This window comes from Danaus plexippus, chromosome 26 (assembly GCF_018135715.1).
Source record: "Danaus plexippus chromosome 26, MEX_DaPlex, whole genome shotgun sequence".
In the NCBI taxonomy this organism is placed as follows: Eukaryota; Metazoa; Arthropoda; class Insecta; order Lepidoptera; family Nymphalidae; genus Danaus; species Danaus plexippus.
In genome coordinates, this window is record NC_083554.1 from 1,275,414 (window position 1) to 1,524,210 (window position 248,797).

The window sequence follows — 248,797 nt, forward strand, 5'->3', positions numbered from 1 at the left end:
ATATGGAAGAATTATTAATTAATTAATATGCATAGAATAATGTTTAAACACGTATTAATTCGTAGAAATATATACAGTTTCTAATAAGATTATTTACCTTTTTCTCGAGCCCTTAAATCCCTTATTTACAACATTTTAAGAAACAATAAGTTTTGTGTAAAATTAAACTTAAACAATTATAGACTCGATTCATAAAGTACATATGTTAAGTAAGTCTATTGTACTAACGGTATCATAATGCAAAGGCTGTGAAATATACATAAATCAACTTATATCAAACACTAAGCTCCGGAAATTTAAGATATTACATGGTCAAATGAAAGTATTATATGAATTTTCATGAATTAAATTTCAATTCGAATAACTCGATACCAAATATACCTTTAAAAATCTTATTGTACTCATACATAGGTATATATGTATATAAAATTTAATATTTAATCAGACAGACTATCGACAGGCAGTTTAGGAATTAGTTGCTGGCCTTTGAGACAGTTGCAAAGTAAATAAATATAAACCAAGAAAGAGAATTCAACTCGGCATGTTTACATTTAATACTCAAGCTATTATAAATCTATTGCATTTTTTATATTTATATGACATAGTATTATATCGGATATACATGTAAATAATACTTTAATGTAAGAGAATATTCGCAAAAGAATCTTGGTTTCTTTTAAATGTAAGTTAAAGTAGACCATCGCTGCTAGGAATTGCAATATTTCCAAGTCATTCTAAATTACGACATTCCATTATTACTGTGTGTTGTATATTTTGAGCGGAAGCTAAAGAATAAGTAACGTACGTTTGTAGATATTTAAACTTTTATTTATAAAAACTCATCTTCTTTGATATTATATTAACGAAACGAAAGTAACGAAATTTTAAATACATTAAACGATCTCAACTAAGACGCTATTGTTATTGTAAGAGAAACTTTAACTTTATTTAAACATTTGAAGCCATATTCTGTCACAAATAGTATTAATTATCCTTCTACAATGAATTGAAATTTGTACAATTTTATCTCCTTTGTTAGGTTCATTAAGTCTTATCAGATAAGTTTCAGTCAAGTGAGATTTCACGTTAAATTATGATATTTAACTTCAGCTGTGGCATTTTACTTTGTTCGTGTATTTTACGTTCAGTTTTATTTTTCAAACCTTACATTTCATGTTAATGAAACTAAAATTTTTCCGATACACTACGCGTGCTTTATTTTTTGTTGAAACTACATACTCCCGACGTTTCGGTTCCTTTTCAACAACCGTGATCACGGGCAGACGAGATGTGAATGTCTGAGAGAAGTTTTAGATCTCATTACATCTGATATTTTAAATAAATTTCAAAAAAGAAAAGCAACACAATATATATTCCTCATTACAAGGCTACCAAAGCCAACATTAAACTTACTAAAGGGTCAACATAATGTTCCATGGTTAAATATAGCTAACTAAAATTACGTAAGGTCAAATAAATAACAAAATCATAACATTTGCCCACACGAGTATAATCCGTTCGCGCTTCACCGACTATCGACTAACTTTATAGAAAGGTTGGATTTTCCAGCGAAGGGTAATTTCGCTATCTGCCAACGCAAAGTATAGCGCTTAAGGCAATTAATTATTTTCTTATTTGGATTCGACTCAATTTACTTAAGTATATAAACTTTTAAGGACATAGTTTTTTGCCTTTTATTTAAAAAATAAAATCATCATTATTTTCTATTTAGTTTATTTGAAAAACTTTTATTGTAAACGAGTTTAATTTAATATTTTATTTTTACGATAAACGACTAATCACGGCATGTTACAAATAAAACGTTAGGGGATCTTGTTTTGCTTGTAAGTTTTTTATTAATTTTCATGAGACCAAATATGCAAATCCTCGACAATATTAAAAAGCACATCACACTTCTTGGTTTAAAGTTAGGTTTAGTGAAAAATTACAATCAGTTAGTGAAAACTAAAATTTTGAGATCATGCAAACTTATATGGGACTTATTTCACAATATACCCGTCCCAGTACCAAAAATATATAAAATTCAGAATACTCTGTAAAACTTCAATCATAACTTTTCCCGTTTTTGTTGACGGTTTAAAAAGAAGATATTATTTTATAATAAAATACATAACAAGGGTAAAAAATATTATAAAAACATGATATCGAAAAACTTACAAACTATTAAGTCAAATGTCATCTTAAAATACGTCATACAGGTATTAAAAATAATAATTTAGTTTAAGTTTATTTTTTAATAATTATCATAATTGCACAAATTTAAATCAAACTCAACTGCACTAAAAACATAAGCTAAAGCTCCGCAGCAGGTAAATTGAAGCTATAAATTTAAACCCAAAGTGTCGTCCTTTAATATTAAGCCTGAAAGGTTTAACTTTACAGAAGGTGAATAAATACGTTATCGTTATAATGTTTTTGAGTCTTATAAGAATTCATAATTTATATTGATAAGTATTTTAGTCTTATAATAATGATATTTTTAAAAGAAAAACAACACAGATGCTGTGAAATGTATTATACGGTGGTATGTGTGTAACGTAGAAGACAAAGCAAATAGATAAATATAAATATGATATGAAATAATTATCATAACGTGAATTGATAGTTTATTAGAATTTCTACGAAAATGAACCATATTAAATTAGTTCATAAATTGTATATACAAGGGTCTATACATATGAAATAAATAATTAAGGAATACATACATATATAGTGAAAAATATTACAAGTAAATAGTAGGAGTGATCTAATTAATTTCAATATGTAATCGAATTTAATGTAGGATTAATTGAAACATAAGCAACGAGTTTCTGGTTATTTAATATAATAGCCACAAACTTATCAACGCAGTACAAAGTAAGGACCAGTCATTAAGAGTGATGAAGACCCAATATTCACTTTGCCATGCAACAGGAAGTGAATGGCAGAAAATAATTATAACAATTAATAACTGTAATGTCTTTTTATCACCATGTGATACCGAGAGAATAAGGAAATTGTCGGGTACCGTAGGAGACAGTGATCCAAGTCACATCCGAGTGAAATGCGTACTCGTAGATTTATTTGTGTCAATTTGAAGGTAGCTTGTTATTCCTATTGGCTTTGACAGCTTCACTGGTGGGAGGTGATTAACCTTGAAATACGGGCCTAAAGGACAGGCGTATTCAAGGACTGATTTCATGGTGTAATATAGTACGTGCAGTACGTGTAGAAAGAAGAAATTCTTTTAGAACTAAGCAGAGTAAAAGTTAAAACGTGGCCCTAAGGTACGCCAGCTCTTAGATTATTAAGATTGCTTACGTCCATGACGGTTACAACGGAACCAGTTAAATTAGTTAGAGATATTTTAATTCAGCCTTTAATACCCAACAAGATAAGCGAATAGTCTTCTAGTAATGTAAAAGACAAAGTATATTACAGGATTTAAGATATCATGGAAAGGTTCCTGAGTAAATACGTAGGTTAAGGGTGGAATGGGTTACAGAATGTGTGGATCGGAGGCTGAGTGGTTGCTGAAGTCTGTAAGTGGTTAAGTGTTCAGAAGTGTGTACGCAGTGATCATGTCGCTTTTTCAACCGAAAGCTGATCTCGGGACTTTAAAATGGTTTAAAAAAACACAAACATTTATTTTTTCTTTCAATTTCAATAATTTTATCTATTATTTCTTTAAACAATTTCACTTCTAATTTAAATTAAAGTTTGTATGTATATAGAAATTGCTTGTAAAACTTAGTTTAGTTCACCAGTCTTGAAGACGTCCCTCTTCACACTTCATTACCGAGACATTAGTGGGCGCGTAACAAGCGTTCGTACACCATTTATGTCAACTTAAAAGTAAAAAACAATTTCCTACTACGAAATATTCAATAAATATCCCTTTTTAAATATTATATATCAGAATATTTGAATTGATTTTGCATTTCCAAATAAACTATTATCAATTATTTTATCGGTAGTCACGTTATATACAAAAACGCACATATATTTTCCAGTTTTTGCTTAATTTGTTTATTAATGTTTATTGTTTTTGAAACCTATGTCGATTATTTAATTTTATTTCTAGTTTTAATATAAGTGTCACATCAAATATTTGTGTTATCCTCATAAATCATTATAATCTGAGTTTAACCACTGCCTGAATTATGTATTGCCGACATCCTGAACATACAAAGCTTTTATGTTTACGAGAAACATGTCATTATTTTGTAAAGCCTAGATAGTACATTAATACATTATTTTTCTTTAATAAAATACAACTTTCTAACTAATTGCCTTTTGAAAGTATATGGTACCATACATTAAATAGCTATATGGCAGAAAAGTAACTAATATGATCTAATTTAAAATACCAAATAATCGTTTGTTAGTATAGCTCAGTTAACTGTTTCTGAGAAATTTATCTAGTTGGCATCAAACAAAACCAAAGCCTGGATATTTTTTTTTAATTTAAACAATTAGTTTTTTTTATTATTTTATTATTATAACTATAAAATTTACTCGAACGTATTAAATAACAATTAAAAATCCACTTACACATGACTGAAAAAATACCAGTTTTTCATTAAAATACCTTTAGTTACTAACTATACGAGTATATATATGCAAAGATTTATGCCAGATAAAATTGGGAACTGTATTTTAGAATTATAGTCGCAATTTGATTAAATTTAAATGTACATGACACTTAAATTATTGTTATCCACTGCATGTCCACTTGGATAGTCATATTTTTTTTTATTAATACCTTTCGTTATTATTACTAAGTCACTCAAAACCTTAATTCAAATATACTTCAAACACCACAATCTTTTTTAAACCAGATTTGTTATGAAATCATTACATGCCGACATTTAAATTGAATTTCAGATTTTTCATCCTCGTTTTATAAATAATAAATCAAGGTAAAATCTTTCCGTTCATTTCATGCTTTCGGTAAATCATTTAATATTTCAAAAAGTTTGTAATTTAATACCCGATATCCATATGTATTAGCACAGTTCAATTAGAAGCCATATAGAGGGTTTTTCTAATATTATAGACAGCGAAACATTGTTTGGATCGCCTTTAGGTTATTAGGTATTTAGGTACCCCTGAGAGGTATTTTATACCTATTTGCTCCATACACGTGTAATTCAAATTGTAATAGACGCTTGATGGTTATTGTATTAATTTATAACATAATGGGACCACACTACACTCAAAAGTACCTACCTGTTCGTATTAAAATCGATCTTATTTAGTGTGATCAAAACCCGTGGCCGGACTGTCATTACCATAAGCCGTTATATTGTAGAGCAATAAATACACTATTAATGAATTCCTTTGATTATAAATTTGTAATTCATAGAGAATATCTCGTCCATATAGTTAAAAGATTTTTAGTGAAATTGTTATATAGACTATCAAAAGAGATCATTATATTTTTTAGGCAGAGTGTTCTAGAAATCTACGTTAAATATAATAATTTAACAGTTTCCCAATAAAATAATTTAATAAAAACCCTCCAATATTTATAAAATTCAAAAGTTTTATTGCAATATCTTATAATAAATATAATTATTATCGAACGTTTCATATTTAAGTTTTTCTTTGATTAATAGTTGCCAAATGCCTGTAATAAATTTTTAATAACCCGGAATTTACACTTGCGTACGATCCGCGAGACGAGGCACGAGCCGATGCACAAACTGACAGTGTAAATAGTCGCTAGAGAGTGTAAATTACAAACAATTCCAGTCTCAATACACTCGTAATAAGGACGGTAATTAAGAGTATAATAAGAGTAAGAAAAGCAAAAGGTATTTTAATACATTCTTTTTATCTAAATAAAACTAATATTCTTGCATATACTACGTATTTATTAAAATTTTAAACTACATAATCCCGACGTTTCGTTCGTTTCTTTGCAGCAACCGTGATCACGATGCAGACGAGATGAAAATTACACATTTTCATAAATTTAAAATAATGTAAAACGCCGAAAATGTTAGTTTCATTTAAATGAATACTCGCGATAGATTATTAGATCTCATTATATGTTTAATATATATATAATATTATGTTTAATATATAAATATAATAGATTTTTAGATCTCGTTATATGTTTTTATATAAGAAAAAAAAGGTTAACAGGTTTAAGTCTTTTCCTTTGTATGTTTCAATTTTATTAAATTTAGCCAGTCCTTATAAATCAGCTAGGTCTTTGCACACAACATGTTTTATAAATTCTTTTAGTAAAATTGTCTAGAATTATGTATTCCGCTGGATTTATATTGTCTGTGGGCCTGGTGACCCTCGTCAGAAATAACCTTGTTTTAAAACTCCCTATGCTTAAGGTTGATGTGAAATGAACTCAGATACGTACAAAAATAAGATGAAATATATATTTACAGAAAGCTTTATTTTATATAAGATTCTTACATTCCTTTATATTATAATAAATCATACAAAAAATGTTCAGGTTGTTTCAGCTGATAATCACTGTAACCAACGCGCTGAAAGGTTATCGCTGTCGTGACGCCGCGACGGACCGGTAACAATAGAATTAAATAAATTAATATTTGCAAGATGCCGAAGCAAGGAAACAACGCGGTATGTTTGTTAACTTAATCCAGAGAGTAACTCCATACTAGATACTGAAAGACATGTCGAGGTGTTCGTTATCACGGCAGGAATATTGGAATCAGTAACTTACACTTCATTATAATTCATTAGCCAAGTGTTCACATATTAAAATGAATGAGTCTTTTAAGTTCAGTCAGTAAACATGAACTAAATGCAGCTATCTAAAGCAGACTAGTAGTTACTTGGTTCTGCTAGACTTCCCGCATCGTTGAAGTAGAAGAAAATTTGTTCGAGATTTTATTAATGTTACATTTATGACTATAAATTGGTATTGGCATAGACTATAAAATAACAATTAAAGTATCCAGGATTAATGTAACTGCGATGCATTTCAGTTCAAAAACTTGTGTATGCACGTTTTAATTTACAACTACCCTCGTTAAATACAAATAACATTTTTTATTTAAACCGGCTATCATTACTATAAGAAATCTGAAATAGAAGATTAGATATTCGTCTGGTATTAACATATTACTATGAGTATTTTTTGTTATTGTATATTGCTGTTGCTTATCATCTATATAACCTTTATTCCACGAAAGTAAAATGCTAGGAGCGAAATAAAAATTCATCTTTTGATTTGTTTGACAGTAGAAGAGCAACCTTATAGTGTATACCCGGAATAAAGAATAAATGCCTAAAAGTTTGACTTTCGCATCCTTCGGGAACATAAATTATATATGATTGAAGGATTATATTAGTAGGGATACAGCTCCTGAGAATAGAACTAAATTAGTGTACCTGTCTGGGAAGCAGCTCATTGTATTTTAAAAAACTTACATATATCTCAACGTTATATAACAAGGAGTGATATAAAATATTTTGGTTCAAAAAGAGTAAATACATTTATCAAATCATCTTTTCATTTCACCCTATTAAAATGTCTCTAAGTGACGATTTTGAGAAAAATATGTCCATCAGGTTCTGGACTATATAAATCAAATGTTTTCTCTCAATCTTGAGTTCCACATATAGGTAGCCGAATATTCACCAAAACGTGAAGTAGTTTCAGTCTAAATCTATTCCTTCTCATTCAGAGTTAGCTTCCCTAAGACGAGTCCAGTTGAAGTTATTGTATATTAAATTATACATGTAGATATAAAAGTCACTTAAGAAGTATAAATACCCGTTATTTTTGGATTTTATTCACTGTTGTATATTGTAAGCAGTTTGCTCTCGAAATATATTCCATTAATAGTTTAGGGAAGTTCCGGGTCCGAGATAACCCAATTAATTGTCAAGTTTGACGATTAATTTAATATATTTAAAGGATAAGCGATAACAGTTTCATTTGTGTCATTTCTGAGATATTGAGAAGACCGCAAAGTCGTTATTTGAAACTATTATATAGTTTAACAGTTAATTTAATCTTTGTTTTAATTAAAATCAATACTCTTATCTAAATATTGGCTAAGTCTCAAAGACCTTCGCTCGGCTGTAACTATATCTTTGTTATACATAAATCTAACGTTTTATTATTATAAAAAAACAGATAATTTGAGACTGTTTTTTTTTTTATAATTATGATCATGTTATTACGTTATTAAAACAGAATGTCTACATGAAACAGTAAAGAATTTAAATATCACTACAGTCAAGACGTAATGGTTGTATTTAAATATATATGACTCTAAACAATCTGAGGAGGAATTAAGCAATTAATTCATTTAAAGCAACCTAAACCTTTTAAATAAATTAATAATGGTTTAATTGGAGAGCATGTTTATTCAAGTTTTAATGATTCACTTCATTCGTTTATTAAAGATGTCTGCAGTAAATTACTGTGCTCAGATGTAATTTGAATTACGTTATACAACGCTAGTTCCTTGTTTATCGTATTCCTGTTGTTTTTGTAGGAATTCTAGGAAGCCTTTCTCTTTTGTAACATTTTGTTAAAACCTGTATTGCTTCCGTCTCTCCGATGCTAATAAGATTATACAGTTACAGCGTTATTTATATAATTGTACTGTACATGTGTATTGTGTATGTATGTTACCGAACTCCTAAACACCTGAACCGATTTGAATTAATTTTTTGTTTGTTATTGAGAGGGCTCCAGTTGATTAAGATGGCGCTGCTTTCGGTATCTAGGTTATTTATAATGATAAGGCTACTACGTAATGAGATCTAAGATTTTCGCGAGTATTCATTTAAATGAAACTAGTATTATTCGGATTTACTAAGCGGATTTTTATTATTTAAAAACTACATAATCCCGACGTTTCGGTTACTTTGCAGCAACAGATTATGTAGTTTTTAAATAATAAAAATCCGCGTAGTAAATCCGAATAATACTAGGCTACTACGTGTAATATTTTGACACACTTTATACATTTCTCTCTGAAAGCAAACTTTGATGTTCGTATGGATAGATTCGCGGACAAAAGCGACTATACAATATCTTCTAACTTATAAGTATACAATTTTTTTATTTTAATATACTTTACTTTTATATTACGTACGTATAATGTATATATATACTAGAATATATATACACGATGGAAAGAGGCTCATTTTAAATATAACATGGCTTATATTGACATAAATTAATGTATATTTTAAGTGAGGTTAAAAGATTAAATCGTAACTGATATGATACGATAAAACCTCCACGTGGTTGGACTTTAACTGCCAGAATTACTTAAAATAATAATACACTTAATTACTCGCAAGCTAAATTTTACTCAACATTAACAATACTGAAATTAATATAACATGGTTAATATATAAATTTAATATTTTCGTTGAAATTACTTTGCATTAAATAATACTACTATTTAAAATTGCCATATAGAATCGACTGATTGGCGTGGGTCTACATATAGTTATGATACCCTTTGAACTATTTTAGCTGCTCCTTTCTGTTGTTAAGGATTTTCTATCAAAGCATAGAGGGGAGTCATATATTGTTATCTTATTAAATTAATTGTTGCAGTTTCGAACTTTGACTGAATAAAAAAAACTGAAAAACGCACTGAAATTAAATGTATGTAGAAATATAATTTGACTTATCTGCATCAACGTCGGCGGTTTTGTATGAACCGTACGTTTAATATTTCGGTTTCGGAACAATGCGTTATTTCTTACATTTGTGCGTATCAGCCATCATCTCAACACTTACTCCTCTTACTCGTGTCACTTTTCATAATATTCATAAATTTTTTCTTTGGCCTTTCTGTGCAAATATTTAAAACCACATTCGTTTTAAACTGCAACGTTAGGTAACTCATGAATTTTTTGAATACTTTTAAACATCTTCACTTAATATTTTGCTGAAAAAGCATCGAAACAATTGTGATATTTAAAAATTTCGAAAAAAAAATTCTACTTTGCGTGCAAAAAAATATTTTTGATTATCCGAGAGATATTTCGTTTAGGTTGAAACTTTTTGAAAATGGCGTCGCAATCATTAACAGTCAGTTCACAACACAACTCCTGGTTCCCTTAACTGGGAGTTAACGAATAAAGCAAAAAATAAATACGTCAATTTATTTTCCCCTGAATTCAGTTTAGATTCAACCTTTTTTTGAAGGAAATAATATTTCTCTTGTGCTTCACTTGAAATCTTCGTTTAAGAAAAATATAATCACAAACATGCAATTGAAATAAAACAGATTGATTGAACAACTAAAATAACCACAGCGTTACTAAAATTCTAATAAAGGTATTAAGAAAATTATTTTTACTCTGCATTCGAAAATTACGACGTTTACTCTCATACAGTTATGTGAATATCTTGAATTATTGCGAGTGAAAATGATTATGATAATATTTAGTATGATTGTTTCTGCTCAAAGATATTATTTCTGGATCAAAATATTTTGCTTAGTGATAAAAAAAAAAACTACTTAAATATGTAAATAAAAATTTGTATCGTAAGTAGTACATAATTGGCTTGTAACTACATATTTATTGAATATTCTCAGTAGGTATAATCTGTAGTATGTGTTTATGCTAAGTTTATTTTCATAGATGATGTTGCTTTCGCGTCATAATAACTTTTTATTAGCCACTCGAGGGTATGTAACCTGCCTAATAAAGTAAGTTATATAGTATTAAGTTACATTTTATACGAAAGAGTACTATTGGGACTATATTCAGTATTACTAATATTTAAGACCTGTTTTTCTTTGGGTTGTAAAAATGAAAATACTTTTCTAATAAGATATCTATATAGGATTTTTCGGTAGATATAACCATACTCAAACGATTAAAGAAGTCTATATGACAAATAATTTAATCAAAAGGTGTAATAGTATAAGTGATAATGGGGTTTCTAAACCAAATTCGGTTGCAGAATCTATCCAACTAACATTCATCTGTAAAATTTATGCGTATTTAAAAACTCATTTTGTATATTTGTATGAAATATTATTTTTGGTTGTTTGTGTTAATTTGACAAAAATAATTTTATCCATTTGTTTATAGATAATTCATAGATTTAAATTAAATATTTATGTTTAGTTATAAATTGATATCATTTATCATCTTTCAAGTTGTAATTCATTTGAAATTTCAATGCATTAATAATTTAACGCAATTACGAGATTATTGGTATGCCTTAACTTTAGTTCCTATTTTTTTAGTTTATAGTAATCATTGTAATAAGGTTACTTAGAGATAGTTAAAATGGTCGCCAGTGTACTCGAGGACAGCTTTCTTTACCAAACCATATATTGAAACCTAATATGTATTTGTACCAACTTTTTACAAATTTTCAGACCTTTAATTGTGGTGTTATCTGATAGTACCAAACAATAGATTTTGATTGAACATTATATAAACAGAACAAAAGCCATATCTGTTTAGTCTGATTTCTTTTGTATTAAATAATTTTGTATTATTCGGTCAAATAGTTTTTATTTGTAAAATATTTTATTCGTATTAAATTAATTCAAATCCTATTTTGCCGATATCTTTTTGTTAAGCAAGCAGACTATTTAGAATTTCAGATATCTTACAAATCAAGCATATCAGATTTCAAGGCGAAACAAATTTCTTTTATATTTTCTGTTAACAATAGATCAAAGTGGATTAGATGAAATTTATTTGGGATAAGTAATTTGAGGGTATCTCTGGATGGGGTGTACGAATATCTTAGTAAGTAAAACCAACTTTTACCTTAATTTAAGTAAAATATTTCTGTTTATACTAATAAATAAAAAAGACAATCGTATTTGTTAAGAACGATAAATCTAAAAATGTATGTAGAATCGTATATATTACTTTTTCCACATACATATATAGTCAGAACTTTGATTTATTCACTAGTAATAGTGACAAACGGTGAAGGAAAACATCGTGAGGAAACCTGGTCTTATAATTTCTAATTATAAGATTGATGTCGCCAACCCGTCTTGAGCAAGCGTGGCGATTAATGCTCAAACCTTCTCCATGCGAGAAGAGGCTTATGCTCAGCAGTGAGCTTCCGATAGGCTGATGATGATGATTTCAATATTAAGTTTAATGAAGATGTTTCTTAATAAGAATAAAACGATTTCAATATGACACAAAGAATTTTCGTTTATTATAAAGCCGTTTTATTTAAAGTAATAGAAATCAGTTTTCACATATAAATGTCATACTTTCTTATCAATTATACACTCGTTTCTTATGTCTAGATTTCTCTTTCCGGGTAAATAAAATTTCTGTAAATCATGCAAAACTTATTACAATCGAATGCAGATATTTTTTTCTTTAGAAAGATTTTCTAAATTACAATCATGTATTAAACAGTGTAAATGACACCTAAAAGATATAAAAAAAATCTTTGCCGTAAATTAAATAAAAACTTAATAGAAATTCAATTCCCTATTTACTCACTCCGATATTTTCATTAACATTAACATTGTTAGGAATGATTTATGTAAATATTAATTCAAAAGGTTGAAAGCAAAAATCTGTGTTGAGAACCAAATTAAATAATAAAGTTATATAATAAGTTGATTTATAATAAATAATTAAAAGATTTATTTTTTTGCTTTTTAGGAGTTAAATTATTAAAAACATTCAACACTGAGTAACAAACAAAATATATTTTTTGGATACTTATTAGACAATGATCTCAAAGAGCGACTACGGTTATTACGACATTTATAAATGAAAAATATAAATTATTTATTTTTATTTATAAATGTTGTACTAAAACCTTATATTTTTGATGAAATGAACTAAATTGAATTAATGAAGTAGTATTAAATAGTAATTAGTAATAAAAGGATAGGACATACTCACAATTTTATTTAAATAATTTTTTAATCAATATTACGAAATAACTTGTTGTTTGTGGTTATCAAGTATTTCAGGGATAAGAATGTTAATTTTTCTTATAACTGGAAGATTTCAAAACGGCGTATAGCCCACCTGATATTTAACAGTCAGCCTATGGATACTACTGTATAGTTTGGGAAAACCTTAACAGAAAGTTTATTTGCCTGAGGGAAGTCCTTTGAATATGCACTGTGTTCAACAATTAGGCAGCCTAGAAAGATGCGATGACAAAAAGTAGCACTTGGCATCGTCTCGAGCTGTTGCTCGCAACACATTACATGGCACAGATATTAGAACACACATAGGTAGGAAAGTTCTTACCTGACGATCAATTCAATGGCACTTGTGAGCTCTGAATCATTAATAGTTATTATAATTCCCCACCAAAAAGATTTGCGAGTACACCAGTCCAGAGATGAGAGCAACTCTCCACGGGGACGTTAGCTATTTAAAACACCATGTTTCTTGGTGGAAAAATTAACCTAGTTAGCTAGGTGATGTCGGAATACAAAGCCACTAGAGATTTCGCTTCTGATGTCCTCATACTCTTACAGATGTTTATGAAAGTGTCCTGGCACCATTGTAAATAGGGAGTCCTTGACGGTCAAATCACGAGGTTGTTTCTTGCTATTGTTAAATCCAACCAATTCTCCTATCAAAGACCCTAGAAAGAGCACTCACTACTTCAGTCACAAATTGTTCGCAATTTTCTAACACATTGAGGCAAAGAGTGTCTACATGAGCATCCACGCTCCTAGCCTATACGTACCAATATAAATATTACAGTAATAAAATTATCCTATTTACCATTTTGGCCCCAAAAAAAGAACGAATTTCGGGTTAAATCTCCGATCACTGATTAAAAACATAGCATCGAATTGAAATAGTACACATTCTTTTATGTGATGACGTCATTACATTACCTTATCGTGGTTACAAAATGTATTCAGCTGCCTCGAATTCCAAATAACAGCTTGCAAATTCATTAGTACTTTACACAACCAGATTGTTGATTTCATTATTTTTACGAATCGGAATATAATGAAAAGGTCACTATCAAAACGAAATATAAGGAGGAGTTACGTGTTTGTAAAATAAATGTATGAAAAACATCAAAATTTAAGATTTAGATACTTTAGAAACTTTTAACACAAAATCCATAAATTGTCGAAAAATAGCTCCTTTTTTGCTTATTTAATAACGAATAACTAACGGTTATTATTTGATTCAATTATACTAACTTTAATTAGTGAGAGATTAAACTTCCGTCCTTGATATTTCAGATAGAGGAATAGTATGTAAAAAAAAGTAACATATAATGGCTTTTATTGATGGAATAACAATAAGATCACACAACAGTACCAAACAAAACCTGAAATTTAGAAATTAAATATACTTACAAAAGATCGTAAGCTTTAAACTCCAAAAAATCCAATGAATAAAAGGGAACTTGTTAACTTTATAAAAAAGAACTGCCACAGATACAGAAAGATACAAAATACTTTGGTGTTTGTTATATGTATCTCCGTGCCTACCGCATAGCTTTGATATATGTTGAAAAAAAAATCCTTATAATATAATATGGTAAAATACTAGTTTTCATGTCTATATCCAAGAAGGAATATTATAAGAACTATTTTTTTATCACCGATGAACCCAATTAAAACTTATTGTACCTAACCAGTTAATCAAATTATGTTATAGTTATATCAATTATAAATTCAAATGTAAGTTGTAAGTTATTGACTTCTGTTTGGAAACCAGTGAATCAAAGAAAATTCATGTCCTCTATTAGAAGTTGTCGGTAGCTGTGAGCTGTGAGTTCGGGGCTCGCTTACAAAGCCAGATGAATAAATACACGTCAACTCCACGATTCTCCGGAGAAAAGTTTGACTTCAAAGCATTCCATTCACGTTACTGTCTAAGTTAGTTCAAAATATCAACTTCTTCTGTTTCATACATAAAAAGCAAATCTTATAGCGGCAAATAAAGTTAGTAGTGATTTTTGTAATAGCTTTTTCGATAATAAAGTGGAATCGAACCAAGAGGCCTGATCAGACTTGGCTCACTCCCAAATGACAACCGCACTTATCCTCTATTGTCTGATTACAGTACTTTTCAAATCTACTTAAAATCATTATGTTTGAACTCTTCTCGCCCACCTCTTCCGCTTTCTTAACATATTTTATTTGAATTAAATATTCCGATGTTTAGATCAATAGCTTTTATAAGAAAAAAATAGGGGTTTTTGGGTTTATATCTTGCTTGTCTGGACTCTAAAAGAATAATTCCTTCTAAAATTTCTATTATCTATATTTCTTTCTTGTATTTTAAACACTTAAAAAAAATTTAATTTTAATTTCAGTTCGAATATTATAATAAAAATTTAAAATAGTAACGAATTCTTATATTCGATATACATATATGACATGATGTACCTTCTCTTATACCAAGAGTATAATTAGTAAAGCTATCTCTAATTTTTGTTGTTGGTTTTTGAAATCACATTAAACATGAGAAGGTGGTAGAGCCTAAATGTGGTCAGTCACTACAGCCCGCACATCGGCTGGCTCGACCAGGGAAGTACCACACCCTCACAGAAGATCGGCGGGAAGTAGCCTTTAATGGCTGCGTTTCGTTCGATGACTGAGAGAGCCGGTTGCCCTTTTCCTGTTCCCACCCTTTCCTGCCACTTCCTTATTCCTTCACCTCCCTGTTCCTCAATACCCACCATTGGCAACGTATCAACAACCTCTCTGTTGCGGATGTCTATGGGCGACGATATTACTGCCCATCAAGTAGGCCATCTGCTCGTTTAGCACCTTTCTCTTAAAAAAAAGATTATAAATAAATTAGCTGTGTAAAAATTATAATAGGTGAATTTATTCATTTGCCATATATTCATATCAGCCTCTGTCTTCTTAAACTGACTTTGAGACTTTCACGTTGATTGATAGCTAATGTAATTCACAAGCTAACCAAAGTGCAACCTGGTTTGAACATTAAGCAAGATCGATAAAGGCGATTGAATTAAAACTCTATTTTAATATACAATTAGTCTCTTATTTGGACTCACAGTCAAGGAGATACAGATACGTAGATTGTATTTCAACCAATTAGTTTTAACGACAAGATTCATATTATTTGACTTGATTAAGATGAATTTGATGAACCAAATGTTGCTCATGATCTTATTAACTTTTAAATCGTAATTAGGAAATCACAGTAATTGAAGTTAAGTTTACAACTAATCCAAAGTTAACATATTTAAATCTCCGAGTCATTCCAGACATTACAAATAAAGTAGTCTTACCGACTCCGTATGGAATTGTGACTTCATTCAATCTCCGTTGTATGTTAATTTAAAGCCATTCAATGCAACAAGTCCGTGAAATAAAACATCTATTCCCGTCTTGAAAAGGCGTTATAAAGCGTAAAGGTTGAACAAAAAATTTATTTAAACCGACACTTTGAACGATTATCTTCGAAATAGAAACATGAAAAATGTGACAATAAAATTATAATAATATCTAATTAAAAAATATAATATTATAGGGTAAGCCCGGGGTAGTTGATCATAGTTTTTCTAAAATGCTGTTAATTAAAACCATGTAAGGTTTCTATAAAACTTTAAATAATCAACATTAAAATTATAATAACAAAAATTAAAAAAAATTAAGAGATCACTTAAAAAAATATATTTTCTCTTAAATCACGATTGGCCATCCCTTCCGAAGCATCCGGGTATGATAGGCATGGCAAAAAATTTGCACGCATCTTTGCTGTTACGCACGTCACAAAGCCAACTATTACTAGTAACATCTAGCCAACAGTTCAGGAGTTATTTGGGTGGGCCAACTCCCCTTAAAGCCACATAGCGGAATTCCCTTATTATATTTATTATAGTCGCAAGTTAATACTGTTTTACTATATAATCATTTACAATCAATTTCCTCAAGATTATACATCATACAATGTATAAAAATTGTTGTTACATAATTTAAAAAACAAATTAAACTAAATCTGAAAAACGAAACGAAATATACTTTTCCTAACTAAATTATCACTGTACTTAATTTGACGAAACATGCGACAGTGATATCAATTTTAATGTGCGCTTGTTGCTACGTATCAACAAATGCTGTTAGTCAAATGTCGACTTTTCTGTGTTGTTTCAGATTGTATATTCTTGTTTACATTTATAATTGCACAAACATGATTTAGCATTCCCTCAGCTTATTTGAATTTATTACAACAGAAAACATAATAAACATGTACGCTTAGTTGTAAACAATTTATTACAATATCTAAAATGGTTGGTTTATGTGGATTCTGCCTATTGAGATATAATTTTAAAATTAGTTTTTTTTTTAGCATCTTCAATTAAAGCAATTTGATTAATCAAACCTAAATAAAATTATTATTTCTCGGTTTTACTACGCGAATTTTATTATTTCAAAAACTACATCTCGTCAGCCCGTGATCACGGTTGCTGAAAAGTAACCGAAAATTCGGGACTGTGAAATGTAGTTTTTAAAATAATAATATTCGCGTAGTAAATCTGAAAAATATTCGTTTTATTTTAATGAATACTCGCGAGTCTTAGATCTCAGTCATCAAACTTATTATTATTAAAAAACAATTAATTTATTTTCCTTGATATCTTCATAATATACAGAATTGCATTTCACATATCAAAAAACCGTCTAAATCTTTTAATTTATTAAGACTATTACACCCTTACGTTCTTATAACTACATCAACAACATCAAAGGATTCTTCTTTAACCTTCTTATATTTCCTAAACGTGATACAAACACTTGTAATTTTCCCTTATTTAAATTATATTCTATTCGAAACTTATATATTTATTATATTTCAAATAATTTAAATTTGATTTCAAATATCTTAATGTTAAAGCCGATCTGACAGCGAAATCCAATTCAAATTAGGTACATTTGAACGTTGAAGACGGTATTATTTAGGGCATCGTTGACTTTAGGCCTGTCTTAGGGTTCAAGTGCCTTTTGAAATACGGTTATTTTACTCAGATTAACATTCTAAATTTACTTATGATAATTAACCTATCACCGATATTAGCATGATCTGGAAAATTTATTCAATTTTTTAAATAGATTCAAAGTTATGGTAGTGAAAGGGTTAAATAAAAAAGAAATACCTATTTACGATAGCGATTTTATTTTAATTGAATATTAGTAAGTAAAATAAGGTTGATTTATTTATTAATTGAAATTATCAGTATCTTATACGTTTCAACATACTAACAGATACCTACTAAATAATAAGACAGCTGTGTACAATTTTTCCTCTGACAAATAATCAAACTCTATTAGATTATGGTTCAAAGATTTAGTTATACATCCGTTTAATTTAAGGCTTTTAGTTAAATTGAGCACAAGTTGTTTAAACCGAATATTTTCTTATATAGAGACACCAGCGACCATCATCGGTAAAATAAATTATTTTTATACCATTATTAATACCTTATACATCAGTGTTATTTACATATAAGATTGTTTTTCACTAATTACGTAATATTTACTTAATACTATACCTTTCTGTGGTGTTGTGTGATAATATTTCTTTATTGTTTACAAAACAACAGCCCTTTAGTCATAGAATCCGCCACATGTGCCTTACATTTGATAGCGGTTCACTTTATAGGTGTCATAAAACACTCATTAATACTTACTTTATTACCACAGACGTACGGAAGATAACCGATTATTTTATATTATATAAGCTAACAAAACATAAATTTTATATTCCATAACGTGTTATTTACAATAAAAATGATTTATTTATTGCAGTACTAATTATATATAGCTATTATCACTTATACATTAATATTCTAATACAAATTTAAAAATAAATAAACTTAAAAAAATATAAACTAGAAATTGGGAGAGTATACTTTAAATAGGTCTTGAGGGACACCAGTCAAATTGTATTGGATTACGCTTTTAATAGCACCTCGGCTCGCAGTTTTATTATCCAATCAAAGGTTGTGATCTTATTTTTTTTTTACAACAAATCAAACTTAGATTTAGGTTGGCAGTATTATAAAAAAAATATTCGTTCACAATTTCGTACTACAGAAATAAAACTGAAAATGTTTATAGCACTTAATTTTGTTTAACAATAAATTAAAATCATTTTGACAAACTGAAAATTTTTTTGTCGTGAAATAAAAATAACACTTTTCGTAATTATAAATGTTATATCAATTAATTATAGAAATTACAACGATCGAAACGTCCTTTTTCATACCTTTTTTGACATCTTCGAATATTATGTGAAATGAGTATTTTGGCCTTCATTTCTATATCACTTTATTTATGTTTCTATATATTAAATCTCACAACAAACTGGACAAGGTTCTAAAGAAAATTTAAATACTTGAAAAATTACTTAAGATAAATAGTTTAAAGCCAATAATATTGTACTAGCTTCAAATTTTGCATCAAATTCAGAATTAAATCCAAGATCGAAACTGCATCAAGAAGAGAAATTCTAAGACTTCAGTTTTTTTTAATTATTTCGAATAGCAGCACTAAAACACATACATATATTAATTCCTCTTTCATATTGGTATTTTTGTCATATTTTATTATAATACTACATATTAGTACATAATGAATTTATCCACAAAAACACTATATGATTACATCGATAATATTTTTTTAAACATAGTAATGAAGGGCTACGTATTATAATTTTGAAAACGTAAATGATTGCCTTCGTCCATGATGCGTGCAGGCGTAGCTCAAGATATTGTCATAAGTACTACTGTATCTTAGGATGTATTTAGACAAATAGTATTGGATTAGAAGGAAATGTAGCGGACAATGGACTTTCAGTATTTTGTTTAACTGAAAGAATACTCACTCGCAATACTCACATCGTGTCCACTTTCGAAAATAAAGTGATAACAACAATCTATGAGAAATGAATTTAATAAATAAGCTTGTCCCTTAAATAACTACATTTTTATATAAAATATAAGGTATAGTAATCATTGAGTTGAAAAAATTAATTAAAATCAGTATCAAAAATTAGGATTTTATTCCGATGATGAATTCCGTACACTCTGTAACACTGTTAACAATGATAAATATTTTCTTAACATATATGGACCACTTATCCATTATCACTGTTACTTGCATTATGTCCTTATTAAGGAAAGTTCTGTGTACATAATTTTCTTTGTAAGAAAATATCTTTAAAAAGAATTATGTCAAAAGATCAAAATATTCATTTCAGTGAAACCAAACTTCCACTTTATGACAAATTCTTTTTGGCAAAGGAAATCTTTCATCAAATTCTTCCGTTTTGTGTGGAGAAAGTATTTTTATATGAGTGTTCTTTACTTTATTATAAATATGAAAAGTTCACAAGTATAATCATATGATTTTTAGATCTTAATAATCTATTAAATCAATTAATTAATAGCTGTCATATATTCCATCGAACAATAGGTATGCAATGATACAATACGATTAGTAAGATTAATATTTCAATAAAAAATATGCCTGTAGGGTTTTGGGACAAAGTTGCGATCTATTTATATAATAGTTTTTTTTTACGTTAAAGGTGGCTAACGAGCAGATAGCCTACTTGGTGGGCGGTAGCTACCGTCGGCCATGGACATCCGCAGCATCTCTGTTGCGGATGCGTTGCTTACCTTGGTTTTTTCGAAATAGGGAAGGGTGGGAATAAGCGACTGTCAGGAAAGGTGAGAATGGGGAAAGGACAACCGGCTCTCGCACTCATCGGACAAAACGCAGCCATCAAAGGCTACTTCACACCGATCTTCGGTAGGAGGGTGGTACTTCCCCGGTCGAGCCAGCCCATGTTCGATCTGTAGTTATGTGACTACAGCTAGGCTCTACCACCTACAAAATTAAAGGAAATTCGTAAAAAATTATTTGAAATATAATATTCTGCGTAACTACTGAACATAAATAATACACGTTATGAAGAGCCATCTTTTATAATTTTCAAGGAGGTTATAGTGAGTTCAACTGAGTCGTTTTATAATTGATTCCCTCTACTGTGAAGGTACGAAATTATTAATTCTCTTTTATTTATGTGCTTTGCTACAGAACCCCTTCCATAATAAATAATATAATTTGAAATGTTAATAGCTTTTAAAAATATGCTAATCTTGTAAAAGTAAGAGGACTTCAAAAAATTGTGCTTTAAAACGTCAATCCATTTTTAAAAGTGGTCATATATATTCAAAAATTCAGTTAAAGAAACTGCTATAAATTATGTTCTGTAAAAACATTGTTTCTAAGTTTTGGAGTATTTTGCATCAAAAGATGTTTATATAATTTTAAATATTTATAAGAAGATAATTAGTTAGTTTAAATGAAACTAATATTTTTCTGATAAACATTTCAAAAACCACTATTATATTGAGTACAGCGATGTACTTAAAATGGAGACGATCATTCGAATTTTAATAATTCTAAAAGCAGACAATAATTTAATTCATTTAAAACATAATACCGATATTTATCTTATTTATAAAAATAGTTTAATAATAATTAATGTAAGACATACAACGTAACGTATATTTAGTAAAAACATTTTTTAATAAACACTTTATGAACACTACTTATTATGTTGAATATATTTTCTGTTCTCTTTTTGTAAAATATAATAATCTAGCTTACATCTGTATGATGCTCTTACTAGCTGTAATTAATTATGTTCTGAACTCTTAAAGTATCTTCAGTCGAGTGCTAATTACTCAATTTACATCGTTGCAGACTTTCATATTGAAGTTAGCTGAACTTTTTGAATTTCATAATTCAGTGTCTGTTACGTTAACGTTTTATTAGAGGTTTTTTAATTGCAATCATCTTCATTTTTTTAATTATAAGTCGCTGTCAATATCGCCGTATTACGTGAATTTTCCTTTAAGACGAAATTTTATAATTTCAATGTACTAAAATATTTACTCCGGACATATAGATCAAATTCATTCACTTTTTTAATTAAAAACTCACTATCTGATTATGTTTTAGCATAACCATTTCAAAGCAGACTTTTTAACATTTAAGTATATAAATTTTATGTCCATTGTTTTATTCGATTTAAACTAAAATATAGCATGAACGACCTTTTATTTGTCGAAAATTTATGAACATGTGAAATTCAACGTTGTTCACTTTCATAAACTTTAGGTAGCAGAAATAGTACTTAACCAACTAAACTAAGCAGATTCAAAGGGTTCGACAATCCTTTCGGACTACTGTAGTTATTATTCTTTGTACTTAAGACCACTGTGCCACTCATCGTCTACACTGCCTTCGTACTAATTATCATTCAATAACGCAATCGTTACCAACATGTCTTTTTAAGAACAACGTTGGAATGTTACATAATAGTAATGAAATTGATTACTTTGTTTTACTTGACGTTAATTAAAATATTTTTTTATTAATTCAAATTTTAATTAATTAATCAATTTATAATATATATTTTCATAATCATTTGAACTCCATCAATATATTTGTCTCTATAGATATTTCTTATAACACTCTCACAAGAGACGTAGGAAGTATTATTCTGGTATTTTTTTGCCTTTTTTTCTGAGAGTCATATCCAATTAGAGTTGACCGATCTGTCAGATTGCTGTGAACAATCAATTAATCTCGTTTGAGAAATGATTTGAAAGGTTCGGGTCTATACAGTGATAAATAGACTCTTGTTTTCCCAACTCGGTTATAAGCCGTGTACTTAGCAAGAATTTGTATCGTCAAACCGAAAGCTATAGTAGTAATATTTTACGTTTAAAATTATAAAAAATATAAATATTTCTAACAAGAACCAATACTTTAATAAACACTTATATATTTTTAATTTATGACAAACTTGATACAAAATATAAATACAATAAAATGAGCACTCAAACAAAAGACATATTGACCACACGATCACTATTTCCATGTTCTGATCACATACAAAAATTATTTTACAAATACAGAAATTATCACATACAAAAGTATTTATTTTTATACTATTGATGTATATAAAGGAACATATAGATATAATGAAAGCAAATAGAAATTAAAAACAAACTCAATAGAAGTCAATATTTCGGATTTTGTCTAATTCATCTCAGTACTTTTCAAAGCGGACCAATTTCTTCGAACTACTGCTATCGTATTTCATCTCTTGCAAACCTTTTATAAAATTGGTTTAAAACGTCGACATACGAGTTCATCAAATTATTACGTATTCCGGTAAAGTATGACAAATATTTGAAAACGTATGATATAAAAATAGGATCAAATAATATTTATACTTTTATATAATTGCTCATATTTACATAACAATAGCATATGAAGTTAATTTTAATGTTTATTACATGTACCCAAGCATTCTTACAATGATAAAATAGAGGTACCACCTTCCTACTGTTATCTGGTTACTATAATTTAACTACTTATAGTCTGTACACCAATACTGGTCCACAGTTTAACATTATGCTATATTAAATCTGACAAGAATGCTGACATTAACAAACACACATTATTATTTTTATTTTATTTGCTTATATCAATAATATAGCAATGCCAAAATTGTTATCAAAGTTTTAAACGTGTCCTACTAAAACTTTTCTAACCCTGTTCATTATTACTAGTACAAAGAAAGCTAAGTATAAACAGAGGAATAGATGTATAGTTCTCTATCTAAACATTAGGTAATGAATAAAACAAGCTGTTTATATAAATTTTTATAAAATCCAGTAAATCAAAAGGCTTTATCATTGTGAGTACGATATAATAAGTATGAATCTTTTCATTCGTTATTCATCGAAATTATATAATTATCAAAGGCTTCAAACATAATATATTTCTTGAAATAATGTTCCTTTTAAGACACAGAAAAAAACCTTTCCTGGTGAAATACAGAATTTCCCTTCACGATGTCGGTTAAAAAGTTTTTTAATACATGAAATTATAAGACTATTTTACATTGTAAAATCAAATCAACAGTTATTCAACTTTAATCTTCGTAACGTCGAAGAATTATTATGCAAGGTATTTTGAAAAACTTTTCCAATTTACGGAAGACGAGCATCATTATATTTTCAATTTCTTATTCACAATATTAACATAATTGTGAATAATCTTTGACCGTTTCTCTTTAATTTCAAATTTCCACCTTATTTTAGAATAAGTTTTATAATTTTCTGCAATCCTAAACGCATTTTCGTATTAAATATTTATAGTAAGTCAAAATGGTGGATATATTAACGTTTATTCATATTAAGTCTATAAATTTTCTAATGTCACGTCAATTTCCTTCACAGAACTTTTCAATGCTCTGTAAAACAGAAAATATACAAAATAAATATCATCATATTTTATTTTCTTATGATGTACTTAACTTGTTAATTAATACTCTGACATGTCTGAACGAAACTGTCGCAACAAAAATGCAGGCGGTCAATTTGCATTGTATAAGATATTTTTTTAGCAACTCGATATTAAATATAGATAACACGTCTTTCAAAGACATTTAGATTAAAATGTCGTTTAAAATATGAGGTTATTATATTTTATCTGGCAATTAACATATAATAAGAAATCCTATATATAGAAACTTGCGGAACTGTAAAGATTTATGTCACTATACAAATCATTCTTCAATATGATTCATCAAGGCAGTACAGTACGAGTATTTCTATTTAAAAGGTTATATAAACAATAGATTTATTGTACAATTTTTCATATACGAAGTGATTGATCTCGTCTTGAGGTGTATGAGTGTCTGAGCGGGGGAGGAAAACACATCAATCGAACTGATTTCGCCTTTGACAAACGTCATATGATTTCATTATTCTCGCTAGCTTTTTCCTAATACAAAACAACATATAATATCCTTTGTCTGCTCCATTAATATCACGATAACTATACTCATTAAGCTGGAGTGGGACGATATAAAAAAAATTGATCTTAGAACCAAATAATGATAGTGTGAAACAGTAGGTGGCTAGATTGAGAGAAGAAACTGTAACCTAGCGAAGTCAATGCTGGAGACAGTCAACGAAACTGCGTCATCTTCGAAATCAATTCTCCAAACGAGTTGATGAAAGCACGTACACACACGATTAATTATATTCAAATAAATGTAACGATTAAGAGATACAATTAAAGCGCTTTCAAATATTACAAATAGAAAGTCCTCAACTGCAGTTTAATTTAATAGTCCACTGAGCTTGACTACCCTAACACCTGTTGGTTAGAAGAAATGTAGCCTTTGATGGTAAATGCAGTATCTCAGTTAAGGTCTATTCACTAAGTCCTTGAAACACAGACAAATGCAAACTATTCCAATCCTTTGCTGTCCGTTTGTCTAAATGCGAGGACGTTTTTTGATGAAAAGATGTAGGCCAGTTATGCGTTTGGTTACAATTGGACCTATGGTCTCATAAGTCGGATGCCTACGGTTCGGATATCTTTCTGCGTACAGTCTATTAAATGCCAATTTTCATTTTTATTTTATAACCTGTCATTAAATGCCAATTTCGCATTTAATGACACGTTGCCTCGATTAGAAACAATCATTGTTTCCCCATAAATTAGTTACATGTCAGCGTAGTTGCGATGAGTGAATGCTGCCATTACAATTACAAACACAGTCCAAATCGTAAGTTGATGAATGTCTAGAGTAATAACTAGTTGTCGCTATGATCACAAACACAGTCGAAATAGTAAGATTAATTATTAATGGCCAAAGTAGTGCCAAGTTGTCGAAGTTTAGAATCACAAAGCAGTAAGTAGTAAAGTAACACTTGCGTAGCACAAGACACAAAGGAATGTACCACCAAATTGAAAGTACGATTCAGTGCAGGTGCAGGGTGCAGGTGCAGGCGCGGGGTGCGGGGTACAAGAGGCAACCGATAAACAAATCACGCGCCGATGCTGGGCTCATATCCTTTTTTTACTCGGCCTGGGCAGGCCCCTACTCACTAAAACCACTGCGAAAGCCATCGGCCGCTATGTTGGTGCACCCCGGATCTGTCAGCAACAGGGCACACCAGCGACTGGCCGGTCCTGGCAAAGACCGGACTTACTCCCTCGGAGAAAGGGGGCGATCCCGGCAATTAGGATCGCCCCGACGACGCCGGGCTTTCACAGGGGCCGGGTTACCAGCCCGACCCCAGCCCGGAGTGCAGGGGCGCTATTGGAGGCGTTGCAAATATCGCCTCCGGCGCACCCCCGTCCGTCGTCTGCGGAGGGAGGGTGCATCAGCCGCATCCTCCCTTTTCCGCTCAGATGCCTCCTTCGTGGACATGACCGTCTCACAGAAGGAGGACACCGCCAGCCAGAACCTGTCACTCTCGAGCATCTTCTCCGCGATACTCGAAAGCGACAAGTCCACTCCGCCGAGAGCCGCCGCAAGGTCTTGGCGCTGCGCAGCCCATCTCGGGCACACCTCGAGGGTGTGCTGGGCCGAGTCCACCGCAGCGCCGCACTCATGACAGCCTCTTCCCGGCTCTCTCCTGGCCGTCCGACACAAGTAATCACCAAAGCACCCGTGCCCGGTGAAGACCTGCGTCAGACGGAAAGTGAGGGGTTTGCGTTTCCGCCTCATCCAACGCTCTAGGACCGGACGGAGCGCTGCCGTTGTACGTTTACTGTACGGCTGCCCCGCCAGGTCCTCCTCCCACTCCCGCATAAGACGTGACTCCCCCTGCCGGCGAACCGCCCGGATCTCTTCTGATGAAGGGTTCTCTCCGAGAGCCCTCCTACCCGAGACGTAGGAGAACACCTCGGCGAGAACCGACGTCACAAGATCCCAAGGCGGATCGCCGGCAAGAGTCGTCGCTGCGGCCCAGGAGACCGTACGGTACCCCCTAACCACCCTCACCGCGGGTGCCCTTTGCGCCGAGCGCAGTAGGGCCTTCACCCCGCGGCTCATCGGGCGATCAGCCCAAACGGGAGCACCGTACGTGGCTATACTCCGACAGACCCCAGAGTATATCCTCCTGCAAGCTGAGCTGGGTCCACCGAGGTTCGGGAGGAATTTCCCCAGCGCACCTGCCATCCTCATGACCTTCGGCCCCAACTCCCTGAAATGGGGCACGAAGGTCCACCCTCCGTCAAGGGTGAGCCCCAGGTATTTCATGGTCGGGCTCACCCTGACTGGGCTCATATCCTATCGCATCGCATCGTATACACTAAAAAGACCCAAAGGCTAAGAAGTCTACTACCTGGCATTCAAAGAATAAAACTAGGGTGAGACAACACATAAGAATCATTAATCTCCACTTCATTTTATCAACTGAGTTATTTACAACAAATTGTACTGTGGTAAGTTCAGATAATTATATCTTTTTTGTTTAAAACGAATTTTGCTAATGAGACCCCAATTAGAACAAAAAAATAATTGTCAAAGTTTTTGCCAAAAAATTTACTAGTGTTTTGCCAATCCTGAATTAGCATTAAGTAGGCCACTTTAAAAAATTATTTACAAACTCGGTGTCATACAGTTTTTTTTCACACCAGTTAGTCAAAGTTAGTGTTTGTCTTTTCACAAGGTCACGAGTCACAGTAAAACAATTTTTTTTTAATTAAAGTATTTCTTGGTAAAATAATAATTCAAATATTTGAATAAGCTATTCAAGATGTCAGAACAATAAAAAAATTTACAATCTGAAGCTATTTCAGGCAACAATAGCAGAAAATCCGACACAAGGTAGCAATTTTTAAAAAATTTAATAATTGCGAATATCTCGAAAACCGTGATATTTTTAAAGAGGTCAAATTATGATTTTCGATTTTCGATTCTCGAGCTCAACTCCTGTGTCACTGGGACGTGGTGATTTTGGGACACCCTGTATTTTAGAAACAGTGCTGTAACAAAGGCTTATACCGCACAATACTTAGTTAGGGGTAACATTGTCGACCTTTTCGACTTCGCAATAGACCATTTGCTCCGGTATACCGATTACAAGCATATAATAAATGAAATCAGTTAGAAAATTAATTGTAGTGTTATTCCGTTTTGCAGTACATATGAAATATTGCATACTACTATACAAATACATAAAGTACTGCAAATTAAAAAAATAATAATAAAATATTATTTAGTTTATAAAAAAAAAACATTTTATTAAATGCTTTTTCAAAATGCCGCATCCACTCTTCATAGGTTTAATGTAATAGGCACAAAAGGCGTTCCAAAATTCTCCGAGGTACTCTCGTCGAACTGTATCGTAGCAATTTCATATTGTATTGATCGAGTCTACAGTAACAAATTGTTTCACATAGTGTATCATATAGACTAGAGTTCCTTTATTCACGAGACTATTTTTTTTTTTATAAATAAAAATAATATAGTATAAACGTAAGTTTTTTGAGACATGCCATTAATTGAAGTTAGCATCAATTGTATTAAATATGCATAGGTATATTAAAAGATTTTATACTTTCAAAGCTTTATATTCTGTGGTGACGTCGCTAATGTGTTTTGCTTAGGTTGATACAAATGTACTTTAAAATATCCATTATAAAATCGACCGAATACCTGTGTGCATCATCACTCACCATGCTCACTTCATTACTTTGTTCAGAGCACCTGAATTTATAGTCAGCTTCTCTCGGGGATGCATAAAGATAAATGTTTACAAAATGTTCGTTTAAAACAAAACTATTCAATTGTTCGTAATAAATTTCATGTTGGGCTTTCTACTGAACTGAAGTCAATTTTGGCTACAGTTAAAATTATAACATTATTCTTAAAGATAAGAAAAACAAAATATAATTTAAATTTACGTCATTTCATTAGACTACAGATAAAACTTTCAAGACTTTAATTTTATTTTTCTACTATTTAGTTTTATGATGGCAATAAAACATTTTGAAATAAAACAGTAACAAAAAAACAGTCTCTAGAATTAATTTGCCATGAAGTTTGTCGAAGGTTTTGTTTCATGAAATAATTTTGATTATTAAAAAGTTTTAAAAAGTTACGTGGTTTACTGTAAAGAGTATTTTATTTTACAATATAATTCCTCTAAGGATATAGTCATGCAATTTTATTTTTCAACGTTTAATGCACTAGATTTTACCGTAGACTACGCGTTCATGCTAAAATTTTACTTTCTAGCTTCCTCATAAAAGCATTTGTTTTAAAAAAAGAAGCATTTTGTCTCACTCGCGATTTACATATTAAAATGTATTCCAAGTTAGTTCAAAAGTTTTTGCGGTATTCGTTTAACAAGATTTATTCACACTATCAAAATTTCCTACGATATATATTAACTACAGAGAAATGCTTCAAGAAGAGGAACAAAAGGCGAGCCGACCAAGACGTAAGTACCATTTCCAATGGTTTTGATTTGTTCGAGAACCTGACGCCGTGCTTCTCCCTAGCGTCAATGAATTCAGTAAGCTCCTTATCTCTGGCAAAATATTTTTTCTTACTGTATGTATCGTATCCTATCAAGTAAAAGCCTAGTGATGAGAATAAAGCGTCTCCGAGTACACAATGCAGCGTAGATATCAACCGAATTTTCAGTTCACCATCTTTCAAATAATTTTATAAAGCACTGTTCGACCAGAAAAAAAGATCTCATTAGTGGACTCTTATTATAAAAGGCCTATTTTGCTTCTACACCAACTTATGACAAGAAACCTATTTAGGAAGGTCACTAATTCAAAATTTTGTTATTCGTGCCGTGTTAAATATTTTCGTATAATTGTTTTGGATATAACAAATATACAGATGTGTGTATATAAACTAAAACTAAAGAGTGCTGTCCGTGTAGACCAACAGCGGACAGAGTGGATTCAGCAGGCGTTTAAAAAGGATTACCGACCGAACTTGTTTCATATAAAGGTATATAAAGATCAATTTCAATATTCATTTAAAACTCGTTAGTTAATAATATAAATTGATCGACTCTTAATAAGTATATAGCAAGTGATAATAAATATATAAGTAATTTAAAAATATGAAGCAGTAAATCATAATTCTCGATATTCTAAAATTTAAAAGTCAAAATATCCGAATCAGGAGCTGCTTTCAATCACAAGAGTGATATAAAATTTTAAAGTAACTTAAAACAAATACCAATTTTATCTGTCATAATTATCACATTAGCTGATATACCACAATTTAATTTGTATTGACTTGCGAAGTGCACTCAGTGTACTTGTTTATATCAACGATTCATTGTATCTTACACTAGCTTTTGATGTTACATTACTCTCTAAGCAAGCGAAAACTATTTGAAAGATTTATATAATATATTTAATCTCTGGAATCAGCCTTAAGCTACTACACAAAAGAGGTTTCAATAAAAGAGCTCGAAAAGAGATTTGAAATAGAGAAAGAAGTCTCAGGTACAATCTAGTTTATAATAAAATATAAAAATTATTGAATACTACAGGAAATAGTTTGTGAATATACTTTAGAATAAACTGTCCAATTTTATGACTTGGATCAAAAGTTTTTCATAGAGCAAAACTTTCTTTAAAATAAATTTCTTGATAAATTCAGTCAAGAGATTGTCGTTTAATCATCGTCTCTGCTGTTTCAAGACATTTAATTTTGTACATTTTAAATCTTTGCACACTTTATAATTGCAATTTGTCACGACAAAGAGTACAATATCATAACTTACGCGACACTAATAAACTTCGAGACACCAGTATCCTCGTTATGTAATGAAAGAAATAAATTAAATTTTTTCGTTTTATTTCTGTCTTTATATATTTAATTCTACTGCATTTGTGTATGTCAATGAACTCATCCAAAACAGCTATTTAGTCTCACAAATCAGTTCGGCAGATGGCGCTGCAGTCGGTATGTAGGTTATTTAAAATAAAAAGGATGCAGCGTAAATAACTATCTATTATTTTAAGACATTTTACACATTTCTCTCTGGGCGCAACTCTAATTTTCACGCAGACGGATTCGCCAGCAATAACTAGCTGATTTGTTTATTAACTTATATTTGAGGATAGTGTAATTTATAAACTGAAATAAAATTTTCCCCACTTTTTTTGCGAACTTTTTTGCGATTTTTGCAAACAATTGAAAGGTTTTTTAATTAATACCTCGATAATAAAAATTATTCCAGTTGTCCTGGGCAGTATAAATTTGAAAGAACATATTACGATCATGCACATTTGGACCTATTCTTACAGAGTTTATTACAATGGTTTTTAAGTTGATTTTACAAAGAATATTATAAAAATTATGTGTTTAAAAGTAAGCAAAAGCACATTATCAAGTTAACAACAAAAAATGTAACTCAGAAAATAAAAAAGGCATTAGCCAGTACAAATAACTTGAAGAAACTTTAATTTATATTTATTTTTCAAGATGGTAGAGCCTAACTATGGTCTAGTTACTGTAGCTCGAACATGGGCTAACTCGACCGGGAAAGGACGACCTTCTCACAGAAGATCGGCGTGAAATAGCCTGTAATGGATGGGTTTTGTTCGGTGAGTGAGAGCGCCGGTTGCACTTTCCCTTTTGCCACCCATTCCTTTTCCTCTTCCCAAATCAGCGGTGGCAACGTGTCCGGAAAACTATGTTGCGGACGTCTATGGGCGACGGTAACTACCTTCATCAGGTAGGCCGTATGCTCGTTTGCCTCTTTAGCATGAAAAAATGTTATATATACTTATTTCAGACAAAAAACCATAATCTAGTGGATAATCCCTAGTCTATGAAACCATACTACCCAATTAAAGTCACTAAAGGTGATCAATACGAAATGAAATAGCTATGATACAGTTCTCCGAGTATACCCAGGAGAGCTATCGAACACCTTTTGTGCCTTTTACATTAATTAATGAAAATCGGATGCGGTATTTCGAAAATAATTTTGAAATAAAATACTTTATTCCAATAATACTCTTAATACATATTCACTATTTTTATCACTTTAAACCCCTTTTTTTGTTTTTTCATGGTATGTATATTTCATTCAACACGGAGCAGTACAAAACTTTTTCCGAACTCCGATCTTTTATTCCACGCACGTTACTGGTATGACGGAGCAAACGGTCCATTGTGAAGCCGAATCAGTTGACAATGTTACCCCTAACTAAGTATTGTGCGACATAAGCCTTTGTTACGACACTGTTTCTGAAACGTTTGTAGAAATCGATGTTTACAATATGTTCCAAGGTCTCACGATATCGCGATTCAATTGATACAAATATGTATGTATATATGTACATACAATTTTTTTTTTCGTGTACAAAGTTTCTTTGATATCTTTTAAAAATGATTCGCTTTTGTGTAAGGAAAATAACTTCAAACATAATGTAGTTTTCAAATAACATTTATGTTGTTACACGATATATGTTTATCCTTAATAGAGAGACTGCGTTCGGGCCCAATTGTCCTTAATCTGAAATTAAACTTAAATATTGAATCAATAGAACTATGAATTTAAAAATATTTGCAAATATGTCTTGCAATACGTATGTTATATAAATCTCTAACAAGACTTTAGGGAAAAGCAGTATTCATTTGCTCTAGAGTCGTAGTGACAAATCATCATCGATAACAGTCAGCTAAGTACAATACAACAGATACATATAAACGTGATATTATTCTTTATTATCTTTACTTAATTGTGCAGCTGATTTCGAATTGATCTTAGGCCTAAAAGGATCTGAAACTCTTAAATTACGATTGAGACTATTTTAAATAGTATCTTCGAGTAATTAAATTGTCTGATTTCCATACGCCTTTAAAATAAAAGGTCGATATAACATTTCTAAGGAGAACTTTAAGTCTGACAGCACTAAAAGTTTAATTATTTCTTCGAATAAAACAAGAAAAGCTATGAAATTTAAAATATATATATGACAGGGAATGATATCTAACTATAATATAAAGAAGTGCGTAACAGGTTAAGTTAGACTTTGACATTTTTGTAAGCTTATTGGATTTTTTGTAATATTCCGTAATTCCTAGTTTCTAGTCGCGACCTTATTCATTCACGAATCTCCCTTTAGATAGCTCAGTGTAATATTCACTCATGACATTATCGAAATGTATAAGGAAACGCCAGTAACTAAAAGAGAGAGAGGTTAATATTCCGTTTTTAAAAACCCAACAAAATATAAGTATATCATATGCACTCAATAAATTATTAAACTTTTATAATTGCATGTAGGATTGCAGAAAATTAAAATTGATATTATAAGGAAAAAATATGACATACAAGAGAAACAGTCAAAGATTATTCATAATTATGTTAATATTAAGAACCTTACAATATAATGACGTCCGCATTCCGGAAATTGGAAAAGTTTTTATATTTCTTACCAAATAACTTGCAGAACAATTCATCTTTCGTTTGGAAGATTAAAAGTTTAATAAATTAAAACATTTATTTTACAAATACTATTAGGTTTTAATATTTTCATTTACTTTTAATTTATGACACGACTTTATTAACATTTTTACGGCAGAAAAGCTGAATTCTAACAATATTCTTGGAAGATGGACACTGACACACTACTGACACTGACTCACTACTGACACTGACACACTACTGACACTGACTCACTACTGACACTGACAAACTACTTCAGGTAAACATCTTGTACTGTATGTCTGTTTTTAACATTATTTTATTGAACTCGGTGTTATTCTAAATATTGTTTAAATTATTGTATATTTTAGTCTTTATGTTATTAAATATAATATTTTGATATAATTATTTATTAGTCGCAACGACTAGCTTGGTTAACCTAATGCCTAATTACTAAATGGAGCTATAAATACCTCACCCATTATCTGTATTGTATATGTGAGAGCGCGGGGATCCTCGTGGAACCTTGGCCAAGACTCTAGTCCTTTAAAAGGACTTCGAGTCTGGGCGTTAAGTACCGATGACGATGGACAGGCTTCCATTTCGAAGCAAAGATAGCCTTTACTCAAAATGATACTTGTTTATTGCTAACAAATTCTTACAATGAATGTCAAGAATTGTATAGCGGAGATTCTACCACTGTGGCTCCTAAGAGCGACCAATGTAGAATGAATTCAGTACGATTATGCTTTGACTTTTATATGGTAAATTCTATATTACAATTGTGGGTACTTGGAAAAAACTAATCACCTGATGTTTTAATAAAGTTATTAACATCGGTGAAGTGGGTAATTTGAAAACAATTATAATGAACGAATACACGAAAAGGAATATTTTCGATACGAGAAGGCTGTCGGCGCGACATATATATAGAAAAATCAAGTTATAAAAGTTTTTAAAATTACCCAGAACTTTTTCAATGTTGAGTCGAACAAAGCCATCCTAAAAAGACTGTCGTCGAAACAATGAAAGATTAATATTCAAACTTTTGAAGTAAAAAAAGTTATGATCAATATCGGATTATCACTTTGGTGACTTAGTATAAACGAAAATATATTAAACTACAGCCTCCTTGTTTCCCGTTAAGGACAAATTCGTAAACATTGAAATAATGGCACATTCGAACTGCCTCCGATTCTGGTAAGTATTATTTAGGTCTACATAATTAACATTTGATCTGACTGTGAATAATTAAAATATTTTAAATAAACAATATCGAACAAAAATGTGTTTATTTACTTAAATTTATGTTATAACTAAAACTGCTACGTAATAAATAAGATGATGACAAGATAGGGTAATGGTTAACTCTCGACTGTCATCGTAATCGGAACAGACCAACACACTAAGCTACGTGATGTATGTAACAGATATTCACTAGAATTGTTATTTGATAGATTGCCTTAACAGTTATTAAAAATATTCCTTTGGTATTATGTCAACGCAAAATCATTCATAGTCCTGAATAAACGACTTATTTCTAAAATGTTTTATATTTTGTAATCTATATACTGTAATTAATATGTTTGTATTAGTCATTTTATCACTACACATTTTTTTTTACTGAACTACAATTTAAGGTAAAGATAAAGAAATGTAAGAGAGTGTTTTTTTTTTTATTTTGAAAATAGTGACAGTGACGGCAAAGTTGCTAACGGCGCAGTTTTAAAAATAGCCATTAGAGTAAGTCTTTGGACTTAAATTCTTCTTTCTTGCAAATTCATTATCTGTATATAATAAAAGGTAAACTATTAACAACCACTCAATAATGGATCGGGATCAACAAATTGTATTTTAAAGTGTAAAATGTCTGAAACAATTCGTTGTAACAAACGGAGTGGCGTCGTGAAACGACATTCCATTTACTGACATCTATGTTGAGAGTAATGCAATTTCGATGCCACTTCAACCAAATAACAATTTGTGATGTCTATACGAAATAGCTATGTATACAGTATCGATGTATCCGTATTCCTTTGAGGTACAACAATGTTGGTAACATGTTTCAATTTATTTGTTGGACTCGTATATAGAGCTTTAAAAGATTAATGTAATTGTCGTAGGAGATATTGATGTTGCGATACATGACAGATTATTTATTATAAGCCATATTCCCTCATTATTAGATCACAAATCCCTTTGATTTTTTGTGATTGGTGGATGGAGAGCATCATGTAATTCAATTACATAATAAATCATTATCTTATATCCAACGGGTTTTTATATATAAAATAAATTTTATTTATTGTTAGCGCTATAATAAGTATTTATATTTACTTATTGGTAATATTATATTATATGAAAACGTAGCGTAAGATAAAGGTTTTTTCTTGTGTAATGTATATACATGATGCCTCTATTCATATATATATAATAATAAATAAAATTGAGGTATATGTGTCTTATTTTGAAACAAAGAATGTTTCATTAAATGTCTATGAAAGTATATATGAGAACCACTTTAAACCTGCAATGTTTAAAATGTCTGTCTAGCTATTTGTTATGCCTAATCTCTGGAACTACTGGATCGATTTTGAAGAATCAGACGCTGGTAGTTGATATCATAAGGAGTTATTTATGCTTCTTTCCAACCGACATAGAAAAATAGGAATATTAAATTCATTGAATGTCTTCTATGCTATAAATCTTTCAATTAAGATCTATTTTCAATTTATTTTTTATAATCGAAAGGCTCTTGTCTTGAAGTAGATTTTCGAAAATAAGAATAAAATCTTATAATGATTGTGGCGCATATCTCATATGGGGTTTAATGTGACAGGGAGCCGCAGGAAAGAACTAGTTAGAAACAATAAAGTATCTTAGAATTTTTAAGAACAAATAGCTAATCACCATACGAAACACAAATATATTGCAAGATAAAATGTATAAATGTACTTTCGTGATTTTATAAGGGCCAAAAGTAATTCAAGAAATAAAAACTTTATTTTATGACAAAACAATTCATGATAAATTCAGTCTAGACATTCTCGTTTCATCATTGTCTCAGCGGTCTTAATACATTTAATCTCGTAAATTTAAAATCCAATTTCGAATGTCTCACATCTTATATATACGATTTGTTACAAGATCGTTGTAATAAAAGTGGAATTTATACGTAGGCGAAACCATAATAAGTTGGCCTAACCATGAACTAATGAAGAAAGTTAAACGGAAGTAATTTTATTTTTCAATCATCACCATGAATACTAAGACTTCCGGCAGCTGTGAATCAAACCTATAAGCCTTTATGAAAATAAACATAATTTTTATGCTAAAATAACCGAAGAAGGCTCCCTGGACCACTTCATCGTTTGAAAATTCTCTTAATCTTAAGTGAAACTTTAAATTTGGAAATAAATAATAGTAGTTCGGGGATATATCTAGATTATAAACTTAATTTATAATATATTCATTTTTATATATATATATATATATATATATATAAATTTAAATATATATGTGTATTATATACGTATAGCTGCTCTGTTACTTTTCTCAATTCACTTGTCATTGGGAACAAATTGAATTGTATTGTTTTAAGAGAACACATTTTAAAAGCATTCATCTTTATACGCTCCCAACAAAAGCGATCTATAAATTCAGGTGTCCTGAGCGGTGTGACGATCACAGGTACACAGTAAGTGATGTACATTTGGATCTATATTTATCAGGCTTTGATGCTATGGTTGTTGAGTTGATACTTAAACAGATATTTTAAGGAGAATTTGTGTTTATTAACTTAAGAAAAAGTATTTTTTGTTTATAACAAGAACTTGTTACTTTGCAAGTACGAACAGCCTTTCGATACGCTTATACCACGGTCTTGCCAATTTATTAGCCAATTAAAATGGTTTATTTCTAATTTAATGCTATTTTAATTAGTTACAAAGTTAACAAGGAATGAGATACTTGAAAAAAATAGGCCTTTTACTCTGGAATCTTTATAAACACAAAATTGTTATTATTAACAAAGGTTTTGCAGGTAGAAAGGTATGAAGTGTAATGAAGTTTATCTACTTGGAATCTGAAATATAAACCCATAATAACAGTAGCATTAAATAGGACAACCCTTTCAATTTGGTTGCAGTAATTAATAGTTTTTAATATGTTTGAATAAGTACCCATTATATATTTTAGAGTGACCCCAATAGAAGTTATATTTATATGGTGTACCCAGATAACTTTGATGTCACAGTAGAATAACGATAAAATATCACGTTGTGATATTCTTATAAACATAACACATCAATACATATTATAAAACAAAGTCCCTCGCCGCGTCTGTCTGTTCGTGATAAACGGAAAAATTACTGCACTTATTGTCAAACAGGTATCACCACTCGATAGCGTGATTCTCGAGGAAGGTGTTTGTTTGGTTTGTTAGTTGCCAGAGATTGAGACTATTTTGTTATAATTCCAATATTTTTCTTGCTTTACTATTTATAAGCTCGTGATATTACCTTCTTCCTTTCGAAATATAACCTCTTTAAAATTTCTCTTCTGTGTTAATAGATCCTGAGTCACCTTTTTATTTTAAAGGAATGTTTGAACCCTTGTATCTGGCGAAGGATTCAAGAAAATCGTAATTATTAACATATCCTGCATTGTGCAAAACACTGTATCTCATAAACAGAACAAAAGTTTCATTGCATCAAGCTTTGCGTCTTTCAAATCACCTAACCACCTGTCTGGATATTAAAAAAAGTTAAGACGTTTGTGAAAAAATATTCACTACCTTAAGCTATACTACTTACATAACAGCATTAAATCCAACAACTTTATTTTTATGTACTAAACTTATTATAAATATTTTTATACAACTATTACTATACTATATTTAACATATATATATTATATATATTATATATATTATTTAAAATTAACATTTTAGATACATTAGCATAGTCTGTAAAAGATAAACCTAAATGTGCATCATCAATAACTATCTTCACTTCATTACCCTGCTCAGGACACCTCGATGTATAGCTGGCTTATCTCGGCATAAAGATTAATTTTTAAATGGTAGCGTCTATAAAACAAAACAATTTAATTTCTTCCCAATGAATGTCGTGTTAGGTTTTTTTGCTGAATTCATGGCCACTTCAGTTTAAGTAACATTTACAATGGAATCGAAAATTAGACTTGTTTTTAGATGCACTCACCTCGTCTTTCAAGTTCAAGTGATCTCATAACAGTATTCTCATTCCACTCTCGATTGTTACAAATCGTGGATATAAGTTGTGAGACGAAATTGAACTTTAAAATGAAATTCAAAGATTTAAAAAATTAGAGACACTTATAAAACGACACTGTCTAGACTGAATTTAACAAGAATTTTATTGCGATGTGAAATAAAGTTTTTATTCTATGAAATTCGTGTGACCCTTGTAGGAATAGAAAATGAACTCTTTCTTTTAATATCGTGATTTTCTGTTTGTAACGGAAAATCACGCGCTTAAATGTTCTATTTTCATATAAAATTTCTTAAATTTATAATATTATCGATTCAACAAGTGTATTTTATTGAACAATAACAAATGAATTATTGGGTTTCTGAGATGATTTTGGACGACTAATCTAGAAAAGTGAGCTCTTACTTACTCTCAGGGGAAGTTGACTTTGAACTATTGTAGAGTAAGCAATCCTTTTTAATTTTGTCATTTTGTATCAAACTGTTGTTCAAATCGTTTCAGTTAATATTCGATTTTAATGTTTTTTTAAAGCAAACATGTATTTAAATTCGTATTTATAAGACACGAACCTTCAAACCATGTACATAAGAACCAACAGCAATGTAAGCACGCTTTTGGGTCAATTTATTTCTCCAAACAAAAGGAATACAGAAACTGTATGTACTGAGATTATTAATGTTGATAAAAAAAGCCTGCTTTGGGCAATTTCATCAATTCGTGCTTTGGTAGGCTACTAATATAATCGATAGAGAACGTACGAAATAGAAAATTACGAAAGAGCCCGGAAAAGCTGAAGGCTTTTACTAACCAATCTAAGCTATAACTATGGGGTTTTCCAATAGGGACGCTTGAACTTTGACAGCTGATTGCGGCCATGTTGTTTGAGTGACAGCTGTCAAATGCAGTGTGTTATATTCATTTCGTCCTCCCAAACCACCATGGCAGGTTACAGTGTCGAGCAGCACGTGCAAATCATAAAATTGTTTTATGAAAATGGGTCTTCAGTTCGAGCAACGTTCCGCGCACTTCGCCCGTTTTACGGTCGCGATGATCGTCCTGCCGAGTCGACTATCCGTCGATTGGTGGACAAATTCGAGTCAACCGGGTCAGTTAACAATCAGCCGGTTCCCGTGCGTCAACGTAACGCGAGATCTGCCGAGAATATCGCCGCTGTGCGCGACAGTGTCCTCGAAAACCCGCGGCAGTCAATTCCGCGTCGCGCACAGGAACTCGGCCTTTCGCAGACGACAACTTGGCGAATTTTGCGTTGTGACTTGAGCCTGCACCCGTACAAGATCCAGCTGACCCAAGAGCTCAAGGTTAATGACCATAGACAGCGCCGTGTGTTCGCTGACTGGGCATTAGAGCAGTTGGAAGTTGACGCCGATTTTGGCAAAAAAATCATCTTCAGCGACGAGGCGCATTTTTGGATGAATGGCTATGTCAACAAGCAAAATTGCCGTATTTGGGACGAGACCAATCCACACGAGGTTCACCAAGTGGCAATGCACCCGCAGAAAGTGACTGTTTGGTGCGGATTTTGGGCCGGAGGCGTGATTGGTCCGTATTTTTTCGAAAACGATAATGGTGTGGCCGTCACCGTCAATGGTGAGCGATACCGGTCGATGATAACCAACTTCTTTTGGCCTGAAATCGAGAATATGGATCTGGACAACATGTGGTTTCAACAGGACGGCGCTACGTGCCACACAGCACACGCTACGATGGAAGTTCTGCACGAGCAATTTCTGGACATGGTCATCTCGCGCGGAGGCGACGTGAACTGGCCACCGAGATCGTGCGATTTGACCCCGCTGGACTTTTTCTTGTGGGGTTTTCTTAAGTCGCAGGTCTATGCCAACAAGCCGCAAACCACCGATGCCCTCAAAGTCAACATACGCCACGCCATCGATCAAATACAGCCCGATTTGTGCGCCAGAGTCATCGAAAATTGGACCTTTCGTGTGCGCGCCACCAACCGAAGCCGTGGCGGTCATTTGAATGATGTCATATTCCATACATAATGGGGTCGATAGACCTTCCAAATAAAAAAAAATTTCGCAAATATCTTTCCTACATGTATTTTTTTTTGCATTTCAAAGATTAAGCGCCCTTAATGGAAAACCCTATAGCATAGTTTATCAGATTGTGTGTTTCACAAACTACTCTATATATATACTTATGCTGTTTTTTTTTTTTCAAAAATACTGCAGTTTTTACATATAATAACTATGCAATTAGCATAAATCAGTATATTGTTAGAGGCTATATTGTAAAATATGTATTGTAATAAATATACCGAAACTTGCACTATGAGCTTCGCTGTTTGACTAAAGATTCTTATTGAAGCAAGTAAAATTTATAACGTAACTTTTATACAACAACTTCATAAAGGTTATTAGAAAAGGATAGTTTTTAAGGCAATCCAACTACGAATCAGGTGCTGAGATTGCACGTAAAATTGCTACTGATCCAAAAAGATTTCTAACACATTTAAAGCATTAATGTATGAATAGTTGTTAAAAAATATTTTTTTCTAAAACTATAAGGAACGACAAAAGTTTGTTCACCACAGTGATATGAAAGTGCATATTTCTACAAAATAATTACAATTGGCATCTAGTAAACGCTCCCGTTGTTGAAGACGAAACTCATTGTCTTAGACAGGTTAACCCTATGTTATATGGAAATTTCAATTGCTATTAACCCTTTGAAAATACACTTTAAATCTGTGCTTGACATAGTATCCCCTTTTAATGAAATTTTTTATTACTTAAAAGAAAGTTTTTATTTCAGGAGAGAAACAAAATCCTGAGCAAGCCTTGTTCATACAAGGCATGCGTTCATACGCAGTAGTTGGTTAGACGGTTAGTTAGACGGTTCCACAACTTTGACCAGTTGATAGTCGAAGTTTACCAACAGATGACGCAATCAAACCTGCTGCATTAATAGGGAAGTTTAAAAACTGATTGTTATTTGAAAAAAAAATTAACCAATGAAAAAATACATTATTACAATGTTTATATTTTCATTTTAATATTAGCCTCGATTCAAATCAACAAATTGTCATAACATTTTAAAGTCTAAATTCCCTGTCAGTTGTAACACGAGGGAAACGTCACATGACATTCCATTTACTGACATTTATGTTGAGAGTAATGCAATTTCGATGCCACTTCAACCAAATAACAGTTTGTCAGCTCTACACGATACCGTAAACTAGTGTTGATATATTTATATGCCTGTGAAATATAATAATATCATTCACTAATGGGTGATCTGGTGTGATTGGTGAAGAAAAATTAAAATATTCTTTGACATAATATAATAAAATTAATATTCTTCAAAAGTTCGTATGTGTTCGTGAGTTTAAGTAATTAATCGACTACTCGATAACTATCAAATCTATTTTAATTATAAAGCCAGATTAAGACGTCGAAAACTATAAATCCTTGATGAATTCAGTCTAGACACGGTGCTGTCATTATGTTTGCGGTTTTAAAATATAAAATCTCCTAAGTTTAAATCAATTCCAAATGTCATAAAGCGTGGTTTTGTTACGACTAAGGGTATTATAACAAAACGAAAGTTTAGTTTTTCAAATTAAAGATATACTAACAAATATATCTTTCTAGTTATCTAAAGATGAAAAAAATAATGTTAGCCGGAATTAATGTTAATCTATTTGATATAAAAATAATGTTTATTTAAAGTTAGAATAACGTAATTTGTAACTTACAACAATAAATTTGAAATTATCTCAGCGGTAAACCGAACACGATATTCGTTGGGAACAAATTGAATTGTTTTGCTATAAGACAATACCATTTTGTAAACATTTATCTTTATGCATCCCGGAGAGAAGCGAGCTATAAATCCAGGTGTCTGAACGGTGTATTGAAGTTACTGATGATGCTCAATTTGGTCGGTTAGAGAGTTTATTGAGTTTTTTTATAATGCATATTTTAAAGAGCATTCACTGGTTTTAACGTAAGTATTAAATCCCATCGCCGTCAAAAAACAGAAAAAAACAACTTTGACAAACAATACAAAAGATCTTTAGCTATGAACATATTTAAATGTTTTGAAGACATTGAATTGTACGAACAGTAACACGTCTCGTGAAGCTTTTAATTTGGTAAAAAAAAGTTTATTTATTCTATAAAAAATAAGAAAGTCGTGGGTAGCAAGACTTTATTGCATGTATTACTTAAATAGTTTCACTAAAGGTGATCAATACAAAATGAAATTGCTACGGTACAGTTCAACGAGTATACCTCAGAGAATTTTGAAGGGTCTTTTGTGCCTATAACATTACCTTACGAAAATTGGATGCGGTAGTTTAAAAATAGTTGTCCAAGCAAATGTTTTCATATCTTTGCATTACACTATAAGTCTCTTTATTATTTTTTACATTTCTATATTTTATTTCAGTTTATTAACGTTTCCGTTTCCACTAGATGTTTTTTCCGAAACGAATTCCTTCATTATACGCTCGTGACCGGCATGATCGAGCAAACGGTCCATTGTGACGCCGAATCAGTTGACAATGTTACCCCTAACTAAGTATTGTGCGACATAAGCCTTTGTTACGACACTGTTTTTAAAACGATTGTAAAAATCAATGTTTTCCAAATGTCATAGAGTCTTTCACGCTGTGCCATTAAGTTTATTAGATGTTACTTAGTTTTTTTATTATTATTATTTTTAAAGATTTATGACACTTATTAAGAAATGTAAGTTTCGGATAAATATAGAATATTTATGCCGTAAGTATAAGTGTTTTGAATAACCGTGTTCATGACAACAGAACATTTTGCAAATTTAATATAAATAGCAATAAAAATTCTTGTGGAATGATTTAAACATTGAAAATATTGCATAACATAACGTATATCACAGTGCAAACAACTGACTTTCTAGATTTTTGTAAAATTATTATTTATATCTCAGGCTAAGCTGAATTCGATAAAGTACTCTCAACACAAACGTCCGGTTTATGTAATAGTTATCTTTCGAAGTGATTCAAAATCAATAATGATATCAATTTATTAAGGTTTCCTTTACGCCCAACAAAATAACCTAAACCTAATAAGTTTAAATAAAGAATTTATATTTGTTTCATATTAAAGCATAATTTCTTGAAATAACGGTAGATGTGGCATTTATCTCTGGGCCAAGATATAAAACGCCAAAGGCGCCGTGAATAATTTATAACAAACTTTTTCTAAAAGCTATGGAAGATGATTACAGTGGATAAAAGCGATGAAGGGAACACCTCTTTATTATTTCTTCCCTTTCGTTCATCCGTTGCTAAAAGAATTTCGAAAGAAAATTTTTTACGAAGTCTAAGGACGTATTTTAATCCTATTACTTTAAATCATTTTTACTCAACCATTTGAATTTTACGACTCTTTCCAATCAGTCTTTCTGTAGATAAACACAAACGAAAAAAACAAATGTCTTTTGATGAAATAAATATTTATATATAAAACTACAGTTTGTTAATATAATAACTACCGATGTATTTGTAAGTTGAAAATTCTTTGAAGTCAACATTTTTTTTTAATATAAATTAAAATAGCTCTGAAAAACAGAATATAAATTCAAAATTACCTAAAAAGTTTTCTAAGCTATAAAACATTTATCGGAAATCGAACCGTTCAGTGAAGAGTCGCGCGGGGAATGTTTGATGTGAACGATACCAAGTGACCACTTCACCTGATGACACTTCACAAGCTATTTACATTTTTTGTCAACTGGAACATAACGCTCTCTTAAATACGTCGTTTGAAAATTCTTTGGAAAACGTTGTTCAATGTCGCTAATACCCAGCCCTTGCTGTTTATTTTTGTATAACCTTTGTTACTGTCGCATAACTTTCGTTTGTAATTTCACTTTTGAAGGGAATAGGAGAAATTCCTTCTCGTTGACTGGTTGCCCGCTCAATATATCAATTATCAAACCCAGGAACTTTTACAAAATTTCTCAATAACCTTCAAATATTATGATTAAAATTTAATTATTACATATTTTATGCTTGTCCCAAATGCTGCTTGCTGCATTATATTATGTCCCCAACCCTGATTTGTAAATTGCAATTTAATCCTTACACTAGTTATGCCATTACACTAACCATTCCACTAGAAGGCATCGCGCTTCTAACTTAAACATTTCTTCTTTATACACATATAAGTAATACCCATGGTTAGATTCCCACTACTTATGTACCTTAGAAAATTTACCTAATAGATATTAACTAGTAATATGTAAAATAATTTATGACATAATTGATCACGCTTGGTAGATACTTGGTGAAGATTATTACTCTATGAGTATTCAACTAACAGATTCATATATAAGTATTCTTAATACCTTGAAATAAATAAATTCAGTATGACAGCGCCATTACGGTTTAGTAACATCAGATATGTGGAAAGGACAAGGACAATAAAAGTACATAGACGACCTCATTCCGTGTTAATTTATTAGCAGCTTCCGTCTCGTCCTAGACAGCTATTACCGTTTGAGCTGAATTCCAACAAAATCAAATATTTACCGATCAAAAAATTCACTTTTACAATTAATTTTTTTTTTTAGTGTCTGGTTAATAATGTAAAAGCACAAACTTTGTTTGTTTATTAAACCATTAACCTTTTTTCTAAGAATATATTCGATTTGAAATTATTAAACAATCCATAATACTGTCAAATATATCGTTCAGTAAATTTAACACACAGTTGAATTTGTTTCTGTCAATCGATAAAGGCTCTTACCTTCTGTGATAAGAAAATTATTATCATTATCAAAGGTAAGGGCTCCTATCATTGGAGTATTAGCAATCTTATCTATTCGAGACTGAGAAAGTTTTTCACCGATAGTTATTTTGTATATCCCATCCACCCACCATGCATAAATATTTTCATAGTTATCAATAGTTAATCCCCTAAAAAAAGCATTACTCGATAATAGGAAGAACTCATTATTCTTATAGGCGTATAAGCCGTGTCTACTCAAAAAAACAATTACATTATATTTATTTATGACAAAATTTTTCGCTGGTATATAATCAAGTAGGATATCAAAATTATCACCCTTCTTTTTGACTATTTTGTATTCTCTGTCTCTTATAAAATAAACATGGCCTCTATAAAACATACTAAGAATCGTATCCCCTCTAGAACTGTAAGGGGCAACTCTGTGAGAGTTAGTGTCCAACACATAAATGCCATCGCTGCCTCCCAAATATACCAAACCATTATCTTGATCGAAATCGAATGTACCAAAATTCATGGCCTGTTTAGCGCCGATCACCGAAGTGTTTGTGGGTTCCTCCATACTTATGAAACCGATTTTGGAGTACTCAATGTCATCTATGTTCGGTTCGAAGCTGAAATACAGCGTGTTAGTTGATCTGAGTACTCCCAATTTAGTTATCACGACAGTCTTTCTAAACGGTGCCTGGATATCGAAGAGATAGGATACATTGAAGCAGGTTACATTGACTTTGATGCATGTGGAACAGTCGCTGACTTCATTGGACTCTACAATCGCTGTGATGAATACGAGTAATATAGCGTCTGGAATGATAATATTAATTAATGATATAATATATTAATGTGATCCTACAGACATGATGAATGTCTAGTTCATTAGGATTATATTTCTTGCTCCTTATACCAAAATAGACATTCATTTTAAATTAACTTAACAGTAATGTTACTAAGATTTATATACAGATTAAAAATCATTGATTATAAATATAAGCATGTAGGTAAAACAGACATCTGTGGTAAACGGCTGATAATAAGCGCATGGCTAAATGATATCTAAGAGTATAATAGTTTTCGAGATCAAAAATTTGTAATGAAATAACAATTTTCATATTTACTATTTTATTTATTATGTATGTTACATAAAAATAGGTTTCCCGGACTTTAAGTTACTTTACAACTGCCGGTTTCAGGGGCAGACGAGATGACGATTTATATTGAGAAAAATCGCGTAGTTAAAACAAAAAGCATAGCTTAATTTTAGGTGACTTATAAAAGAATAAGGAAAAGAGACAATAGTATATATATATATATATATATATATATATATATATACATATATCTATACAATATTCATATATATATAAATATATATAATACTAAAAAGCGGAAAAGTTATAAATGCACTCTATTTTACCGGGAACGTGCTGCGTAGAGCGCTCGAAATTTCCAGAAATTAAAAAACAAGCACCGACGGCTTTAATAAGTTTAATAATTTAATGTAAACGGCCAACTGTAAATTTTAATTAAGTTCTAGTTTACAGGGCTATGGCTACAATTTATAAAATTTAACATACTGTCAATTTTCATGGCAGCGATAAATTTATTTAACCGTAAATCACATTCGCCATAGATTCATTATTTGTTTTCACTTCAACGGTATTAATGTGATTTAATTTCGCGATAAATTGTAATATGATTTAAAATTATTATATTTACTAATGAAACATCTGTTTTGTTATAAACAAAGTTAATGAGTAAATAAACAGTATATAACATAGGTATAAAAGAAACATACAGTAGTATAATTTTAAATATGCAGTGCTTAAGAATTAAGAGTAATTCAATAAATTTAAAACGATTTTTTATAAAAATATCATGTATAGTTCCGTCCCATTTCTATCTTATTTTATTCAAGCACACAAAACCTGAAGTCCTAACAAAAATTTAATCGAAGCTTTTAAATTGTCCTCGGAAAGATATGAAAAAATTGACGAACATGGAGACGGTTAGAGAATTTTTCTAGAAAAGTATCATAATGAGTACTACACCAAATAGCACTATAACTGTGTAAAATTACAAACTGTAACTCGTCAATATTTTAATTTATTTCGAAATCTATTTGTTTAAAATTGGTTAGAATTATTTTTCATTAATTATGAAAAAGGTTTTAATAAAATTTAAAAAACGAACGACGTCCTGGGAAACTAGACTATTATACTAAAATTAAACAGGTTATCACTTATCGATAAAAGCATGACTATTGACTAATACTGTCAGTGACAGTGACTACTATTGTTATCTTTAATAATAGAGTCTTCAACCATTGAGGAAAATTTAATATCGGTTCGTTGAGATAACACTTATTGTACACGTAAAACATTGTTTAACCTAAATAACAATGTATTCCAAATAAAATGATTGTTCAAAAAACTGTCTTCATTTATGCTTTTAATGAAATAAAATTTAATAAAACATAGAGATTTATGTGAGAGATATTTTTATATCATTTTCAAAAACTGATGAATCGTTCTAAATGACATTTTGTTTTGACCTTTCGACTATTCTAGAATGACAGCTGGGTTAACAAATTATTAGAGTGCATCGCTAGCTTTGTTTTATTTTTTATTTTTATGCTATGGCCTCATTCGCGCTGGAATCGTTGAATATTTTGCCAATGTCGACGTTCTTATTTGTTAGACGAGTTATAATCTTGAGTACTGTGTGGAGAGAACGCGAAGGAGTTTGTCGAATTGAATAAACGTGTTAATTTAATTATTATATTATGTTATTTATATTTTAAAACAATACTAGTTATATTTTTACCAGCACCTAAAAAAATTTAAGTATCGCTAGCTACAAACAAATGAGTGAAGTCACGGGATATAGTCTATAATCTAAAGATACCTGACATTATTCAATATATATTGTATGCAATGTTTATTAATAATATTGTAATTTATAACAGCATTATACAGATTTGAAATATTTATAACGCGTTAAGCGGTCTCCACGTAACATTTACAATGTACACATCCGAATACATAGTTTTAATAACCAAAGAATATGACGATAATTATATAAGCATAATGTACAAGAACTAAGTATCAGGATAAAATAAAGGCATACAAATAATTGAATTATTGAATTCTTATATTATATGAAGTTAAACAAAGTTGTAACGATATAAAATATTCTTCATAAAATATACTATAAATATGATATAAACTGATATCAGTTTATTAATATTCTATATCAGAATATTCTGCTGATATTTTCCTTGGACCGTAATTCAATAGTCGATGGTCTTCATACTGAAGTGTTTGTTTTAAATTTTGCATGCACCGTATAACGTTATTGGATCCCTGGAAAATCTTATTTACCAAGCCCTCAAGCGGCGTCTTTACAAGTTTAAAGTTCCCAAACTATGAAAAATATCAAAAGGCGAATTTATTGTTGAAGTCTCTTTTGTGAAATTTGAACTCATAAGGAATGTATATCCCCCGCGGCGTTACTTCAGCCAGCGATATAGGTTATACAAGCAACTTTAAGTGTGACTAGCAAAAGAATAAGCTGAAAGCGAAATGTAGAACTTTAAAAGCCCATTCAGGTTTTGATTAATATTTCATAAATGGTTTTAGTTAAGCCTCAATACTAAACATAATATTGATTTAAAATATTTACAAAGTTTTTAACAATTAAACGTTCAACAAAATATTTTTATAATTCTATGTAAAGCGTTATATATATAATCTAAGAGGTAAAATAGTCTTAAACTAAATTAAATATCTTTAAAATAAGTTTGTACTAACCAGATATAAATCCCATGGTTGGTCATCATAAAAGGTGGTGCAGTGTTATAGGACTTAGGGACATCGCTGGCGCTCGCGTCAACCGTTGAAATGACAGTGACTGTCTAAGCGAATAGTACACATATATCAATTAACCAATCTGAGTACTAGATGAGGTATGCTAATTTGATTGTTAAAAGTCCTTACTTTAAACGGAATAAAACAAACAAATTTCTTTATATATAAGAATTATTTAAAGTGAATCTATTCTCTTCATATTTTATTTTTATAATTGAAATTCACAAAAGGCTTTGAAGGCGGAAATTACTGTTTGTATTTAAAGTTCCGGTATTGGTAATTTTTTTTTTTTTAAATATAAAAACCGTTAATATTGCTTAGCTAAGTGTAAATTAGATATTTCTTAAATATTCCCATAAGCCTATTAAAGCAGGAATGTTAAGTCATAAAGCCAGTCATGCTCGTAGGCGGACTGGGGCAAAGACTAGTTTATTTTCTCTTTACACAGTTGTATCATGCACAGAAATAATTGTGACGCTAAAATTACCACGTCATAAGCAGGTAATAGACGTATACCTATTAGTTCAATGCAATTTATTTTTCTGTAATATTCTGTGGGTTCTCTCACCTTGAAAAGGCTAATTTAGTTCTGTTTATATGTAGCGGAAGTTCGGATTTTAATCCTTTCATTATTAGCGTTCCATTCTATGAATACGAATAAAGAGACAAATACATAAAAATATAACACTATCATACTAACTACCATATCAATGTGCTTATTCTTCGTTTGTATCGCAACACTGAAAACGCAGAGTTAACAGTTTGTCATTATTGAACGAGAAACGTAACACGCTTCGTACATAGTTTGAGAACGCTAACTTAGAATGAGCACACTAGTAAGTGAGCTTAGTACGAAAGCCATCGATAGAAAACAAAACGGATCATTTAAATTTTGAATTTTTCTCTCATAATCATTTTTTGTGTACATTTTTCTAGTTTCAAAAAATTTTAATTTTTTAGACGAGTTCTTTTTTTAAATTTCAGAATATGTTTTTTCGTAAAACTACAAAACTTAAATAAATTAATTATATTTGTATCTACATATTTTTGATACTATGTAGAAATATTCTAATCGTTGACATTTTATTTAAAAGACGTTAAAAGTCTTTAAGGTTCACACTCGTAAAGGGGCTCGGAGTAATATACCTATCACTAATGTTTATAAATAAAGAAACGTAGTCATTTTATAGTTTTTTTATTCCAAGGAAGACTTACTTTTTTTAATTTCCTTGGAAATAACTTTAAATAATAATATTTTTTTTTTATCCCTAATCATAGGTAACAAATTTTTACCATATACAAACTTAAATAATTCTGAATCTTGTGGTTTAAAAACTTAACATGTCGATTCTTAATATTTTTCCCACGTCGATGTTTGTAACACAAAAAATATTATATGATAATAATATTAAGTAAATATGTGGAATTTGACATAAATTGGAAGCACACTGACGTAGTAAATGTGACAAATCCTTATCAAAATTAATTATGTCGTTATAAGATTCGGTTCTTTCTCTCCTTTAACTGAATCATTAGTTGTTTTTTTTAGACTATGACATTTTTAACACTGAAATTATGGAATAATTTCTTTAATATCAGCGATTTATTTATTATAACCAATTATTATGTTATTTTGAATACTGTGTTGAGAAATTTGAATTGTCTAAAGAAAAAATGTCTCCTTTGTGGTAAAGACTACAGTTGCATTTTCACTAGCATCGGGAGCTACACTGAAAATACAAAAATAATCATCTAAATCTTTAGTTGTATTTCAAATATTAACACTATACTGAAGTCACATTTAATAGATATTTTTTTGGGTACACCGCCCACGTAACCTACATATTTCTTAAGGACTTTAAGAAGTAACGTGGAAATCTTTTAAGATGAATGAGGGTAATTTGTAGCAAAAGGCCCTAAAGTGCTGCTTGATTGCGGCTAAATTTTTCACTTTTCTCAAAGGCCATTATTCTTGTATTCTCAACCAAATTTTTTTTCGTAAGTAAATTGTACTAAATGATGTGTGGTTTTTGTGTGAGCATCATAATGTATACCGTATTTTGTACATTATCTTGCAAGCTTAACGTCTCGAAGCATATTTTTCTTTTATGTGAAAATATTGGAAGTAAGAAATAACGATGGAACCAAGAATTATTTTAATATGTACATTAGTCTTTGTGAGGCTATGAATTGTTGAGTCTCGTAGACCCAATATTTATTATTAACAAAAACACTTTACAACTCGTGCCCAATACTATTCTTTTGTTTATATTTAAATTTGACAGAAAAACAGGAAACAGTAAGTTATTAGTATTAAATACCAAAAATGTTAATAGTTTAGTTTAGTCAAATAAATATTTTGTAAGACTATAAAAATGTATATCTCGTATAAATATTCATAAATTTGGAAAAATATAGAATAAAAGTAAAAAAAATAATATTACGAAAAAAAAAATATAACCAAATTTTGGTGTTGTTTTGCCGGCGACGGTAGGTAATAACAATTAGATATACTTTCCATATAAACCATAGAATATACTAAATAATGAATAAAATGGCCGAATGAAGCAATTACAATAAATACACTTCCTACGCTAACACCTACGTTGGATAAATATGTCAAATGTCAATAGATTAAAGAGGACCCAGAAACCCTGAATTATCCAGCAATATTCCGTAATAGTAAATATATTGAGATTGCTTTTTCAAACATTTCATAGAAGTAATTAACACTATTTGTAACAAACATCAATTGATCATGTTGCGTGTGATGTTTTTAAAACGTTAATTTCTCGTGGGATCTTTAAATTAACGGGTCAGGGTCGCTCTTTAATCTAAACTGAACTTTGATGTCGCTTGTACATTATTATATAATTAGAAAAGTTTTAGAAATACAAACACTTTGTAGATTACATCATTAAAAATATTTTAAATAAGGATTTTTGTTGCTAATTTGTGTTCGTTTATATATATATATATATTATTGTACCGAACAATTAAATTTTTTGTGTTACGTAAAATTAAAACTAACTTTTATAGCGATAGAGCCTAGCTGTGGTCAAGTCACTTCAGCTGGAACATGGGCTGGTTCGACTGGGGGAGTCGAAGGGCCGCAGGTGCCTTGATACCAAGCTACGATCTATGGTCACCACTCCTCCAGGGACCGCTTCGTTAGTGCTGATGTGGACTCTCAGGTACAAGAACACGCTCCTGACTCTACCTAGAGCCAGCGTCATGAGTAATTTATAGATGGTAGAGCCTAGCTGTGGTCTAGTCACTACAGCTCGAATATGGGCTGGCTCGACCGTGGAAGTACCACCCCCTTACAGAAGATCGGCGCGAAGTAGTCTTCAATGGCTGTATCTCGTCTGATGAGTGAGAGAGCCGGTTGCCCTTCCCCTTTCCTACTCTTTCCACTCCCTTCTACAATCCAGGACGGTAAGGTATCTGCAACACCCCTTATGTTGCAGATGTTCCTGGGCGACGGTGACTGTCTTCCATCAGGTAGGCCGTCTGTTCGAATGCCGCCTTTCAAACAAAAATAAACTAACGTAACTCTTTTTACTCTTTTCAAGGTTTTAAAAAAGAGAGCACCTATTACTATGATTAGCTTAATTTTGTATCGTCACCCTGACATAGAACAGATATGAGAGGAAGTTTTTTATATTTTTGTTCTATCGTAAGTAAGAAAAATCAGAATTTTTATTACACTTCTCTCTAAACGACTTGTGCATTGATAAAAAAAAAAAAAAAAAACACATATATTTTAATAAATTTTATCAGATACAAATAGTCTATAACGATGTAGGTCATTTCAAAATCGTTGATGGTGTCTAATACATAAGATAGAAAAACGTATAGCTTAAGACAGGAAAATGTAAAACATTTTGCCTTAAACAAAAAATCTAAGTTTTTTGCCATTCAATTCGTCAGTCTTAATTCGAACCTTTACTGTATGAAGCTGTTGTCAATCTTAATTATCATTACAGTAAGTCTAAACTAGGTAACCAAAGACTCAGCGTGTTTTCCCGCCTTAAAGGAACAGGAGAAGAACCTCGGTAGAAGATATACAAAAATATATATAAAACGTGGTCGCTTAAAACAAAAATGTTCCTAAAACCACATACAGAGTTTTAAGATATACGGCGCGGCGATCAGACAGATACATAACTTTATTAAGTAATAATTAATAATCACACATCTAAACTTTCTTTATAATAATAGTAAAGAGAAAAGCGCCATCTACATGCCGATTTCTTCAACTTTTTCTTTCTTTTCTTATATGATTTTTGATAAAAATACATATAATAATAGCTTCAAGTGGTAGAAGGGTAATTTTTTTCTAACCATTTTCTTTGAATAGACCTTGTTTAAATCGTTTTAGTAGTTACTTTGTAAAAAAAAATCTAAAATTATTTTTTTCGTTTTTTCGATTCACACAGACTATGTAATATTTTGTTTAATGTTTAACAGATAATAAATATTGCAATGGAAGAACTAGAATTTATTAAAAAAAAATATTGGGATTAAAATAAAAACCACAAAAATTTAGCAAGAGTTTAATAAAAAAATGCAAAGTAATAAAATATCTCCAAATATTGAACCTTATTGCTAGGGATATCAGTAGGTTAACATCCAAAAATACAAAATACACGCACTCACACATTACAGAGTATTCGTTACACATGGTTGAAAGATCGTCTGCTTATGAATAATATTAAAAAAAAAATGTCATGTTGAAGATATAACGCCAATCTACAATCACAAGTAATTGGCACCAAATTTCGAGACAAAGAACATAGATTTTGTTTCCGAACGAGTTCAGAAACGAATGGTACCGAGTTTTTATTGTTTGTGCTATTTAAGGCGGTTCATTTCACACAATTTAGTCATCAAACTTTGGAAGACACGTTAAATAAATTTAAATCGATTTGAAAATAAACATAGCAACACCGGCTTAACATATTCGGAGGAACATACATCGGGGTTGCCATATAATAAAATATGTTGAATTAAAATCACCAGACGAGAAAATATATCAAAGAAATATGACAAATTACTAGAATTTTTTTTAGGTTCGTAGTTAATTTTCCAACCCTATTAGAATATTAAATTATAATATATATTATATATAAATTGAGCTTATTTTTACCGCTACCGTATTTACTATGGATAGTGCTCGAGTGCGTCTTAGCTTGAAGCTGTTTATAAGTGCACAGTCGAAATTATTGGCCACAGATACGGATCGTGTCCGATATAATCACCAGTATGAAAAACTATGTTAATACTTTCGACTCAAAGGAATATGAACCTTATTATCATGTGATACGTATTAAAATTTAAAGAATACCATGACTAGCGAATAAAATTATATCTATACATATATTTTAAGTAATACAAAAGCGTATGTACGTCACCGTCTCACGAGTACAGAGTGGGAAAAATATAACGCCTTAGGATCTTCACACATGGACGGTTTTTAGTAGCGTTTAACGCCCAGTGTGTTTATTACTTTAGTGGCCATAATAACAGATAGATTCGTTATTTTTTCCACTTTAATGCTCGTGTGAAACGTTCACAACAGACATTTGTCCGTTTATTTTCACAACAGAATTATTTGTAATTCGATTCAAGATCTGTGTGTTCACACAGGCCGATAAAAACGAGCGTTAAACGTCACAAAACACCGCCAATGTGAATCGACCCTAAATTCCATAGGCCGATACAGTATATCAAAACCGAAATAAAAATGCAGCGACGATTACAGCCATGTTAAGGAAACTTTTAAACAAAAGAGATTCGATTATAATACGAACTTAATATCAAAAAAAATAATTAAATACAATACTAGTTTTAATTCATTAAAATTAACATTATACCACTTAATATACATATTAAAATGAAACTATATTTTTGGATATCATTTCGCAGAGATACTTCTGTTCAATCTAAACAATACGATCACTGTAATATATAAACGTTCAGATACAAAAAAAAATATCCACGAATTATATCCGAAAAATAGTGTTCGATTGATATATATATTTAGTTATATAGAACATGAGAGTTACAAAGTCGTACCTACAAATCGTTAAATCAAAAATTTTATAGAAACTCAATAAATTTTCAAAATCACAAACTTCTTATAAAGCCAGAGTGAGATCTGTCGCATGTTATCTGAACGTAACAATTATTAAATCAGCGATCGACGCTATTAAAACGAAGTATTTTATCGATATACATTCGTAACGAATGCACCAAACCGATTGCCTTCCGGCTTAAGAACACAACAGATCAATACGCTCCCGCCCTAAGAATAGTCACAGAACAAATATACATCGGCTGCGAGAAATTCAAGTACAAAATGAATAAATCTATTATCCATAATAAAACAGAGACTCGATACAATTAAATCTTTGGCGTTTTGAGCAAACAGATGTTATGGCATCACTAGCTGGTGTAGACTCTGTTTCTTTTAATATCTTTATATATAATGACTATATATATACCGGTTACATTATTATCAATTCCCTAATACATAGGTGTACCCTATACTTCCTTAACGTTAAGAATACATAATACATATTACATAGAGTAAATAAATGCGTTACAAATGTAGGAATGTCTATGGACGCCGATATTTTTAATCTGCGGCGCCGTCGTTTAATATTTATTAGAAATCGATTAAAGTTATAACAAAATGAGCATCGACTGAGCATATCGTTTGGTCGTTTCCGTAAATCACAACACAAAATCATTCTATACGCTTATTGCGACTGAGACGTCACCAGATACATATCGCGGAGAGCTTGTCGCTCATAAATCTTCACACGTAATATTAACGCAGGTTGTATGACGAGGGAAGCCGGGCGCTTCGTATGTATGTAGTGACGTTGCAAACTTAAAATGAGCCTACTTATGCTTCTTCCGCCATTGATAAGTTATACATAAACATAACACGACATGTAAACAATATATTTTACATTCGGTTCTAATTTCGATTAAATGTTAAACACGCCTACAGCCAGTTGATTGAAAATAATGAAAACGGTTCAAACCCAACAAGCAACATTCCATACAAAACAAATACATTTCAGGTCGATATAAAAATTATATATAATTTAAATATACATAAATTGCATATTATTGGTACCAAAAAGTATATATACATATAAATATATATATATATATATATATATATATATATATGTGTGTGTAAAGGGCAGTTAGATATTAGTGGTTTAGTTGGTAGAGAATTACTTACAAAAAAGTTCCTCTCACTAACATAAACAAAATATATTCATTTGTATAGAATATTATTTGTTTTTATTTAATTAATACACAAACCATACAAATAAATTAAACATGTAGTTTTAATTTGCGTTGCCGATTTTTTAATCACATTTTCATCAAAATCAAATAAAATTCATCTTCCAAGTAATGCAAGTTTCAAATAATTTTATATAATGAGAAAAAGTATACCTTAATCCTAGTCACCTAAATCTGTAAGAGATCTCGTAATTGCGGGGACATCGTATAAAGTTATTTGCATGAAAAAAATTCTATAAAATATGGGTCGAGTATCAAAATACTTAGGTATGCTAGGTAACCTAGGTTTCAGGACTTCACCATCCATACAGACGGACTACTATCTAAGACGCTATTTAGTCATATATACGACGAAAACGACTTTTACCTAAGTCCATATATTTAGTGCACCAGTTTAACTCCCAATGTCAATTCATATGATAGTATAAATCATATTTTTAACTGAATGTTATTGTCTAGAAACTTCTAGAACAATCGACATCGAACGATCCGGCTGAATCTCCTAAATGCAATTTCTATTCTGGGACAGAAAATTTATGTTACCTACATTTTCGAATAACATATCAGAACACATTTATACAGGATGTTCTAGCGATCAGATTATTAATACATATACAGGTTGTTCACAAACTAAAGCTAATAAATAAATGACATAATGAAATTCAATGATCCCACTCGGATTCGTCCACGCCCTCCATATTGTCCTGCTCCAACTTCAAATTCATTGTCACCTTAGCACTCATTGACTTCATTATCTGTATGAACAAACATACAATCAGTATACATATACATGTAGATAGTTATGTACAGTGACTAATATATTTATCATTAGTAAAAAAATATTATTATTGTATATACCGCGTAGTGTTATAGAGTGAATTTAATCAGATTAGAAGGGACATTTTTCTATTTGAAGATAAAAGTAACAAATTTTTCTCCTATTTAAAACCAACTAATGTATGTATACTCACACTATCCTGCTTGTCTTTAGGGTCCATGGGGACGTGAGATTTTATAAGGTCGGGCTTGGGTTTCGGCTTCTCCTTAGCGGGCGCGGAGTAGGCCGACACTAGACATATAAAGTGTTGTATGAACTAATCAATATTATATTAAATGTTTTTTGTTCCTGTTACATTTGACATTTCTCTGGGACATAGTACTGCTGGTGTATTTGGTTACTAAGTCAAAGTTAGTATTAACGAAAATGACAAAATTTAACTACCTAAACTTTGTAAGCAGTATACTTTGGTCCTTTGTCGACAAACATTTTACTGATAGATAAATTAAGCGATTTATTCAAACGAGGTGTTATATATTTACTGAGTTCCGACTTACGTGTAATGGTACATGTACTTCAATATGTACACAGATATATGAAGAAGCAGACTAAAATAACTAATGATTTCACAATTTAAATACCAGCTACAAATTAAATATTAACATAAAGCAAAAATCACTTGCTCCTTATAGGAACTGTTATATTCCAATACCGGCTAGTGACGTCATAATCTCTCTCTTTCTATGTATATATACGTACATGGCTCCATTCCGGGCGGTTGCAGACTGGCTGTTAGGGCTGCCACATGCTTGTTAGCGAACCAGTCGCGGCAGCTCTGCCAGGGCTGCCACGTCACCAACGTGGGAGGGAAAAGATCGTCTTGGAACAGCTCGCTCTGGAATATATGATAGTAATGTGATGCGTACATATTTATTCTATAAAGGGTTAGTATATAATAAGTATATAACATTGTAGAGATTTACGTTTTTATAAATACATACTTCCCAATATATTGTTTACAAAACTACTTATATGTTTAGAATGTATGTTTCTTATTTATATACAATAAAATTAAAGTAAATACGTTAATGTTAAGGGAACTGATATTTTATTCATTATTTATAATAATAATCTCGTTTTAAAATTGTAAATTATCATACATTTTTTTTAACATGTTGTTCATATTTACAAATCCTTATATAACTTTACAAATATTACGTTTTCCTAAAAAAAAAAATAACTATCGTTTTAGTCAACGGGCGGTTCAATTAATTTAAGGAAGCTGAGATTTTTTTTTAACAATTTATCGTTTGTTACAGCAATAGACTCTACCTTTATTCTGGGCACAGTGAAGGACAAAGGCTCGATCGTTCCATTAGTCAGTCGCAGCGCTCGTGCGAATTCCACCTATAAGAAATATATTTAGTTAAGAAAAATATCACTATATATAATGCATATATTATAGGGGCGGTTAATTCTATCTTATATTACATTAAACACATTTTTTTTGGAAAAAATAGGGCAAGGATTTTATATACATTTATTGAAATCTGATTATTTGAACAACCTCACAACTAAATAACATTTTATATAAAACGAATATTTGCAGATTACTACGCGTTATTATACTATTTTAAAAAACCGTGATCACGGTTGCTGAAAAGTAACCGAAACGTCGGGTGTACGTAGTTTTGAATAATAAAATATTCGTAGTAATCCGATAATATTAGTTTTATTTAAATCAATACACGCGAAATTGCGATCTCATTATAGCTTTTTATAGTTTTTTGATGGTAGTATAATATTGTCTGTCTTTATTTACGACTAAAATCAGCTTGCATGTTTGTAATAATGGTAATGTCAATTTCGTCGCATACCTTCTCTACAGCGACTAGGTTCTTAGGAAGGAAACAGATCCCTTGATGAAGAGAGGCGGCGCGGTGATGAGAGAGCGCGCAGATGTACGGAGATTCACACGTCACCTCGTAACAGTATATAGTAGAATCACCCTGGAACGTAATACATAGCACTTAAATATATTTTACAGTATTGGAACACAATACACAATAGTTAATCTTACGCTAGTCATAATATTTATAACTACGGTTTAATTAAAAGCTTAAATGTTAATTTATATTAAGATAATAATAATACTAGTACAACTAACGCCACCTAGTATGAAGTATGTAAATTCTCTCTTTAGATTCGACCTCTATCCCGGTATTTACACTCGCGTACGAGTCGAGAGACGAGACACGAGCCGAAGCACAAGGTGAGAGTGCAAATAGTCTCTCGCGGCTCGCCTCGCGTCTTTTCACGCTCTTGTCAGCGCTCGCGTCCTGAGGTGCGTGCTGTGATACGAGACGAAGCACACGAAGAGGTACGAGGCGAGAGTGTAATTACCGGGTATGGATTCTAATAAGCTTCAGTTCGCTCTAAGTTGACTTGAGTACTTATACTTGAGTAAGCATCACGTTGTTTTATTGAAAAGAAACAATTTTAAATATCAGCGTTGCTGTTTGAAGAAGTAAAAACCTCTCCAACGTATTTCTCATTTATATTTTAATGGAACTTATATTTATTAAAGATTATTTGATATTAAATGTTTCGCAAGCTTATCTCCTTATTATAAATCTAAAGATAATCTGTTTAAATAAAGTAAATAACCGTTTTATCAGTTCCATTCTAAGAACCTCACAATTAAGTGTATCTATTTCTGTAATTTCATTTTTCTAAATGAATTTCTAGCATTATAAGTATCTCGTCAACATCAATATTGTACATCTTTCAAACATGTTAAAACTCCAGTACTCACTCGTCCCGTCAGAAACAATGTGTTCGAGTCGTGGTCGATGTATGTCTGTAGTATGGCCGGCGATACGTCCAAGCCCACGGTGCATACAGGCGAAGACAGGTCGCTGGCCTTGTACAGCATTATTTGACGCTCCGATACTCTATACAACATAATAATATGAAACATTTACTATCAATGGAAATGAATTTATTATAAAAATTGTTTTTTTTTTTTTATTCATACACTGTACAGCAAAGAATTTGTCTATGGAGTTTTTAGTGAAACATGGAATTGTATGAAAGTTGTGAATATTAATTTAGCTGTAATTTTAAACAGTTTCTCATTACATAATTTGTTTGAGACAAAGTCGCAAGTTCGTATCATTAATAAGTACAAAATATTTTTGTTTAATTAAAGCGAGTTTAGACGAATTATTTTACGTGTATCTTACAAACTTTGTACGCAACAAGTTAATGCGGTAATCGTTTAGAATGAAGGTATATATTACGGTGAACTAATGATTCTGTCCTTTAACTCATTGTCATATAAATCTCGGAAGATTTTGTTTTGTAACATGAATATATTTTATGATATCTATAACTTTCGCTTGCATTCATTGAAATAACTAATATTTTCGGATTGCTACGCGTTCTTTTATTATTTTTAACAACACACTCCCCACGTTTCGGTTAATTTGCAGCAGCCGTGCTCACGGACAGGCGGGATGAGAAATATTCTCATCTTAGTTTTATTTAAATGAATAAATTTAGTGAAATAGGTATAAATGATATATGTCGTCTGACTTGTCGAAGCCGGTGACTACGAGGTGAGTGGCTCCGAGCGCCCACACGAGGCGACCGCCGCGAGAACTCGGCCCGGGGCCGGAGCGGAGAGGAGCAGTCTTAGAGCGAGGCGAGTAGATCTGGAATATATTACGTTACAAAATAGAGGTGTGGAGAACATGTTGCTTCAAGTTAGAATTTCCATTGAATATATTGAGACGTTACAAAAAAAAAAAAAACATATTTATTTGTGGCACATCTTGTGAATCTTTCCGTAAATCTGAATACATATATAGTTCAAGTATTATTTATTTACTGAATTATTATTACGTTATCGAAAGACAACAAACGTCTAACCCGTATAAAGCCATCCTTGCAGAGTGTAGCGAGATACTCCCCGCACGGCGACCAGTCCAATGCGAATATTTGATCGGTGTGACCGGTTAGCGTGATCTCGGCCGTCGGTACGTCCTGGCTGAGGTCCCAGATCTTGATAGTCTGGTCGTGGGCGGCAGTGGTGAGCACGTCGGAAGCGGTCGGATGGAATCTAATAATGTATATCTTATCGGGGTGAGCGGAGAACGTGCGGTTAGGCTCGTTCGTAGACTCTTGGAGACCTGGAAGTAAATGTTTGTTAGAAGTTTTACTACCACTAATTTTCGTATATCTTTAGAAGTAATTTGTTACATATTACAATAAAAAACAATATCAAGAGTCCTAAATAGAAATTATTCCTCGGTACGGAAAGCACGTAAATACGGTCCAAAGTAATGAAGATCCAAAATTGAAACCATTGCAACCAGACCTCCTTCGGGGAGGATCCACTCGCGGACCATTCCGTCGTCGCAGGCCACCAGAAGCCGGCGGTCGTTGAAGGGGTCGAAGGCCCAGTCCTGTAGCGGCGCCGCGTGTAGCAAGGCCGGTGGACCTCCGGCGGCGGGGGTCAGCGCAGACTGGCCGCACGGCACCGCACTCAGGCGAGTCGCGCCACAAGGGAGCTCCACCACCCCCAGGCGGCCGCTGCCACCAGACAGGGGCACGGCGCAGCGCACGCCGTTTGCTAAGAAATAAATCATTATATATATATATTGGTTGGTGTATTTGCCTTCCATACAATGATAACACTATACAACACCATGTTCAGTGTTTACATTAGTAAAAATTTATATATAAACAATTTTATGTATATTTTTACAGATTAATTATTTTTTGAAGAACATTTAAGTGACACCATGATCTACTATCTTTAGCTTAAATGTGAAAGCGTATAGTTTCACATCAATATATGTTTTATATCGTTTACACCATTTCATCTAACTCTTGTGCGGGGTACAGACTATACTATCTGTATTATCTTTCATACTGTGTCGCACACATTATTTACCATAGAACCCGTTGCACTCTCCAGATATCTGTCGACTTATGTTCTTAATGTTCTCCACGTGCGTCGACTTGTGTGCTGGAGTGCCTTTCAGGTGACGGAATTTTGACACCTTGCCTGAATAAAATATATATTGTTAGTATAATAAGGGTTTATTTTCCGCATTTAGAAACGACACCTTACAAGTATTATAAAACTGTAGGTAGCTCATAGTACAAGGCATTTGCTGGTTGGCTTTCGTAGGGAACGGTTCTCGTGAGGTGTCGGCGCTATTTGCAGTGAGCAGTTTTCACAGCACCCACATACAATTTACTAATGTTATGTGACTAACGGCTGTTTGTTGATTTCGAATATTGAGATCGTACTGTTATTTGTTCTTAACTTCAAAGTTAAGTTCATGAAGGAGCAATAATTAATTGTAATTTGTATGACTCGATTGTATTTTCTTTTAATGCAATTCGTCTTCTAAAAATATATTAAAAACGGATTTCAGCATATTGCTTTACATAGTATAGTTACATACAAGGTATTGGTTTTATGAGTCGCAATAATTACTATTAAGTAAATAATTTACCAAATACAGTGGACGTTCTCTTAGTGGTGACGTTAGGAACGGATGATCGTTTCTCTTCTCGTTCGGGGCTCTTTCGGGATTTAACAGAATCTCGGCGTCTGAAATATTATTAAAAACATATAAATAAAGCGAGGTGAATCATTACTGACTAGTAGTATTCTGTTTCATTCCTTTTAGTGAACGAGTGAATGATAATATATGGTTACATAAACAAACTTTTCCTGAACGATGGAATGAAGATAGGAATGAATGGGTCATTCATCAATATTTACCTCAGAGGAGCTGGCGACGCCGGCGCCGGGACAGACATCGACCTGCTTATAAGAAAAATCAAATTAATATAAAGAAAAAAATATTTCCCTCATACGCTTTCTAACTTAAGAATAATTTCATTGTCAGTGAACTATATCTCAGTATTAATATTAAAAAAAATTACTTTATAATTTATACACGCTGTTTGTAACACGGCTGCCTATGAAACGTACGACAAATGTCGCTGTTGCATTATGTGGTGCGATATTTGAAAAGAAAAAATCATCAAGTAATAACTAATTCGTTAGATATTACTGAAAATTATGTTACGATAACAAAATATAACTCAATCGTATGTTACAGAATTTACTCCGATATAAAACCGTCGATAGAAAAACCATGTATGCTTAGTCCCAGTTCACATCACTACTACACACGGAGCCTTAACAAGTCACCGTCATCATTTAACGTTCACAAATCATCACACAACACAGTTGTGTGAAATTTAGGTTATTTAATAAGAAACGAAAAACGCTCCGTACGCAGCGAGAATGTAAACTCGGACTAAGCACACTAGTTTATAAAATACCCTATGGCATACTTTTATAAATTTGTAAAAACAAATAATCATATTAATACATTTACGACAAACTAATTAGAGAATATATACGTAGATATGTATGTATGTATGTATATCTGACTAACTCAGTATTTTCAAACATCTTCCGTCGCTCGGCGGTGCTCGGCGTTTTGGGTCTGTAGCTGACCTCCTCTTCGACACTCGTGTCCGATTTGCCATTGGTATATTCTTCTGTAAAGCAAAAAAAATTGTTATATTATGAATCGGTCATATCGGCGAAATTTTAAACTTTCATTACTATAAATATAAAATATCACTTTATATTTTTTCATTGTATCATCATATTTTCTGTGTTTGCATATTTAAAACTTTTTCTTAATAAATCGCCTTCATTATTGTTCATTTTAAACAGCTTTACACTTATCCCAAACTTTGTATCGTCCCACTACAAACATAGCTTGAGAGTTTTTCATTCGTAAATCTTTAACGTAGATTATTGAATGAGAAACGAGTAACGCTGCGTGTGTAAGTAGAGTGACGAACAAAACTTGTACTAAGGATAGTAATGTTAGCACCTTTAGTGAGTTCGGCGTCACTAGTAGGGGAGAGTGACTTTTCTTTGTCATCGTCCTTGACTGACGGTACAGGCGCCACTGGTGTACCTGGTGATTGTCCTGTATATAAAAATATTTAATAAAATTTCATCACATTCACTCGTTTTATTTCAACTGTAGTGTCGTATTTAGTTTTGAATGATATATAAGATTAAGAATACGCCTGTTTTAATTCATACAACAGATATTGAAATCGAAATATTTCGATGTAGCATTATTTTTTTTGTTCAACTTCATAATTATTTATATAGATAAAGATTTAACATATACAAGGCAACGCGGAAAACCTAGAGCTTATAAAAATGGTAAGAGATGCTTTTAACTATATAGTAAATGAAGATATTGCAATATTTTTTTCTCAGGGGCAAGTTACAAAATGTTAAAAATATATTAAAAAAAAATATATATGTGTGCTTATATTTACTATCAGAGGTCGTCACGGGACTATACATTCATAACAAACATCAAATATTTAACATTCTGATATAGCTGATTATTATCTATTCTGATATCTAACGTTACCTGAGTCGGACCTCGACACACCGGGGACTAGTGGAACAGAGAAAACTTTGTCGAAGGAAAATTCCTCGTTACCAGTTGCCGCTGAAAACGGCTTCGGCCCGAGGCGGGGCTAGAAGTAATATTACAGACTAGTTAATAATTAATGTTAACACTCGATATTGACACTTAACTATACGACAATATATTAAAAGATTCCTGAAATAAACATATATACATGGTGCTTAAAAAAAAACAAAATACAAACAAAAAATATTGTTTTATATAAACATAAAAACCAGTGCGGCAGCCGTCAATCTACCGTATGATACCTTATAGCCGGCGCCGGGTATGGTCGACGTTCTGGGTTTCGGTTTGGGCGCTTCCTGTTCGTCGGTGGAGCTGCCTTCGGATATGGACGACCTGGGTAGCGGCTTCGGCACCTGGGCTGGGACGCCATTGATCAAACTATTGCTCCTGGACAGCGACTCCGACGAGTCCGAGCTCTCATTCTTCTCCAGCGAGCGTCCTTCACTATTCTTCTGTTCGTCGTGGTCGTTGTCGGTTGCTTTCTTGAGGTAACCGTTCGTTTCCTTCTGCTTCTCCATACCCTTTATCATGTCCTTGACGTTAACAAAGTCTATTCGGTCTTCGTCTCTGTGTTCCGGTGTGAGTATGACCTTCACAGATTCCTCGTTCTCTCTGTTCTGGACGACTGGCTTCGCCTCGCCGTTCTTCGGCGCTGGCATCGATAGGATCACTTTCACCAATTCTTCGAGGTTTCCGCGGTGTATCTAAACAATTTACGCAATTATAGTATTATATAAATCTCAATAAAAATTAATTAACAAACAAAAGCAAAAAAAAATAACCAAAATACTTACTTCAGTCACTCATAAACGTCACTAACTACACTACACTAAAAAATAAAACCCAAAACACAAAATAAATTCACATCCTTCACAAAAATAAAAAATAAAAAAAACTTTAAACGAACTATAAACATGCAAAACAAATACTAACTACCTTCAGTAGCGACCACTACATGTGGAATTCGATTTTTAAAATAACATTCATCAACAATAAAGCCGGGAATACATTAGACAGGTGTCCAAAAAGTTGTTATAGGGGAAACAGGATACCACTGATGTGAAAGATAATAAATAAATATCTATATATTTCGAAAATACTAGATGCTTGAATCGGATACGGGTCTGTTACAAAACAATATATTTCCGGCTTAATAACACACAACCAATACTAGAAAACATTAAACACTAAAGTTGGTGTAGTTCCAAAAACTATTGTAAAAAAAATCCTTTGATTCGCAATATATTCAGCTGTAGGAAGTAACATTATCTATGTACTTCGAGAACTCGGAATTTCACTTCATGTTTTCAAACCATTTATTTAACAAAAACTTGACATGACATTAGTTAATTAGGATATAATTTGTAAAATAACATAAAATCCAATCCCGTGGTGTACAAACAAATTAAACAAAAAATATATATATTAAGTTAATTACATTACACATTTAGCTCTCTACACACACTGCCCACCAAAAGTTTGAAAGCAACTTGAAAAAATTACATCATACAATTAAGATCCAAACTACAAATTTTCGTACAAATGTTAGTTTAAATAATATATATATGTTTTCATTAATAATAACAGCGATTATTGTAGTTTTTTGTTACATAAATACGTATTTATCAGTTCCATATGCAATAAGGTGGATAAATAACTTGTAAGTACAAACTTTTGTATTTTCATTCAGTATAGTAATTTTTTTTAAGATGTCTCGAACTTGTGGTTGGCGGTGTACATGACACAGGTGGGTATACACTATATATATTACCTGACTGCAATTGTCGTGGTCGGGTCTGAGAGAGATGTTTGGCACGGGGTAATCACTGCCCTGTAGCCACATCGGAGCACTCAGGTATGTGACACAACCCGTCGTATCAGGATACAAATCAGCATGGTAGTCCCGGTAACTCTGGTGGAATAACACCATAATACACACATATATGTAGTTGATAACATACACAGACAATTTGTCATGAACAATTATTTTAATATCTAATGGCACTGACAAATCTCAGCCGCCATTTTTGCTACTCTAGCGAAATGTGCCTGATATTAATTTTACAAATAGTGTCAATTACAATGAACTGTGACCCACGCGAGAGTTCGACGGTAAACACTCAGTAGATCAGAAAAAAACAAGCTTCTGATACATTCCGTACATTTTAATGGAAAATATAGTTTCTAAACTTTGCTTATATAAAGATTTGCACAATTATATGAACAAGTAATTTTTTATATTATTTTTTCAAATCTATAATTTTTTTTAAGTTTTTTTTTTACATTTAATATATAAAACCTAGAACTAAAGAAATAAGCATGAATTTGGCAAAATATTCCACGAATCCAGTGCGAAAGGCATAAGTAAAAAAAAGATAATATTCAATGTAAATCTTCTACTGATGATATTTTATGACATAAAATCTTTCGTCATAACAAGTATATGATTATATATATTATAAATTATGAATTCCTAACTTAAACAAAACAGAGCATTATCCTTCACACTGGAATAAAAAAAACAATCAAACTTGTAAAACCACGTCGTTATTGTTATTGAACATACTCCAATATTGAGACAAAACAAAACCTCCAGACTTCCAACGACCCTGAGTAGTAAAATACGTACATGGCTACTTCAATGGTAAGTACAAAAAAATTTTCTTACTATTTATAAATTATTTGAAGTTTCTAATATCGACGTACATATCAACGACAACCGGGTCAATATTTTTTTTCGTTCGACAGCCTAGGGTAGGTTTTATAAAAAAAAAGTTTGAAGCACTAGTTTAAATTTCAGGAAAAGAAAATGGAACCCATGTCCAAAATAAAAACGGTTCGGCACAAAAACTCCTAGTTATAATACAAATATATTACAGGACAATCAAATTTCAGTTCATAATAACGTCCGTCCAGTTTTCAGTTGTTTGGACTAACATTAAGTCAAGCATTAAGCTCTAAATCCATTTCAGGCGGTCGATGGAGTGCCCCAGCCCCTAGATTCACCCACCTTCCTCGGTACTTGGTACATGACGGGTATCACGGCGGAGCCCGCCAACTGCAGCACGCGGTTCACCTCGCCCTCCATAACACGCAACGCTCGCTTCGGCACAAGACAAGCGCCTCTCGTCTGCTCCCCTGGAGATATACAGAGTTAATGCTAAACATACTTAAACATCGTGACTTAATGTCTGCAATAAGATAAATATTTTATTTTTATTTCTATAGAAAACTAAACAGTATATGTAAATCGTATATATGAAAGACCGTCACTATTTCCTATAATTCTCCATCCAGGTTTAATATGACCAAGGAAGTTTTTTCTTCCTTCTAAATCTGTATCGTTCAAGATGAATATTTGGGTATTCAAGTGTACTGGAAAGCACTCGGAACTGAAAACCCGTGCAGTAACCAACATGCTTTGACTCTGTTTATTATAAATCTAAATTAATCTTAAACGATATCATTAAAACTAAATGCAAAGCCAAACAAATAATGCGAGAAATTGTTCAAATATAATTCTCAGGAAAAAATATAGAGAGCGTTCAGAAAGTGTTACCAGTATCATGGATAAAAAAATTAAAAACAAAAATTGCAAAAACCTAATGAAACAAATAAATTGCTTCCTACTGACATAAAATTAAATATTAATCTGTCATATCAAAACAAAAAATTAATAGTAATATCATTCTGTATACTGACATATATAATATACATTTATATTAACTAAGACTCCAATCCCTTCAACAGATTGTTGAACATTTATGTAAGTAACGGCTCAATGCCTAAGCTTGTTTGTTATAAATAACAAAAAAAAATAGGTTGTACATAATGTGCGAAGTTCATACACACAGTGGTCGTCATCCCAATAAGAAATATTATCTCAATATTACTTTAGGCCTCAACACGATTATACATAAATAAAACTATTACATACATATGGTTCGAATTGAATAACATCTTTTTTGAAGTCGGTTAAAAACGACTTCATCTGTTTTTCGGAAATTAAAAATTGTAAAACGTTTAATTCAAATTGATATTACGAAAGCAGCATTTAATTTTAGTCAACATACCACACACTAAATCTAATATTCGGATTTAATATCAATGAAAACTTGAGGAAGAGATAACAAAGCAACTTTTTATTCTATTACTTATTTTTTTTTTTATAAATAGATTATCTTCAAATTAAAACTATATAACTTTTAACATACTACATATAAAATTTCTTTCATTCATAAACCTATATTAATTCTCTGTGCATGTGACAGTACGACTAGTACGGACACAAGTATATAACTTTACCTGAATGCCTCAATCCTTCAATGAGATATGGCTCTCTATCAGATAGCTCCATATATAATATAGTCGTATCTCCCTTCCCAGCTAAGAACAGCATATTTGTATCAGGGTCATACAAGGGCATCAGCACTCCTGTAGAACAATCCAGTTCCAATGTCTTCTGTGTCTGAGATAAATTACGTACATCCCTTATCATTATTTGACGGAGGCGAGCCGAATCGAAACCTGCATCAAATTGAAACATAATATAAAATCTTCCATTTAATCGTTCGAGCTACAGTTACAGATTTGTTTTTCAATCTTCAGCGTTACTTCCAGTAATGTCCTACAAAATGGCTGAAGCCAGTGTGTATAGTTTTCAAATACAAGGCTATACTTAAATGTTGCCATTACCATTACAACATTATAATAGTTCAGTATTATTATTAATTATAAACAGTCATAAAAATAATTCTAAGGATTATAGTATATTATAATTAGTACGGCACGGATGGCGCCACTTGTAGCATATTTTATAGGACATTGAAATATCTTTCAAATAAAATCAAAAATTTATTAGCTAATATAAGTGATAAGTTCATTGACACAAGCCTGATTCGAATCTTCAACCTGTAGATAATAGTATTACAGTTAATTACCAACTAAGCTAACATGCCCCTGGTTATTCACGAATCGTGCTTGTAAGAATTTTAATATAAAAACTAAGATTCTAGCTATAATATCAAGTTATAATAGGAATTAAAATAAAATACATATTAAGGCATCATAATTTTTTACTGATAAAACCTTTTTTCCTAATTTCTTTAATTTAAATATAGATATGTTATTTCTCATACATGTATCTAGATCGTTTAGTTTTAATCATACATTAGTATAAAGTTAACAGGGACATAGTTTAATCACAATTAATTAAATAAAAAAAATATTCACCGTTATTAGTGAATAGCGACTTGATTAGAAAGTATGAGATACAAGATATCATCTTAACATATAATATCCGATTGCCAAAATTATAAGTTGAATACCTGTTGTTAAGATCCTGTCACTATCACCGAGCCAGACTAGTCGACTGTCTTTGATGTTCTGGTGGCTGTTAGTCACACCCAACACCGGGTTTGGTGTCCGAGGATCCAAGATACGCACTTTCTTATCCTTGCACGAAGTCCCTACTAGCTTCCCATCTTTCTTCCAAGACGTTGATTGGATCACCTCTGTATGGTCCTTGTTAACTGGTCATTAAAAAATATATTTTATTTTCACAACACAAATATTTATGTAAGTGATAACTAAATTAATATTTTAGGATATTATATGTGTTTTTTATTATTTAAAAATACATACTCTCAACATATCTATTGCTTTGCAACAACCAAATTTATTTATTATTAAGTGATAACAATTTCTTCTCCTTATAAAGACAATAATTTATGTATTTAATGCAAATATATATATGTAGTGTACCAAAAGCTTCCTTCTGCTTAGTGAGATCCCAAAGAGCGAGCTCATGTCCGGAAGCAACATGAATAAGTCCGTCAGCAACTGGATGGAAGCCAACATTTTCAACACGCCTTTGCTTTTGTGACAGTGTGCATTCGGGAGTTGAAAGGGATTCTTTTAATCCCTCTTGTGGGATATGCCATACTTTTACCTAAAAAAAACATTTGAAAAAATGTTTCATACTTTAAAATAAAATAATATTAAAGTTGAACAAATAGATAAGGTATACACGATATGAACAATATCAACCCTTCAGTGATGATAAAAAAATATTATCATTGGTGACTCATGCTTTCATTCCGCAGTTGCTTTTTCTCAATATAAAGAGGCAAAAATAATTCTAATGGTCCATTCAACAAGTAGGTTGAAAAACCGTTACCAACATTTTCATGCAAAAATGTAATTTACTAATTAGACAATAATGATGTTACGGTAAATTGTTTTTAAATTACTTCCGTCATAATAGTTCTAAAGAAAACCGCTTTATTCAAAACTAAACAAAACTCTTTTTCCATTGTCAATAATTAATTATTAAATAAATAACTAACAATATCTTAATAGTAATGTGATAGTTCTTATACTAGATATTCTTATATCTTAGTGTTAAAAAACCATTAAAACTATCTTGTTACTAACGAATTATTTAAAATGTAATATTATGCTGGTAATGTATCTAAATTATGTTTGTTTTTTAATTTTAAATAACTGGTATCAGGATACTGCTTAAGAGTAGCTGTAAAACATACCAAGGAATCCTGGGAGCCAGTTAAAAGCAGGCCATCATGAAAGGGAGAGAAGTCCATGTCCGTCACTGTGTCAGAATGCGCATGTAGCAGTGGCATCGTCTTACTTTTCCTACCACAATCATCTAAAGGTAGAACAGCCAAACTAGAACCCACATGCTCCCAATTGAATGCCATGAAAGCAGCAGATGCACATATATTATTGCCATAAGTCTGATATGAACCGACACAAATGTCCCGTATGCAGGCCTCGGGCTTCGGCACAATAGGTGCCGCATTTTTATACTTAGAGGCTTTAAAACGCCAGGCCATTTTCAGGCAATTTTTAAAATCAGTCTTTTTAAATGGAATGTGTTGTGGCCTCACGAGGAGGCACTGTGGATATCTGTAAAGGACAAAACAATAAATAATTGGAAACTTTATATCACTATGCACACTTAGGTTCCTAAAAAAAGTTCCTAAACTTAACTTCAAGTAAAAGAGAAAATAATATGTGAATTAAGTTATTTATAAACAAAATATATAATTATTTTTTAATTTTAATTCTAAGCAATTGTTATTAAATCCCGCTCCCAAGAACAATCAATCACAATGTATTTATTGTTCATTCTATTCACCTTGTTTTGAATAACTAGACCGGGTCGTCACCGGAAATGGATAAAAATTTTCAACCACTAGCTTTAAGCACTAATCAATTCAATATTCACAATAGGAATATAAACACTTAATCACTTAATGACTTAAAAAGCTCACCTTTTTTATTTAAATCAATAAGAACCCAAATATCCGCTGGACACTCCCCCTAAACGTCGGCCATTTCAAATTCGATTCAAGCGACGTTTATTATGGATCGATAACATAATTTCAGTGTCGAATGTCGATGTCATTACAACAAAGACAAAATTATTGTTATATATTATATCTTTTTTCGATAAAATTTCATTTTGATCATCTAATATGCGTGGATAAGGTAAAATTTACATTTTATGGATAAAAAGGCGTAATTTATTTCACTTCAGAAGGTCCAGAAATAAGTTCTTCATAAAGATTGTATTTTTATATTTACAAATTAAATGGTAATTTAATAAATCATAAGTGTAGTTTATAGTAATTCATATAAAATATTAAGCGGTGACATAAGATAAATTTTAGGATTGCAACACTGACATATTAAATTTGTTGTATACTGCTTTCACTTTGTAGTTTATACTTTATTATTTATAAATTAAAGTTTAAACTTACTGCTGTAGCAAAAAATACGCAATAATCATCATGAATATAGTTGTTTTAAAATTAAAATTATACATTTGTATACCAAAATGACTGTTGCTTAGAATTGACTTAAAATGAATCAGTCAAATAGTTAACTAATGTTTTCAGAGTAGTTAATAATGAAGATGTTCCTAATCCCCTTACCCTTTAAGAGGAGCACTCTGTTTCATGATAGTAGAAAAAAAGCTTCCAGACTTAAATAAATACATAGTTAGATGCTAGTAACTACTAGTAAGATACTAGTATTCAAAAATTATATCTTCGTCAACTACAGACGCACAAACAACAAAATCAAATGTCAATAAATGTGAAATCAATTTCATTTCATGCACTGAACTTACCGTAATCAAACATTAACAAAGGCTTACACCTAGTCAATCAGACTATCTGTATCCTTATTATATAAATATTAAATTTCTTATAGTCTTCAAATTAACACAATAAGAATGTCAGTCAGAGTAATTAAAGAGGTGCAGTTTGTGAGTTTATGTTTATCTCTATAAGGGTACCATATTACCCACATACTTATTCACCATAATATTAAGGTTACCTTTACTGCAGTCAAACCATCCACCAAATGTCACTGGGTAATAACAAGCCATTACAGCTTACACGCTATTAATAATAAAGGTGTCAAAAGTTTTGAATTTGCCTAGCTTTTCTAAGGAATTAGTTTAAATGGAGTTGAAATACTTAAAACAGGTGCATAGTTGAACAAATGACTCTGGTTTCATTTCAGTTGCTTCGAGTTATGACTCTTAAGACTTAGGTAAAGAATATATTGTCCCATTTTCATCACAGATACAGGATATAATATTATATATTTTACCACTCCTATAATAATAACTTTCAGCTGGCATTGTAAAAGTAACAGGAATTTAACTCTTATCTATATTTGAAATGTCGGAGTTAACTTATATCTCCCTAAAGTGTTTCTTAAAGTGGATAAACGGCAAATTGCTGGGGAATTGGACCAATTTTATAAGCTTAAGAAAGAAATTTTGCAAATTCTGACTGATTTTTTAGTAATTGTCTTAAAATAATTAAATACCAATTCAAATCAATATGTATTACACAAATGACATATATTTCTTCATGAAGTACCAAAATGGTGTTTAAGATAAACTGAATTAAGAAAAATAAACAAACTAAGTGCAACACTTTTAATGTAATTAAAGAAAAAACCACAATTGAATTCATTTGCAATCATTATAGCATTTTTACAAACAATCCAAGTGAATGCCTGTTTAGATTACAATTTGTATGAAAATTTTAAATTTATTTTTCAAACTAAAAATTCTTTGATAGAAAATATATTTTGTAGCAAGAATGAATCCTTATTGTTCCTACACCTAAGGGTTTCTCATTGCTCACACATAAAATCTTAAAATATTTTTAAATCAAACACAATAATAAAACTGATAAATTTAATTGCGAGTATTACAATTATCAGATTTTCTTTGGTGACTTTACAACATGTTGAGATTAAACAGCTATATAAATTCAGATCTAAATATTGTACATTGTTTGCATTATTATGAGATATTAAGAAAAATTGTATTTCAAGAAGGAGTAGTCACCCTAAAATTCTATTCAAGTCACAAGGATAGTTTATAACATTAAATTGCATTAATTTAAATCCCAGTTACAATTACGAGTTAAATTTTAAAGCAACATTTAGTTTAAAAGCAATTTTATTAATAAGAAAAAACAAGAACATTGCACATTCAAACAACATAACAATTAACAAAATTTACAACCATTTAAAATGTATAATGCATAAACAAACAGCAAAGTGCACAGAATATGAATACATTATAATAATAGACACCCGACGATTGCATAAAGTTTTATATAATAATACTCTTAAAAAAATACAGCATAATAAATATCAACCTCGTACCTTTTATAATAATAAAATTAAAAATAAAACATATTTGAAATAGGAATGGATTTTAAAAAATTTCAGGTTTTCTTTTACTTCTATTTTTTTATATGAATGTACACTAAAATATGTAAAGAAATATAAAAATGGAATTATTTTTAGTAGAATATAAATTCTTTTTTTGTTACATACTTTCAATTATTATCGTCCAATCCCTACATAACATGTAAGGTGGTTTATATACAATAAAAAAATATCATTTTAAGGTCTGTCCACACATGAAAACTTGTTTAGTCACAGCCACAAACAAAAGGCTACATGGTTAATGTGCAACTTGAATTCATATTATAATGTATATAAAAAAAACCTGTTCCGTGTATAATTTAACAAATTAAAAATAATAATTACCTCTAAAAAAAATTATGTCCCAAAACTATATTTTTAAATTATTAAATAAATAATTTTATTAGTCAAGAGCGGCGTATTAATTCTAACAAAATCGTGATTACTTTATATTTATACGATTTTTTAACCATAAATCATAGACTATAGTAAAAAAAAAATCAAATATTTTCTCTAACCGTTTATTTTATTAAATACCCTTATGAACTTTTCTCAATGAATTTATCATTATTTAGCATTGTCAACTTTATCATTGACAATTATAAGTAAAGGATAAGGTTATAATTTAACACATTTTTTACTTTTAACGCTTTCGTTGTGAACTCGATAACTTTAACAGGTCTCATTTATGATCTCCATACATATATTGCATACACAGTGCGCCTTGTAAGTTGTAGTTTTGCGTTAACCTAATTCCGGTCAGCACGGCGGTATATTAACTGTTCTCTATTCGGCTATACGATTATGCAATATCAGTGATTGTGAAAAACGTTTGTACTGAGACTGCTATATGCACGACCAAGGATGTATGTCGTGTACCTAAACACGAAGTGTGTCCTACTATTTATAACGTAACTTTGCACATGACAGTATCGACATAGGTATATCAACGAAAAACTGATAACTATGCATCCAATTTTATGTAAATAAATACGTTTCGTTAGATCGTTATGTGGCAAATCAATGGTATATTAACTTTCGAAATTGTACCTTTGTAATAAAAATTATAAGGTTTTCATTTAAACAGTGCAAAAATAATTTTAGATAAGCATGTTATTTTTTTAAATTTATATAAGACGTATCTATATTGTTAATACTATGGATAGCTATTTCTATGAAAATTAAGTGCAAATAGATATAATTGTTATCAGTAACAAGCAGGGAATTTTTAAATAGGGTACATCTGTCTTAGTGACATTAAATTAAATGTTTCAGTGTGATACAAAAGATCACCCTTATTCTCTTCTTTTGTGGAATGTTTAAAAAAAAAATTTTACAAAATGTATTACTTTTGATACCTTAGTAAAAAAAAATATTATTAAATGTAACAAAAAATAAAATAAAAAATAGACGGAATGAAATCACAACATTCAAAAGTATAAAAATAAAAAAAAATTGCGTTTACATAAAACCCAACCCTCTGTGATGTAATAAGCGATAAGTTCTTCATGAGCGGAGACAACAAGAACTGTCACTGGAAGTCTTACCATTAATGGGACCTAGACTGCCGTCATATTTGGGTAGCTCCTTACATTTTGCTTGCTGAAATACAAATAAATTTGTGTTACAATGTAGTTATACATTGCTTATACATATATATATTAATCCTTCCATGCAAAAATATTATTTTCATGAACTAATACATTTTAAAAACATAATACATATTAGTTAAATAGGACTACCTAACTAATCATATTTATAAAATGGATTTAAATGTTAGGAAATCAAATATAAAAGGTTTCCAACATTAATAAGTAATATGGTTATAGATGTTTATTCAAATTAAATTATTTATATCATGTTATAAGCAAAATTTTGTCTGTTATGTTCAAAAACTTGTTATGTTATATTATAAATGTTATGGTAATGACAAAGATAAATGTTTTAATATTGTTGTATTAAATTAGCCCATATAAAATATAATTATGCCAAAATAATTACTATTGTAGTTTTAAAATAAATATATATATATTTTCAATGAATGATAGTCTTAAACAAAACTAATGGTGTTTAATCTCATCATATAAATCTCAAGAAATTCAAAATGTTAAGCATAATCTCACCTCCATTAATTCAACAGCAATTTCCATAAACAATCTTTCAACATTTTCAGCTTCTTTGGCGGATGTTTCCAAAAAATACATCCCATGTCTCTGTGCAAAGTCTTCGCCTATATGACGAGGTATTTCCCTATCTTCCCTATCAGTCTTATTACCTGAAATTTATATTTGCATTCTTTATTCTAGATCATTAAATCCATGAAAGGATACCATACCTTTTAAAGCAATTAAAAATATTAATTACACTGGAGAGTAGAATAATCATTTTGCAATTCTAATATGTAAATACAAATGTCAAATATAATCAATGACAACCCAAAAAGGTAGAAAATTTCAATTCAAACAATATGGTAAAGTTATATATATTTTTGTGACATCACATAAGTATTTAGAATGGTATTGTATTTATGGCAATTTTTATCACTTTGATACAAACTATTGTAAGAAAGTAATTGTTATCTCACCAACTAATATTCTGAGAACCTTATTGTTGGCATACTCTTCTATTTCTCGAAGCCAATCTGGAAGACAGTCAAATGTGGGCTGGCAAGATATGTCATATACCAATATAAGTGCGTGGGCTGATCGGTAGTAACTCTGTGTTATAGATCTGAACCTCTCCTGTCCCGCTGTATCCCATATCTGAAGCTATAATTTATAATTATTTATAAGTGATTATTCACTTTAGTATAATATATTTATGTATATAATAAGTAACATCGTGGCTAAATTAATAGTTAAAAGGTGGTTTTTATTACAGGTCGACAAGTAAATGTATTTCATCACCGAAATTAAATTCGCCCATACATATTTTGAACTGACGTAAGACCTTTACCTTAACTTTCTCTCCATCCACTTCGACAGTTTTAATCATAAAATCTACGCCTATAGTAGCACCTTGACCTGGTGGAAACAGGCCCTGAGTAAATCTCCTCACTAAACAAGTTTTACCAACACCCGCGTTGCCCACTAAAACTACTTTAAAAAGAAACTTATAATCCTCCATTATTATTTATCACCAAATAACATTAGTTGAAACTGGCTGAAAGAAATTGCAATAAATTATCTTCCCCGTTCACTGTTCCGCTTTAATGAATTGACAGTCATTACATTACGATATGATGCTGATATTCTATCAATGCGATTAAAATTAAATTAAATAGGCATTTTTGATAAGACTTTTAGATTTCACACATATCGGACTATCAGGCTCTTTCCAAAACAAAGCAGTCGAAACAATAATGGGAGAAAAAATATCGACTCCAAAGAGTCCACCAATCCTGACACATTTACAACGGTCGATAAATATTGTATATTTCATAAGACAAAATTTATTAATAAATTGTAAAATATATATTTGACATGATAAACCTATTTACTTTTAAAAGATATTTAAATTGGAGTTATATTCGATTTATGATTTAAATGCTGAATTTTAACTCAAAAGGCACTCTTCGTAAATGCACGGCGAAAAGCGAATTCTCAAAATATGACAACAGAAGAATGATTGATTAAATTATTGTATATTGTTATGTCAGTGTAAATATCTAAACGAAGAATACAGTACAGCCCGTACAAGTGTTAATATGAACTAATTTGAATTTTAAATCTCAACATTATTGTTCCCTTATCCAAATTCTCAAATTTTTAATAGAATATTTTGTGGACTTCATAATGTCTTTATACCAGGATATAGATTACAAAACTTCTGAAATGGGGCAAACCAAAATTCATAAAGTAAAATGGATTATACCTCATATTAACGAACTCCTTCAAAGCAACTGTCAAAAAGAATTGCTTTCGGACATCTATGAAAATACTTTAAGAGATAATGATTCAATGTTTCATTTAAAAATAAAACTTTTGGGTAGAGAAAATGATATTATTGAAATCTATTATATATATCCCAAAACCATTTTTCTCAAAACAGCGCTGAGGTCAAATTTGAATCCATTCCATGACCAGTTGATGGTGGAAAATGAATATGTCACAATCGAAGCTAATTCATGGCAATACTTATTTACACTATTCAAACGTGACATAAATACATCCCAGGGAAGGCAAACATTCCTTCAAAGCAATGGAAGCTTATCACTTCAATTTGAATTCAATGTGAGAACTGATTTCAAAGTTGCTCATGAAAATCAATCACTCGCAGACCTAAGCTGTAACTTTGAGAGTTTGCTACACAATGAATCATTTTCCGATGTCATCATGAAATCCAACGATGGTTACGAATATAAAGTTCACAAAGCAATATTGGCTTCCCGAAGTGAAGTTCTCAAAGGAAATTTTCTACATAACACTTTGGAATGTCAAACCAATATTTTAGAATCCCCATTTGAATCGGCAACACTTTCCCAAGTGATAATGTTCATATATAGTGGAAAAATTGCTAGAATTGATGAAATACCAGAGACTCTTTTAGTTGCGGCCAATTATTATCAGTTAAAGGGATTAAAAACGTTAAGCGAAGAAGCTCTTCATAGGAAACTGACAGTAGGTAATGTTATAGAGACATTAAAATTAGCCGACATGCATTCAGCAGAAATGTTAAAGAAGAAATGTTTAGAGTTCATTAAAGATGGTCAAGCTAAACTTATATTAAAAACAGAAGGCTGGGCCAAAGAGGAATCCGTGGAACTTATAAAATTAATATACGAATATGTTATCGATGATGAAAAATATTGATATATGTATAAATTTAAATTGTTTCACAATAATATAATATTTTCTTTGTTAAATGTGATCTCACAAAAATGTTAAAAATTTATTTTTATTACTTTTTAAGTATGTCTGTTTATAAATATAGATGTTTAAGAAATTTCATACATTTAAAGTATGTTTATAGAAGTTTAGCAATATTTTATGTATACTATCACATCAGATATATATTAAAAATAATGTTTATTCCTTTAATAATTCACAATATGCAGAAAACTAGGCTTGTGAAAAGTTAATTTGTTATTTATAAATTTAGTTAATACTGGTAATCTGATTTTGTGTTAAATAATTTCTATTTATTTAGCTTTTAAGAGGTTAAGGATGGTTGTTTTCTTGTTATAGAATGGTTTACATTAAACAAATATTGAGTCACATTGAGATAAAATATTTATTTATCATCACTTTGACTGTCACTGTCACTAGAGTCACTGCTGTCTATATCACTGGAATAACTTTTCATATGAGCTCTGTTTGTGTTTACAAATAAGTCATCATCATTTTCCTTGAGCTCTTCCTTTTTGTTATCATCAAATTCCTTAGGCCACACATTATTTTCCTTGTAATATTTTATAGAGCCCTTATTCATTATTTTAACTATTTCCGCTTTCACTTTATCCCCTTCCTCGATTGGTTCCACTAGAATGTAATCGCCTCGTTTTACCCAAATGTTTTTTCGAAATTTTCCCGGCATAGATACCAAGTATTCCTCTCCAGTAGGCGTTTGTATCTGTAAAAGTATGAGTAAATAAAGTCCCCGCTAATTTATTTACAATTTTAAAGCAAAACTTTCAAAAGAAGCGTGAAATGTTATGCTTTATTACCTCATGAAGATTATTTCCTCTACTTTTCAAAACTTTAACTATACTTTGATTTTCTTTAGGCAACTCATAGTCGTCCCATAATGTTTCGTTCATCACATGTTTCCTCTTTGTTACTTTCGACATTTTCACTGTTTTATTTTTAAAAACATTTATTTAAACTGATCATAATAACGTGAATTTATAACCTTCATCTTGAGTATTGACATTGACATCCAGACATTTTGACACAACATGATTTGGATTACAGGTATTTTACGTGCAATGAATGAAAACTTAACATAAGGCCAAAATTGAATGAAATTTAGGAATTGCTATCTGCAATGAATTAGAACGAATATAATATAAATATATGTTGTTGTTGTTAATGAAATATATACGTTTTATTTGAGAAAGAAGTCTAATTTGTATATTTTTTTTTGTGTGACATGATTCTCGAATGAAGTTGTTAATCGAAAAATACCATAAGAATTTTCAAGAAGGGAATAATACGAACTCAATAAATTGAACAAAACAAGGATAGGTTTAATAATTTTTATTTCGTTTCTTTGGTACAAAATCTGTTACAATCGGTTTTTTCTAAGACATCATATATCGTCAATGACTCTCCATTAGGTATACCATAGCCTTTTTCCAGTCCATGAGGGTTTGAAGGGGTCACACAGTTCATATTGGCTTCCTTTCTTAAAACTCGATCGACTTCCACAGATGAGAAGAAAGCTACTGACATCGGTAGATCGTGTATCCCAACCCTGCAATTATATTTGAAAAAAATACTTCCTATATTCCGTAGACGTTTGGAGTGTACGCAACATCACAGACTAAAAATAAAATACAATTTTATATTCTATATATTATTTTTGAATCGTATAAATAAAAATATTGTTTCAAAATGTTATATGAAATGTTTTTTTATTAATTCATTTCAGAGTACCGGATATCATTTATCCATTATATCTAAAATTATTAATATATTTTGAATAGTTAATTGCAGAATTTTACGTCTAGTATATAATATGTATATTTTATATTGTATGATATATAAATTTAAGATAGGTTACAAGTTCGCTGAAAAATTCGTAGGTAAGCATAGATTTCAATAGCAATACAACGAATACCGAGATTATAAAATTTTTCAACACCCTTTTTATAGTACAATTTGACTTGTCTCACAACAGACTTCTTGTTTATAAAGACAAGCCATTGCTTCGATAATAGTTTTTTCGTCAAAAAGCAATGCTTCAAATAAAACTAACGGTTTCGGATATTACTACGCGTTACTTATTATTTTACAACTATATACATAAACCCGTCGTTTGGGTTACTTTACAGCAACCGTGATCACGGGCAGCCGAGATGAGAATGCCTGTCAGTTGGTCTTGTTATTCATAGGTGAAAAGTAATAAAAATTGCGTAGTAAGGGCCGAAAACCTTAGTTTAATTCAAACGAATACACGAGGAAATCTTCCATATCATTAAGCATACCCTTATTAACACTAAATTATATTTAATCAATTTGACAAAAATTGCTTTTCTGAAAATTTTTTTAAAGGTTACGTCGGACTAATCATAAGTATTTAATACTAAGGCGCCACCTACATGTCAGCCTGCAAACTTTTCATCCCACCCTTAATATATTATGTATTACTAATATTTTGAATGAGTTATTTGCTACAACACGAAAACATTAAACAAGTTATACCTCTGTGAACAGAAAGCTCTAGTGAGAAGGTTTGTTATTTGTAATGCCAAGGCTGCCTCGTATTTATGTTCCTCGGGAACTAAGTATCTGACCTCGTCGTGGAAACTGAGACAAAATCTGAAATAGGAAATATTGTATAAAACACAACAAACAACAAACAATTAAGTTATACAAATTTTAATATCACCGAGAACATTTATACCATTCCATAATAATAAGTAATTTATCGTTCACCCTCGCAGCGTCAGACACTAAAGATCTAAACGAAGACCATAAAGTTTAAGTCTTAACATTTGTTTGTTAACATTGTCTTCTTCTTGTTTCTTAATATATTTTTTATGACAACAATTAATCACGTTTTTGCGTCCAGCGACGAAGATTTATACCGATTTTAAAGTATTTTTTGCGTATCATCTAATTGATGGGATCACCACTAAATGTTTCTTTGGTACATCTGCTTAACGTGCAACATGTCAGCGTGGGTAGACTGTACCTGGCTGATGGCTGCAGATGTGTCATGCTAACCAGCATGAGATGTAGGAAGTCGGCCGCAGCGCTCTGGACCACCCAGTTCAGTTTAGTGCCGCCTCCGTTATGTGCAGCCTCCAAAGAACGAGACAGACGCCCCTCGAGGAAACTTGTACGAGGACACGATGACTCTACAGATAGAATCAATTTTCTGATCTTTTTTTATTCATACTAAAATTTAAGCAATTTAAAACTCTCGGGACGTCGTTTGATGCTAAGGAAACGTATTGGAGACTTATGGACTCTATGACGTAAGTAGCTATGACCGTAACAGGAACGTGTCAGGCGACAACACGACATGCCCACGAGAGCGTATCAATTACGTTCTGAAGCCTTTATTGACGTTATATCCGAGCGGTCAATGATGTGACATTTGTATTAATGTTGGCCTGATCCGAGCAATAGCTTTTAGAGATTAATACGATACGATGGCTATTGGAAATTGACAATTATAGCCGATGATAGCTCACCGTCTCGTCTCCACCTCGTATCGCTGTGATAACGTCGCGTGTCATGCATGGAGCGCATCGTCACCAACAAAACATTTTCGCCGACGTGACGGATCGGTGTAATGGGCATGGTCTCAGACTCTTCAATACAAATGTTTTTTGCCGGACACGTTCCTGTCACGGCCACAGTTACATACGCCGTAGGAGCCAGTGCTTTATTTTAAAATACTTTATAACCAAACTAAATTTACTGAATTCATTTACGAATATTTATTTGTAACATACATATCTCTAGATACAGTCCCGACGAAGTCGCGCGCGAAGCATTACAGCTATCCTTACAATACCTGCTATTTCCTCTAGTTTGTTGAACATGTGCGACTCTGTTCCCCCCTCCCACCGAGGTCGCTCGAACATCTCATCTGTAGTTCGGCCGCTCAGTTTAGCGAGACGCATCGCTTGGTACGAAGTCATCTCTACAGTCTGGGGACGGTACGCCTAATGAGAGACTGGTAACTCATGAGCTATAAATTATTCAATTCGAGCAATGATAACGTAAAAGGTTTCGTATAGTTAATGGAACCCATAACCCATGTTAAAACACAGCTTCAAACAAAAGGAAATATATAATTTAACAATGTGTCATTCCAAATACTATAATTATAATAATGTTAAACTTAATGACATCTAAAACTTCCGCGAGTATTCATTCAGTCTCGGCAGACAATCGCGTCTCGTCTGCCCGTGATCAAAGTTGCCGCAAAGCAAACGAATCGTCGGGAGTATGTAGTTTATAAAATTATAAAATACGCGTAGTTATCCGACAAATATTAGTTCATTTAAATGTTAAACTTGATGTTGTCAGCTTCCTATTTTGATTTTTTTGCCTCAAGATACGTAAAGAACAAATAAAGAAGAATAAGTATGTGGTAGTGGACCATTGACTAGTTAGCAAATAAAATATATTTAGAGAAGTACATACGTAATGAGTATAGGGAATAATGGCTCATGTTCGTGGAATTCTTTGAGTACCGAAACAAGTAGAAAGTTAGGAAGGGATACTGTTATAAAAAATTACGTTTCTAGGCTTAGATTGCTCGGCCTAAAAAGCCCAAGGCCAATGGCGGAGGAGGAGCGGTTCCCGCCCCGCCTGCCATGAAATTGGATGCCTAGCTCGTGGGCGGCGATCGGGGGATTGCCACTCACATCAAGAGGGCCCGAGAAGCAAGCTCCCCAATGTCCGGGGAGCTCTCGGAGAGGCAAGCGGCGGAACGTCACCAAGCCGCCGCACTGGGCAGAGCCAAGCCCGGACGAAGCCGCGAGAGGTAAGCGCTGTGGGGTCGTGGTAGTTAACAGTTCCCACGTCCCCCGCCGATAACGCAGAAAGAGAACATCGGGGGGTATTAGGGAGTAAGAATACCACATGCCCCAGTCGCGTCCCCTCACGCGGCCGGAAGTCTTACGAAGATTTCCCCCCGTCAACAAAAAAAAAAAGGCTTAGATTGCTGTTCTTGAGATTTTTCGCGAGTACTATAAAATGGGGATTGTGAAAGTCGACTGTAAGTTTATGTCCAGCAAAGTTTAGCAATTTCTATTATATTTACCAAGATCGATTTACACGAACCGGCAAATTTTCCATATTTTTGGGCTCTAATCTTTATTATTTGATTACAATAACAGATGCCAGTATGACCATGGCTGTCCACATAAAGAAAGCACTAGTCTGAACTAAGAATTCCGGTTTGTGTGCTGTGGCACATGTTAGGACTCTCTCTAAGCGCTATCCAAACCCATTTCTACTTCAGTACACCACACAGCCATGTACTATATTGGTGACAAATTTCTAAATCAACACAAAAACCTGGTAGACTTCCTCTATACCTGATCTCCTGACTCCTCGTCCATGAAACCCTCCATAAATTTTTCCTTCAGCCTGTAAACCCTTTTTCCTTTGGTTGTAGTAAACATTTTGGCGGCTTTGCTCTTCGCCTCAGATATCGTCATAGTCGGGTTGAACTGTTTCAGCAATCTCTCAGCGAAATTCTGCCCGGCACCTGGTTTAAAGCGATAGGATGAGCTATACCTAACAAGTTTGTTTAGAAAAAGTTTGACATTTATTTATAAGTAAATAGTTGGACGACATAGGACGTGATGAAAGAACGCTTTAATGCTCCATCATCAAGCGATCAGACACATGAAGAGTCTCCATACTTGCGTCGCGGACTTTGATCCTTGACCTTGAACCTTAACATCCGCGCGAAGTGATACTCCATCTACCTTTTCGTGAAAACAGTAAAGCATTGAACTGGTCACTAAAATCTTATTTTCTTTCAAATTATTACTGTCATAGAAGGTTATTATTACTCCCACCACTTAGGCATTAATTTCCACATAATTAATGTTTAATGTCAGTCGAGCACTATTTATGCTAATATAAAATATAATAACATAGTGATAGTGGTAGTCACATACCATATATCCTGGCGTAATTGATGACTTTAGCGTGATCCCTTCTCACTCCGGCAGCGACTGCTGTCAGTGAGTGTAGGTCGGTGTTAGTCCGTTTGTCCCCCGCTAGCACCGCCCACCCGAACGCGCTCCCCCCACACATCAACGAACTGTCACCCAATAGAGCGGCTATCCACAACTCCTGGTGACGGATAACAACAATCACACGCGAATTGTGAAACACTCGGAAAAACTATTACGACTAAACTATAATCCTGAGAATTATTTAAATGACTGATTATAATGAGCAGACGGTCTACTTGATGGAAGGTAGTCACCGTCGCCCATGGACATCTGCAGCATAAGGGATGTTGCAGATGCGTTATCGACCTTGATTATTGGAGAGGGACAGGAAAGAGTAGGAAAAGGGAGAGGGCAATCGTCTCTCTTAACCATCAAACAAAACAAAATCAACGGCTACCTCACGCTGATCTTCTGTGAGAAGGTGGTACTTCCACGGGCGAGCCAGCCCACGTTATAGCTGTAGTGACTAGACCAAAGCTAGGCTCTACCACCTATAAATTACTTATGACGCAGGCTCTATGTAGAGCTAGGTGTGTGTTCTTTTACCTGAGAGTCCACATCAGCACCAACGAAGCGGTACCCTGGAGGAGCGGTGACCATAGACCGTAGTTCGGAGCCCACGCGGTCGCTCTGAGCATTACTAGCGGTCATCCAAGTTGGTTCCGACGCGCTACAAATAAAGAAACATCAATATTATCTATAAATTACAAAGGAACATCTATCACAGGTACATGTTTCATTGTATTGTATTTTCCTAAACAAAATACAAGATTATAGATAAAGAAACATAATTAAAATATTTGGAAATGATACTACAAAAGATTTACGATACGAGGACGTTGTAATAATGTATCAAGAGTAGTTTTTGTGGCATCAATCGGAAACCTCTAACTGTGGTAGCGTTGTAATACAACTCAATTAAAAAAATATATTCCCAGAAACAAGATCAGACATGACTTTTTTTAAAAATAATATTTGATACAATTACACTACTACCTTATTAAGTTTACACAAAACCAAAAACAATTTTAAAGTATTAACTTTCAACTATCCCGATTTAAGCTCATCGTGAAATGACAACTGAATATACCATGAACGAAAGATTTAAACACACTCCGAAAATCTACAATCAATTAATCTATCCCGCCAACGCGCGTTACGAACGGTAAAGAGTCCTGATCTCCTAACAACTGCTTATATGTGGATCTCCCCTCTCCTACCCTCTTACATTACATATATTTACATGTTATAAATCACACACACACACACTCACCGTCTAGTGAGCGTGCCGCACACAACCACGAGCGGCAAGATGGCGGCCAGTCCACGACCTCGGAGGTGCTGAGGGAGCGCCGGGTCCGGCAGACACACGGCCTGCTGCCCGCACACACGCTCGCGGTTGTTACGCCAGTACGACATCATGCGCCCGAACGACAACACCTGACAACACACGTGTATTACTATTGTGTGTGTGTGTGTGTGTGTGTGTTTGTGTGTGTGTGTGTGTTTGTGTGTGTGTGTGTGTGTGTGTGTGTTGGTGTGTATGTGTGTGTGAGTACATATTATGTCGAATATTCGCAGTGTCCTTTGTCATACGAAATCTTAAAATTAATCAGTATTTAATATAACCTCCCAACTAACCTTCTCAGCCTCGTTCCCTTGAGCAGAGAGTACGTTCTGACTGAACATGTTTAGGAAATCCCTCGCCAGCGGATTCCCTACTTTATATTTCGGACCATCTTTGTGAGGGAGACGCAGGAAATGACAGCAACCTGATGAGGAGAATTCATATGCCATGTATAGAACCCTGCCTTAACAGAATTGTATGTGACAAATCACTGGATATAGTAACCAACTGGTAGTGACATCTATGCTGTATTAACTGTACAAACAAACAACTGTCATGGGATCAGCGAGCAGGACCTTCGGAATTCCACAATAATTTATAAAACATATCACACTCCGATGAGTGAACTGCAGTACTGAAGATTTTCACCAAAATCCGTTAAGTAATTTTTATATAGAAAGTCTATAAACGTCTGTACATGTCAAACTTTCGCATTTAAAATATATGTAGCATATGAGATAGTCCTCGTCATTGATGAAATAAATTTAAAACAACGATGTTTTTACATGGAGACACAGATAACATATTAAAAAAAAATTAATATAGCTTTTAGAACTTCCTACCTAAATCAATAGACAAAAATAGAATATCATATATATACCAATAATTTTTTATTGCATTTATTATTATTTAGTTAATTAAAATTATCATATTATATTTCATTAAAAAAAAACAGGTTTTGATGTTATCTATCTTGTACTGATATATTTTATATTAGTATAAGATAGATTAACTTCACATTATTCATATAATTATTCTTATAACGAACCCTGTATCTGTACTCCACACCAAACCCCGAGTCCATGGTATTGATTGGCCACTGCCTGTTCTTCCTTCTTCTTACGAGCATAATACGCCCTCCTGCTTAAATCTTCCTGAAATATATATACATATATACATACTGATAGAGTCCGAACCTTATTAAAAACATAAATACTCTGCCTGCACCGAAGAAAATTAATTTATTCACAAAATTATACAAACTGTATATTAATTCCTTATTTTTAATAACATTATAAACTAGCAATAGCGAAATATAGAATATGTATAATCAAATACTCCAATCCTTAAGATTGCTATTAAAAATCGCTGATTGTACTTAATTAAGTTGGAAAATACTATAATTTTTTAATTCACCTCCACATTCTTAGGCAGCATATGTAGTTCGCTCTCAACGTAATCAGCTTTAGAGGTCATTAATGGACAAATTTCCAGAATCTTCTCCAACGGCACGAGAGGTTCCTTGGCGTCTTCAGCTATATGTCTACTGTATGGAACTAGAAATCCCCAACCTTCGGACTGCAGGTGATGTAGAGGATAGCCTTCCCATGAGAGACGCAGGAGCTTTGGAGTTATCTGTATAATATATTTGATGTCATTATACAGCTTATTTTATACAGATTATATTCTCGTAAAACAGTCTGTTAATCATTATTTTTTTTTGCAATTTTAAATTTAAACAACTAATAATAATCTAAGCCTAATGTAAGTAGTCTTCCAAATGTATTGTATAGTAATCATATATAAGTCGGTACTTATCGGTATAAGTATAAATACCATGTTATATATATATATACTATCAAGAGTTTTGCGTCAAAATTGTCCAAGTCTGATTAAACTTAAATTAGAATTACTGTAGTTTATCGTAAGCGGTTTGTAACCATCATAAACGATGATATTCATTCTTATAGTGTACATTTCCGCATCTTAAGTGTATACACAGAATGGGCATACCTGCATACTGGTAGTAATGTTATTAGCGCCGGCCCTCCAGTCGGGGTCCTTTCCTGGTTTAGTGCACAATTTCTTATACCACGCTGGATATCCGGCCAAAAAAGGTCTCTTTACAGGCAATAAATCACCCAAATCATATAAATACTTAAACTTTTTGTTCAAATTTTCAAAATCGTGTGTAACTTTCTCGTTGGTCTTAAGACTATCAACATATTCGTCACTTAATAATTCAAATTTAGAACTAATTCTATTTACATCTTTACTGGCTGGTTTTTTTGACTCTATAGTTTCTTTTTTCTTGGTCGCATTTTTTTTTAATTTTAGTTTCTGTACCGACCAGTCCTGATCCCACATCCATGGATCCTCCTTGTAACCTTCGTTCTCCATCATTCGACACGCTTCATCCGCTTTAGATGAGAGTATCTGTTGGGATTCCAATTTCAAATCCTCAAAAACTGTATCGGCTGAATCTATGTACTGTGACCAATTCGAATTGACAGGAAGATAAGCAGAACCTGGGATATATAACAATTGAAACTTGTCAATAAATATATACAATAATAGAAATTATTTTTCACAATTTAATATGCTAAGCACACCTCTGAACTTTTTTTAAATTTTAAGTATCATTTAGAAGAAGAACGTATATATGTATATATATGTATATATATATATATATATATAACTAATATATATATATATATATATTAGTTACATTATGAATATTACATATTATAACATACAAAATATTTTTTTACCCAATTCTAACATTCCCGCGAATGTGACAGGATGCGGAAATCTTTCTAGGAACAAGGGTAATAGCGCTCCGAGTACGTTGTGGGTAGCGATGACGTCACCGGCACAGTACTTCATGAGGTCTTGGAAGTTGTTCTGGACATCCTCTAGGCAGCCCTCTACGAATACATCTCGAGTCTGCTTGTCTATGGCCACACCGCAGTATAATCTATGCACCTGGAATATTATATTTTTTTTGTACGTATGTTTATTGCAGCATTAAAAATATTGTAGAGATTCTATATCTTAAAATATTATATAAAAAATAAATTAAAGATACAATGTTTTCGGATGTATATGTATGTATAAAAATTTCATAGTAGTAAAAAAATTATTGGATTGGCTCTAAAAGGTATCAGAAATCACACAAACGAACCATTAGAACTTAGTGAAACTAAATTTTCATTTTCAATAAATAATTTACTTAATGAGAATATTTTTTTTTCTGGCTTCCAATATTCCGTAATAGATAGTCATGGTATGAGGTCGAAATTAACAAATATTTTGTCCAAGTTAATAATACACACAACCATTAACGATATTGCAACAATATATAGAAAAAGGTAACAAAAATAAATAAGTGAAACTTAATATAATAAAGCCACAATTTTATGAGTGAAATTATTTCATCATAGCTAATAAACCTATCTGAAATCTATTATTTGTTTTAAATATCACCAAAAGAGATTTTATCAAAATCTAAAAAAATAAACACACCATGTATAAACGTGTATACCAAAAAGTTTGATTATAAATGAATATATATAATTAATTTACATCAGAGAGTCCATTGAGGGAGCTGACTTCTCTCCATTCGTCATCATGAGGATGAGGTTCTTTGTTTTTGTCTTTGAGAACTGTTCGCTGATAGCTGGTTACTCCTGACACACATATGTGCATTGACATTGTGTCCATGAAACGTACACCTGGAAAAAAATATGTATATATATATGTATGTATAATATATAAGTATGTCACAACAATTCATATGTAGTACAAACAAGAAGTAGAACATTTCAATGGTTGGATTATTATTCTTAAAAATATATGAGACAATCCTACTTTCATTTTACTTTAACAGTAATTACTTCTCAATACTATTTGTATATTAAAAAAATTTAAAATTTTCGAATGATCACATTTGTCTGCAAATCATTGGCAAGATTTGTTTCAGGTGTTTAGACAGAAATTAAAAAGAAATTGTTAATATAATACTAAAGTTGGTATTGTGTGTATACAGCGCCTAAAAATTAGTAACTTTAAGAAAAAATTCTTATAATAAGGGAAATTCAAATATGGAAACAAAAAATCCCCTCGGATTAACTACGCGTGATTTATTTTATAAAAAATCCCCTCGTTTAAAATGTCCATAAAAGTGTTTTCGGCGAAGATTTTTTTTATAGCTATATAAATCTGATTACATGTCAATTATAGAGATTTATTTTTAGGCATTTGTCATTAATACTGAGTATGTGTTACATACATTTCTTGTCCCATAAAGTTAAATGTGCAAGTACATTTTAAATAGCATTATTTCTTTTTTTGTATTGTATTGTCAGATCTATCTTAGGATATTTATATCGTTTGCGTTAGAAACAAGTTGACGTGAATACAGACTATTGTGATTGTCATTGTAAGACTTAGTTTTATTGACATGTGTTTACTTATTCTGTCATGCAGTCTATCTATGCATTGTTTTAGTCCATCACTTAAGTGAAGACTATAAAAATGCATACATTTATTACTTACCAGTCTTGTTCAACCAATATTGTTCTTTAATTTTGGACCTGTCATATGATACATTGTGACCAACCACTATCCTCGGTCTGGTTATATCACCTACTGGTTCAAAACCATCGGTTTCTAAAGGTATCAGGTCTTCGTACCTCACAGAGTTGTGATGTTCATGTTTGTTATCATTTGCCAGAGGTTCACTGACCCAGCCATACCTGCGAACACAGTACATGATGAACTCATTATTGGTCGCCAGCATTGCCAAAATTGTATCTCAATGCGTTCCAAATGACTCTCCCAGATTAGAGTAATTTAATAAGACGGGGTAAAGGTACCGAAAAAACTTACTATATCCGTGGGAAGGCAGTTGGAACTGCTAATCTGCTGCTATCTTTCGGTAGCCAGAGCGCAAAGGGAAATAACCACAAACGAGCGTTCAATAGGCTTTGTGAGAGAAGGCACTAGGGCTATAAAATCAAACGTCAAGCCATTGTGATAATAGAGCTTACGTTTCTTGGGAAACCAACATCCCCAAAGACTATGCCATCATTGTCAATAAATATTACGAGTTCACTAACGAACTCACTCGAAACAGGTTCGTCGTGGATTTGTATGCGGTAGAGGAGTTTGGACGGTGGAGGTTAGCGTTTAATGCTCGTAAGATAGGGGCCCCTTAAACCTAAACCTGGGTCGCAAGTCCCAGGCGCTGTTGAAGCTCCTCTCCCTGCAACGTAATGGACCCGGCACCCGCACGGTGAATCCATTGAATGCTAAGAGGTTTCGTCTCTTATAGAATCATATATATGAAGCAGATTATATACTATTGAAATTTACATATTGGTATTTAGCATACACATATATACATATTTATAAATTGCGATTTATATATGCGACCTCATGTTACATATATCTTTTCAAATACAATATTTTAAAAATTCAATTCACATATTAAAAAAACACCTAAATTGTCTTGTAACTTTGTTACCAGTCCTGTTTATTTGATTTTCTCAATATAAAAGTAGCATCTATCCATTTTCTAATGACAGTCTCGTCAAATCTATGCAATACTTCAATAAACAGAAAAACAGACAAGTAGACAGCAAATGTTAATATGGTGATTGGGATCTTTTTTATGTTGATAACTATTTAATAAGCAATTGACAAAAAAATTACAATTAAAAAACTAATGCATGGAAAATTCAAATCTAAAATATGTAAAACAAACACTCACATAAAAAATCATAATTTCTGAGAGTAATTCTAATTCTAATTTCAATCATAATTTCTAAGGGAACAATACTATTGTAGATATTTCTTAGAATACATATAGAATATACCAAGCTTCAGAAGACACAGCACAGGCCAGTGTCGGTCTTTTCCCAGCAGTCATCAGAACTTCCACATCAAGTATCAAAGCATCATCTTGAGGACAGGCTACAGGTTCAGAGCCTTGATCAGTATACTTTGTCCAACCTTGTTTTTTGAGCCATTTCTGAATTTAAAATCATAGCAAATGATAGATTACTACAATAATCTATAATTTTGTTTTACACAAAAATCAACCAACGAAAAAGGTTTATATTCTCTTGTATACTATTCTTTTTCTTATAAACATTTCCTGTTTCCTGACTATTTTTTTTTTATCATATTTCAATGAGTAATAAAAGAAGTAAATATATTAAAACTAAAATTTAAGCTATGAAATTGATACCTTTGGTAATTTAGGTAAGTTGTTTGTTGATAGTTTTTGTAACAGGGTTCTGTATGGGGCACACTGTGTCTCTCCAATATTAAAAAAATGTTCCTCAATATCCTTTCCTTGTAACTTTGGTAATTTAAGTTGTACATCTGGTAAGTATGTACTCGTTTTGATATCTATGCCATGCTTTTCTAAATGGTTTAGGCAACTGCAAACATTATTTACTTAAAATAATTATTTGCCATTTACAAAACGACTATTATAAATAAGGAGGCAAATAGGGTATAAGCTTTACATCATTTTATTTTGCTAGTATTTATAGAATAAAAATAGTATAACATAACTTAAGAATATTCTTGAAAGTGAGAAATAGTTGATATAAGCTCATGTAACACTATAGTTTTGAGAAATTTAAAAACAACTATCAATTTACACAATCAAAAAAAATTATAAAACTACCTTTTAATCAAACCAGCATCTAAAGTGGGTTGCGGAGTCCGAAAGAGCTGGTCGTAAATATTTTTTGATATCATTTGTATATTCACATCATTGACTCTGAATTCTTTAGGATCATTTTCAGGATGAATTTCGACAGGTGTTTCGAGGTTATCAATATCTTTTTCAGGTTTATTCTGTCTTATTATCACGGATTCACTTGATGGCAATATATCATTGCTGTAACCCCGACGATAAATGTGGCACAGTTTTTTAATGTTCCTCATATTTCTTACGGTGCATTAGATAACTGTTAAATAAGTGCAACTGATGTTTGGTACCTAATGAGTAATGATCCCGCGAATTAGTTTGAAAATTTGTAAACAAATAATTACAGACATTGACAGATGTCATGAAACTTGTGTAGTACTGAATATCTACATAAAAAAATCATAGCAAGGGTAAACATAATGAGCTCTAAGACTTTCGCGAGATTTATTCATTTAAATGAAGCTAATATATTTCATATATACTGCCTGCCCGTGATCACTGTTGCTGAAAAGTAACCGAAACGTCGGGATTATGTAGTTTTAAAATAATAAAATCCGCGTAGTATATCCGAAATATATCAGTTTCATTTAAAGGGCAAACATATAGCTAAATATTCAAGCGCAGATGGTGTTAAACATATGGTTTGAATTGCAATAGATGTTTTTATTTTATGTGTCTTATTATATCCATTCTGTACAGAAAGCAAAAGCCACTTATATACATTCATAACTATATTTTAAATGTTTTATAGTTGGCCTTTAGGTCGTTAGCTAGTTCAAATAACCCTTTTTTAAATTTTTAAATTTTAATATACATTATATTTCAAGCATTTATAACAATTACTAATGAGGAAAAAGTTAATAAAAATAAAATAAATAGTAAGACTTTATTAGTGTCAAACAACCTTAACAATAATACTTCAAAAATACAACTACATTAAAATTGAATATATATAATAATTACGATTACATACTAGTGCAACTTATATGTTAAAGGAATGTAACAAAGAAATGGCTGTGATTTAATTAGTCCTTAATTGATAGTCTCCGTTCTGAGTGATATATCTGACCCATGGCAGAGCTTGATAGCCACTTTTTTCAATGATTTTAAGATATCTAACTTGTATCCCGGAAGTGGTGAAGTATGGAATCTCAAATTTGACTTGAATAGGTGGTTTCCCATCTGTATCCTCGCACTCCACCGAAGGCAAACCAAAGTGAGCCCGCATCAAGTACTCTTTGCCGCCAGGGAAAGATTTTATAGACCAGGTTATGGCATTCTGTTCAGGTGTATATTTCACACTGCCAATTGTGGTTTTAAATTTAGGAGAATCAGCATCGGCTGGTACTGGTATGATTATCTCAACATTATTAGCAGTTGAACGTCTCTTGAATTGTGATTTAGCTTTGATCATGTATTCAACCCGGGAGTGGGCATGTCGTTCAATAACTGATTCAATCCAAATCAGAGGCTTAACATGAGTGTTTAATCTATATGACATGAGTTCGAATTCACCATCTGGTGGGATAAAAGATATAGTTCTGTCATTTTCAAATCTCGACAATCTAACACATTGATGAAATTTTACATCTTCCAATTCTACAGACTTAGATTTCCCTCTGCCTGTGCTCTCGAAAAGCACTTTATCATTTAATCCTAATCTTAGTTCAGGCATCCCTGATAAGTAGACCCTCATTTTGATTGCCCCTACAATCTCACTTCTCAAAACATTTCCATTGGAGTTAGCTAATAGATTAACTGACTCTATCACATCTAGGAATACTTCGTTTTTCCTGTATTTAATGCCTTCCGACCTCCACGAAACAGCATTGGTTACTGCCATTGGTATTCGTGGTTGCATTTCAAGTTTGTGACCCTCCTGGGTTATATATTCTTGTAGTATCTTGCTATCAGTGGTCTGTGGGTAACCAAAATCAAGTAACTCATCCATCAACTCATAGATAACAACAAAATTATCTCTAATACTCTCTTCTTCTAATTCTTTGAAGTACTCAGTCATAACCTCTACTATTTTGTAAAGAAATACAAACACAAGGGCAATGTTGGCATTCTTCTTTGTTGTTGATACAATGTAAAGATTATTAGTCTTAATATAAGCGAAAGTACATTCGCTTGTTTGCAGCAATGGTGTTAACATCCCTTCTTCCTCCTTCTCCATTAGAAGCGGCATGAACTTGTCGATAACACCCATATCTACATCGCCTCGGTAATTTCTCGATATGAGAACTTTACCTTTAACGTCCAATATGTAAATCGCTGACGACGACATTTTGTTAACTGAAATATAGTTATCAATATAATAGTGTCGATATATAATAATGTACACTTGGTCGAATGCTGTCAAAAAAAGACATTTAAAAATTCATAGCAAACGAAAAAGTCTACCTACTTCAAATAAGCCGCATTACTATTTACACAAATTTAATTAATGAAATTCCTAAATTCCGTACTGAAAATTGGATTGGTGACGCAATTAAGAATTTCTGTATCACTAGTTTAAACAACTGGACTTGACAAGTGACATTGAAAGCAGTAATTCGATAAAAAAAGTTACGGCTTTCTTATTGTGAGTAGTAAGTGGGTAAGGACCCGCCAAGTATCTATATTCCAACAATGACTAAAAAAAAGGAATTTCGAATTACAGTTCAGTATAAAGAGCCTTTTGTGTTCACTATTTCTTAATTGTATTTATAAGTAATTATATTAATAAATTAATAAATATAAAATACACAACAGTCATGTACGAAATTAATTTTAATATAATTCATTATAATATAAAAATAATAAATAAGACAGTAGATGCAAAAGTTTACAAACACGAAACCTTTGGTGGAAGGGGTATATTGTTATAGATACATCGTAGAGAAAATGAAAAAGTTTTTATAAAATTAAGAGAACAAGGGAAATGTTTTTATCTTAACCTTATGCATAAATAAAATCGACAAATAGAACAAATAGATCGTTTTATTGTATATCTACAAAAGATATAGACGAAGAATTCTCGATATTATCTAATGATGAGTATTCTTTTGAAATATCTGGTTTTATTTTCACCTTGAATAATTTCTTTTGTAAAATAATAAATCTAAAAAAACATAGTATACTTAAAGATAAGACAAGTATAAATTTAAGAAATTTAAATAAAGAAGTAATGATAGACAGAAAGTATTGTATAAATTGCAATCAATATTTTATTAAATTGGTTAATCTGTGTATATTCAACATCCCTGTATATTAATTGGAATAATAGTTTTATTTCTTGCAAACCTCTTCTAAAATTAAATTAAAAAAAAATTCTAAAGCTATGGAAAACTTTGTCTTTGACCAGACAAGGGTTTGCGGTAGGACCTTTCAATGGGTGTTTCTTTTGCTTTGTTTTTGTTTAGTTAACACAGGCATAAGTCATAACGACTTTTATCACACGAAATAAATTCAGAATGGTCAATTATGCTGTTATTTATATTTTCTAATTAAGATATTATTTTATAAATGGCTTTAGAATTGTGATATTGTGAAGATAATGATAACGGAGCTCCAACAAAAACACAGGAACCCTTTAGTATTCCTAGATATTTTAATTGATGGAGAGAAAGGTTAGTAATAACGCCCATATATGCAATATATATTCCAATTCTGATTTAATTAATGTTGTATTATTCTGAGTGTACCCTTATTTTGTATACAATGAGATGTTTTTGTCGCTCAAAATTTTAATGTTTTTCGTACAAAAACGATAAGTTCTTCTTAATTAAAGTTAATGCCCCCTTATTTTAAGCAAATTAAATATCCTAAACAATAATCTTCAAAACTTCTAGGAAAAAGGTATCTCCAACTGAGTTTGCTTTCAAGTTTAATTATGTATACCAAGCTTTTCTTAAAATTTATCGTAAAGTCACTTGATTGTTTTGTTGTCATTGCAGCCGGGAGAATTGTGATAGAATTAAGATATGATGTTGTGCCTAAAACTGCTGAGAATTTTCGTGCCTTATGCACAGGAGAAAAAGGGATTGGTATTCATGGAAAAGCACTACACTTCAAAGGAGTTAGATTTCACAAAGGTATTATATTTATTTATAAAATCAACTTATAAGTAAGCAAAAGTTCTGTAACCAAGAAAACTTCTTGTTTAAAATCTTTTTCCCCTAATTATTCATCTCATATGTAATCTATACTTATCACCTTATTGCCGTTTTGTTTTGTGTCTATGTCAGAAATCTGTGATAAAAATCATGCATTTTTCTGACCAGAACATCCCTTAACAAGGCAAAAATTTTTTTTAATATATTTTAATTTGTTCTCATGAGTTTCATTTATTCTTACAAAACCTTTAGTGTCCTTCTATTTGCTATTTGAGAATGGTACACAGATATTATTAAGCATTGTGTCACATTTATAATTCAAGATCAAATAATTAGTTAGAATACAAAAAAATTTTAGAACTGATAATACAAAAATGTGTGTATTTTAATGACAAGTACAAATTCTTCCGCATTTGTAACTACAAATATATTTTAAAGTAATTTTTTTGTAAGCAATCATCATTAACTTATCTCGTGAGTTGCACTTTGATCTATATTGTGATTTGATTAACATAACTGCTGTACACATTAAATGCTTTTCTTGTTATACAATTATCTATTTCCTTGGAAGTAAACATTAAAATTAATAAACTATTCTATGTTGTATTTCTTTACATAAAAATTGATATTTTTTATCTGTTATGTCTGTTCTATCAATTTTTATGTTCTTTTTTTAAATGTAAATATTTTGTTTCAAACATATATATAAGATATATATATATATATGTGTTTATGTGAACAATCATTTATAATTGTCATGTTGGCATTGTAATAAAATAATCAGTCTCTTTTAATTTCTCATTGTTTTGAGATGTTTGTTATTTTTTTTTTTAGAACAATAAGGTTTTTTATATTGTATTAAGAACACTGATTTATTGATTTTTTTTAAAGATCACGTTTTAAATTATGAAACTGATAATGGGACTGTTTTCAAATTATAAGTAATTATTTCCATTACAACAATATCCAGAGATGATGTATGATGCTTTTATCCCTAAATTAAAATTGTTATCTGTATATATTCGTTCTTCATATATATTTGTTATATCGTTAAGTTATTACTCAACTAAAGTAAATTTTAAAAGAGAAAATATCTATTTAAAATATTACTAATTTTTATTTTATATGATTGCCATATAATTTCAGATAACATAATCTAGTAGGTTTACAAGTTTTTTTTTTTTATTATAATAATTAAACTATCTTACTTGCTTTTGGTACAGCATCTATCAATCTATATCTGTTTCAGCATTATGTATTTCTTTTTACATTGGGGAAGGGATTTTTACTGCAGAACCGTAAATGGGTTACTCCCATTGACTTGATGGTGCTAATGAGTCGTTTATGATTTAAAAATGTAGACATACAAAATAAAATGTTAAAAAAAGCTCTTAATACTAGTAATACATGAACATGTAAATGAAATTTCATATATATTTATTTTTTTTTCAGCGATCACACAATTCATGATCCAGGGTGGTGATATCATACATGGTAATGGTACCGGCGGTGAGAGCATCTACGGCCTGACCTTCGAAGATGAAAACTTCAAGCTTATTGTAATATATTAGGTTTTTTTTATACTTTTGTTTGCACGCATATTTAAATGACTGTATGGATTCTAATAAAATAATATTATAACAATATTGAGCTAATATTGTAAATTCTAATGTTTGTGAGAGTGTATGTATGTTAACCTTTTATGAATTTATTAAGAAAATTACCAGTAAGAGCTTTTTCTGTATAAAGTCACTTGATATAGGCTATATGGCTCTGTCCGGTTATACATATCTGTTTGTTCAGCACCTTCTTTAATTTCAATCTGAACACAACAAAGAAATTTACGCTGACGAAGTCACGTGCAGAATTTAGTCCAAAAAATATACCGCGTTAATTCCATACAATTTCTTTTTGTTGTAGCATGAAGCAGGTGTCCTCAGTATGGCGAATGCTGGGCCAAATACGAACGGATCACAATTTTGCATCACCAGTGTGCCTTGTCCACAACTAGATGGCACTAACGTAGTTTTTGGACGGGTGCTGGCTGGCCTGGGGATAGTTCAGGAGATACAGAGCCTGTCCAGTGACGATACGCCCTCGGTCGTGAGTAACATTCATATCAGTAGGGACCTTAATAATTGGTCCAGATGTAACTTAATTACAAAATGTATAATATAACTTTAATTTTAAATGGTCCATATATATATATATATATAACATGAAATTGCAGTATCAGTTTGTAGTATTTAAATTAAAAATAAACACCAAATGGCATGAGTGACGTGCACACCATAGATGAAAATACCTTACCACCACTTACCTTATCCATACAACAACTTAACCTACATTGTTTAATTCTTATTTACATACTTAATCTACATTACGAAATACAAAATATTTATAGACATTTAAAATGACATTTGATTCACGATTTATTAAAAGTGCCAAGTATCAACGTAAAAACTAACATTTTCAACCGGCCACTGCTAGCTTCTAGCGCCGCTTCCCAGCTAGAGTTGTCAATTGACAATTGACAATTAACGCACTTTCTACGACATTTTAAACGATAAAAAGGATGCAGTGTTTGTCGGATACAACACATGCATGGGTTTTTTGCACTCACACATGCAAACATTGTCTTATACAACACGAGATTTGTAGATCATCCTTGAGTATTTTTGTATGGAAAATAAGTACCGAGTAGTTGTGCATATCGCCACTCTAGCGCCGCTTCACAGCCAGAGCGGTCGTAGGCACAACTACTCTGTGCTTATTATCAATACAAAAATTCTCAAGGACGATCTACAAATCTCGTGTTGTATGCAGGAAACATTTGCATGTGTGCGTGCAAAACCTATGCCTGTGTTAAGGTTCGAAGGGCACCGCTTCCTTAACCCTACTCGTTTAAAAAGTCGTAGAAAGTGTCAAACGAAACGGGACCATTTAATTAGTTGGTATACTCTTCTAATGCTTTTTTGCCATTTTTTATAATAATGTCTTTCTCAGTGCCAGTGAATAAGTTTTAATTAGGTAATGAGTGAATTTATTAACGAATTATGGAAAATTATAGTTGTAAGCTCGGTACTGCTGGTGTGTTTAACGAAATTAATTGTCGTTTGAATTTTGAATTTGTCGTTGTTGTTTGTTGTTGTTTGATGATAAAATTAAAACAATAACAAAGGGAAGGCGTGTGGCCAGTTGAGAGTGAACTAAAAGAAAGGTAATGTTATTCGTTTTAATAAAAAGTATTATGATAGTTTTAATTAGCAGGTTGAGTACACACAAATAAGTTATTTTGTTTTCCTTGTTTGCTGTTTTCAAATAATAATAATAATAAGATTGTTTGGATGTTCACTGGATATTCCGATTTAAATAACTTTCATAAAGCGGTGATGAACGATCGTAATCGTTTTAAGGTACTATCGTGGCTCAGAGGTAGTTGATAGATTTATAAAATATATAGTTGTTAGTTCTGATCGGCCTAGTGTAACTTTAGGGACGAATATTATCAATGTTGAAATGAAACGAATATTTTCGGATTACTTCGCGTATTTTATTATGTTTAAAAACTACACACTCCCGACGTTTCGGTTACTTGGCAGCAACCGTGATCATGGCAGACATCTCGTCTGCCCGTTAAAAATAATAAAATACGCGTCTTAAATCTTAGATCTCATTATTATCAATGTTTAAGAGAAGAAAATTATGATGAAAATTCGTATTTTTTTTTCCAAACATGCTTATCCTACCCCAAATCTCTGTGCACGTCCCTGAACGGCGTGATTCAAATACCTATTGTTACAATATTTTATATCAGCCTGGTTGATTCTACATTTTTTTAACTATTATTCTCAATATAGATAATAATAAATTATTGAAGCTAACATGTTATAATTGTTCTATTTATAATCTGTGCACATTGTTGACATTATGAGGCATTCGGTGCTAATAGTATTTATTATTGAATTATTTTGGTCAACAGGAGTGTGTGATCGATGACTGCGGTGAGATAGTGGACCTGGATACATGGGATGTTTGCTGTCAGGATGGAACTTTGGACAGATTGCCGGAACATCCCGAGGATATGAGAACAAACCTCACTGTGAGCTGGCTGTGCATAATACACATTATATAATAATCCACTAGGAAGTATCTATTCGTGGCTGTATACCGTCTAGCATAATTACAGACTATACAAAAAACAAATAAAACATATTGACTATATATTTTTTTATCATATTTTTTTACTTTTATTTTGTTATAACAGTTTAAACGAGAAGTACATAAATTATTATTATTATTCTCGTAACATCTCGATTGATATCCAACTGAGCAATATATCTTTGATTATTTGAAATTTTCTGAATTATATAGACAATATATCTTTTAATTTTAGTGGTTTGTTGTGTGTGTGTGTGTGTGTGTGTGTGCGTGCGTGCGTGCGTGCGTGCGTGCGTGCGTGCGTGCGTGCGTGCGTGCGTGTGTGCGTGTGTGCGTGTGTGTGTGTGTGATGTCATGTTAGTGTGCTTACAATTTACTTTAACCAATTTAATATATTTCTAATAGATTTTATAATAAAGATAAGATTTCTTTCCACACTTGCTCTCCGTATATACTGTGACTATCCATTGCTTTAGTTATATAAACAATGATTAGGCACTTGGTGTCACACTGGTCATATAATAATTATATCTTTCAGATGGACGAGCTCGTTGAAAGTATTCGCCGGGTGAAGGAGAGTGGTAATGATCTGTTTGGTGCGGGACGGTATAAGGCCGCTGCGAGGAAGTACCGGAAATGTAACAGATACGTCACACAGGCACAGGAAGTGGCAGCCAAGGAGGGGGATAAGTACCGTGAGCATGCATATTATATGCAGACGTGGCAAATTGAAGACAGTATGCTATGTAGAGCTTAGAAACTTCTAGAACGATGCTACCTTGATTAGGTTTAGCTTAAAGATTTAAACTATTACGAAATTTGGATTTAAATTTATTCCCCTATATAAAAATTATGGTTGTACCATATAGTTAAAATTTAAGTTTTTAATTTATTTCTGTGGCTCGATTCTATTCTAAGTGTTATATACCGCGTGTGTGTTTGTCCGTCAGTGAGCGAGCTGTCCTCGTGCGGTCGTCACTGTTGTCTCAACCTGGCGGCGTGTCAGTGCCGTCTGAGGGACTACCGCGCCGCCCTGAGCAGCTGCGATCAGGTCTGTCTGTCCGTCTGTTTGCATGCTCTTATATCAAAAACTTGAATATCGTTGATGTCTTTGTTACTTGCGACAGTACTAAAGGGAAGAGGATGTTTGATATATCGTTCACGTCCCTTATAGTGGCTTTGTATATGATCATAAAGCGGTGAAAATGTTGCTTTAAACATTTTTTACCTTGTGCTTATTGATATAAAGTATGTTATTCACTGGCGTTGAGTTTTAGTATATGAAGCAGATCAAAAGCTTCAGTTATATATACGAGTATATCTTCCCTTATCATTATATCTGCATGTAGTACTTGAGATGAATTCAATTAATTTCTTTATGGCAACATTGTAATTGTCTCACATTGTAACTTTTTTGTAAATTTGGCGAGGAACTAGTCAAAGTATTTCAAAGAAATAATTTTTTGCGCCCCTCGTTACCAATCTTGCAACTTGTTTCCAAGGACCCAAAAATTGTCAAAATTGTACAACCTATTTTCCTCATATAGAAACCTTCATAAAACCCCTTTTCCTTTGTTAAATTGTACTAAAAAGAATTCTTTATTAAATCGGCTTATAGCAAGACGGAAGGCAAGCTGTTCTCATGAATCCCACGGAATATGTCTCATTCAGGTACTCGACGTGGACCCCAAGAACGAGAAGGCCCTCTATCGCCGCGGTCAAGCAAACTACGCCCTGAAGAACTACGAGGCGGCTCTGAGCGATCTCAAGCTAGCGGATAAAGTTTCCCCGCGGAACAAAGCCGTCCAGAAGCTACTGGAAGAGGTCCGCGCGTCCAACAAAAACTACAACGACATACAAAAGCAGCGGCTGTCAAAATTTTTTCGTGACCAAAAAGAAAAAAACACAACGTTCGGACATCACTGAGATAAGATTGAATGTAGTTATATATAAAGTGTTCTGACCACAGAAATGTACGAATGTGATTCACTGAGCGTCGGACGGAGCGGTCCCTGGACCGGGGCGATGCATTTAAATTGATCGGAACTAGGGGTTCAGTGCTTTATTTTAAATATCCGAGTATAGTTAGTGATAGTGTCGTCATAACTAAAGGTATACTTGCTGAGCACTGCCAAGTGAACAACGTCGGTTCCGGAGCGTTCCTTCATATTTATCTTACTGATTTAGCTAATTTTATTTTTTAGGTAAATTGTTACGTCAATTACGCTATACCATGCGGGTGATGCAATATTGGCTCTATTTATAAGACAATAAAGTCCCAATTTACACGTATTGGCTTGTTAGTTATAGTTTACATTGTTGACGAGAGATGGTGCTTTCGTGTAACAGGCGGTTCATTACGCCGCGTCGTATTTTTATTTTAATATAATTAATTACATATATGATTATTATTATTATTTTTATATTACTTCGTTTTATCAAAATTCGTGTAGCATTCGAATAATACGACAAATATTGTTATGAGAGTTTTGAAATTTTCTGATGAACTCATAATATTTTCAGAAAATCAATTAAACAGCAATAATCCTTGTTTATTATCGAAACAGAAAATCAATATTTAAGTATCTTTCGATTACACGTTTTCAATGTTCGCTGATCTCTTATATGAATGTATTGAATATTTTTTTTACGGATTATTGTCGCGTGACTTATATTTTTGGATTTAGTTTTTTACATGATTATTCTGTATGTGTTTTTTTTTTAAATTCCTAACATTATTGTATACGAGGAGACGTTACTTAGTGATCGCGAGTGATATTTAGTACTGTAGATTAGGAACTCCATTGCAGTGTTCGGTTTCGGTAGGTTTTAAGTCGAACCCGTCACCTCCGCGCACATCCCGTTCACTCATGTTCAAAAATGACAACGTATTTAGCAATTCGCTCCCGATATTGCGCAGTTTGATACTCAATGTGATACTTGGTGTCCGACTCGACGTGGCTAGGTTAAGAGTTTTACATTCACATATGCTGTTTGCATGTTTATATATTTAGAGAATAGATCGCGGAGCCGACCCGCCTCGCCACCGAGGCGGCGGCGTTGTTGATATTACAATACTAGTTTTATAATGTACAGTGCGCCGCGTGTTGACATGTGTACGGCGCGGACGACTGTACGTCGCTTTGTCAGTTTTGACGATAGTAGCTTTAAAGTATCCAGCAGTGGAGCTAACATAGGCATAAGACATTAACATCTAAACCAGTCGCCGGCCACATCACGACTGTCGCCGTTGTATGATTCCACTGATTGGATTATTTTTTTTTGTAATAAGTATATAATAAATATACCGGGATTTGATTACACTCGTTTTATTCAAACAAGACCTTAACTTATTGATAAAATTAAATTACACATTAAATTTAAGCAGAAATGTATGAAATGAAACGCACATAAGATTTTTAAAAATGTTTTATAAAACAATAATACAGGCTATCAACGGACAACTCAAGGTGGGGAGGCGACACAGGAGACGTTCAGGACGGCAGACATCAAACTTAACTAGTAAACAGCGAATATCAAAACGAGTCCAATGAAAAAATTATAACGAGGAAAACATTAAATTTACCTAATAATTGTACATCACTCGACGAGGACCGACACTCACAGGGACCGACATACGACATACATACATATATTTTGTGCTCTCCTTACACTAGATTCGAAGCGAAGTGCGTCGCGCGAAGCATTTTTTTTTTGGTACTTTAAAAATAAAATCGTCAATTTAATGCCGTTAAAAAAAAAGAAATATGATCGTGTACTTTTTGTTGTAAATTGTTATATAAAATAAATATTAATTTCTAATTTTTGGATTATTGCAGATCTTTGGACAGGTTTCAGGGTGCAAATTTTTTACAATTCGCCTGTACTTATATTGAAATTAATAAAATAATAACTTCCTTAAGAATGCTCGTAAAAGTTGAACCCGACTGATTCGCGGACATCAACACATCAACACTACACATCTCAATATTCATATATTAAATAGAGAATCGGTCTAGTAAAACTTTTACAAACTTACAAAAATGACTAGTTCTTAATACAACAGTTAGAAAGAAAAAAAAAATACAATTCTGTGATTACGAAAAATTATTATCATCATTCAGAATATGTAGCTAACATTATTATAGAAAAAGATATATAGAACTTATTAATCCAGTGCTCGAGTAGCGGATACCTGGTCAGCTTACACATCCAGCTAACTGGGACATTCATACAGTGACTAAAAAAAATTATTAAAAAATCACAATAAACATTTCAATATTTCTACTAAAATAAGGCAATATTGGAGTTAAATTTAAAAACGTCAGATCCTAGAACCAGACCGAACAGTCGCGTTATTAAATTAATGATAAGCTAATAACAAGAAAAAAAAAACACCAAACTAAAAAAAAATAATTAAAACCTTATCCTTATGAGTGCTAGAATTATATTATAAAAGCTCTTTGATTTTGAATAAAAAAAAACATTAATTCCGAAAAACCAACATGGCCGCTCCATGTAAAAATTGCGCCATTAAGATGACAATAACAATAATTTTTTTTAAATTCGTTCTTGTTATTATTATTTTTTTATAGTAAACAATTGTTTTGAATTATTTATATATTTAAGGGAAAAAAAATGCAACATTTTCTTAAATACCTGAAATGTTATGGCAGTGTTAGTGCGAAATCTATGTTAGTTATCAACGAGATAACCGAGAATTAAGTGTGGCCATATAAAAATATTAATACTACAACGAGTGCTAAATTAAATCCTACGTCAATCAAATTTGTAATACATCAAATTTAAATTAAATCAAAATTCGATACACAATAAACAACCATCGTTTGTGACGAAAAATTAAAAAAAAAAAATTAAATAATTATGAAACAAAAGTCATTAGTATTGAAATTCTAATTAAAGTTAAAACGCTACAACACTACTGTCATGTGAAAAATATTATTAGAATGTAAGCTTATTACTAGCGATAGCGCGAGATCCCTTGTTTATTACAAGCCGAATAGCCGAAACAAGGCAACCGACGGTTCAGCTAATAAATAATAACGTCTTTTCAGCTGTCTTTCCGTATAAAGAAATATTAACATTGTATAATAACATAAATTCTTAGTTGTCTTTCTTTTAGGTTGCCTTTAAAAAAATATAGCAAGCGAAGCCACAGCAAAACGAGCTTTATCTTCGTCACAATAAGTTCCAAATCAGTCGGCCAACAATTCCCTTTCTTGATTCTCTATACTCTCCTCGATGATGGACTCGGTGCGCTCTATGGGAATGATTTCTGATTCAGACTTCTCACTGAAAAATATTTTTTAAAATAATTCATTATGATAGTGAATATATTATATAATCATGAAACCCATAAGGGCATGTAGATAATAAAAAAAAACTCGCATATATTACAGATATTGTTTTAATACTTAAGCCAAAGTAAAGAGATAATTTTGAACAACAAACAGTTGCTAGGCAACCCTGAACGAGTCAACGCCTCTAGCAAACAAGAAAACAAAACAGTTTATACGCAGTAAATAAAGTTAATTAATAATTAACTAAGAACTCTCAATTACCTTTCATTCGATTTACATATAAACTGAATGTTGTTTACATACAAACTTTCATGGATCTGTATGTAATGAAATCTTTTATATTACAATACAACCATAAACTAAATACAGACGAATTAAGAACCTCCTCCCTTTGAAGTCGGTTAAAAATAGCACTAGTAACTTTGTATGTATGTGAGGGTATGAGATATCCTAATATACATATATATATATATATATATAAGTATATATATATATAGTCCTATTTATAGCAATGGTTGTATTTCGTTGGAACAGTTTGATACTCACACGGTATCCGCACAATGAGCTGGTAGGGCTAACGACTGTGGTCTTTTCAGCCAACTGCAACGTTCCTCCTAATAAACAATGAATATATAAATAACTATAAGTATACTAGTTTTTGTCCGCATCTTTGTCTGCTTTTTTAGTGTCGTTTTCAATAAGGAATTAACATTAACATAATATAACAATTATTTTAACAAAATGTTTTATTAAATCAATCATCTACTTAGTATGTTTTAGTTGACTAAGCAACAAACTTCCTGACAAACGTTCATATTATTATTATTTTTATTAAGATACGAAATTACATAGAATATTTTAAATATTATTCCAGCACACATATTTAGTCAACTATGAATAAAACGTCAAAGTAAATTAAACCTTAATTCTATCTGAATAAGAGCTGTAATCATATTCTTCACCTGCGGTGTAATAACAGCTGTTATGTCCGTCTGTGTAGCGACTTGAGCCTCACCAGTCCGACCTACTGCCCGGAGGACATCCCTCATACAACCTTGGAGCTCCACTACCTGATATATACACAACACAATGAACTAACAATACATTAAAGCAAATTCGTATATATATATATATATATATATATATATATATATAATTCTATGGTAAGTCTACGGTATTTATATATCTATGGGATTAAATTATACTTTCTGGTATAGGCTTTAGTTCATACAGGACAGTCTTTATAACATAGTATTATTAAAGAAAATTATTAATACATCCATTTCTATATAATTGTATGGTGTCCAAATTCTAAAGACTTATGACACCCTAGTATACACAATACTAGTTAATAGCTTATATAAAAAAATCTATGGTCAATATAACCAGAGACTATTTAATTTTTGAATATATCATCTCTAAGAAACTATTGTTATACTTTATATAGATTTAAAGAAATAACTCATTAATCATATACAAACAATGTATGCTTATAATAAAAAAAAATAAACTGTTAAATAGTTATAACATGTTTGTATAATACATACATTATATGAGAAACCAACTTTAAAAAAAAATCAATAGATTTTAATAACACAATTTTACTGTATAATAAATATTTAATACAAATGTAATCAGCTGAGCTGAGCTGATGTGTACCTGAGCTTGCAGCGACACACAGGTTTCTGTCAACTGTCTGAGAGCCTCCGAGTTATCCTCTGAATCCGAAACTCTATGCTTTGGATCTGAAAATTAAGAACACAACTTTAGCTAATACATATATCATGCTATACTATGTTATAAGGGCGACATCGTCTGCAATGTTTTTTAAGTTTCGATATAAAATTAAAAAAATATATCTTTGTGTCTTTTGGTGATTATTTTTGCTATTTCTATGCTAATTACATTAAATACAAATTACTTAAGTTAATAAAAATGAAAATATTAATCTATATTTTTAATTCTTTTTGGAAAGGGAAATATTAAAAGTTGAAATTTTATAAATAAATTAATAATATAAGTTACAAAACTAATCATAATATCCGAAAAAAAACTACATTAACAAAATGAAAATGTTTAAATAAACAGTAAGACTTACTTATAAAATAAGCATACTAAGACAAGACCGGTACAAATTTAATTAAATATATTTTTGGATGCCATTTTAGTTAAGGGGTCATTGAACTTTTTATTAAATTTCCATATACCTATGACTTGTATGATAAGTATCTAATACTTAATATGTATACTATAGCTTCTTCTCTCACCAGTAGTCTGTAGAGTGGAGACTTTCTTCCACAGTGCGTTGATGGCCTGCATCTGTAACTGCTGTATCTTCCTCTCACTCTCCAGAGCAGCTTTAGTCGCTTCCATATCACATGTGAGACGTCTGGTTGAGACACGAACATTTTGTATGGGCATTACAATATGTATGAACAGATTGTGGAAGGAGTGAAACTAAAGGTCCCTTGAGAGTACTCCAGACTTTCATCAAAGAGATGAATGAAATTTTGTTTCGTGTAAAATTGTTCATCAAAATGTTCATAGCAGTTTTAGTGTTACAGCCAAGTTCGTTTGTTCAAATAAAATAACACATAAGACTATAGTCTTGCATAAATCTTGAATTTAAGAACATTGACTGGCAGTATCGTAGTTTACCCGAGTTACCCCTGAATGAAAAGAGTAAAAAAAGGGTGAGTATACCCTAGGTACTCACTGTATATGCTGCCTAGCTCTAGCAGCTTGTATAGCATGTAGAATCCTCAGCGTGTCTTTATTAAGATTCCTACTTCTGTATCCCCTCCATATCTTCTGTATCGTGACGGCCGCCATGTTTTCCACGCTCATCTTTTTCTGCCGCCTCTGATTGGACGCGAGCTTTATCACTTCCAGCTTATCTTGGTCGATATCTTCTTTGTCCTTCACTCCGTTTAATTTCTTGTCAGCTTCGATCTTAGTGAGACTTCCTTTCCTTTCTATTTTGGGTTTCATTTTGGGGGACGAAGTGTTGCTTTTCGGTAACTTCGGTGATCCCTTTAGTTTGCATATCTGTCTTTTCTCTTCCGTAACGCTACTGTTACTGGACTGTGAGGAGGTGTTGGATAGGTTGTTGTTGGTTGTCTTTGGTATTGTCTTCTGTATGTCGTATATCGGGTCCTGGTAGTCGGGACTCATTAGTGACTCCGGCACGGGAACCATTTTGGACGCAGCCTCCAATGGCTGGTTCATTACTTTTGGTTGATCTGGAAATGTGAGATGATTTCATAAAGAAGCAATAACTACAAATGCATTTAGTTTATTCCTTAAAGATTGAAAAGTATAGAACGAATGAAATGAATGAAAAAATATTTAAATTACAGTATGATTGAAACTTATGAAAAAATATAAAAATTATTGAATGAATGCAAAAAATGAATAATTATAGAATGAAAAATATATTGCGTGACAAATAGTTTCTGAAGCTTATCTCCAAGCACCGTGTTACGGAAGTCCTATACATATATCTTCACATACATTTTCCTCCTGAAGCTATTTTAAAGATTTCTATTACATTTTTAGTATAAGTCTTTGTAAGAATTGACACTTTACATCTCGATCACACCTCGATCACCTATATATATTCGCATATATATTATTTCACAAACAGCTGTTCAATACACCTGGATCATATCAGATGGCCGGTCTATATTAATTACACACATAATATACCTGTCTTTTCTCGTCTGTCCGTCAGTGTGTGTGTGACGGACTGTGACATAGCTGCCGGGAGGGTGGGCGGTAGCGGCGACGATGACGGCAGGTCTCCAGAACAGCTGTTACTCATCACACGAGAATGACAGCTGGAAGAGAGCCTATCCGGAGAACGACCCACGTAGCGAGACGACATACGAGCTAAAATATATAAATACATATACATATATATATAATTTTCATGTCCATTCCAATAAATACTCCACTAGTTTTAAATAACTTACACTGCATTCTAGGTGACTGTATCCTAGATTTGATGGGACTATGATTTTGATCTTTCAGCTGTTGTTGGTGATGTTGAGCCTATAATGGAATTATATAGCATTTAGTACAAAGTGTTCTTACAGATAGTAAATTTTAAAGCCATTTTAGCCCTTACCTTGCTCAATATAAGTCTCAATTTCCTCTGATCCTCCGTCTCCAGCGCGTCCGCCGTAAGAGGACACGTGGCCGCGAGATATTCACAAAGTTCCTTATGTTGACCTGGCTGAAATATTCGACCCTTACCCTGACTGTATAACCACTCTGCTTTCAAACTGAAATATTCATATTGTAATGAGATCTCAGACTTTCGACATTTTCCATATATAAACTAATATTTTGGGTTTACTACGCGTTATTCTATTATTTTTAAAACTACATACTCTCGACGTTTCGGTTACTTTGTAGCGAATGGATTGTCATTTACTTCGTTATTTAAATAGAATATTCATATTAGTTTTGACATTTGACAGTTTTAGACAAAAACTTCGATAATTTAGTTAATAAATATGGAATGTACAATTATTTTTCATTTATTTAAAGGCTATACAGTTAATTCGTAGTGTTAGTACTGACAGATAAGATGAAAATGTCAAGTCGTACGTAATTTATCAACTACCGCCAATAATTTATGAATACACGAAGTCGCACATATTTTTTCTACTGACAGATGAAAATTGTTCGTGTGAAAACTATTTTTAAAGTACATATTATACGTAAAAATCCTACTTAGTTAAAATAAAAACCTTTCGACTAAATTCCTTACATGTGTTTAGAAAAGGGCCGATACTTTTAAACCGCTAGATCAATTACCAATTTAACACAACATAGCTAAGAACCAAAACAGAGATACTGACTTTCAGATGAAAAAACCGCATCGATGTAGGATGAACAGTTTTAGGGCTACGACGTCACAGACATACATACACACATACACACGCACAACCAAAACAGTACGCATAGTTCAATTTTATCGTTACACACACACACACACACAGCTTCTTATTGAATACACATTATTACTATAAGGTGTGATGATTTATCACAGAAAAACTTATAAAACTCCTTATGAAGGAGGATTAAACGACGATGAATATTGATGAGTCAAAGTAAAAATAACTGTATTCAATAAAATAAAATAAAAATATATACAATATAATTATCCACATTAAATAACAAACTCACCTCTCTATTGCACTAACTATGAATCCGTCAATAGATTTGACACTCATGATCCAGTTCAGAACAAATGGACGGTAATCAAAACCTCTGATGAATTACGGTTAAGAAATATACATAAAACCTTCTTACATAGATTAAAAAATATATATTAAACATAAATTATTCTGTACTTCATATATAATCTATAAATAGTAAATAATAAAAGGATACAATTTATCCTTCCCCGCCATAGCCACACAGGGGTTGCCCTGTATGGTGAAACTCTCCAATTCCGATAGATGAACCAAATGCGACACTTCATTGAGATCTTGTATGTTGTTGTGTGCCAACCCTAGAGTTAGGAGGTTGGTGGGGAAGTAACGGTCACACTGACGGAGATCCATTATACGGTTACGTTCCAGATTGAGATGCTGTAGTAGAAGATATATACATATACTATATATAATAGATTATATATATAAAAATATACATAAGTATACACTGTTCATACATTTATATCTTTTTATATAGTACCTCTTTGAAAAATAGACGACAATATTGTTTCTCTCAAAGTAATAACAAAAATTGATTGGAAATATTATCTGATGTATATACATACTTTATATATATCAGAATACATACATACCTTCAAACATTTCAAGTAGGATATATCAGCGATATACGATATCTGGTTATTTGATAAATCAAGATGTTCCAAATGTATATTGTGATTAAGATGTTCTATTGATTTGATGCTGTTACCTTTAATATATTAAAAAAATAAATCACCATAGACAATATATCATTTTGTAAGAAAATATCCTCACTAGCAATTCTTTAATAATGAACAGCCAGAGAAAATATTTGTTGTTATACATGTGTTTTAAAAAAGGTTATATATCAATTTTAAATTATATATAACACAATAAGTAATAATACATTCTTATAAGATTATTAGTTTCTAACTTATTACATACATTGGTAGTCTCCTGCCAATAATGCACCGATAGGATAATTTAAACTAAGATTATGCAATAGTGACATTATATATTATTTATTACAAACAGGAAATCTATAATAAAGCTTTTTATTCATAGTTTAAAAATATACACAACATATAGTGTGGAGCGATTCATTGTTATAATTAATCTATATCTTTAAATAACTATTTCAATTGAATTTTCTTTAACAAATCATAAAAAAAAAAATTTAAACTTATTTATGGGTTCACAAAATGTGTGCCAAATGCTCAATCTAATAAGATTATGTAACAAAATAATGTACTGTGTGACAAGTGACCGTTGTGCTAGTTAAGGCATGTTTGTGGTATGTAGCAAATTTCTTTTGATGGCCTCTAATTGGCGGAAATTTCTTAAGCATTCATATGAGTAGCTTTTAGTAAAACCTAATAAAACACCACATATTTGGTACATTTCCTATGCTACTTTCACTATAAGAGTAATCCTGTACTGAATGTTTTTAATATAATGTTATGGAGACAATTTCCTTACTCACCAGCTAATTTCAATACTTTCAAGTATATCAAATCTTTGAGACCCTCTATCTGTAGTATTCCATTATTGTTGAGAGCCAGCACCCTGATGTTTGTGAGTCTAGATACACCATGCATACGCAACAGAAAATTATTGCATATTGACAGCTAGAATATAAAATACATACAAATTATATGTGGATATAAATATTAGTGAATAAATTCGTTTCTAACTCGTTAATCATAATCAAATTATTGATAGACAAAACAGTGTACATGAAATATAAATGTAATGGATTTTTTATAATATATCATTTCTATTTAGAATCAAGTTGGTATTTATGTAAAATATTTTTTGGAAAATATGGGTTTGTAGTCGTTTTGCCTTACAATTAACATAAATGGGAAGGATTGTACATACGTTTTCAACTCGTTGATAGGAATCAATGTTTTCGATACGCTGCAATTCATTTTGATCGAAAATCAAATTGATTACAGTATCAGCATCCTCAGCGTGCGCTTTCTCTATTTTCTTAAGCCCACGCTTAGATAAATCAAGTGTTTCATTGTTCGACTTGTCTAGAAATCGTAACAAAAATCGTGATAATTATTGAACATTCAACTTGATACATTAATAGTTTTTTAATGTACTTACCCATATTTTAATTTTTTTTTAGCATATTTTAATTTTAAATTATGGGAATGTTTTACTTTGCCCAAAATCAACAATCATAAATGAACGTTCGGAACATCAAAACAAACTATCCTTCATTGTCAATTAAGCATTTGTAAATTTTGTTATTGTCAAATTTATATCTTTCTTAAATAAATGTTAAAGGTAAATATTTATGACATCATGACTTTATTTTTTATGTATATTAACAATTTTACAAACAATATATACGTATTTTATTTGCCACGCCTTTCTTAATGTACTTACAATTACATTTTGATTACAAGTTTTAGAACCATCCTGAGATGACATTTATGATTTCTAATGCTTCGTTCTATAAATTCTGACAATATAAGGTCAGTTTCAAAAATCTGAACGCATCTATAGCGTTGCAAATAAGTTTAATGCTTTTAATAATATTTATATTTATATAGGAAATTAAATTTTAATAAATGTTAGGGTACACTATTTATTATTGTAACGCAATAATTTCATGTTTTTAGGGTATAAATTTTTCAATTATGAATACCGTTATTTGATAACGCCGTAAAAATATAGCTCTATTCGTAAATCGCAGTGGTGGTCACTGGCATATAGTATACACTGGTGAGGTTAGCGTTAGGTATTATTATGAAATACTTGGTATTATCGTTTAAATATACAAAATAAACAGGCTTTTTCTATCAGCTCATATTCTGAGTGGGATCTTAATATTTTAGGATCAATTTTATGTCACTATTAATTCATTATAAGTTAAATTAAAAAGGACGCGATAGTTGACATTTGAGACAAACTATGCACAGTATTATAAATTTTAAATAATTGAACTAATATATTTGTTATATTTACTGTGTAATTGGAAAAGCCTTACAATTATAAATTATGTGTTAGCCACGTTTTGAAAGTCTATTTATAGCTGATATAGAGTAACCTCTTTTAGGCGGGAATGGCTTTGGCAAAGGGCCTGAGGCCCGTGCAGGTTGGGGCAGTAATATTGGCGGTGCGTATTTTATCCGTGTTCCTAGTGCAAACCTGGTATGTGCCGGATGAGTATTGGCAAACCTTAGAAGTGGCACACAAATATGCCTTCGGTTATGGAGCCCTGACTTGGGAGTGGCAAAAGGGGATACGAAGCTATCTGTACCCCAGTGTAGTCGCTGTGCTTTACTCCGTGTTGAAATTAACTGGCCTTGATTATCCAAATGTTGTGGTATGTTAACTGTCAGATCCATTAAAAATCCTTAGTTAATAACTAGCTTTACTCTTCATAATATTTATAAAACATATTCTGAAACTTTTTTTTAGATAATTCTACCTCGTATTCTGCAAGCAATCATTAGTTCTATAGCTGACTACAAATTCTACAAATGGACTGGAGGTCGTAAATGGGCATTGTTTTTGATACTTACATCCTGGTTTTGGTTCTATACTGCCAGTCGTACACTGTTACAGACCTTGGAAACAGCATTTGTGGCCATAGCCCTATCTGTATTTCCATTCAAAACTGGCAAGCTTGGATATTATGAGAAAGGTATGTGCAATCATTAAAATGTACCTAATTTAAAACAAGAATAAATACATATTTAAAATATATACAACAAACCTGCATAGTATAATTATCTCCAAAGCTTCTGAACTTATCAAACAATGTAAGTCATAAATTTGTTCATATATAATTACTATCTTTCTATTATACCTATGTTCTATTTGTAATATACGTATCAAGACTGAATGATGGAACATAATATTATTAAGTGACCTTATAATATTTAGCCATACAGAGTAAGTATGAGTAATATATATTAGTATATTTTTTATAAATAATTTTTCAGAAAGTTCAACATGGTTATGGCTGGCGTGTGTGTCCATCTTTGTTCGGCCGACCTCAGCTCCATTATGGATAGTGCTTGGAATTTACAATATGGCTACAACCAACCAAGGAAGGATTGAGTTGTTATTGAAGACCTATTTACCAATCGCGTTAGTATATAGCCTTATACAGATATTGTAAGACGGAAAAAAGTTTTATACACTGGATTATATATACATAGACTTGATACAGTTTCATACTTCTACATTACTAGGAAGATTATTATTTGTTATTATTACATGAAAATATTATTAATGATGTACACAATTTATCTCTGTAACTTACATAGTATATGGTATTATAATTATTTTAAATTAAAATTAAAATGCTAGTACTCTTTAAAGTAATTTATATCTATATGAAATAAAATCTTTTCAGTTTTATATGTGGTGTTGTGTTGGTCGGACTTGATTCCTACCTGTATGGCCGCCTTATTGTAACTCCGTGGGAGTTCTTCAAGTATAACGTCCTCGGCGGTGTAGCTTCATTCTACGGAGAGCATCCATGGTTTGTTCACAATAAACATTTATGTTTATACATACATAGAAATTGTCATAAAATTTTGGTCAAAACTATAATCATATGTATTTTAGTATATTATTGGATTATAATCCAAAAAAGCTATGATAGGCACTATTTACATTTGTACAGTAAATTTAACTTATTAACATAAAAATTGTACTTTAATATTTCCTGAAGTATATAGTTGCAAACAAGTTTTAAACATAATAAGTATGGTAGATTTGTTATAATAAAAAAATATATATATTTTTTAAAAATATACACAGTATTAAATGATATATAGTTTTTTTTAAGGAAGACAGCATGTGTACAACCTTCCAAAGCTAGTCAAGCATTTATGTAGCTATTCATATTCTGATATCCCAACTATATACTACAACCTTTTTATACTTTCAGGCATTGGTATATAACTCAAGGATTGCCAGCGATACTTGGTATAAATGTGTTGCCAGTTGTATGGGCTCTATATAAAATAATATCCCGTCCAAGTGAAAATAAGATGGGGTTATTGTTGATTACTGCTGCTGGCTTACATGTTTTATTACATAGGTAATATTTTTATAATTTAAATAATATTCTAATATTTTCTTTTACACACACATGCACAAAAATATACACACACACACACATATATATATATTTGTATGTATGTGTGTATATATGATTTAGCTTCATAATTTAATTGTTTCAGTTTCATACCTCACAAAGAGTTTCGGTTTGTGTTGCCGCTGCTACCAATACTGCTGTATTTGGCCCAAGATGTTATTGTACCGTGGAGTAGAAAAGCCAAGAAGTAAGTTACAACATCTATAATCTAATATGTTTATATTAAATACATATAATATGCTTATTACATCTTTGTGTATTTTATTTTTACAGGTGGCAATTATATGGTGTGACAATGCTCATGTTAGTTGGTAATTTACTGCCAAGCTTGTACTTCGGTGTGATCCATCAAGCTGGTACGTTGGCGGTGATGCCGGTGTTGAGGGAATCCCTAACAGAGAACCGATCGTCTATATTATTCATGATGCCATGTCATTCAACACCTCTGTACAGGTGATTATGGTTTAGTTATTTCATATATAAAAAATAATAATAATAATATTTTTTTTATTTTAATCACTACATGTAAATATAATTTTCATAATAAACATATCTAGAGATTTTCTTTATTAAATTTGCTACTGAAATTCTTATTAAAATTGGTTCAGGCAGGCAAAAATTTAATTGGCCTTACGCCATGTCTTATTTTAAATATACAGCATGTTTATTATTGCATATGGATAGTAAATATTGTACATATATATAAAAAACTTCGCGCGGAAGAAGTAAAACTTCGTAATGTTGGAATGAAAACAGGAGGAGCTAGAAATTGATTTTTAAGGAATTTTTAATGTTTCTCTAAGACAAACTTTATTAACATTACTAACAATTTACAATTGACAAATCCATTTAACCTCGCTCCGTCTCTTTCTATTCCACCCCCCAGGAGCGTTGAATGTTTAACGCAACCTTGTCGGAAGTCGCATTAGAAGTTTCACTTCAATAATTAAGATCGGACCACCATTACAATTTTAGGGCCGGAATACGGAACCCATGTCCTCAAGAAAGGTTCGGTACAGAAATGTTGAGGTCACTTCACTCAACTTGTGTCGATAGCTTTTTAAAAATACGAAGTTGCATCTCCTAGTTATAATGAAAGTGAAAGGAACACTTGATGCAACAATTAATAAAATAATCCCGAAAATTCCCTTTGCGTTTCCATAATAAAATATAGTTATGAATTTGTCCATATTCTGTGTCTAGGATTATTAAACAAAACTGAGACTCAAAAAAATATCAAATATTATTTTTATTTTATATAAAAGAAAAACAACATTATATAAAATAGAGCTTTCGGATCATAAACACTCAGTATAAGGAATCGATATATACGGCAGTAGAAGTAAGTAACATTTAAAAGCTAAGTTGAATCTATTTCGTTTACAGTCACTTACATCGCAACGTATCAACTCGTACTTTGGACTGTTCCCCTCCACCTGAAGGTCGGACGTGTGAGTCAGAGGCGTTCTTCATGAATCCGAATCGTTGGTGGAACGCGGAGTACGCACACAGGCAGACGCCCAGTCACCTCGTGTTATTCGACGTACTAAAGGGCAGGGTGGACTCGCTGTTACAGGGTTACGACTTAATACAAAGGATAAATCATACTCAGGTAAATTACGAATATTAATGTAAACACGCACACACACATGTGTAAAGTTTAATGTCAACAACAAAGCAAAGGAAATATATTTATCTTCTTACTATTTTCAGTTCCCACAAGGAGAAGTCGGAGAAAAGGTGTTAGTTTACAAGAAAAGGACTCAGAAGATACAAGCGGACGAAATAATACATTGACGACCATAGAACTTAATAGACAAATGTTCTTATACACTTTTACAAAATTGGACCTTATAGCAATACAAATAATGTCCATTTTATAGTTTTATAGATGCAGTGTTACTAATATTTAGAGATGAATTTTTAATATACAACATGCGTTTTGACATTGTGCCAGTTGAGGTTGTATTCGACAGTATTTATATGATTTAAATTATAAAATTCAAAAGCAATAATTTTAACGATAACGTTATGTTTGATGGAATAGTGTCTTGACATTTCGTTGCCTTTATATATATAAATTCTTTATATAAGATAATCATATATTTTAATAACATAACTGCGGAGCATTTCGATTAATTTTAGGATGTAATTATTATCATAATTATTTATTACAAATATAATTCGATTAGTACAAAAAATAAACAAAAATATTGAATACAGGATGATTTCCATGACTGTGTGAACTCGTGACATATTTCCACTTGCCAAAGCCTGTAGTTTAAATAGCTGCTGAACGTTTCCACCGAGACGATGTTGAAGGAAAAGCCATCTGAGTATAGAATAGTTTTAGTTGTAATTTATTTCATAGGATCAGACTTCTGTAATGTTTGATATGAATTATCTGTGCTGTGTTGTGCCGGGCACAGATTATAAAATTTATCTATCAATGCAATATTAATTTTAAATTTCAGATAAATCACATTATATATTGGGGTCATACATAGGGTTTTTTTTCCATATTGGTAATTGACATCACTTCACATAAAGAGAGTCTGGTTCGACATATATATTTTATTTTTTTGGATATGGTTAATGCTTTATGAAAATTTTGCAATTTATTATAATTTTCTTAATTTCCTTAACTAACTTTTGTATTAGCATAGTGTAGTATAGGTAACTATTGCTTGCTCAATATCAAAGACGAGTATTTTATGACTATTTTTCATAAAATTTAATTATTTTTTTTATCTATGTCTTACGGTTTACGTATTTTCTATTTTTTTTTATTTAATCTATGCTTTCATTCGCACACAATTATTATTTTATCAGTTTAATAATTATTATAATTTTATTTTATTGACATTTATTATTGAATTTTGTTTTAATTTGTCAGATGCTATGAATATTTGTTGAAAATGCGTAAATCGTGTTGATTTAAGAATAATTTGGAGCAATTTTAACTCGGTAAATAGTTACGTTGTTTTCGTATAAGTAAGAGATGTCTTCTATGTGAAGTGTGAAATTTAATAAAGATTTTTATTTTTAATTGGTTTTATTTATAATAAAATAATATGAATACATAATGAATGCAAGGAAAGTTGACTCAAGATTTTAGGATCAATAATAATTAATTATCATCGGCTCCACTTTAGTCTATTCAAAGTATATTCGTGTTTCCTGGATTTTATAATTTTTTTTTTTAGATTAATTCTAGGACATTTTTATTAAACGCTGATAGGCTATTGGGCAGTATATTATATTAACAATTTTTCGTTACTTTTCTTAATAACACAGTAAGTGCGTTTTTTTGTTTTTAAATTAAAAGCCTAACTTTTTAAGATCGCGTGAAATTTAGATGACTTCAGTTACGACACAATGTTATGATGTAAATGAAAATAAAAATTGGCTCTTACAATTTTTCTATAGTTTTTAAAAAGAGCGGAATTCAGATAAGTCCATTTTAATACTGCTTCTCTAATAAATAGTCTTGAAATATTTAAATAAATTTATGGGAAGTAAAACAAAAATCTCAGATAATATTATAATTAATAATTTAATTAGCTAACTTTATGTTTAATAATACATAAATATTGTGACGAGTGATGTCATTAAAAAATACTTTTAAATATAAGAAGTAATTATAGTGATAAATATTTGTCTTTTTTTTCGAAATAAGTAAAAGCAGGTTCGATTAAACCGAAAATTTTAACGGTAGTATTTAGTAGTAGCAATTGTATGCATAGTGACCTTTAAATTTATCAATGCGTTAAATTTCATTGAAAAACTAAAACATCTTCTTTGATAATTGGATGTAGTCTAACCCATATAGATTAAAATGTCATAAGGTTATTGTTAAATAAACATTTCTGTGTTAGTTCACTTTGAAAGACGAAACAGATGAACGAAAATGGCGGGAAGAATTATGAAGTTAATATATTATTTAATTTTTGTGGAATTTCATTCGGTGTGTGCTGGTAATTATTCAAATGATAAAAGTAGTTTGGTTTTCGTTTTCGACACGACCGGTTCAATGTTCAATGATCTGAAGCAGCTCAGGGAAGGAGCGGAAATGATATTGAAAACTGCCTTGGAGGAAAGCAATATAATAGCTGACTTCGTATTCGTTCCATTTCACGATCCGGGTAATGATAAGTACAAAAAAAAATTATAAAAGACTTACATTTTTGCAATATTATATATGTACTATTAATCCCGACATCTTAAGTATGATAATTGCGTGTTTACAAGCTTTTTTGAATAAGCAAGACAAAGTCACTTATTGATAGAAAAATAATTAAGAAAATAAAAATTACAGCCGTGGGTCCACCAACGGTTACAACACACAAGGAGGTATTTAAATCGGCGTTGAACATAGTTCGTGTGTACGGCGGAGGAGACTGTCCTGAGAGATCCTTGGGAGGTCTCCAACTCGCGCTGAAAGTCAGCAGACCTAGGTCCTTCGTATACGTTTTCACTGACGCTACAGCCTCCGATCATAGACTTGTAGGAAAAGTTTTGGATTCTGTACAGAGAAAGCAAAGTCAGGTAACTAGATTCAAAAGTATATATTCTTTTGCATCGTCTACTTATTCCTATTTCAAACTATGTAATTATAAGCGTATTTTTTTTAATATATTACCTAACTTAAACCAATACAAATTACGTTCTAACATATTTTGTTTTACTATTTTATGTATACATGACGTCATTAAAGCTATAGTTATACCTAATAGTAATGAGTTATTTTTGTGATATTATAAACTCGCAATAAAAATATGGAATGTCAAATGATAATCTTAAGAGATCAATGTATACAGATTGTGTTCGTGTTGACTGGCCACTGCAACGATCTCAACAAACCTTCGTACCAGGTTTACGAGCAAATAGCGACCGCTAGCTCGGGGCAGGTGTTCAATTTAAATAAAACCAGCGTTCACAAGGTAAGTTTTTGATTAAAAAACCAGCTGCCGCACGCGGCCTTGCCTGCATATTAAATCCCCTTTGATGCACGTCAGCTTCATTGTGACGTTTCCTCCGATTTCTAGAGAATCCTTTTGTCACATACTGACTTCGTTGCAATCGAAATGTGAGGAGTAAAACCAAATCATACATATACTCGTATAAGTCGAATTAGGAACATTCTCTGAAATATTACTCGTTCCGAAAATATTAGTTTTATTTAAGTTGCCAGTTTTTCATTCGAAGGTTTACGATAAATTATATCATTATTATTATTTTATTAATAAATGGATTAAAACGGAATGCTTTAACCCAAAAAAAAAAACCAAATGTAACGCGATATTTTGGAGGATGCAGGTTCGGTTCTGGACGTGGTTATGAGTTTTTCATTATATATATATTCTATTTGAATTTTATTTCAACTTACGTCAAATCTCCCGCGTGCCGATATTATGAATGAAACGACTTAAAGTGTGTTCAATAAGTCGTTGCAAGCTCTCTTATGATCAAGTTATAGACACGTCATGGTATCTCAAATAATTTACAGGTTTTAGAATTCGTTCGTAGTTCTATCCGGGGACGTACAGTTAACCTTGGTTCATCAGTGAACCCCCCAGGATACAATTACACTCAACAGGTAAAGATTTTTTCAATGATTCATCAATCATTCACTTACTGTTCACATCATTTATTCTTTACTCAAATATATTTAAAAATCCCAATTACAGATTAAACCAAAATATTGTCAATATAATATAAAGTTATAGTATTTTTTGTTTCAAATGAAAGCTGTAAGAAATAAACCATTTCTTTGTCATAACTTGGCATAGTCATTCTACAGTCGTCGCTTTTTTAGTTTAAGAATTAAAAAAAAACTCGAAAAGCCTCGAAAGTCGTGTGACAAATAAAATGAAGATTAATCATTGATATATACTTTTATAAACAATATCAGATTCCAGTCGATAAGACAGTGGGTGAAGTAACAGTGTCTGTGTCGGGAGCCAAGCCCAGTATTAAAGTAGTGAAGCCAAGCGGCGAGGAACTCACAGGCCCTCCACAACTCGTCACTATATTGGATCTGTCTGAGATAATGGTAAATGACTTCTACGAGGTTGAAAAAATTATATGCGTTTATTTATAAAGCTCTGCATTACAAATATTTAAGTTAGATTTTAATGTACCTAAGCCAGTTCCACACTAGCTGAAAAAATTCCATTAGAAATCTTTCAATTATACCGCGTATTAGAACTGCTATTAATTATATCAAGATTTTGGCGAGCACAAGATTAAACGGAACGATGATTTTGGGTTGTACGACGCGGTTTTATGATGTCATTTAACATTTCACCTGACGTTTCGGTTGCGTTATCGGTTGCAGCAAGTTTGGTCGCGGGCGGAGGAGATGGATATGTCTCTATGTTATTAATTCCATGTTTAACGTTTATTGACATTATTATTAAACTTTTTAATATTATTTTATCGTCAATATAGCAGGCTCTGGGGAAATGTAAAGACCAAAGGGAGGACGTCCCTTGCTGATCGCGTAATCGCGGTTGCTATAAAGTAACCAACAGGTCGGGTAGATTGGAAAGTAACATAACCGAACCGCGTAATCTATCTTAATAAAGATTAGGAGCTAGTATTGATTATTCACTGAAATTTAGTGTCGTGGATGTTTTATTGTGAAAAGCTATATAAACATCGTTTTATTTTTTTTATATTTTTTATATATAACTGCTTCACTGTTGTATATTCAGATAGTGAAGGTGTTATCTCCAGAGCCTGGTCCGTGGCGTGTGACGGTGGGCAGCTCCGAGCCTCACTCGGTGAGGGTCAAAGGTCTCTCTGAGCTCTCCTTCACTCATGGATTCTCTGTCACAGACGTAACAAGCCTCAATCACACCAGCTACAGACCCTTAAAAGGTCCAACATTATACATATTTATATAATTTTAAATAATTTTTTCTATCAAAAGTTTGAAGTCAAATGAATCTATGATTTTTGCTGCTATGGGGTTTTTTATTTTTTTTTTAAATAATATCGATATTTTTAATAATATCGATAATTATGAAAGTCAAGACAGAAAAACAAAACTTTTATTTGTTACTTATTACTATATATTTTCATTAATCCAGTTTTATAAAAAGAAAGATATTATCTCCGTGTTGTGATCATAATTAACAAAGTCACACAAGACATCACAACTGAAATATAATTTTCCGTAACGAATGAAATTATTAAAAAAAAAGTATTATTAATATTAGACTCTTTGGTGATTTTTTTTTTATGATTCAACCTTATTTTTTTTTCATTCCCAGGTACATATAACAACATGTTGATATCCCTTCCCGCCAATACTTCCATCAAGCTGGACCACGCGGAACTCCTGGATTTGAAAGGGAAACCGGTGTTTGAGATACCTCTGAAGAAAATAGACGCGACCAGTAACGTATACAAAGCGGACGCCTACATACCACCCGAGGAGTTTTTTAATATTGCAGTAAGTTAAGTTCACCGTATAATTATCAGGTCAGAATAAAAAAAATACGGAAATATTCTTATCTATACATCTATATCTATATATAAATAAAACTTAGTCTACCATTACTCCCTTTTGGTTAAAGTTTTGTCCATCGTGTTTTTTTGAACGCAAACGGAGTCCCGGTTAATAACTAGTTTAGAATAACATGTTTTATATAAAATAACATAATTTACAGGACAGTGATACACCGTTAGTATAAAACTTAATGTAAATACAGCTACATTTGTATCAAGTATTTTATGTGATCTCCAGGTAGTAGGTGTGGACTCTTCAGGAAACGAAGTCCGCCGGAGCAGCCCCACCGCCGTGAGCGCGGCGCCGCCCGGTCTGTTTGTAGTTATTATATTAATATAAATATGAAGCACAGATATTAAGCATTCCTCTTATAAACTAACTAACTATTGTTCACAGATATTCCCAGCGTGACGGTACCGAAGAAGGTTTGTTGAAAATTATGTTATCTTTTTTTTTTTGCTACGGCTTCTTTCGCACTGGAATCGTCGAATATTCTGCCAATGTCAACGTTTTTATTTGTCGGACTATGTTACTGATATCTGTTACTGTATAGCTAACTACGATTTGTGAAGTTGTATCCCGTATTAACAGATAGTGTCTCACCCACACTCTCGTGTCGTACTACCATGTTCCGTGGACAGTGTCGTGCCGGTCACCGTTGTTTGGACTCGACGCGGTGTCGACCTTCACGAACACACTCACAGTCTGTAAGTAATATCTTATATGTGAGATGCAAACATCTTTGACTTAAAAAACTATTGAAAGGACTTTGACATAACTCTTGAGTGTTGTCGGTTAGAGATCAGAATAAGATATACGTTATAACTCATATAAAAATTCTTTGAAGTACTCTCAGAAACACATGACATTTGTATTTCGTGTGAAGTCACATATCACAGATAACAGATGGCGCTAGTGGGCTACGAATGTAATTCATTTAAATACGATACGTCACTACATACGGACGAACAGTCTTTCATTCACAAATCATCTCATTGTATTATTAATGAGAAATTAAAACGCTTCATATCCCGATTACTTGACGCAAAGCAGATCTAAAAGTATAATCGGGAGCGTGTATTGAGTATAAAACTCAAAGATAATATTTGTGAGCTGGCGTCATTATTGTCTTATAACTTTACAGACGAAGCACTACAGCTGAGTATGTAATAAAGGACGTGTCTGAAGCTGATGTGGGTACGTATCGCTGTGTCGCGAGTAACGCCGCGGGGCGCGCCACTGCGGAGACGAGCGTCGATATGATAGGTACGTCTCAGTTACAGTACATAGAATCTTTTTTTTTCACTAAGCACATTGTTATCATAATCACATTATTGTTTGTGTAAATTTTTATCTAATTATAATTGGTAGTACAACTCGTTTGTAGCGTTGCCCCCACAAGTGACGGTGACTCCCACGACCGTCACCGTGACAGAGACCGAGCGTGTGTTGTTGACGTGTTCTATATACAGCGAGACGTATCTGCACCGAGCCAGGATCGAGTTCCAAGGAGATCTGAAACATTACGGTAGTCAATAAACTTCGTACAAATATGTGAACTAACCGATAGTGTAGCGTCACACCACACGAAGCGTCTCCCGTTTCCCATCCCAATGTTCGTTGATATATGAATGTAAAACTATTAAACCTCCGTGTGTAGTGTAAGCGCGAACTCGTGGTAAGCGTACTGTTAAGAATAAATAAATTCGGTTGCTCACATGAAATCAATACTCAAGGCGAATCATATACTATGTTATACTGAAATAATTTATATTATATGTAAGTACAGATAAATAATCATAGTGTTGTCCTACACTCATGAATCAATCACTTATCAACAGCTGTATAGCAATATTCTAGAATAGAATATCTAGTGTGCAATAAAGAAGAATGATTTTTTGTACCACAGATATCAAATTGGAGCCATCAATCGATGGTTTGTACACATTAAACAGAACCATTGAAGAGGCTAAGCAAAATGATAGCGGTGTTTACACCTGCATAGCCGCAAATAGAGGTAGTGCTGACTGGACTTAATATATTACTTAAAGTATATATATATGTAGTATATTTTATATTATTTCCACGTATTTTCAGGGGGTGTTTCAAACCAGTCCACCGAACTCACAGTGGTACCGAAACCCACAGCTCTCATCCTCGGTCCACACACGCTCACAAAGCTCCTCCACTCAGACATCCAACTCGTCTGTCACGTGGAAAACGCTGTGACAGTAATTTGGACGTACAACGACATAACGGTGGCGAGTAACGAAGTTAACGGGAACTATAACGACGTGATGAATGTGGATAACGTGAAGGAGGACGGCGTCTGGACCTGCTCGGCCAACAAAGGCACATATAGCGGTATGTGGGGCGAGGAAACAATAGGGATGGGACGTTTAAATACGTACATTGTACAATAATGGTTACCTTATCGAGTCGGCGCACTCGTATAGTGTTTGGGAGTTGAAGCTTTAAATATATATATATATATATATATATATATATATATATATATATATATATATATATATTAATAAAACAATCGTCGAATTTTTAAGTTGGGATGGCAGTTGTTGTCTGTTTGGCGGAGATCTAGACTTGAAGGCAATAGGAACTACGACTAGGCTGAATATAGATCGAGTAAGCAATTAAGGGTGCTAAGCATAGAATAGACGACACCTCTCAGCATTCCATGGATTCACCGTGCGGGTGCCGGGTCCATCGCGTTGCAGGGAGAGGAGCTTTAACAGTGCCTGGGACTTGCGACCCAGGTGTAGGTTTAAGGAGCCCCTATCTAACGCGCGTTAAACGCTCACCTCCACTGTCCAAGCTCCTCTCTCTACCTAACCGAATTTGAAAATAAACTACTAAGACTGCCTTCGAAGTATGTTCCAAGAATGAATTGATATTAGTTCTGGACAGGCCCAGGTCATTTATTAGGTCGTATAGAGATTTTGACGTTATACCTCTCGCTCCCACTTCTACCGCGTACAAATCTACCTATTACTTCACGTCAGCTTAGTCGTAAGAGCAAATGGACTGAGACATTCCTGAAGTCACAGAATCAATCTTTCTCGTCAATTAATTGTTTGCATTGCATATTTCTCATATAATCGTTATTCTCATTTTTATAATAAATTTAAAGTAACTTAATTATTTTTAATACAGCATCAGATTCCGTCCAAGTGACCGTACATATCAAACCCGAAGTTAGCATAGTCGGTTCTAAGAACGTGTCTCTGCCACAAAACAGCACTTACGATGTCGTATGTACAGTGGTCGCTCGACCACAGCCACGCGTGTTGTGGCACAAAGAGACCGAGGAGTTTTTATATCACGTTGTGAGTTTGATTGCATTCTATTGTCATGCTCATTCATATTAATATATTTTATAATTTCAAAAATAGAACGAGTGTTGACTCTATTTTTTTTTTATCATACCGGCCAATATTTTGTCATTTTTGTTATCTCTTTGTGGACCTTCTTCGTTTTTTTTTAAAGTAAATAATGTGTAACAATGTGCAGAGTACACAGATTGTAAAGGTATTGTAATAATAATAAAAACTTAATTTATTTTTCATAGCTAACAAATCCTGAACCAAATTTATACAGAAGCGTGTTGACTGTAAACGGTACGAATGGTACTTATTTCTGTATCGGCGAGAATTCTGAAGGCATCCATCAAGATAGTGTGGATATTAATGTTTACTCTCCAATGATTTTGGAACGACAACTTAACGGTAAAGAAATATTATCGTATAAGGATAACTTTGTTTGGTTCAAAATACAAATCAGTAGCCGTCTAAAGGTCGTACAGTATTATGTTTTTCAAAAATAAAGCATTAGACAATATTCATACCACAAATTAATGTTGCTGATATTTTTTTTTTATAATAACCTGTTTAAAAATAAATTCGAATTTCGCTAGCGATCTTGAGAACCAAGGAGGTTGAATACCATATACATATAGTATGTCTAAAATTTATATTACAATTATGTTTGTTGTATATGAATATGCCATCGTGTCACGGGTACCGAAAATACTTCATACAATACATTTTCTACTCAGATACAACCGTAGAATTATACTCACCGGTCAAATTCCATTGCAAAATAAGCGCATATCCCAAACCTAATATAAAATGGCGTCATAACGATACGCACGTGACACGGGACGATAATGTCGCCGTTGATAATGATGTCCTTATTATAAAGAGGGTGGATTTTGATAATCTCGGAGTGTATTTATGTGAAGCTGATAATGGTTATGAGAAAATTACAGTGAATTTCAGCTTAGGTTTACACGGACTGGGTGAGTTGGTACGAAATATTTGAAGAGTTGCCATATAAAAAAAATCTATTATTTATAACGCCTCATTCATTACAGCAAAACCGCTTATATATAAGGAACATGAGAAGATTGTTGTTCGTGCAGGGGAAACACTGAATTTGACATGTAGGTGAGATTTGTATCATAGTAACATGAAGAATATTCATAAAAAAAATATTATTTAAAAAAATAATTAAGCATAATATAATTTGCTCAACAATTTTCAGAATATTATCTGGCAACCCGAAACCGGATATAACATGGCGATTTAAAAGTTCCACCAATTTCACCAGCTTAATAGACACTTCATTGAAAAATGATACAGTTGTTATAGAAAATGTTAATAAAAACAACACGGGCGCGTACAGATGTGAAGCGAGTAACGTCATAGGAGAAGACGTTCATGAACTGACAGTGAGTGTGCAATGTAAGGATATTTAATATGTACGCGTTAGAGCAGCCTTATTACGAGCTACTTTCAAACAACATACATATAGTTTACAGTTTTCCATTCAAAGCCTTCGTATAAGGTATTCATAAGAAAAAAACTGGAAGTCTCGTTCACATTAAATATTAAATGCTTACGAGGTTATAACCGGTAGTTTCACGAAAAAGTAGTGTTAAGGCCTTACGCTAACAAAATATTAATCGAGAAACTTAGAATCCGTAAACAGTATTCACATTAAAAGTTTTCAAAGTAACTTGAATATATGACTAACTTCAGATCCGCCGGAACTACACTCAGACCAGGAAGCCTACAAGATGGAAGGTCCACGGCAAGTCAGGATGGGCGACGCGATCAGCCTGAACTGTAATGTCACCGGCGACCCGCTTCCGCTCGTGACTTGGACCAAAAACGGCTTACCGATAAATTATTCAAAAAATACGTCAGTAAAATGAATTAATAAACAAAATATTAATTAAAATACAAAACTAATACTAGTAAAATATCTCATAATGTGAGATTGATTAAGCTTCCTATGTTTTATATACGTTGTAGACATCTGCACGGAGACACCTTGGTGATCGAGGGCGCCACCAAGTTCGATTCCGGCGTCTTTGTGTGTAACGCCAGTAATGTCCTGGGATCTACGTCGCAGAATTTCACTATAATTGTATATGGTGAGATCATTTGCGCTACAAATAGTAACCTTTAAATTCTATTTAATATATAGGGTTCGGATTTTTTTAATGATTATTAAAATCGGTCCCATGCATGCGACTTAGAATTCTTGAGTGTATATTGCTCTATGACATTAAATAAGCTGAACGGAATTTCATGAAACTTTCCGATAATGTAGTATAGTCATCGGAATAACAAATAAGTCTAATTTACATCTTAATTCAATGTAGTTTGTGCGATAACGGATCATAACTGGTGCGTAGTATGAGGTCCGTGACGCTGACGACAGATGTCGCTGGCGGTTGGTTGACACTTGACATATCCCTTATATTAAATATACCTTGCACATTTATCTCTTAAAACAATAGTCTATAACAGCGCAGACAAAGTTGAGGACAAGAACTAGTCAACGAGACTTATTTGAGTAATAATATATAAATTTCTGTATCAGCGCCTCCCGTAGTGACATCTAGCGGTGCTGAACTGGAAGTTTTGGAGGGTGAATTGGTTGAACTACCGTGCGAAGTCAAAGGTCAACCGGAGCCGAGGGTGAAGTGGACTCATAACGGTCAGGATATCATAGATAGGAGAAGACATAGAGACGGATATGGGCTCAGGTGTATAGAATTGTTACTTAGTAGTTCTGTTATATGTTGATATTCGATGTTTCTGGAAATAAGACATAAAGGAAAAAAAATATTGTGCATGGAGCTCCTCGGCGCGACAGAAGTGAAACTTCGTAATATTGTATTGAAAACAGAACGCAGAAGACATTGTTTTTTAAGGAATTTTTTGTGTTTATTTAAGACAAACTTTATTAACATTACAAGTCACAACGTCACAAGTCACGAGATGGAGCTGCGTGAACCTCTCGCTCCGTCTCTTCTTATCCCCCTTCCCAGAAGCGTTAAACGTTTAACGCAACCTCGTTGGAAATCGCATGAGAAGTTTCGCATCAAAAACGTACTATCAAATTATATTGAATTCGGTACAGAACACTACAACTATTAAGTTTTGATATTTGTCTACATTTATAAAAAATTGCACGATGATATGAAAATATAACAATTTAATATCTAAGACTGACGCAAGCTGCTTCCAAGTGTTACAAACGATTGCCGTTATTTTAGATTTATCGCTAACTTAACCGACTTCGGCGACTACCGGTGTCTCGCGAGCAATGACTTCGGGAACTCTTCGTTGAACTACACACTGTATATATGGGGTAATACAATCAATAAATAATCATATGTTGAAATAACGATAAGAGCTCTCGCATTACAAGATGTTACATTAAAAATTTATATAGTGACGCCATCTATTGAGGAGAGCGAGGAAGAAGTTATTACTATAGAAAAGGGTTGGAACGTTAGTGTTGAATGCAACGCTGTCGGGTTCCCGATACCGGTTATATCGTGGAAATTCAATAATGTTGATTTGAAGGAAAACACGTCGAATGTAAGGTGAGGCTTACTTGTTGAATAATTTTAATAACAGTTAAAGTGCTTGAGATATTTTTTTGGCGACTACCTGCGGAAATCATAGTTCATATAACTTGAAATAAAATACAATTAATATATAATTATATAGATAATGTAAAATTAATGAGATCTAAGACTTTGCGAGTTTTATTCATTTAAATGAAACTAATAAAATCCGGATCTACTACGCGTGCTTAATTTTTTGTTAAAACTACATATCCCCGACGTTTCGGTTACTTTTCAGGAAGCGTGATCACGGTCAGGCATCTCGTCTGTCGTCTCGTCTCAGTTTGAAAATAATAAAATTCGCGTAGTATATCCGAAATATATTAGTTTCATTTAAATGTAAAATTGACACGAGCCGGAATCAAACTCGTCACTCACAGAAGATCAATTCCCGATTGATTTACCAATTAAAATGTCGATCCACGCGACAGACCCGCGCGGGCCGCTGTGGACCTCCGCTCGTGTCGATAAATTTTCTTTATCAAGTGTTTCCAATAATTTGAAATACAAATATGATTTGTCATTAACAGATTCAATAATGCCGGATCGTTGTCTGTAACTAACAGCAGTGTAGCCAGCCAGGGCGTGTACACGTGCTGTGCCGAAAACATCGCCGGGGCAGCGTTTAAGAACTACATTATTAATGTGAATGGTACAAACTTATCACATTTGATAAGGATTTCACTTAATACCTAGAATCTTCACAATACTCTCTCCAAGTCGATATATTTAGGGAATCATTGAATATTGATATCGGAAATACTATTTATATAAATGTCCAATAAGATCCTTAACATCAGCAGATTTGTTTCATGTTGTGACGTCACAGAGGCTCCTTATTTCCTGACCGACAACTTCACCGGTCCGTACATCGCGTCGACGCTGGACAAGACGCTGGCCTTGTCCTGTAACGTTGCAGGCGACCCTCGACCTTTTGTGTACTGGAGTAAGGACGGTATTGGCTTGAATGTGGGTAAGATATTTTTTTTTCTTGTTCCATTGCGTGTACGTTTATATATACGTGACTAAACATTATCTAAACTCAAACTATTGTATATTTATTTCACAAAATGAAAGCTGTCTCTTAAACTAGGCAGAGCTTAATAATAAATCAAACAATCGTTTGAACACTTTAAACACTAATATAATATTATTTTATAATTCTTAAGCGCTCTTTGACTATATTGTTTAACAATGTTCCTAAGGAAGTATTAGAATGAGCTCTTGTCAATTTGCAGCCATTATTATAGTCTCGAATTGCTTATGGTAGGAGAAATCGGTGATGGGGGATAGGGATTGTTTTAGTTCGTCAACTATATATATACATACATATATATATTTAATATAACTATAAGGAAACCAGCTCTCTGGTGCTTTTCCTTTCAGATTCTCGCTTCGCCGTAGACACGGAAGGCACACTAATAATAAAAAACCCCACGGAAGACTTGAGCGGTGTCTACACGTGCACCGCCATTAATATCGCCGGGAACGCTAGCAGGGATGTCGCCGTACAGATCTACTGTTAGCTTTACTTTAGTTTTGTAATAAGCATAAATCATTATGGCACATCATTATCAGCCCAAATTCAATTTTTTCAACCATTAAGGTTCTATATTCTAGTTTGTTCTTGGAAAATACTAGCAATTAATTTTCACTCACGAAGATTACGGAAGAATTACAAGGAATTTTAATTATGACGCATTCGATGTATTTCTTGTACTCGTTATTCAGCTTGTTTACAACAATTTGCCCAATTGTTCCTGAACAAGGCATGTTTTGTTTTAAAGCTCCGCCGATATTAATGAGAGACCAAACTTCACCTTTGATTACAACGGCGATAGAAGGAACGAGTGTTGAAGTGACATGTCCTGTACGAGGAAACGTCACTGTCAAATGGTATAAGGTACGTTCATGTAAAAATCGTAGGCGGTAGGTGTACTTACATACGAGTATGTGTGTTATTGTCAGACGATTTATGATGGTTTGGATTTAAAACAACCAAACCCAGTGGTGTTGTGATAATTTTTTTTAACCGGAACGCGTCTATATAATTACATAGACAGGGCCGATCCTGGGTAGGCAGCCGCTCTGTGGGGTCTCATGTCCTAAATTTAAGGATGGGGGGGGGGGGCGGAGCGGAAAAATTCGTCAAAAATTAGAAAAAAAAAATATAATGTGCAGTTATTTTTAAATTTTTTTCAATACGACAGCCAATTCTCGTTATCAGAAATCATCTTTAGTTCCGGGACGCGTTCCTGTCCAAAAAGGAAATACTGGAAGGACGTCCCTGAGCGTTCCCGCTCTACAACACCAGTAACCAAACCAAACCATCAAAAATCGTATGACAGTATATATTTATATATATAAGAAAACTTACAGCAAATGCTAAGATAATTATTTAGTACATTGCATCCCTTTTCAATATTCTGTATTCCTTATAGAATGCAATCCTGATATCGAATGAAACCCTTAAATTTTCGAACATATCTCGTACAAACGCTTCCTCACACACCTGCGTGGCCACCAATATGATGGGTTCTATACACACTGACGTCATCGTGGACGTACAATGGCCGCCGAAGATACAAGATGGCGGAGATGTTGAAATATTGGCGGGAAACGACTGTTTCATTGATTGTAAAACTGATGCAAATCCACACGCTGAGGTTATTGACCTTGAACAGCTTTGATTTTATTACTATATTCCACATTTAAACTACTCAAATATCCTCTTTTAAATTTATACATTTGAAAATTTGGACATTTTATATGAAGGTTATTATAAATTATATATTTTTGTATAGAAACTTACTCATAATAATTTATAGATAAAATGGTTATTCAACTCCAAGGCACTTATGGGTGAAAACAAAGAAAAGTTATCAATACTAGACGCGAAAGCTTACAACAGCGGCGTCTACCGGTGTGTTGCCAGCAACGTACACGGGACCGTGTTCAAGGACACTCGGCTACAAGTCATAGGTACAATAATATATTAAATATGGTACATATATATATATATATATATATATATATGTATTATTTTCCCATGCGCTGTTGTCAAGCTATAAAAATACAGCTACATAATATTATAGAAGAAAATTATAGTATCTTTGAATGGTTTACATAAATAATGCAAAAAAAAAGTGAAAGATCGTAATATCTCATGAACTAGTATGTATATGCAGTTAACACTATAATTAAGATAAATATAGAATTTGACAGATAAATAATCCGAGAGAGTTTCCGGTTTATAATCTGTATCTTCAAAACAATGAATAGCATCACTTCTCTTTCCAGAACCGCCATTTATATCAATGTTTGATTATTTAGAAGTTGAACTCAAATCGGGAACAAATGCTAGTCTTGATTGTAAAGCGACTGGGACGCCACCGCCCAAAGTCGCTTGGACTTATAAGTGAGTATTAAAAATAGTAACTTATAAATGACAAATATATGTATATAAAAGTGTTTAATTATTTAATAAGGATTTTCAGTATCGGTTCACTTTAAATCATTACGTTCAAGGACTTTGGACTTATAATATAAAAAATATCCTTCCTTTTCGATTTTAATAAAAACGAACTCTATGTTTATAATAATAAAGTCCTTTCCAGCAATACGAATTGGGTGTTACAAAACACGTCTTTAATATCTATCGATACGACAATTCTGTCTGAGGGGCTTTTTACTTGTAAGGCGTCGAATAAAGCCGGTACAAGGTCTATAGTTTATCGTGTAGTAGTCATTGTAAGCCCCGTCATTAAGGAGGTGATCAGTTTTGTTGGTGGAGAGGGAAGGGTTGTTGGAGAAATAGAAGAAATTGAGGTAAGCATAAATGACATGTTCGAGCTACAGTTACGGATTTGTTTTTCAATCTTCATCGTTACTTCCAGTAATGTCCTACAAAATGGCGGAAGCCAGTATGTATAGTTTTCAAATACAAGGCTATACTTAAATGTTGCCATTAAACATTACAATAGTTCAGTATTATTATTAATTATAAACAGTCATAAAAATTATTATCAGGATTATAATATATTATAACTAGTAGGGCACGGGGGGCGCCACTTGTAACACTGACGTTCGCAAACCTATATTGTTAATATTAGAAAATTTATTAACTTATCGTAGCTAAGTGAAATTACAAGGTACCAAGACCCAGACCTCTTCACATTAATTTTTTTTCTTAACGCCTTCATAAATAAGGCTTTTATAATATAATATATTAAAAATAAATAGGAATGATATTGACAGCAAAGATATTAAATTCGTAATATATATATGTAGATATTGTCTTTATGACACTATTATTTATATCCAAAATTTTATATTTATTAATTATGATACAGGTTGGTACAAACACAAGAATAGCATGCAAAGCATCTGGCAATCCTAGTCCCATAATACAATGGTTACATAATGGCAACATTGTGTCCAATGAAACGGGACTTTACGCGGACTTGATATTGACAAATGTTGCCTCATTAAATAAAGGGGAATACGTTTGTGTTGCCAGTAATATAGGTGGCGTTGATCAAAAGAGAATTAAAATAGATGTATTAGGTGCGTAAAATATATTCATTATTTATATATATTCCTAATACTCAGTCATGTTAGGTTAGTCCTATAATTATGTTTTTAACTTTAAAGTACTGTTGAAGAAAATATAATATATGGAATCATATACACGAGCAGCATTTCATTTGATTTTTCAATGAAGCGAATATCAATATGGTGATTAAATATATGAATATTTAATTTCCCAACTCGACTCAGAACACGATAGTTTAGCTGGTAAGAAAAACATAACGGCATGTTTTAGAAGATGTGGGTTCGAATCCCGCTCGTGTTGATGAATGCTTGATATATATTTGGTATTTCAATTGTTATTAACATAAATATTTATTATATTATATATTCATTAATAAAGTAAGCTTCTGTTTTAAATCGATACTCTTATTTCAGAACCCCCGAGAATATTTCAAACTCTCTTCTACAACGCCAATTCGTCACAAGCCAACGTGACATTAGCGGTGCTTTGTAACCAGGTGTATCACCTTCACTGTCACCCGTATGGGAATCCCCTACCGGATGTATACTGGTTCAAAGATGGCGTTCCTTTGAAATTTTATGACGACGAAATGTTGTCAACCGACTTCGGTGAAATAATCGTCTCTAAGGGCGCCAAATACGAACAAAGTGGAAATTATACATGTGTCGCCAGAAACAAAGTAGGCAATGCAAGCGTTAGTTTTTTGGTTGACGTTTTAGGTGAGTTTTTAATTCAATTATTTCTTATAATATCTTAGCGGTGCCGGAGGAGGGATACGACGAGAGCAACAATACATAAGACTTCGAAAATTTTTGCTTAGCGTAACTTACTGATTAATAACACGAACTCATGGACACAATATATAATAAACGAATTTTATGTTACATACGAGAAAACTTGTTCTTAGAGACGACCTTGTAAATACTCAAAAAAACACAAAAGATCAACGACCTTTAAAAATATTTTCTCCTGACCCTAGTCCTCTCGTTACGACAATGTTTATAAGTAATTTACTTAGATTTTTCTTGTGGTTATTTTCAGTTCCCCCTCCTCCTCAGAAGGGAGAAATCAAACGAGTGAAAACCTTGTCAGGGTTGTCACTCAATATAAGTTGTCCGGTCGAAGGACATCCTCTACCGTTCATAAGGTGGATTAAACAACCCTACGCGGAAATTGTGGAGAGTACGAGGACACTGTTGCTAGATTATAATTCCACTTTAGTAAGTGCCTTTAATATAATATATACAGGAACGTTTGTTTGTGTATTAATATATATATATGTGTTATGAATATTTTAACATGGAAAACAATTCATTATAAATTCTTAGAATGCAAGAGACTTGTATCTTTATGTCCTACTTAATAAATCCTTAATAGATCTTGTACCGCCACATCACATATCAAGCGTGTCCAGGTTTTTTAATGAAAATCTTAAAACGCTCCGTATACGTGGTGAGGCCACATATTTAGTGTACATTAACCTGACTATATATATGATATTGCGGGTACAATCATAATTTCAGCATTTCCCAAACATCGATACATCAGACTCCGGGTTATACTCCTGTATAGCCACAAACAGCGTTGGTACCACCGAGCTGCTTTACGAGGTCACGGTACAGACAGCTCCCACCATCGCCGGGAATGATTCACAACTAGTGGTAGCACTTGGGAGAAGCATCATCTTGAAATGTGAAGTTGCTGGCGTCCCTGAACCTAAGATCACTTGGTTCAAGGTTCTTATAGTACATTTTGAATAAAACATATACATACATAAACACATACAAAATGTATTCATATATATATAGGTTTCTAACAAATTTATTAAAAAAATTAAGTTGTCTTATAAAGCTAGTACTTTTAACTAGAACAAACTCATTATTATCTTAAATCAAAACACCTTAAATAAGTTAAATTCAATTTACAAAAACACAAGTCACGTCGACAAAATACTTTCCCGCGTAAAAGTGAGCAAACCAGATGTCATCGCTTTAACGTCACTTCGGGTGCGGCGTTCGGGAATTTAAATGTTCGGTTCAAATTAAATGTTCCCTAAATATATATATATATATATATATATATATATATATATATATCGCTGTTTTATAGGACATGATAATACTCACATATATCATAGTTTCGGTTTATTGATAAAAGATGTCGCACATAATTTTGTTTTGCAAACGATTATTTAAGTATAATAGGTCTTTTATTCGGCAAGACGAGAATGATAAATATAAGATCCATGCAATGAGTTTAGAAAAGCCGAACGAGTTGTTAGACATAGGAGATTTTTGGATCCCATTAGCACTAAAATGGCGCACCTTAATCAGTGATTGGTCGCCAGCATTGCTAAAATTCTATTTCAATGCGTTCCGATGACTCTCCCAGATCAGAGTAATTTAGTAAGAAGGGGTAAAGGTACCGAAAAGACTTGCTATATCTGTGGGAAGGCAGTTGGAACTGCTAGGCACTTGTTAGTGGGATGTAAGGTACTCCTCGATAGCGGTCAATACTCGCGTCGTCACGATAGGGTTCTGGAAATCATACGTGAAGCGATTAGTCTTTCGGTAGCAAGAGCGCAAAGGAAAATAACCACAAACGAGCGATCTGTGGGTTTTGGTTTTAACCTACTAAAAGGCTTGGGCCTGTCCACAACTCACATCAATTCATTCTTGGAACGCACTTCAAAGGAAACCCCAGTAGTTTCTTTTCAAATTTGATTAGGTAGAGAGAGGAACTTGGACAGTGGAGGTGAGCGTTTAACGCGCGTTAGATGGGGGCCCCGTAAACCTACACCTGGGTCGCAAGTCCCAGGCGCTGTTGAAGCTCCTCTCCCTGCAACGCGTTGTACCCGGCACCCGCACGGTGAATCCATTGAATGCTGAGAGGTTTTGCCTCTGTCTTATTGATACTGCACTATTCTTGCAATCTATATTATTTGTAATTTAATTGTGTAGTATGGCAGGTTTTCGGATTTTAATTCATAAACGTTTATATCATGAGCGTAGATTTACAAGGAGATACAGGGTGAGATAAACGACCTTCGCGTTTCGTTAACCGTTTTTTTTTTTTTGGACAAGCATACATAGGTTCCGTATTCCGGCTCTTAAATAAAAATTGGTGGTTGAATGTATTTTATTTATAAAACCACCCCAGACAACTGGGTTATCGACCAAAAAATACCCTGACTCGATCGTACATTCGGTCGCCGAGATCATCTCCGAGGATGAATGACCTGAGTCGCCAGTATAGTGTTCCGCTCGCTTCACTCAATGAATGAAAATTGATGACACTCAAAAAATTAGGCAATGGAATCTTATGATAAACATACAAACATATCTACGTGTCAATATAACTAGTAATATATATACCAGGACGTTCAGCGCCTGGGTCCACCGCTAGCTAGCGTCCAGTCTCTATCTCATACCAGCGTGGCGTGTGTGTGGGACTCCGCCCTTCGACACTCGGGCTCCTATAGTTGCGTCGCAGAAAACGACGCGGGCGTCGCGCATCGTCGGTACACCGTCAACATCAGAGGTAACAAACGGTTTTATCCATAAAAGCTGTTTTATATATGTGTACCTCAATCAAAATTTAACTATATATTGTGGAATTAAAAATTATTAAATCATACAAGTAGTATTCAACCTTAGGACTTGTAGAACTTGGTGTTACAGTTGTCTTGCCGTCTAAGCTATAAGCCCCTGATTTGAATCGATCGTTTAAAAATTCTTTACATAATTTCTTTGGAGAAGTTTTTTCTTCTGTGGAACTATAATTCTGGAACGAAATTTATCATTCGGTAAATGAAAAAATCCTATTTAAACTCCAGCGATTCCAAATGACCTTGGAAAGTATTTCTCATAATTTTTTCACAATCATTTTAGGGTATGTTTTTAGTGCACATTGTATCCCGATATCAAATAAGAGCGATTGATAAATATTCTTCCACATATAAGTCGCGCTGTTAAATTTATTTAGTTAATTTAATAGGTATTTTTGGATGATATGCTAATTTGTCTCAGTACCCGGCAAGTGGAGCTCTTGGTCGTCGTGGAGTTATTGCAATGTGACCTGCGGCCCGGGCTACCAACGCCGAGACAGACGATGCCAGTACCTGGACGACCGCAACAACACCATCGGTCACATAAACTTATATTATATTAACAATATCAGCTTTTCCAAATTGAAATAAAACAGTATTCTTCTCATTTGACTGAATATGTTTGTCAGCTTCTCCCCTTCTCGTGACCACAATAGCTGGAATTTCAACGTTAACATTCAAAGAGACCGCTCAAAAAAATAGTTTAATTTAAATATGCGCTCGCGAAAATCTTGGTATAGATATTCTTTATGCCTTGATTGTTCGCACAAAAACTAAGTGAAGATGCAGGAAATTGAAGAAGTAATATTAATAGAATATAAATTTCATATTACAGATAGAAACAACAAGCCGGAAAATGTTCTCATAGACGAGTCCTCGTGCAGGGGTTCCAGCGTCGATAGGAGGAAGTGCCGCATGCCGCCGTGCGAGGTGAGGTCGTCCGCGTGGCGCAGACTGATGTGGAATGATAAATAACGCGAGAAGCCGGAGACCGGAAACATGAGAATGAGGCGCATCGAGTAGCTTCCGACAAAATGAGGAATAAATTAGTTTAAATGAAACTAACATTTTCGGATTTTTAAAACTACATACTAGCGACGTTTCCAGGTGAACATCCCGTCTGCCCGTGACCACGGTTGCTGCAAAGTAACCGGAACGCCGGGAGTAAAATAATAAAATACGCGTAGTAATCCGAAAAGTATTAGTTTCATTTAAATGACAATTCGCGAAACTTAGATCTCGTTAAATAAATCAGTACTCAAAGTGGACTACACGACCGCAAGTTTTTAAGGATTAAACTATCTACTTGATAGTCTGAGCAAAGTTTTTATACATAAGAGCCCTACCACCAGGGTCCAGTCTTTATACACATAAGAGTCTAATATCGGACCCTCCCAACAGTCTCCCAGTCCGATGTGGTCTCGCTGGTCGTCGTGGTCTCCCTGTTCCTCGTCCTGTGAGCCGGCCGTCCAGCTCCGGACCAGGACGTGTCTGCATGACGACTGTGACGGAGATCACGTGCAGGTTATATATCCATAGATAGTAATAGTGAAACTTTGCCAACACTCGTAGATGTCTGTATGAGTGTTTGTCGCACTTACACGCGGAAACCGTTTGGACGATTTTGGTATAACTTTACATTAATGTAGCTCTGATATCAGGACAGGACATAGGCTATGGCTTGTCTCTTTATTCGCGTAGTTACTTAAGGATAAACACACAACAGTTGTGCTCTATATGACGTCACGTGACGCACGTTATAGATGTCGCTGACGGTTGGCCGCTGTATCTGTTTTTATAACTCTAATTCCTTTAAGAAGTCGAAGATCTCGTGAAAGAAGTGGCAGATAAGAAGTAGTATATACATGAGATTTTACAGTAAAATGAAAGCATCGAAATTTTGACCGTCGACGAGTATTTTTGTTTGGACCAAAAACACTGAACTTTGAGAGCTGTGACATATAAGTGACATTTTTTCTGCGTGTGTCACAATAAAGAAATAAGACCGAATATTGTGTTTGACAAAATCTAACCTTACATAAAATAACACAACAGGTCAGAAAATGTCCGGGTGTTCCAAAGTGTGAGACCAATCGCTTGCATTACACTATAGGAGACGACCTCGAGGACGAAAATGTAAGAAATAATTTACACGTAACACATGCACTATAAGAATTTCAATAAAAAATGTAATTTTATTTTCCTCATTAAAGATTCCAGATTACATTCCTGAAGCTACGTTTGAACTACAACCCGACGCGGAAGATGTCACAAAACCAAAATTATCAAAACCATTCAAGAAGAAACCCATTCCAGGTAAGAGAAGTCTATTTAAATAAAGAATTAAAAAAAAATAAAAGGTCAAGATATATTTGTCATCGTTGAATCTGTATTTCATCAATATTTAATAATTAATTCTAAATATATTTCAATTTATCATATCAATACGATAATAGTTTCAAAGAATTTCACAGCCCATGTCTTATTCCGATTTCTAAACTGTATTATTGTAAAGTTTCATCAAAATTGTTTAAGTAGTTTTTTAATATTAATTGGATTTTGTAAATACAACGATATTATTGAAGCAATTATATGGAGTGGCAACCGGAGGTTCCAGGAAGACTACGGAACTTACTTATATGTATATTATAATAAAAATTACATATTAAAACTTATAACCTATACCTATACCTATACCTAAGACTACATGATTGCCCCGATGTAAGGATAGCAATGCCATTCCATAGCTTGTGTGGTATCAGGAATCTTCTGGTTCACACGGCTTGGTGTTGGTTCCGCGGACTCAGCGGCGTCACTCGTTATATGATATCTTATCCATACAACGATGTTGCCCCGGCGATGTTCATTTATTTTTCAATATGTTGCTCGTACTTAACCAACCTCAAATCTTTGTCGAATTATCTTAAATTATATGATAACAGCATCTCCCGTGTATGAGGTGACGGTTACAGAGAATCTTGACGGTAGTCAGAGAGGCCCGTGCGAGACAGGGGACTGGTTCGATGCTGATAACAACAAATGTGAAGGTAGTTTAACAGACTGTATTAACAAAATTATCCTTGATATAGATTTTCCTGTTTACTAACATTAATTAATTTAAACATTTTCTAAACTTTCTGAATTTATTTTATAAATGATATAATAATAATAATAATATATAATAAATAATCGTTCAACGTTGTAATGGATTTTGTGAAATCGATTCTATGTTAAAATAAATCAATAGTAAAGCTTACTCGTAAGTTATTATTACCAACAATGATATTAAATTAAAATACATAACTATATACATTTAGGATTACGTTTTTTATATGCATCAGGATGTCTTCACTCGTGATTAGATTTGACTAGTGGAATTAGATTTCTTATCATGAACAAAGCAATAAGTCCACATTTCAGGAATAACTCTCTAACATATAAACTCATCCAGAAACCCATAGGTATTTTGTTAAATCATTATAACACGTGTAATTTCGATCACACACTCCCAGACGTGGACGAGTGTGTGACCTCAAGAAGCGTGTGTCACTCGACCCAGGTGTGTGTGAACACTCGCGGAGGATACTCCTGCACCTGTGAGAAGGGATACACCTCGCTGGGGGCCGGACAACGCTGTATAGGTGAGGGGGAGGGAGAGACACACATACGCGGATAGCAACACACACAACGATAAAAATACACATAGACACAGGCGGATTGTAATACACTCACACATACACAAAATAAACAATAACATATTTACACACAAAGATTCTTGAACACTTCTAGAAATATTAAACATCATGCCAGTTGAAGTTTTTTAACATAAGTATTATTTAAAACGTTTATACCATGTAATATTCTATTAATGAAACCGTATAATAGTGACATTTACGTTTTTCATACAAGACGTGAACGAGTGCACGCTGGATGTACACGAGTGTGAGTACGCGTGTGTGAACACGGCCGGCGGGTATGTGTGTGCGTGTCCCGCGCCGCTCAGGCTACATCGCGACAGGCGGCGGTGTGTGACGCGTGAGTATACAGACATTAAGCACACACACACACACATACACTTGCATGTATTTCAATGTGTGCGTTTTTTTCAAAGACAAATTAGTTTTTGAACGTAATCATTCAATCAAAGCAGACAATTAAATACATACTTACCTCATAATCCATCCTTCAATATAAGAAAATTTCAAAACGGAACACAAACTAGAAAAAATACATATTTTTAAAGGCTTCATAACATCAAAACACACGAAATGCCTTACTCGCTGTTTTTGAACATAGCTTATAGCTCAAGTAGTAAGGCGGCTTGGACGCGTAATCTAGCAGCCATAGGTTTTTTTAAAGTCACATAAAGGCAGTATTGTAAAAACATCTTCATGTTCTGTATCCTTAAGACTGTGTTTCGACGAAACATTCACCGTTATTCGTTTAAAAATTATTGATTTAATAAAAAACCTTCAAATAAATTCTTGTCACGAGTTCACATCACACTACACACGTAGCGAATCCCGTTTCTCGTTCCATAATCTCCATTAATACTATAGTATGTGGCGATTTGTGGATGAAAATTGAGAACTACTAATTAACGCTCCGTATGTAGTGACGATGCCAACTCGGACTAAGCATATGGAGGCGGTCAGTTTTATCTTGTCAGATAATGTTGTGTGTTGGATCATCTTGATTGAGATATATTTTTGTATTTTATAAATTTTTGATTGTCCGAGGTCTGGTACTAAGTGATTAATTTCAAACCTTGTATTTCCAGCGTCGTTACAACACGAGCCCGTTCAATACGAGGATTATGAAGACACGAAAACTTTCTACAAATATTTATAAATAAACAATTAAATATATAAATATTTTAATTAATGTTTCATTTAAAATAATTCAACAAATAAAAAGCTTTTTTGGTTGGATGTAAACCATCTATATTTTCTTATTTAATTCCTCTTTACAACACATTTGTATTTATAAATAATATTATTGTGGTTTGTGAAGTTTAGATATTAATTAAAATTGCCTTTGAGCAATAAAACCATTCGTTACATTTTCTACTTTATGAGTGAATTCTAAGATTTCTATACAATTTTATGCTTACAAGAGAACAATATATTTTTTCTATGACTAGGTGTAATAAGCACAAACAACTGTTATAGTATAGTATTATCCATTTATAACTATTCAATCAAACATATATGGCAACATTATAAACAAATATACGTTGCTTAACTAAGTAATCTTCTAACACTCTCAACTCAAGTGTTTCAATATTGAAGTTAAAACAAAACGTAATTCTAACCTTTAAGTAACTATAGGCGGAAGTCGTTCGTTTCCAAATATTTTCTTTATCGGTCCCCGTTTAGGATCTATGACTCTCTCGTCGTTTTTGCGCGGAACATATCTGAAAAAAAAAAAAACATTTTATTTTTATATACGAAAGACGCCTTACCTTTATTTTTAATAAATTGACACTTACTGCCAATAATTTCCGTTTTTTTGCAGGCGCATTATATTATTTTGACATATCATCAATTCATTTTGTAGATATGTCCTCTGGTCGTTAACCCTAACAAAGAGCTAGAAACGAAGAGACAGAAAACAAATTTATGTACATTATTATTTATATAGAACAAAAATATATATGTATTTTACACTACCAAAAGCTTTCTATACCTTTGATTCCGAGTCCAAACGCCATTCTTTGCTTCTTAGAGTACTGATTAAATCCGTTTTGAGTCTATCAAAACGCTTAACAGTGCGTAGTAATTCTGCCTAAGGATTATTATATTGTTTGTTAGGTGCTAAGTTTATACTCAAACCGAAATAAAGGATAAATTTAGGGCCAAAAAAAAGGAAATCCATATTTTATTGTATTGAAGTCATCAAGGGATTAGACTTTTATTACTTTATCCGCTTAGATCAGGTTTCAATAGACATAGTCCATGTCGTCAATGTCACAATACATGCAGAGCGGTAACAGTTTTTCATTTTTAAATCTTCTTCGCACATGATATCTAGTATTGACGTAGGTCGTTGGTCATTGACAATGCAAAACATGGACTATGGATACCTATATTATACTTAAACAAATATAAAATCTACAAATACGAAAAGTGACAGATGATAATTTTTTTTTTTGTCTTTATGCGACTTTTTGACAAAAATATGTCCATTTCGTGTAAGAAATTTCGAGATTCGTTGTCGATCATTACTTATTAAACATCAAAATTAGTGAGTAGGTCATAAAATCTTAAATTTCATTCAAAAAAAGGTTTAGTAAAACTCATATTTGTGGTGGTAATTTGTAAGAACGTAATACTTACTGGAGTTAATATATCCAGATTTATGTTTAAATCGTCATGTTTCAATTTACAGTCTGAAAAATATAATTTATATTAAAAATAGGTACTATTCTCCATATAATTTTTTGGAGTTGCCAAAATTTTTTCGAGAAATATAATTGTATTGCACACCTGGACCACATATTTTTGCGCCCCTAATTTTTTCTTTCAATAGTGGCAATTGCTGCTTCAATGTATCGATAGCTTCCAACAATTGTTTGTGCTTATAGTTTTCTTTTTGTAAATCACCATCACCATCCCACGGATAATCCGTTTTTCTTAAGTCTTCTTGAATTGAAACAATTTGTTTTTCCAATTCTCCATTTTGCCATACGGCTGACTCCCTTAATAAGTTTAAAAAGAGTTTTTTTTTTATATATTTATATACAATAATTTAATATGAATTTATGTAAAAATTACCCATTGTTAACTTATTTTGCATACCTGCATGTTTTTTCATGTTCCAATTCATTTTTTAAGTTGTCTATTTCGTTTTCGTTCATTGCTTTCTGTAAAACTAGACGTAACCAGAGGGTACTGTTTAACGGTCCTCACTATATTTCGTCCTTCGTAAATGCTATATAGATTTAACAAACCTTAGCAACCAACCCCTAGTTAACATTTAACATTCATTAACTGTATGTTACTGTACTTACTTTTTTTGTAAATCTATTATTATTCTAATAAAAATTAGTACCCCTTTTACCAAAACTTGACACGTGATACATTTCATAATGAACCTTTTAAATTATTAAATTTACGATTTACTAAAAGATTAATATTAATTAAAATTATTTGTGAAAAAAAACTTTATAAAATCCTGAACGTTATTGTATCAAATTTGACGTCGTGCAAGTTTTAGTTTCAAATTTGAAAATTGTTGGTTTTTAAGTTAGAAATAACGTAAAGTTTTTGAAATAAATAAGATTATATAGATTTATAATGAGCTTAATAAGTGCAGTATTAGAGGAGGCTGGTAAAGCATCAGCTGAAGACTATAAAAATCGTCGTGATGAGCTAGTTCCAAAATTAAAAGATATAACGGAAAGAGTTCAAATGTTGTCATGGTCTTTACATCAAAACTTTATTGACACATATTACAACTATACACCAACAAAAAGCTTAGAACAACTTAATTACAAGAACCGCAAAGCAAATATAATAGCTGACTATTCTAAGTTACAAGAAGAAACTAAGGTACTTCAAGAAAAGTTCGATGATGTTATTTTACAGGACTTTATGATTGAATATGATAAACTCGAGAAATCGCTCAGTAAGTTTCATGATCTTTGCCATGTAGCTGAAGGAAAAGCTGTACTTGACAAGGCCGATCACGAGTTTGGAAGATACAACTACATTGATGCTATGTTGTGTGTTAAAGAATTACAAAATAAAATACGCGATCTACAGTTCGAGGGTAATGGCTTAAAGGCTCTATCCTCTCTTAGTGCTCAGGCAGAGAATCAAATGTCTCTCTACACAGCTCAATTGAGCATTGAGTGGGAAGACATATTCAGTTGGTCGGAGAAAAAGGGAATGAATTTCCTTACATACTCCCTAACAGTGCAGCAAAGTGATCCTAGCCTTATTCAAAAGATTCTCAAGTCATTATATGTTACTGACAGGATACATGCGGAACTCAGTCTATTTTCACATTTCTTTATAGATCAGCTACTGCACAATGTTATAAGACACAATTGTGAAATATTCACAGAAGATCACATTGGAGCTTTGGTTTTTAATATTAAAATTGATTTGAATGACAAAAACAAACCCAACTTTCAAACTATCTTTAATAATCTAACAGCTATATTTGAATTCTTACAATCTACTTTGGGTTCCCAATTCGAAGCTGATAAAACATTTATAGAGGTTTTCTCGGACTCGACAAGCGACAGATTCTTTAACAAAATAATAGATGACTGCATAAGAAATAATCTGCCGTCCTGTGATGGCAGTTACGAAAATTACAAAAACATTGTAACCGAACTCGATTCTTTTAACAAATTTTTGATTGATTTAAAATTTGTTTCCGCTAATAATTCTCCGTTATACAAATATATAAACGATACAGAATGTGTCCTATATAACAAGAAATGTGATAAGCTTCTCTGTGATATCCGTAACTTATTGAGTGAAAGCCTCTCATTTGGCACGCTAGTTGTTGGAAGTGCCGTTGAAATGGAAAATGATTCAATATTAGATATAACACAAAAGGAGGTCGTATATACTCTCAGTAATCCCCTGTTTTTGCCAAGGTGTGTTATATCACAGAATGTAAAGAAAATCATGTCTATAATAATAGAACATTTGGAAGAGAGTGTTAAACTTCCAGAGAAGTATAGAAACCAATTAGTCGTGTACATAAAGGATATAGCTGTGATGTATCAATGTATTGTACCCAAAAAGTTCAAAGTAAACTTACAGTGCTGTCCCTTAGATATTGGTAAGACAGAGAACTATGTGCATATATGAAAATTTATTCCAATAATAAGAAAATATTATAGGAAACAGTTTTTTAAGTGATTATAAATATTTTAATTTTTGTTTCACAGCATTATTCTTCAATAACTGCTTCTACCTGGCTCATAGCTTACTCGGACCTCCTTGGCAAAATTCGTTACCAACACCACTAGCTGATTTACTAACTTCCATGCTCATAGAATGTATCCAAGACTTGAGGGTTGTTGGCCTGGAGAAAATATCATTATATTTGCAGCATCAGAAGAATGTTATTATACAGAAAATTGAAGAAAACGGTAATTAATTTGAATATTTGTTCTGCATATGTTGTATCAATTTGTATTAAGTTGTTGCTTTGAATATGATAGTGTTACCAAAATTGGTTTTGAAATAATAAAAATCAGAATAGGTTTTCTATTTTATATAGTACTATTATTCATTTATATATATATATATATATAAAAAATTATGTTTAATATTTTTAAGTTGGTCTTATCTCCATCATTAAATTTATTCTTTAAAAGTCTAAGTTCAATGTTATTTATAATACATGTTTGCATAATTTAATTATAATATCCTTATAAACTATCATTCCAGATCTGCCGTGGACACATGAGTCGTTTGAAGTCTTAGACAGCGCTGTTAACTATTCACTAACATTGATGAGAGAGTTACAGAACTGTTGGTATAATGTACTGCCGATGAAAATGTATGAACTGTCTGTTTGTACTTTAATACAAGTTATGTGTCAAGCGATGTTGGATCGACTGTTTGCTAATACAAAGCCTATCTGTGAGGATCTCGTCTATATGCTGGCTGTCAGGTTTGAAGACACCATCTCGGATGTATATACACTATTTGAGGTAATTAAGTGGTTTTGCCATGTAATTTTTATCGGTTTTTGTAAGGTAAATTTGATTATTTCAAGGGTTTGACTAACAAAAGTAAGCAGTTATTGAAATTATGATGTATTTGGAAAAAAAAAATTGTTTGTGAAGTATTTTCAAATTGCAATCATTATAATGAAAATTGTTACGTAAATTATTCTATATAAGTATAAGAGTCTTGTTTTTAATTTTAATCACATAATTGCTACTAGGCATGATTCTTTGAAATCAATCATAGAGAAAATATCCAACTATAAAATTTTATTTCACATATATTTTTCAGAATATATTTGCTTATAAAGTTGTGTTATTCTACAGGAACCGATCAAACTCGAGACTAAGATCAACATTTGGAACAAATTTGTAAAAATGCCCCAACTTTTAAAAGCTCAGTTGCTAGAGATAGCTGAGCTTTGGAGCACAGACAAAGACATGTCACAGAGCTTCGCCTGCGAGGAAATAAGACTTATTATTAAAATGAGATTCCCCGATGATAAATATAGACTAAAAATATTAAAAGAAATACAGTAACATATTATTTATAGTCGTTAGTTTTATTTCGACAACCAATATTGAAACATAACCAATTTAATTAAAACGTCAACACATTATAAAAACGTTGGTTTATTAATAATTTATTAATGATTCTGAAAATTGGAATGTTCGTTAACGTCAAGTTAGTAATAAATTCTAATGTGTATCGTAAGGTATTATTTTCGAGATATATCTCTGCATTTACTATTAAAAAATCGATTTTGTGTATTTTTTTTTTTTAATTCTTAGATCAAGTGAACCAATCTTTCATTAAGAGTTTGCTTTTGAACCTATAAAAGGGTTTGAAATTTAAGTAGCGCAAGAATCTGATTGTCTGTTAAGTAAATAGTAGAATGAAAATCATATTTTCGTGTCTTTGATTCAGAACTAAGTTCGCGTGTTCTGTAAACATGATTACGTCAAATAAATTTGTTATTATAATTAGTTGCGGAAGAACGGAAAAGGAAATAATATTTTTCTAGCCGGCTCTAGCGCCATATTCCCAACGTACCTACATAATCATATAACAGCTTACAAATAGAATCACATTTAAAACAATTATCCTAAGTAAAAATATATACTGAATATTGTCAATATTATTATGTTATGTTTCCTTACACATTGACATTTATCATTAAATTAGAAACAAATATGAACAGAAATATGAGTTGGCCTTATTATCATTTCATTAATTATAAGTATGCTACAAAACGTAATTATTACTGAACAACTATCAATCTTTTTTAATTTTCGATTGAATAAGTAAATAATTTGACCCAAAAAACACTGCAACATATTTTTTAAATATTCACTAATAGGCTTTACGTATAAATTCGAAAAATGACAGTTATATAGATATTTATTTGCAGTCACTTAAATATCTTATTTTAATAAAAAATGGAAAGAGTATATAGATATTTACAATGAGTTATTCCATCGAAATTACATGTAAAACGTAATGTAAATGATAAAAATAGAAAAATTTTGAAATTATGAGTATGTTATAATAAGGGATGAACTCTATAAGAAATGGCAATTGTAGCGAAAGTTTTTAAGCCACACTTAGCTATATAAGCGTGAGACGCTTCCTTACACTTATCATTGAGTTTTCATGTCTGAAATCGAGTGTCGCTGCGCACTATGCAACACTTATCGGTAGGTACATCACTTTGTTATAAAATTATGGCGGGAATTTGGGATGATGAAAGTGAAAGTGAAAAGTGAATCTCCTTGGACGATTAAGTGTTATGTTTTGTGACTTGTGTTGTGTTAAATGATAAATTGATACTATCTCCTCGTTCCTGGCTTAGAGCACAGTTAAAATGATTTTATTCATATCTTTAAAGAAAGTGGGTGTTGGAAATGTTTAGAACGTGTCTTTTATAATTATGTAAACTTGTATAAATCTAATTGAAATATATAGATTTTAATGTGATCAAATAAACAAATATATAATACTTTGCAAACATAAAAACATCATTACAATAGTTTATTTGAAATATAATATCATGAAACGCTTTCATAATAACCACTTTACTTATTATCCATAATTAGTGCAGAGAAAGTAATTTCCAATGGTCTTGAAAATTCATGTATATCATTTTTTCTATTTTTACTGTCACTATCGATTAATTCAATAAAAAATATTGATATACTCCAAAAAAACATCTAGTTTGCGTGAGACACCCGTTCATGCAATAACGCCAGCGGCGATAAAAACCATTGAAGAAAACTTATCAACAGAATTTATTGTAACTATGTCTGCTATATATAGGCAGAGCTCAGAATATATTTATATTTAATAGTGTTATTTTTGTTTTCAGGCGGTATTTCTGATTATAGCGTTAGCGATAGTCGACGATCGTGTCGTGAACGCACAAAATGTTACCATCGTTGACCAGGTGGCGGACGAGACGAACACAGTTGTGGCTTTAAACGTTACTCAGGAAACATATACTACGGAAGTGCTACCGATAGTAACAACCGCCAACCTAACCGATATTACTACTAACATTACTGATATACGACCACCTAGTAAACCAGTACAAAAACCACCAGACAAGAGACTTATACCTGACAGAAACGTGTTCGTAGACGTCAAGCATCACTTCTACATTCCAAAACAGCTTCAGTCCAAGCAAATTAACTTATACAACAAAGACCTTAAATACTCTAAGTCATTATACAAATACCCTGGAGTGATACCGGCCCAGCGCGGAAACTTATTCTATAATAGACCAAATCTTCAGCCAAGACAGCCGATCATGTTCGCAGCGTCTTCCAATACACCACGGTTGGCGGGTCCGAACCCAAAATTTAGTATTCCAGTACAAACTATCAATGGCATTAGAACAGATTTCGTTAAACCACCGAAGCAAAACGTTACAACGACCAGCACACCACCAACAACTACTACGAAAATTCTACGTACGAAAAGGATATGGCCGAAAAGGATTCTGGACAAGCTTAATTCGACATCGACGTCATCTAACGCAACTTTTTCTTCGGAGAAACTAACGAATAACAATGATGACAAAAATGATTTGACCTCCGTAGCAAGTAGAGTGCGTTTGAGATATGTTACGACTGAGAGGCCTTCATCTACGACAACTGTACAGCCTACGACGCGAGTTTATCGCAGAGTTACTAGAACATCAAAAATCCAGTCAACAACCCCACTCTCCTTCCAATCGTTACCTTCAAACGACTGGGTGCCCATCGTGCCGTCGCATTATGCAAAATTAAGGAGGCCTTCACAAACCCCCATCAGCAAACGCTCAGACTCCTATTTCGAAACTGAACAGTATCCGGCCAATCAGAAACAAGCCTCAAATTTACAATATGGCTTAATTCCTATGAACCATCAACTGGAAGCCGCTGCGTCCAGTCTAACGAACCACAGGATCATACTGTTTCGGAAGAAGAAACCACAAGTTACACGGTATTATCACCCAAAAATACCAAAGCTTCATCGGCAAATATCTCAGCCGCAGCTCAGCTACGACGACCTTCAAAAGGACCAAAACCAAATCGAGCCACAGAAAGTGATCACGCAGGTCAAGCACCACCATCATCACCATCACCACCGATACGTTAAAACCGTGGAGAAACCCGTCAAGGTACCGTATGAAGTAGAAGTGCCAAAACCATACCCAGTAGAAAAGAAGGTTCCCGTACCCGTGCCCGTGGAGAGAGTCAAAGTTGTGGATAGACCTTACCCGGTAACCGTAGAAAAAAAAGTTCCGTACCCTGTTCACGTAAAGGTTCCGTACAAAGTTGTAGAAAAGGAATACGTTCCGCGACCCTATCCTGTAGTCCATCATGTCCCGGTCGTAAAACACGTACAAGTCAAAGTACCTCATCCGGTGCCCGTTCAAGTGGAGAAGAAGGTCCCTTATCCCGTCCAAGTTCCCTACACAGTTGAGAAACAAATTCCCGTTCCGGTACAGATAGAAAAAAGGATACCATATCCAGTGCCCTACAAAGTTTTCGTTCCACAACCGATCACGGTAGAAAAGAAAATTCCCTATCCTGTAGAAATAAAAGTCAAAGAACCCTACGAAGTCATCAAACACGTGCATGTCAAAGTACCTATACTCCAGCCCTACCCAGTCAAAGTACCTCAACCGATTCCCATAACGATCGAAAAACGAGTTCCATTCCCAATAAAAGTCGAAAAGAAAATCCCTGTACCAGTAGAAGTATTAGTGCCACAAAAAGTCGAAGTCGAGAAGAGGGTTCCCATCTACGTCCCTAAACCCTATCCCGTCGAGAAAAAGGTTCCATATCCAGTCAAAATTCCCTACCCCGTTCAAGTTCCCGTCAAAGTGCCCGTTCAAATTCCCATAGAGGTGCCTGTGTATATCCACCGACCTTTTCAGATGAACGGCCACGGGATGGAAGGCGTGGAACAGAATATATACGGAGACGCATCTGACCGCCCCTACTATGGGGAAGACGAGGACATAAGTCGTTCGGCGTCCGAGGTGTCGAGTACTCCGAGTACCCACACGGTCACTGTCCACGGTAACACTGGCTACAACGGCTTCAAATCGAGGTCTGACACTGTTACCACGCCCGCATCAACGACCAATGTATAATGACGGTTATTATTTATTGTGAGTGTATCAAAATCCAATGGAAATAAATGTGGTGCTGTGATATATTGTGAGTAATAATTGAGTTTTGCTTTTTATACCAATTAATATTTAAAAATTATATACTATGTGTACAGTATTACTTCATGGTAGACGAGCTTTATTAGCAAATATACATATATATATATATAGCTCCAACTGTAAAAATCTGTATAATGTATACTTCATATCCTACAATATTGTAGCATAATTAATGAAATGAACTAGAACATTGTTTGCAAGTACAATCAAAGTTAACGATTACATTATATGAAGTGTATTGTTTGTAACTTTGTACAATTTTAATTATTTATTTATGTTAAGGAAGTACATTTTGCTGCGGGCACTGAATGAAGACGTGTAATTTCGCGCGCCAACTCGACTGTGACTGATTCACTTTCGATAATAATTCGCACTTCCTTTTCCTAATTTAATAAAGTTTTGGCTTTTTGTTTATGTCAACACTGAAATCTAATTAATGTTTTGATTAACTTGGATTCAATTAAATATTTATTTCATTAATGTTTCAAATTTTAAGGTAAAACAAATTCAATGAAGAGAGAGGCGAATATTTTAATTGATAAATATTTTTTTATGTGGACATTCCAACAGTGTTGCCTCATATGAATATTTACTTTTCAGTTAACATATTTTGCTTAGAATTTAATGTTATTTATTGTAGCATTAATACATATAACAAAGAATGCTTACAAACTGGCTGTAGTCTGTACTATTGTCATAAAATCTTAAATAATTGTCATAATCGGGACAAGTTATTATTATAACCCATTAAGTTTTATGCTGTTAGTTATCTTTGAGCTTGAAATAAAACATAGGTTCTAAAAATCCGTTTTAACATATAAAATAAAAACATAACATGTATTTGAACTTATTTAATTACTATTCAGGAAAAATAATGAAACAAAAAAGTAATGTAAATTTATAATTTATTACAATCTTGTAGAGCATTTAAATAATAAATGCATTAATCATTTCTTATACTTTAATATATATTTACTTAACTTTCACAAACTGCCACTCTAGTTCGTAAACACCGACTGATGTCTGGTTCTTTTCATCATAGTCTACCCATTCCTTTTCAGATAAATCAACATCATCAAACTTTTTACCTAAAAAAAAAAAAATTATAATCTCTATGTATATAAATGATAAAATGGATACCTTTGTATATTTGTGGTATTCATAAAATCAATTGGAACCAGTCATTTCAAAGGTTATAAGTATGATTTCTGCTTGGCTATAATTTTTTTTTACTAATTTGATCTCTATTGTCAGTTTTATATAGTTATAATTTATATATACAAAAAACTTGGTACAATATGAAACTTAATTGATCACATTTTTTCTTTATCACAAAAGAGGTTAGTGACTATAGCATACTTTTCTTTTTAATTTTACTCATTATTTTAATACTAATCACATACCATTTTCTTCCGCTTCTGCAATCCATCCAGATTTGGGCTCAAAATCTACAGGTTCAACTCCTCTACAGTCAAATGTTACAATTGTTTTGTATTTTCCAACATCATTACTTGTAAATGCACCTATGGGAAGAAAAATACGAATTAACTTCAGTTTTGAATTTTCATTTTCGTGTCTATATACAAAGATTTAAATAAATTAACAATGGAAAAAAAATTACTAAACTATTATATAGATATTCATAATAATTCAATACAAATCATGGAAATCTTATTGGATAACTTATGTTAATGTGTCAATTCATTTTACTAAATTATACATACCATTGCTTCCTTCAATCACATCGATACTATTTTCTCTGGAACACAATTTACACTTTATAAGCAAGTTGGTTTCTGACCTATTATGCTTTTGCGGAACTTTTTCAGCTTCTGTGAGATCATGAAATTTCTCCGTCACTTCGCCGCAGTTGCCGCATTTCAATTTTAGGAACCATTGATAGTGTGGATGGTTGGTATATAGCTTTTCTATACATTCTAATGTGGCTCGTATTTGTAGTGATATTTTCACCATTTTCGAACAACTTTAAACGCTTAAGAATTATGATTTAAATGAAGAAACAATAATATTAAATTCGAGAACATTTCCTGTCATTCTGACATATGGAATTTTTGACAACTTGGAAATGCTGTTTAAAAATAATATCAAGATTAAATGGAAATAATTATAATGATATAAATTTGCTTAATAAAGTTCAATAAACTATTGAATTGAAGTAGAAATATGATTATTTTTTGTTTATTATGTTAAAAACTTATTTGTTCTTATAATGAAAGGTCGTTTACACTAACATGAAATTGTATTTCATTTCATTGACAATTTATTTCTAAACTAAGTTTTGAGATTGAAATAATAAATAAAAATACTTCAGATTACGATTAACAATAATTTTATTTTTATCGTCTGCACTTACAAGCCACGATTAATTATACATTCGTAGTACATTGAATTTATTTTACTATTATTATTTATTAATTTAATCTATTACTTGGATATGATAATTTTGAAAAGCCTTCAATATTTTTAATGCATGTTTAAGCTAAGCAAAATTATATTAATTGAATTAAACCTGTCATTAATTCAATTTGGTGTCATGGGCACAATTTTAATTGTATTTCCTTGTGAGTCCGTATTCAACGTCAGGCCCATTTCCTGAAGGACTTCGTTGTCAACTGGACCTTGAAGTGTCAACTTCGAAATCACTTCCTGTAAATATTTTTAGTTTAATGAAACCTAAGTATTATAATAAAGATAGCTGCAACCTCTCCTGTGAAAGTTTTTATATTCTGCATTAAAATCGTCCTAATGGCTTTTATTTGATAAGCTTTAATTTAATAATCTTTATTTATGACAACTATTACAAAATACAAACCTGATTTTCCGGACAATTCTCACATAAATTGCGAATAGCGAAAATAACCCACTGCATTATTACTGTATTTCAATAAGGATATATTATAAGACAATTTAAAAATTCTAAATATATTTAATTATTGTATGTCATACTCCCAACTTTATTATTCCTTCTCGTGTTTTGTGTATGTAGTATATTTTTATTCTGATAAACATTTTTAAAAGGATACGTGGATTTCTGGCATCGATGTTGCAACAATCCAAAAGAACTGGTATGAGCTCGAGTTCTCTCATCTGTAACAAAGTTATAAATAATATATCCATTGACCCTACTTTTATCAATATCAGATGCAATGAAATTTATTTATAAACAATTTTAAATTGAATCATTCATGTATTTATTATCTGTACCTTTTAGACAATTAGGCTTATTCTAATAGTATATTTCTTTTCTTTTAATAATGTTTATTTCTAACAAACCTGTCGTTTATTTTCTTGGTTCTTCCAACAGAGGTTGGCAAGTGTTCTCACAAGAGATGCCTTGAATCCAAAAGCCACATGTCTCTCCACAGTTTCCACGCTTGTTATAGATTTCTTCGGAGTTGTCATATCTATAGCTCCTAATCTAAAATATTTTTTTGTGGTGCTATAATTTTGTTACCACATTTTTCTTGTAAGTTTGCTTATGCATGCAAATACTATGTTAGTTAGATTGGCAGTAATCCACATTTAAATAGGTATAACTTAATTCAACAACACATAACTAAAGCTCAACTTCTTTAAGTAGTAAGTTGTTAGTAAACAAAACTTCTTTTACTATGCTGTTATAAATACTTACTTAACTTAATGAAGTTACCAGATTGTTATCTATTTTATATTTCAAACTCTCTCACCTGGTCTTCTGAGTTTCAGGTGAATCGATTTTCACCAAGGGTATCTTGTTGGTGTCATCTGACATTTTAATTTCCTTGGCGGGTTCCGATTTTTTATCACTGGCATCAACTCTCGTCTTCTCCGAAGTTATACCCAGAATCTTCTGTAACTGTTCACTGAGATCGAAGTCCGTCGATAGATTCTGGCTCTTTTTAACTTCCTTGGGCGTTTCGGGTGACTGTTTCTGTGATTCACTTTCCTGTTTCACTTCTGATAACGGCGGTGATATTTCGCTTGGTGATGCTTTCACGTCTTTGGTGTCGACCATATGAATTTCCGTCGGCGGATCGTTCGGGGAGCTGTCCTGCGAGTCATTCATAGAATCCTGTAACTCCAACCTCGGCTGAAGCCCGACCGGTATAACTTCAGCTATCGTGTTCATACTGGCTGTGGGCGATTGGGTGTCAATTATCAATGGTGGTTCAGTATCATCAGCTATATCTATTTTATGTTCCAGACTTATCCTTCTTATTGGAAGCTGATGAATTCTATCGTCTGGTTTTGGTACGGAACTACTCCTTTTGAATGCAACTTTAGTCAAGTCACTATCAATTCTGACATTTGAGTTCCCTTCGGAGGAAGCTCTAGAGTTTTTATCCATATCAAATTTCATCGGTGGATTTTCTAATGTGCAAGCATCTAGCTTTTCAATATAACCCGGGGTTTCGTTGCATTCGAAATATTGCTCACTACTTTCTGACTCAGTACATTCAGATGTTGTTTCGTTGCAAGACAGCATATTATCTGCTGAGTCGTTCTTGCATAGCGGAACTGTAATTATTGTTATATATATAACAATTTCCATCAAATAAGTTTATGTTACCATAGTTAGTTATTATTAAGAATTTTAAAAAAGATGGGATAAATAAATGTTAAAGTTACCAAAAAATAAAAGTATAATGATAAAACTAATTTAGTCTCTTCATATTATTATATTTATAAGTAATATAGACAGATATTAGTTTCATTTAATGGGCTCTTTGCCTTAATTGTTTTTTCATACTTTCCTACCACCAGTAGGAATGATAGTTAAGCACTATCTAGTTGGATAATATGTATACATATATGTTAATTCAACATAAGCAACTCACTCTCAGGAGGAATGTTCACAGCCGGCATGTCTTCATCATTCACCAAATGTTTTCCGGTAGCCTCATACAGCTTGTTAATAGATGAAAAAAAGTTATTACTCTCTTTGCCCAACTTATGGATGGCTCGTAGCAAAACTGTAATCATAGATTTAGTTATAGAGCAAAATCTATTATAGTAACTGTATGAAACAATTTTTAAATTTAGTTGAGGCTTTTAGTAAAAAAAAATTTTAGGTATCTGTCACAATAATTCGTAACTATGTTTTCCTACAATCTTAAAGTTTTTATCATACAATAAGAGCGACTCAAAAACCTAAATTGCTAGAGATACATAAAATATTTGTTGTGGTATCGACTTGGCATTGATAGATTACATTACAAATATGTAAAAAATTATAACTTACAAGCACAATTAATGAACAAAGAGGTATCACTCTGCAAACAGTCCATATAAGCATCCATACTAGAAGCTGTGGCAATGATTTCAAGCAAAAACACAACTTCTTGTGGCTCTATAGTATTCACATATTTGTCAACGGTTTTCAAAATACAATCCGATTTACTTTTGAACTCATGAGCCATGAACTTGACAAAGTTAACAGAAACATTTATATCCTGAGATTCATTTGACATAAGAATATTGTAAGCCAGATTTAGTACTAACATACGGCATTCGGGATCCAATTTCGAGTACAGTTTCTCTATATAAGTGTTCTCGACACCGATTAAGTATTCAATGATCAAATGTGGATAGTCTGTATTTCCATTTATATACATGTAAGCTAAAGAATTTAGAAGCATTACATCATCAGGGAGTACATTTGGTTGTCCCAAAAGTATGTTGTATACAATCATCGCTGCAGCAGATGCAATTTTTTCATTTTGTCCGACCAGACTACTTAGGATTATAGTGTCGAATTTATTCCATATCATTATTTGGTTAAATGGATTGTTGACCACTAAGTTGCCTAAAGTCTGCACCAACACTGTCATGCAGGACTCATATTTTTTTTGCAATTCTTCATTCAAGAACTCTATGCTTGGATGTAAGTATTCCGTTGCAAGAATCAGCATTGAATCAAGTATAGACAGTTCTTTGGAGATGTATGTTTGCATTTTTGTTCCTGCGGCGGCGCAGGAGCGAACGAGCCGTAGGCATTGCTCAGCCACGGCAAGGGTACTGCGATTATATGACGCCTGTTCCACATCTAATCGCATGATGTGCAAAACTTCGGCTATGAGTCGCAAAGTGTATTCTGATGCTTTTTTACTGAAACGAGATATACACAAATTATTATTTATATGAGGTTTATTATACATATATTTCTAATCTAATAAGAGTTACGGTCGCAATCGTCCGGTCTCCGCATCTCTAGAGAGTTGCGCTTCAGCACGCAACATTTCTTCTACTGCATCCCATTCTCCAGTTTCTAATTGAAAATTTATAAGTTTGGCATCTAACAAAATTTCTTCAGCGAACCACACACTTTTGTCTCGAGACATTTTTCTCAAATAAGTGTTTTGATATAGTTGTTGACAATTCAGAATTCCTACAGCTGCTTTTTCCTGTCAAAATAATGTCAATCTCATAGTATGTCCACTAAATATTAAAAAAATATGTTTAAAATGTGTGCTCTATTTGGATTCAAATATTTCATTAAGTTAATTTTTGATAGCGTATTCCTATTTATAACTAAGAAATATATAGGTATGAAAATGGTGATCACGGCGGATATTATAAAAAGTAATTATAAATTAGGTAGTATAAATAAATTAACATTTATAATTTTTTTCTACAAAAATATTTTTTATTTAAATATAGTAAGAGACTTAATCTATTTCAAGTAATGATTTATAGCAGTGTCAAGCATATATATAAAATTAGACTGGATAAATGCCTCGCTGCATCCCGCTTCACCTGTATTCAATCTTAGAGTTTCGACTCGTTTCCGTTCGGTCGGTGACGGTCGAACAGCGAACTTCGAATGAAACGAATGAAAGGAACAAGCGGCGAGAATGGCATTTCTGTGTGAAATTTTGTTAGTTTTTGTCTGATCAAGTGGATTTTTCTCACAATAGTGAGCTTAACCGGCATCCCTTTAAATATTTGTGAATTAATTATATGCCAAGTGTTACGATAGTGATGTATATATGTTGTAAAAATGCGTTGGTGTTATAAAAAATGTGAGTGACTCGGGGTGGTATCCAGGTATCGTTTCGTACAATAATGGACTGACTTCCCGCTAACATTGGAATTTAAAACATTTGGTGAGTCATCAACGTATTTTAAAAGTTAAATTTCATTTTAAATTTTTTTCCTAATGAAACTAAACCCACACATTGTAATCGTTTAAATTTTACATGTTGCTATGTCTTGCGTGAAAGAATTTTGTCGCTCTATTTTCGTTACTGTTTTCTCAACAAACTTCTTATCCGACATCCTAACGTAAACATTCCTCTGTACTAGACATGTCTTGGCATGTCTCCAAGTTTTTCTGAGTTGTTAACAAAATTGTAACAGGTTATTATATATATCATCATGAAACAAGCTAAATAAATTTGTTTTAATTATTAATATGCATTGTATTTGGAACACGGCGTTATCAGTAACTTTAAGGAGTCAGGTCAGAAGCAGAATGAAGGCATCAAGTGATAATATAATAGCTTCATACTTAAATGATTCTTCATTTGATACATATATTGTGAAATCTATGAATTGTTTCATCAGCTTAAAATAAGAATAAAGGATGGATTTTCCTAATAATTTCCAAGTAAAAGCCTTTTTTACACATTTCCTATTTGATTCATTTGAAATTAAGTGAATCAAAAGTAGTAGAATTAAAATTTTATAGTTTCTGTTAATTTTATATAAAAGATAATAAGTGTTAATACACTTATTCTGCAACTAGTTACTACAATAAGAAGTTGTTTAAGTATATGTTATTCTGCTGTCAGATATTATTTCAACATATATAATTAATTTCTTAATATAAATATTTCTTTAACACTGCCCTTAATTAGAATGCCCTATAATTTTTATTAGTAATTATTCTGCTGAAATTCAAGTTCAAGATAAGTAGTTTTTCATCCGTGAACTCATTCAAGGCCATTATAATTCTTTCAGAGATATATATATATATATTATATACCAAGTACAGTTGCACAAAAAATTCTATAAGAACTATAAAATTTACCAAAACTCGCTACTGAAGTACACTTGTAGTCTTTTTATGAGAATAAAAGCATTGTTTTGTAAATTCAACAGGCTGCAAACAATGCGGTTAAAAGCAAACCAAAACAAAGTGCTATGAGCTATACACTTGTGATTGTGAATGTACACTTTAATCCATCATATTATAAGTTAAATTAAATTTAAAATTACAATAAATTGCAGATAATCCTACAATATTCTAATAATATATTTCCTATTGTATTAGGTTATGAATTTTGATTTAAACCAAATTTTTTAAATTGCCTGACATTCAAAACATTCAATATAAGATGATATCGGGGTTACATTCATACAATGGAATTGAGACCTACAAATTTGGACTTTACATCACATATACTTAAAAACATAATTTCTTTAAGAACTACAAATCATATGAATCTAAATTTGTAAGAACATTCAAAATATTATTGAAATTATTCTCTATGAAGTAATTGTGATTGATATGAAGACGAAAGTAAATATATATAATTAGTTAAGATAACATTAAGTACCTAATCTTCCTATTAATATTGAGTTTTGCATTAATTAAATTCTACTAGTTGACAAACTTAAAGTTCAACAGACATTTTTATCAATAAAAATAAAAAATACCTATTAAAAATTTCACTTTACTTAGTGATTATTAACATAACTAATTAATCCTGTTATTATTATAAAGGTACAATGATTTTTATTACGTTTCAATTCTGATTAGGTCGACAATTAGGAATTTTTTTTGATATTTTTACAGAAACAAAATATTTATTTATCTAAAACTGATTTCTTTAAGCTTATTATAATAATTTACTGTGCTTGTAATACATAAGTATATAACAGCTTTAATTGTACTGTTTTAATATTATATTTGTATGAGCGAACGGCTACAAGACGATTATAATACTATGCACTGTAATATATTATCTTAGCTTATATGACTATTTATTGGCAACACCAATTTGTAAGAAGTTTTTTTAGTCTTGCAACACTGTCTTAAAATATTTTACTATATTTTTTTTTACTGCCATATGATGTCTTTGAATTAAAACTATGTATTTACAAGTTGTGAGGTCTTTTTCTTAAATTCTGTCAAATATGGTGATATAACAAAGTTCATAGTCATATTCGCTATTTTACTTTTAGTTTTCAGTATGGAAGCTCTTTTAGTCTAAATGCCAGTGTCTTGAGAGTATTATATTTACTGTAATGTTATTTATAGTCTATTGGTATTTCAGATCTATCAGTAATGGATGAGGGTCTTCTGAATGATCTCCTCGAGTGTTCGGTGTGTCTGGAGAGACTAGACACCTCGTCACGAGTATTGCCATGTCAGCACACATTCTGCCTGAAATGTTTGAAGGTGATTATAAGTTTCTTATATATTGCCAAGAATTTTTATTTGAATCTTGATTTAGAAATTTTGTTTACCAAAACAAATATATGTGTGTGTATATATTTGTATGTATGTGTGTGTGTGTGTGTGTGTGTGTGTGTTATGGAATGGTACTTATGAAATAGCATTGTGTATTGTTGTTAATCAAGGAATACACATACAGTACATGACACACAAAGAGTAAAATGTCTCATTTGATAACAGAAAGCTGGTTTATTTCATAATTTTTTCTCAGAATTGTATACATAATTTGAAAATGAAATGAATTGAAGGATAAATATGTAGTTACATTCAAGTATCTCATATATAAAGACTTGTTTATCAACTCAGTATATTTCAAATTAAATGTACTGTATAAGAAGTCATTAAATTTCTAATATATTACTTTTTATATTAAATTGATGAATTAAACATATTACTACATAATGAAGTCTGCATTTCACTTTGAATGAATTCATCTTAAAATATTTTTTTTAATCTGTACTGTTATTAACATGATGTTCATTCTGTTTATTTGATAAGATGTTAAAAGCGTGGTTAGTTAACTTGTTACGGAATTTTCAAAACAGCTCCACTCTCAAATTGGGGCGTGCATAAACAACTGGTACAGTCGCGAAGAAAATTCTTTAGATATTAAAATATTGTTTTTATATAAAATATGATTTTTAATCCAAATATTCTGATTATAAGATTAGGGTTTTTTATTAATATGTTGATGTTAAATGTAATGAGCGTTTTTTATGTCACTTTTCGTCTCGATTATACCCGGGACAGCTTCCTGAGTTAGCCCCATCCATCCTTGCACCGTAAATAAACATATCTTTATTGCTTCTAATACGTAGCAAGTCTTGAGTCATGTGTGATTCACGGACATATAATTGTCAAGACGTTCCTAACTTCGAGTGATGTTTGTTTTTTTTTTTTCGAATTCTTCAAATGAATAGGCACTGATTTAGATTATGGTTATAATTAATGTCGAAAGTCTATTTAAAAAGATTTTTAATGATATCTTTTATTTGCTTTTTTAACAATAGACCCATCACTTCTTGAACACCAATTCTTTTAGTCAGAGTGCTTGGGACTATTTCTTTATTTTATTCATAGTATAATCTGTAATGTTTTTTTTTTTAATTTTGCTGCAACAACAACTGAAATTATTATTTATAAAATTAAAAAAATATATCAATTACTCTAAATGATGTATTTATATATGTAATAATACCTGTTTAATCGATGTCTTGTAATAGTAAATATGAAAACTACATATATGTTTTTTTTTCATAAAAAAAAGTATAAAACCGTTAAACAACAGAGACGCACCGGAAGTGCGTTATGAAACTTAATTTAGTAACATGAATCTATTAATGTATTGTTATAAATAACGTTAATGCGTTCCCTCTAAGTAATAAATTAGGTTATTAAAAGTTATTTGATAATTTGAGTAACCTTTATTGATGTCTATTTTTCTTTATTAACCATATGCCAGAATGTTTTATTAATATTTTTTGGCTCATGGCTTAATGTAATAAGTGTCTGAACCGAAGTCTTGGTTTGTATGTGACTGCAAAAAATATTTGCTAAATAAAGGCTTGAGGAAAGACGAATACTTTATTTGTATATAAAATTCAGGACTTTAGTTTACATGCTCTAGATTGTCGATTTGGGTCAAAGATGCACCGTTTTGTTGCATATTTTGTTGCCATTTTAAATGTAACTTTATAATGCTTCTCTCAAAGTAGTCCCGATCTCTATTTGCAAAGCTCTGGTAGTCGATTTTCACAAAAATCCTTACATAATCACATTTTTTTATCATTAAAGAAATTATGGAATTGGTGAAAAATATGGTAATCGCTTGGTATTCAGTAAAACTTCCTAACCAAGGTCCTGAGCTTTCTGCCAAGTCACTGGCAAGTCCTAGTTGAACGTAACACTTTTCCTGGTGGCCAATTCTGGCCGTTTCCGCTCAATAAGCTATCTTCAATCGGTGGGGTTGTTGACAGTAGTATAAGAATTTAGTATGTGGCCATGTGGAAGCAACTCATCATAAATAATCCCCTTCCGGTCCCAACAAATGCACAGCGGAATCTTCTTGACCGTTAGTCCTGTTTTGGCCACCATTTGAGGTTCTGTACCTATCTTTGACAACGATCGTTTTCTCACAGGGTTTTCGTGTGTGATCTATTTCTTATCTCAAGTTACTATCCATTTCAGACATGGTTCCATCTCATTTCGTTTGGCCAAAGATCAGCACATGAAAATTTGTTCCATATTTTTTTTCTTTATTAATTGCTGTCGCACCCAAAGATCCAGTTTTTTTTATTTATTTATCTTTGTATATTTGGCTAAAAACAGTTGTATGCGTATGTTTAATATTATTTGTCTTGTATGTCTAATATTAGCTTTTTGGCGAAGTCATGACAGCTAACCTGACGGTCAACTTCAGACATTTCCCCGAAAGGCCTAGGGCGAGGTAACGAGGTAATAAAAATTCCCGAACGGAATCTAAAAACCAAATTGCACATAATAAACCAAATAGGCTGTTACGGTATTGGAACCATAAACACTATTCACAATTTTACATGCCTGCCTTGTATTTTTTCCGTTGACAGAGAAAAACTGTTAAGTTTACCGAATTTTATCTTCTTTAACTTCCATTTTTAAAATCCCTAAACTCACAACTGAATGGGACAAACGAATAAATAAGTAGAAGAACTATTTTAGACTGCGAAATGTCACCTTTTGCGACGAGCATAGATGTGAAATTGTTTGATTGATACTTCACGAGGAAACTGTCACTACAGCCATCTATCGGAAAAATATTTGTTATAATTTTGTTTTATATACGTCTCTTAGTCTTTTCCACCGACCTCTTACAAACAATCTCTCTAAGTAATATCATCTGTCTAATATCGGGAAATATATTTCTATTTCGAAAACAGACTGTCATGATAGTTCAACTTATGAACGAAAACCAAAAATACATACAAGGATATTATAAATTAAATTAGTATATTTTTTCTTTGAACGGTCCTAGTACGGAATTTTATAGTTGTCGTATATTAACCGCAATATGTTTCTAAACTGAAAAACGCTTGAACTGTCTGTATTTAGGTTTCTGTTCAATTCATCAGTAGTGAAGCTGTACAACGTGAGTCGATATATCGTTTTGTAAGCTCAGCTGAATTTTATATCGTCGCAATATATACGAAGCTTTCCGTTTCTGATCAATAAACATACGATTGTAGTATAATTAGATTTTAACTGTTAACCTTTAGAACTGTTACTGCTCAGTGTGTAGTGTAAGTGCAAACTAAGGTAAAGCGTACTGTTAAAAAAAAAATCGATAACTTGTAAACAATGCTCAAAGCGAATCTTATGTTATGTAATTTTTAATTTATATTAATTGTAAGCAAAACTTATTAATAATTAATTATAGTGTTGTCAATATTACAGTTATTATTCTCATTGTTAACTATTGCTTGGATATTAAAAAAAATAATAATTAAAAATGTGAATTTGAAAAAGGAATCAATTAAAAAAATTACAAACATTAATTGAAAGTCGAAAGTTATGGGAATGTAGTATGAATTCAGATTTTCTTGTATCAAAGCATTCCATGGATTCACCGTGCGGGTGCCGGGTACAACGCGTTGCAGGGAGAGGAGCTATAACAGTGCCTGGGACTTGCGACCCAGATGTAGGTTTAAGAGGCCACTATCTAACGCGCGTTAAACGCTCACCTCCACTGTCCAAGCTCCTCTCTCTACCTAACCAAAATTGAAACGAACCTACCATGAATGCCTTCGACGCAAGTTACAAGAATGAATTGATATTAGTTCTGAACAGGAAAACTCTCTTACTTTATATAGAACCTTAAAAGGGAACATATTGATTCTTTTCAACGGAGAATATTACATTACTTTACTAAACGCTTCAGCCACGCGAGTTCCGACTAGCCTAGACCAAAATATAACGGGTAGATTAAACAAAATGTCCACGAATATAAGAAAATATTTAATCTCTCATCATTATTAAGTTTCAATAGTTTCGTTATAAAATTTTTATATACAACATCCATATACCTTATACTTTTTTTCGTTATTACTATGTTATGTACAATAAAATTCATATATTTTTATTATATTATACGAATGAATCTTTGAACTGACTAAGAACTTTGTAAAACTGACTTCACAAACATAATGTACATATAAATTTAAATACAAGGCCTTATTGTTCAAAAATATGGAATTGATTTCTTAATTTAACGTCTTCCGTTTTGTTCAAAAGTTTGAAAAAAATGATATATATTTATAAGAACGTTTGTTATTACTGTTAAGGAGCCACAATTACAGAGAATTTTGAATCAATATGTCATGCTTCAATTTTAAAAGGGTAAATTGCAAGTCCATGGGGTCCTGGGTTCGATTCCCAGCTGATTAAAATTCGTGTACAATGAATATTAACATCTGTTCTTGTATTGGTATTTGATGGAAGACAATACCAACCTCGACCGCATCTTCAAACCCTCATGATGAATAGCTTCAGACTTAGCTTAGGTACAATGTATTTTTGCTTCAAGGTTGTCGCTATTAATGCATAGAAGTTGCTTGAAAATAGTTTCGAAATTTTTGGCTTCACAATAGCAATGTAAAAATAGTACAATTACGTCCATGTCTAAAGCATCTAATTCTGCATTTTTTATTATATAATATTCATTTTACACGTCATTAGTTATTGTCTATATTATATTAAGTTCGACATCAAAGTCACTATGTAAATAAGCGAGTGTGGGTATGACGACGATAAACCTGTCAGGCCTGAGACGAATGGCATCTCCAATAAAAAGCCTGATTGCTAAAGCCTGAATCCTGGTCAAACAGAACATGTTTACGAAGTTTTATTAACATAATTATTATATTATAATTAAGTCCATATTAGCATATAAAAAATACAGTATCAGAGATTTCCGTACGAATAAGTGGATTCAGTTGTAACAGTCTCGTTCGTTGCATCTTTTTTTTTCAACTTAAAAATATATAAATCTGCAAAATAAAAAAAAAATGATCTCTTTGATTCATTAAAAATTGCTTAAATGATAATAAAAATTGTAAGCACAACTTTATTTACAAGGTGTATGTTTGTTGTCGTTTATCGAACGACCTAATTTATTTTTCAGTTGACTTTGTATTAGTAATATATTTTCAATAACGGTGAATTGGGTCGAGTTCGTTTACAGTAAATTTGACGCAAAAATTAATTTTGTATCCACCTTTCCTTTATTATATTAGATTTTCCTTTTTAATTCCTTCGTGTCGTATATATTAAAGATGTGAAATGTTTCTGAATAATTGGTCCTAAAGTTCGACCTTTATAATTTAATTACTTCTGTAAAAGCATATATATATATATATATATTTTGGTTAAATTCTAAAACATACTCGTAGTATCTCGTAAGCGAAATCTTGATAGATGACGGTAGAAACATGTCAATGTTGGGATATTTTTAGAGCATTTCGTAATAAATGAAAATTGTAAGAAAATTATAAATTATTTAATGTATTTATTTATTGTTGGTATTAAGGATAGCTCACGTTCGCGTCACTATTGCGGCTTAGTTTTAGTGCATGAGTGTAACCGATTTACTGATTTTTATTTTCTTTGTTTATCTTGCGGTTAGGAATTCTTAAAAGAAGACAAGAGGATGGTGGGTTTGATTGATTTAAATCATTAATTCTGATAAAACGGCGTGTGCTGTATATATATTCTTATATTGGTTACTATACCAACGATGACTAATGTTAGACAATACCGAGCTCTAGATAAGCATCGCTCGAATAAGGATGCGTGTCATAAATATCAATTTAATATGGGTTATATGATTATATTTTACGTTTGATGCTACGAAAAATATGCTCAAATATATATGTACATCGCATACAAACACACACACACGCACACATATATATACTAGCTGTTACCCGCGACTTCGTCTGCGTAAAAAAAATACAGTTAAAAACTTCTACGTACATACTAAGTACATTCTAAGTACTACAAAAACTATCCACTACTGTTTTATGTTGGATTCTAAAATCAAACAAATTTATAAGTAAACGTATTAATACAAAAAAAGGTTATATTAGAGTTATAAATTAATGCTAAATTAATACAATACAAAAGACAAAAACAATATTATAAAACGTGAACAAAGAAAATTCCTTGCACTGTTATATCTTAAAGATCGTCAATGGTGGGTGAATTAAATCTTCCTCGTGTGTTCGCCGGCAGGTATTTTGTTAGCCTGAATGACAATATTACGGCTGTCAGATGGCATCCATCTAATCCAAAGCTATTTTGAACATGTTCACTAAATTGTTGTTCTGATGAAAAACCATTTGTAATTCTTGAACAATGCTTCTCTTCTCTGTAGGATTGGGAACACAACACATCTGATGTGCCCCTAAAATAAATTTGTAAAAATGTATGTATTTGCAACTGGTAGGGGTAACAGCAACCCCAGTAAGTGATAAATTTGCCCCTGTATCTGTAATTTTTTAACATTTGTCCAATAGTTATTTCCGATATACACATTAATACAAACTTAAATATTATTAAAAAAAATTAGGATATAACACGTTGAAAGTGTCCATGAAATTGTCCTCTATGTGTAGCACCAAACTATGTACTCTGGAAGCAACTGTTATATTTCTGAATGTTGGCTAATAAATGCTTATAATCGTTTCCAATCCCAGAAATTAAAGTGTAAAGGATCGGGTGGTGGGACATCAGCACAACATAATCCAGTAGATTCATCACTATTCAAACGTTTTACAATATTTACATATTATTGTCATTTATCCAATTGTTTCCGATTTGTCAGCACCACAATCTATTGCCGGATAATAGTGGAATACATCTCGTTCCAGAATCACAGGAGCACTGAATTCGTGGAATTGCGTGGAATTTCATAATGCCGTGCCCGCACGAACTTTTTGCATTCTTAGCTTATCAAGTTCGGTCTCACTCAATAAAGTACGCAATTCAGACTTAACAATACGATTATTTCCTTACCTTCACAGGCCCTTCGGGCCCAAATTTAACGGGTAGATCTCATCGGGCCACCCACCCCTCCCGGTGACGCTGTTAAAGCTTTTAGGGCTAACGGCTATAGTCAAGACGAAACTATAAACAAAGACTATTTTCTTGATCCGTCTCTCTCCGGTCATCTGTGCGATTAGCACGTAAGGTATCTCTTCGCACATTTGATTGAATGCGACGACCTAAGTCAGGTCGTCTTCTCCCAGGCATCGTAAATTATAGTTAATCAATGCGGGAAAAGTTCCGGCGCCCTTAGCTGTGAAGTGTCTCTATCACAAAGGATTACCGAACGTACCGGCGATTAATCATAAAGATATAAAAATGCACTATTGGTCTCTGGTATTGATCGACGATCGACATAAAGGTTGGATCGATATTTTTATAGATGTCAAATTTTATGGTTGTGTCCAGAAATTTCTAATTAATCAATCAATATAAAAATTGTCTAATACGTAGCTAATAACTATATAGTTATTGTAACAACTGTGACCAGCAAAATATGTAGTTGAAAAGATATAAAAATTCTAATTAGTTATTAATTTAAAACTTTTCTTACAACTTGATTTCTAAACGACATGACGGGAGACACAACAGAAGAAAAACGATTTTTATTTCTTAATTTCGAGCATTTATATATTTGTTTAAATTTTAAACCTTTCCTCGATCACCATAAATTTTTCAAGACCAAAATTAGCTAAATCTGTCTAGCCGTTCTCGAGTTTTAGCGAGACTAACGAACAGCAATATATATATATATATAACCATTTAACTTTTATCTCATAGAGTATAATATTGTATATGGATTGCTGAAGTTGGTAATAATTTAAATTCTTGTTCAAAGAGGCACCGAAAGCGCTTACTTTTTGTATATATTTTCATCATTGACAAACTATTTCAAACTTTTGAACGCAGAATTGGACCCTTATTCTATATCCCTACTAATATTATAAATGCGACAGTAAATCTGTCTGTCTGTCTGTTACGTATTCACACCTAAAACGCTGAATCGATTTTGATGAACTTTGGTATAAAGATAGATGGAACCCTGGTGAAGAACAGGCTTTCTTTTATCCTGATCCCGAATCCCTGATCACAAAACTACAAGGGAGGAAGCATGAAGTGCAGTTCAGCTTTTGTGGATTTAGTGGCAGAGAACAACTCTGGTGTTCACGACGACGGAGTCGCGGGCAAAAGCTAGTAAATGATATATGGATTGAATTAACAACAATTGATTGAGTCTGTGCATGTTATAGCCCAAAATAACTCTATATCAATCTAAACCAGAATATCTAACATATTTTTTATCCCCATAACCATATATGATTTTTATTAATTCGTAATATAATGAAACTTTTTTTTCATATAAAACTTATTTACTTAAATATACAAGAATGAAAGGAGTATATGGTCTTGTGTTTTTACATTTCTAACGTACTGAGTCATATAAGGGAGCCTATTTATTAAGTAATTGTTATTGACTATGAGCGGGAGATTAAAAGATATGACCTTGGTATTATTAGATATGGTGAGTGATGTTTTGATTGGAATGTAGCTTGTATTTATTTCTTATATAAAGTATATTATATAAAACATGGTTACATATATACATTGTAACAATATTAATCAAGATATATATATACATATACACGATAGCTCAATTCAGTAAGCAACTGGAAAGCGACATTGCAGAGTTAACAAGTTCGAATCTTTCTCGTGCTTATGAATTTTTATTTCTCTATTTTCTTATTTTATTTTAATATCTATGCATTTCATTTATAGTAAATTTTCATTTATAGTAAGATCTAATATTTATAAAAGTTAATTTTGACGCATATATGTATGTACTTATTCAACACAATATGTCCGATAACACATTTCGGACCTAAAATATACCTTATATTTTTGGGTCAATTATTGTCGCCTTAAATTTTTAACAAGCAGGGGATGGCTTTAAAAACGACCTTCCAAATTATTTTTCTATTTCAGGGGCATACTTTATCGCGCTAAAAGTTTATATTGGCAACCTTAACCCAGTGCGATAAAGGTTGCTGATAAGAGATAAGATAATTGATTAAATTATAATGATAAGCTTCGATTCTGAAGAAAGTATGGACTATCTGAATAAACATTTAGATTGGATAAAATATATCAGCATGCTTAGTCCAAGTCGGTATCGTCACATTACATACATACGTAACGTTTCCCGTTTCTCATTCCGTAACCTCCGTTAATACTGCGAGGTAATTTGTGAATGAAAAACTATTAAACGCTCCGTATGTAGGTAGTGACGAAGCCAACTCGGACTAGGCATACACTGATGATCAGTTTTATCTGAGATTTTTGTCAGATAATGTTTTGAGTTAGGTAATATTTTTTTTACAAAAATCATTACCGCTGAAAAGTGTGACACAAAAATTTTCGTATAGTGAAATTTTAAAAGATGGTATGTTGCCATCGAAAAAAAAAACTATTGGACTTTTTGGAAAACTAGTGATTTGGTCAAAATGCCAAAACATCTTATTGATACGTCAATGTCGATGTACTTTAGCACGTTTCTAATACACTCGTACAGTCGACAGTGCATTTAATGGTGGTATATAAAATTATAAGTTAAAAATATGGCACTAAAATTATATTATAAAGTAAATAGTAAAAGTAATTATTACTTTGATCTTTGGAATTATTTTTGTACTAAATCCAAGTCAAATTTACTGAGAGTATTTTAATAGGATTCTAACAGTCACGCATACTATATTATATATGACAATAATGAATGATTCAAAGTTTATATTTTTTTCGTTCCAGCATATAATACAAAGGGGAAAAAGTGTGGGAATATCCAAGGAATTGATAGTTTCATTATATGTACATATAATGAAACGTTACAAATAAAATAATTATCCTTTACTAATATTTAGATTTAATATGAAACAAACAAGACAATGAGCAAGTAAATTTTATGTCGACTAAAAATAAACTAACCGTTAACTGGGACATTTGAGATCGATATTGGAACTTTATTCGGACGATACACTCGAGGCGAGGATAGTTTTGTATTCCAACATTGATGGGCTTGTATTAAAATATCACTATACATACATATAGCATATAGCTGAAATGTAGATTTATTTTAGTTATAGAAATATAGTATAATTATTTTCAATAAAACACTTATGATTTTAAAATGAAATACAATGCAAAATTCGTCTTGTTGATATATATATATATATATATATATATATATATATATATATATATATATGTAGGCGACTGTTACAACTTATTAAAATTTAAGTTATGAAATATATAATGAAAGTTCATCGCCACAACTAGGTTCGAACTTGCAACCACACAAATATCACGTTACGTTTGCTTTGCTAAATAAACTATCCTGTCAGGACTCCTGTTTCAGAATTCTTTGTATTTAACCGTCACGCTGATCAGAAGTGCCATCTATTGGGATTTCTTACGAAAATTATATTCAATGTTTCCTTTTCTAAAGATACGAGCAACACTGTGAACGTGCCAAAGAAATTGACTAAATAAAGCAATTTTAAACTACTACTTAAATTAACATATAAATTTCAAAATAAAAATTGCTTCTTTGTATCATAAATGTCAGAATTTACACGGTATACTTACTATACAGGCTGATGAAATGTATGCAATCCCAACGTGTATGCTAAAATGAAAAACGAATTCTCTTAAAATGAAACAGATGAGTATAACATTTTAGTGTTGTCTGGTGCTGGATCATGCTTCCAACAAGTCAACCAATTCAGAGTTGCTTGCACCCTTTGACTGCTAGCTTTGGGAGACGACCTTTCAAGTACAACTTGACCTTTGAACTGTTTTTATCCATTAAATATTTTTTAACATACGAGACGGAAATATTTTTTATCTGTGGACATTCAAATACTTGAATTTGAATGTGCTTAAAATTAAATATATGAATGTGCTTGTATTGTTGTGTTTTTGATAGATATTTCGAAAATAATATTTTTAATTGATATAAATCATAAATTTTAGCTTATTGTGAATTTTTAAACGTCAATCGAAATGTTAAAAATCTGTTGCAAAATGTTAACTCAACAAAATTTAATTTAAATTTAATTAAGACTTGAATTTACCTTCGCTTCGGTTTAGAAAATAATTTTGTAAAGCTCGAAGAAAATTCAACAATATGGAAAAGACGATGAATGTTATAAGTTTTTTCACCTTTGATAATAATATGCTTATGTTAAGTTTTTATAGTCACACTACATACGAGGCGTTGTTCGTTTTAAAATCAATAGCTTACGTTTATACTATAATGTGTGAATATTTGTGAATGGAAACTCTAAACGCTCTGTAGAGAGTGTAAGGAATAACGATACACACTTGCGATAAGCGTACATTAACTTCACTTCGAGTTTTGCGTATTAATTATATAATTTTAATAGTTGGACTATAGTTTTATTTTATACACCTACGTTGATTAGCTTGCATTATTTTAAATCCCATTAATATTATAAATGCAAAGGTCTGTGACTTGTAAAAATCTATGGAGTTTTGTTGCTCTTTTACGCAAAGATAACGAGCGTACATTGATGTGACTTTGGTCAGTAATATAGTTCAGCATGTAAATGTTAGAACACAGCTGTGGTCAAATTACCTTACTTTCCCTTATCCCACCCTTTCCTCTCCCTCTTCCCCAGATAAGGGTGGCAACATATCCGCAAACCCAAGTTGCAAATGTCAAGGGCGACAGTACTATCTCCATCAGGTAGGCCGTCTGCCCGTTTGCTCCCTTTGTCATAAAAAATAATATATGGGCTACAATTTTGCCCTTCGTTCATAATTCTGTCGGTATTCTGTAAATAACTATATGTTTTTTTGTATTCCAGGTGATAGTAGAGTCTCACAAGGAGCTGCGTTGTCCAGAATGCCGCGTGCTGGTGGAGGCTCGGGTGGAGGAGCTGCCTCCGAACGTGCTGCTGATGAGGATCCTCGAGGGCATGAAGAACGCACCAAGGAAAACCAGCTCGGCCAGAAATAAGGGCACACACGCACAGGTATAGACAACAGAAGACGGTTAAAAATATTATTAAATTCAGACTTTGAATAAGATACTCTATTTAATCGATTTCGAAAAAGATTTGTTTTAATATATCTTTATGTGGAGGATCTGGTAAAAAAGCTTTATGTAAATTAATATGTCTTTTTTTTAACGATTACAAAAAAATAATGTTCTGTGTTTGACATTTATGTTTATAAATATTAGTGTCACCTAAGATATTAGTGTACATGTAAGATTTCAAATTGTCATCAAGAACTTCGTCGATGAACAATGGATCAATATATCAAAATAAGTTACTGTGAATACAGTCACATAGTTGCACACTAGGACGCTCCTAGTAGATGACATGGTAGCTCTGAACATTTCCTTTGTTTAATAAGTACAATAAAAATGTATGAAAGGTACACACACACACACGCGCAAACATGTACAACATGCAGACACACACATATATGTAAGAATATTGTAGAAAAGTAATATCTAAAATGTTATCTGTGAACTTGTGCTGCCATCTGTGATGGTTTAGTTAACGTCAAAACTACTTTAAAAAAAAACGTTAGTTCTGCTCTGCACTAAATAGCGTTGTTTTATTATAGGTTATGGGCCCAGAAAATTAATGAAAAGTAGTGTTTTAACAAGTATTTCGTCACGGTACGAGTGTTAAAAAGACTGTTTCGACACGCGTTTACACTGTGTTGTGTAGATTGGCTGGACATTCGTGAAATAAAAGTATTTTATTCAGAATTACGATGGCGGCAAACTACTTGGTAAATGTACCCAAATTACGCGGGCGGGAAAATTACAGCGAGTGGAGCTTCGCGGCAGAGAATTTCCTAATCCTTGAAGGCATGAAACATTGTGTAAAGCCAGAAGGAGCTGTAGTAGGAGCTGCAGACGACGAGAAAACTCGAGCAAAATTGATTATGACAATCGACCCGTCTTTGTTTGTACATGTGAAAAGTGTAAGAACAACGAAAGAACTCTGGGATAAACTACAACAGTTATTCGATGACAACGGTTTTTCAAGAAGGATAAATCTGTTACGAAATCTAATTTCGATAAGATTGGAAAACTGCAGTTCAATGACGTCCTACGTGACTCAAATTATTGACACGGCTCAAAAATTAAGTGGCACGGGTTTTGAAATAAATGACCAGTGGACAGGCTCATTGTTATTAGCAGGATTGCCGGATCGATTTTCACCGATGATCATGGCAATTGAGCATTCAGGCATTAGCATAACGGCTGATTCTATCAAATCGAAATTGTTAGACATGGAGTCAACCATAGAGGAACGTGATGAAGTTGGCGGCGCGTTCGCAGCTCGTTCGAATTCTAAGTACAAGAAAAATAAAATGGCGTCAAGAAAAAATGTCAATGTTGGTAGCACTGCCGATACGTCAAAGTCAAACGTGACATGTTACAGATGTAAACAAAAAGGCCATTATAGAAATCAATGTACTAATAACGAAAATAACGCGTCGAACTTCAAGGAAAAACCCCGAATGCAGTCTAATGCGTTTAGTGCTGTGTTCCTAAGCGGGAATTTCAGTAAAAATGCATGGTATATTGACTCTGGAGCCAGTGTACACCTTACGGCAAATGAAAGTTTGGTTATGAATGCGTCGTATGATCAGAAACAGGAAATTATCGTTGCGAACAGTGAAAAGTTGTCAGTTTTGTGTTCTGGCGATGTGAAAATTATAACTACAACTGGTGATATTGATTACGAAATTATGGTTGAAGACGTTTATTGTGTTCCAAGTCTGGCGACTAACTTGCTATCAGTCAGCCAACTCATAAGCAAAGGAAACAAGGTATCTTTTTCTGATAGTAGTTGCTCGGTATATAACAAAAATAATAAGTTAGTAGCAACAGCATTACTAGAAAATGGAGTGTACAAAGTAAACTTACAAAACCAGGAACATTTGGCTGCATCAGTTGTATCAGGTGTTACATGGCATCGCAGATTAGGACACATTAATAAAGACTACCTGAATCAGATGAAGACTGCAGTACAGGGTATGTCTTTTGATGAAAAAGTGGATATTGGTAAATCTTCATGTGATACATGTTGCGAAGGCAAACAGTGTCGGTTACCTTTCAAGAGTATCAATCAGAGAAGCAGTGACCTATTAGATATAGTCCATACAGATATCTGTGGGCCTATGGAAAATATATCCATAGGAGGATCCAAATACTTCTTGTTGTTTGTCGATGATTGTAGTCGAATGGTGTTTGTTTATTTTCTAAAACACAAGAATGAGGCTTTGAGGTGTTTCAAAGAATTCAAAGCCCAGGTGGAAAATCAAACTAAGAAGACAATCAAAGTATTAAGGAGTGATAATGGATTAGAATACTGTAATAAAGAGTTTGACAATTATTTAAAAGGTGCTGGCATAATACACCAAAAAAGTAATCCATACACACCGCAGCAAAATGGATTATGTGAGCGATTCAATCGTACTATTGTTGAAAAGGCAAGATGCTTACTCTTGATGCCAACCTAGGGAAAGAATTCTGGGGTGAGGCTACTAACACGGCAGTATATCTACAGAATCGAAGCGTGGCTGCAGCATTGGGTAATAAGACACCGTATGAGATATGGACTGGCTGTCAGCCCGACATAAGCCATATCAGAATCTTCGGTAGTACTGCAATGGTCCATGTAGCTAAAGAGAAGCGCAAGAAATGGGACAAGAAGTCAGAAAAATGCATTCTCCTTGGATATCCAGAAAACATAAAGGGATACAGGCTGTATAACCCAGAAACAAAGAAAATATTGACTAGTAGAGATGTGGTTATAATAGAGCAGGAATCAAAATCTGAATGTCAGATGGAAGTTTCCTCTCAGAGTTTTGATTCAGTGGGGGAAGAAGAAGTTAATATAGATGAACCAAACTCGGAATCTGACCACACAGATAGCTCAGAGGACACATTTCTGGATGTGGTTGATGAGACATATAAACCTAGTGATTCTGAAGCTGAAGATATCCCGCAGATTAGACCTCAAAGACCTACACGAGAGAGGAAGCAACCAGACAGGTTCAAATGTTCAAATTTTTGTGCTGGTGAGAGCACATATGATGATGTGACAGGATTGTCTCTTCAGGATGCCTTAGCCGGACCTGAAAAAGAACAGTGGAAAATAGCTATGGCTGAAGAGTTACAAAGTTTCAAAGAGAATGATGCATGGGAGATTAGCAATCCTCCTCAAGATGTTAGAGTTGTAAAGTGCAAGTGGGTGTTACGTAAAAAATATGATTGTGATAATAACATTCGGTTTCGTGCGCGTTTAGTGGCGAAAGGTTTTTCACAAGTTCAAGGTGTGGACTATACTGACACTTTCTCACCTGTAGTGAGGCATACCACATTGCGGCTTTTATTTGCTCTGTCTGTTCAACTTAATCTTGATATAACACATCTTGATGTGACAACTGCTTTCTTGTATGGAATTCTTGAAGAAGACATTTATATACAAATACCTGAAGGTTTTTCTGAGAAAGTAGAGAAAGGTCAAGTTCTTAAATTAAAGAAATCTATGTATGGTTTAAAACAGTCTTCAAGAGTATGGTACAAGAGAGTAGAGGAATGTCTTTTAAAAATTGGCTTTGTTAAATCTAAGATAGAACCTTGTATGTTTTTGAAAACACAGGATAAGTTAAAAACTATTGTTACTCTGTATGTCGACGATTTCTTCATTTTTTCAAATGATATTATAGCTACTAAGCACTTAAAAGATGTTTTATCTGACAATTTTAAAATTAAAGATTTAGGTGAAATCAAGAAATGTCTTGGAGTAAATGTAAAAGTAAATAAATGTGAGAAAACAATATCAATAAGTCAGGAAGATTATATTGATCAGCTGTTACTTAAATTCAAAATGAGTCAATGTAAAACTGTTCAAACTCCAATGGAGACTAAGTTACATGCATCTAAAGATGAGAATAATGTAGATAAGTTATTGTTTCCTTATCAACAAATGATAGGTTCTTTAATGTATTTAGCGGTTCTTACAAGGCCAGACATTGCATTTGCAGTTAGCTTTTTAAGTCAATTTAATAATTCCTATACCAAACAGCATTGTTCATATGTAAAACGCATATTGCGATATTTAAAATTGACCAAACATTATGGTTTAAAATTTTCTGCAGATGGGAACTCTGTCATTGAAGGATTTGTAGATGCTGATTGGGGTGGGAACACTATTGATAGAAGATCCTACACGGGTTTCTGTTTCACTTTGTCAGGTTGTGTAATTTCTTGGGAGACAAAGAAACAGAAGACCGTGGCTTTATCAAGCAGTGAAGCCGAGTACATGGCTTTAACTGAAGCATGTAAGGAATCTCTTTATTTAAGAAATTTACAGTTTGAAATAACTAATAAGAAGTACACTATTGAATTATATAATGATAACCAGAGTGCATTAAAGTTAACTCAAAATCCAATCTTTCATAAGAGAAGCAAACACATTGACATACGTTATCATTTTTCTAGAGAATGTGTAAATAATAATATTGTGAATGTTAAATATTTACCATCAGCTGAGATGCCAGCTGACTTACTTACAAAGAGCTTGTGCTCTAATAAGCATTATTATTTATTGGATAAGTTGGGGGTTCAGCACATATGTTAAAGTTAATAATTGTTCATTATACTGATTTTTATCAATATAACATTGTTAGATATAGTGGGGGTGTAGAAAAGTAATATCTAAAATGTTATCTGTGAACTTGTGCTGCCATCTGTGATGGTTTAGTTAACGTCAAAACTACTTTAAAAAAAAACGTTAGTTCTGCTCTGCACTAAATAGCGTTGTTTTATTATAAATATTAATGTGCTTTTCCTATGTTTACAATGTTTTAATTTATGTTGTGTAATTGGTATTATTAAAAGTCTAAAAATGTATTAAATTTAAAATAAAAAAGATCACATCAAAAATTTAACTGTTTTAATGAAGCTATATACGAAAAAAAAAATTTAAATATTAAAATAGAAAAGCATAAGGCTTTTGCAACATAATGAGCAAGTACTAAAAAGTATCAATATGTTATTTTTTTAGTGAACAGATAAAATTTTATTAATAATCTGTATTTTCTTTATATAAAAAATATCTTTTCATATATAATTTTTTTGTTTTTATATTAAAGGCTGCGTCAGTAGTACATCAGTCAGCCCGTGCGAACAGACAGCCCCCGCCCCACGGCCGTGCTCTATATGATTTCGTCTCAAAAGAACCAGGGTATGTATATAGAAGTATAGTATTTTTTTATTCTAAACTAATTTTACTATATGAAAGGCAATTTAATCCTAAAAGTGCCAAAAATGCGAAACTTTGTGAGGATTTGTAGATGTCTGTGTGAGTGTTTGTTGCACTTAAACGCGGAAATCGGTTGAATGATTTTGGTGAAACTTTACAATAATGTAGCTCTGATATCAGGACAGGACATAGGCTGTGGGTTGTCTCTTCATTCGCGTACTTACTTAAGGATATACACACAACAGTCGTACTCTATATGACGTCACGTGACGCACGATATAGATGGCGCTGATGGTTGGCCGTATCTGTTGTTTTACGTACTATATACTTTTCTCTCTGAACCTAAAGCAAAATACCAAGCTGACAAAATCGCAGTCGAAAACTAGTATATAATATACAGCCTTATGCACATATATAATTTTTAAGGTGTACACAGAGAAGACAATAACAGATAACACAACGATATGTGACTGTATGTTATAACTTTACACAATAAATTATTATCACAAATATGATAAATGGCTATTATAATTTATAATATTATCATAAGCGCTGTTTATAAACAATTATATACAATGTGTCATAATTTATTTGAGTTTGTTTATTTATTAATTAATTCATTTATTCAATGTTGTCGATGTTCCCAGTGATCTGTCATTCAAGAAAGGCGAGACTATATTGCTTCAGAAGAAGTTGGATACGTTCTGGTACCACGGGGAATGTTCTGGAAGGACTGGCATGTTCCCTATTACATATGTACAGGTATACAAACATACACACATATATTAAATAACACATTTCATTCCAATCATATGTAATATTAGTAGTCTGTAAGGAGACATAGTTTGTTCCACTTATACATTTGAACTCTTGAATCAAAACTATCATGTAAGAAAAGATTATATATACCATGTCTGTCTTAATATTTGTTTTGTAGTTGCTGTATATATTGCCATATTATAAGGGCAGCTGGTTCAATTGCGCTCGTGTCTATGAATTTTTTATTTTATGTTGTCTATTTAAATATAAATTCAATTATAGCTCAACTTAACATTTAAAATCATTGTTGTAAATAAACAATTTTTTCTTAATAATGTATGTTTAACGTTCCAGGTGGTGGTACCACTCCCGGTACCGTCGGCGCTGTGCAAGGCTCTCTACGACTTCCGGATGTCGGCTCCCGACGAAGAAGGCTGTCTGGCCTTCGATAAAGGTGTCTTAAAATATTACTTTTAATTATTATACGTTTCTTATTATTTTGCAACTACATACTCCCGACGTTTCGGTTACTTTGCAGCAACCGTGCTCACGGGCAGACGAGATTACTATTAATTTATAGTTTATAAAAAAAAAATAGTTATAATTAATTTTATATGTACAGAAAATCTTAATAATTCATATACATTTATATTATGGATATATACATACGTACCTTCATATATTTCAAATAGTATATGTTCTGAACATTTCTATTACAAAGCATTTTAAAGCTTTTATATCGAGTTAAAACATTTCATTATAGAATATAATGTATGCTTTATTTAATCTCTGGAATACATGCGACTGGATTACTGTTGTACTAAAATTTGAGCTAACATTTTTCTTATATCTATTCTTAAATATTCCTTTTACTATATTGTATGTATTTTTCATATTCCAGGTGCAATAATAACAGTTCATCGAAGAGTTGATGAGAACTGGGCTGAAGGTAGACTGGAACAGAGGGTCGGCATCTTCCCTATAGCTTTTGTAGAACTGAATCACGCGGCCAGGCTCCTTATGAACAAGTAAATACACATACATACAAACATTCTTAGAAACAAGATCGGATATGACTTTTTTTAAAAATAATAGTCAATACAATTTCACTATAAATTTATTAAGTTTACACAAAACTAAAAACAATTTTTAAAGTATTAACTTTCAACTATCTCGATTTAAGCTCATCGTGAAATGAAAACTGAATATAACATGAAAGAAAGATTTAAACACACTCCGAAAATCTACGTTACGAACCCTCTCCTACCCTCTTATGGCAATAATATAAATTTTAATTCATATGTAATATTGTTTTAATCATTAATCATATTTTTTCCAGCACTTCATTGAACCGGCCTGTTCCTCCTATCCCTGATCACTCCAGGGCTGGACACTCTGAACACAGATACCATGTATGTTTGTATTGTCAATCTGTTTGTTGTGACTTCTGAACTACTATGGTTCATTTAACTAATTATAATACAATGACCTCTATATTTTAACTTTTTGTTTGTCAAATAGATAATAAGTTGAATATTGTGAGCATTTTCATCTCAATATATTTTTTTTGTTTGAGAAAAAGCACAAATTATAAATAAATGCAAAATTTTCTTATATCTGGAATATAATATTTATGGTTTTTCTAATGATATGGTTTATAATATTCCTTATGAATAAAAAATACTATGACATTTTCAGCATCCGCACAGATATCAGCAGATGACGATGTCGACACCGACGGCGGCTGGTCAAGGGAACTATCAGAATATAGCTACCATGAGTCAATCCCATCCCAACTACCATCAAGCCATGGCACAGCAATCTATCCTCGTACCACAGCAAGTGAACCAAGTGAGCAACATCGGCCTGATCTCCGCAGTACCCAGGAACATCATAGAACAGACAAAGAACCCCATAGACATGATAAACCATTTCATCAACATGAGCAAACCCCACCAGACCATACAAGTCCAAAGTGTACCGCGTATAGGTGAGAACTACGATAGACTGCGAGCGGCGAAATTTGATAACTACGTGAACCCGAAAATGGAAATGACGTATCAGAATGTTAGGGCGGAACAGTTTCCGGTGGCAAGTTTCAATAACGTCAGCTCCGATTCGAGTTCCAGTGTCACACCGTCTGGTAACGTTGGCGGCAGTTCGACGAACACACCGAACACGAGCTCGAACACCAGCACCTGTGAGAGCGCCGAACCGAGTCTGCCGAGCTCGCCGGACAATAACACAGAGCGGAATTCAACCGTAACACCATGTAATAACGGCCAAAATGAAACTAACGAAACTCAGGATTCACTAAACGCTTCCATTGGAGTGCTGAGTCTGAACGAAAGTTCCACAGCGACTAATACGTCGCTGAATGTCAGCCTGCCTTCAGAGGGTCCACAGTCGACTGCATGCAATGGGAGTAATTCATTGCCAAATCAAGTCGAAAACCACGAGGCTGCCAGCAATAATGAACCTTCGAGACTAGAAATTCCATCGTCGTCGAAAAATATTCAGACTCGGTCTAGCGGTCCAGACTCCTTACTTACTTTCGGTCTAGGTCTGCAAGCCGCCTTATCCCCGTCCCATAAGGAAGGAAACCACATGGTCAGAGGACACCATAAAGAGAGGGAAAAGAGACACAGTTTGACCCCATCGTCACATTTACAAGGGAACCATACACCAAACAGGTAACGTTACACAGATGAGTTTAATTAATTATCCTTTAGTTTTATTCTGTTTTTACTTGCGTACTAAAATGACACGATTTCATTTTATTCTATAAACCGACAAAACAGTTATAGATTATAGCAAAAATTTAAATAGTTAACGTTCTTCTTCATTAGGATTATTTTATTTTTAAGTAATGTTTTTATAATAAATTTACAACTTTATTACATTTCAGGCATTCAGCTGAGATTCTAGCTACGAGTCTTCTAGATACAACGGAACGAGAGAGGCCGGAGAGAGATAGAGATAGAACAGAGAGAGAAAGAGAGAGACGGAGACGAAGATCTAGAAGCAACGAGCGTCCCCTACCCGCCGCCTACATAGCGCTATACCCTTACAAGCCGCAGAAACCGGACGAATTAGAGTTAAAGAAAGGAGGTTGGTATTACAATTTAACCTACTTCATCATATAGGTAACTCAGTATATATATGTATATACACTTTGAACAAATCTTAAAAATACCCTCACACCCTATAGAACCAAATACACCATACATAACAAAACAGTTATTTCTATTGATGGTGTAACTATCAATAAATAAAATAGAGAAATATAATTATTTGTTCGTCCATCAATCCCGATGTTACACCGAAACCAGTAGATCTTGGTCTCTCAATCATATCCATTATCAAGCGACACCCCTACGTAACTAATGACGTCATAACAGCCACGCCTCTGATAGCGGCTGTTTTGCGTGCGTTCAAAATAACAAAAGCGTGAGTAATAATTTTTCATCTATATATATGTCTATACATAAATTATTTCAGGTATATATACTGTATCGGAACGTTGTCGCGACGGGTGGTACAAAGGTTGCTGCGAGCGATCCTGTCGTGGGGGCGTGTTCCCCGGGAACTATGTGGCTCCGCTGGCTGCCACTACCACCACCCCCACCACCACACGACCCCGACATGAGAAGGTTACACTTACGTTCAATATACAACTTCACCTCTATATGTATGGCACTTTGTGTAATGTTCATTCACGAATAAATAGTTCTTCATATTAAATACGACCTTTTTTCCATCACTGATGATGACAGTCAAGAACATAATAGTTTTTTACATACAATAATGTCATAATTTTATAGAAGAAAATTCTTTAGAAAGAATTTATATCAAATGTATGTATGTTTGTAGTCTGTGACGTCATCGGCGAAACCAGCGCCGTGTTCTCAAGGCCCCTCCAATGTCTTGGCACCGCCTGACGCTCCACCACGCGCTACAAGCCCTACAATCACCGGTAATACACAAATATTATACATAAATTAAAACTTAGTAGGTAATTTTGATATTTTCTTTTTTGATAATTAAAATATACCAATGTATACAGATAATAATAGATACAAGGAGATATGATTTAAGTAAAAATTAAGTTATTTCTAAATTTACACCAACCAACGTAACAAGATAAATATTGTAAGCATTGATATTTTGTGAGCTTGACAGCATTGGATAATATTATACACAAATATATGAGAATACGTTTATCAACTATAATAATAATAGTAATATTATTTTGTATTGACTGATAGAAAGGTGGAATAAATTGAAACATATTTTACAGGACAACCTTTAACATACCCATGGAGCTCACCCATACAACATCAACAGAACACTCCCAGAGCTGATAAGGTGAGAATTTATATAAACCTTTCTATTAATATTAATTTAAATAAGATAAAATTAGTCAAAGATATAAAAAATTCTATATCTGATGTTACTTATTGGTTCAATATATGAAATTTGAACGATACATTATCAAGGTATGTAATTCTAGGATTGCAATAGAAATGACGTTGAGTATATAAAGATTATTCGTATACATTCAAATAAAGTAGCGAATGTATATATATAAAGTGTATCTATTTTATATAAATGTACTAGTTTATTAACAAGCAAAGTATAATTTCACATCTATAATATATGATTAAAGTTATCTTAATAGATTTTATATTAATAAAATTTAAATTTCGTATAATATTTTCAGTCGAAAGAGAAATCGAAGGCCGAGAAATCTTTATCAACCGGCGTTTCTCTAATGAAGAGGCTCACGGCTATGAAGAAATGTAAATCTCCTCCGCCAGTAGGGTACAGCATGGACAATCCCGTGTTTGACGACGGCCCGGGGACCTCGCTGATGCCGCATCCCGTGCATGTTCGGTCAGTATATGATATGATGTGATAGTATATGTACGATATGATATGATAGAATAGATATGATATGATAGAATATATATGATATGGATATGATATGATATGATATAGATCAGTTTTTATAGAAAAATTATATTGTTTTTAAATAGCTAACTGCAATATTTTGCATGGATGCGATTTACTTTTAAACTTTCAGTTATCATTAAGTAAGCAATGATGTTACTGTTGGAAATAATATAGTTAGGAGACAGAGTAAAAATCTATTACGGAAGACATAATTGTGTCATTAGGATTATTAAATGACAGTTATATTTTAATTCACAAACACGATTTACAAAATAAAAAAGGATCTATTGTTAAAAATGTAATGATATATTGAGGATTTCTTAAAAATCATATCCCTGTCCCAAGTACAAATTTATTTTTTAAAACATTTGTAATTTTTCATTGAATTCGGATCGTGACATGACTTTATAACTAATAATATACATATTATTTATTAATTAAAATTTATCATCTACATCGGCAGTGTCACATTCCTGTTCATAACTGCATGTATGTTCCACGGGCCACTAACACAACATGTTTGCATTGTGTTATGTTTGTTGCAATGCTTTGTTTTTTTTTTTTTTTATTAATATATTAATAAAACAAAGTGTTGCTAGCGTTTTGTACTATTATATTTTGTGTAACAAGCAATTCAAAGTCCACAGAATATATTTTGTAATCACAGATGATTAATGTGTTTTTTTTGTTAATATTTCTGTGGATTATGAAGGTTGTTGTTCATTTGTCATGTTACTGCATCGTGTACGATTGGGCCCTGCGCTCTTTTAAATAATGATAACTACATTGAAGACGCATTTATATAGAAAATATTGAATGCTAGGATCTTCTCCCCTTAAGGCATGATAAGGCTCATGAATTCTTCCCATATAGAGATGAATCCACATTGCTTATCGACTCAAATGTGGCACACCAATGACAGAATTAAAATTGCATTCAGTACTAAATACCCAAATTTATCTAACAGACTGACCGACGGGACGATTTTGTTAAAATATGATTATGTTAATGCCAGTGACGTCACAGCCAATCCCTCCTACCACTTATAGAAACATAGTTTACCTTTCGTTATCCCTTAGTATAATAATAGTATGTTATGCAAGAGAGCGTAGACCAAATCGCACAGAGTAGTACACAGTAGAGGTGACAGGTCGGGGTCGTGCCCCTCGCAGCTGTTGAGAGCTCTGCCCGCCGCCCGTCTACGGCACGATCGACTACACAGGTACAGTCACACAACACACACATACACACTCGCCTCGAGACAGATTAGAACTCACACTCATACTCACAACAAACAAACACTACAAAAGTACACAACATATAAACATGCAATATGTCGAGCACATTGATACATACATACACATATATACAAATACAAACACACAAAAACGCTTTCTTGACAGGCACAATGCGTGCACGAGACGCTTACGTGCATATGTGTGATTAAGTTGTCTTGCACCACCAAACTTAAACACAATCATTGAATGGTCAACTTTGAAATTGCCTGTGTTGTTGTTAATGCACACTCCTAATAGACACGAAACTTTCACACATCCAAGCTTCGTAGCTTATATATGTATATAAAACAATATATGTATATAATACAATAATACACTTATACTTTTTTACCTTATCCGCACTTTCACCGTCATCAATTACGTGTGTCAGTAAAAACGATTAGGGTTAAAAAACAAATGTATAAATTATTAATGGACATAAAAGTAACTTTATTTGAACTGAACAAAAGAATGATAAGACTATGTTAATAATTTAAAATAGTCATTATATATATAAATATATAACCTGTAATACACACATGCACTATAAAACTACAATGGTGACAAAATCTTTGGCTACACTTTTATATCGTGTTTGTTTTGTAATTTGTTTGTGTCGCTTACTTCATCGCACTCGGGATCATTTTATATAATTATAAAAATTGTGTTGCATTTAAATAATAACATTATTAATTCCGAATACAAATATTACACATTTATCTCAAATTAAGTGTAAGCTAAATTTTATTATACGAAATTTATGAAATAGACAATTAAAAAAAGTTCAACAAAATATATAATGATTTCTATTTTTATTTTCTGTAAAATAATTCAAATGTGTTTCAAACCATAGACTCATCCGTTAACAGAATTGAAATTAGAATCAGTATATTTGAGATACATAGAAGCGATAATATAATTTTCTTTAATTTCAAAACTAGTGATGAATTAGTACTAATTATAATATTATGGAATATTTTAAATTACTTACATTATAAAAACGATGTAAAATTTTTATGGTACCTTTAATATATTTTAAAAGTTTCGTTGTAAAATAATAATATCACTATAGCCGCGGTTCGGGCGACGCGGAGTGGGGACACCGCAAGTCGGCGTCACTGGACGTGTCGCGGCGGGAAAGACACGCGCCAGTTAAAGAAAAGTGAGTCATTTTGTTTGTATTCGTAAGTATCGTGTTAGTGTTTTTTTTTAATATAATTTACTAATAAATAACAAAATTACAAAGGTACGTTTATATGTTTATAGGATTATATATTCGTATAACCTACGGATTCGAATTAGGCGAGATATCGTTTGATTATTAAGATCCTACATTTTATTTTATATCAAGCAAGCTATGTCGATCAATATTTATATCAATAAGTGACACTTGATATTTCAGATTTCGCTGTATTGTTCCGTATCCACCGAATTCTGAATACGAATTGGAGTTGAAGGTTGATGATATAGTGTTGGTGTCTAAGAAGAGGGGTGACGGGTGGTACAAGGGTACTTTACAACGTACGGGTCGGACAGGATTATTCCCGGCATCTTTCGTACAAAGCTGTCCCCCGGATTGATGTTAAACGCACGACCAAGGTTAGACATTTTTATAAATTTAAACAGTCGTTTTAGTTAGATAAATGCAACTGGAATTAAATTTAAACAGTTTAAATGTATTCTGCCATTTTAAAGTGATTTTATAATGTCGTATAACTTAGTATAAAGTTATATATATCCTGTAAATCTTAATCCGTATTGTGTCTGGTTTTAGATTGTATTGATAATGTATAGGTATGTGTTAAGTAGTATTAGGTGTACATTGTCTGTTACGATATAAATTATATTATTGGACCATTGAATTGAATAAAATAATGTTTTAAGAGTATATGACTATAGTGGTGCCATCAGAAACAACCACCAGATAGACGAAAATTTAAATATATATACATTAAAACTGTCCTTATAATGAATGATTTAAAATGATGTTTTAGACAAATTTACAATGGTTGAATTAAGTAAAAATAAAGCTGTTTTTAAAATCAAATGTACCTATTTTATGTTTAAAAAAAAAAAATATATAATCAAAATTGATATTCAATTGATTAGATATCGCAATTATATGTTCAATTGTTTTTGTTAATATTTTCTGTATATCACATTCTTATTAAAAAAAAAAATTGAAATGTTACGTAAAATTAAAATTATCAAAAAAATTAATAATTTAAAATATCCAGAAGTCTAATGGTCCTTGTAATTATATAAATATATTTTAATACTTAGGTAATTATTGTGGTTTCCGTATATCTTTATGCTGAATTATTTGTATAGGACCAAATACGCTTATTATGTTAGTTTAGTTATAACGCCTGTGTTCCAATTGCTATGAAGTTATTTACTATCGGTACACTTAAAAGTATGCACTCGCATCATTGAATTAAAACAGACAGTTTATCAGTTTGCTATCACTTGAAAGTATTATGAAGGTAAAACTGGACACCGTTTGTAGTTCATTGATGCTAACCAGATAAAAGGTATTTATTTTGTTTAATAAATTATGTATATATATTATAATAATGGTAGTTTGTATGTGACAAATTATGTAGGTGTTTGGAATACAGGTAGGTCGCCCGATATCCATTTATAACTGCCATATTATGAAATTCATTTTTCAATAACAAATTTCTTATATGTAGTATGGAATTGTGAAAGTTTTTTTTATAATTTCTCTCTCTTGTTTCTAATTTTTAGATTAATTTTTTTAGCCGACGTAATGTTAGTATAGGGATTTAGACATTTTAAAAAATTTTCTTACGGTATATCTTTGATGTAGCTGTTGTATGTAATAAGGGCGTTTATTAAGACTGTATATTTGTCTGTATGTGTATAATTAATATTTTTCATTAACCTAGTTATCTATGTAAGACGTTACTGATGTAATTTTGACACTAACTTATATTTACTCAGTCTCAAATTTATACTCATTTTTGTTTTTGTATTAATAATTGTAATCTTAACGGGACTTTTTTTTTATAATGACTATGTATTTTATATAAAATGCTCAAAAAATTATCTATTAATACTATGATTGTGGATGTATGTATGTGTAACATTATTTTACTAACTCCTAAACTTGTCCATGTATTTTTATTCCAAGAACTGATTTGGTTATATCTTGAACTCATCTCTATATCCTTGAACTCATGAATACAACGAATTTCTTTTGTTTTAATTTTATTTATTATTATTTAAGACTTAATATAAAATACCCATTTTCTATTTTAGTTTCATTTATATAGCCAATGAAATTATTATAAAATTTTAATTACGAAATTATAGAGAAATGGTAATAATTGTTAAAATAATTGATTGTTTGTTAACTGAGAACTAATATGAAAGTATTTTGAGAATAAAGCGATTCGTCATTTGGTGTTACAATGCTTGTAATCATATCGGTGAGTTAAAATTAGGCGATTATGATGAGAAATAAACATTTCGTCTGTATATCTGGTGTTCATTACCCTGACCCTTCACCTACCGACAGCAAAAAGTATGATCTCGAAAGTACAGGCATCAACATTAATAACGATAAAAAAAACTTGATCAGTACTTCTAGACAAAAAATGTTTTAATTGGCAACACTCAAACACAATTTGAATAGTGTATTTGCGAAAATTTTTAACCAATGACTCTCCTATTACGTAAACAAATTATATTTTACATAGCTGGGTATGGTTTTATGTAAAGTTATCGCAAAAACCAATCATGAGAACCCATTGTCAATGTTAAAGTCATAAAACATTAATTACAGATTGATAAGTTTAGCTTGCTCTAAAACTGGTTTAGTTTACAAATGACTTGGGAATCCAAAAACTTATAATTATCAACCAAGTTACTCTGACCCCCATAACTAAGCCGTCAAAGAAATGTATTTCTCTAACATTTGTTTACTATCAGAAATGTTATAGAAAGTTATCCTAATCAATCTCTTAATTACATAAAATACGTTTCTCTTTAACCATATCACAACGAATTGTTTCTTTTAAGAAAAAACTTGATAAATACACAACGGTTAAAATGACAGGTGTAATTGCCGCCATGACAGTATAATGCACACGCTCATACTGCATCGAAATGTTATAAATTATTATTTTGAATAAATTTGTTAAATGACGTAATTTATTCTAGCTACAGTGAAAAGGGTTAACGAGTCGAAAAAGTAATTATCGCTTCCATCGAAATGAAACTTTCTAATTATTTGTTGTTCGCAAAATGTATTGTTTGGAAACTATTCGGCCTTTCACCCAATTTGTCTAAACTAAACGTAGTTCAATTATAAATCTAGTTGCAATAGTGTTTATTTAAAAAAAAAACCGGTAATTGGTTTGTTATATAACATGTTTACTTTTTATAAATCGCTGTAACGTTTTAGGTTAACAATTATTTATGCGATTTTATAATCTTCGGTAGATATAAAATTTTCTATTTGCATTACGATTTATTAAACTAGGAAGAAACTAGGAGAAAAAAGATTTACTTATAAATTTTCATTTTACGGTTTGTTGTTTGTTTTTCTTTAGGTCCAAGCTACCTCTTATTATTAAAATGAGGTAATTTTATCCGGAATAATTTAAATTTAGTATTCACGTAATGAAATGCAAAAAACATTTTACCGGTTTTGCATATTGACTTTTTAATCTTTGTACAATCATTCTCATAACAGCATAGTATTTTTCGTCGTATATATTCCTTGTAGCTAACTTATTGCAATGTTCAATAACGACTGCCAATTTGGCAACGTTTACAGGACAGTCACAATTTCTGAGTAAGTTGTGTCTTATATGAATAAATATTATTTACATCTAAACAGACCCACATCTTTAATAACAGAAGGATACGCTGTTTAATCGATGATAATGACAGATAACGTTACGAAAAATATGCCTAAGTTTTAAAATATTGCTTTATTAATAATATTTAATAAAAAAAAATATGCATTTTTCTTATCTATATTAACCTAGAAATAGTTAGGATGCAATATTTTAAGACATATTTTTTATTTTGGTTCTACATAACTACTCATGTATGCTGCTGTAGCTGCTGTTTTAAACGGAAAAACAAAATTTACTTCTATGAAGAATCACAAAAAAATTTACAAATTCATTACTCATGGAAGGTTTTTTCGTCGTTATTGAGCTAATTTCGTAAATCTAAAATATAAATAACAACAACATTAAATCTCTAATAACTTTTTGTTATAATATTTTTGCAAAGGTATACAACATAATAATGCCAACATAAAAAAAATATATAATTCATCTCGATTTCAGAGATTACTAATATGTATATTATTTAATAAAATTTTATTGAAATTGAGCTCATTTTCTATAATTAATTATGATCATAAAAAATAATGAAAGATTAATTCAATTAAAGTACATAAAGATATCAAGGCCTCACTCAGTGCCGTATGTAAAGACTACAGAAATGCGATCCGGGTCATTGTAAACTAAAACCTATTTTTCTATATACGATCTCTATTACAATAAATTCCAACCTTTGGTGTCACTTTAATATTCAAAGGATGACATTTCTGACTCCCTATTTACAAGCAATATTTAAATTATGATAAACATTATTAAACACATACCAACTGGTTAGAGGTTCTTACGGTCTTCAATGTAGTCATCAACTTTGGACTCAAATAATGGTTTCAATAAAAAAAATTGCATGATATTACCTAATAATATCGTAAAATTTATTATTATATAAAAGATTTAGACATGCTTATTTTTCGAGGAAACGTCTGTTAATAATTTAAATGTTAAAATATGCGATGCAATTGGATTACGTCACAGGTAGGGCTTCTCTTAAAGCGTTTAAATGCATCGTAGAATATACCGACTACAGAATAATAATGAAAAAAATTAAATAGTAAGCATAATTGTGTACAAGATGATTTTAATAAATATTAATATTAATTTACTTGTAACCATTAACCAAACATTATGAGTGTAAGATTTGGAGCATGAAAGCCTATAACGCGATGGAATATGGCACCGTGTTTTTACATCTACATAGAAAATTATACTATAAGAGTGAACGAAAGAGATTCAACTAATGTCTGTGTTATTTTACTGTACTACCTAAATAATACCTTCGCCTATTAAATTATATACTATGAAAACGTAACCTAGAAAATAAGTAAATGTACTTAATGTCTAATGAAATAATAATATACATCGGTTGGTGTATTCAGAATAAAAAGCTTGGAAAGTTAATTTAATAATCCACAGTTTATAATTATCTTATCGAATCTAAAAGTATTCGGAATCGTGACATCGATTTAGTGAAATGTGAACGTAGTCACGGGCTGAGGCAAAATGAAAGCAAAAATTCAAGTAACCCAATGCACCGATCGAGGTTAGTAACGAGACGCGCAAAGCGTAGTGCAATTTGCAACTTGTGATATGTACATACTTCAGTCGTCAGTCGTCAGTTGAAACCAGACGCGAGGCGGCGCGGGCGTGTACTGAGCCGCTCATTGTTGTGTACAAATACGTTAAAATGCCGACAGATATAATGTCGACGTGCCGGGCCGAGCACTTCGGGCAAGGATTTAGCAAGAAAACATGCGGTAACGAAGTGAAATCTGGTTTCTTAGTACTATTAACCGCCGGTGGCTTAACGCAGGATGTCAGAGTGGTCGTGTATAGAACATCTCTTGAACATTTCGCTGTTATTTATCCAAGGAAGCGTGTTTCTAAGCCGACCGGTGTCGTCAATTTAAGGAACACGGCTGTAGAGCGACTCGAAACGAATAACGGATTCATTGTTCGACAAAAAGGTTACGACGACACAATATCAGCTAAGTTTTTGTGTTCCGAGAGGGATATCGAGTCATGGTTGTCTGCGTTTTCGGCAGAATGCCTACCGTCATCCCAGCATCACACCAGTCTGCCCGTGTTACTCGAGACAGAGGAAAGTTAAACCATCGTCCCCGAGCGATCGGTTTGTGAATCCCACGGTGCGAAATTCGTGTGATACGAATGTTTGTACTGCATTGAAAGTGAAAGCAAGTTTTTTTTTTGCAAGTACGAAAGTGTTGCCTTGAATTTGAGCTTGGAGCTATGAAATTCGACTGACTGTAACGTTAGCTATTCATACTAAAAGGATTATCTAAACGAACCTTTCTCACATCTTAGTATGGCAAATGTATAGTTACATTGTAATGATAAGCCATTATTATAATATTGTTACGATTAACAAACTAGTTCTGTGTATCAACTGGTTAGTAATAAATTCATAATGATTCTCGTGTCCTGATAGTGTTAATTCAGGTTTTGTTGAAACTATATCAGACTATTCGTTTTGTTAATAAAATCTAACATTTCGACATCAACTGTTTAAGTTATTTTAACAATAATTTTTCTTTCAAAATGATTGTCCTCTTAAAATCTCAGCGAAAAACGCTCGACCTAAAATACATACTTTATATTAAATAATGTGAAATATAAACGTTTTGTGAACTATTATTTATAGAAGTATCATTTCGATAACAACGTTTCGCTTTTTGATACAGTCGACTCCTCAAAGTAATTTGTAGGTCACACAAGACTTTTATGTAAGCCTAAACGAGAGCTTAAAGTGGAAGCATAAACGTATTTGTAAATATACTTATTCGTACCTATAAAAAAATTATGTCAAGTGTCTTAAGAGTGGTCGAAACTCATTACCATTTCATTTTTGCCGTCTGCTCATTAAATAAATTATTTTACATTGATATCTTTTAGTAACTCAAATATTAAATATATAGTGTACATAACTATAGTATAGAAATCTTACCTAACATTTGTGTTGAACTGTGTTGTTGATTTAGATTTGAAAAAATATTGTTCGTGAAACTGCCCAGATTTTGATCTGTATTGGCATTTAAGTTTTTTATATACATTAGAAATCCCAGCTTACATTTACACTTACATAATAAAAGTATTGAGTAGTATAATAGAAAAATAAACAAAATCGCTAAATATCAAATAAACACCTTGTTACCTTGTCTTAGCAAAATTATGGGCATAAAAGGACGTACGGTTCAAGGACAGCTAATGTCAGATCTTATACATTAAATGTCGGAGTATGTAAATTAAATGAAGGCATACAATTTGTAAGCGACTTAGCTGGAATATACTGTGTGAGTGGGATTCGGGATAAATTAATTATATATGGGAATGTCTGACTGTAAAATATTCTAACCAAATGGTCGGGGTCAATGGATCTATTGATATTATAAATGCATCACGAACGATTTACGTATTAACCAGAAATATAACATTACGTTATTAATTACAAACGATTTGATGTTTTTTTGTTAATTCCTATTTGTCTTCTTGATGTATTCGATTAATTTTGATGTGTCACCAGACTGAGAGTTTTGTTCATAGTGTCTACTATATCAAAATGAAAGAAGCAATGTCTTGAAGTGACCTTGAAATCTGATCTTTACTAATTAAGCTCAAAACGACATAAATTTCCAACACATTCTTAAAACCTCTGTTACGATGGTAATTATTTTGCAGCTAGAATATCTTCTTTAATTTAATAAATCCTTTGGTGTTATTGTAAACTGAGATCAGTTTCTGTAAAACACAACATCAGTACTAAACTGTGTCGTAAAATTTTGTAAGATTATATAGAGTGAAACCTAACAAGTTATATCACTTATTGTTATTTAGAATGCAACAATTATTTTACGATCAATTAAGAATAGATTATGCATGTAAACTAGACATTCTCCTTACAAATATTCATATTATTCTATTTAATTTACAAAATTTTGTTATTTTACACTTAATTGCAACAAAGTCATCACAATTACTGTATTATAACACATCGTGGACTGAAGCATTTGAATATCGACACATGTAAATGTGATGCGGGTGTTTAAAGACCAAAAGCCAATGAATTTGTAAATATACTAAGGGAATTTAAATTTCATCATTAAAGTACTTCGTTGATTATTTTTTTTATTGGTAACATTTTAAATTACAACAACGAAGTACGTCGTGGCGTGGTTAGTAGTTGTTTTGATCTATGAAACTAAATTACTTTATTATGATGTAATGAGTAAAATTGCATTAATTTTAGGAACGTATTTTATAACGTTCTCACATATTCCTCTAATTAAATGTATCATTTTATATACATATTCATGATTAAATTCATGGTTTATTTATTTATTTTTCTTATGAAATTCAAGTGTCTGTATTGTACAAGATAAAGAACATTTTAACTATCAATAAAACAATTTAATCGGGAGTTATTTTTGTATCACCCATTACTACATACACATAGAAATTCCATTACCTGTTTCTCTCCAATGGAATGAGTGAAATGTGAATTTGCTGAGTAAAAAAAGAGATAAAAAGACATGTATGTAAATGAAAATATTTTTTAATAGGTTACAGGTACATATTTTGTTATTTTGCTGTAAACTTACAGTTAATTTTATATAAAATTTTTATTCTTTATGATACAGTTTGTTTGTCACGCTATGTTCAAATCAAAATGTGAATAGAAACGTAAAATTGTGAATGGTCACTAGTTGACATAAGCCAGAACTAGATGGCGTTGACATCGCTATAGATCACGCTAATCGTTGTATGAATTGATTTGGTTAGGGTCCTTCGTTTTTAGAACAAGTATGGTTGATTAATCTAAAATATATACCTACTCGCTAGATCAGAATATTGTGGTATCATCTGTATATAATCTTCTAAGTATACTCGGTACATTCGGGAGTGAATAGTGTGAGAAATAGACCACTAGTTCAAACACACTACATACGAAGCATTTCTCGTATCTCATTCAACCCTACGTTAGTACTATAATGTGCGAATTGTTGGTTTTTTGACGTTGTAACCTTAGGTGAAGCATACGTCTAAAAATGGGGTTATCTTCGTCGGGATTGTAAGAAAATGACAAGGTATTAAGGGTTCGAAAAAATTTAGGCTTCCAGTGAACTGGATCCTTGTGCGACATGTCTGTAATAAATCACAGCTATAGCTAAAATATGTTTTAATTACATTGTTTTGTAGAGAATCGCACTGTTGTAAACCAGTCTTACAAGTTTTGTCTTAATGACTACACTAACTAAATAAACAGAGTTAATCTTCAATAGTGAAGTTGTGATCGTCTTAATGGACACCGATATATATGGGGCAGTAGATTCTTCCCTATTAATATTAAAACGTAAATAATAATACACAATTATTATATAATTTTATTTCGATTCAACGAATTAAAAATAAATAGAATAAAACTTATAATATTAATATAAGTTACTTATTTTTGAGAAGACGACGACAATGTTTCATTGCCATCGTCTAAATTTCTCTCTCTAACTAACCAAATTGAAAAGGGCCTACTAGGGTTGCCTTCCAAGAATTCTTTTATATTAGTTCCGGACAGGCCCAAGTCTTTTAGCAGGTTGTAGAGAGATTTGGCTGTTACCTCTACCTCTCTCTCCCACTTCTACCGAAAACAAATTTACAACGAACCTATTCTTAGTGAGATCGTTTGTACGCTTGTAATACTTGTTAATGGCATGGTCTTTGTTGATTTCTCAAGGAACCGTAAGCTCTCTTAACACAACATGCTTTAAAATTCTCGAATAAAGAGATATGTTTGGTCTGGAGGCCGATGCACGAATATTCTCTGGGATTTTATATTGTTTCTCATACGTATCCAACATTATATGTAGGGATAGCGTAAAGCTTGACGTTTGATTTTATAGCCATAGTGCCTTTTCTCCCAAAACCCATTTATCGCTTGTTTGTGGTTATTTCTTTTTGGGCTCTGGCTACCGAAAGACTAACCGTTTCACGTACGATTTCTAGAATCCTATCGTGGCGACGCGAGTATTGGCCGCTATCCAAGAGTACTTTACATCTCATCAGCAAATTCTTAGCAATTCCCCTGCCTCCCCGCAGTTATAGCAAATTTTTCGGTACCTTCACCTCATGGCACTAAATTACTCTGATCCGGGAGATTCATTTGGAACGCATTGAGGTAAAATTTTAGCAATGCTGGCGACCAATTATAAAATAAAATAACATCTGAACCTAATATGTGTACATTATTTTAAAATGCTACAAATGTTTCTAAAAACGTCGATTGATTTCGATAATTGATCATAGTTGTCCAAGGTTTCTAAAGTAAGGTAGTGTGAAAGAAACCATTTTGTTCTAAATTGTATTCGAATATAAAAAAATTGAAGTGCTTACTCCAATTTAGAGAACAGTTGTTTAAATTGTTGATCTTCACTCAACTTTGAAGATGAATCTTTATTGGTTATTTCCATCAGCTAACATGATATTTAGAGTCAAGAAATAGTCTTCTTCTAAATGTTATATTATTTAAGATAATTATTTTTGTTAAGTTTAATAAAAGAATATTTAAAATTAATTTCAAAGAGGTTGTTAATAATAATGAAGAATTCAGTAAATTGAGCAGGTATCGGATCGTTTTCTCACAGGACATGGCGTCGCAATCAGTTTAACTATCATCCTATCAAAGCTAGGGTAGAAAAAAAATTCATAACTTTTAGAATTAAGTATGGATACTTGAATTGTTTATGAATTATAAACAATATATAGAAATTTCTTTATGAATATTTTTACGGTGAGGTCAAAGTAACAATAAAATTTTAGTTTTCAGTTTTCGTCATTAATCAATATATTTGTGTCTCAATATATAAAATATCTTAAAATCTTTTAGTATTTAAGTTGACTTTCAACCTGTTCTAAACATTGGGACCGTATTTATTTAAAAATAAAAAAAATATTGATATTATATTTGTTGTAAATATACGAGAATGTACGCGACGCTGTAATTACTCAGCATTGGTTAAACAAACAAATCAATTAAGGAAATGAAAAGCATATTTTTTAAGTTATTTAACTGCCTTTCATTACTATACAGTTGACGCTAACTGCCAATTAGTTAACAATAAAAATAACAGTCATGAAACACGAAGCTAACGGGAAGCAAATGTACACAAAAATGTCACGTTTTAAACTGATAATGATAATTCTTATATTATTTTCAATATCACTTCTTGTGATTTCGTTTCAGCCGATGACAAAAGAGGAACAAATTGATAGATTTAATAAAATGAATGAAGAAGTAGAGCCGTTCAGACAGAATTTGACGGACTGCGCTCGTCAGGTCAAAGCATCTATGATCGACGTGGAGCATTTTTTAAAACGCATTCCGCAGTCGTCGATGCAGGGCAAATGTTTCGTGGCCTGCATACTTAAACGAAATTCTATTATAGTAAACAATAAAATCTCCAGAGAGAATCTTTTGGAGGCCAATCGAGCTGTCTACGGCCAAGATAGCGAAGTCATGACGAGATTGAACACCGCTATAGTTGAATGCAGCGACGTTGTTGAAGGCATATTCGAAGTTTGTGAATATTCATCCGTTTTTAACGACTGCATGCACATGAAGATGGAACATATTTTGGATAAAGTGACGATGGAAAGAAGGATGGAGGCGTTGGGTCAGATGACATCGGATCCGGATGTTTGGACCGATGAGGACGATGAAATACTTAAGCTAATTAAGGACGAATTGTGAAAATATAATTTTAGTTTAAACAAAAGTTCTATAGAGAATATAGTAAACAATAAATCTTATACATAAATAAATAATGACTTTTAACACAATAGTTTATATTAATCGTCTTCGTTGTAAAAAAATCTTGTATAACTCATCGTTATTTAGTCAAATTTAGTCATTGTTATTTAAGGAGTCAAATATGGCGTATCACAGTGGGAAAACTTCAGTAATAAGTTTCATACGTTTGCACCAAAGAAACCAGCATTTATGGTGTATCATCAAATTACACATAAAATCCAGAAGGCGACTATCTCCACGGAAGCATTTATTTCAGGAAAGAGGGCACTGTTTTCCCAGCTTCCTCCTTCTGCAATCACTGAGACACAACAGACTGACATGATCTTTGCACTGATACGTTTAGATATAAGGAACCAAATGCCGCGTGACTCCGCACCGACTTTTAAGAAGCTGCTATAAACGGCACGCGGAATCGAGGAATCTCTTCAGGAGAGGCAAGCAACGGTGCAGTTTTTGTAAAAATTTAAATCATTCTGTAGAGGTGTGCCGAAAGAAAAAACGATTAGAAGGAACTTTCGCCGCTCGCATGAAAGATTCAGTTCAACTTCGACATCAAATACTGCAGTAAGTGTTCGAACAACTCTGCCTGATGATACGCCTCAACATTCACATACAGAAGTAAATAATTTGGGAAACAAAGTAATAGAGTGGGTTAGCGTTATGTAGGAAGGCCAAAGATACGTAGATATTAAACACCTTTATTCGGCAAGTCGAGAATTCTAAATATAAGATCCATGCAGCGGTGGATTTACACTAGGGGCAGTCGGGGCAAGTGCCCAGGGCGGCAAATGTTTTAGGGCGGCAAAATTTTGAAAGTGATAAAATTTTTTTTTTAGTTTTATCGAAATTCCCCAATATAATTAGTTAATTCTATTAATTTATAATTTTTTGTTTAATTGATAATTCAAGAAATTCAATTCATTCATTATTTATGAATTGTAATTTTGGCACTTTTTTAGTAAAAATTAATAATCAAAATGATTTAATCAATTTTTTTCCTTGGAGATTCCAAATAATAATCAATTTTTCTATTTTCTGGAATTAAAGAAATTTAATTAGTATTTATTTTTGAAAAATTTAAAAAATTTCGGAATTATTTTTTGCAGTTCTTAAAACATCAACTTTAACAGTCAATCAATAAAAAAAAAATGTTATAATTTATCGATTTCACTAATTAATTTTAATTTAAAAGAATAATCGTATATTTTTTACACGCTTTTCATTAGCTTCACTTGTATGTATGTTTGTAACCGACTTCTTTGGGCTCGATGTTGACCCACTTTAAACGGCCAGATTTAGTTCAAACTTTGTAGATTTATCGAGGACCGATGACAATACACTAATTTGGTAAAATTATTCCATTTGTCAATTTGCAAAATATGATTTTTGTTAATTTATATAATTTTCATCTATAGTCGATACGGTAAGAAACTTAATTTTAATTTATTATAATTTTTCTCTACAGTCGATAAGACAGGACTTGATGTTAATTTTAATTTCCAATAATTATCTTTAGCCGATTTCTGTAATATTGACAAATTTTCGAATACTAAGGAGAATTTTCATTCTACAAAACAAATAATAGTTTGAAAAAACTAAAAAATCACACTTTTATAAATAAACCAAACTAAAAAGTAAAAAATAATTAATAGTTTAAAAAAACTCGAAATACGCTTTTTATAGAAAATCAAACTAAAAAATAGAAAATAAATTTTAATAAATTTAAATAAAGAATATTGTTAAAAATTTCAATAAATATAAATTAATAATAATGTGAATAAAAAAAAAATATTTTATTTAAAAAAAAGCGTGGGGTGCTTTTTAAGGTATTATCAAAATGATAATCACTCTACTCATATCTGTCAATAAAATATTTATCACTATTGACACCATGCACCCCACGCTTTTTTTAAAGTAAAATTTTTTTTTTTTTATTCACACTATTATTAATTTATATATATTGAAATTTTTAACACTATTCTCAATTTAAATTTATTTTTTAGATTTTCTATAAAAAGCGTGTTTTGAGTTTTTTTTAAACTATTATTTTGAATTTAATAAAGTTGAAACAGCGCATGCTGCCACCTACAGCCTGTTTTACAAACGTATATAGGTTCCTTTGATGAAGTTTGTTTTCACATTTGGCATGATTACATAAATCTAACCTGCATTAAATTTTATTGATGTTGAGCATAAATATACAATTAATTGACAAGCATGGCCGATGGACGCAAAAAATTGAGCGGATTTGAGTATCGGAAGCGCGCTTTGGACAAAAGTAGAAAGGAACAAGAGGTTTTGAGTAAAACTCCCAAGCTAGATGATTTTTTTACGAAGATAGAACGTGTTACACAAAAAACGGAATCTATCTGTAGAGATTGTACAAACTTGGATCACGAAGGTTTGTCGTGACAATCCTGTTAAGTTCCATATTTTTTCCAGTTTAATAATGATCTATTTGTCGATATGTGCATTTATTATTAATTGTAATAATTAGATTAATAAAATGAAAGTAAATTTTGACAGGTGATGATGTACGTTTTACCTCAAGGTCAAAACAGACTTCGTCTACGAGTAATGATACTGGCAATTCCACGACTTCTTCGCTGCTACAGAATATAAATAATGAAGATGAGCTCCAAGCTACAATCTCAACAAAAATAATAGATGAGGTTGTGTTGGAAAATATTGTGATAAGCGATGATCCATCAGAATGGGCTATAAATAATTTCACCAGAGATTATGTAGCTACTCATGGGTGAAAACAAAATAAAAATTTGGATTTCTCCGGTACAAAACGTGATTACAGTGATGGAACTTCACGATGGCTATCAGAATCACTATTTGTTAGAAAACTTATTAACGGTGAAAAAGTTCCACGACCGTGGCTCATTTTCTCAGTTAGTAAAGGATCTGTATTCTGTGCAGCTTGTCTTCTTTTTGATGTAGATTGTTCATTTAATGGTAAAACCGGATTTAATGATTGGAAACATGCAGGCGTTCGTGTTACTGAGCATGAACACTCAAAAAGTCATAAAAAATGTATATTAACCCTTAAGCAAAGATCAGATAATAAGAATAGGATAGACCATGATTTAGTCATTCAAACAGAAACAGAAATCTCGTATTGGAGGAATGTTTTGAGAAGAATAGTCGCTGCTACTAAAGCCTTGGCTTCTTGAGGGCTTCCATTCCGAGGAAGTGACGAAAAATTTGGTTCTCCGAATAATGGCAATTTTTTGATGCATTTCTCGAAGAACATATCAGAAAATTTGGAAATAAAGGATCTGGCAGTACAAGTTACCTATCAAAAACTATCTACGAAGAATTTATTCAGCTTTTGGCACAAAAAGTTTCTTCTATTATTGTTCAAGAAGTCAAATCAGCGAAATATTATGCCATTATTGTAGATTCTACACCTGATATATCTCACGTCGATCAACTTTCGTTTGTTCTCAGATATGTGAAAAAAGATGGAACGCCTGTTGAACGTTTTTTGATGTTTATTGAAAACTCCGGACATAAAGCTGAAGATTTACTAGTTGCTGTATTATCTTTTCTTGAGTTTTTTTTTTTTTGATCTTAATCTTGCAGACTGTCGAAGTCAGTCATATGACAACGCGAACAATGTATCAGGAATTTATTCAGGTTTACAGGCGAGAATTCATGAAATGAATGATCTTGCAGAACACGCTCCTTGTGCTGCTCATTCTATGAATTTAGTTGGAGTTCACGCAGTAGAATGTACGTCAGAAGCTGCTTCGTTTTTTCATACAGTACAAGCTTTATACAACTTCTTTACTGCATCGACGCACCGTTGGGAAGTTTTGCAATCACATACTGAAAAAGAGATTACGTTAAAATCGTTATCTGCAACTAGATGGCCAGCTCGATATGAAGCAGTTCAAGTACTCAATCAATGTTTCAACGAAATAATTGAGACTTTGATTATTCTTGAAGAAGATACCGAACAAAATGCGATTACAAGACAAGAAGCTAAAGGGATTCGAATTCAATTAGAACAACTTGAGACAGCATTTATGCAGATACTTTAGTATTTTTTACTCTCAAGATTTAATGCTGTTAGCCAAAGATTGCAAAAAGTTGATTGTAACATTGCTGAAGTGATCGATGATCATCATGGTTTGATCAAAGTTGTTGCTGATACGCGAAATGAATTTGAAAGTTATGAAAAAAAGGCTTTAAAAATTTCGGAAATTCAAGAATATAAAACAACGGTTTCTAGAAAAAGAAAAAGAAAATTACATGCTGATGAATCACGGGATGGAGATGTACAACTGTCAGGATGGGACCATTTTAGAGTTAATACTTTTAATGTCATTCTTGACAATCTGGATTCTGAATTGCGCAAAAGATGTGCAGCATATGAAAAAATTCAGGAAAAGTTCTCAGTTATCACTGAATTTGGCAACTTGGATAATAGAGAAATTAGTAAACGAGCTGAACGTTTAAGAAATGTATATTCTTCAGATCTCGAGCCCTCATTAGATGACGAATTTGTGCACTTCCATGCTTATTGTACTGAAAAAATGATAGAACAGAATTCACCTTCCGATCTTTTGAAATTGTTGCATGCAAACGACCTGTACACTGAGTTTCCAAACGTGGAAATCGCCTATCGAATATTTATGACATTAGCTGTAACAAACTGTAGCGCAGAACGATCGTTTTCATGTTTGAAGAGAGTTAAAAACTTCTTACGTTCTACAATGACTGCAAATAGACTCAATAGCTTAGCTATTCTATGCATCGAATCCTACGTACCTCAACGTTTAGATTGCGAAGATTTAATCGACCAATTCGCAATTCAAAAAGTCAGACGTGTTTGCCTGTGAAAAAATTGATATATTATAATTATGAGTCAGCCTTAGTGCCAAATTTATAATAATTAGAAAAAAACAAATATTTATTTATGTTTTTAGAATATCCTACTACTATTATAAAGGCGAAAGTTTGTAAGTATGGATGTATGGATGTTTGTTACTCTTTCACGTAAAAACTACTGAATGGATTTGAATGAAACTTTACCACAATATAGTTTATACATCAGAATAACACATAGGCTACAATTTTTGAGGTTTTTAATGTGAGGTCGTAAAAAAAAACACATTTTTTGCGCTTACATTGCAAACGCTGACTGAATCCTACAAGATAGATCAAAACAATTTACTACAGTATTGTACAACTTAAAAAGGTCTACAAAAAAGTCCGTGATGGTATATGTTTATCTCTTAGGAATAACCCATAATAACCATTTTTTATCCTTTACTTTGTACGAGAAATAATGGCTTATTTACGAAGCGATTTTAAGCAATACAGTATTAATCCTTATCCAATTAAGTATCTTAAATACATTGTGCATTTAATAAAGATCAATATGGCTTTTTACAGCATGTAAATTAAATAAATATTTTCGAAGATATCACAGATTTAAAATGCAGAGTCATAGCAATTTCGGCGATAAATACCGTTTCGGTGATAAATACCGGCAGCGGCGCCAGGCGAACGGGGCGTGGGGGGAGCGGGGTAGGTGCGGTGGGGAAGAAGTGGCTCATCGCTGAGTGTGCGACCCGAACGCGGGCAGACGTCGTTGACGGTTGTGTCCGTTTTGCGAATTTTCAAGGCACTAGCGATTTGATAAAACCGTATGGTCGCCTACTTTAAGTAATATAGGCCTAAGGTTAGTTATTGCCAGGTTTCTTTTTGGTTAGGAGTTACACGTACAAAAAGATACTTCATTTTTACGAATTACTTCATTGATAATTCAATTACTATATAGATAGGTTACTTACAGTTAATTATAACAAATTATATAAATAGGTTAATTATATAACGAATTACTTCATTGATAATTCAATTATTATATAGATAGGTTATTTACCGTTAATTATAACAAATTATATAAATAGGTTAATTATAACGAATTACTTCATTGATAATTGAATTACTATATAGATAGGTTAATTAAATAGGCAAGGATTGCATTAAAGTACAATCATAACAATAACTACCGTACTGTATTTTTTGGAAGTATAGAAACAACACGTACTTAAGAATTATGCCGCGAAAGCGTAAGTCTAATCTTTCCCAAAGCTCTAATAAAGCTCGAACTATGAAAGTAGCTAGACTTAACGAGACGTTTCCACAGGCCGAACTGCGAAGGCTTAAACAAGCAGAGGCAGCTCAAAGAGCTGCTGAGACACCAGAGCAGTCCCAAGATAGACGTCGACAGCATGCTGAGTATCTAGTATCTCAACGGGCTGCAGAGACACCCGAACAGTCTCAAGCTCGACGTCAACAGAACGCTGAATATCTGGCATCTCAACGGGCTTCTGAGACACCCGAACAGTCCCAGGATCGATGTCGACAGCATGCTGAATATCTAGCATCTCAACGGGCTGCGGAGACACCCGAACAGTCTCAAGCTCGACGTCAACAGAACGCTGAATATCTGGCATCTCAACGGGCTTCTGAGACACCCGAACAGTCTCAAGCTCGGCGTCTTCAGCAAGCGACTTACATAGGGTCCCAAAGAGCTACTGAAACTGTTGAAGCTGCTGAAGCTCGCAGACGCGCTGTTGCTGAAAGGGCACAACAGCGACGATTAATATTTACAAGAAACGCGTGGGGAGTATTCGATAAAGCTGCATTTGAGTACGATGAAACTCTTGATTACGAAAGCCACAAGCTTATAAAAATAGAAGCGATGAATAAAGAATGCAGATTTTGCGGTGCTCTTAAATGGAAAGAGGAAGCTGCAGGCATGTGTTGTTCGGGAGGAAAAGTAGTTCTTCCTTCAATAGACGAGCCTGTTGAACCTCTTAAAGAACTTTTTTCAAATGAAACAGATGAATCTCGCCGTTTTTTAAAAAACATAAGAAAATACAATACATGCTTCCATATGACATCTTTTGGAGCTGATAACATTGTGTCGATGCCAGGATTTTGCCCGACTTTTACAATCCAAGGGCAAATATACCACACAATTGGCTCTTTGCTTCCTGCTGCTAATACGCAACCAAAATTTTTGCAAGTTTATTTCATGGGTGATGAGGAAGCACAAGTTGATAGGCGTTCTGAGTACGTACCAGGTGTGGAAAGAAACGCAGTTCAAAAAATACAAAAAGTTCTACATGATCACAACGTTTTAGTGCATGAATTTAAAATGGCTAATGATAGAGTGACTAGCGATAATTACAAGGTCGTGATACACCCAGATCGTGTACCACGTGGTGAACACGAAAGACGATTCAATGCCCCGACCACAAACGAAATAGCTGCCGTAGTAGTTAGTACTGAACAAACTGCGTCTCGGGACATTGTTATTCAGGCGCACGATGGCCGGCTTACTAGAGTTCCGGACACTCATAGATTTTATGATGCTCTCGAGTACCCGATAATTTTTTGGAAAGGACAAGAGGGGTACAGTTTTGATATTCCTCAGACAAACCCAGTTACAAAACAGCCTATACCGAACAAAAAAGTGTCGTGCAAAGACTTTTATGCATATCATATGATGGTACGTCGCAACAATTTTAATTTATTGCTTCGATGTAGGTTTCTCTTTCTTCAGTTTTTGGTGGACATGTATGTCAAAGTGGAGAGTGAGCGCTTAAGGTTTATTGCTTTAAACCAAACAAAACTGCGAGCAGAAAACTATATACATTTACAAGACGCGGTCAGGAATGATGCGGATTTAGATCCAAACAATTTGGGTCAATTGGTAATACTCCCATCGTCATTTGTAAATAGCCCGAGATATCTTCATGAGTACACGCAGGATGCGTTCACATACGTGCGTAACTACAGGAGGCCTGATCTGTTTATTACAATGACATGTAATCCCGCTTGGCCAGAAATTACTAAAGAGCTCATTCCAGGTCAAAATGCAACAGACAGACATGACTTAACAGCCAGGTTATTTAAAATAAAAGTACAAAAATTGGTTGCTCTACTTACAAAAGGTAAAATATTTGGAGATATGAAGTGTTTCATGTACTCGATCGAGTGGCAAAAAAGAGGTCTGCCTCACGTGCACTTACTGCTGTGGTTGACGGAAAAATTACGCCCCAACCAAATTGATGAAGTCATAAGTGCGGAGATACCAAATCCAGAAAGTGATCGAAAACTCTACGATACTGTAACCAAAAATATGATTCACGGTCCCTGTGGTGCACTAAATCCGTCATCACCATGCATGAAAGAAGGAAAATGCACCAAAAAGTATCCAAGGGCGCTTTTGAAAGATACTCAAACTAACGACAAAGGCTATCCTTTGTACAGGCGTAGAACACCAGGAAATGGCGGCCGTACGATAACTCTAAAAACCCGAGGTGGAACACAGGAAGTATTGGTTGACAATAGCTGGATTGTCCCATATTCTCCTCTTCTGTCTAAAATTTATAACTGTCACATAAATGTAGAGTTCTGCAATACGGTACAGGCGATAAAATATATTTGTAAATATATAAACAAAGGCAGCGACCAGGCTATTTTTAACATTCGACAGCAAGGGAATGTTAATATTGACCCGAGAGATGAGGTGCAAACGTATCGAGCCGGTAGATATGTTAGTAGTAACGAAGCAGCGTGGCGGATCTTGGGTCTGCCTCTGCATGAAAGACACCCAACAGTCACTCACCTTGCGGTTCATCTGCCTAATGGTCAGCGGATTTACTTCACTGAAAACAATTTTAGAGAGAGAATGGCCGCACCACCTAAGACGACACTAACTGCATTTTTCCTGCTTTGCCAAAATGACGCATTTGCAAAAACATTACTTTATGTTGACGTACCCCGCTACTATACATGGAACGTGTCGTCGAAAGAATGGAAACGTCGTTTACAAGGCACACCTGTCGACGGCTGGCCAGGTGTGAAGGCAGGAGATGCTCTTGGGCGCATTTACACAGTGCATGTTAGTAACTTCGAATGTTACTGTTTGCGAATGCTGCTGAATGTAGTACAGGGCCCCACTAGCTTTTTGGATCTAAAAACAGTTGACGGCCAAGAACTTGAAACTTTTCGACAAGCGTGTGAGAAGTTGGGGTTGTTGGAAGATGACAACCACTGGGATGCCACAATGGAAGAGGCAGTGCTGTATCGCTCTCCTTCGCAAATAAGAGAACTATTTGCAATATTGATATGCACTTGCGGTTTATCCAATCCTCTTCAACTATGGGATAAGTATAAATCTGCATTATCGGAGGATATCTTGCATAGATTTGAAAGGATGGATCAAGTCAACAATGATCTATGTTTCAATGAAGCACTGAGACATATAGAGGACAAAATAATAACGATTTCCGGTAAGAAATTGTCTGACTTCGGTATGCCTACACCAGAGCGTCGAGGAGAGTTGTCGACCGATTTGATCAAAGAGCTAAGCTACGATATTGCTTTATTAGACGCTCAGGTCAGCGAAACTGAACCACGCCTGCTACCCGAACAAAAAAACATTTATAACAAAATATTACAACGAGTTGAGCTTGACAAAGGCGGCCTTTTCTTTCTTGACGCCCCGGGCGGTACAGGTAAAACATTTTTGCTTAATTTGCTTCTAGCAAAAATTCGTAAGGACCGTAAAGTTGCATTAGCGGTGGCTTCCTCTGGGATCGCTGCAACATTGCTGAGCGGTGGACGAACGGCACATTCGGTTTTTAAATTACCTCTTAATCTGGCGAGCGAAGAAACCCCAACGTGCAACATCAGTAAGAGCAGTGCCCGTGGCGCCCTCTTGCAACAATGTATGCTGATCGTGTGGGACGAGTGCACTATGTCACACAAACGCGCCATTGAGGCGCTTGATCGCTGTCTACAAGATATTCACAGCAATCGAAAGTTGATGGGTGGTGTGGTAGTGTTATTGGCAGGGGATTTAAGACAGACTTTACCTGTTATCGAGAGAGGCACTGCAGCAGATGAAATTAACGCATGTCTAAAAGCCTCATATCTGTGGTCTAAAGTTGAAAAGCTTTATCTTACCACTAACATGCGAGTCCAGTTATTCAGCGATGTCGAATCAGGAGCATATTGCTCAAAAACTGCTAGAAATTGGTGAAGGCCACCTAAACACCGACCAAGAAGGTATGGTTCTTTTCACACAGCAATTTTGACATGCTGTGGAGACAGAAAACGAACTTATTGAACAAGTTTTTCCGAATCTGCAACAAAATATTCTTGACGAAAATTGGTTGTGTGAAAGAACCATATTGGCACCAAAAAATGATATTGTTGCGAAAATAAATAAAAAAATCTTGGCCGAAATAAACAGCGAAACATCAGTGTATAATTCCATTGATGCATTTTCAATGACGATCAACAAATCGCAGGGTCAAACCTTGAAGGTAGCAGGCCTACATTTGGGCACGCCATGTTTTTCTCACGGTCAGCTCTATGTGGCTTGCTCACGTGTTTCCAAAGCGAAGAATCTGCATGTTTATGCTGAAGGAAAAAGATCGTTAAATGTGGTTTATAGGAGCATACTGCAGTAGCTACCTATAGGCCTATGATTAGGGCTCTGCAGTGCTTAGTTACCGTATTTCTTACTTATTACTAGACTAGACGGGACGAACCTGAAGTCCACGCGAACGAAGTCGCGGGCAAAAGCTAGTATAATATAAAAAAGTTTCTGCAATAAATTAGTTATTTTAATTTTTAAAAATGAAATACATAAACTATAAGTTTAAGTAGAAGGCCGTTTTCATGCTGCTTTTTAAAATTTTTTTTAAGGTATAAAAAATTAATATTATTGATTGAAAATATCAGGTTATTTCATACATATATTTATGAGTATTTATTCGTATTAAACAACAATATAACTTATCAATAGCACAGAAAAATTGTTTAAATAAAAATGTCAGTTTGCTGGAAACACTGAGTATTCAAAGTCTTTACTTTGATATCAAAGTCACTCGAAAAATAAAAGGGGAAGACCCAGCACCAATAGTGGACAAGACACCACAGTACCTTCTAAAAGACTCCGCACAGGTGTACAAGTACTACCCTCTACTGATGTGCGTTGCGATTGTATTGGTCATGAAAAAATATTTATGGTTTCTAGAAATAAGTGTAAATTTAATAATTGTAGGAAACTTACCTCCTGGTTCTGTAAAAAGTGTAAAGTGTCGTTATGCGATACTAAAAACAATCAATGTTTCGCATTATTTCATGCATAGGTATATCTGATTTCTTTATGGCCTTAATGCCTGAAGTATCAAAATTGATACCTGTTTTTTTTTTCTAAATAAATATGTAAAATTAATATTGTGATTTTTTTTAGCTATTTTTCCCTTCATCTAGACCCTCAAGCACACACAGTAATATTAAAATAAAATCACTTTCGTAAATCAGGCTACTAAGGGTTAAGAGTGGCCATTCTCAATGCTACCAACCTTAAAAACAAAATAAAAATATCTTAGTGTTGTCATCCGTAAAAACATACTAGTTTGACAGCTCGATATTGTTGCAAACTTTAGAAAATAAATAAGTTTCATTTCACGCAACTTATTAACGTTTTGTTACCGCAATAATTAATAAACACAAAACGTGTCGGAAGAAACGTCCATTTCAACATTATACAGTATGATGAAGTAAGAAATGGAAAAACAGGCAAATCTTGCTACTACTAACGCTGAAAAGCTTATGCTATCGATAGATGAAAAAATAAAACCACTAATAGAGGAAAACAAAAATGTCATAATGGAAATCGAAGGTCTTAATAATAAAATAAATACTTTAGAAGATCTGAATAAAAAAATTATAATATAATGATACACAATTTTAAAGAAACAGACGCCAACTATACCCAATTATACAACAATATTAAACAGAAAAGAAATATTAAAATTGGTCCTCTGTTATATATGCACTAACTTACAATTTGTAAGTTGCACTAAGTTACAATTTGTGTACAACTTAAATGTTTGTAAGTTACAAACATTTAAGTGGCTCTTTGCTGGAATATGCCTTAAAAAAGGAAAGATTCTTATTAGACTCTATTAACTAGAGTATAATAGTGATATTGATTATAGAACTCTCACTGACTTAATTGTTGCAGGACTGTCATCTTATATTAGAAATAAACTAGATAGGCAAGAAATAACAAACCAAACTCTATTGTTTAGTGCCATACGAATGCTTGAAAATCAGAATAAAAATGTACAAAAACATTTGACTGAGAAAAGAAGCACTATTAAACCAGACGTAGAATGGAAGGAAAAGTCACCACGCCAAATATGTTACAAGATTGGAAAGAAAAACAGATTTCATCCTAAAGACTCATGCTGGTTTAAAGAAGACAAAAACAGTAACGACGGAGTAAAACACTGCAAAAACTTAATGTTAGAGATTGATCAACTTCAGAATACAAGAAACTAAATATTCCCCCACTGATGAAGATATAATGAAGAATTTTAAAAATTATTTAATGACGAAATTTTCAATGATTGATTTAAAAGAGGTCAAACTATTTAGGTATTACAATTATAAGACAAAATAATGTCATAACACAAGATCAAAGCGGTATTAAATAAATTTAATATGGCAGATTGCAAGCCTGTAAGTACACCGCTAGTGCCTAATTTAGATTATAAAGCATTGGAATCCGATGAGAAATACGATGTTCCGTGACGAAGCCTTATTGGATGTCTAATGTATTTAATGGTTCAGAGGCTGAATATATGGCTCTGTATGAAGCTGTCAAGAATGCAATATGGTTGAAATGTTTACAGGCAGGCGAGCAAATTGCAGACATGCTGACCAAACCACTACTAAAGGTCAAGTTCCTGGAGTTAAGAACGAAAATGGGATTGGAAAATTGATTGTTAATAATAAATAATATCTAAATATTATATTATAAAAGTAATTATGTTCTTGGTTTATGATCTGATAAGGTTTTTCTGGGTTTCCCTTATCGTAAAGACAAATGTCGGATCACTATGTAAACGGTCAGCAATAACTACCCCCGACAAAGAGTTAATGGAAGATGTGTCAATTAATATCATATGTATTGTATTTAACTATTGTATTAAGATAATATATTGTTATAGATAATACAGCGTTGCTATTAACCCATATTATCCCAGCGCTCCACTTAAGGTGCACTTGTTTTTTGTTTCAGATTAGAGGTTATTTAATTAATGCGGGTAGAGGTTATAATTTATTTGTATTGTTGACATATATAATTATAACCTAATACTTATTGAAAGTCATTATTGTTTTTGGTTATCTCTCAATAATTCGTTAAAATCTGTGAATTTTAGCTATCATGAGCTCCAGAAAAGGGTGAGTAATATTGTTTTAGTACTTATGATTATTTTTAGCGTTATTACTTTTTTTTAGACAGTATTAGCTTATATATTAGTCAACATCATAAATTTGCCAATAATTTGTTTTCATAGGTACTTTTTACTCAGTTTTGTGCAGCGCCCCATTTGAGGTGCGCTGGGAATAAGAGGCACCGTTGTTTTTGTTACGGAACCTTGTATTCCCAGCGCTAGCAAATTATAGTTAGGACTGTTTTATCGTATTTTTATATGTTTTTTTGTTTACAGGTTGAACGTTCACGAAATTATATCGGCATTAGGGGATGATCTCATTATAATTTCTGCAGATATATTTATTACACCACCTGATAACGATGACTTGAGTGACGAAGACAGCGGAAGCGAAGAAATGGGAGAAATTAGTAATCTTACACGTCGACAACTACTAGCTGAAGCTGAGGTGCGATGCCAACTACCATCAGCAGATGGAATCCTGGAAACCGTTGATGGAATTCCATGTATGCATCAGGAAGAACAGCCGTCCAAATCTCAGTCAATTGAACCACCAGTAAAAAAATCTAAAACTATTGTCAAGAGGAAGTGGAGACAAAAAGATATAACTGCTAAACCTGAAAAGGAGTCGATGCAACCTGATTTTATTTTAGATAAAGATAACCCATTAGATTTTTTCGAAATGTTTTTTGACGAAGAAGTTTACGAGCTTCTCCGGTCTAGCACTGAACAAAATGCAATTGCAAAAGGTCAAGTCAATTTTTGACTAACTATTGAAGAAGTAAAAAACTTTATAGGTATTCTACTCTTGTCAGGCTACAATAGTGCTTCACGCTATAGACTATACTGGGATCAGAGCATCGATACTCATCATCCAGGAGTTGCATCATGCATGACTCGTAATCGTTTTGAAGAGCTTTTACGTTTTTTTCATGCATGCGATAACAATCGCCTTCCCACTGATGATAAATTTGCAAAAGTGAGACCACTTTGGAATATGATGAATGAGAGATGGCTAAAGTTTTATCCCGGAGACAAACACTTATCTATTGACGAGTCTATGGTACCTTACTTTGGGAAACATGGCGCAAAGCAACACATTCACGGGAAGCCCATACGTTTTGGATACAAGATTTGGTCATTATGTACTCGATTGGGGTATCTAATTTATGGAGAACCCTACCAAGGAGCAAAAACTGGAAATACTAATCCAAATCTAGGCGTTGGAGGTTCTGTGGTAACGAATTTGATTGCAAAACTACCAAGTGATAATCACTACAGTTTCTATGTTGATAATTTTTTCACTTCCTTACGTTTATTAGACGAGGTAAGCCAGATGGGTCACGATATCACTGGAACATTGCGGGCTAATAGAACGGAAGGCGCCCCGCTAAAAGACATAAAGGAGATGAAAAAGACAACAAGGGGATCCCACCACCAAATTACTGATTTATCGTCCAACACGACATTAGTCCGCTACAACGATAACAACATCGTGTTAGAAGTATGTGTACCTACCTGCTTATTATAATTGTTACTCTGTACAATATAAAAATAATATATTTAGTCTGTTTCCAACTACTATCCATGTGTTTTATTAGGTTACGGGCCCAGAGCTTAAACTCGCGATAAATTAAAGTTTTAGATTGGATTATTTACTTTTCGTGGACTATCTATCAGTGTGCCGTTTGATATTATAATATAAAATCACGGTGGAAATCGCCTTTTTGTGAACTTATATTCTGATTAACTGTTGACTATCGTGTGTGTAGCGTATGAAAAATGGCGGGCAGTTACATAGTGAATGTGCCTAAGCTAAAAGGACGCGAAAACTACGACGAATGGGCGTTTGCAGCAGAAAATTTTTTAATGTTAGAAGGTGTGGATATTCATAATATTCATCAAGAAGAATCGATTGATAAAATTTCCATTGATGCAAAAAAGGCTAAGGCGAGACTCGTGATGACAATCGATTCAACTATTTATGTTCACATTAAAAATGAGCAAACAGTACAAGGTGTGTGGAAACGCTTGAAGTCTCTTTATGACGACTCTGGATTTACACGTCGCATCAGCCTACTTCGTCAGCTAATTTCTATTCGATTGGAAGATTGCGAATCGATGGGGACATACGTTACACAAATGGTGGATACAGCACAAAAACTAAAAGGTACTGGTTTCCAGATCACTGAAGAGTGGATTGGTTCACTGCTATTGGCGGGGCTAACAGAAAAATTCGCTCCTATGATAATGGCCATAGAACACTCTGGCATGGTCATCAGTACGGACATTATCAAGTCGAAATTATTAGACATGAGTTCGGATGTTGACAGCAGTAGAACGGACAATGCTTTCTTGTCGAAAGGTTGGCAATACCGTAGCGAGAAGACCAACATTGCGAATACACAAAAAACAAAAGAATCGGCTTCAAAATCTGTCAACAAAACGATACGCTGTTACAAATGTAAGCAGCTTGGTCATTATATGAATAAATGCCCTAATAATAATCAAAATAAAAGTGAAACCAATGCTTTTAGTGCGATATTTATGAACAGTACTTTTAAAAAATCTGATTTGTACATAGATTCAGGGGCAAGCTCGCATATGATAACAGATAAAAGTTGTTTACAAAATGTCACACTCGGACACAAAGTAAAGGACATAGTAGTTGCAAACATGGAAACAGTACCAGTTATATGCTCAGGAAATACAATGATTAGAACCATAGTTGATAATTCAGAGTTCGACATTACAGTCAAGGACGTATTATGTGTTCCTAACCTATCAGCAAATTTGTTATCAGTGAGTCAGCTTATTCAAAATGGAAACAAAGTCAGTTTTGAGGAAGAAGTTTGCTATATACGCAATAGACAGAATATACTGATTGGAAAAGCAAATTTGGTGAATGGAGTGTACAAACTAAATGTAAAGTTTGGTGGCGTGCTCAGCTACAACAATAACAAGTGAGATTTGGCACCGTAGACTAGGACACATTAATAGCAGGGACCTGAATGCTATGAGGAATGGCGCTGTAGATGGAATATCATACATTGTTAAAGCGGAAATCGACAGATCTAACTGCATCACATGTTGTGAAGGTAAGCAGGCAAGATTACCTTTTTCACACAAATGCAAGAGATGTGAAAATGTTCTTGAAATTGTTCATGCAGACCTTTGTGGGCCAATGGAACAGGTCTCTCTGGGTCAGGCAAGATATTTTTTGCTTTTTGTTGACGACTTCAGTAGATTAGCTTTTGTATACTTCCTTAAAAACAAAAATCAGACTTTTAGGTATTTCAAGGAGTATAAAGTCCTTGTTGAAACACAAACAGGAAAGAAACTGAAAGCTCTAAGAACAGATAATGGTGGGGAGTTTTGTTCTGTGGAATTTGATGACTATTTAAAGCAAAATGGAATAGTGCACCAAACAACAAATCCGTATACACCACAGCAAAATGGTCTTTGCGAACGACTAAATAGAACAGTTGTGGAGAGGGCTCGATGTCTTTTGTTTGAAGCAAATCTTAATAAAAGATTTTGGGCAGAAGCAGTCAATACTGCTGTCTATTTGAGAAATAGAACGCTAGCTTCAGTTCTACAAAAAACACTTTATGAGCTGTGGAATAATAAAAAACCAGACCTCAGCCACGTTCGGATATTTGAAAGTCGTGCAATGGTCCATGTTCCTTAAGAGAAGAGGGCTAAATGGGATAAAAAGTCCGAAGAATATATCTTGATTGGATATGCAGAGAATACAAAGGGCTATAGGCTGTATAACCCAAAAACGGGTAGTATAGGGTTTTCCATTAAGGGCGCTTGATCTTTGAAATGCAAAAAAAAATACATGTAGGAAAGATATTTGCGAATTTTTTTTTTATTTGGAAGGTCTATTGACCCCATTATGTATGGAATATGACATCATTCAAATGACCGCCACGGCTTCGGTTGGTGGCGCGCACACGAAAGGTCCAATTTTCGATGACTCTGGCGCACAAATCGGGCTGTATTTGATCGATGGCGTGGCGTATGTTGACTTTGAGGGCATCGGTGGTTTGCGGCTTGTTGGCATAGACCTGCGACTTAAGAAAACCCCACAAGAAAAAGTCCAGCGGGGTCAAATCGCACGATCTCGGTGGCCAGTTCACGTCGCCTCCGCGCGAGATGACCATGTCCAGAAATTGCTCGTGCAGAACTTCCATCGTAGCGTGTGCTGTGTGGCACGTAGCGCCGTCCTGTTGAAACCACATGTTGTCCAGATCCATATTCTCGATTTCAGGCCAAAAGAAGTTGGTTATCATCGACCGGTATCGCTCACCATTGACGGTGACGGCCACACCATTATCGTTTTCGAAAAAATACGGACCAATCACGCCTCCGGCCCAAAATCCGCACCAAACAGTCACTTTCTGCGGGTGCATTGCCACTTGGTGAACCTCGTGTGGATTGGTCTCGTCCCAAATACGGCAATTTTGCTTGTTGACATAGCCATTCATCCAAAAATGCGCCTCGTCGCTGAAGATGATTTTTTTGCCAAAATCGGCGTCAACTTCCAACTGCTCTAATGCCCAGTCAGCGAACACACGGCGCTGTCTATGGTCATTAACCTTGAGTTCTTGGGTCAGCTGGATCTTGTACGGGTGCAGGCTCAAGTCACAACGCAAAATTCGCCAAGTTGTCGTCTGCGAAAGGCCGAGTTCCTGTGCGCGACGCGGAATTGACTGCCGCGGGTTTTCGAGGACACTGTCGCGCACAGCGGCGATATTCTCGGCAGATCTCGCGGTACGTTGACGCACGGGAACCGGCTGATTGTTAACTGACCCGGTTGACTCGAATTTGTCCACCAATCGACGGATAGTCGACTCGGCAGGACGATCATCGCGACCGTAAAACGGGCGAAGTGCGCGGAACGTTGCTCGAACTGAAGACCCATTTTCATAAAACAATTTTATGATTTGCACGTGCTGCTCGACACTGTAACCTGCCATGGTGGTTTGGGAGGACGGAATGAGTATAACACACTGCATTTGACAGCTGTCACTCAAACAACATGGCCGCAATCAGCTGTCAAAGTTCAAGCGTCCCTATTGGAAAACCCTATATTACCAACAGCAGAGATGTTTCTATTATGGAGAAAAAGAACTCGGACATAATACAAGCAGTGGTGGTATTGTTTTAATGTAACCATAGATTATAACTAAATGATATATGTGCCAGAAGTGGCGCCATCTAGTTAGAAGTATGTGTACCTACCTGCTTATTATAATTGTTACTCTGTACAATATAAAAATAATATATTTAGTCTGTTTCCAACTACTATCCATGTGTTTTATTAGGTTATGGGCCCAGTGGTGGAAGATACTGAACCAATCATTAATGATGAAGAACAAAAACTAGATTCCATTATGAGTTTAGAAGGAGGTAACTCAACCTCTGAACAGGATGATGATACATATATACCGGATGTCACCACTAGTTCTTCTAGTTCAGAAGAATTCTGTGATAGCAAGTCACACCGTGATGAAGCTGCAAATCTAGAACCAGAGTTTTGCTAACATTGAGAAGAGAAACAGAAGAAAACCAGACAGGTATGGAGTTAGTAATATATGTAAAACTGATGAAGGCTTGGATGAGAACAATTTAACATATGAAGAGGTAATGAGTGGACCCGAGCGAGAACAGTGGTGCAAGGCCATGGAGGAAGAGCTAAAATCCTTTGAAGAAAATGAAGCTTGGGAGATAGTGACTAAACCAATTGATGCTAAAGTAGTGCAGTGCAAGTGGGTGTATAAAAAGAAATATAATGTTGATCACACTGTGCGATATAGGGCAAGATTAGTTGCAAAAGGTTTTACACAAAGAGAAGGTTTAGATTATAAAGAAACATTTTCACCAGTGCTTAAGTATTCCACTCTAAAATTGTTATTTGCATTGAGTGTTAAATTAGATCTTAAAATAAGTCACTTAGATGTAATTACAGCTTTCTTAAATGGCCACTCAGATGAAACTGTCTATATGATGTTTCCTCAAAATTTCAAGTGTGACATGAAGCAGAATAGAGTTTTAAAATTAAAAAGGGCCATATACGGGCTAAAGCAGTCTGCTAGAGCCTGGTACAAGCAGGTTGATGACTGTTTACAACAGTTGGGCTATAAAAAGTCATTGTATGAACATTGTTTGTTTGTAAAATCATCTGAAAATGTTAAAAAATTTGTAGCTTTATTTGTAGACGATTTTTTCTTATTTTCTAACTGTAATAAAGAAGTAGAAAATTTAAAGTGTCAATTGAGTAAAAGATTTAAATTAAAAGACCTAGGTCAGTTAAGACAGTGTCTAGGTATGGATATTAAGATTCAAAAGGATTGTATTTGTATTAGTCAAGAAAGGTTTATTGATAAATTATTATATAAATTTGGTCTGATAAACTGTAAAAATATAGAAACTCCTATGGAAATTAATTTGAAATTGGAAAAGGGAGAAAATGTAAATTCCAAATTCCCTTATCAACAGCTGATAGGGAGCTTGATGTACCTCTCAGTTTTGACTAGACCTGACATCTCTTATTGCATAAGTTATTTGAGTCAGTTTAATAACTGTAATACAGAAACACATTGGAAACACGCTAAAAGAGTTTTAAAATATTTAAGTTGTACAAAGTCATTTGGTTTAAAATATGTTAAAAATAACTTTGATCTAATTGGTTTTGCTGATGCTGATTGGGCGTCTGACAATACAGATAGAAGATCCTATACAGGATATTGTTTTATATTCTCAGGTTGTTTAGTATCTCATGAAAGTAAGAAGCAACAGACAGTAGCCTTGTCAAGCACTGAGGCAGAATACATGGCTGTATGTGAAGCTAGCAAAGAGGCAATTTTCTTGAAAAACCTATTGTATGAATTAACTAATAGACAAATTAATATACCTATTCTAATGTATAGCGACAGCCAAAGTGCTTTAAAACTTACTGAAAACTCTGTATATCATAGACGTAGTAAACATATTGATGTTAAATTTCATTTTATACGGGAAGCAGTGTGTAATAAATTTGTTAAATTAGAATATTTAAGAAGTTCTGAAATGCCAGCTGACTTATTGACCAAGAGTCTGTCTAAAATTAAACATTGTTATTTTATGAATAAGATGGGAGTTGTAGCATTAGACATAAGACAATAGAGTAATTACTTTATATAACACTGTTTTGAGTCTGAATTATTTAGTTAAGTGGTGGTATTGTTTTAATGTAACCATAGATTATAACTAAATGATATACGTGCCAGAAGTGGCGCCATCTAGTTAGAAGTATGTGTACCTACCTGCTTATTATAATTGTTACTCTGTACAATATAAAAATAATATATTTAGTCTGTTTCCAACTACTATCCATGTGTTTTATTACATCGTAACTATTGCCTCAACGGAAAGCGGTGTTCATCCTGTTGGTAAGGTAAAGAGGTGGTGCGGCAATAAAAGAGTAGACGTAGATCAACCGCATTGTTATCTATTATATAATAAATATATGGGCGGGGTCGACCGACTCGACCAAAATGTTGGAAAATATAGAATTGCAATAAGACTGAAGAGATGGTACTGGCAAATGATGATGTTCCCTATAAATGTATGGGCTAATAATGCCTTCCAGTTATACCGACTTTCACCTGCAGGCCAAGCTAAAGATGCTCATGATTTCTTGTCATTTACAAGATACATGGTTCAGACTTATTTGATACTTGGCAAATCTTCTACATCCATACCAAAACGAATTGGAGGCAAGACACCGGCAACTACTAAAAGTAAACTGCCGGATTCAGTAAGACTCGATGGGAAGGACCATTATATTATTAGAAATGAAACTCAAATTCGATGCCGCGAATGTCACAAGAATACAAAATTCAAATGCAGTAAATGTGGAGTTGGGGTCCATCAACATTGCTCTCAAGCTTTTCATACCATAAAATAATATTGTTTTTTCTCTATTTCAACCAAGATTTTTAGCTGACGTCCATAATTGATCTCATATTTTGTAATGTTTAATAATTTTTGTGTACTTATTCTTATTTTTGTATTAAAAACGAATTTAAAAAAGCAGCTGACTTTATGATGTTCGCATATAAAACCCATGGGCATATGTACCCAGCGCCCCATTTAAGGTGCGGTCCTGAATTTCAGCAAGTATAACAATTACTTTTGAAAAATGGTTATTTTCCTGTTATTTAGGTGCTATTAAATAACTACACATAGATAAAACACATTTACTAAAAAAAAATCACACCTTGGGATAATATGGGTTAATATTGTAAATCATAAAAGCGATTAATTTTGAGGGGACGTGTTGAAATATTAGGTTGATCTACAAACTCATTCTTTTGTAACCTATTATAATTCTAAATGTTTTTAAAGTAAAAGTTGTCCTTTTTAAGTAACATTTGGTGAACACATGTTTACCCTTGAAAAAGGTTTTATTATATCGGAGAAAGAACGTTTAAAGTACTTGAACTACGAGTCATCAAACCAGGTACATTTCAAGTATTGTATAGACTGCATAAAAAACACTAAATGTTACACAAAGAACAACCGATCCGGCCCTTGCTCGCGCGAGATGGCACTCCACGCTACCGCGCGGCGGACCGAGCAGAGATCTTCGCCGAACACCTGGAGACCCAATTTCAGCCGAATCCCTCTAGAAATACGCAGCACGCAGAAAAAGGTCAGTAGCTACTGGAGAGCTACCTTGAGCAGACGATAGCCCCCAGAGGAAAACCTCATCGTCCTCACCCCTGGCCAAGTACAGAATACGATTCGCCGCACAAAGCTTCAGAAGGCCCCCGGTCCTGATGGAATCACTAATGAAACCCTCCGCCATCTTCCCGCGCGTGGCATAGCAGCCGTGACGCGCTTGTATAATGGAGTCCTCAGGACCGGCTACTTAACTACCCAATGGAAGCTCGGAAGAGTCATCATGCTACCGAAGCCAGGAAAGAACATCTTGCTGCCAGGGAGCTGTCGCCCCATCACGCTCCTGTCAACCGTCTCGAAGGTTTTCGAGAAACTGCTACTGCTGCACCTGATACCACACATCCAACCACGCGACGAACAGTTTGGCTTCAGAGCGGAGCACTCAACCACGCTTCAGCTCGCGAGGGTCCTGCACGTCCTCTCGGTGGCTCTCAACAAGAACGAGTCAGCCGTCGCCTCGACATGGAGAAAGCTTTCGATCGCGTATGGCACCCCGGCCTATTGTACAAGCTGGCCACATCCACTACTCCTCGCCGAATAGTAAGGATTATGGCCACCTTGCTGCAAGACAGGCGTTTCCAGGTGTCGGTGGAAGGCACCCTCTCCACGCAACGCCCCATTAGAGCCGGAGTGCCGCAGAGGAGCTGCCTGTCTCCGATATGTTACTCCAAGTATACGGACGACATCCCAGTGGCGGAAGGTGAGACCTTAGCGCTCTACGCCGACGATGCTGCCTACATTACAACATCTCTGACTCCTGCCCCCGCGGCGATGAAAATGCAGCGCCAGCTGGACCAGCTTCCTCAATGGCTGGATAAGTGGCGTCTCAAAGTGAACGTCTCGAAGACCAAAGCGATATCCATGGGTCGACGACACCTACCGTAGCCCCCTTCCTTGATGGGACAACCTCTTAAATGGGCACGGTCGGTCAAGTACCTTGGCGTGACCATCGATCGCTGCCTGTCAATGAAATACCACATGAAGGAAGTCGTTGAAAAATCGCGAGCTGCGCGTGCTCTCCTGCGACCCGTACTCCGATCGGATCTCCCCCATCGAGCCAAGCTACACAGTCCGGCACATCACTAGAATGCTCAAGGACATTCACAAGAATGACATTTGTGACACCGTTCGCCGCCGTTTTGCCGTTGGGTCTCAACGGTCACGAATGTGTTGGAAATGGCGTGCGCCGCTGCCTACAAAAAAAAATACGTGAAATGTAATTGTGTCTCAGGAGGATACTCTTTGTTGTTTTTGTTATTATTTGTTACTAAAGGTAAGTAAATATAGTTATTATTGTATTTTAAAATGTTTTTGATTGCCAGATTATTATATATTTGATAAAATTAGTTGTTTGTGGAAAAAGTCCTTTGGGGCACTTTGATACGGTAATGTGCGGGGTACAATGATACGTATCAATCTGCCCCTTTATTGTATTAAAGTGCCCCGTCAAAAATAATAGTTTATTTTATTGTTTTTTTCTTTTTTTCAGAAAATGGTTGGCACGTACAAACCCAAAACTGATAGAAACAATATCAATGAAGAAAACATTGAAGATGCAATACGTGAAGTATTGTCAAAGACTTTATCTATACGCAAAGCAGCTGACAAATATGGCATCAAATCTGCAACCCTACAACATCGCATAGAAAAAGCCAGAAAATTATTTGAAGCTACCAGAACATTATCTACAAATGAAGCATCCTCTTCATTACAAGCAGAATCTTCTTTATCACAAGCAGGTCCATCTTCACCACAAATAGCACCATCTATGGAGATGGTACAAATAGCAGTATCTTCAGCACACACTACTACTGCAGCTTTATCATCACACACTGCTACAGCTACTTCATCAAACATCTATGGTTCCAAGTATACCGTTGCACAAGTTTTTTCAACCGAACAAGAAAAGGCATTAACTCAATATTTATTGAATTGCAGTAAAATGCACTACGGCCTTACATTGAAACAGCTTTTGACTTTGGCATACGAGTACGCAGAATCCTCAGGGTGTAATTATCCAAAATCCTGGAAAGAAATCGAATGCGCTGGAAAAGATTGGGCAGCTGGCTTCAGGAAGAGAAACCCAGAATTGAGTCTACGAAAACCAGAAAACACAAGCGCAGCAAGAAGCTTTGCTTTCAATAAAGCTGATGTAGCTCAATTTCATGATAATTACGAACGCATAATGAGACAATACAATTTTACACCCGATCGAATAATAAACTTAGACGAAACAGGCATAAGCACAGTCCTTTCCACTCCTAAAGTTATTGTGAAGGGTTGTTGAGAAGCGTCCGTGAGTGGAAAGTGGACGACTCCGTGACCAATTCGGATCACAGGACGATACGTGTAGTCCTGGGTCTCAGGGTTCCGCCGGGGGGCAACGCTAGGTGGACTACCCGACGTTTCAACACCCGGAAGGCTGAATGGGGTCGTTTCGCCGAGGAAATGCGTAGTGGGTTGGCCGCGCGGGGACTAACCCCGGAGGGCATCAGTCTGGTTACCGACCGAAACCAGTTGGAAGAGGCGGTAACCAGGTATATAGAATGCGTGGAGGAGGTGAGTAATAAGACCATCCCTCCCCACAAACCTCCTAAAACGAAAAAACGCTTTCCTTGGTGGAACGATGAGCTTGAAAGGATGCGGCGCGAAGTAAACACGAAACGCCGCCGGGATCGATGTGCGGCACCGCGTCGCAGAGAATGTGTGGTCGACGAGTACCTGATCGCTAAGGCGGAGTATGAACGGAGGGTTGTCAGCGCCCAAACGGAGGGATGGAAGGCTTTTACCTCGATGCAAGAGCGGGAGTCTATGTGGGATGGGATCTACCGGGTGCTGAGAAGAGCGGCGGGTCACCGCGAGGACCAGCTCCTCGTGGAGGGCGGAGTTGTGCAGAGCCCGGACCAGTCGGCCGCGCTGCTAGCCAGGACATTCTTCGCCGATGACGATGACGGTACAGACTCTGAAGTCCACGCCGTCATCCGAAGCCGAGCGGACCTGGTTGGCATGCGCCTACCTGATGACACCGACGACCCCCAGATCACCAGGGGAGAGTTGGTTCGGACTCTGCGCAGCTTCAACCCTAAAAAGGCGCCGGGTCAGGATGGGTTCACCAGCGACATATGCTGGCACGCCATATGCGCGGACGAACAATTGTTCATTACCATTCTGAACCGGTGTCTTGACCTGGCGTGCTTTCCAGCGCCGTGGAAGGAGGCTTCTGTCGTGGTGCTCAGGAAACCAGCGCGTCCAGACTATGCCCGCGCAAAGTCGTACCGCCCCATTGGACTTCTTTCCATCTTGGGCAAGATCTTCGAGAAAATTCTGTGTCGTCGAATCCGATGGCACGTCTTGCCCAAGTCCAATGCAAGGCAGTATGGCTTCACACCGCAGCGGAGCACGGAGGATACGCTGTATGACCTGATGCAGCACGTTAGGGGTGTTCTTTCCAGGAAAGAGACCGCTCTCATGGTCTCTCTCGACATTGAGGGAGCGTTCGACAACGCGTGGTGGCCGGCCATAAAGTGCAGAATGATAGAGAAAGGTATCCCCGTAAACTTAAGGCGTCTTGTCGAGGATTACTTCCGGGACCGAAGCGTCGCCGTGCACTACGCGGGAAGAACTGTGCGGAAGGCACAGACCAAAGGCTGCGTTCAAGGCTCTATAGGTGGACCTCTGTTTTGGAACATGCTGCTGGACCCCCTCCTGGACAGCCTGGATGGGCTGGGCGCGTACGTGCAGGCGTTCGCGGACGATATCGTGTTGGTGTTCTCCGGGCATACTGCACTCGAGATCCAACGGGATGCCAATGCCGCCCTGGCTGTTGCGAGAGACTGGGGTGTCGTAAATAAGCTGCGCTTTTCCGCCGAAAAGACTCAGGCGATGGTAGTGACGCGCAAGCTTAAGTACGACACTCCGGTTGTGCAGCTGGGCGGGGTTGACATTTCGATGGTGAACGAGCTCAAGATCCTCGGGGTCATCGTCGACAGTAAACTAACCTTCAACAGTCACGTTGCCTACGCTTGTCGTAAGGCAACGGACTTGTATAGGAAACTGTCGACGATGGCTCGGGTGGAATGGGGCTTGTGCTCGGAGATCATCAGGACGATATATTTCGCGGTCGTCGAACCGACGATTCTGTACGGCGCGAGCTCCTGGGCGAAGGCCGCCGAAAAGATCTCTGTGCAAAGGTCCTTTGCTACCGTCCAGAGGGGATTTGCACAGAAGATTGCTAGGTCACATCGTACGGTGTCGCTCAACGCAGCGCTCACGCTGGCCGGGCTCCTCCCGCTTGACCTCCGGGTCTGGGAGGCGGCCCGATTGTTCGAGAGCAAACGGGGACGCCCGATCGACGAGCTGGACTCCCGCGAACTGGAGGAGCGTGTGGCCTTTACCGAGGCTCCTCACCCTGCCAGTGAGCCGGACGTAGATTACGTATGTCTGGAAGGTATGCTCCCCGAACATGTAGCCCAGCTACACCTTCCCGAGCATCTGATTTACACTGACGGTAGTAAGTCTGATGACGGGGTCGGGGCAGCGTACACTTATTGGCGGGATGGGGTCGAGGTCCGGACGAGACGGTTGAGGCTGGAGCCGATGTGCACCGTCTTTCAGGCGGAGTTGCTAGCGATAGCCAGGGCTACGGACCTGGTTGTCGAGAGGAACTTCGCCAGCGCGGCGGTGCTAAGCGACTCCCGTTCTTCGCTGGACTTGATCCGGAACCCGGACACGCGCCATCCCCTCGCTACCCATATTCGGAAGAATATTAGGGAGTTGCAGGGGAGGGGTAAAACCCTCCGGTTCTTTTGGGTGAAGGCTCACGTCGGGATACCCGGCAACGAGCGCGCCGACGAATTGGCCAGGCTGGCGGCCAAGTCTAGGGTCGCCCCGGCCTATGACAGGTGTCCAATCTCACATGTCAAACGACGACTGAGAGAGGGCGCGGTCCGGCGCTGGAACAGTAGGTACACCGAAGGAGCCACAGCAGAGGTCACCCGCATGTTCTTCCCTGATGCATGGAGCGCTTATCGGACCATGAGGTGCCTCGACAGGACGTCTGGGTGGGCGCAAGTGCTGACGGGGCATGGAGGATTCGCGGCATACCTATATAAATTTAAATTAAAAGACAACGACTCATGTGTGTGCGACCCAGAGGTCGCAGAGACGGTGCAGCACCTCCTATTTGAGTGTCCGAGGCATGACCGTGACAGATGCGACCTGGAATTAAGTACAGGGAAAAGTTTAACTGAAACATCAATCGCTAATATAATAGCGGATAAATACTCCAGGCCGCATCTGGAGCGGTTCTGCCTAAAAGTCGTAAAGATGGCAAACGATAGAAATAAAACAAGATAAAAGGAGGATGCTGCACAAAGTATATTTTTAAACCATTCAAATTCAATTCTAATTTTATTGTAAATTTGTTTTATCATTTTAATTATTTATTGTTTAAATTATTCAATTTTATTTTAAATCTTAATTATTTATTTGCATTTTAAATTATTGTAATTCAATTTTATAATTCAATTTTAACTATTTATTCCATTTTAATGTTATTGCAATGTATATTATTATTCTGAATTCTAAATTTTATTGTAATTATTTTATTTTATTTTACTTTATTTTAATTTTAATTATTTTATGGTTTTAATTATTATTGTATAGAATTGTTATTTATAATTATTGGAATGGTTTTTATATTGTGCGACCGAGCCATCGGCAAGGCCACAGTACAATAAAAATGTAATTAATTGTAAGTAGTTCTAAGATAATCTGTACTGTTGGTATATCAATAAAAATATTAAAATTCTTGCCATGCAAGAAAGACCCGAGGGCAATAACACCCTGCGATGGCGGGTGCCTATTAATAATAAAAAAAAAAAAATAGCTATATGGGTGGCGTAGATACAGCTGATCGTTTGAGAGCCCTTTACTGTATTGATCGCAAATATCCGAAATGGTGGCACAGGTTGTTTTGGGGTCTTCTGGACGTTACATTTGTAAATTCATTTGTCGTACATGGACTTATAATGAAACAGACTACTGTTAAGGATTTTCGACGCTCTGTTACTCAAGGCTTGATGACAATGAAAGATGCTAGCCAGAAAAGAAAGACTTCTACTGATAGTACTGCAAAAGCTGGCCCTTCCAAAAGACGCAAATCTGACTACTCCACTATAAAAGACGTTCGCTTGAGTAAGAGAGGCATTCATTGGCCTACGTTTGTAGAAAATAGGGGAAGGTGTGAGGTATGTAGTTTGAAAAAGATTCAATCGAAACCTCAGTAAATGTTCTCATTGCAACGTGTTTTTGTGTGTAAATTATAAGAAAAATTGTTTTGCTGAATACCACGAAGTTAATTTGTAATTAAAAACCTATCTATTTAATTATTACAAGTCAATATTCGATCTCATTATTTTTAAAGTTTCTATCAAAGTTCCTAACATAGTAATAACAAAGTTCCTGACGGTACTTTTAAGTCTAGGTCTTGAAAATAGTACTTCTAGGTATAATAAAAATCTAAAAATAATTTGAGCGTTTCTTGTAACCTGTAACCTACTTATGATAAAGAAGTTAAAAATCGGAAATTCACTAAAAATCACTACCCCGGGTGGAAAGGGTTAACACTTTGGGTATCACACAATGGATTATACGGACTATTATCGACGGGAAAGTTCAGAATGATGGTTTCATTCTACCTGATCAGCGAGGAAAACACGAAAAGCAATGTACCTTGGGACCTAAAGTTATACAAGCAGTTAAGGATCATATCGAATCAATTTCAAGGATTGAGAGTCACTATCTCAGGGCTAGTACTAGCAGACAATTTATTGATGGGGGTTTGACAGTGGCAGAATTACATAGAAATTACAGTAGAATCCCGATTATCCGAACATCCGATTATCCGGACTCGCGTCCCGGCTCTAGTACCGCGCAACTAGACACGTAGCGACAAGTTTAAACGCGCCTCCGAATGTTTACTCCCCGCTCTCATTTGTTTGCATGATTGTGTTTGTTATTGTTTCATTTTTCTTATAGCGTTTAACTGATAGGTTATCTTTTATTTTTGTTAACATCTTATATTGAAAATATAAAATGTCTAAGCGTAAAAGAGTAGTGTTGTCTCTTGGAGACAAAATGAAGATAATCGAGGGTCTAAAAAATGGTGAATCTGGCAGTAAGTTGGCGCAAATATATGGTGTAGGAGTATCTACGATATCAGACATTAAAAAAAATTCTGCTTCTTTAATGAAATTTACTTATGCTCTTGAGAAAGAAGATGGCAGCTCGCAACGTAAAGTCATGAAAAAACCTAAGAATGAAATTCTAGAAAACGCAGTTTTCACTTGGTTTTTGCAAAAGCGTGCATGCGGCCAGCGAATATCTGGACCTCTGTTATGTGAAAAAGCATTGGATTTTAATAAATGCTTGGTGGTGATACTTCTTTCAAAGCGAGCTGTGGATGGTTAGCAAGGTTTAAATCAAGACATGGAATTCGAGAACTAGAGGTTCAAGGAGAAAAACTGTCTGCTAACGTCGCTTCAGCTGACTCTTTCGTAGATGAGTTAAAATCATTTTAGATGAAAAAGAATATGTTGTAATATTAAAATCATACCCTTCTTTACCGATTGGCACAACATTTTTGTGACACACATCACTACTGCGACAAAAACACTCTCTGGTCTCTGGTGTAACTCTCAATAAAACACGTTTGCTAGAATTCTAATCTTTTAATTAATTTATCAGGTTATGGGCCCAGACCCACGTAATAGTTCTAAATTAATTACTATAAAGTGATATCAGTGAAAGTAATAATCAGAACTTATAACAATAAAAGATTTGGTCTGTGATAATAAAGTATAACCTAAAACCGGCAACGTGCTTGTCGTTCAAAGCATCTACATCAGCAAAAATGTCTTCAAATACGATGACTCTGATTGAAAAGCTGTCAGGAAGAGATAATTATCCCACCTGGAAATTCTCTGTGCAAACTTACCTTGAACACGAGGAGTTGTGGGATTGCGTCGAGTCTTCAAATGAAGTTGATGTTAAAAAGGACACCAAAGCCAAATCCAAGATAATTTTATTGGTTGATCCTATCAACTATATACATATTCAACAAGCTAAAACGGCAAAGGAGGTGTGGGATAACCTGGCAAAAGCTTTCGACGACAAAGGACTGACCAGGCGAGTCGGATTATTGAGAGACCTGATCACAACGACACTAGACGGATGCCAGAACATCGAGGACTATGTTAACAGAATTATGTCAACTGCCCTCAAGTTAAGAAACATAGGTTTCATTGTAAACAATGAATGGTTGGGTACTTTACTTTTGGCAGGATTGCCGGATGTTTATCAACCAATGATAATGGGCTTAGAAAGTTCTGGTTTGGCAATTACAGCTGACTTAGTAAAAACCAAGCTCCTTCAAGACATTAGAAAGTCAGATAATGCTGCGCTGTATGTTAACAGAAGTAAAATTAACTCACAGAATGCCAAACAAACTTCAGACAAATCAAGTAAAGCAAATAAAGGTCCAAGGTGTTTTATCTGCAACAAGTATGGGCATGTAAGCAAGTACTGTAGAAGCAAGAAAAAGGAACAAAAGTCAAATGAGAACTCCGGCTATGTGGCAGTATTTTCAGCATCAATGAGTAATGACAATGGCTGGTATGTAGACTTGGGAGCATCAATGCATCTCACAATGCACCGTGACTGGCTCTATGATGAAATACCACCTCTGGTTGATACTATTAAAGTGGCTGATGACAAGAAACTCACTGTGAAAGCATGTGGTAAAGTGAAACTAAATGTTGCTGACCAAAGTGGCAAATCTGAAGTGACTGAAGTAAACAATGTTCTTTATGTTCCTGAGTTGGCCACCAACCTACTTTCAGTAAGTCAAATAATAAAGAATGGTTGTCATGTACAATTTGACAAAGAAGGTTGCAGAATATTTAATAAAATGAATAAACAAGTGGCAGAAGCAAAACTGACAAATAATATGTACCGGCTCAAAACACATCAAGTTTCAGCATACATATCTACAGTTTAAAGTAGTGACGCTTACTTATGGCATCAAAGGATGGCACATTTAAACTTTGAAGACCTAAATAAATTATCAGAAAGTACAGGGGTAAAAATTGAAAACAAAGACAAAGTTGTATGTATTTCATGTTTGGAGGGAAAGCAGTCAAGAAATCCATTTCCTTCAGAAGGTTGCAGAGCAAAAGGCTTACTAGAACTCATACACTCGGATGTCTGTGGCCCCATGGAGGTTCAGTCACTGGGAGGAACACATTACTTTGTTACCTTCATCGACGACTATTCCAGGAAAGTATTTGTTTATTTAATAAAGAATAAGTCCGATGTTTTTGATAAATTTAAAGAATTCAAAGCCATAGTTGAAAATCAACTTAATTTATCAATAAAGACCCTTCGCACAGATAATGGGAGAGAATATTTAAGTAATGAGTTTAAATCTTTTCTAATAAATAATGGAATTACTCATCAAACATCTACACCTTACACACCAGAACAAAATGGGTTAGCTGAAAGGATGAAACGCACCTTACTAGAACGAGCACGGTGTATGTTATTAAATGCTAAATTACAAAAGCAGTTTTGGGCAGAAGCAGTGTCCACAGCAGCATACATTACAAACCGCTGCCCGACTAGAGCACTGGGGTTCCGATCACCTGAAGAAATCTGGTCAGGCAAAAAGCCTGATATCACCCATTTGAAGATCTTTGGATGTGAAGCAATGGTTCATAAACCTAAAGAGAAAGTCAAGAAATTCGACTCAAAGGCAAATAAAATGGTATTCATTTGATACAGTGAACAGACCAAAGGTTATAGGCTTTATGACTCTAAAATTAGGAAGGTGTTTATAAGTAGAGATGTTGTATTCTTGGAAAATACAGTGATGAGACATTATGCTAATCTACCTCTCTCAGAATTCACTTCAGAACCTGATACACATAAAGCTGAAAACCATAATAGTGAATTAACATTAGAAACATCAGAACAAAGTGCAACAAGTGATGAGTCATATCACTCAGATGAAGGATCTTTGTATGAACCTGAAGAAACAATAGATTTGCAAGACATATATTCAAATGTGACAACCAGATCAAAAAATAGAAGAAATATAGAAGGTAATACCTACTTATGCTCTGATGGCTTTTCAGATCAGCAAGATGTCCCACAAACATACAGTGATATTACATATTGACAATCAAAGTGCAATTTGTTTAATTAAAAATGTAGACTATCACAAACGCTGTAAACATATAGATGTTAAATATAATTTCAACAAAGAAAAGTTTGCTGAAAAACAAATTGATTTAAAGTATATATGTACTAAAGAGCAATATGCTGATATATTCACAAAAGCTTTACCTAGAGATCAATTTCAGTATCTAAGAAGGAAGATTGGATTGATAAAACTTTAATTAAAAAAAAAAAAAAAATTAACAGTTAGTAAAGTTATTGTTTGGTAAGAGTTAGTAACTAAGTTTAAATAATTAGAGAAAGCATATTGTTGTGATTGATTTTAAGTTAAGTTATATTGTGTAATAAGACATATTGTGTAATTAGAGATGTTTTGTGCCTATTATTGAATTGTTGTATTTCTTATTTTAAAAGAAGGGCTGTAATTTGGTAAGAGTGTTGTAATATTAAAATCATACCCTTCTTTACCGATTGGCACAACATTTTTGTGACACACATCACTACTGCGACAAAAACACTCTCTGGTCTCTGGTGTAACTCTCAATAAAACACGTTTGCTAGAATTCTAATCTTTTAATTAATTTATCAGAATACGATTTGGATTTTTTAAATGCGGACGAAACAGGTCTTAATTGGAAAGCTTTACCAAGCAGATCATTATGTTCGCGTCGTGAGAATGCAGCACCGGGACACAAAGTAAGTAAGGATAGAGTTACAGTTATGGTTTGCGTGAATGCTAGAGGAACACATCGACTACCACTGCTACTTATTGGTAAATCAAAAAATCCGCGGTGCTTCAAAAATGTGAAAATTCCCTTGATCTATGCTAATCAATCAAAAGCGTGGATGAACACAGATATTTTTCTTACTTGGTATGAGAATACATTTATTCCTATGGTGAAGAATTTTCAAAAAGACGTAGGAAAAGAAAGCGACGTGTTGTTATTGTTAGACAATGTACCAACGCACCCTACGGCTGAAACACTAAGTCGAGAAAATGGGACGTTTACAGTAAAATTTTTACTCCCTAACGTAACTTCGATATTGCAACCTATGGACCAAAGTGTCATTGAAACGTTAAAGCGTCTGTACAGAAAGCAGCTACTGCGCCGTCTTTTGTCAGTAGACAGCAGTGAAATAGAAACGATGTTAAAGTTTTTTAAGGAAATTAATTTAAAAGATTGTTGTTATATGCTAGTAGAAGTGTGGAACGCGGTGGAATCGCAAACACTGAAACGGGCATGGAATAAATTATTAAAATTAAGGCCTGCTAATCCTGCCATGAATCCGCAAGAAGATTATTTTGAAGAAATTACAGAAGCGGTGAAAATTCTTAGCATTGGTGAAGTATGCGATGAAGAAAATATCAAAGAGTGGCTGGACTGCGATAGTTAATTCCAAATTTTCTCTGATGAAGAAATAGTTGACGATTTAAATGGTTGCGAGAATGCAGAAAAAGAAGAGACTGAAACTAAGGATGAATGTCAAGGACCATCTCATGCTGAAGCTTTTGAAGCTCTAGAAATAGCTTTTAAGTGGTTTGAAAGACAGGAGGAATCGGATTCCTTACAGCTGTTACAACTGATGCGCATCAGGGATTTAGCTGCATTGAAAAGATGTGATTCATTACGTCAAAGATCAATAACAAGTTATTTTCAACCAAAATTGTAAATAACATTGGTACATATTACAATGTCATTCATTATATTTGAACCACATATACATATATATATAATTGTTTTATAAATCGTTTTGTCTAAACGACGTAGGTACATATGTCAAATTCATCACATAATATAACATTTAAATTTCAAATATTGTTTGATTTGACTATGAAATCGATTATCCGGATTTTCGATTATCCGAATTACCACTGGTTTTAATTGATTCGGATAATCGGGATTCTACTGTATTCAGAACGTTAGAAACAACAGGACAAGCCTATAGATGCTTACTCACTAATTTTCAACCAAGATTTTAACATTGGATTTTTCAAAACTAAAAAAAATCGGTGCGATGAGTGTGAAGCATACGAAAATGCCTCTGAAGAAGAAAAAAATTAATTACATTATAGTTTCAAACTGCATCAAGAAGAAAAAATGAAAAAATGGATAATGTTGTTTTTAAACAACATACTAAATATCACAGATAAAATTGACCTTCTATTAATGTTTTGTTATTTTTGTCAACTAGTTCTTATTTCTGAACGAATTTTGTACTTTTTTTAATGTTGGCACTATCCAATATTTTTATGCATCTGAAAAAAAGGTAATGTCAAATGTCACTTTGAAGAAAAGTTTTCTAGTGGCGCGAAACTAAGTTTTGTAGCTGTGTTCGGACTTTGATAAAATATAATGTAAGTATAAAACATATTTTTATTTGCTTGAATATATCTTCAATTGCATGTTTATGTTGTAAAACATTGAAAATAACTTGATGCTACTGTTGAATAAGGCGAAATATGGTATGTTGTAGGAAAACTACAATGCGCATTGCTTGCTAAATAAACGCATGTTCGGTGAAGGAACTTTATTTTGCTTTTCAGCATGCCGCGATTACTAGAAAGCGAAATTACAAAGTATTTAGAAACTCTTGAAGATTCAGAAGACGGCTTAGACGGGTCAGACTCCGAAGTAGAGGATGAAGGTCACTATTATCAAACAGCTCGAGATGTTCTTCGAGACCTTGAAAATAGTGATGAAGGTGAGAATGCCCAGTCTGATAAAGTGGATGCTGATCCTCCTCTTGTCATCGACAACGATGAAAATATGCCAGACCCTCCTATTTTGGAAGCCGAAGAAGCAGCACCCCAGAGTAGATCACAAGGGATTTCTAAACGACCTCTGGTTTGGCGAAAACGGAATCTTGTTACTGCTGAAGACAGCCTTATTTTTAGGGGAGAAACTCAGATAACGGAAGCATTGATGTCTTGTAACACGCCGTATGATTTTTTTTCATTTTATTTTACATCAGATCTAAAAAAGCAAATTGTAGAACAAAGTAACTTATACGCAGTCCAGAAACAAATCTCCAATCCTGAAGTTATAAATGAAAACATCCTAAATAAATTCCTAGGCATTCTGATTTACACCTCAGTTATAAAATTTCCAAACACCAGGGCTTACTGGAGTGAAAAATTTGGTTATGATCACATAAAAAATACTATGCCGCTAAAAAAGTTTGAAAAAATAAGATCCACTCTCCATTTTGCCGACGATACGTTATGCTTGCCCAAAGATCATCCAGACTATGACAGGCTATTCAAAATAAGACCTCTTGAGGAAACGCTCAACTGCCAGTTTGGGAAGGTTCCCTTAGACCAAAGGCTTTCCATAGACGAGCAGATGTGTGCAACCAAAATGAGCCATTACATAAAGCAATACATGCCCAATAAACTCCACAAGTGGGGGTTTAAATTATATCTCATCTGCAGTCTACAAGGATATGCTCATAGATTTTAGGTTTACAGTGGAGGGGGCTCCAAAAATAACATCTTACCAGGTGAGCCAGATTTGGGAGAGTCTGGCAATACAGTCATCAGGATAGCTAGAACGGTACCACGCAATGTGAATCACATTATATACTTCGATAACTTCTATACTTCTGTGCCTCTCGTCACCTATTTAGCTAAGGAAGGAATTTTCTCACTGGGAACAGTAAGAGTAAACCGTTTGAGAAACTGCAAATTGCCTGAAAAAAACACTATAATGAAAAAGAACGTACCCAGAGGATTCTATGAGGAAAACGTGGCGACTGTGGATGATATTGACGTAAGTGCTGTTGTGTGGAAAGATAACAAGCCCGTTAACCTTCTTTCCACTTACGTAGGAGCAGAACCAGCAACCACAGTCACACGCTTTGATAAATCGAAGAAAGAGAGAGTTGCTATTCCATGCCCCAAAGTAATCAAGGAGTACAATGCCCACATGGGAGGCGTGGACTTATTAGACTCATTTATAGGTCGTTATCACATCACAATGAAGAGCCGCAAGTGGACGATGCGCTTATTTTATCATTTCCTGGACCTTGCAGTTATAAATTCATGGGTTATGTTCAAGAAGGTAAATAATATGAAAGGAAATGATCAACTTCTCAATTTGGGTACATTCAGGCTAGAACTTGCTGAAACCCTCTGCAAATTGGGTCTACCTGCAAATGGCGCTAAAGGTGGTCGACCTAGTGGGAGCACAATACAAAGAGAACTTGTAATGAAGAAGTTCCGTGGACCAGCTCAAACAATTCCTTTGAAAGACGTCAGATTAGATCAGACATGTTTGGCATTGGGCAGTTTGGCTGGATAAGCAGCAGAGGTGCAAATTCCCGAAATGTTCAGGCTTTACATTTAAAATGTGCCAAAAATGTCGTGTATCTTTATGTGATACGAAAAAAAGCAATTGTTTTTATAAATATCATAATGAAGAATAAGTAAATACATTTCAAAAACAATATCCACTCTTATTTTATCCATACTTGCAAAACCTTAATGAATGCGCAATGTAGTTTATAAACAACACTCACATTATTGCAAAAAAAGTATAGTAAATTCATGTCTAGATTTTTTTACTAATTTTTCCTAGACAGTAATACACGTCTTTTACACAAATATATTTTTTTTATACGTGAAAAACAAATCATCCATTTAAGGGTTAAGTAGATTTGAGAAAGAAAGGGATATGAAAAGATGTCATGAATCTGACAACAACATTATTGTTTTCACCTATGACTTACAAGCGTTGTTACCATGCCCTGTTGGCAAATCAAGCCCTTTTTACTACAAATCAAGACTGAATTCTTATAATTTAACTATAACTTATGCAAACAAGCAAGAAACCACCTGTTATTTTTGGCATTAAGGGTTGGCCAATAGAGGATACATCGAAATAGGGTCGTATGTGTATAAATACTTCGAGCAGATTGCATTCGAAAAACTAGGCTACGATGTCATAATTTACTCTGACAATTGCTGTGGTCAGCAAAAAATGTACTGTACAGTAAGTCGCTTAAATATTAACTCCATTCAAAACAACTCTTTGATTCGAGGCCACACGCAGAACAAAGGTGATGTAGCTCACTCTGTGATAGAAAAATTTATGACTAGAGCCAAAAATGCTGGATGTATTTATGTACCCCATCAATAGATATCCCTAATCCTTGGGGCAAAAAAAAAATGGCAAACCGTTTGTAGTAAACGAAATGAACTTTAACGATTTCTTCGATTTGAAAGCACTTGCAGAGAACATAAACTTTAATATGGCGAAAAATTTCAATGATCGTGTTATCAAGATCGGTGACATCAAAAGTATTAAATTTAGCAAGAATTCTGAAAATTACCGTCATCGAACCACATACAAAACGGATAATTGGGAGGAAGCAAAAGCTATTCTTCAACCCAAAAAATTACGAGGCAATGGAGGCAATTGAAAAATAGACGAAATTACATTAAAGCAAGCTTATGTAGCGTATCTACTTATTTGTGGTGTCATATTGACTGTGTTACTGGCATTTTCTTTGTGTTAATAAATAATAAATCTTGGAATAAAACTCTCATTACCATAACTGGTGACCCCGTGTTTGGACATAAAAAGTGTGAAGATGAGTGACAGCAGTGATTCAGTAAAAACAGTCAGTTCCCAACCGGATGCCAAAATCACCACGCGGCATACTCGAAAGATGCGCGTTTCCACGGACCGTCAGGACAATAGTGTGCGAAAAATAAAAATTAAAGTTCCCCCTTTCTCTCCTGATGATCCGGAATTGTGGTTCGCTTTGTTGGAAGGTCAGTTCGAAAGTGACAACATTACGGATGACCATATAAAATTCCGAAACGTCACGAACAACTTAGATCTCCAATATGGAAAGTCAGTAAAGGATATCATAATCAATCCTCCGGCGAAAAACAGATACGAAAAAATTAAGACCGAATTAATCAAGCGCCTTTCTGCTTCACACGAAAAAAAGGTGAAACAGTTACTCACGCATGAAGAGCTCGGCGATAGGAAGCCGTCACAATTCCTTCGCCACCTTCAAGACTTGGCTGGACCCTCTGTACCTGACGATTTCCTGAAATCTATATGGAGCAACCGCCTCCCACATAACATGCAAACGGTGCTAGCTGTTATTATTTTATAATGGTAACAAAATCATTAGTTTGTAGCGCCACCTGCTGGCAACAATTATCTTATAAAAAAAATAATTAATAAATTGTCTTGTCACATCAATCGTTGTTTTAATTACAGGTTATGGGCCCAGTCCAAACCAATTAAGTTTTGTTTAGTAAAAAGTACAGTTTCACTATCGTTTCTTGTGGTAATAATGTCGTCGAACTATTTAGCTAACGTGCCAAAGTTAAAAGGACGCGAGAACTATGACGATTGGTGTTTTGCGGCGCAAAATGTGTTGGTATTAGAAGGCATGGCAGCGTGCATACAACAAGAGCTATCGGCAGAGGCTTCAGCAGCAGATTTAGCTAACGATGCGAAGGCTAAAGCGAAGCTTGTATTGACCATTGATCCATCACTTTACGTGCACATCAAGCAGGCAGTATCAGCGTACGAATTATGGAATACTTTGAGAACAATGTTTGATGATTCCGGCTACACAAGGAAGATAAGTTTACTACGAAATCTCATTAATATAAGGCTGGAAAACTGCGAGACAATGACACAGTATGTAACTCAGATCGTCGAAACGGGTCAGCGGCTTCAAGGCACAGGTTTCAAAATAACCGATGAGTGGATTGGTGCTCTGATGTTAGCAGGATTACCCGAGAAATATGCGCCGATGATCATGGCCATAGAACACTCCGGTATTGAGGTTAGTGCAGACGTCATAAAAACGAAATTGATGGACATGTGTTTGGAGGTTGGTACTCCTTCCGGCTCCGAGAGTGCATTTATTGCGAAAGGAAGGCATCGAGTGAGAAATGGCAACCCTAGAAGCGGCCATAGTCAAAATCATTCACAAACTCGCTCAGAGATGTCATCAGTGTCAAAGAAGGCGATAAAATGTTTTCGGTGTAAACAAAGCGGACATTATAAAAATCAGTGCCCGCAGGCCGAAACAGTAAAAAGAAAACAGACAAATGCGTTTAATGCAATTTTTCTTACCGGAAAATTCAATAGAGATAGCTGGTACATTGATAGCGGAGCAAGTAAACACATGACAGCATGTAAACATAACCTCGTAAATGTGTCGGAATTACCCAAAACCAAAGAAATTATTATCGCAAACCAGACGAAAGTTCCCGTGCAGTGTTCTGGCGACGTAAACATCGTTACAGTTGTGAACGAAGTGGAATATGACGTCGTCGTGAGAGATATTTTGTATATACCAGAGTTGACCACCAACTTGCTATCTGTGAGTCAGTTGATTGAACATGGCAACAGTGTAATTTTCAAGGAAAATGTTTGCTACATATACAATCAACAGAAGGAACTCGTTGGCCAAGCAGAATTAGTTGATGGGGTGTATAAGTTAATAACATCACAGTCACAGACAGAACAAACATTGGCAGCCACAGCAGTAGCATCAAGCGATATATGGCATCGACGCTTAGGACATATAAATAGTGACAGTCTAAACAAAATGAAAAATGGGGCTGTAGAAGGTATATCATTCCCAGAAAAAGCAAACATAAGTAAATCTTCATGTATTATTTGTTGTGAAGGCAAGCAAGCCAGACTACCGTTTCAGCATAGTACGTCAAAGACTGAGGGTGTACTAGAGGTAATTCACGCAGATGTTGGAGGTCCTATGGAGAAGCCATCCATCGGACAATCCAGATATTATGTTTTGTTTGTGGATGATTACAGCAAAATGTCATTTGTGTATTTTATGAAAGAGAAAAGTGAAGTACTCAAATATTTTAAGGAGTTCCAGACTATGACAGAAAAACAGAATGGTAAAAAGATCAAAACTCTAAGGACAGATAACGGAGGAGAATTCTGTAGTCTAGAATTTGAGAAGTATTTGAAGGAGAGAGGAATTGTTCATTAGAAAACAAATCCGTACACGCCCGAACAGAATGGTATGTGTGAAAGATTGAATAGGTCAGTTTAATCTTTGATACCAATTTAGATAAAAAGTTTTGGGCAGAAGCCGTTAATACTTCAGTTTATATAAGGAATCGATCTGTTGTCAAGGGACTAAATAACGAAACTCCATATCAAGTATGGACAGGCCAGAAACCCGATATTAGCCATCTACGTATATTTGGTAGCAAAGTAATGGTGCACATCCCGAAACAGAGACGTTTAAAATGGGACAGAAAGTCTAAACAGCTGATTCTAGTGGGATATGCAGAAAATGTGAAGGGATACAGGGTGTACGAACCTAGTACTAATTCTATAACAACTAGCAGAGACATTATCATCATGGAGGCTACCAATGATCCAGAAATGATTCAAATACCTATAGAATGCAAGGCTACAGCGGAGGAAAATGAGTATGGGGAAGAAAGTTACATCTCAGAGGAAGATGGAGAAGAAGATAGAAAAGATGAGACTTATGTGCCAGATATAGAAGCTTCTTCGGTAAGTGATTCTAGTGAAAGTTTCTTCGATACAACTCCAGATTCAGAGATTACAATTGTAGACTTAAATCAACAACAATCCAAGCCAAAGAGAGTAATACGTCCACCAGACCGTTATGGATTTAATAATTTGTGTATTGTCGAATGTGAAGACTGCAATGACAAAGAAATAACACTCGCAGAAGCTCTCAATGGACCAGAAAATGAATTCTGGAGGGCAGCGATGAAGGAGGAATTGGACTCTTTTGAAGAAAATGAGGCTTGGGAGCTTGTAGATCATCCTAAGGACAGTTCAGTGATTCAGTGCAAGTGGGTATTTAAAAAGAAATATGACAGCGTAAATAATGTTCGTTATCGAGCAAGATTAGTGGCGAAAGGTTTCTCCCAGACACCGGATGTTGACTTTCATGAGACATTCTCCCCTGTGCTTCGGTATTCAACATTAAGACTGTTATTTGCTTTGGCAGCTAAGTCAAACTTAGATATAAGTCATTTAGATGTAACCACTGCTTTTCTGAATTGTTTTTTAACTGAAACTGTGTACATGAAAAAACCTATTATGTTTGAGTGTAATAATAATAATGGTAATGATAAAAAAGTGTTAAAACTTAAGAGAGCCATATATGGTCTCAAGCAGTCTTCCAGAGCCTAGTATCAAAGAGTCAATGATTATTTAATTCATTTAGGCTATAAAAAGTCAGATTATGAGCCCTGTTTATTTACAAAATTTAAAGAGAATGTTAAAATAATAATAGCATTGTTTGTAGACGATTTTTTTGTATTCTCAAATTGTACCAAGGCTACAGAACAGTTAGTTCAGGAATTGAGTAATAAATTTAAAATTAAAAACCTAGATCAGGTAAAACAGTGTTTGGATGAGGCGGAAACGCAAGCCTCTCACTTTCCGTCTGACGCAGGTTTTCACCGGGCACGGCTGCTTCGGTGACTACTTGTGTCGGGTGGCCAGGAGAGAGCCGGAAGGAGGCTGCCATGAGTGCGGCGCTGCGGTGGACACAGCCCAGCACACCCTCGAGGTGTGCCCGAGATGGGCTGCGCAGCGCCAAGACCTTGTGGCGGTACTCGGCGGAGTGGACTTGTCGCTTTCGAGTGTCGCGGAGAAGATGCTCGAGAGTGACAGGTCCTGGATGGCGGTGTCCTCCTTCTGTGAGACGGTCATGTCCACGAAGGAGGCATCTGAGCGGGAACGGGAGGTTGCGGCTGATGCACCCTCCCTCCGCAGACGACGGACGGGGGCGCGCCGGGGGCGATATCAACGCCTCCTCCAATAGCGCCCCTGCGCCCCGGGCTGGGGTCGGGCTGGTAACCCGGCTCCTGTGAAAGCCCGGCGTCGTCGGGGCGGTCCTAATTGCTGGGATCGCCCCCTTTCTCCGAGGGAGTAAGTCCGGTCTTTGCCAGGACCGGCCAGTCGCTGGTGTGCCCTGTCGCTGACAGATCCGGGGTGCACCAACATAGCGGCCGATGGCTTTTTATTTAAAAAAAAAAAAAAAAAAGGTAAAACAGTGTTTAGGTGTAAGGGTTAGAGTAACTGAAAATGAAATAACTCTTGATCAGGAACAGTATGTAGAGAATTTGTTAAAAAGATTCAATATGTCACACTGTAAGACTGCAGAAACTCCAATGGAGATAAACTTAAGATTGGAGAAATCAGAAAATGTTTGTAATATGTATCCTTATCAGCAACTTATTGGAGGACTAATGTATCTAGCGGTTTTAACTAGACCGGATATAGCATATAGTGTAAGTTATCTTAGTCAATTTAACAATTCATACAACGAGACTCACTGGAAACATGCCAAAAGAGTATTTAAAAAATACAAAAAATTGTGGTCTTGTTTTTAGAAAAGATAATTTTTATATTGAAGGCTTTGTAGATGCAGATTGGGGTTCAGACTCAGTAGATAGAAAGTCTTATTACGGCTATTGTTTTAAATTATCAAATACTGTAATATCTTTTGAATGTAGAAAACAAAGAAATGTAGCTTTGTCCAGTACAGAAGCGGAATATATATCTATGTCTGAGGCTAGTAAAGAAGCGATCTATTTAAAGAATTTGTTGGGTGAAATTGTTGGAAAGTCTGATCCTATTGTTTTGTACAATGATTGTCAAAGTGCCCAAAAATTAGTTTTAAATCCTATGTATCATAGAAGATCCAAGCACATAGATATAAGATATCACTTCGTTAGAGAAGCTGCAAGTAATAATTATGTAAAGATTTCTTATTTACAAACTGCTGAAATGCCAGCTGATATTCTAACTAAAAGTTTGGGTTCTGTGAAACATTTTTATTTCATGAAAAAGTTAGGTATTTTGCCTGTTGTATAAATGTAAGTTTTTTTTGATTTTGTTGAGCGGAGGTGTTATTATTTTATAATGGTAACAAAATCATAAGTTTGTAGCGCCACCTGCTGGCAACAATTATCTTATAAAAAAAAAATAATAAATTGTCTTGTCACGTCAATCGTTGTTTTAATTACACTAGCTTCGCAGCCCACACACTCTGGATTAGCTTGCGGACCTAGCTGACCGTATTCAGGAAATGACGTCACCATGCACTGTCGCCGTTGCATCCAGTAGTGGACTTGGGTCTCAGCAAGTTAACGAGATCGCGGAGCTGAAAAGGATGGTGCAGCATCTTACCCTGAAGCTAGAAGAGCATACTCGAGGAGCCTGCTGTTCCACCCAACGTTCAAGACCGCGTGAACGTCACCGCCGGTCTTCTTCTTCTTCTCGGCAGCGAAATCGTTCTTGTTCAACTTACCAGAAGTATCCAATTTGCTGGTACCACTCCAAGTTTGGACCTCAAACGCTCAAGTGTATCAAACCATGCGACTATAATTCATCTCGGGCGGAAAACACTACGGGCAATCGCTAATGGCTACTGACGGCTGTCCTCCTTCATCTGGTCACCTCTTCGTCACCGACCGCATCACGAACATGGAGTTCCTGGTCGACACCGGCAGCGATTTAAGCGTCTACCCTCATGCTGCACTGCGGGAGCGCCGTTCAAAGACCAACTTCCAGTTGAGCGCCGCTAACGGATCGACCATTGAAACATACGGCTTTATCGATCTTAGCTTAAATTTAGGATTAAGATGCAATTTTGTTTGGCGATTCACTGTGGCAAATGTAACTAAGCCAATAATCGGCGTCGATTTCCTATGCTTTTACAATTTAGTCGTAGATTGCCGTAACCAGCTCTTAATAGACAAAACTACAAGCTTATCCGTCTGCGCTTCCCTTGCTAAATTTAATATTTTTTCTATTAAGGTTTCAACTGGCGATAACCGATTCCACAACATCCTAAGTGAGTTCCCCGAGATTACGCGTCCGGCAGGCACACATGTTTTTCCAAAACATAACACCGTACACTACATTAGAACTACACCCGGTCCACCTATATCTTGTACTCCCCGTAGACTAGCACCCGATAAATTGAAAATTGCCAAACGGGAATTTGAGCTTATGCTCAACAACGGTATGGCGCGTCCTTCCGATAGCCCCTGGGCTTCGCCCTTACATCTAGCGCCTAAGAAGGATAACAGCTGGCGGCCCTGTGGGGATTACCGGATGCTTAATGCACGGACTATACCAGACCGCTACCCCCTTTGGCACATCCAGGTCTTTGCCCACAATATAACTGGTTGCCAGATCTTCAGCACCATAGACCTCGTCAAGGCCTATAACCAAATTCCTGTCTTTGAGGGGGACATCAAGAAAACTGCAATCACCACTCCATTTGGATTGTTCGAATTCCCTTGCATGACCTTCGGTCTGAGGAACGCGGGCCAAACATTTCAAAGGTTTGTAGACGTGATGACGCGAGGGTTGGACTTTGTATACCCTTACTGCGACGACTTTTTGGTTTTCTCAAAGGACCAAACCCTTCACGAAGGCCATCTTCGCCAACTCTTCTCCCGCATGAGGGAATATGGAATACTTGTAAATAGCTCTAAATGTGTCCTTGGGGCATCTGAAGTATCATTTTTGGGTTACTATATTTCTGCAGCCGGCACCAAGCCGCTGGAATCTAAAGTCCAAGCCATAAATGAGTTCCCAGTTCCCAAGACAGTAAGACAACTCAAGACGATTTTTGGGAATGCTCAACTTCTACAGGCGATTTTTACCTAACTCAGCTGCAACGCAAGCACCATTAAATGCTCTTCTTTCTGGCTGTGTTAAGCCATCTCAACCTGTTGAAATATCTGGGGAGGCACTTCTAGCCTTCAATAGATGCAAGGAAAGCCTCGCTCATGCCGCTCTACTAGCACACCCAGATTGTCAGGCGGAACTTGCTCTGGTAACGGACGCGTCCGATGTGGCAATGGGTGCAGTTTTGCAGCAACTTAAAGACTGCACGTGGCAACCTCTAGCATTCTTCTCGCGAAAGTTGAGTTCTTCCCAACAAAAATATTCACCTTACGACCACGAGCTTCTGGCCATTTATGAAAGCATCAAATACTTTCGGCACATGTTAGAGGCAAGGCATTTCGTGGTTTATACCGACCACAAACCCCTTAGTTACGCTTTCAACGAAATGAAAGCTAACTGCTCACCTCGGCAGTTTCTCCACCTCGACTACATCTCACAATTCACGACCGACATTAGATACATTATAGGAAAAGACAATGTCGTCGCTGACCCTCTGTCACGTATCGACGTGTTGCAGATGCCAGTCGATTTAGACATCCTAGCTTCATCTCAAGTTTTTGATGAGGAGTTGGTTCAACTTTTAGGAGAAGAATCTTCACTACGCCTAAAGAAGTTAACACTACCAAACTCTCGAACAGAACTTTAGTGACGTCAGCACTGCCTCGCCTAGGCCTTTTGTCACAAAACCCCTAAGGAGACAACTTTTTAACAGTCTTCATAGCTTCAGCCATCCAGACGCCAACGCATCGGCTAAACTAGTTGCTGAGCGATTCGTTTGGCATGGAATACGGAAGGATTGCCGGGAGTGGACTCGTCAGTGCTTAGCCTGCCAACGCGCTAAGGTTCATCGTCACACGTCTTCTCCATTGGGCATGTTCGATCTTCCTCGCGCCCGATTTTCGTTCATTCACGTAGATATTATCGGCCCGCTACCTATTTCACAGGGCTATCGCTACTGCTTCACAGCGGTAGATCGCTTCACCCGTTGGCCGGAAGTTACACCAATGGCTGATATTACAGCTGAAACGGTTGGGAAGGCATTAATATCGTGGATATCTAGATTTGGATGTCCAGCGGGTATTGTCACCAATCGCGGTCGACAGTTTGAATCGTCGCTTTTCCAATATCTTAAAAAAATGATCAGTTTCAAACATCGCAAAACAACCGCATATCACCCAGCTTGTAACGGACTAGTGGAACGATTCCATCGCCAACTAAAAGCAGCCATAATGTGCCACGCCGATAGCAACTGGGTGGACTCATTACCCTTGGTGATGTTAGGTATTCGAAGCGCATTTAAAGATGACCTGAAATCCTCACCGGCCGAACTGGTTTATGGGGAGCCGTTGCGTTTACCTGGTGAATTTTTCCAGACTACGACTCCTCCGAATACCGACATATCGGACTTCACCACACGCTTGTGGCATTTTGCTTCAAAAATTCGACCAGCACCTGCCTCTCGTCACATTAAGGAGAAAATTTTCATTTTTAAAAACTTAAGTACATCTTCTCACGTATTTTTAAGGGACGATTCCTTACGTGGCGCTTTACAGCCACCCTACTCCGGCCCCTATAAAGTCCTCGAGCGAGGAGAGATAATCTTCAAAATTCTAATTAAAGGAAAAAGTGTCACAGTCTCTATAGACCATCTCAAACCAGCCTACACGCTGATTGACACATCTCCCGATCCCATTTCCACTAAAATCCCTAACATACAGCAACAGGCCAAACCCATTCTTGTACCTCTGTCCAGGGCATGATGCCCAGACTCAGAATGTCAGACGAACGCGTTCAGGACGTAAAGTACGCTTCCCTGATGTTTATCGCCCGTCGTGACGGTCTCGATCGATCGATGGATCAGTCGGGGTCACCAATTATGGTAATGAGAGTTTTATTCCAAGATTTATTATTTATTAACACAAAGAAAATGGCAGTAACACAGTCAAAATGACACCACAAAAAGTTCAGATAAATTATACATTGAAGGAGAATAGGAAGAATAGAGTAACATAAAATATAATCAGTGATAAAGATTTAAAGTATCGACACGAATTGCACAGCTACTAATTACCGCTACCGGTCAACGAGTGACGTGGGATTCGCGAGCAATAGGCCGGTTCGCTCTGACCTTTGGCCGCTCAGCGGTCAGAGCGCTTCTTTTTTGCTATTTGAATAAATAATTCTAAAAATGCATTATGACGTGTTTTATTTGATTTGACATAATTGACCGATAAATTATTTTCTAGACCCATAACGTCACTTCTGCGAGGGTTGTAATTTTTATACGTTTATATTTTCATAATAGTAAATAGTGAAATGTTTGCTGGTATGTTAAAGTAAGGTTTAACACGTTCGCGCGCGGTACGTCGGTGGGCGATAGAAGATAAAAAAACTAACGCGACACTACGTCGACAGTCGTTCAAGTTTGAAATCTAGTAATCCACCGTACGTCGACGGGCGGTATTGTTTCCTGTTAAATATTAGCGGGAATTTTTTTTTGTCCCCGTACGAACCCTCAGAAATTTGCTAGTGTCACATTGAATGGTAAAAACATACTAGAAAGGGACAGCCATATCTCCACTACATTGACAATTGTAATACACACTGCACACAGACACAACGTCCGTCGGCGGTCGCGGTCAATAGACTTTGGTTCACTCGTTCGGTCAGTGCGCATTTGCGAGCGAATTGGAGTGGGTGCGTGCGAGTTTTGCGCGGTTTCAAGGTAATATCCTTATAATAAAAATATTTACGTGTACTTGTGTATATTATATGTGTTTAGTGTGATTTATTACACTAT

General features: G+C 33.6%; 23 protein-coding genes across 31 annotated transcripts; 13 read left to right on the plus strand and 10 right to left on the minus strand.

Moving 5' to 3' along the window:
* Nucleotides 1–44,962: 44,962 nt before the first annotated feature.
* Nucleotides 44,963–49,212, minus strand: LOC116774479 (ommochrome-binding protein-like). The gene is made up of 2 exons (XM_032667221.2): nucleotides 49,085–49,212; nucleotides 44,963–46,079 (listed from the first exon to the last, which is right to left on the minus strand). The coding sequence occupies exons 1-2, from the start codon at nucleotides 49,098–49,100 to the stop codon at nucleotides 45,229–45,231; spliced, it is 867 nt and encodes a 288-aa protein (XP_032523112.1). The 5' UTR covers nucleotides 49,101–49,212; the 3' UTR covers nucleotides 44,963–45,228.
* Nucleotides 49,213–53,686: 4,474 nt separating this feature from the next.
* On the minus strand, nucleotides 53,687–72,231 carry LOC116774289 (coronin-7). 3 transcript variants are annotated; one of them, XM_032666970.2, is made up of 23 exons: nucleotides 72,109–72,231; nucleotides 71,359–71,740; nucleotides 70,577–70,763; nucleotides 70,141–70,344; nucleotides 69,119–69,340; nucleotides 67,824–67,951; nucleotides 66,585–66,725; nucleotides 65,056–65,517; nucleotides 64,748–64,856; nucleotides 64,187–64,285; nucleotides 63,737–63,842; nucleotides 63,052–63,093; nucleotides 62,780–62,877; nucleotides 62,209–62,322; nucleotides 61,630–61,884; nucleotides 61,182–61,441; nucleotides 60,846–60,964; nucleotides 60,064–60,202; nucleotides 59,126–59,257; nucleotides 58,581–58,655; nucleotides 58,008–58,143; nucleotides 57,442–57,539; nucleotides 53,687–57,225 (listed from the first exon to the last, which is right to left on the minus strand). In XM_032666970.2, the coding sequence occupies exons 2-23, from the start codon at nucleotides 71,665–71,667 to the stop codon at nucleotides 57,133–57,135; spliced, it is 3,528 nt and encodes a 1,175-aa protein (XP_032522861.1). In that variant the 5' UTR covers nucleotides 71,668–71,740; nucleotides 72,109–72,231; the 3' UTR covers nucleotides 53,687–57,132. The 3 variants fall into 3 exon arrangements, with proteins under 3 accessions (XP_032522861.1, XP_032522860.1, XP_032522862.1); XM_032666969.2 differs by having other exon boundaries at nucleotides 63,052–63,096; XM_032666971.2 differs by lacking the exon at nucleotides 65,056–65,517 and having other exon boundaries at nucleotides 63,052–63,096.
* Nucleotides 72,232–74,040: 1,809 nt separating this feature from the next.
* On the minus strand, nucleotides 74,041–77,701 carry LOC116774402 (ras-related protein Rab-30-like). The gene is made up of 4 exons (XM_032667127.2): nucleotides 77,531–77,701; nucleotides 77,160–77,343; nucleotides 76,699–76,850; nucleotides 74,041–76,177 (listed from the first exon to the last, which is right to left on the minus strand). Exons 1-4 carry the CDS (start codon nucleotides 77,699–77,701, stop codon nucleotides 76,082–76,084), a joined length of 603 nt encoding a protein of 200 aa, XP_032523018.1. The 3' UTR covers nucleotides 74,041–76,081.
* A 349-nt stretch (nucleotides 77,702–78,050) lies between these two features.
* Nucleotides 78,051–80,635, plus strand: LOC116774468 (uncharacterized). Its single transcript, XM_032667206.2, has one exon. It carries the CDS (start codon nucleotides 78,370–78,372, stop codon nucleotides 79,384–79,386), a length of 1,017 nt encoding a protein of 338 aa, XP_032523097.2. The 5' UTR covers nucleotides 78,051–78,369; the 3' UTR covers nucleotides 79,387–80,635.
* Nucleotides 79,784–80,376, minus strand: LOC116774323 (probable RNA-binding protein EIF1AD). The gene is made up of 2 exons (XM_032667023.2): nucleotides 80,241–80,376; nucleotides 79,784–80,146 (listed from the first exon to the last, which is right to left on the minus strand). The coding sequence occupies exons 1-2, from the start codon at nucleotides 80,361–80,363 to the stop codon at nucleotides 79,808–79,810; spliced, it is 462 nt and encodes a 153-aa protein (XP_032522914.1). The 5' UTR covers nucleotides 80,364–80,376; the 3' UTR covers nucleotides 79,784–79,807.
* A 122-nt stretch (nucleotides 80,636–80,757) lies between the features above and the next one.
* On the minus strand, nucleotides 80,758–93,845 carry LOC116774504 (DNA polymerase subunit gamma-1, mitochondrial). Its single transcript, XM_061524815.1, has 18 exons — nucleotides 93,497–93,845; nucleotides 93,050–93,245; nucleotides 92,676–92,830; nucleotides 91,354–91,553; nucleotides 90,382–90,530; nucleotides 89,568–89,781; nucleotides 88,810–89,324; nucleotides 88,213–88,431; nucleotides 87,845–87,950; nucleotides 87,090–87,220; nucleotides 86,722–86,888; nucleotides 85,995–86,118; nucleotides 85,389–85,566; nucleotides 84,798–84,970; nucleotides 83,264–83,399; nucleotides 82,433–82,598; nucleotides 81,940–82,056; nucleotides 80,758–80,989 (listed from the first exon to the last, which is right to left on the minus strand). The coding sequence occupies exons 1-18, from the start codon at nucleotides 93,757–93,759 to the stop codon at nucleotides 80,773–80,775; spliced, it is 3,426 nt and encodes a 1,141-aa protein (XP_061380799.1). The 5' UTR covers nucleotides 93,760–93,845; the 3' UTR covers nucleotides 80,758–80,772.
* A 550-nt stretch (nucleotides 93,846–94,395) lies between these two features.
* On the minus strand, nucleotides 94,396–96,092 carry LOC116774420 (AP-1 complex subunit mu-1). Its single transcript, XM_032667149.2, has 2 exons — nucleotides 95,934–96,092; nucleotides 94,396–95,821 (listed from the first exon to the last, which is right to left on the minus strand). The coding sequence occupies exon 2, from the start codon at nucleotides 95,811–95,813 to the stop codon at nucleotides 94,545–94,547; it is 1,269 nt and encodes a 422-aa protein (XP_032523040.1). The 5' UTR covers nucleotides 95,814–95,821; nucleotides 95,934–96,092; the 3' UTR covers nucleotides 94,396–94,544.
* A 782-nt stretch (nucleotides 96,093–96,874) lies between these two features.
* On the plus strand, nucleotides 96,875–105,102 carry LOC116774396 (peptidyl-prolyl cis-trans isomerase D). Its single transcript, XM_061524828.1, has 8 exons — nucleotides 96,875–97,137; nucleotides 97,465–97,602; nucleotides 99,076–99,182; nucleotides 99,544–99,726; nucleotides 101,606–101,725; nucleotides 102,323–102,479; nucleotides 102,735–102,835; nucleotides 103,456–105,102. The coding sequence occupies exons 1-8, from the start codon at nucleotides 97,065–97,067 to the stop codon at nucleotides 103,708–103,710; spliced, it is 1,134 nt and encodes a 377-aa protein (XP_061380812.1). The 5' UTR covers nucleotides 96,875–97,064; the 3' UTR covers nucleotides 103,711–105,102.
* Nucleotides 105,103–105,197: 95 nt separating this feature from the next.
* LOC116774387 (centrosomal protein of 97 kDa) lies at nucleotides 105,198–114,581 on the minus strand. The gene is made up of 15 exons (XM_032667107.2): nucleotides 114,425–114,581; nucleotides 114,191–114,348; nucleotides 113,793–113,937; nucleotides 112,924–113,039; nucleotides 112,509–112,708; nucleotides 112,302–112,385; nucleotides 111,235–111,391; nucleotides 111,080–111,158; nucleotides 110,814–110,996; nucleotides 109,822–110,347; nucleotides 109,373–109,494; nucleotides 108,765–108,850; nucleotides 108,068–108,175; nucleotides 107,652–107,719; nucleotides 105,198–107,097 (listed from the first exon to the last, which is right to left on the minus strand). The coding sequence occupies exons 1-15, from the start codon at nucleotides 114,426–114,428 to the stop codon at nucleotides 107,001–107,003; spliced, it is 2,133 nt and encodes a 710-aa protein (XP_032522998.2). The 5' UTR covers nucleotides 114,429–114,581; the 3' UTR covers nucleotides 105,198–107,000.
* Nucleotides 114,582–114,961: 380 nt separating this feature from the next.
* On the plus strand, nucleotides 114,962–120,489 carry LOC116774303 (GPI mannosyltransferase 3). 3 transcript variants are annotated; one of them, XM_061524897.1, is made up of 10 exons: nucleotides 114,962–115,053; nucleotides 115,383–115,652; nucleotides 115,748–115,973; nucleotides 116,275–116,422; nucleotides 116,691–116,819; nucleotides 117,231–117,383; nucleotides 117,526–117,627; nucleotides 117,714–117,893; nucleotides 118,827–119,052; nucleotides 119,154–120,489. In XM_061524897.1, the coding sequence occupies exons 2-10, from the start codon at nucleotides 115,389–115,391 to the stop codon at nucleotides 119,235–119,237; spliced, it is 1,512 nt and encodes a 503-aa protein (XP_061380881.1). In that variant the 5' UTR covers nucleotides 114,962–115,053; nucleotides 115,383–115,388; the 3' UTR covers nucleotides 119,238–120,489. The 3 variants fall into 3 exon arrangements, with proteins under 3 accessions (XP_061380881.1, XP_061380882.1, XP_061380880.1); XM_061524898.1 differs by having other exon boundaries at nucleotides 114,968–115,048; XM_061524896.1 differs by having other exon boundaries at nucleotides 115,002–115,064.
* Nucleotides 120,490–121,338: 849 nt separating this feature from the next.
* On the plus strand, nucleotides 121,339–144,991 carry LOC116774503 (hemicentin-1-like). The gene is made up of 46 exons (XM_061524893.1): nucleotides 121,339–121,585; nucleotides 121,759–121,988; nucleotides 122,261–122,383; nucleotides 122,950–123,039; nucleotides 123,355–123,495; nucleotides 124,160–124,325; nucleotides 124,721–124,902; nucleotides 125,197–125,269; nucleotides 125,356–125,384; nucleotides 125,551–125,666; nucleotides 126,104–126,225; nucleotides 126,347–126,487; nucleotides 126,869–126,976; nucleotides 127,057–127,323; nucleotides 128,131–128,303; nucleotides 128,546–128,702; nucleotides 129,032–129,274; nucleotides 129,350–129,422; nucleotides 129,520–129,719; nucleotides 130,017–130,179; nucleotides 130,293–130,414; nucleotides 130,867–131,032; nucleotides 131,546–131,640; nucleotides 131,725–131,878; nucleotides 132,433–132,554; nucleotides 132,732–132,875; nucleotides 133,289–133,423; nucleotides 133,690–133,805; nucleotides 134,344–134,568; nucleotides 134,731–134,884; nucleotides 135,203–135,320; nucleotides 135,520–135,730; nucleotides 136,255–136,468; nucleotides 136,871–137,176; nucleotides 137,499–137,677; nucleotides 137,981–138,193; nucleotides 139,835–139,997; nucleotides 140,486–140,602; nucleotides 140,900–140,994; nucleotides 141,466–141,588; nucleotides 142,120–142,200; nucleotides 142,278–142,380; nucleotides 143,007–143,111; nucleotides 143,577–143,705; nucleotides 143,974–144,099; nucleotides 144,845–144,991. Exons 1-46 carry the CDS (start codon nucleotides 121,351–121,353, stop codon nucleotides 144,913–144,915), a joined length of 6,819 nt encoding a protein of 2,272 aa, XP_061380877.1. The 5' UTR covers nucleotides 121,339–121,350; the 3' UTR covers nucleotides 144,916–144,991.
* Nucleotides 144,992–145,011: 20 nt separating this feature from the next.
* On the minus strand, nucleotides 145,012–146,991 carry LOC116774418 (uncharacterized). Its single transcript, XM_032667147.2, has 6 exons — nucleotides 146,865–146,991; nucleotides 146,553–146,764; nucleotides 146,403–146,455; nucleotides 145,753–145,851; nucleotides 145,556–145,656; nucleotides 145,012–145,480 (listed from the first exon to the last, which is right to left on the minus strand). The coding sequence occupies exons 1-6, from the start codon at nucleotides 146,921–146,923 to the stop codon at nucleotides 145,381–145,383; spliced, it is 624 nt and encodes a 207-aa protein (XP_032523038.2). The 5' UTR covers nucleotides 146,924–146,991; the 3' UTR covers nucleotides 145,012–145,380.
* A 295-nt stretch (nucleotides 146,992–147,286) lies between these two features.
* Nucleotides 147,287–150,314, plus strand: LOC116774469 (centromere/kinetochore protein zw10 homolog). The gene is made up of 4 exons (XM_032667207.2): nucleotides 147,287–148,866; nucleotides 148,976–149,179; nucleotides 149,481–149,746; nucleotides 150,089–150,314. The coding sequence occupies exons 1-4, from the start codon at nucleotides 147,363–147,365 to the stop codon at nucleotides 150,299–150,301; spliced, it is 2,187 nt and encodes a 728-aa protein (XP_032523098.2). The 5' UTR covers nucleotides 147,287–147,362; the 3' UTR covers nucleotides 150,302–150,314.
* A 1,130-nt stretch (nucleotides 150,315–151,444) lies between these two features.
* LOC116774502 (titin-like) lies at nucleotides 151,445–154,421 on the plus strand. The gene is made up of 2 exons (XM_032667251.2): nucleotides 151,445–151,459; nucleotides 152,128–154,421. Exons 1-2 carry the CDS (start codon nucleotides 151,445–151,447, stop codon nucleotides 154,402–154,404), a joined length of 2,292 nt encoding a protein of 763 aa, XP_032523142.2. The 3' UTR covers nucleotides 154,405–154,421.
* A 949-nt stretch (nucleotides 154,422–155,370) lies between these two features.
* Nucleotides 155,371–156,559, minus strand: LOC116774324 (UPF0587 protein GA18326). The gene is made up of 3 exons (XM_032667024.2): nucleotides 156,207–156,559; nucleotides 155,886–156,005; nucleotides 155,371–155,570 (listed from the first exon to the last, which is right to left on the minus strand). The coding sequence occupies exons 1-3, from the start codon at nucleotides 156,454–156,456 to the stop codon at nucleotides 155,455–155,457; spliced, it is 486 nt and encodes a 161-aa protein (XP_032522915.2). The 5' UTR covers nucleotides 156,457–156,559; the 3' UTR covers nucleotides 155,371–155,454.
* A 256-nt stretch (nucleotides 156,560–156,815) lies between these two features.
* Nucleotides 156,816–160,891, minus strand: LOC116774474 (ataxin-10). The gene is made up of 8 exons (XM_032667213.2): nucleotides 160,666–160,891; nucleotides 159,725–160,590; nucleotides 159,321–159,455; nucleotides 158,190–159,000; nucleotides 157,777–157,921; nucleotides 157,527–157,590; nucleotides 157,316–157,377; nucleotides 156,816–157,149 (listed from the first exon to the last, which is right to left on the minus strand). Exons 1-8 carry the CDS (start codon nucleotides 160,821–160,823, stop codon nucleotides 157,024–157,026), a joined length of 2,367 nt encoding a protein of 788 aa, XP_032523104.2. The 5' UTR covers nucleotides 160,824–160,891; the 3' UTR covers nucleotides 156,816–157,023.
* Nucleotides 160,892–161,236: 345 nt separating this feature from the next.
* On the plus strand, nucleotides 161,237–191,834 carry LOC116774473 (E3 ubiquitin-protein ligase SH3RF3). 4 transcript variants are annotated; one of them, XM_032667210.2, is made up of 17 exons: nucleotides 161,237–161,588; nucleotides 163,764–163,888; nucleotides 175,906–176,073; nucleotides 181,229–181,320; nucleotides 181,986–182,100; nucleotides 182,452–182,551; nucleotides 182,999–183,125; nucleotides 183,437–183,509; nucleotides 183,796–184,790; nucleotides 185,006–185,208; nucleotides 185,599–185,750; nucleotides 185,971–186,073; nucleotides 186,398–186,465; nucleotides 186,821–186,993; nucleotides 188,204–188,275; nucleotides 189,403–189,492; nucleotides 189,733–191,834. In XM_032667210.2, the coding sequence occupies exons 2-17, from the start codon at nucleotides 163,775–163,777 to the stop codon at nucleotides 189,908–189,910; spliced, it is 2,823 nt and encodes a 940-aa protein (XP_032523101.2). In that variant the 5' UTR covers nucleotides 161,237–161,588; nucleotides 163,764–163,774; the 3' UTR covers nucleotides 189,911–191,834. The 4 variants fall into 4 exon arrangements, with proteins under 4 accessions (XP_032523101.2, XP_032523103.2, XP_032523102.2 ...); XM_032667212.2 differs by having other exon boundaries at nucleotides 189,403–189,514; nucleotides 189,733–189,867; XM_032667211.2 differs by lacking the exon at nucleotides 188,204–188,275.
* Nucleotides 191,835–193,068: 1,234 nt separating this feature from the next.
* Nucleotides 193,069–201,058, plus strand: LOC116774404 (uncharacterized). Of its 2 annotated transcripts, none has more exons than XM_032667130.2 (2): nucleotides 193,069–193,155; nucleotides 200,463–201,058. In XM_032667130.2, exon 2 carries the CDS (start codon nucleotides 200,466–200,468, stop codon nucleotides 200,967–200,969), a length of 504 nt encoding a protein of 167 aa, XP_032523021.1. In that variant the 5' UTR covers nucleotides 193,069–193,155; nucleotides 200,463–200,465; the 3' UTR covers nucleotides 200,970–201,058. The 2 variants fall into 2 exon arrangements, with proteins under 2 accessions (XP_032523021.1, XP_032523020.1); XM_032667129.2 differs by lacking the exon at nucleotides 193,069–193,155 and adding an exon at nucleotides 200,295–200,380.
* Nucleotides 201,059–207,162: 6,104 nt separating this feature from the next.
* Nucleotides 207,163–211,110, plus strand: LOC133319699 (uncharacterized). Its single transcript, XM_061524951.1, has one exon. The coding sequence runs from the start codon at nucleotides 207,163–207,165 to the stop codon at nucleotides 211,108–211,110; it is 3,948 nt and encodes a 1,315-aa protein (XP_061380935.1).
* A 19,862-nt stretch (nucleotides 211,111–230,972) lies between these two features.
* LOC133319700 (uncharacterized) lies at nucleotides 230,973–234,967 on the plus strand. Its single transcript, XM_061524952.1, has 3 exons — nucleotides 230,973–231,858; nucleotides 233,020–233,220; nucleotides 234,714–234,967. The coding sequence occupies exons 1-3, from the start codon at nucleotides 230,973–230,975 to the stop codon at nucleotides 234,965–234,967; spliced, it is 1,341 nt and encodes a 446-aa protein (XP_061380936.1).
* Nucleotides 234,968–235,421: 454 nt separating this feature from the next.
* LOC133319680 (piggyBac transposable element-derived protein 3-like) lies at nucleotides 235,422–237,722 on the plus strand. The gene is made up of 2 exons (XM_061524909.1): nucleotides 235,422–235,652; nucleotides 235,842–237,722. The coding sequence occupies exon 2, from the start codon at nucleotides 235,843–235,845 to the stop codon at nucleotides 236,755–236,757; it is 915 nt and encodes a 304-aa protein (XP_061380893.1). The 5' UTR covers nucleotides 235,422–235,652; nucleotide 235,842; the 3' UTR covers nucleotides 236,758–237,722.
* Nucleotides 237,004–237,597, plus strand: LOC133319701 (piggyBac transposable element-derived protein 4-like). Its single transcript, XM_061524953.1, has one exon. The coding sequence runs from the start codon at nucleotides 237,004–237,006 to the stop codon at nucleotides 237,595–237,597; it is 594 nt and encodes a 197-aa protein (XP_061380937.1).
* Nucleotides 237,723–238,888: 1,166 nt separating the features above from the next.
* Nucleotides 238,889–239,425, plus strand: LOC133319702 (uncharacterized). The gene has a single exon (XM_061524954.1). The coding sequence runs from the start codon at nucleotides 238,889–238,891 to the stop codon at nucleotides 239,423–239,425; it is 537 nt and encodes a 178-aa protein (XP_061380938.1).
* Nucleotides 239,426–248,797: the final 9,372 nt, after the last annotated feature.

Bases quoted from the DNA above. Each gene is read 5' to 3' on its own strand.
- LOC116774289 (XM_032666969.2), bottom strand. From the start codon at position 71,667: ATGGCCTGGCGTTTTAAAGCCTCTAAGTATAAAAATGCGGCACCTATT. The intron at 69,341-70,140 runs GTATTCAACTTA...AATTTGATGCAG, and splicing joins TGACAGGATCTTAACAACAG to GTTTCGATTCGGCTCGCCTC. The intron at 60,965-61,181 runs GTTAGACGTTTG...AATATATTCCAG, and splicing joins GCAAGGATGGCTTTATACGG to ATCTACTCGCCTCGCTCTAA.
- LOC116774402 (XM_032667127.2), bottom strand. From the start codon at position 77,701: ATGGAGGATTATAAGTTTCTTTTTAAAGTAGTTTTAGTGGGCAACGCG. The intron at 77,344-77,530 runs GTAAAGGTCTTA...TATAAATTATAG, and splicing joins TGGATGGAGAGAAAGTTAAG to CTTCAGATATGGGATACAGC. The intron at 76,851-77,159 runs GTGAGATAACAA...TATAAATTTCAG, and splicing joins GGTTCTCAGAATATTAGTTG to GTAATAAGACTGATAGGGAA.
- LOC116774468 (XM_032667206.2), top strand. From the start codon at position 78,370: ATGTCTTTATACCAGGATATAGATTACAAAACTTCTGAAATGGGGCAA.
- LOC116774323 (XM_032667023.2), bottom strand. From the start codon at position 80,363: ATGTCGAAAGTAACAAAGAGGAAACATGTGATGAACGAAACATTATGG. The intron at 80,147-80,240 runs GTAATAAAGCAT...ATACTTTTACAG, and splicing joins GAGGAAATAATCTTCATGAG to ATACAAACGCCTACTGGAGA.
- LOC116774504 (XM_061524815.1), bottom strand. From the start codon at position 93,759: ATGAGGAACATTAAAAAACTGTGCCACATTTATCGTCGGGGTTACAGC. The intron at 90,531-91,353 runs GTAAGTAATAAA...ATTTTTTTCCAG, and splicing joins ATATTGGTTGAACAAGACTG to GTGTACGTTTCATGGACACA. The intron at 86,889-87,089 runs GTTAGTTGGGAG...GTGTGTTGTCAG, and splicing joins AAGGGAACGAGGCTGAGAAG to GTGTTGTCGTTCGGGCGCAT.
- LOC116774420 (XM_032667149.2), bottom strand. From the start codon at position 95,813: ATGTCGTCGTCAGCGATTTACATATTGGACGTTAAAGGTAAAGTTCTC.
- LOC116774396 (XM_061524828.1), top strand. From the start codon at position 97,065: ATGATAACGGAGCTCCAACAAAAACACAGGAACCCTTTAGTATTCCTA. The intron at 99,727-101,605 runs GTGAGTAACATT...TTTGGTCAACAG, and splicing joins GTGACGATACGCCCTCGGTC to GAGTGTGTGATCGATGACTG. The intron at 102,480-102,734 runs GTGAGCATGCAT...TTTGTCCGTCAG, and splicing joins CAAGGAGGGGGATAAGTACC to TGAGCGAGCTGTCCTCGTGC.
- LOC116774387 (XM_032667107.2), bottom strand. The intron at 113,040-113,792 runs GTGAGTAAGGAA...AATATATTAAAG, and splicing joins GAAAGTATTGAAATTAGCTG to GTAACAGCATCAAATCAATA. The intron at 110,997-111,079 runs GTAAGTTATTTA...TATATATTTTAG, and splicing joins ACAGTCACCTAGAATGCAGT to CTCGTATGTCGTCTCGCTAC.
- LOC116774303 (XM_061524897.1), top strand. From the start codon at position 115,389: ATGGCTTTGGCAAAGGGCCTGAGGCCCGTGCAGGTTGGGGCAGTAATA. The intron at 116,423-116,690 runs GTTAGTATATAG...AAATCTTTTCAG, and splicing joins AAGACCTATTTACCAATCGC to TTTTATATGTGGTGTTGTGT. The intron at 119,053-119,153 runs GTAAATTACGAA...TACTATTTTCAG, and splicing joins AAAGGATAAATCATACTCAG to TTCCCACAAGGAGAAGTCGG.
- LOC116774503 (XM_061524893.1), top strand. From the start codon at position 121,351: ATGGCGGGAAGAATTATGAAGTTAATATATTATTTAATTTTTGTGGAA. The intron at 125,385-125,550 runs GTTTGTTGAAAA...CCGTATTAACAG, and splicing joins GCGTGACGGTACCGAAGAAG to ATAGTGTCTCACCCACACTC. The intron at 126,226-126,346 runs GTACGTCTCAGT...ACTCGTTTGTAG, and splicing joins GACGAGCGTCGATATGATAG to CGTTGCCCCCACAAGTGACG.
- LOC116774418 (XM_032667147.2), bottom strand. From the start codon at position 146,923: ATGAACGAAAACGAAATAGACAACTTAAAAAATGAATTGGAACATGAA. The intron at 146,765-146,864 runs GTATGCAAAATA...AAACTTATTAAG, and splicing joins GAACATGAAAAAACATGCAG to GGAGTCAGCCGTATGGCAAA. The intron at 145,657-145,752 runs GTATAGAAAGCT...CTTCGTTTCTAG, and splicing joins GTTTGGACTCGGAATCAAAG to CTCTTTGTTAGGGTTAACGA.
- LOC116774469 (XM_032667207.2), top strand. From the start codon at position 147,363: ATGAGCTTAATAAGTGCAGTATTAGAGGAGGCTGGTAAAGCATCAGCT. The intron at 149,180-149,480 runs GTAATTAATTTG...CTATCATTCCAG, and splicing joins ACAGAAAATTGAAGAAAACG to ATCTGCCGTGGACACATGAG. The intron at 149,747-150,088 runs GTAATTAAGTGG...GTTATTCTACAG, and splicing joins ATGTATATACACTATTTGAG to GAACCGATCAAACTCGAGAC.
- LOC116774324 (XM_032667024.2), bottom strand. From the start codon at position 156,456: ATGGTGAAAATATCACTACAAATACGAGCCACATTAGAATGTATAGAA. The intron at 156,006-156,206 runs GTATGTATAATT...TTCTTCCCATAG, and splicing joins TGTGATTGAAGGAAGCAATG to GTGCATTTACAAGTAATGAT. The intron at 155,571-155,885 runs GTATGTGATTAG...TTTTTTTTTTAG, and splicing joins TGCAGAAGCGGAAGAAAATG to GTAAAAAGTTTGATGATGTT.
- LOC116774474 (XM_032667213.2), bottom strand. From the start codon at position 160,823: ATGTCTCGAGACAAAAGTGTGTGGTTCGCTGAAGAAATTTTGTTAGAT. The intron at 160,591-160,665 runs GTAACTCTTATT...ATCTCGTTTCAG, and splicing joins GAGACCGGACGATTGCGACC to TAAAAAAGCATCAGAATACA. The intron at 159,456-159,724 runs GTAAGTTATAAT...CTATGATTACAG, and splicing joins TTTGTTCATTAATTGTGCTT to TTTTGCTACGAGCCATCCAT.
- LOC116774473 (XM_032667210.2), top strand. From the start codon at position 163,775: ATGGATGAGGGTCTTCTGAATGATCTCCTCGAGTGTTCGGTGTGTCTG. The intron at 185,209-185,598 runs GTTGGTATTACA...AAATTATTTCAG, and splicing joins ATTAGAGTTAAAGAAAGGAG to GTATATATACTGTATCGGAA. The intron at 186,074-186,397 runs GTAATACACAAA...CATATTTTACAG, and splicing joins TACAAGCCCTACAATCACCG to GACAACCTTTAACATACCCA.
- LOC116774404 (XM_032667130.2), top strand. From the start codon at position 200,466: ATGACAAAAGAGGAACAAATTGATAGATTTAATAAAATGAATGAAGAA.
- LOC133319699 (XM_061524951.1), top strand. From the start codon at position 207,163: ATGAAAGTAGCTAGACTTAACGAGACGTTTCCACAGGCCGAACTGCGA.
- LOC133319700 (XM_061524952.1), top strand. From the start codon at position 230,973: ATGTCTTCAAATACGATGACTCTGATTGAAAAGCTGTCAGGAAGAGAT. The intron at 231,859-233,019 runs GTAAAGTGAAAC...TACCTCTCTCAG, and splicing joins ACTCACTGTGAAAGCATGTG to AATTCACTTCAGAACCTGAT. The intron at 233,221-234,713 runs GTAATACCTACT...TCTCTGATGAAG, and splicing joins AAATAGAAGAAATATAGAAG to AAATAGTTGACGATTTAAAT.
- LOC133319680 (XM_061524909.1), top strand. From the start codon at position 235,843: ATGCCGCGATTACTAGAAAGCGAAATTACAAAGTATTTAGAAACTCTT.
- LOC133319701 (XM_061524953.1), top strand. From the start codon at position 237,004: ATGAAAAAGAACGTACCCAGAGGATTCTATGAGGAAAACGTGGCGACT.
- LOC133319702 (XM_061524954.1), top strand. From the start codon at position 238,889: ATGAGTGACAGCAGTGATTCAGTAAAAACAGTCAGTTCCCAACCGGAT.